General features: G+C 48.1%; 13 protein-coding genes across 19 annotated transcripts in view; 9 read left to right on the top strand and 4 right to left on the bottom strand.

The window, feature by feature from the left end:
- MRPL17 (mitochondrial ribosomal protein L17) overlaps nt 1–1,250 on the top strand; it is a 1,481-nt gene extending 231 nt beyond the window's left edge. The window contains exons 2-3 of the mRNA XM_058545849.1: nt 274–342; nt 686–1,250. Coding sequence (XP_058401832.1) covers nt 274–342; nt 686–961 — 345 coding nt within the window. The 3' untranslated portion in view covers nt 962–1,250. The remainder of the gene's footprint in view (nt 1–273; nt 343–685) is intronic.
- A 23,354-nt stretch (nt 1,251–24,604) lies between these two features.
- On the top strand, nt 24,605–59,840 carry DCHS1 (dachsous cadherin-related 1). The gene is made up of 21 exons (XM_058545846.1): nt 24,605–24,775; nt 39,288–41,198; nt 46,723–46,911; nt 47,008–47,239; nt 47,374–47,610; nt 47,970–48,995; nt 49,217–49,410; nt 49,625–49,721; nt 49,824–49,981; nt 50,181–51,045; nt 51,136–51,375; nt 51,470–51,595; nt 52,232–52,441; nt 53,498–54,376; nt 54,501–54,614; nt 54,787–54,998; nt 55,080–55,234; nt 55,421–55,551; nt 55,667–55,950; nt 56,309–56,447; nt 56,764–59,840. The coding sequence occupies exons 2-21, from the start codon at nt 39,408–39,410 to the stop codon at nt 59,373–59,375; spliced, it is 9,891 nt and encodes a 3,296-aa protein (XP_058401829.1). The 5' UTR covers nt 24,605–24,775; nt 39,288–39,407; the 3' UTR covers nt 59,376–59,840.
- An 814-nt stretch (nt 59,841–60,654) lies between these two features.
- TPP1 (tripeptidyl peptidase 1) lies at nt 60,655–67,532 on the top strand. Its single transcript, XM_058545841.1, has 13 exons — nt 60,655–60,734; nt 60,852–60,923; nt 61,201–61,340; nt 62,533–62,683; nt 62,894–63,021; nt 63,451–63,629; nt 63,818–64,016; nt 64,163–64,356; nt 64,600–64,664; nt 65,121–65,241; nt 65,323–65,481; nt 65,638–65,763; nt 65,943–67,532. The coding sequence occupies exons 1-13, from the start codon at nt 60,655–60,657 to the stop codon at nt 66,081–66,083; spliced, it is 1,755 nt and encodes a 584-aa protein (XP_058401824.1). The 3' UTR covers nt 66,084–67,532.
- Nucleotides 67,533–68,494: 962 nt separating this feature from the next.
- Nucleotides 68,495–69,891, top strand: TAF10 (TATA-box binding protein associated factor 10). The gene is made up of 5 exons (XM_058545845.1): nt 68,495–68,741; nt 68,882–69,036; nt 69,273–69,337; nt 69,426–69,540; nt 69,721–69,891. Exons 1-5 carry the CDS (start codon nt 68,510–68,512, stop codon nt 69,808–69,810), a joined length of 657 nt encoding a protein of 218 aa, XP_058401828.1. The 5' UTR covers nt 68,495–68,509; the 3' UTR covers nt 69,811–69,891.
- Nucleotides 69,860–76,439, bottom strand: ILK (integrin linked kinase). 2 transcript variants are annotated; one of them, XM_058545843.1, is made up of 13 exons: nt 76,363–76,439; nt 75,800–75,979; nt 72,546–72,711; nt 72,267–72,362; nt 71,967–72,063; nt 71,779–71,862; nt 71,592–71,677; nt 71,340–71,449; nt 71,103–71,230; nt 70,895–71,016; nt 70,695–70,794; nt 70,452–70,582; nt 69,860–70,267 (listed from the first exon to the last, which is right to left on the bottom strand). In XM_058545843.1, the coding sequence occupies exons 2-13, from the start codon at nt 75,886–75,888 to the stop codon at nt 70,118–70,120; spliced, it is 1,359 nt and encodes a 452-aa protein (XP_058401826.1). In that variant the 5' UTR covers nt 75,889–75,979; nt 76,363–76,439; the 3' UTR covers nt 69,860–70,117. The 2 variants fall into 2 exon arrangements, with proteins under 2 accessions (XP_058401826.1, XP_058401827.1); XM_058545844.1 differs by lacking the exons at nt 71,592–71,677; nt 71,967–72,063; nt 76,363–76,439 and having other exon boundaries at nt 75,800–76,064.
- An 83-nt stretch (nt 76,440–76,522) lies between these two features.
- RRP8 (ribosomal RNA processing 8) lies at nt 76,523–84,273 on the top strand. Its single transcript, XM_058545842.1, has 7 exons — nt 76,523–76,775; nt 78,012–78,375; nt 78,601–79,054; nt 79,147–79,276; nt 79,462–79,568; nt 79,651–79,747; nt 79,977–84,273. Exons 1-7 carry the CDS (start codon nt 76,677–76,679, stop codon nt 80,094–80,096), a joined length of 1,371 nt encoding a protein of 456 aa, XP_058401825.1. The 5' UTR covers nt 76,523–76,676; the 3' UTR covers nt 80,097–84,273.
- A 15,958-nt stretch (nt 84,274–100,231) lies between these two features.
- DNHD1 (dynein heavy chain domain 1) lies at nt 100,232–169,119 on the bottom strand. Its single transcript, XM_058545840.1, is given in 44 exon segments — nt 100,232–100,756; nt 100,937–101,730; nt 101,934–102,083; nt 102,240–102,331; nt 103,124–103,325; nt 103,411–103,533; nt 103,739–103,925; nt 104,092–105,057; nt 105,189–105,367; nt 105,529–105,681; nt 105,925–106,203; nt 110,524–110,995; nt 111,201–111,632; nt 111,776–111,958; nt 112,217–112,366; nt 115,904–116,006; nt 116,079–116,283; nt 116,485–116,693; nt 116,875–118,480; nt 123,238–123,526; nt 123,766–123,958; nt 124,128–124,305; nt 124,498–127,387; nt 127,505–127,602; nt 127,925–128,050; nt 129,453–129,660; nt 130,186–130,280; nt 130,669–130,867; nt 130,970–131,097; nt 134,388–134,709; nt 134,711–134,881; nt 135,357–135,514; nt 139,902–140,145; nt 140,236–140,498; nt 148,549–148,671; nt 148,673–148,871; nt 148,981–149,235; nt 156,859–157,015; nt 158,631–158,741; nt 158,822–159,025; nt 164,036–164,209; nt 167,401–168,238; nt 168,489–168,561; nt 169,033–169,119. Coding segments are annotated over 43 exon segments (14,523 nt in total). The 5' UTR covers nt 168,553–168,561; nt 169,033–169,119; the 3' UTR covers nt 100,232–100,405.
- Nucleotides 169,120–179,392: 10,273 nt separating this feature from the next.
- Nucleotides 179,393–180,835, bottom strand: TIMM10B (translocase of inner mitochondrial membrane 10B). The gene is made up of 3 exons (XM_058544669.1): nt 180,764–180,835; nt 180,468–180,563; nt 179,393–180,300 (listed from the first exon to the last, which is right to left on the bottom strand). The coding sequence occupies exons 1-3, from the start codon at nt 180,797–180,799 to the stop codon at nt 180,124–180,126; spliced, it is 309 nt and encodes a 102-aa protein (XP_058400652.1). The 5' UTR covers nt 180,800–180,835; the 3' UTR covers nt 179,393–180,123.
- Nucleotides 180,836–180,991: 156 nt separating this feature from the next.
- ARFIP2 (ADP ribosylation factor interacting protein 2) lies at nt 180,992–187,989 on the top strand. 3 transcript variants are annotated; one of them, XM_058545837.1, is made up of 8 exons: nt 180,992–181,096; nt 181,874–182,014; nt 182,275–182,371; nt 183,091–183,209; nt 183,388–183,609; nt 184,155–184,312; nt 184,459–184,633; nt 185,078–187,406. In XM_058545837.1, exons 2-8 carry the CDS (start codon nt 181,916–181,918, stop codon nt 185,231–185,233), a joined length of 1,026 nt encoding a protein of 341 aa, XP_058401820.1. In that variant the 5' UTR covers nt 180,992–181,096; nt 181,874–181,915; the 3' UTR covers nt 185,234–187,406. The 3 variants fall into 3 exon arrangements, with proteins under 3 accessions (XP_058401820.1, XP_058401821.1, XP_058401822.1); XM_058545838.1 differs by lacking the exon at nt 181,874–182,014 and having other exon boundaries at nt 181,005–181,096; nt 185,078–187,417; XM_058545839.1 differs by lacking the exons at nt 180,992–181,096; nt 181,874–182,014 and having other exon boundaries at nt 182,312–182,371; nt 183,039–183,209; nt 185,078–187,989.
- A 239-nt stretch (nt 187,990–188,228) lies between these two features.
- On the top strand, nt 188,229–212,540 carry TRIM3 (tripartite motif containing 3). 2 transcript variants are annotated; one of them, XM_058545835.1, is made up of 12 exons: nt 188,229–188,328; nt 196,104–196,268; nt 202,433–202,664; nt 202,890–203,041; nt 203,266–203,446; nt 203,718–204,450; nt 204,568–204,671; nt 209,732–209,899; nt 210,086–210,254; nt 210,529–210,599; nt 211,643–211,783; nt 211,908–212,540. In XM_058545835.1, the coding sequence occupies exons 2-12, from the start codon at nt 196,138–196,140 to the stop codon at nt 212,058–212,060; spliced, it is 2,235 nt and encodes a 744-aa protein (XP_058401818.1). In that variant the 5' UTR covers nt 188,229–188,328; nt 196,104–196,137; the 3' UTR covers nt 212,061–212,540. The 2 variants fall into 2 exon arrangements, with proteins under 2 accessions (XP_058401818.1, XP_058401819.1); XM_058545836.1 differs by lacking the exon at nt 188,229–188,328 and adding an exon at nt 195,029–195,598.
- A 6,146-nt stretch (nt 212,541–218,686) lies between these two features.
- HPX (hemopexin) lies at nt 218,687–227,347 on the top strand. Its single transcript, XM_058544668.1, has 10 exons — nt 218,687–218,802; nt 218,951–219,015; nt 219,118–219,189; nt 219,366–219,487; nt 221,146–221,299; nt 221,975–222,187; nt 222,451–222,582; nt 226,491–226,621; nt 226,703–226,865; nt 226,984–227,347. The coding sequence occupies exons 1-10, from the start codon at nt 218,720–218,722 to the stop codon at nt 227,241–227,243; spliced, it is 1,395 nt and encodes a 464-aa protein (XP_058400651.1). The 5' UTR covers nt 218,687–218,719; the 3' UTR covers nt 227,244–227,347.
- An 8,367-nt stretch (nt 227,348–235,714) lies between these two features.
- Nucleotides 235,715–257,864, top strand: APBB1 (amyloid beta precursor protein binding family B member 1). 3 transcript variants are annotated; one of them, XM_058545831.1, is made up of 14 exons: nt 235,715–235,775; nt 243,044–243,778; nt 249,317–249,492; nt 249,591–249,647; nt 249,732–249,817; nt 249,932–249,995; nt 250,217–250,366; nt 250,616–250,743; nt 251,144–251,258; nt 251,407–251,491; nt 251,772–251,855; nt 256,728–256,843; nt 256,996–257,172; nt 257,257–257,864. In XM_058545831.1, exons 2-14 carry the CDS (start codon nt 243,058–243,060, stop codon nt 257,422–257,424), a joined length of 2,127 nt encoding a protein of 708 aa, XP_058401814.1. In that variant the 5' UTR covers nt 235,715–235,775; nt 243,044–243,057; the 3' UTR covers nt 257,425–257,864. The 3 variants fall into 3 exon arrangements, with proteins under 3 accessions (XP_058401814.1, XP_058401812.1, XP_058401815.1); XM_058545829.1 differs by lacking the exon at nt 235,715–235,775 and adding an exon at nt 236,034–236,170; XM_058545832.1 differs by lacking the exon at nt 235,715–235,775 and adding an exon at nt 236,603–236,689.
- A 100-nt stretch (nt 257,865–257,964) lies between these two features.
- On the bottom strand, nt 257,965–262,418 carry SMPD1 (sphingomyelin phosphodiesterase 1). Its single transcript, XM_058545833.1, has 6 exons — nt 261,939–262,418; nt 260,255–261,027; nt 259,523–259,694; nt 259,227–259,303; nt 258,887–259,032; nt 257,965–258,749 (listed from the first exon to the last, which is right to left on the bottom strand). The coding sequence occupies exons 1-6, from the start codon at nt 262,230–262,232 to the stop codon at nt 258,340–258,342; spliced, it is 1,872 nt and encodes a 623-aa protein (XP_058401816.1). The 5' UTR covers nt 262,233–262,418; the 3' UTR covers nt 257,965–258,339.
- Between the last annotated feature and the right edge of the window lie 18,488 nt (nt 262,419–280,906).

The raw sequence follows: 280,906 nt of genomic DNA, 5'->3' as shown, positions 1-280,906 counted from the left end.
GGACCATCTGGTCCTGCGAGCGGGTCTGGCCTGAGGGGGCGGGGTCCGCCCTGGTAAGTCCTGCCCAAGGTCTGAATTCCCTGGTGTCCTGAGCTGAGCCCACTCCTCCGGCGCCTTAAATGGAAGACTGGTGAGGGCCGCGGAGTTAGGGGTGGCTTGAATTAGAGAGATGCATTGCTAGTAGAATGAATGGGTTGCAGTCTGGCATTAGAGGAGCAAGATTGGCGCCTCGTTTCTTGCTCGGGTTGGATCAGTGATGTTGTGTCCTCACAGCTCATCGACTATGGGAAGCTGGGAGACACCAACGAACGAGCCATGCGCATGGCTGACTTCTGGCTCACGGTGAGTGCATCCTGTCTGCCTCCCAAATCTTATCCTTTGCTCCCTGAGGGAGAGGGGTTATTAGAGTAAGGGGGACTGGGCAGAATGAAGCTAAGTACTCACTTGTGGACAAATGTTGTGAACCAAATTAGACATGTGTGTGAATTAGTTGAATTCGATGTGAATATGAATCTGCATAATTGCCTGTGACTGACCCCCCTGTGTAACTTTGAGTCTGCCACATTATGGGGTCGGGGAGGTCTATGTGTGTGTGTTTGTACCCTACCGTTGGGAGTGCTCAAAGTTAAATGTATCTGCAGTGGTGCCTGACTCTGCTCTCTCCTGGATAACTCGCCCCGTCTAGGAGAAAGACTTGATCCCAAAGCTCTTTCAAGTACTGGCCCCTCGATACCAAGGTCAGAATGGGGGCTACACGAGAATGCTGCAGATCCCAAATCGGAGTGAACAGGATCGGGCCAAGATGGCGGTGATTGAGTATAAAGGGAACTGCCTCCCACCTCTGCCCCTGCCTCGCAGAGACAGCAACCTTACGCTCCTGAACCAGCTGCTGCAGGGGCTGCGGCAGGACCAGAAAGCAAGCATCCACAGCTCCCACACAGCTCAAACACCAGGGATTTAACTGGAGCCCAAGGGTGTATGGCACTCATCAGTGCCGTGATCACAGGCCTTTGGAGCACTTTTAATTTCTGAGAAGAACTGGAGCTCAAGTTGTAAAATGGACAACTTAATGGAGCCCAGAACCTTCTGGGAGCCAGAAAACCCTCTCTTTGCACAACAGATAAAATTCCTTGTATGAATACGTGTGAACTGACTTTTTTTCTCTCCTTGGGATTTCTGGAGAATGAAAACTAGCCAAATGCTCAGTCTCTGTAGGCTAGTAAATTCACAGCGTGTGTTTCTGGCTCTTATCTGGGTTGTGTTTGATTCGCACAGTTTTGTTTTTCTTAATGCCAGTTTATATGGAGCGTGTGTCCTGTAATTCCAAACTCGCCCCCAAAGGTGATTGAGTTTTGACATCTAGAGACTGAGCCCCTGGGATTTCTTAGAGAAAGATTACTTCCTGACAGGGATAGGAAAGTGAACATCTAGAAGTGAACCTTGCATATAATCTGGTACCCTAGGAACCTTCAGGGAACACTACAACCATTCCTCTGTTTCTAGGCAGGATCACATATTACCTTCATGTGTTCCCCTCAAGCCCTGAATGGGCCTCAGAGGAGAGGACCTGAGAACTCAGATGTACCACCATCCTGGCCAAGGGGGTAGAAGCATTCAGCAGAGGATATTGGACTCCAGGATAAGCTCCTTCCCCTGGGGGGCGGGGGGTAGGGGGATGTCAAGGAGAGGGTTGAAGTGGGAGGAGGATTAGGAAGTTAAACCTGCTGGGAATTTCCTGGAAGTTTTTATTGTTGTGAACTCTGGGAACTCAGAAAAGGGAAATCCGGCTTCAGAATGGCCAGAGCAAATGAGAAGTAGGAAGCTCCTTTATATCTACTAATTTCTGTGAAGCCAGACTTGGCCCAGCCAAGCTGCCCATCCCTCAGGCTCAGAGGCTTGACAGGGTGGTAGTCGTGGGAAGACTGGGAGCTGTCATCCCTGCGGGAACACTTGATAACAGCGCCTGACAGTCTCATATCCCTAGTAGAGTGGAAAGAAGAGATTTTGTGTTAGGTTGGACCTTCAGAGTGTATTTGGCTCACCAAATCTATCCATTGTCTGAGATAATAAGGGTGAGGGTGGAGGGGTCACTGGTCTGGCAGATAGATATGAGCTTCAGTGACAGAGCTATTCTGGTGCCATTTCAATGCAGCCACTCTAGCCTGAGACTTATCCCCCAACAGGATTCTCGATCTCTTTCTCTCTACTCCAATTTCTCCTTCACACTATTGCCAGAAAGCTCTGTCTGACATATTTTGAGTAATATATAGTAGACATTCAAAGCATTTATTGAATAAACCTATAACTCTGAATCTTAACCCCCAAAAATTCATCCCCTTCCTGTTTCCTTGTCATGAACATCCACCTAGCTAGATATCTTGGAGTCATCCTTGACTCCTTGAGAAAGCACTTTGCTCAAAATTAAAACCACATCTCTAAGTATTGGTAGTAAGTGGGTTATGGCTGGACTTTCACAGCTTTTCCTTTTAGCCCCCAGAAATGTACCCCCCTTTGGGGCTTTCAGCGGTTCCCTAAGTGCTTATTAAGCATCTGCTAGTACCCAGCATCATTTTAGGCACTAGGGATACAATCTTTATCAAGTATTTGCCACATGTTAGGCCTTGGGCTAGATGCTAGAGATATAGAGATGAAAAGAAACAACTTTGCCATGAAGGAGCTCACAATCTAATGGGCCACTCCCAATGCCACAGTGACCTCAAGGGACACTGGGTCCCCTTTAATATTTTGGCCCAAATAAGAGTACATGAATCCTACAACATTTACTAAAGGCTCGGGTAACACAAGGGAAATAAACAATGTATCGGTTTTTACTAATCTGGCCTATAAATGATGATTTTTTCCCCTCGGTGGAATATGCCCTCAAATCTGTCTAGGCACCTCTTTAATAAATTCCAAACCCCCAAGAGAGGGGCCCAGATAAATTGGAATTCCATCTTTGAAAGGTTCTCTGCTTCGGGTTCCAGTTCTTTACTCAAGGCTGACAAAATTATGCTCACTCCCTTCAAAAGATAATGAACTTAGTCTATTCTCAACAGATCAATGACAGTGTAAGCCCAATATCCAGAGGGAGACAACTACAAAAGCCAGGGACTCTTTCCTTACACTCATCTTCTACAGTCAAATTAACAGGTCATGTTGATTTTATTTCCATAATGTTTCCCAAGTCTGCAGTCACCTCTCCCTAGTCTGAAATCCAAGACATCTCTATCCTAGATTACTGCAACAGCCTCCTAAAGTGCCTCCCTCCATACCGCAGCCATAGTGATAGAAATTTGATATCTTAACTCCCTGCTTGATCTCCAGTGGCTTCTTTCCTATGGAGAAAGACTCCAGATTCCTTACCATGACTCCCCTCATGACTAGGCATCTGCTCACTACTCCGGCTACTTCTCTTGCGTCTAATTTTATGCTCCAGAAGCATGAAAGGCCTCATTTTGACTGTGTCCCTATGCACAGCTCCCCTTAGCACCTTTTGTTCATGCAGTCTTTACTACGCAGAGAACCGCCCCCTTTTACCTACCTAACCTGTAAACAAACTTTTGGCATCTCCTGGGTGGCTCCTCTGACCATCCTCACACCTAGGTTTATTATTTTGTGAATCTAGGGGCAGCAACAATATTTCCATAATGCACTGAATTTACCACATTGCATTACAGTTCCATACAGTGGGTTGGTTCCCAAACATCCACCCCAGATTAGTCTAAGGCAGTCAGTATTTTCATCCCCTTGCTATTGATGGCTTCAGGGATAGACAGGCCTAAACTAATTTGAGGCAGTGAGGATCCAGGCTCTACTCTGCTGGATAAGAATAAGGTAGCATGTTATTCTGAGTGCCACAGGGAAGTGGCTTTAGGCTGAAGGTGACACTGAGAATGACGGGTCAGAACAACTAAAAGAAACTATATAGTAATAATATTCTTTAGTGATTATTCCCATTTGAGCCTGGGTTTTCTGTTAATTGCTACCAAAAGTAATCTGATATATTAATTTCTACCATTAAACCTTTAGTGTTTATCAAAAATATTTTTACTATGACCCACAGATCGAAAAACATTTTACATCAGAACAAAATATTCACATATATATATATACGTAATTGAAACAAAAGCATCACAAAACATAATTTACCTTTACAAAAATGATGCACACTAATATTGTCTACTCGTTTCTAGTTCACTTTTTTAAAATGGTAGTCTCAATTCACTAAATTGATTTTACAACTCATTAATGGATTATAACCTGCTTTTTGAAAAACACTGATGTCAACCAGCATTACAGTGACTCACCATTGCCTTTGCTGGATAAAATCCAGACTTATATCATGGCACAAATGCCTATGGCCCAGTCTCAGCTACCTCTCAGCCTCCTACTGCCATTATGTGCTGCCCCCCTTCATAGAAACTGCTTATTCTCTGAATATATCATACTTTCATGCATGATATTGCCTCTACCAAAATGCTTGCCCTCTTTCAAGTTACCTCCTACCTGTCCTTCAAATCTCTGCTCAGAAGTCACTTTTGAGGCCTTCTGCAATCTCCCTATCACCCTCCAAATAGGGCTGAGTCCCTACCTGTGTGCAGTTGTAGTCCTCTGGGCCTCAAAGCACACATCACACTGCCACAATTGCCTGTCTGCTTGACTGACACCTTCATTCAACTGAGCTCCTAAAGCCAGGAACTGGGACCCGCTCTTCTGGATGACTCTTCCTGTCATAGGGCCTGATTCATAATAGGGGCTCAATGTATGTTTATTAAATGAGGAGGAGTAAGTGACATGTCCATGACATACTCAACTCTCTGGCTGAGCTTTACAAAACAATAAACATGGTACTGTGTGCAGGGACAGTGCTAAGCTACACGGCTAAGTATACCAAGGCTGAAGAAATGGGCTTCTTCCTCTCCAGGGACTTACATGCTCATAATCACTGTCAAGAATGTAAGCATGTGTCTAATTTGTTTCCCACACATTTCATTTTCCTGAAATATTTCTAACCAACCTACAGACAGAAAACACCTATACATTTTCCAATGCTTAACCAAGAGCTGAAATGATGCCTCTTTTGTGGAAGTATTCACTGAATTCCCCAAGCAAAGCTAGGCACTTTTCCAGTGGTCTAATTTCACATTGTACATCCTTCATTGTAGCAATGACGCAATTACATTTTTCAGCACCCATCACTAGATAGTGAACTCCTTGAGGGTAGAGGACACATCTGATTCACTCTTGCGCCACCCAGTAGGGAACAGGGGACAAAATAGGCATCTGTAAATGTCTATTGACTGAATCAACGCATTGTACTAAGTTCCTCAGCCTAGCTCTCCATTTTGGGCTCCCAAACTCCTCCCTTCCCTAGTTTCCTCCTGCTTCATTGAAAAAGAACTTCCTGCAAAGCTGATTGCCCATTGTTCACTACTGGGTCATGTCTGTATGCTTACGGCTTTCCTCTCCATGCCCTGAAATGCGTGGGCATATCCTAGCTCTCCTCTGACTCTGGGACATGACTTTGGAGTTAAATTTGAGATGCCCTAATAATAAAATGGTCTGTGTGCTTATATTTTGAAGGAAGAAATTTAAACTTTTCTGACATTTTGAATTCTGTTCCACAATATATCTGTTTAATATAAAAATAATGTTTTTAGTTCTTACAAGTTAAGTAATTACACACACACACAAACTTCTATCAAAATTGATGCTCTAGGAAGATGAGCCTTGTTTACACTGTGACTTCACATATACCTTGGCCCACCACTGTGTAGCCCAGCATGGGAAGCACAGCATTAAAGGAGTTTTACTGCTCTTCACTTCATGGAGAGGAAAATGCAAAAGCTGTACCTAGGGATGTCATTGAAAACTTAATGTCATTGCCCTGACTTAATTTGTAACTGCTTTTCCTTAAAATGGCCTCAGAAGCTTTCCTGCAATTATCTTTTCCTTTTATCCCAGAAGGAAAAATAATTCAGTTTTGTATGTACTAAGTTTGAGATGCCTGGAAGCATGTGGAACTTGGGAAGAAGTTCTTTGCTGGAAGAACAGATTTGGGAGTTGTCAGCAATTAAAGCTAAGGAAATGGACGGGGTGACTCAGAGTGTATGTGTAGAGGGAAAGCGGGCTAAGTTCAGACATTAGGGAACAGACAGGATACAGAACCTATGAAGGAGACTGAGAAATTGCCTTTAAGAGAGGAAAGAGAACCTGTAAAATTCATCACAGTACCTAGTACAGTGTCTTCCTTGTGCATAGGAGGCACTCAAAAAATAATTATCAAATGAATTTAGCAAGCATATTCCTTCTCCTTTCAAAGCACTGTACTAATATAGAGAATACAGGGACCCAACAGGCCAATTGGAGGGCCCAACAGACTAATTGGAGGGACAGATCATAAATAAGTATAACATAGTAAGACAGGTACTATGAAAGTGGTGTGCACAAGGCATCCTGGAGTACCAAGAAAGGAGGAGGTCAGTGCATAACTTATCAGAGGAAACAATGCTAGGGCTGAATCTTGAAGAATGAGTAGGTATTCATCAAGCATGGGGGAGAGAAGTCAGCTGCGAGGGCATTCCAGGCAGCAAGATCCACAGGTATAAATGCACTGAATTATTAAACAGTATGGGGTGGTTGAGAAATTCCAAGTAAGTAATTTGGTACAGCTGGGATTTAGTATTTGAGGAAGAAGTGGAGGAAATGAAGCAGGAAAGCCAGGCAAGATCAGGTTACAAAGGGCCCTGTAAGACATGATAAAGTGCTTGGATTTTATCCTGAAGACCAGGGGACGCCACTGAAGGATTTTTAAAGGGAGAGAAAAGGGATCAGATTTAAATTTTAGAAAGATCATTCTTGCATCAGACTGGAAGATGGGTTAGATGGGCAAGACTAGAAGTAAGGAAACCGAATAGGAGGCTAGTTAAGGAATCCAATGGTAGTTGATGGAAGACTAGACTAAGCCAGAGGCAGTGGGGATGGAGAGACAGATTGGACAGGTATAGAAGAAATAGAATAGACTAGACATTGTGTGTGATTACATGAGGTAGAGGAAGAAGTTCAGAGTCAAGGATGACGCCAAGTTTCTACTTGGGCAGTTGGGTGGATTAATTCCATTCACAGAGAATGAGGATAGCAGAGGAGAAGCAGATCCGAGATAACTGTGATGAAGTTTGTTGTAGACATATTTGTGTTAAGGAGCTGTCTTGTGAAAAGTTGTTCTGGAAGTCAGAGGATATATGTAAGCTAGCAATACAGATGTGAGAGTCACATGCATACGTGAGAATTGAAGAAATTGGACTAGATGAGATTTCCCAATTGGACTAGATGAGATAGAGCCTACATTCAAAGGCAAGACAGAGATAGAAAGAGAAGCCCTCTGAGGAGGGTGAAAAGAAGGACTACAACTACAACACTGGTATATCAAAATCCAGAGGATGAGGGTGTCAAAAACATCTATTTGTGTCTATCTCCCTTAGTAGATGTGAGTTCTGAGAGCAGATACTAGATAATTTTTGTATTCTCCAAATCTAATGTTGGCCAGGCTCCAGAGTAGTGGTTTAATGAGTATCTTTGGTCATTGGACTTGGAAATTAAGATGTTCACTTTTGACCTCTGATAGAGCAGTCTTGAAAGAGGCAAAAGCAGAAACAATAAAAACAACTTGAGAAGTTTGGTGACAATGAAAAGGGGAAACAGGGCAAAGATATGGCAGCAACTTGAGAGGAAAGCAGATTTAAAAACTGCATTTTGAAGATTAATGTGTTCATTTTTGCTATGGTCTGAATGTTTGTGTCCCTCCAAAATTCATATGTTGAAATCCTAATGCCCTATGTGACAGTATTAGGAGGTAAGGGCTTTGGGAGGTGCATAGGTCATGAGGGTGGAGCCCTCATGAATGGGATTAGTGTCCTTATAAAAGAGACCCCCACAGAGTCCTCTGCCCCTTCCACCATGTGAGGACATGACAAGAAGGCACCAGCTATGAACCAGTAAGAAGGTCCTCACCAGAACTTGACCATGCTGGCACCTTGCTCTTGGACTTCACAGCCTCCAGAACCGTGAGAAATAAATTTCTGTTGTTTATAAGCTACCCAGTCTGTGTTATTTTATTATAGCAGCCTGAATTGACTAAGACAATTTTATAATAAGTACTTTAGTTGTGGAGACAGAGACTTACGCATATATATAGGTTGAGGAAAAAGTTCAAAATCTTGGGTTGAGGGCAAAGGGGGAGGGAGGAGAGCTTTCTCATTCCCCCATTGTGGCTTCCATGGCTCCTCCATCTTTATATAAAGCCCCTTCTCTTTTGGGACTCAATACATTGGTTGTACCGTCTCCTCCTGATGGTTATGGCCTTAGCTGCTAAGGAATGCCTAGAGCACCTGCTGGCCCAACTCACAGGAAGTAAGTTGGCAAGCTTGCAGTTTGAGCATGTTTGCCTTTGAGGAGAAAACATGCATGGTATATATCCCAGAACTAGTTATAAAATGAATCATTAAATTCATTCAGTCAGAGACCTAACAGGATGGGCTAGAGCAGACAGGCAGAATATCATGAATTCAAAACAGGACTGAGAAGTCAACACAAAGCTGGCAGAGAAAGAAGCAAGTACAGGAAGGTCAAAGGCCTCTATGGAGGAGTTTTGCAGACACTGAGGACCAGCTCCCCCCACTCCCCTTCTTTTTTATAACAGGCCAGGCCATTCATGCCAAGCTGATTGGGAGTGGAGGTGACAGAACACAGCTTCTGATCACTCACACATTCAGTGAAGTCTTAGGCCTACAGTCTTGCTCACCATCCTAAGACCTGCTACTATCCCAACCATGTGGATGCCCCATCCAAGACTCTGGCCCCACAGTTTTTTATTGTTCTCTCCTGAAACCCAGCCAGCCAGCCCACTCTGTTTACCAGGCCTTTGACCCTTTCGTGACCAGATCTACTTTACCCCCAAAATTTTACCCTCCAGAATCTCACTCTCTAAACCCGGCTTGCTGCCTCTGGCTGTCTCATCCCCTTACACACATATCAAACTTTCAACCTCTTGTAACTCTAGTCTTTTGAACTCTCTTTTCTCCTTGTGTGTACCAGGCCTTTCTTCCTTTTCAACCCAGCCTGGATGTCATGACCCAACACTTCCTCTGTTCTCATGGCAGCCCCTATTCAACCCCATGTCTTTCTCTCCCACCCACACCAGATTTCTAATCACCAGATTTCTCTACTCCTGTGCCCTCATCACTGAAAGCTCCTGAGAACAAAAAATATCACACAACCACTGGAACTGGAATCAACAGATCTAGGCACTGAACACAACTCAACAAGCCTAGATTGCTCAATCCTGTCATCTCTTTGACTCCTGCAAACTTTCTCCACTTAAACTCCTTGTATTACCTTTATCTCTTACTATCAGCACTTAACCTCACCTCCTACTTCTCAAAAAAAGTCTTCTCAATTTCCTACCACCTGACCCTTATCTACATCCAGGAACTAGTTGAAAATCAATTATCTACATCCAGCAATTAGTTGAAAATCTATTAACTGAAGACAGTTCAGCCAATGACCAGGCTACCTAAAGGTCACTATCAAGTTTTGGACACCAAAATCCAACTTGGTGAAATTATCAATTCACCCAAAATTTGTTTCTAGCAATAATTTATAAAATTTATAGAAACTGTTGCATGGAAAGTTTAGCTTTATGGATTCTCTCTTTCTCTCTTTTTTTTTTTAATTTTTCAGTTAGTTTCAGTTCAACTTAGTCTAGTTTTAGTTTTGCCAAAGTCTTTTCATTAGATCTGTTATGTACCAGATTTCAATCAAACTCTGTTGAATGTCACTTTTGTATATGATACTCATTGCAGTCACTTAGGATTCAGATGCCTAAAACAAATAGATAATACTCATTTGATCAAGCTGATAAACAAATTCTTGAATTAAAAACAGCACTTTCTAACTCTTACACTGATACTAAAACCAGAAAAAAATCACAAGAAAACAAAAATACAAATCAATTTTCCTTATGAATATAAATGCAAAATTCCTCAATAAAATACTAGCAAACTACCCAACAACACAGAAAAAGAATTATACACTGTGACCAAGTAGGGTTTATCCCAGGAATACAAGCTTGGTTTACCCTTCTAAAATCAAGTAGTATAGGGCCAGCCCCAGTGGCCTAGTGGTTAAGTTTGGTGCGCTCCGCTTCAGCGGCCCTGGGCATGGACCTACACCACTCATCTGTCAGTGGCCACGCTGTGGTGGCGGCTCACATACAAAAAGAGGAAGATTGGCAGCAGATGTTGGCTTAGGGCGAATCTTCCTCAGGAAAAAAAATAAAGTAGTGTAATATGCCATATCATATCAACAGAATAAAAAACAAAACCACATGATTATCTCAGTAGACATACAAAAAGCATTTGACAAAATTTGACACATTCTCATCATAAAAACACTCAAACTAGGAATAAAGGGAATTTCTCAACATAATAAAAAAATTTCTCAACATGTATGAAAAAACCCACTGCTAACATCATACTTAATATTAAAACTCTGAATGCTTTCTCTCTAAAATCAGGCACAGGACAAGGATGTCCATTCTTGTTACTTCTATTCAACATTGTATTAGTGGTTCCACCAGAGCCATTAGACAAGAAAAAGAAATAAAAGACATTTTTATTGGAAAAAAAGAAGTAAAACTACCTCTATTTGCAGATGACATGTTCTTGTATATAGAAAATCCTGAGGAATCCACCAAAAAACTACTAAAATTAACGAATGAGTTCAGCAAATTCACAGGATACAAGCTCAGTATACAAAAATTAATTGTATACAAAAATCAGTTGTACTTATATACAGTAGCAAGGAATAATCCAAAAAAGAAATTAAGAAAATTCCACTTACAATAGCATCAAAAAGAAAAAAATGCTTAGAAATAAGTTTATCAAAAGAAGTATAAGACTTATAGTCTGAAAACTACAAAAACATTATTGAGAGAAAATTTTAAACACCTAAATAAACGTAAATGCCACATGTTCATGGATTGGAAGACTTATTAAGATGGAAATAGTCCCCAAGTTTATTTACAGATTCAACACCATCACTATCAAAATCATATCACAGCTGCCTTTTTTTTTTTTTTGCAGAAATTGCTAAACAAATACTAAAATTCATATGGAAACTCAAGGGACCCAGAATAGCCAAAATTATCTTTAAAAAAGGAGAACAAAGTTAGAGGACTCATACTTCTCAATTTTAAAACATCTACAAAGTGATCGAAACTGTGTGGTATTGGCATTAGGATAGATATGAAGATCAATGGAATAGAACTGAGGGTCCAGAAATAAATCCTTACATTTATGGTCAATTGATTTTTTGACAAGGATGGCAAGAAAATTAAATGAGGAAAGACAAGTCTTTTCAACATATGATGCTAGGACTAGATATCCACATGTAAAAGAATAAAGTTGTACCTCTACCTCACACTACATAAAAAATTGACTCAGCTATATCTTGGACCTAAATGTAAGAGCTAAAACCACAAAACTCTTAGAAGGAAACATAGCAGTAAATCTTGACCTTGGATTACACAATGGTTTCTTAGATATGATGCCAAAGGCACAAGCAACAAAAAAAAAAATTAGACTTCACCAAAATTAAAAACTATCATGATTCAAAGCACACCATCAAGAAAATCCACAGAATGGGAGGAATATTTGCAAATTATATATCTGATAAAGAACTTATACCCAAAATATATAAAGAATCCTCACTACTCAACAATAAAAAGACAACTCAATTTTAAAATGGGGAAAAGGTTTGAATAGACATTTTTCCAACGAAGATATATAGGTAGTTTCTGGTTTGACAAGAACTAGGACCCCCACCAGGTTCTAACTGTGAAGATCAGAGAAAATTTTCTCATGCTTCCAGCAAGAGGACAAAAAAGTAACCACTGCAATATATGCTCAGAGCTGTCTGTTCCCCTTAGCAAGGCTAGCCCTCAAGGGAAACTATTTTACCAGAGCCTAACCAAGTTGGGTTTTACCAAAACCTAACTGACATGGAGGAAGGGAAATACTCAACTTCAGCCACGCCTAGCCTTTGTATCTTAAGGCTAGGGTGGGAAGGAGGGGAGAGAAGCTCAGAAGCAGTTGTGACTGTCACAGCCCAGGGACACAAGCTCACTAAAAGACTGAGACTTAATCTTAGGACTGTAGAATGCTTCCCCTCCTCCCATACCTTATCATCACATCAATAGGGCTCCTGTATAATAACGTGGAATTATAGCTAAAAGAACTTCAAGCCTCAGGCCCTATTTAAGAAGGAGTCTCTAGGGAAACCCAAAGACAACAGGGAGAACAAAAACAAGGACACTAGAGGATTAGCCTCTGATACTACAGCTGTAGCAAACAGCAAACAGCCTAATTCCTAGCCAGATAAACCTAAAACCTCACACTAAAGGCCTATGTACCTCAGTTCCTTTTACTCGATACATGATGTCCAGTTTCACCAAAAAATTACACGTTATGCTAAAAAGCAAAAACACAGTTTGAAAAGATAAAGCAAGCATCAGAACAAGACTCAAATATGGCACAGATTTGGGGGTTATCAGACAAAATTTAAAATAAACATGGTTATATGCTAAGGGTGCTAATGGAAAAAGTGGACAGCATGGAAGAATAGATGGGTGATGTAAGCAGAGAGAAGGAAACTCTAAGAAAGAAGCAAAAGGAAATGCTAGAAATTAAAAACATTGTAATGGAAATGAAGAATGCCTCTGATGAGCTTATCAATAGACTGGACACAGTCAAGGGATGAATCAGTGAGCTTAAAGATATGTCAGCAGAAACTTCCCAAACTGAAAAGCAAAGAGAAAGAAGAATGAAAAAAAAAAAAAGGAACAGAATACCCAAAAACTGTGGGACAATAACAAAAATAACAAGAACTGTGGGACAATAACAAAATACGTGTAATGGGAATACCAGAGGAGAAGAAAGAGAGAAAGGAACAGAAGAAATATTTGAAGTAATAATGGCTGCAAATTTTCTCAAATTAATGACAGACACCAAAGCACAGATCCAGAAAGCTCAGAGAACACCAAGCAGGATAAATACTGAAAAAAACTACACCTAGGTGTATAAAACAAAGAATATTCAAACTATAGAAAATATTCAAACCACAGAAAATCAAAGACAAAGAAAAAATCTTGAAAGAAGCCAGAGAAGAAAATATACAAATAGCCAATAAGCATATTAAAAGATGCTAAACATCATTAGTCATCAGAGAAATGCAAATCAAAACTACAATGAGATAGCACTTCACACCCACTAGGATGATTATCATAAAAAAGATGAACAATAACAAGTGTTGGCGAGGATGTAGAGAAATTGGAACCCTCATACACTCCTGGTGGAAATGTAAAATGGTGCAGTTGCTGTAGAAAAGTTCGGCAACATTTCCTCAAATATTTCCTCAAAATGTTAAACATGGTTTACAATATGTAGTTACAATATGTACCATACCAGCAATTCTACTCCTAGGTATACACCCAAAAGACTTGAAAAGATATGTCCACACAAAAACTTGTATACAAATGTTCACAGCAGCACTATTCATAATAGCCAAAAAGTGGAAAAAATCCAAATGTCCATCAACTAGTCAATGAACAAACAAAATGTGATATATCCATACAATGGAATATTATTCATCTATAAAAAGGAAAGAAATACTGATATATGCTACAACATAGATGAACCTCAAAAACATGCTAAGTGAAATAAGCCAGACACAAAATGCCACATATTGTATGATTTTATTTGTATGAAATATCCAGAATAGGCAAATCCATAGACACAGAAAGTAGGTTATTGTTTGCCAGGGGCTGTGGGGAGGAGGGAATGGGGAGTAACGGCTAGTGGGTATGTGATTCCTTTCAGGGCAATGAAAATATTCTGAGATTTGATTGTGGTGATGGATACAACTCTATGAATATACTAAAAACCACTGTGAATTGTATATTTTAAAGGGAGAAACTTTAAAGTATATAAATTGTATCTCAATAAAACTGTTTTTGTAACAAATAAAAAATAAAACCAAAGTAAAAACTTAGCTATTTAGAAGTAGTAACAACTACACAATCAAGGTTAAGGATAAGGAGAGATCTTCCTAAAGTACAGTCTTCCTATTGTGATATGAATGGAGCTTGCAGAAATTCCCCAAATATTTCTTAGATGTCACTATGGCAGGAGGCTCATTTATCAATAGTCATCATGATATTTTAGAACAATTATCTTGAACTACTGAGTTTATAATAGAATTTATAAAATTAATTTTATCACATCATGGTGACTATTAATAACATTTACCAACCAGTGTAGAAATACAGTATGGCCATATTTCAGCCCATATCTATATATCTACTAAAATTACAAATGCACAAAAAAATGCTAACAAAAAAGGCAAATTTTAGGATTAAAAATATTTTCAGGGGCCAGCCCAGTGGCACAGTGGTTAAGTTTGCCTGCTCCACTTCAGCAGCCCAGGGTTCACAGGTTCAGATCCCAGGCGCCGACCTACACACCACTTATCAAGCTATGCTGTGGTGGGCGTTCCACATATAAAGTAGAGGAAGATGGGCACAGATGTTAGCCCAGGGCCAATCTTCCTCAGCAAAAAAGAGGAGGATTGGCAATGGATGTTAGCTCAGGGTTAATCTTCCTCATCAAAAAAAAAAAAAATGTTTTGGAAGAGAGAATACCCACCCACCGATGATTGTTTATAAAATTTTTGACATCTGAGTCACTGCACAACACTTGTAGAGCAAAATACACAAGAAATCCTCATTACCAAAAGTCAGACTCAAAGTAAGGAAAAACTTAGAATACACTGAACTTTGGCCAGCCATGGCAAAATGACTTCAGTGAAACAGCTGCAAATAAGTTAAAACTAAAACTAAGCTAAACTAAACTTCAAATTAGTCAACTGATACTTTGTAGAAATCTTCAAAAGTAGTTAAAATTCACTCAACCATGCAAATTGTTGTAAACTTTACATATAATTAAAAGAAACAAAATTTTGGTAAATTGACAAAATTGGTAAATTCAGCAAATTGATCACTCTGTGAATTCAGAGAACTCGCTTTCCTTACTTCCTATCCCAGAGGACAGGAGTCCTTCCTCTTCTCCACATTTAATCCCTCCACCTGTGTTCTAGATCCCATCCCCTTCTGCTTTGTCTGGCTTTTGCTCTTTGGGAGACAATCAGGAGTTTCATTTTTTCTTTCCTAGAGTCTCTACAGGGAATTGAAGTCCTTCAGAGCCTGGAAAATATACTTGCTCTTGGAAGATCCCAATCCAAACAGTGCTGGACTCTGGCTATTTTTTAATACTCCTGCTCACTTTCTCCAGGGCTGGGCTCTACCAAAGAACTCTAATGACTGGGGCTTCTCATGAGCATTTAAAGGTGGGTGGGGTACTAAGGCTTAGAGCAGTCTGAAACCAAGCACTGATGCTAGCTACCCAGTGCCTCCGCCTGCACCAAGAAGAAACAAATGAGTAAAGAGCCAGTGAGACTTGTCAGCCTCCAATCTTGTCATTCAGGATCATCATTCACAAGGCAGTCCTTTTGGGTCATCTTTTCTTTCCCATTTGGTTATCCCCACACTGATCTGTACTTCCTTGTCCATAGTTAATTCACCCTTCCACTGCTTCCCTGCCTTTTAGCCCTTCTCATCATGGACCCACTTTCCAATCTTTCCTGTTCTGAAACCTCCATTTCATGGTGACAAACCCCTAAATTCTTAGCCTCTCTATGTACCTCTGAGCCTCCACTTCCTGTGTAAGAGAGCTGGCTTTGCTTAAGTACTTCACTTCTGTACATTCTTCCACATGTCTGGGGAGGAGAGGGAAGGAGTCTCCACTCTCAGGCCTCCTCAAAGCCCAAACACAGACAACTACTTCTTTACACCCGCCCCCAACCTTTGAGAATCATACCATCTTGTTATACAAGTCTCTACCATCCTCAGTGTTGTCATGAAATGACCTCCCCTCTTTTTCATCAAGGACTTCAGTGTAACTGTGCCTATATCCTTTGTTCTCTACCAGCATCCTCAACTCCGTGGTCCTTTAGGCCTGTAAGGCCCCTAGCCATCACTCCTCTTCACAGTGTCTCCACTCCTTTAACACTTTCCTCAAGATCCCTAACATATCGTCTCCCACTTGTCCCATTTTTCATAAAATCTCAACTCTTCTCTAGAAAGAGTGAGATCACCAGGTATGTTGGCCTCAAATTGCTGCCCTGTCCACCTTCCTCCGGCACTGCCATCATACCCTCACACATGCACTTATCTGCATCCTCACCCATCTTCCCTTTCAGTCTTGAAGGAGGAGATACCTCTCTTCTGTTAAAAACCAATTCCTTCTTGTAGTCATGCTTAATTCTTCAGTGCCTTCTCTCTCCTCTGGGACCTTGTTACACTAGCCTTTGCCTCTCCATTATCTTCTTACTTGCAGTGTTAAACACAGTCATGCTGCTTTCTTCCATGCAACTGTTCCTCAGTCTTTCCCCTTCCCACTCCTCCTCCCAGCTTCCTGTTACCTATCCTTCCTGTCTTTCCTTACAGTACTCACTGAGTAGTGGTCCTTGATTCTATTGTCTCACTAACATCCTTTCTTATTTTTTTTTTTTTGTGAGGAAGATCAGCCCTGAGCTAACATCCATGCTAATCCTCCTCTTTTTGCTGAGGAAGACCAGCTCTGAGCTAACATCTATTGCCAATCCTCCTCCTTTCCCCCCTACCAAAGCCCCAGTTGATGGTTGTGTGTCATAGTTGCACATCCTTCTAGTTGCTGTATGTGGGACGTGGCCTCAGCATGGCCAGAGAAGTGGTGTGTCTGTGCGCGCCCGGGATCCGAACCCGGGCCACCAGTAGCGGAGCGTGTGCACTTAACTGCTAATATTGATTGAACATTACCTATATGCAAGCACAGCAAATATGTGCTACAAGAGTTAACAAACTAGTTTACTGTTTAGTGGAGTATATAGCCATTTAATCAAATATTCACACACCAGAAACTTGCACTGCCACAAAGGAGAAGTGATAACAGCCACAAAGGAGAAGTACCAGGCACTATGAGAACCCATCATATGGGGATTTGACATAGTCAGAGAGGTCAGGAAAGATGTCTGTGAGAAAGTGATGCTTAAGCTGAGATCTGAAGGTTAAATGAGAAGTCACTTAACAGAGGAAAGGACCAGAGCACACCCTGGGCAAAAGGGCAAGTTTATGCCAAAGCATTTTTAACAATCAGTCTGAATGGGAGCTGCCATCTTCTTAAGTGATCTTGCCCTCTGCTCCCAAGATTGATCTGGATGGGCACATGAGTCAACCCCAGCCATCTGGAGTCTTTCCTCAGGATTTCTGAATTTGCTAGTGATGTTATAAGCCCTATCTTATTATTTGTTTTAAGTGTAATATTGATTTTAAAATTAGTGTAAAACATCAGGAAGGAGGAGAAGAGACAAATCTTCCAAAAAGGAGAATTACAAATAATATACTACATATTATAACATATATCACATGTTTCACCCTCCAGGAGGTAGAGCTTAATCTCCCCTTCCCTGAATATGGGACCTAGTGACTCACTTTCAAAGAATGGAATATGGAAAGAGGAAAAAAAAAAAGTAGCTTTACTGTGGACAGACCTGGTGGACACAACCTTAACTGAGTGATCAAAGTTAACATCACCAGTGACAATTCATGTTGGTATGTACCCCCTGATATGATATGATGAGAAGAGCACTTCACCTCTGTGGCACTCCTTCTTCCCAGTCTAATCACAAGGAGAACATCAGAGAAACCCAAACTGAGGGACATTTCTACAAAATGCCTGGCCAGTATTCTTCAAAACTGTCAAGGTCATGAAAAAACAAGGAAAGACAAAGAAACTGTCAAAGACCCGAGGAGACTAACTAAACATGATGACTAAATGCAATGTGGTATTCTGGATTGAATCCTGGGATACAAAAAGGACATTATGAAAACACTGGTGAAATCAGAACAAAGTCTGGAGTTTAGTTAACAGTGATGTACCAATGTTAACCTCTCACTTTTGACAAATGTATCATAATTATTTAAGATGTTCCCACTAGAGGAAACCAGGTAAAGGGTATATGGAATCTCAGTACTATCTTTGCAACTTTTCTACAAATCTAAAATTACTTGAAAATAAAATTTTTAAAAAATTAGTAGGAGAGAATGAAGCAAAATAAAATAAAAGGAAAAACAGAAACTAGAGACACAGAGAAAGTCTTGACGGTATTTAAGTTTCTGGTTCCATTTGCCAGTCATCACCCAGGTTTGGTAACCTGGGCCAATAAATCTACCGCCCTTTCCTAAGCTAATTCAGTTGGGTTTCTTTCAGATGCCACTAAGTTTTCATTCTTACATGCTGTCACTACTATTTTACCTCCACTCCCTCCTTATCTCATTGTGGCCTGGTTTCCTTCTCCTATTCTCTCTCTCTCTCTTTTTTTTTTCTTAGCAAATTTCATTTACAGAATACAGTATTATCAACTTATAGTCACCATGTTATACACTGGATCCTCAGACCTTATTCACCTTATAACTGAAAATTTGTACCCTTTTACCAACATCCCCCATCCCCTGGCAACCACCATTCTACTCTGTTTCTGTGAACTTGACTTTTATTTTTTTTTTAAGATCCCATATATAAGTGATACTGTGCAGTATTTGTCTTTCCCTGTTCGGCTTATTTCTTTTAACATAATGCCCTCTAGTTTCATCCATGTTGTTGCAAATGGCAGGATTTCCTTCATTTCTAAGACTGAATGATATTCCATTATATATATGTGTAAATATACATATATATTTTTACATATTTTTAATATACATATATATTTATATATAGTATATGTATATATACACATATACCGCATTTTCTTTATCCATTTGTCTGCCAATAGACACTTAGGTTGTTTCCACATCTTGGCTTTTGTGAATGATGCTGCAATGAACGTGGGCATGCAGATATCTCCTCGAGATAGTGATTTCATTTCCTTTGGATATATACCCAGAAGTGAGATTGCTGGATCATATGGTATTTCTATTTTTAATTTCTTGAGGAATCTCCATACTGTTTTCCATAATGGCTGTACCAGTTCACATTCCCATCGACAGTTCAAGGATTCATTGTTTCTCCACATCCTCACCAGCATTTGTTACGTCTTGTTTTTTTCATACTAGACATCCTGACAGGTCTGGGGTGATACCTCATTGTGGTTTTGATTTGCATTTCCCTTGTGATTAGAGATGGTGAATACCTTTTCATGTACCTGTTGGCCATTTGTATGTCTTCTTTGGAAAAATATCTATTAAGGTCCTTTGCCCATTTTTTAATTGGGTTATTTGGTTTTTTGCTATTGAGTTGTATGAGTTCCTTGTAAATTCTGGATATTAAGCCCTTATTGGATATGTGGTTTGCAAATATTTTCTCCTGTTCAGTAAGTTGCCTTTTCATTTTGTTGATGGTTTCTTTTGTTGTGTAGAAGTTTTTTAGTTTGATGTAGTCCTACTTGTTTATTTTTGCTTTTATTGCCTTTGCTTTTGGTGTCAAATCCAAAACGTCTTTGCCAATACCAACATACTGAGGTTCTTCTAGGAGTTTTATGGTTTCAGGTACTGCATTAATCCATTTTGAGTTGATTTTTGTGTAGGGTGTAAGTTAGGTTTCATTCTTTTCCATGTTTCATTCTTTTGCATGTGCATATCCAGTTTTCCTGACAGCATTTATTGAAGATACTATCCTTTCCCCAATGTGTAGTCTTAGCACCTTTGTTGAAAATTAATTGACTGTATATGCATGAGTTTATTTCTGGGCTTTCTATTCTGTTCCATTTATCTATGTGTCTGTTTTTATGCCAATACCATACTGTTTTGATTACTATAGCTTTGTAATATAGTTTGAATTGGAAGTGTGATGCCTCTAGCTTTGCTCTTCTTCTTTTCACTTTTGATCACTAAGATCACCAGCTATATTCTAATTCCAAAATCTCATAGAGACCTGTCAGACCTCATCTTATTGTGGTATTTTTACTCTGTTGAAAACTCTTATTCTAGTAGCTGTTTCTTTCCTTGGCTTCTATGATAACACGTTGGCCACTATTCTTACCTTATTGGCTGCTTCTTCCCAATCTTCTTCACAGCTGTTCTTTTGTTATCCACTCCTTACAGGCTGCCCAGACCTTCTTCTCACTATATGTTCTCCGTAGGTGACCACATCCATTCTCTTGGTTCTACTTAACCACCTGTAGACTGATGGCTCTGACATATCTATCCTCAGCTAAACTGTCTCTTCTGAGTTCCAAATTTTCTACTCAACCACATACTAGACATCTCATTTGGATATGTCACATACATCTTAAACTCATGTTCAAAACCAAATTCATTAACTTCTCTCTCTCCTCCTGCTCCTCCTTTGTTCCCCAACTTCGTGAGTAACATCACTAATGTATGACCCAAGAACATGGAAAATATCTTAAACTCCTCCTATGCCACCACTCTTCATTTCTAGTCAGCCACCAAGTATTGTAGTTTTATCTCTGTAATTTCTCTCATATCTTTCTCCTCTTTTCTAATCCTACTATCACTAACTTAGTTTAGACTCTCATTATACACTGGGCAATTGAAACTGACTCCTATCTGGGCTCCTTTGATCCTCAAAATGGCAGCCAAAATGATAAGAATGTCACATAACCTGATCATTGTACTTCCCTTATTAAATAACCTTTCAGCGGTTCTTCAAAGCCTGGATGCTTTGCATGACATATAATATCTTCCATGATTTGGCCCCACTTACCTTTCCTGTTTTTTCCCTTCATACTAGCCCATACGCTCTACACTCCAGCCAAGTCAATCTATTCAGAACCACCACCACTACCCGCCATACACCAACCTCCATGGCCAGAAGCTATTTTCTTTCATGCCCTTGTGATTTTGAACATGGTGCTGTTTATACTGCCTGAAAGTCCTTTCTCCAACTTCTTCTACTATGCTTCTACTCATCCTTCAAGATCCAGTTCCAGTGTCATCTTTCTGACACCATTTGCTGATGTCTCAACCCTGGGCTGGATCAGGACTCCCCCCTCTGCCCACAATCCCATGTCTTCCTCTATCGTTATACTTCCTGGTGCCAATGCGCAGATTTGTCTTCATAGTTTACTGTGAGCTCCTTAGTCATATCTTAACTTTGTATCTTAAGTATAAAGCTGGCATATAATGGGCACTTATACGTGTCTTCAACAAATGAAAAAAGCAAGAAAATGCATTTAGGTCCTTCTATAGGAAAAACTCTCTAGCCCCGTAAAACACCTATCCCTTCCCCCTGCTATAGATCTCTCTCCTTCCCTGCAGTCAAGTCTCTTTAAAGAACAGGCTGTACTCCAAGTCTTCAGCTCCTAACTGCTAACTAGTTACCACACCTACCACTCTACCTATCCTGTTGTCACCAAGGTGACCAGTGGCCTCCCTCTGGCCAAAGCCCATGGATAACTTTCGGCCCTTAACTTCCTGGCCTCTTCTGTGCCATTCAACCCTGATGCCCACTCCCTGCTGCGTGGCTTCCTTGCTGGCCTTTCCTCTGGTGCAGTAGGACCACTTGCCTCTCTTTCTTTCTTCTCCCTCTCTGGCCACTCCTTCTTCCTTTGCTTTGAAGGCTGCTCTTTCTCTCCTCAACCTTTAAATGCTGGAGCTTCTCAGGGTCTGTCCTAGACCCCCTTCTCTTCCCAAAGTACACGCTGTCCCTGAGCAATCTTATTCACTCCTATAGCTTCACTTACCATTTGTCACATTTACCGTATAAGGTAACCCAAACCTAAGGCGATTTCCAATCAGAAAAATCCAAAACGCTTTTTGACCAACCTGAAAACATATACCTTTAGGGATGAGGATGAAACAATCAAAAGTCTACTTCTATTAGTTAATGGACTTTATTATACATATATATAAATTAATATATCATATAAAATAACACATTGATTTATAAATATTGCTTTCTTTCCATTCTCATAATTCACTAAACACTTTTATGCATACTCTTAACAGGCATCTTCCAAAGCGGTGTCTTTCTCATTAATAGAGTCACTTTTTCAGCCATCTTACACATTTTCCAAAACAGATGACCTTCTCTTCAGTCTAAGTGAAGAGTTTGGGAGAGGACACAGCACAATTTGAATCCACATATGATGCAGTCATTGGAAACTTTATCCCGTTTGCATCACACTCGGGCAGTTGGTTTTTGGCATGCATCCTGCAAGAGTATATTCATGACCTCTAAAAATCGCTTACTGTATTGCCATTTTAAAATAATATTTTTTAATTGTTAACTTTTTTACTGAAGTGTAACGTTCATATAGAAAAGGGCACAAATCATAGTGTTCGGCTCAATGAATTGCCACAAACTGAAACACCCATGTAACATCACTCAGGTCAAGAAACAGAACATTTCCAGCATCCCAGAAGCCCCTCCCGAGTACTACTGTATTACTTTTTAAAGCTATCTTTAAAAAGCATATTTAGAGACATCCAACACATGCAGCTGTGAGGTCATACTACAGGAATAGTTACCAAAGCTGTGTTAAATTTCTTTCACTATGGATTCTGTGGCACGTGAACTATACAAGCATCCAAAACAGCATTCTTGAGGACATTTCAAGTTAATGGATCTTGCCCCAAAAGTAAAAATAGTTAGCATTTATCGAGCACTTACTATGTGCCAGGTAGATGGTACTATACATATATTAAATAATTTAATCTTTAGCCCCACTTTATAGATGAGAAAACTGAGGCAGAGACAGATTAAATAACTTTCCAAAAGCCACATAGCTTGTAAATGGCACACTCTGGACTCCAAGCCAGGCAGTCTGTTTCCAGAGTCCACAAGCTTAGTCACCATACCATACTGCCCTATCCAGTGGTTTGTTGTTCAAAATAAAGTAAATGAGAGCAAACCCTGTAATATGAGAGACTTTGTAAGGACTCAAATATAAGGTTACTCTCTCTTTCCTGGAGGATGATTTTGGAAAAACAAGAAAGAAAAAACCTCACTCTATATTCAAGCTTATACAGTATTTGCAGATGACTCCCAAATATTTATGTCCATCCCAGACCTACCTACCCAACAGGCACTTCAAAGCCAGCAACTCAAATGGAAAGTCATCATCTTTCTATATCAACCCCCTGCAAGCTGCTCCGGCTCCTTTTGTCCAGTACAGTGAATGTCACCACCATCCACCCAGCTGCCCAAGCCAGAAACCCGTTTGTTAGCAAGGACTCTAGCCTCTCCTTCCCTTCTCTCTTTCAAAATCATACTCCCTTCTGCTTTAACTGAAACTTTGCTCTCTATCCCCAGAAGTTCCTCATTTCTTTGTACCATTTGTACACGTCTCAAGTCCAGAATACGTTTGGACTCACAGCCTACTCCTAGTCATAAGAAAGGACAGAAGGGAGGCGTCAAAACTCTTTAATATTCTCCACCTGTCTGATTTCACCTCTCCCCATTTTCTCTCCCAAATTGGCCCCTCAAGCCCCTTCCCACCTCCCTGACCAGTTTCTGTCTCTTTCTTTTTCTGGGGAGTATACCCTGAATTAGACCACCATCCCCAAATCTTTTCGTTCCAATACCCTCCAATCTCTGGCTTCAAATTTAGGATGAAAGTGAAAAAGAGGGAAAGAGAACTAGGTGATGAGGAAGGGAAAAGGGAGAAAGAGCATGGGGTAAACAGAAGTGACTAGGAGGAGGGAAGGGAGAGAGAAAGTGGAAGAAGAGGATGGGGAAGGGGAGCACGGGGAAAAGAGGGAAGACAGAAGGGAATGGGGCAAAGGTGGGAGGAAAAGAGATGATGAGGAGGCGAAAGGGAGAAGTTGGGGAGAAAGGTGAGGAGACGAGATGGGGAGAGTGGATGGGGCGACAGGGAAGCGAGAAGGGCTGGGAAAGGAGATGGGAGAATCTGATGTGGGGAAGAGGTTGGGGAGAGGATCGAGAAGAGATGGGGAGAAGGAGGTGCAGAGAAAACGATGGGAGAAGGGGTGAGGAGGGGATGGGGAAAAAGGAAGAGGAGAATGGAGAGAAAAGGGTTGGAAGGGAGAAGAGGACAGTGAGGGAGAAAAGGTGACGACCGGCAGTAGGGAGTGGGAAAGAAGATGGACGAGGAGGACCAGAAGGAAAAGGCCCGAAGGGAGAGGATGTAGAGACGGGACGGGAGGAGGGGTCGAGGCGCAGGGACCGGGAAAAGAGAGGAGAACGGGGGACGGCGCGGCGCTGCAGCCGGATCCGGCGCCGGGACTGGGGCCGGGAAGTCGAGGGGCGGAGGGAGGGCGGGCGGGCGGTGGGGGGGCCGCGGCGCGGAGCGCGTGGGGGCGGGGGCGGGGGCTCCGCGGGCGGAGGGGCGGGGGCTCGGGTTACCGCGCGGAGGGCGGGGGAGGGGAGGGGAGGGGAGGGGAGGGGGCGCGGGGCCGCGGCGGCGAATCTCGCATCCTCCGCGGGGCGGCTGTGGAGGCGGCGGTGACGGCGGCGGACGGACCGACCGACGGCCAGGGGCGCGTGGACCGACGGCCGACTGCCCGGAGCTGATCGCGGGCCCGGAGACAGCGGCGGCGGACGATGCGCGGCCCCAGGCCCCGCGCGGGCGGGCGCTGCCCGGGGGGCTGACCGCGGCCGGACGGTGCCCCAGGACCGGGCGAGGGAGCCCGCGCCGCGCGGAGGTCAGTGCCCGCGCCCGCCCGGCCCGTCCGGCCGCGCCCGCCCGGCTCGCCGGCCTCTCCCGGGCGGCGGCGGCGGCGGCGGTGGCGGAGCCGGGGGCTTTGTTCTGAGCCGGAGACAATGGGGGAGGGGGGGCCTGGGCCTGCGGGACGAGGGCGAGCGTGAACGTGAGCGTGGGGGCAGGGCCTGAGGGTCTTTGTGTGCGTGTGTCATCGAGTCGGGGTGTGTGGCGGCGTGAGAGTGCCGGGGTGTGGGGGGCTGGGTGCGGGCAGGGCGTGTGTGTGTGTGTGTGTGTGTGTGTGTGTGTGTGTGTGTTATCCTGAGTGTGACTGCATCGGATGAATGTGAGTCAGTGCGTGTCACTGGGAGGTTGTGTGTCCGTGTGTATCTGTCTGGCCATGTGTGTGTGTGCGTGTCACTCCGACAGTGTGTGGGTCAGAATGAGTGTGTGTCATGGTGAGCAAGTCCCTGTGAGGGAGTGTGTGTGTGTGAGGGAGTGTGTGTGTTTTGCCCGCCTCTGTGGGAGCCATGTGTCAGAATGTGGAGGATGGGTGTGTGACAGAGACAAACTGAGACAGAGACAAAGAAACTGAGGGGGGAGAAATAAGAGAAGCAGAGGAGAGTCAGGGGAAGCCTGAAGTGGAGGTGGGTCACCTAGACTGGTGTTCTGAGTTTGTGTTCAGCACACCTAGATCAGAATCCTGTGCAGGGGATGGAGAGGGGTCATCACAGGCCTGGTCCCACGTGGAGGGGGTGGGGAGAAGGAGGTCTAGAAGCACAATGAACTCAGTGTGGCGTGGGCTGGGCCCGCAGCCATCGGGTCATAGGCCAGAAAAATATTGTTGCTTATGTCAACTTCTCGAATACCCACAAGGGACACAGTCATAGCCCTACTTAACCCACAGGGGACACAGTCCCAGGCAACACACATCCACAAGAGATGCCTTCACAGCCATGACACACCCCCAGAAAGCACTGTCAGAGCCAACACACACCTTCAGAAGATGCTCTCAGGACAACATGCACGCACAGCAGAAATGGTGCAGCCAACACATTCCTACAGGATCACTGTCGAGGCCAACACATACCATGGGAGACACTGTTACTGCTAGCATCTCTCCAGAGACACTGTCACAGCACTACACATCCACTGGAAACAATGTCACAGCCAACACATCATCTAGGTTGTACTTCATCAGTGCTGCCCATGCATAGCAGGTGTCCCAGAGAACTGACACTAACAGGAGGCTGTGTTGCAATCGCCCTTACCACATACCCGCTTGTACAACCTATAGGAAACACACTTTTAGGTGACATGCACACACCACGGGGTGAACTGTCCCAACTGCTCAGTAAACTCCCATTAACTTATGCTCACACCATTACTCCTTCTCATCCACAGACCTCCCAGGCTTTCCCTCTTGTTCCCTGAAAACTTGGGGACCTGGATCAGTCTTCCTCTCACCCTATATCCTGCCATGGTTCTAAGGGTCCCTCCAACACCCCAGCCTTATAGTTTCTTGAGCTCCTTAGCTCCTTTTACCTTCATCTCCCCTCCCAGGACCACTCTGTAGACCGGGTCCATCTCTAAACTTCTAAACTCCTGCATTCCACTCTCTGCCCACAGCTTTTTATGTCCTTCTAGTTGTCAGGTGCCTGGGCTCCCATTACACTTACTCTTCAGCCTCATAATCACCTCTTGCCCTGGACCACTTTGCTTTCTCCTAATCTGCCACTTCCGGCTTTGTGCTCTCCTTCCAGGGACCCAGGACCATCCCTTCAACCACTCCTTGGCCACTCTTTGTTCCATTGTCCTTGAGCCTACCGTCCCGCAGTCTCAACCTTGCTGGAGTGATTTCCCAACCATACCAAGTGATGCTTCTATAAATTCCACCCTCAAGTGGGCCCTCCATAAATAAATAGATGAAATTTTTTCTATTTTCTTCACACCCCTTAACCTCACATCCCTCACCCCATTGTTTTCAGCAGATTAATTAGTCAATCCGCTGGTTCATTCATTCAGCAAACACACATTAAGCACCTGCTCTGTGCCAGGCAGTGTGCTAGGTGCTTGCATCACAAGGGTGAACAAAATGGACATGGTCCTTGCTTTTATGGAAGCTTACAGGCTCTGGGGTGAGTGCTGTAACATGGCAGCACATAGCATGAGGTCAGAAGAGGTTTTCTGGAGGAAGTGACATTTAAGCTTAAGCTTGATGGATAAATAGGCAGTTAACCAAGCAAAGGAGAGGTGGAGGTGAGGTGGGGTGGGTGGAGAATATGCCAAGCTAAGGAAGCAGCATGGGAAAGCCCACATGCAAGAAAGTATTGTGTGTTTGAGGGATAAAGCAATCCATTGAGCCTGACACTAATAGCATGATGTGAGGAAAAGTGAGAGAGTCTGGGAGAGGTAGATAGAGGGTTAGTTAGATTATGTAGTTCTGGTAGGTCATATGAAAAAATTTAACCCAAGAATAATGGAAAGTCACCAAGTCATTTGAAGCTGAGGCCTGATATAATCAGATCTGTTTTAGAAATACCACCCTGACAGCAGTGTAGAGACTGGAGGGAGGAGTCTCAAAAGAAGGAGGATAGTTGACTGTTGCAGGAACCCAGGAGAGGATAACGCTGGCCTGAACTGGAGTAGTGGCAGTAGAAAGGGAGGAAGTAGGACTGGCCCAGTGGCGCAAGCGGTTAAGTGCCGGTGCTCCGCCTCGGGCGGCCCAAGGTTCATGGGTTCGGATCCCCAGTGCGCACTGACGCACTGCTTGTCAAGCCATGCTGTGGCAGTGTCCCATATAAAGTAGAGGAAGATGGGCACAGATGTTAGCTCAGGACCAATCTTCCTCAGGAAAAAAAAAAAGGAGGATTGGCATGAGATGTTAGCTCAGGGCTGATCCCCCTCACAAAAAAAAAAATGGAGGAAGTAGATGGTTTGAAGAGTTCTCTAGGCAGTGGAGTCAGCAGGGCTCAGTGACAGAATGAATGTGGAGGTTGAAGGAGAGGGAGGAAGTAAGAGTAGCCAATTTGGTCTCTTCACTCTTAGAAAATTGAGGCCATCCAGTTTGAATTCTCTCAGCTTTCTGCCTCCTCCCTCAAATTTTATCTGCATCCTCCTCAGTCTTTTTTCCTTCTGTCCTATAATAATGAACAGGCGTCTCTTCTACGTAGGACCACCTCACCACCTGTGTTGTGGATCCCATCCCCTCTCACCTCTTTTTGTGTGTGTGTGTGAGGAAGATTAGCCCTGAGCTAACATCCGATGCCAGTCCTCCTCTTTTTTTGCTGAGGAAGATTGGCCCTGAGCTAACATCCGTGCCCATCTTCCTCTACTTTACATGGGACACCGCCACAGGATGGCCTGACAAGCGGTGCGTCGGTGCGCGCCCGGGAGCCAAACCCACGAACCCCGGGCCACCGAACTGGAACACATGCACTTAACCGCTCGTGCCACAGGGCTGGCCCCCCTCCCACCTCCAAGAGGACCTCACTGGACTAATTATTCCATGTCTATCCATGTGTCCAGGTTCTCCCTCTATACCCATTCCTCCTGTGAGCACATGAAGAGCCTCCAGTCTCTCCTACTTTCCTTAACCCTGTAATACCCGATTAGCTAAGAGACTCTCTCACTTGGCTTCACTGACACATTTTATGAAAGGGTCTTCTGTATGAAGCCGTTCCCACTTCCTCACTTCCCATTTACTCCTGTCCCTCCAGTGTAACTGCTTTCCCTAAGGGAAAGTGACCTCTCACCTACCAAATCTAGGGGTTCTTTTAAAAAGTCCTCAACTGCTTGACCTCTTGGCAGGGTCTGACATTTTTGGCCATTCTTTTCTTTTTGAATCATTCTTGTCTTATGGCTTCTGAGCCACCGTTTTACTCTATCAACATTTAATGAGCTCTCATGTGCCAACCACACTGCTAGGTGATGGGAATAAGTACTATGATAGGAGACACTATTCCTACCCTCAAGAAGTTTAAACCTCAGTAGGGGAGACAGGCAAATAAACAGATGATTACCATATGGTGGGATCCATGCATCTCTCTCCCAGAGCTGCTCCTGGCTGTTCCTTCTTAGTCTGCTTTGGGGGCTTTTTTCGGTGGCCCCTACTGTTACTGTCCCAAGGTTGCATATTATTCATCTTGGGGTTCTGGCTTGGACTTTCTTATCGTCTGACTGTATACATCCCCCTGGGTGATCCATCTCATTCATTTCCTGCACTTCAATTATCATCTGTATAGGCTGATGACTCCCAAATATCTACCTCTTCCAGACCTCTCTTCTGACCTCCAGACCTGCTTGCCTGCTTCCTACCTGATCTTTACTGTCTAGCTCACAAGCCCCTTAACATGTTCAAACCTGAACTCATCATTCCTTCCTCCCCCAAACCACCATCCCCACTCAGTTACCAAGCTACAAACCCAGAAATTAACTGTAGCCACCCCCATCTACACATGTCCTACAACCCAGAAAGTCATTGGAACCTGTTGGTTTTACCTCCTTTCTAGCTCTGTCTGATATCCCATCCCATTTTCTCCATGGCCTCAGTTACTGCCCTCACTTCACCATCTTTTCAAATAAATTACTGCAAAAGCCACTTAACTTGTCTCCCTAGACTTCTTCTGTTCCCTCTTCCAATCCATTCTTTTCATTGCAGCAAGAGGGTTCTCCCTAAAACACAAATCCAGCCATGTCATTCCCTGCTCAGCATTCTTCAGTGTCTTTACATTGTCTTGGGTGAAATCTCTACTTTAACGAAGCTTATGCAATCCTTCCTGATCTGACCCCCAGCCTCCCCAGCCACATCACCTGTCCCATTTCCCCACCTCCCTCACATTGAGTTCTAGCCATATTGAATTCCTTGTAGTTCCCCAAAGACACTGCATTCTTCCATGTTTCTGGCCCTTTGCACATACTGCTCTCTGACCAAAAAGCCCTTCACTCCCTTCTTCTTCTAGCTAACCTCCTCCCAGCCTCAGATCTAGTCTCAAACCCTGCCTTTCCTGACTCCACCAGGCAGGCTTGGGATCCTCTTGTCTCACTGTTGTCATTGCCTCTTCCCTGTTCTGTCTCTCTAACAGGGCTGGGACCTCCTTGATGGCAAGGTTGCATATTATTCATCTTCCTGTCCCGAGGGCCCCTCTACAGATGCTTGGCAATGAACAAATGAATGAATAAATGCGGCACCTCACAGCACATCCCTCATCCTCATTCATTCTTCAGAGACTGACATCTGGTCTCAACTCCCCACACAATCGAGACATTTTCACACGAGACTTATCCCACTGGAGACATTTCCACTCCCCTCCTCCTATCGACTTATCCTTCCTCACCCTATTCTCTCTCCTCTCTTTCACCTGGGCTTCTCTTTTCCTGGATCCTCTTCCTCTCCCCTCTCTGTACTTTATTTCTCTTTCATTCAGTTAGCAGGTATTTAAGGAGCACCAAAAATTTGCAGATCCAAATCTGTTGAGCCAGGTTCCTTTTGGGATTCTTGGAGAGTGGAAGATGAGGAAGCTGTGACCTGCCATCAGGCCACAGGCACTACAGTGCCTTACCATCTGCTCCATGCCACCAGGCCCCTTTCCCTAGAGGTACCATAGGCTGCTCCTTCCTCTAACGCCTCCTCACATACACCTGCTCTGAGCCCTCGAACTCCTGGCACCCTGGCCCCTGCTCCTCCCCATATCCGGTTCTCTGGTACTTGTGCCCTCTTCCTCTTCCCTCTCTTGCCTATCAGTAGTAACAGGAGCAAGACTGGACTCTCTGATGCCTGGGTATCTGCAAGCAAAAGCTCCTCCCAGGGTCTTATGCTGTTGGATCCTATCTTTGTCCTGGCTTCCCACTGCCTGCTCCTTCCTTTAGCTCCAGTGTCCATGTTTCCTGGGTAACCCTCTGACTCCCAAGCATTTTCAACGCTGCCACTTGGGAGGGGCTTCTCAGTTTCTCTGTCCCCTGGTGAGAAGACACCCCCCTCCCCGCTGCCCCTCAGTCCACCTGGAGCCCCCAAGCCTGAGTCAGGATGTCCCTCTGTGTTCTTAGCACACTGGAATGTCCTTGTTTATGTCTGTCTCTCTAAGCTGCTCCCTGGAAGGAGCTGTTATCTGTCAGAGCCTAGTTCACACCTCCCATCCTGGAGGAGGGGAAGGAGGAAAGGAGAGAGGGAGGGTTACACCTCACACCCTCCAGCCATACAATTTGCCACCTGGGTGACTTTAGCTTCTCAGCATCCCTTTCCTCAGGTGAAAACGGAGGTAACATTAAGAGAGCTGTTTTGAGGATTCAAAAAGCAAACTATTAAGTGCTCAACTCTTAACTTAGTTAATTTTACTTCTAACATCTTAGTCCCTCTACTGTGCTCTCCTGCCCCTCAATCTCCCACTTCCCCAAACTAGATCCAGCCTCACTGGTCTCCTCTGCAGCCTGTACTCCAATGGTCAGGGTCAGACCTTAGGCCCTTGCTGCCCATCACCACTACCCTTAGCGCCCTCACCCTCCCCAGGTCTCCGCACCTGTGGACACGGCGAAGGCAGGGACTCAAGCTATCCAGGTCACTGCCGTATCTCTACTGCTTTGTATGGTGTTTGGCACGTGGTAGGTCTTCAACAGATATTTGTTGAATAAATCTATTAATGAATCATTTCACACGTGTGCCCTAGGCCTATTTTTTTCTTTGTCTCCTCATTTTTTTCTTTGTCTCCTGGAGACCTCCAAGCATCCTCTGGTCCCTTTCCCTGTCTCACCACCTGACCCCAGCCTGACCCTCTACCCGGACTGGCAATTGCCTCATCACTGACCTCCTCCGCTAACCCACCTTGTGCACACTGCCAGAGTTATTCTCCTAAAAGAGAAGTTTGCTCATTCTCCTTCCCTGTTCTGTTGCCAGTTACATGACCCTTTATCAGCATTCCAAGCCCTCTAGCAGAGAAGCAATACGGTGTAACAGAAAGCACTAGCTTTGGGGTCCATCAGAGTTGCATTCCAGATGTCTCTCTGCTACCCACACTGAGCCTCAGTTTCCTCATCTGTGAAATAACACTTATCCCAGGGTTATTGTGTGTGTCTGGCACACAACAATAGCAGCTGATATTTACTGAGCCTTCACTGTGTGCCAGACACTGTGCTAAGTTTTTTGTAGCATTTTTTCATTTCTCTCTCATATCAACCATATAAAGTAGGCACTTTAATACCCATATTATGGAAGAGGAAGCTAAAGCTTAGAAAGGTTAAACACCTTGCCCAGGGTTACACTCTAAGTGGCAGAGTCAGGATCTGAACTCAAGTCTGACTGACAGCAGAGCCCATCTTCTTAACCACTGTAATAATAGCTTGTGCTTGCACACTCATAAAACACTTACTGTGCTCCAGACACTCTTCTAACTGCAAACACAGTGTAGGAAGTATTATTATTGTCCCTATTTTATAAATGAGGAAATGGAAGCACTGAGAAATTAAGTGGCTTGCCCAAAGTCACACAGCTAGTAAGTGTGAAGCTGGGCAAAAGTCCAGTTGGTTTGGCCCCAGAGTTCTCATCTTCACCATTGTCCTGTCCTGCCCGACTATGATATATTGCCTCCCTGTTCTAGGAGGGCAGTAAGTGTGCACTGATGAATGAATCTGTGCTGACGTCTGGTCTGTGGCTAGTTGTTAGTCAGTCCGTTCTCTCTCATTTCCTGCTGTAGCAGGCTTGCACCCTTAGGACTCTCCTGAAATTATTCTCCCCAAGATCACTAGTGAACTCCTTACCGCTAAAATCAGTGCCCACTCCCCAGCCTCATCTTACTTGAACTCTCAGCAGCATTGGACACTATCGATCACTCCCTCCTTGTTGAAATGTTTTCTCCCTTAACTTCTGTGATACTGCCTCCTTCTCTTTCTCCTCCAAGAATAATAAAGATCTCCTCAGTCTGCCCCTTAAATAGGACTGTTCCTCAGGGTTCTGTCCTAGACTCTCTTCTCACTCTACACATCCTGTCTGATGGGTCTCCACACCCATGGCTTTCAGTTACCCCTTAATTTGTCCAAATCCGTATCTCCAACCCTCTCTCCTGTGCTCCAGACCTGCAAATCCAACTGTGTCTGGGACATCTCCATGTGGGGATCCCAGCAGACACCCGAAAAATGGCTTCTCCTCTGTGGTAACCTAATGGCACCACTTTAATAACCAGATGAGAACCCTGGGAGTCGGTCTAGAGCCCTTCCATTCCCTCACCCTTCCCAAAGAGGCAGTGGCCAAGTCCTGTCAACTTCACCTCCTCACATCTTTCTTATCTGTGTCTCCTCGGTCCCACTGCTACTGACCTGGGCTATTACAGACACCTCATACCTGGTCTCCCTCCTCCCGTATGTAGATTCTCTTCTTCAGTCCTCCTTCATCTTGCTAGGATTCTTTCCCCTCAGCTCCCCTGTAATTTCTTCCTCTCTCTCTCTCCCTTCTCCTGGATTCCCAGGCAACATGGAGCATATAGTCCTGGATTCAAATCGAGGCTGTACTAACTCAGGAAAGTTATTTCCCTTCAAGCCTCAAATTCCTCAATGGGAGGTGAGACACCTTCTTCACAGGGTCGTTAGGATGATTAAATGAGATACTATCTGAATTTCCTGGCATAGGCCCCAGGATACCTTAAAAGCTCAGAAAATTGACTTTCACTCTGCCTCTTCCCCTCACATTTGTCTCTAGCCTTCCCTGATGTGCCTCCTGGGAACCAGTCATTGGGAGGGACAGAGCCAGGCTCTGGACACTGCCCTGGCCGCTGTCCCCTAGGGTCATCCCAGGGATATGCAGGGAAGCCAGTTTGTCATCCTTCTCCTCCCTCCTCCCTTCCTGACACCTCCTGTCCTCTCCCCCTGCCTTCCTCCAGCTCTGGCTCCCACCTCTGTCTACCTCCCCTCAACCTCTCCAGGCTAGCTGTTTCTGTCTCTGACTTACCTCCCCTTTCTGCATTAACTCCACTCACTCTTTCCTTTGCTGGACATGTTCATGTTCACTTTCCCTCAGTCTTGCTCCCTGTCATCCCCCACCCAGAACTCTCACCTCTCTTCCTCTTTCCTTTATGCCTAATCCTGTGTCTGCACCTCCCATTGCTCACTGAGGCTACCGACTTCTTCCTGCACTTCTGCTCCAATCTGCCTTTCATAGCCCCCTCCTCACCCTGTTGTCTTTCTGATCCCTGCCCCTCCTTGGCCCTGGGATAGGAAGTTGAGGGAGGAGGCCTGGGCGGTCCCAGCTCCCCCAGCCTGCTTCCCCTTCTGTACCTCAGGCCATTCCTCTACTTCCTCCTGGAGAACCCCCTTCCATTGTGGTCCCCCTGCCCACCCCCAGCCCACCTCTCTTTCCTCTCCCAGGTTCCGCCTGCTCCCAGATCATATAGACACACAGGCTGCGGGTAGGGGGGAGGATTGACATCACATTTCAAGCCCCAATGAACAGTCTCGCCCCTCCCCCTGCTAATGAGAACCAGCTGTGGTTCCAGAGGCCCAGATGTGGGGCTAGAGGGGGAGAGCAGGATGGAGCCGGAGAACAGAGTAACAGGACCAGGACAGAGTGAGGGCATGTAGCAAGGCAGAGTGGCTGGGAGAAGAGATGTGACAGTCCAGGGAAGAAAGAAGAAACATCTGAGCAGGAGGCAGGACAGATTAGGGAAAGAGACAGATAGGTGGTTTAGGCCAGATCTGGGGGAAGGGATGGGACAGACCTAGAGAAGGAAAGAAACAGGAACAGAGAGGAGGAGCAAGACTTGGGGAAGAGGCAATGAGAAACACCGGACAGATGTGGGGAGATGGTGCTGAGAAGAGAGTTGGAGAGAGGATGAGACGGTCTCGAGAGAGAGTCTGGAGTTCGAGTTTGGAACTGGAAGCCCTGGAGCAGGAAGTGATGAGGCGCAGTCCAGACAGAGGCCCCAGGGACCTCCGAGGTCACAGCTGCAGCCGCAGAGCTGACCACGAGTGCCCCGGCAGCATGTGTGAGAGCACGCCTGTGTGTGGGTGGGTCTGCAAGTGTGTGCGCACGTGCCTGCCTGTGTGAGTCTGTGCATACGTGAAAGTGGGTCTGTCCGTGTGTTTGGAAGGGTGTGTGTGTCGCGGGGGGAGAGTGTCTGTGGGTATGAACGTGCCTGTCCATGGGAAGCCCGTGAGAAAGTGTCTTTCTGTGTGTATCTGTGTGTCTGTATGCATACCTGCATGTGTCTCGGGGGGAGGTTCCATGTGAATGAATATGCCCATCTGTGTGTGTGAAAACATGCTCCTCTGTATCCATGAGGAGGGGTACCTGTGTTTGTGTGTTGGCTGTGGATATGTTAAAGTCGCCTCTGCATGTGTGTATGAGTGTGTGTTGAGTATGGCTGTCTGCATGTGAGTCTAGGCATCTGTGTGCCTGGCTGTATGTGGTCTGTATCTTCGTTAGTATGCACCTTTGCGTGTCCACTGAGAGAGTATTGGGGGAGTTTGCATTAGACAGGGACCCAGGTTGGGTGATGAGGAGGGCACTGGGGTCTACACAGGTTAGGAGAAGGGGCATCTGCCTGGGCCTGAATGCCTCCTCTTCAAGGCTAATCGATCACCTGAGCTTTTATCTCATGCCGTTCATATCTCCTTTCATTCAGAAAATTTATTGCCATCCTCCGTGTTACACACCAAGGTGAATAAGATACAGTCCTGGCCCTCAAACAGCTGACATTCTGTCTCTGGGTGGACACAGAATTATAATACAGAGTATAATAAGTACACTGACCTCACTGTCCATTATCTTCTCTTCCTGACAACCATAACTGCTTTCTGTCCACTGACTGCTTAAATGAATAGGACCAACTCTTAACCCTTGACCCCTAACCCAGTCTCTAGGCCTAGATCCCTGACTGGGGCTGCTGGGCCATCTTGTACACTCAGCCTCTCCCCCTACTCTTTGAGTCAGGCCTGTGTTCACTCTGACCTCCTTGTTCTAAATTCCTCTGACCTGTTACTCCACGTGGCACCATGTGGCAGCTCCACAGGCTCCTCAGACTTGAGCCCCAGGGAGAGAGGTTTAGTGCACACATAGAACCTCAGAACTCTAAAGCCAAAATGAGGGGACCCATCAGGGATAGTGTTGGGAACTGATGAGAAAGCATCCACCAAATGCCCAGCTCTGAGCTTCTTGCTTCCATAGTCTCTAATTCTCACAAACCCCCATACAGTAGATATTACCGTAGCCATTATATAGATTAGGAAAATAATACTAAGACTGGGACTCAAACGCAACTCAAACTCCAGAGTCCCTGCTCCTTTTATTGCCTCACACAGATGGGACAGATGGGGGTTGGAAGCGTAAGAGGGGAGTCAGACACTCTCCTCCCTTAGGAGAACAGGAAGTCCTACAGCAGAGCAAATATATAAAGACCTGAGGACACACTTCTATAACCACTTCTCTAGCCACACTTCTGACCATGGTACCTGGGCATGGGCTCACATGTGTTTGTCTATGTCATCTGAGTTGGCATGTCTGTGGACGTTTCTCTCTGTGTCAGTATGTGAGTGTGGTGGTGTGGAATTATGAGGCTCTGACCATTCATTCAGCACTGATTGCCTGTTCACGCCATACTTCTACTAAATGCTGGAGAATCAGAGATTAAGACCCTCAAGTTGCTGCCCTCCAGGAGCCTCCAATTCAGTGTAGGGGGTGGACACATGAGCAAATCAACTCTACTGTGCAATTTATTGTCAGCATGTACCAAAAGCAGGGTAAAGTAGTCTTTGCAGAGGAGTGAGAGAGATGTCATAGAAGATTCCACAGAACACAGGACATTTGAACTGGATCTTGAAGTTAGAGTAGGAGATGGCCAGTTGGAGAGGATTTTTAGAGGATATCTCAGGACGAGAGAATAGTGGCTACAAGGCAAGGAGTTGGAGAGGAGCATGGTAGTGGGTCTAGTGTTGGAATGTGGGGGGGTAGGCAGGTAAAGGCGGGCACACCAGAGAGGCTGGCAGGGCTCAGATCAGGAAGATATATTAAGGAGGTTGGACTTTATCTTGTGGGCCAGAAGTTTTATATCTAGTGTCCATGAACCCCTTGAAACTGAAGACACAAGTTAGTGTGTGTGTGTATCTGCATTTGTTTTCCATAGAGGGGCAGCAGTTTTCTGCCGTAGGTAATGGGGAACCAGTGGAAGCCATTCATCAGGAGAAGTTTGGTGAGAGCTGTTTGGATAGCTCTGGTCAGGTAGAGATGGATCAGGGGGTCCAAGCCAGGAGGCAAGGGGACCAGTGAGGAGCTGTCACAGGAATCGAAAGGAGAGATGACAATGCTTGTACTGGGACAGCAGCAGTGCGAAAAGAAAGGAAAGGGCAGACTTGAGACAAGTCTAGTTGAGATGGTCAGGTTTTTATGACTAATTGGAAATCAGATCGAAGCAAGGAGAGCTTCTGGATTTCTGGCTTGGACATTTGATGAGTGGTGGTGCTGTTCACAGGAAAGGGAATGGAGGAAGGAAATCAGCTTGCGTTGAAGGTTGGGGATGCATTGTGAAGGAAATCCTACTGGAGGCTGGGCATGTATCTCCTAAGCTCTCCAGAGCTGGAGCTGGAGGTTGGAAAGTCATAAGCAAATAGATGGTACATAAAAAATGATGGATACATTTGAATTGAAGGCATAGGAATGGATAAGCTCACCTAGGCAGAGTGTGGGGAGTGGGAAAAGATGGGGCCAAGGATTGAGTCCTGAAGAGCACTGATTTTTAAAGGACAGGCAGAGGAAGAAGAACTTGTGAAAGAGTTTGAGGAGTAGACAGAGAAGTACAATGGAAGCAAGAGGTGGGGTGTCACCATGTGAAGCCAAGAGGAATAGCCTTCAAGAAGCCAATGATCCAGTGTTCCAGAATGATCCAGTAAAAGGAGGATAAAAAAGTGTCCATTGGATGTAGAGCACAGAGATGATAGGAAGCTTAGTAAGAGCAATGTCAGAGGAGGGGAAGCCTCACTGCACAGAGGGAGGACGGTGTGAGAAGTAAGGAATTGGGGAAAGTGAACCAACTTTTCAGAGAGGGCAACCCCTTCCCTGACTTTGCTCTCACTTAGTCACTAAAGGCCTTCATGGGGCTTTAGGCCTCCTCCTCCTTTAACTTCAGCAGCATTTTAAATCCTGGCTCCCCTTAGACTCAGAAGCACCTCCCTCTCTGGTTTTCTTTCTCTCTCTCTCTCTCTGGCCCGTTAAGAACACCTTTGTCCAGCTGATAGTTCAGGGCAGAAATTGGCCCATCATCCTTGACTTCCCCCACTCCCTCATCCTCTGCTTTCAAGCAGTCATCAAGCCTGGCCTATTCTACCTCCTAAACCTCCCACAGACCTATCCATGTCTCTCCACATTCATTGCTAACACTCATCCAAGTCACCATCAAAGCAGTGCCACCACCTGGACTCCCACAAGTGTGTTATAAGGGCTGTCCTGAGATAAATGGCCCATGTGCATACCAAAGGGCAGCGATAACGATCTTCACAAAATGTAAGTCATATCATGGCATCCCTTACAATGCTTTTGTGGCTTCCATTTGCCCTTAGGGTATAGTCAGTTCATCACCAATTCATCACTCATGGCTTATGAGTCCCTGCCCCATTTCATGCCCCCTGCCCCCAGCACTCTACACCTCACACACATTGTCCCCTACCCCCCAAACACTCTCAGCCCTTTCTTGACTCTAAAGTCTAAACCTTCCCACTTTCTGTTCCCTCTTCAAAGGCTCTTCTCTCCTTTCTGTACCCGTGTCTGCACCCCACTGCCCAGCTAACACCTACTCATTAAGTAGATCCTTATCTGAATGTCACTTCCTCAGATAGGCTCTCCCTGATGTCCTGTGGTCAGCCCTCTTCTGTGCTCTCACAGCTCCGTGTACTCCTCACAGCCCTTGTCACACTTGGAATTATTTGTCCAAGTTCTGGACTGTGGAGCCAGGGACTGTTTCCTTTATTCACTGCGGTGTCCCCAGTGAATATGACTGTCATCTTCCTGAGTGCAGATGGCTCCACATGGCAGGTGTCAATCTCTTGTTGAAAGGAGAGGGAAGTGCGGCTAATGGAAAAAAAATATATAAATAAAACAAGAGAGCCTTCAGCATATTTAAATGCAGAGAGAAGGCTCCAGCAGAGAGGAAGAGGTTGACGGTTCAGGTGAGATTACCAAGCACATGGTTATTGAGGTGAGTAGTAATCCTGAGTGAGAAGGAAAATGAGAAAGGATTGGCTATATTTTAAAGTCTAGATATGGGAGGAAGGGAGTCTGAGGGCATTCAGACTTGAACAATAGGAAGCAAAACCATCTGCTGAGAGAGGGGTGGTCAGGGTAGGATTGAGACCTGCCAGGGAGACTGGAGTGGGTCCCGAGGAGTCCTGAAGCAGGAGCTTCCTGGGGCTGAGATGGATGTGAGGCAGCACAAGGGCCCTGCTCGGGGGCTGAGCATGCCTGAGTCTTGGTGTGGCCTAGACCCCGGTCTCCCTGGACAGTTGATCCCTCCCCCATCATGACCTTTTTTCTTCTGCTTTTCTCCCAGGTCAGGAAGCCTGAGCTGGAGCCAGGGCCCGAGTTGGATCTGATCCAGAGCCTGAGATCAAGCTGGGCCCAGAGCCTGGCCTGGAGCTGGAGCCCAAGCCACAACTGGACTGCCCCTGTCATGCAGAAGGAGCCGGGCGTTGCACCTTCCTGCACTGGCAGGCAGAGCCCCAGGCCCCTCTCCCTGCTACCACTGCTGCTGCTGCTGCTGCTGGGAGCCAGGGTGCCAGGCGCCTGGGGTCAGGCTGGGAGCTTGGACCTGCAGATTGATGAGGAGCAGCCAGCAGGCACACTGATTGGGGACATCAGTGCAGGGCTTCCGGCAGGCACAGCAGCACCTCCCATGTACTTCATCTCTGCCCAGGAGGGCAGCGGCGTGGGCACAGACCTAGCCATTGATGAACACAGTGGGGTGGTCCGTACAGCCCGTGTCTTGGACCGTGAGCGGCGGGATCGCTACCGCTTCACTGCAGTCACTCCTGACGGTGCCACTGTGGAAGTTACCGTCCGAGTGGCTGACATCAATGACCATGCTCCAGCCTTCCCCCAGGCTCGGGCTGCCCTGCAGATACCTGAGCATACAGCTCTTGGCACCCGCTACCCACTGAAGCCTGCTCGTGATGCAGACGCTGGCCGCCTAGGAACCCAGGGCTATGCACTATCTGGTGATGGGGCTGGAGAGACCTTCCAGCTGGAGACACGCCCTGGTCCAGACGGAGCTCCAGTGCCAGAGCTGGTAGTTACTGGGGAGCTGGACCGAGAGAACCGTTCGCACTACATGCTGCAACTGGAGGCTTACGATGGTGGTTCACCCCCCCGGAGGGCCCAGGCCCTGCTGGATGTGACACTGCTGGACATCAATGACCATGCCCCAGCTTTCAATCAGAGCCGCTATCATGCTGTCGTGTCTGAGAGCCTGGCCGCTGGCAGTCCTGTCCTGCAGGTGTATGCATCTGATGCCGATGCTGGTGCCAATGGGGCCGTGACTTATGAGATCAACCGGAGACAGAGTGAGGGTGATGGACCCTTCTCCATCGATGCACACACAGGGCTGCTGCAGTTGGAGCGGCCACTGGACTTTGAGCAACGGCGGGTCCATGAATTGGTGGTGCAGGCACGGGACGGTGGGGCTCACCCTGAGTTGGGCTCAGCCTTTGTGACCGTGCATGTGCGAGATGCCAATGACAATCAGCCCTCTATGACCGTCATCTTCCTGAGTGCAGATGGCTCCCCCCGAGTGTCTGAGGCTGCCCCACCTGGCCAGCTCGTTGCTCGCATCTCTGTGTCAGACCCAGATGATGGTGACTTTGCCCATGTTAACGTGTCCCTGGAGGGTGGAGAGGGCCACTTTGCCCTAAGCACGCAGGACAGCGTCATCTACCTGGTGTGTGTGGCTCGGCGGCTGGATCGGGAGGAGCGGGATGCCTATAACTTGCGGGTTACTGCCACAGATTCGGGCTCACCCCCGCTGCGGGCTGAGGCTACCTTTGTGCTGCACGTCACTGATGTCAATGACAATGCGCCTGCCTTTGATCGCCAGCTCTACCGACCTGAGCCGCTGCCTGAGGTTGCACTGCCTGGCAGCTTCGTGGTGCGGGTAATGGCCCAGGATCCTGACCAGGGCACCAATGGTCAGGTCACCTATAGCCTGGCCCCTGGTGCCCACACTCGCTGGTTCTCCATCGACCCCACCTCAGGCATCATCACTACAGCTGCCTCGCTGGACTATGAGTTGGAACCTCAGCCACAGCTGATTGTGGTGGCCACGGATGGGGGCTTGCCCCCTCTCGCCTCCTCTGCCACAGTTAGCGTGGCTCTGCAAGATGTGAATGATAATGAGCCCCAGTTTCAGAGAACTTTCTACAATGCTTCACTGCCTGAGGGCACCCAGCCTGGGACTTGCTTCCTGCAGGTGGGTAAGCCCTGCACATAGTAAGATGCTGTTGTGGGCAGGAGTGGATCAGAGGGTAACAGGGGACCTTACAGCAGGAACCAAGCCTTACAGGTGCCTCTGTTTATGGTGACTTATGCCAGAGAGTTTGGTCCTGTCCTGTGAGCTCCAAAGTCTGCAGAGCTTGAGGGTTGATGAGAAGATGAGAAAGCAGGTTGCAAGAGCTGGGCCAGGTAATCTTGGGAGTTGAGGGAATTAAGATTGGATCTAGAGAAAAAGTGTCTTGTGGTATTAGGAAGTGAGAGAGACTCTATAAAGTCTGACAGCTGTTCCGTACAGCCATGTGGCTCCTGTTCCCCAAGGGAGATGCCAGCATTTACGGAGTCCTCCAAGCCTTGTCCAGTGCTGGACTGTGCTGGAAGAATCCCCCATCCTTGCCCTTGGTGCTGAGCCTTGATGGGACACTTGGGCTCAAGCACAAGGATGAGAGATAACAAGAAGTATCCAGTGAGATCCCAATGTCCAGAGCAGGAAGGCCTCTCAGAGGAAGAGGCAGAAGCCCCAGACAGACTCTGGGAGCCACAGAGTGCCTGCAGGTCAGGTCTGGAGGAGATGGAAAGAGCATGAAACTGGAGAAGCAGGCCAAGGCCAGATTGCAGAAGTCTGGACACCAAGCCGTGGGGGGTTAGGACTTTACTTGAAAGGCAAAGGAGGTCACTGAATTTCTTTGAGCCAGAAAAGGGCGTGATCAGATTGTTTTGGTTTTGTTTTGTTTTGTTGTTAAGACTTGATGTTTTTTGGAGCAGTTTTAGATTCACAGTAAAATTGAGTGGAAGGTAGAGATTTCTCATATACCCCTTGCCCCTACTCATGCATAACCTCCCCCATTATCAACATCCCACACCAAAACAGTACATTTGTTACAATTAATGAACCTACGTTGACATATCATTATCACCCAAAATCCATAGTTTACATTAGGGTTCACTCCTGGTGTTGTATATTCTATGGGTTTGGACAAATGTATAATGACACATATAATGTATATGTATAATGGACATATATAATGACATGCATCATAGTATTATACAGAGTAGTTCCACTTCTAAAATCCTTTGTGCTCCACCTATTCATCCCTCCTTCCTCCCCACAGATTGTTTTTTTTTAGGAAGCTAACTTGCTTTAAGGGTGAAGGATGGAGTGGATCAGTGGGTAAGTGATACATTCAAGAATTAACTTACCCACTGTAAGCCTGGCACTGTGCTGGACCCTGGAAACAAAGAAAGGAGACAGTCTTGTTCCCAGGCAGGTCCCAGTCTAGACAGGGAGACACACCAGTAACCAGTGCTGCATCAGGTGGCATATGAGATGCTGTGAAAGCCCAGAGGAGGGGCCTTTGAAGAACCAATGAGACTTTGCCAAATGGATAATATAGGTGTGTGGATGAAGACTCCAGGCCTACAGAAAGAGCTGCAGAACACCGTGATGTGTTAGGGGGCTGCATTGTTCAGGTTGGCCTCAACGGTGCTGATGAGAAAGAGTTGGAGAGAGATGAGACAAGATACTATACAGGGATCAGATTACAAGCTTTGACTTTATCCTAAAAATCACAGGGAGCCAATTAGGGGCTCCAGGCAAATCTGGTGTATCTTTTGGAAAGGTTGCTTTGGCTGCACCCTGGAATATGGATGCAAGAGAGGAGACTGGAGGCATGGAGGCCTATTAGGAGACTAGTGCTTGAAGTCCTTGTGTCTCAAAAGTCCACCAGGCCCCTGAGCATCTTCTCGGGCTGCCTTTTGGCCTAGACTTCCAGGCCACTGCCTGGGCCTGGCTGACCCGCTGTCTTCTGACCAGACTCTGAGTATTTGCCTGCCTGCTGCTGTCCAGCTCCCACCCACTCTCTCATGTGTTTACTCTCCCTCTTGGCCCAGGACCAGTGGGCTGTGGCTTCCAAACTTCTTCCTCCTCACTACTGCCTGAAGTAAGAGTGTAACTCTCCAGGTGGTTTCCTAGAGTTTTTACTATTAGTAACCATAGAGGAAGCAGGGGTAAAAAATGATCATTGGGTGTTCATAACTGTTAAAAGAAGTCTTAATATTTAATTCATTCAGTATACATTTGTCAGGTATCTACCATGTGCCTGTTATTGTATTAGGGACACAGAATACAGTAATGAATGAGTCATCCCTCCCTACTTCACGGAGTTTATAGTCCAGAGGAGAGATTCATGTGCAAAGAAACAGTTTACTGCAATAAGAAAACTTCCATGATGGGGATCTATATGAGGTACAGATAGGCAGTACAAACATTTTCCCAAAGGAAGGGACCCTTGAGCTGAGACTCAGAGGATAAGCAGGAGTTTATGATGGGATCAGACCAGAAGGGTTCCAAGCAGAAGTGACATGCCCAGAGGAGTGGGAGAGCCTGATTTGTTTAAGGGCCTACAAGTGGCTCAGTATCTCTGCAGTTTAAGGAGTGAGATGGGAGAGTGGGAGATGAGACTATGCAGGTAGGCCAGACTGTGAGGAGTCAAGCCAAGCCGAGGAGTTTGAGCATTTTTCTTTAGGAAGCATTGAAGATTTTTCAGTAGAAGAGTAATATGATCATACTTGTTTTCTCAAAAAATGCTTTTGGTAGTCAGTGTGCAGCAGTGGTTCACAGCTGGGGGAGATTTTGCCCTCTGGAGGGGACATTTGGCAATGTCTAGAGACATTTCTGATTGTCGTAATTGGTGGGATACTACTTGCATCTAGTGGGTAGAGGCCAGGGATGCTGCCAAACATCCTATAAATGTACATGACAGCACCACAACAAAGAATTATCTGGTCCACAATGTCAATTGTGCCAAGGTTGAGAAATCCTGGTGTAGAGGACAGACTGGAGGGTCAGACATCTACAAGAAGGGAATTACAATAGTCCAGGAGAGAGACAGCTCAGGCCTAAGTCAGGACAGTGATACTGGTGATGGAGAGGAATAGACAAATAGAAGAGATAATGAGGATTTACTTAGTCCCTGGTTGATTGATGTACCGGGAGAGGAAAAGGGAAGAACAGATTTCTGGCTTGAGCAGCTGTGTGGATGGAAGAGTCATTAGAGAAGGGTTTGGAATGATCACGAGTTTAGTTTTGGACAGGTTGGATTTAAGGTGCCTGTGGGACGTCCAAGTGGAGATGTTGAGCAGGCATCTGCATGTACAAGTTGGAGTTCAGAGGAGTGGTCTGGGTCAAAGTACAGACGATGGTCAAAGCCACGGAAGTGGAAGAGAAGGCCCTGAGAGAGTGTGTTAGAGTGAGAAGAGGCCAAGGAGAGATTCCAGGGAACAACAACGTGTAAGAACAGGCAGAGTAAGGGGAGGTGGAGGAGGACTGTGGAGTAGGGAAGCAGTGGGAGGAGAAACAGGAGAGACGCCTGGGAAGGAGGTAAGAATGGGGCAGATGCAGTAAGTTTGTGGTCTGGTAAGAATTTTAGAGAGTTCACAGATAAGGGTCTCTATTTTCTCCTTGAAATAGTGCATTTGATGAGAGCTAGGGGTGGGATGGGACAAAAGGAGAGAGACGAGGTTAGTTATAGCTTTTGGGCAGAGTGGGAGAGGGAGCTGACCAAGGTTGGACTGTGAAGCAGGGCTGAGCACCTGCTGAAAATGAAGACTGCACATTTGCAGTGGAACCTCTGAGCAGGGGCCGCACAGGCCAGGAAATTCACTTCTGCTTTGGTCATTTCCAGTCAATGGCTCCTGCGCTTTTGGGGGTCACTTCCTGACAACTTCCCCTGACCACTATTTATTGCTTTCTTCCTGCAGCAAGTCAGAGGGCAAAGGTCTTGAACAGCTTCTGGAGATGGTGCTGCAGCTGTGCTGCAGCCCGCCTGGATTGATGCAGGGGGAAGTTTGTCTCCTGGGATATCCGGGCCCACAGCCACAGTAAAGAGTTGGAGCAGGAGCTGTTTCCAGGGTTCGGCCATGGCAGGGTCTTAGTGTCCCAGGAGGGTAAACAATGGCACAAATCACTGCTGTCAAGGGTCTGGGCAACAATCAAGAAGTCCTTGGCCAGCATTCTCTCTGAGCAACATTTTCTGGCTAAGAAAGGGGAACTCTCCAGCTTCCTCTTACAGCATATCTTGACCCTGAGGCCCTTGTATCCACAAAGAGCACTTTGTCACAGGCTACAGCAGTCGGCACCAGCTGACACACTGCTGAGGGCCTAGTGTGTGCCCAATGTATAAAACTTAGTTTGAAAGAAGTTTTTGTTGTAAGGCAGGGCAATCAGAATGTCCGTTTACTCAGTGAACAAATATGCATAGAGTACCTACTGCGTGCCTGGCCCTATCCTGAGCTCAGGAACTCTCTCAGAATGGTGTCTCCTGCTGATCTGGCTCTGAAATGTTCAGAGGCTCCTGACATTGGTGTCCAATCATTCAGCTTTTCCTGAGCCAGTCTTAGAGATGCTTGAGAATTAGTCAGGAAATCTTTCCCCTACTTCTTAGTTTTGGGGAGCTCCCAGGACTTAATGACCTCTTATTGTCCCATTGACTTACAGTTCTCACTCTCTCACTTCCAATGAGGTTGGCTTGAGAGGTGATGGGATGCTAAAGGTGCACGAGCCACATCCATAAATCCATAGAGCGGACCCTGATCACTCCAGTGATCAGATGCCAGTATCAATCAGATCCCACTCTGCACTGACCAAACTCAATGAAGAGCAGGCCTATAACATCAGTCTCTACAGTTCTTTTGGTCAGCTGGTTCTCTGCTTAGAGTGATGATGAGACTCGGTCATTAACTCCCTGTGATCCACCTGGAGCTCTTAGCACTCTTCTTAGGGAGTACAGTTGGTCCTTATCATTTGTAGATACTGTATTTGTGAATTCACTGACTCTAAAATTTATTTTAACCCCAAAACCAATACTCACGGAGCTTGTGCAGTCAATCCTGGACATGGCAGAATGATGGAAAATTCAAGTTGCCCCAAGTGCACATTCCCCGCTGAGGTCAGACAAGGCAACGCTCTGCCTTCATGTTTCAACTTTTAAACTGTAAACAAGGGTCCTTCTCGTGGTCTATTTAGTGCCACGCTTTTCACATTTTTGTGCTTTTTGTTTGGTGATTTTGCTGTTTAAAATGGTCCCCAAGTGTAATGCTGAAGTGCTGTCTAGTGTCCCTAAACACAAGAAGGCTATGATGTGCCTTATGGAGAAAATACGTGCATTAGATAAGCTTCGTTCAGATATGAGTTATAGCGCCGTTAGCCATGAGTTCAATGTTAATGAATCAACTATATATATATTAAATAAGGTGTCTTTAAACAGAAACACACATAAAGCAAGGTTATGTATTGACCAGTTGACAAAAATGTTGTGACCAGAGGCTCACAGGAACCTAACCCAGATGGTGAGGTCTGGACTGGGGTTGGGTTTGGCACGTGTCCTACTAGTCCCCTCTGTGTGTCCACCATCTAGAGACTCTGGGCACCAGCTGGCCCAGGGCCACTTAGCTCTGGTTTTTCTAGCCAAAAAGATGAGGCATCACTCACCGCAGCCTCTCCCCAGGTGACAGCCACAGACGCAGACAGTGGCCCATTTGGCCTCCTCTCCTATTCCCTGGGTGCTGGACTTGGGGCCTCGGGGTCTCCCCCGTTCCGCATTGATGCCCACAGTGGTGACGTGTGCACAACCCGTACCCTGGACCGCGACCAGGGACCCTCGAGCTTCGACTTCACAGTGACGGCTGTGGATGGGGTGAGTGGGCAGACCGTGGGCAGGTTGGGGTGCTGGGGTAGAGCATCACCAGGGCCAGACAAGGCCCACCTGACTTACGGCCGCATGTCTCCCCAGGGAGGCCTCAAGTCCATTGTATATGTGAAGGTGTTTGTGTCAGACGAGAATGACAACCGCCCTCAGTTTTATCCACGGGAGTATGCTGCCAGTCTGAGCGCCCACAGTGCGCCGGGCACAGCTGTGCTGAGGGTGCGTGCCCATGACCCTGATCAGGGGCCCCATGGGCGACTCTCCTACCACATCCTGGCTGGCAACAGCCCCCCGCTCTTTGCCTTGGATGAACACTCAGGTGAGGATCCTCCCATTCCCAGGGCTAGCTCCCCGACCCCCCTCCCCACCTGCCTAAATAAAGTACTGCCCCCCACAACCCTTCCATCTCTATTCTGTTTGCTTATATATTTCTGCTTCTATCTCTCCTCCCAGGGCTGTTGACAGTAGCCTGGCCCTTGGCCAGACGGGCCAACTCTGTGGTGCAGTTGGAGATCGGGGCTCAGGATGGAGGTGGCCTGCAGGCAGAGCCCACTGCCCGAGTCAACATCAGCATTGTGCCTGGAACCCCCATACCACCCATATTTGAGCAACTACAGTATGTCTTTTCTGTGCCAGAGGATGTGGCACCAGGCACCAGTGTGGGCATAGTTCAGGCACACAACCCACCAGGTATCATTTATCATTATACCCACTTGGTGCCATACCCAGACACCCCAACATAACCCTAGAGCTCCATCCCAAGGTACCCTAGAGTATCACACTGCAGGTAGCCCCCAAACAAAGCACTTCGGCTCCAATCCCAGCACCTCCTTGGGCACGATGCAGGCACTCTGCTTCATCCCCTGCCACATGAACATCACCCTAGTGCCACCCAGCTTCTCTGCTAGCACTTGCCCCTCCCCCTAATACTTTGAAAGACACAGGTGTGGGCACTGCCTAGCCCCTCTTGGTATCACAGTCTGGGCCCCAACTCAATAGGTGACCAGGTGCTCCCCATCTCTTTCCTGACCCCTGTCTCCTCCTCCTAGGTCGCTTGGGGCCTGTGACCCTTGCGCTATCAGGTGGGGACCCCCGAGGACTCTTCTCCCTAGATGGGGCCTCAGGGCTGTTACAGACACTTCGCCCTCTGGACCGGGAGCTGCTGGGACCAGTGCTGGAGCTGGAGGTGCAAGCAGGCAGTGGAGTACCCCCGGCTTTTGCTGTAGCTCGGGTGCGTGTGCTGCTGGATGATGTGAATGACAACTCCCCTGCCTTCCCTGCACCTGAAGACACAGTGTTGCTGCCACCAAGCACTGCCCCAGGGACCCTCATCTATACACTGCGGGCTCTGGACCCTGACTCAGGCGTTAACAGTCGAGTCACCTTTACCCTGCTTGCTGGTGGTGGTGGGGCCTTCACCGTGGACCCTACCATGGGCCATGTGCGGCTTATGGGACCTCTGGGGCCCCCAGGGGGGCTAGCCCATGAGCTGGAGCTGGAGGCCCGGGATGGGGGCTCCCCGCCCCTCACCAGCCACTTTCGGCTGCGGGTGGTGGTACAGGACTTGGGGACCCGTGGGCTCGCTCCGCACTTCGACAGCCCTACCTACCGTGTGGACCTGCCCTCAGGCACCACCCCTGGAACTCAAGTTCTGCAAGTGCAGGCTCGAGCACCAGATGGGGGCCCTGTCACCTACCACCTTGCAACAGATGGGCCAAGTAGCCCCTTTGGCGTGGAGCCACAGAGTGGGTGGCTATGGGTGCGGGCAGCACTGGACCGTGAGGCCCAGGAGTTGTACACACTGAAGGTAATGGCAGTGTCTGGGTCCAAAGCTGAGTTGGGGCAGCAAACAGGCACAGCCACCGTGAGGATCAGCATCCTCAACCAAAATGACCACAGTCCCCGCTTGTCTGAGGAGCCCACCTTCCTGGCTGTGGCTGAGAACCAGCCCCCAGGGACCAGCGTGGGCCGGGTCTTTGCCACTGACCGAGACTCAGGACCCAATGGACGTCTGACCTACAGCCTGCGACAGCTGTCAGAAGACAGCAAGGCCTTCCGCATCCACCCCCAGACTGGTGAGCACTGGGACCCGAATTCTGAGACCCCATAGCCTCATCCTCAGACTGGTGAACACCCAGACAGTATCCCCAGACCCAGGCCACAAAGACCAGGGCTGAGCCTGGAGTTTTGCCCTGGTATTTCCCTTCACACTCCCCAAACCCCAGCCTGTCAGCCACATGCCACAGGCTCTGCATCCCTAGCTATCCCATACATAATGTCTATCCTGCACTCGCAGGAGAGGTGACCACACTCCAAACCCTGGACCGTGAGCGGCAGAGCAGCTACCAGCTCCTTGTGCAGGTGCAAGATGCAGGGAGCCCACCCCGCAGTACCACAGGCACCGTGCATATCGCAGTGCTCGACCTCAATGACAACAGCCCCACTTTCCTGCAGGCTTCAGGGGCTGCTGGCGGGGGCCTCCCTATACAGGTACGTGAAGCAGCAGGACCCTGCCCTGAAGAAGTGTGAGAGAGAATGGGGGTCTCCCCATTGAGCTATAGGTGTAGGTAAGCGAGACTGCCTCTTAGAACAGGTGTGAGAGCAAAAAATAGGCTCTGCCTGCACACAGGTGAGGGGAACTTGATTCTGAGTTGTCTCAAGAACAAGGAGGAGACAACTGTAGGTGAGTGGTGTGTCCCCACAGGTACCAGATCGCGTGCCTCCAGGAACACTAGTGACGACTCTGCAGGCCAAGGACCCGGATGAGGGGGAGAACGGGACCATCCTGTACACACTAACTGGTATGGGTAGTGGAGAGAAGAGAGTTGGTGGGTGATGGCATGCCCTCATGACCTGCCCAGCTCTGAGACCCAAGCCTTGAACCTTGCTCTGCCTGTCCCCAGGTCCTGGCTCAGAGCTCTTCTCTCTGCACCCTCATTCCGGGGAGCTGCTCACTGCAGCACCCCTGATCCGAGCAGAGCGACCCCACTATGTGCTGACTCTGAGTGCTCATGACCAAGGTAGCCCCCCTCGGAGCTCCAGCCTCCAGCTGCTGGTGCAGGTATGGCTGCCCTTCCTTCAATCTGTCCCCTTCCCCTTGGCCACGGCTGTGAGCCCCCCTCCAAGAGTTCCACCTTCATGGGGTCCTTGCCACTCTAGTTAGCTACTCTCACCCCCCTTCCTGCTTCCCCGCGGGACAGTCCAGACTCCCTTTTACACGAGTCCCTCTGATTCCGTGCTCCCTCCCTGGTCCACAACAGGTGCTTCCCTCAGTTCGCTCGGCTGAGCCCCCGCCGGATCCCTCAGAGCCAGACCCAGCGGCGCCGGTGCCTGTTGTGCTGACGGTGACAGCAGCCGAGGGGCTGCAGCCCGGCTCCCTGTTGGGCTCGGTGGCGCCGCCAGAGCCGGCGGGGGTGGGCGCACTCACCTACACACTGGTGGGCGGCGCCGACCCGGAGGGCACCTTCGCGCTAGATGCGGCCTCAGGGCGCTTGTACCTGGCGCGGCCCCTGGATTTCGAGGCCGGCCCGGCGTGGCGCACGCTCACGGTGCGCGCCGAGGGGCCGGGAGGCGCGGGCGCGCGGCTGCTGCGAGTGCAGGTGCGCGTGCAGGACGAGAACGAGCATGCGCCGGCCTTCGCGCGCGACCCGCTGGCGCTGGCGCTGCCCGAGAACCCCGAGCCCGGCGCGGCGCTGTACACGTTCCGCGCGTCGGATGCCGACGGCCCTGGCCCCAACAGCGACGTGCGCTACCGCCTGCTGCGCCAGGAGCCGCCTCTGCCTGCGCTGCGCCTGGACGCGCGCACCGGGGCGCTCAGCGCACCGCGCGGCCTGGACCGGGAGACCACCCCCGCTCTGCTGCTGCTCGTGGAAGCCACCGACCGGCCCACCAATGCCAGCCGCCGCCGCGCAGCGCGCGTTTCCGCGCGCGTTTTTGTCACGGATGAGAATGACAACGCGCCCGTCTTCGCCTCGCCGTCACGTGTGCGCCTCCCGGAGGATCAGCTGCCTGGGCCCGCAGCGCTGCATGTGGTAGCCCGGGACCCGGACCTGGGCGAGGCCGCACGCGTGTCCTATCGCCTGGCAGCTGGCGGGGACGGCTACTTCCGACTACACTCCAGCACTGGTGAGTGGGGCCCGAGGGTGGGGGTGAGGAGGGTGCTGATGTGGAGGGAGCGTTGAGGATCCCTTCCAATCTGGCTTGCCGCTCACCTAGGAGCGCTGTCCGTGGTGCGGTCTCTGGACCGCGAACAGCGAGCTGAGCACGTACTGACAGTGGTGGCCTCCGACCACGGCTCCCCGCCGCGCTCAGCCACGCAACTCCTGACTATCAGTGTCGCCGATGTCAACGACGAGGCACCCGCTTTCCAGCAACAGGAGTACAGCGTCCTCTTGCGTGAGAACAGCCCCCCTGGCACATCTCTGCTCACTCTGCGGGCAACCGACCCCGACCTGGGTAAGACCTGGGGGGATGGGTTGAGGGAGGGATGGACTGGGGCAAGAAACGGTATATTTACCCTTGGATCTTTCTCCATGCTGCCCCTCCTCAGGGGCCAATGGTCAAGTGACTTATGGAGGCATCTCTGGTGAAAGCTTCTCCTTGGACCCAGACACTGGAGTTCTCACCACTCTTCGAATGCTGGATAGGGAGGAGCAGGAGGAGATCAACCTGACAGGTACACATTGACAGGACCCCAAAAGCGTGAGGTGTTGTGAACACCAATGTAAGATGGACAGAACCCTCAAAGTACCTTCTAGAAGCTTCCACTGATTACAGCACAGCTTCTGTTACATTTTTGGATCTTTTTGGAGATTCAAGAGTTCAGCAGAATGCAAAGTGAACTGACTTCTAGGCTATCAACCACTGTGATCATATAAACTCTGAAATGCATAACGTTGCAGCTCTGCCCTCTAGGATTCTCTCAGTTTATACTGCAGCCATTTAACAGATATTGAGTACCAGAGAGGTTAAGTGACTTGCTCAAGCTAACACAGCTTGGAAGTGGCAGAGCTGAGACTTGAACCCAAGATCTTTTGATACCTCATTTAGTGCCTTTTCTGTCATACCACCACTAATCTAAGATACATCTTGCATGCATGAAGCATGGGAGGTGGGGGAAAAAAACATTTTCTGATACATGTATATTTATGTGTGCATGCACATATGTAGTCACCTGTGTGCTGCTGGGGTGTAGAGAGATGGTCATTTTCCCGTTTGTGTGCACCTGGTGAAAATGTGTGAACACTATGTGGTGTGGATTTCTCCATGGAATGGGAGCACACTAGATCTCATTGATTTTACTTCCCTACAGTGTATGCCCGGGACGGGGGCTCACCTCCACTGTTAACCCATGTCACAGTGCGAGTGGCTGTGGAGGATGAGAATGACCATGCCCCAACCTTTGGGAGTGCCCACCTCTCCCTGGAGGTGCCCGAGGGCCAGGACCCCCAGACTCTTAGCACACTGCGGGCATCAGATCCAGATGTGGGAGCCAACGGGCAGCTGCAGTACCGCATCCTGGGTGAGAACCATCCCACATCCAGTAACCCAGCACCCACTTGTCCAGTTCTTACTCCTTGTTGGCCTATGTCAGACTCAGTTAGTGTGTCTCGGTCTCCTTTTCCTTCTCTTTCTGTCCTCCACTTTCTCTTTCATGCATATATTTGTGTCTCTGAGTGTCTCTTTCTATGCCTCTCCAGCTCTTTGTCTCCCTGTCTGTTTTTATCTTCTTGTTTCTTTTTTTTTCCTTTCTTGTCTTTCCCTGTAGAGCAGTTGTTCCCAAACTTATTGGTGTCAGGAACTCTTAACATTCTTAATTTTTGAGAACACTAAAGAGTTTTTGTTTGTATGATATCAATGTTTATTGATATAAAAATGTGATATAGTATTATAATATATAATATAAATATATAATAAATATACTATATCAGTATTTACTGTATTAGATATTAAAGCTGAGAAAAATTTAAAATATCGTTGCAAAACAAGCCAATGAAGTATACTGCTTGCCATATTTCTGCATGGGCGCAAGAAAATATTAGGGTTTCAAATAACAGTTTGTTGGACAGTAATAAGGTTGCAAAGATTATAGCAGGTGTAACTGAAGGTAAGCCAAAAAAAACTGAATGAATCTCTGAAAACATACAGATTTATGTTTCTAAACTTTCTACCTAGAATATTCTAGAAAACACAAGAATACATAAGCACACATTCCATTAACCATCCAAGTGATGATGTCATCACGTCCTGTAGCATCTGGACTCCATTGTACATTTGTGAGATAATGAGAACAAAAAATGCACAAAATGTCCTGGTATTGCTATGAAAATGGTTTTGGTCTTATGTACTCCCTGAAAGGGCCTCAGGGGACTCCCAGGAGTCCCCGGTCCACCCTCTGAGAACAGCTGCTTTATAGTCTTTCTTTACCTTCCGTGTTTCTCTTTGTTTCTCTGCCTTTCTCCCAGTTTCTCTCTCTCCTCTCTCTCTTTTTCTCTCATTCTTTGCTGTTGCCTGTAAATCACTCCCTCTCCCGTGGGCTGACACATGTATGTTTATGTGTGCATGCCCTTCTCTGCAGATGGGGACCCATCAGGAGCCTTTGTCCTAGACCTAGCCTCTGGGGAGTTTGGCACCATGAGGCCACTAGACCGGGAGGTGGAGCCAGCATTCCAGCTGCGGATAGAGGCCCGGGATAGAGGCCAGCCAGCTCTCAGTGCCACTCTGCTTGTGACAGTGACAGTGCTGGATGCCAATGACCACGCCCCAGCCTTCCCTGTGCCTGCCTACTCTGTGGAGGTGCCTGAGGATGCGCCTACGGGGACCCTGCTGCTGCAGCTACAGGCTCATGACCCTGATGCTGGGGCCAATGGCCATGTGACCTACTACCTGGGTGCAGGTGCAGCAGGAGCCTTCCTGCTGGAGCCCAGCTCTGGGGAATTGCGCACAGCCACAGCTCTAGACAGAGAGCAGTGTGCCAGCTATGCCTTTTCCGTGAGCGCAGTGGATGGTGCAGCTGCTGGGCCCCTAAGCACCACGGTGCCTGTCACCATCATGGTGCGTGATGTCAATGACCATGCACCCACCTTCCCCACCAGTCCCCTGAGGCTGCGCCTGCCCCGCCCAGGCCCCAGCCTCAGCCCCCCGACCCTGCCTCTGGCCACTCTTCGAGCTGAAGACCGAGATGCTGGTGCCAATGCCTCCATCCTATACCGGCTGGCAGGCACACCACCTCCTGGCACAACTGTGGACTCTTACACGGGTGAAATCCGTGTGGCCCGCTCCCTTGTAGCCCTGGGCCCCCGTGATCGTGTCCTCTTCATTGTAGCCACCGACCTTGGCCGTCCAGCTCGCTCCGCCACTGGTGTGGTCATTGTTGGGTTGCAGGGGGAGTCTGAGCGTGGACCCCGCTTTCCCCGGGCTAGTAGCGAAGCCATGCTCCGTGAGAATGCACCCCCAGGTGGGTCCCCAACCATGTCTCCCAGCTTTGTATCCCTGGATGGGCTGGGGTTACTCACTAAAAATGTCCCCCCAACTCCCTCAGTCTAGTGCTCACAGTCCAACCATTACCATCCTCTGTGTAGGGACGCCCGTTGTCTCCCCCAAGGCTGTCCATGCAGGGGGCTCCAATGGACCAATCACCTACAGCATTCTCAGCGGGAATGAGAAAGGGACATTCTCCATCCAGCCTAGTACAGGTGAGAGGCAGGAGCAGGGGGCTCAAGGAGAGGACAGGCTCCTGGGGGAGCTCCTCTTTGGGCCTGGGGAGGCTCAGGTGGGAGAGGGGCTGCTGTTGAGTAAGGGGCCTGAGAGAGGGAGGCTCCAGGGCAAGCAAGGGGGCTGTCAGTGATGCATTCTGCCTCCCCTCAGGAGCCATCACAGTTCGCTCGGCAGAGGGGCTGGACTTTGAGGCAAGCCCACGGCTGCGACTGGTGCTGCAGGCGGAGAGCGGAGGAGCCTTTGCCTTCTCTGTGCTGACCCTAACCCTGCAAGATGCCAATGACAATGCTCCCCGCTTCTTGCAGCCCCACTATGTGGCCTTCCTGCCTGAGTCCAGGCCCTTGGAGGGGCCCCTGCTGCAGGTATGGGGTATGATGGAAAGTTGGGGGCAGAGCTGTTTTGACTTATCCAGGCCAGTGCCAACAGCCTCCTACTCCCACCAGGTGGAGGCAGATGACCTGGATCAAGGCCCCAGTGGACAGATCTCCTACAGTCTGGCCGCATCCCAGCCAGCACGGGGGTTGTTCCACGTAGACCCAGCCACGGGCACTATCACTACCACAGCCATCCTGGACCGTGAGATCTGGGCCGAAACACGGTGAGGCCTGGCTCTGTAGACCCTGCAACCCCATCCTGGGTCTGTCTAGTTTCAAGCCCTGCCTTGAATGCCCCTCAGTTTCTAAGCCACATCCTTGAGCCCCCCAACCCCTAGCTTGTCCTGAGTCTTCCTAGCCCTGCCTAGGGTTCTCCCTTATCCCCAGGCCTCACCCCTGATTGTGTCCAGGCTGGTGCTGATGGCCACAGACAGAGGAAGCCCAGCGCTGGTGGGTTCAGCTACCCTGACAGTGATGGTCATCGACACCAATGACAATCGCCCCACCATCCCCCAGCCCTGGGAGCTCCGAGTGTCAGAAGGTGAGGGCTAGGTAAACTGAGAGATTCAAAGGGTGGTAGGGCGGTGCTGTTCCCCAGCCTGGTGCTCCATGGGTGCCTAGGACCATGCCAAACACGCTTGTCCCGTGTACTGCAGATGCACTATTGGGCTCAGAGATTGCACAGGTCACAGGGAACGACGTGGACTCCGGACCGGTGCTGTGGTATGTGCTGAGCCCATCTGGGCCCCAGGATCCCTTCAGCATAGGCCGCTATGGAGGCCGCCTCTCCCTCACAGGCCCCCTGGACTTCGAGCAGCGTGACCGCTACCATCTGCAGCTGCTGGCACATGACGGGCCTCACGAGGGCCGTGCCAACCTCACGGTGCTCGTGGAGGATGTCAATGACAATGCACCTGCCTTCTCACAGAGCCTCTACCAGGTGCCGACACCCTCAGATGTCCCCACACCTGGGGCCAGAGTTGTTCACTTTGGAGAGAAGTGAGGAGGCTAGAAGCATCTGGGGTGGGCTAGGCATTGGAACTGACCTGGGGATGGAGCTCTGGAGATGGGAGGGTCCCATCTCAAACCAGCCTTCCAAGTCCTGGGAACTGTGTCCAGATTCTGCATCCTGTGCCTAGAAATGGGGGAAGGTGAGTAATTTGAATACTAGGGAGTATGGACTCCAAACTGGAATGGATGCCAAGCAGGGCTAATGGGACCAAGCCCCAGAACATAGGGTGAGTGGGCGGCAGGGCAGCTGGGAAGCTTGGCCATAAACACTTGTCCTCACACCTCAGGTAATGCTGCTTGAGCACACACCACCAGGCAGTGCCATTCTCTCCGTCTCTGCCACTGACCAGGACTCAGGTGCCAATGGTCACATCTCCTACCACCTGGCTTCCAGTGCTGAGGGCTTCAGCGTTGACCCCAACAATGGTGCGTCCTTCCTGGGATCTGACTGCCTCTATTTGACTGTGTTGGGCCATATTCTGACCTCATTCCTAGAATTTCTTGCCTGAACTCTTAACTCCTAGATCTCTGACCCAGGGAGGACATTTTACCCCCTTTGTCTCTATTTTAAGCCCTGACTGCATGTCTAGAAGCTGTTCTTTGAATCCTGGAGGCCATTCCATAATTTCCCAGCACATAGGCCATTCCCTAGAGTCTGATGTCTGAGGCCATTTCCTAGGCCCTGAAGGCTCACCCAGCCTCTGCTGAATGCATGTTTCTCTCCATTTCCTTCTCATCTCAGGGACCTTGTTCACAACATTGGGAACAGTCGCCTTGGGCCATGAGGGGCCAGGAGTGGTGGACGTGGTGCTGGAGGCACGAGATCATGGGATGCCTGGCCGGGCAGCACGAGCCACAGTGCATGTGCAGCTGCAGGACCAGAACGACCATGCTCCGAGCTTCACGTTGCCACACTACCGTGTGGCTGTGGCTGAGGATCTGCCTCCTGGCTCCACCCTGCTCACCCTAGAGGCCGCAGATGCCGACGGAAGCCGCACCCATGCCACCGTGGACTACAGCATCGTCAGTGGCAACCGAGGCCGAGTCTTTCAGCTGGAACCCCGGCTGGCTGAAGCTGGGGAGGGTGGTGGACTAGGCCCCCGGGCACTGGGCTGCTTGGTGTTACTTGAGCGTCTAGACTTTGAAAGCCTAACCCAGTACAATCTAACTGTGACTGCAGCTGACCGGGGGCAGCCACCTCGCAGCTCAGCTGTGCCAGTCACTGTCACTGTGCTGGACGTCAACGACAACCCACCTGTCTTCACCCAAGCATCCTACCGCTTGGCAGTACCTGAGGACACACCTGTTGGAGCTGAGCTCCTTCATGTGGAGGCCTCCGACGCTGACCCGGGCCCTCATGGCCTCGTGCGTTTCACTCTCAGCTCGGGTGACCCTTTGGGGCTCTTTGAGCTGGATGAGGGCTCGGGTGCCTTGCGACTGACTCGCCCCTTGGACTGTGAGACCCAGGCTCGACATCAGCTTGTAGTGCAGGCTGCCGACCCTGCCGGGGCACACTTTGCTCTGGCACCAGTGACCATCGAGGTCCAGGATGTGAATGACCACAGCCCAGCCTTCCCGCTGAGCTTGCTCAGCACTAGCCTGGCAGAGAACCAACCTCCAGGCACTCTTGTGACCACTCTGCATGCGATCGATGGGGATGCCGGGGCTTTTGGGAGGCTCCGCTACAGCCTGTTGGAGGCCGGGCCAGGGCCTGAGGGCCGCGAGGCATTTGCGCTGAACAGTTCAACAGGGGAGTTGCGGGCACGAGTGGCCTTTGACTACGAGCACACAGGAAGCTTCCAGCTGCTGGTGGGTGCTGCCGATGCTGGGAATCTCTCAGCCTCAGTCACTGTGTCGGTGCTGGTGACTGGCGAGGATGAGTATGACCCAGTATTCCTGGCTCCAGCTTTCCACTTCCAAGTGCCAGAAGGTGCCCGGCGAGGCCACAGCCTGGGTCATGTGCAGGCCACAGATGAGGATGGAGGTGCTGATGGCCTGGTGCTCTATTCCCTTGCCACCTCTTCCCCGTATTTTGGTATCAACCAGACTACAGGGGCCCTGTACCTGCGAGTGGACAGCCGAGCACCAGGCAGTGGAACAGGTACCTCTGGTGGTGGGGGCCGGACCCGGCGTGAGGCACCACGGGAGCTGAGGCTGGAGGTGGTGGCACGGGGACCTCTCCCTGGTTCCCGGAGTGCCACAGTGCCCGTAACCGTGGATATCACCCACACTGCATTGGGCCTGGCACCTGACCTCAACCTGCTACTGGTGGGGGCTGTGGCGGCCTCCCTGGGAGTTGTGGTGGTGCTCGCACTGGCAGCCCTGGTCCTAGGGCTGGTGCGGGCCCGTAACCGCAAGGCTGAGGCAGCACCTGGCCCAATGTCACAGGCAGCACCCCTGGCCAGTGGCTCCCTGCAGAAGTTGGGCCGAGAGCCACCTAGCCCACCGCCCTCAGAGCACCTGTATCACCAGACTCTCCCCAGCTATGGTGGGCCAGGAGCTGGAGGACCCTACCCCCGCGGTGGCTCCCTGGACCCTTCACATTCAAGTGGCCGAGGCTCAGCAGAAGCTGCAGAGGATGATGAGATCCGCATGATCAACGAGTTCCCCCGTGTGGCCAGTGTGGCTTCCTCCCTAGCTGCCCGTGGCCCCGACTCAGGCATCCAGCAGGATGCAGACGGACTGAGTGACACATCCTGTGAGCCACCTGCCCCTGACACCTGGTATAAGGGCCGCAAGGCAGGCCTGCTGCTGCCAGGTGCAGGAGCCACTCTGTACCGAGAAGAGGGGCCCCCAGCCACTGCCACGACGTTCCTCGGGGGCTGTGGCCTGAGCCCCGCACCCACCGGGGACTATGGCTTCCCAGCAGATGGCAAGCCATGCGTGGCAGGTGCGCTGACAGCCATTGTGGCTGGTGAGGAGGAGCTCCGTGGCAGCTATAACTGGGACTACCTGCTGAGCTGGTGCCCTCAGTTCCAGCCGCTGGCCAGCGTCTTCACAGAAATTGCCCGGCTCAAGGATGAAGCTCGGCCATGTCCCCCGGCTCCCCGTATTGACCCACCACCCCTCATCACAGCCGTGGCCCACCCAGGAGCCAAGTCTGTGCCCCCAAAGCCAGCCAGCACGGCTGCAACCCGGGCCATCTTCCCACCAGCCTCTCACCGCTCCCCCATCAGCCATGAAGGCTCCCTGTCCTCAGCTGCCATGTCCCCCAGCTTCTCACCCTCACTGTCTCCTCTGGCTGCTCGCTCACCCGTTGTCTCGCCATTTGGGGTGGCCCAGGGCCCCTCAGCCTCAGCACTCAGCACAGAGTCCGGCCTGGAGCCACCCGATGACACAGAGCTGCACATCTAGCTGTGGCCCAGGCTGGGCCCTGACCTGGGATGCGCACAGTGTCCCCAATGCAGGCCCCATCTGAGCCTGCCCTGGGCAGCCTCGGACCATGACTGGCCACGGAGGAGGCCAGCTCCCCATCCCAAACTCTTCCAGTGGGGGCAGGTCCCACGTCTCACCCCCGCCCCATCAGAGCACCAACACCACAGAGGCCCTGTTGGGCAGTGACCTGTGGCCAGGTCCAATGTGGGGCGAAATATGAAGGAGGCAGCAGCCCTGGGTTCTGCTCAGTGAGGGCTTCCTGCCCTGTGCCAGCACCTTGAGATGGAGCTGAGACTTTATTTATTAGGGGGCAGGGGGAATGGGGGAGGTCCCTCCAACCTGTTTGGGCCCAGCTTCTTTGGGTTCCACTGACACCCCTGCCCCTGCCCAGAACCAAGTGCCAATTCTCACTCTGGAGCCTTAATAAACTGCAGTTTGTATCCAGCGTCTGGCTCTGTTCTGCGGGGGCCATAGGGATGGGGGGCATGATTGGAAGGGGTGGGTACCAGGAGGTGGTAAGGGGGTGAGGGAGGCTCGGGGAGCACGAGGGGTGGTGGACATAGGGGCCTCTAGGGTGAGGATGGCACTGGGAGCACGGGCCTGTCCTGAGGCTGACCATCATGTCTCTCTGCAGTCCACTTTTCCCTCCAGCATGGGCAGGAGGCCAGGGAGAAGGCAGACAGCAGGGGCTTTCTTGTGGCAGTGACCTAGAGAGGGATTGGCTGGATGGCGAGAGATCTTGGGGATGACCAGCTCGAGGCTTGAGGGGTGGATACAAGAGCAGCCAAGTGGTTTGTTTTTCTCGAGGCCGCTATATATTCACATGTAATAAGAGCTCACATTTGTTGAGCTTTTGTCATGTCAGGCTTTCTGCTGAGCGATCTGCCCGCTTTATCTCTCTAAATTCTCACTGCAACCCTAAGAGGCAGAGCACTTTTAATATAATAGTTTCTGTATTCTAAATGAAGAAACCCAGGCTCCAAGTGGTTAGGTGACTTGCCTGATATCATACAGCTAGGAAGAACCCAGGTCTATGGGTCTATGGGCCTCCAGAGCCCATTTCTTAAGTACCCCTTATACCCTGTGGTGAGTCCTGCTTGGACTCTTGCAGCAGGGGGGAGCCCTGGGCTTACCCAGTGCTTGATGGGCCGCAGAGGGACAATCTAGTGGCAGCCCCACCCATTCCCCAGAATTCAGAACCAACCTCATTGGAGGGAGGAGCCAGCACCGTCACTAGTTTCTAGGCAGAGGAGTGGTGATGGTGGTGGTATCTAGCGCTCATGTGATCTGTCACATGACAGCAGATCTGCAGAAAGACGGAATGGGACTCCAAGCCTGGTGAGAGATTAGGGGGGCCCCAGGAGAAGGGGGTCACATTGGAGGGAGTACGTGTTGGAGGGTGGGAACGCAATGACCATCTGGCTGCCGCTGAAACCCCACCTGCCGCCCTTGCAGCCTCCTAGGGCTCCTTGCCCTCCTCGTCACCAGCAAATGCAGTTACAGCCCGGAGCCAGACCAGCAGCGGACGTGAGTTGACTTAGCACTGACTGCCCCCTTCACTATGTCCTGTCCTGCACCCACTGTCCTTGTCCTAGCCTCCCTCACCCCCTTAGCACCTCCTGGTACACACTCCATAGTCTTATCCCCAGGTTCCCAGGTCCAGTCCCCAATCACCCACCTCTGTGAGCCATATCTGCTTCTGGGATCCTACCCAAGGACTCAGCCCCTAATCCTGAACTTTCCGTGACTAATATTTCCCATACCCACCCTAACGAAGACCATGTTCCTGACCCTGACTCTGCAGGCTGCCCCCAGGCTGGGTGTCTCTGGGACGTGTGGACCCTGAGGAAGAGCTGAGTCTCACCTTTGCCCTGAAACAGCAGAACCTGGAGAGACTGTCCAAGCTGGTGCAGGCTGTGTCGGATCCCGGCTCTCCTCACTACGGTGCCTGTCGGGACTGGGGGTGGGATGTGGGATGCAGTGGAAGGACACAGGGCTGGGCTGAGAATGGGACGGTGCAGATCACATCAGGGTCATGCTCTTGGTGCCTGTCGAGGGGTGATATAGGGCAGATGAATGGCAGTTGCTCTCATTGAAGAATTTCTGAATAAAAAAGTGAACTGGAACTAAACTGTCCGAAACTAACTCACACTCTTTCCTCTCAAACTTTCCACCTGTGTTAATCAGGCTAGAAAGCTAAATGTAGATGTAGCTTAAGAGCATAGGCTTTGTGATCAGATCTGGATTCAAATTCTGACTCTACTGCTTACCAGCTACCAGACAAATGGGGAAGTAGCATCTAGTACATGTAGGGGCTTAAACTGATCCCCAACCCTCAAATCCACTCCCACTTCCTCCTCCATTCAGACATTGAGGCTGCCAGTTCCAACTCCAAAATAGCCTTTGGAGGAGTCTACTTCTCACCATCCCTTGTTGCCACCAACTCAGTTGTTTATTGTCTCACCTGGACAGCTGCCCAGCCACCTGCTAGTCTGAAGTCTCCCCTCCACCCCACTCCCCACTCTACTCCCCACTCTGCTCCCAAACAGTCAATGTTTTACTCCAACGGTCAAGCTGGATTGTGTCCTTCCCCGGCTCCAAGTCCTTTATGATGGGGGAAGAGAGGTCTGTGTGAGGGGGCAGTCTCAGATTCACCCAGGAGGCGTGTGCATGGCTCCATTCAGAAAAACAGTGACTCACTATCATGTTAAGCTTAAAGTCATTAAGTATGCAGATTTGAGCTAAATTAGATGTCATCTTATAATTGGCTCTGAAAGTTTTGAAAAATTCTGTTGGAGATAAACTTAAAATGGGAATTTTAAATTCATTAACAGCTTTTATTTTTCACGATCATGGCAATGCATGCCATGGTGCAGCATTTGCAACCTACTGACCTTTACAATAAATCCATTCTCCTGCCCATGGCATTCCAAGTCTCTCCAGCCTTTTCTTCCCCTGGCCCCCAAATACAGCCCGCACTTACACAGCCTGCCCTTTTGCTAGAAAGCTCTCACTCATCCCTCAAGACCCTGCTCCGGGTTTCCCGGGAAGTCCCGATGTCTTCTGGTTGAAGTCCAAAAGGGGCAACTTGGAAAAGCAATGAATGAAGGCAACAGCCTCTACCGAATTCCTGCAGGAAAATACCTGACCCTGGAGGATGTGGCTGAACTGGTCCGGCCATCACCACTGACCCTCCGCACCGTCCAAAAATGGCTCTTGGTGGCTGGAGCCCGGAACTGCCACTCAGTGACTACACAGGACTTTCTGACTTGCTCGCTGAGTGTCCGGTGAGAGGGAATTTTTCCCTATGGAGGGTACCAATCATCCCATCAGGGAGGCTAGTCACGCCAATGGGAGGGAGTTGAGAGCTTGCTGGGGGCTTGTGGGTGAGAGCTAATGCATGGGGAGACAACGACTAACTGTCCAGTGATGCTCAAGCAGCCTCCTCTGCTCCATTCCATGCTCTCTGACCTTTGTTCTCTATCTCTGTCCTCCAGACAGGCAGAGCTGCTGCTCTCTGGGGCTGAGTTTCATCGCTATGTCGGGGGATCTGCAGAGACCCATGTTGTAAGGTCCCCACGTCCCTACCAGCTCCCGAAGGCTTTGGCCTCCCATGTGGACTTTGGTAATACCCAGTGGGGTTGGTTGGGGTTGGAGAAGGCAGAGTCAGAGGCTGGAGAAGTTTAGACGCTGTGGGGGCGGTTAGGGTGGGGTCAGCAGTAAGGTGGGGGTTGGAGTCTAAAAGATCTCCTCCGGCTGGCCCGGTGGTGTAGTGGTTTAGTTTGCATGCTCCACTGCAGCGGCCTGGGGTTCACAGGTTCGGATCCCGGGTGCAGACCTACATACTGCTCATCAAGCCATGCTGTGGCAGCATCCCATATACAAAATAGAGGAAGAGTGGCACGGATGTTAACTCAGGGCAAATCTTCCTCAAGCAAAAAGAGGAAGATTGGCAATAGATGTTAGCTCGGGGCCAATCTTCCTCACCAAAAAAATAAATAAATAAAATTAAAAAATAAAAGATCTCCTCCTCAAGTGTGACCCTTCCCCACAGTTGGAGGACTGCACCGCTTTCCCCCCACATCATCCCTAAAGCAACGCCCTGAGTCACAGGTGGCAGGGACTGTTGGCCTGCACCTGGGGGTGACCCCATCTGTGATCCGTGAGCGATACAACTTGACAGCACAAGACGTGGGCTCTGGCACAACCAACAACAGTCAAGCCTGTGCCCAGGTGAGCCATGCAGAGAGCCCCAGGGTCCTCACAGCCTTCCCAAGGTGCCCAACCAGCCTGGCGCTTGCTTTCTGACTCTAACCCCCGGGCTCTCATCCCCTATCCTGTGATCTGGGACAGTACCCCCTGTCCTGACCCTTGGGGCTGCATCCTCTGACCCATGATATCTGCTCTGACTCCCTCCATAGTTCCTGGAGCAGTATTTCCATGACTCAGACCTGGCTGAGTTCATGCGCCTCTTTGGTGGGAAGTTTGCACACCAGGCATCAGTAGCCCGTGTGGTCGGACAACAGGGTCGGGGCCTGGCCGGGATCGAGGCCAGTCTAGATGTGCAGTACCTGATGAGTGCTGGCGCCAACATCTCCACCTGGGTCTACAGTAACCCTGGTACTGCCATGGGGACTGGTTGGTGGGGAGGGGGTGTGGGTGAGTGTTGATCCTTGCTCCCTGAAGGGAATCCCATGAGCTAGAGGGAGAGCCTGACAACCCACCAAATGACTGCCCTTATGCTCCACCCCCTCAAAAAAATCCAGGCCGGCACGAGTCACAGGAGCCCTTCCTGCAGTGGCTCCTACTACTCAGTAACGAGTCAGCCCTGCCACATGTGCACACCGTGAGCTACGGAGATGACGAGGACTCCCTCAGCAGTGCCTACCTCCAGCGGGTCAACACCGAGTTCATGAAGGCTGCTGCTCGTGGTCTTACCCTGCTCTTTGCCTCAGGTGACCTCCTACTCAAATTTAGACCGCCTCCACTCACCCACCCAACCTGGCAGATTTGACCCACAGTGACATGTGAACCTCATCTCTGACTCATAATCTGAACTCAACAGAGACCACTGACTGACCTCTAAACTTTGACCTCTTGCAGTAATGACTAACACTTGAATTTCCTCTCCGACATCTGAACCCACACACCAAGCTCTGACCAATTAATCTGAGTGCTAAACTCGGTCTCTCTCCCAGGTGACAGTGGGGCTGGGTGTTGGTCTGTCTCTGGAAGACACCAGTTCCGTCCCACCTTCCCTGCCTCCAGGTAAGCACCCTAGCCGACCACTTACCTGTGACCACCAACCTTTCATCTGTGACCTCCTGATCTGGAACCTTTGCCTGACCGCACCAGGCCCTCCTGTGACTCAGCCCTCAGCTTTACCTGCTCTGGTTGCTGCACTCCCCTCTTCTTCCTGTAGGTCCCAGGCCCCAAGACTCCTGAGTAGGACACAGCTCCCAGTGTTCCTTTTCCTCAGTCCCCAGGCATTTTAGTGAAAGATTTGGTGGGTGTTCCATAGGGAAAAATGTGCACAGTCACCTCAGGCCATGCCTTGAGGGCTCAAAACCTCTTAGTCATCCCCCTGTACATGCTTCCCTACAGAGTCCAGCCCCTCTGCAAGTCCAGCCCCTATGCAAGATCCAGGGCATACTTCCCCATCCCTACTCATTTTGGAGGTCCCCTTGGGACCCCTACGATCTGAGCGCTGTCTTCTGCCCTCAGCCCCTATGTCACCACGGTGGGAGGCACATCCTTCCAGAATCCTTTCCGAGTCACAAATGAAGTTGTTGACTATATCAGTGGTGGTGGCTTTAGCAATGTGTTCCCACGGCCTTCATACCAGGTACGCATATGTTTGTGTGGGTGGATGGGTAGGGGGGATCCTCAGTTCAGCAGACAAGACTCACTCAGCAATGCCTTTCAGGAGGAAGCTGTATCCCAGTTCCTGAGCTCCAGCCCCCATTTGCCGCCATCCAGTTACTTCAACGCCAGTGGCCGTGCCTACCCAGATGTGGCTGCACTCTCTGATGGCTACTGGGTGGTCAGCAACAATGTGCCCATTCCATGGGTGTCTGGCACCTCGGTGAGAATCAGCCTGGCTCCAAAACCCCCACTCAGCAACTACTCTTGCACCCAGAACCCCTGACTCCTCAGAGACCTCTGGTCCTTTCAAACATCCCTCTCCCAAAGTCCAATCACTCTGAACCCCTAACCTCTACTTACACCCTCACCCTTGCAGGCCTCTACTCCAGTGTTTGGGGGTCTCCTAGCCCTGATAAATGAACACAGAATTCTCAGTGGCCACCCTTCTCTTGGCTTTCTCAACCCAAGGCTCTACCAGCAGCGTGGGACAGGACTCTTTGATGTAAGTGTGGAATGGAAGGGGGCGGACGTTTTCCTAAGAGTATGGGGAGTGCTAAAATGAACTTGAGGGCAGTTCTTACGGGGTGGGAGAGCCCCTGGGATGTGAATACAATGTGAGGGAGTGCAGTCTATTAGTACTGGGACCAGCAGACCCAAATCTGATGCCCACTTTCTCCCTAGGTAACCCGTGGCTGCCATGAGTCCTGTCTGAATGAAGAGGTGCAGGGTGAGGGTTTCTGCTCTGGCCCTGGCTGGGATCCTGTGACAGGCTGGGGAACACCCAACTTCCCAGCTCTACTGAAGACACTAATCAACCCTTGACCCTTTCCTACCAAGAGAATGGGCCTGTCCCCTGCCCCACGGCTGGCGGCTCGGTCCCTTATTCTGCAGTTGGAAGCCCTGCTGAACCCTCAACTGTTGACTGCTGCAGATAGTTTATCTCCCTAACCCTGAAATGCTGTGAGCTTGACTTGATTCCCAATGCTTCCCTGCTCCATGATACTCAGGTCTCCCTACTCCTGCCTCAGGTTCCTCTACAGATGCTATAACCAGTACTGTTTGGGATTCCCCCCCCCCCATTTCTTCTTTCTCTTTTCAACCAGACTTTTCCAAAGGGTTGTCTACGCAGTCTGTATACGTTATTCCACCACATATTCTCTCAATTCATTGCAACGAAACCTCTGCTTTCATTTTTTCACTTTTTCCTCCCGACACTGAGAAACAATGGCCTCCCTGCTGCTTCATCCAGTGCACACGTCCCAGTTTCCGCTTTAGGGGCTCTCTGTCATAGTTGCTCACTCTCTCTCCTTCTTTAGCTTCCAGGGCTTAACTTTTCCTCTGACCATTCTCTCTTCCTCCTTCATTCCCTCTTCCTCCTTCTCTTTCTCTTCTTCCTCATTGAATATTGGTGTACTTCATTGCTCCATCCTTAGTCTTTTGCTCTCGTCACTCTACCCATTGTCCCCTGGAAGAAATCAATCACTGGCATCCACAGCCATCACCATCTCCCAAATCAGACTTTCTATCCAACAGTAATTGATACCACAGATGCAAGATGTGTGAAACTCAATACTTGATCTCCCTCCTTCCCAATCCCAAACTGTTCTCTTTTGTTTATTCTTGGTAAATGATACTACGCTTCTTCCAACCAAGCCAGAAACCTAAGTGTCATCCTAGACTCCCATTTCCTTCACCTCCCCCCATCACCACCTTCAATCAAGTCCTATTGACTTCACCTCTTAAATACATCTTTATCAATCCACAAGTCCTGCCAGTTATGTCTCCTAAGTATATCTAGAACTCGTCTGCTTCTCTCCATCTCCACTGCTACTACATTAGCTTAGAGCCATCTTGTCTCTCCTCTGAACTGTAGGAGGCCCTTGCAAAAAGTGTCCTTACGTTCTGCCCTTCCCTAAACCATCTTCCAGAGTAAAATGCAAATCCCATCAGGTCATTTACTTGATTAAGACCCTTCAAAGATTACTGGATAAAGTTCAGTCTTTTTACCATGATTCACAAACTGGATCCCTTCCTTGCTGTTTGTTCCTGAGTAACAAGTTGTTTATCCTCCCCTGCTCTCCTCCCCACACTTTCACTCTTGCTCAAGACATTCTGTGCCCTTAACACTACTCTTAACTCCCCTTTGCTTGGTTGACTTCCAGGACTTTTTCAAGAATCAGCTCAGAAGTCACCTTCTCCTGTGAACCTTTTGGCTTCCTGAAATTAGTTGATTTTGGCATGTCAGAAAAATCCTAGATTTTTGAAACCAAACCAGTTTGATTCTTGGTTCTGATATAGACTAGAAGAGAACCTTGGGCAAGTAAGTTCATCTCCCTGAGGCTTTTTTCTCATGTTAAGTAGGGATATCGATACCTGCCTCTCATAACAAGCAAGGAATAATTAAATGGAATCAAGTTGATAGAGCACCTGACACACAGAAGTAAGCAGCAGATGTTAGTTCCCTTCCTCTGCTGCACCGCATTCTGTGTCTACCTCTAGGATTATAAATCTCACATAATATTGAAATTGCCAGATTACCTGTTTGCCTCCCTTTCCAAGACCATTGGTGCCTAGAGGACTAGAATCTTGTCCTACTTAACTTTGTATTCCCAGGCCCTAGCTCAGGATTGGCAAATAGGAATCAAATAAATGTTTGCTGCATTTAAAACCCCACTTTTTCACTCGCTGTGATTTTGCATATGTTGTTTACCCAGGCTGAAATACCTCTTTCCACCATCTACAGCAACACTGTGTGCGCTCTCCCGCTGCCCTCACTTCTCCCGGCAGCTGGCGGGGAGTGGGGGCTTTCCAACTCCATTACTAAGCCTTAAAAACACTGAATGAGGGAGCTATAAAGGATGCAGGCTGGCAGGCCTCCTGGTCGAGGGGGCTGGGCCCAGGAGCCCCAAAGCAAGGTCTTTAGGCGTAAGACTGAATGAGGGGGTCCCAGACCCACCGAAGAGAGTCCTCGACATTCAAGGGTTCCCATCCCAGCGGAACACTTGAATACGGCGCGGGTAGAGGGTGGAATGTCCGCGGCCAGCGCCATTCTCCTAGGCTGGTCCCCAACCTTCAGTCCATGTCATCCAGCGGGAGGATGGGCAACCGGGAGGCGGAAAACCTACGGCGGAGGGCGAACACGGCGTGGGCGCGGCGAGTCGCGAGGCGTGTGACGTCACCCATGGTGTGTGTGCGTAACGTGAGCGGAAGCGGAAGTGGCTCTGTTCGCCGCCTCTCCCACCGGCCCGATGAGCTGCAGCGGCTCTGGCGCGGACCCCGAGGCGGCGCCGGCCTCCGCCGCCTCGGCCCCGGGCCCGGCGCCCGCGGTCTCGGCCCCCGCCGCGCTGCCCGCCGGCACTGCTGTGGAGAACAAGGCCAGCCCCGCGGGGACAGCAGGGGGGCCTGGGGCTGGAGCCGCGGCAGCGGGCACGGGACCCGTGGCGGCGCGGGCCGGGGAGCCGGCCGAGCGGCGCGGGGCGGGTGAGGGCCGGGACGGGTGAGGGCGAGGGCAGCGCCTTGGGCTGGGCCCAGCGGCGGGTGAGAGCAGAGGGTCTAAGGCAGATCTAGCCGGGGCCCTGCGCCCCCCACCTCCGTGTCTCAGTTTGCTGGTTCTTCTCCAGCTCCGGTGTCGGCGGGCGGCGCGGCGCCCCCCGAGGGGGCCATGTCTAACGGGGTTTACGTGCTGCCGAGCGCGGCCAACGGAGAGGTGAAGCCGGTGGTGTCCAGCACGCCTCTGGTGGACTTCCTGATGCAGCTGGAGGATTACACGCCTACGGTGGGCTTCCAGCCTGAACAAGGCTGTTGACACGCTGTCACGCCAACTTTCCGCCACACCACCTGGATTTCCAGCGTCCTCTTGTATTTGCTTCCCTGCTAGCTCTTGTGATTTATCCCCTCTGCCCAGCCAAACTGTGAGCTTCCTGATAGCCAGGCCTGTCCTCCCCCATTTCCCTTACTCTCTCACTGCCGTGCACAGGGCTAACACTGACAGTCATCTAATTGATTTCTCAGATCCCAGATGCAGTGACTGGTTACTACCTGAACCGTGCTGGCTTTGAGGCCTCGGACCCACGCATGTGAGTAACCTGTGGGCAGGTTAGAGCCTTGGGTGCTTGTGTGGACTCTGTTGTCCATCTCCTCCTCATACCAGTTTTTTCTCTCTAGAATTCGGCTCATCTCCCTAGCTGCCCAGAAATTCATCTCAGATATTGCCAACGATGCCCTACAGCACTGCAAAATGAAGGGCACAGCCTCTGGCAGCTCCCGAAGCAAGAGCAAGGTGTGAGGGGAGGCTCATTGAATCAGTAATTACCTCCCCAGCAGCAGAGGCTTAATTTATGCTGAAACTCCTTTGGGGAAACTAAGCTCTAGGGGAGGTGAATGACCTACTCAGGGTCATCACCTGGGACTAAAATCTGGGATTCCTCTGCTCAGCTGGTGCTCTTCCGTCTTCCCTCAGGACCGCAAGTACACTCTAACCATGGAGGACTTGACCCCTGCCCTCAGCGAGTATGGCATCAATGTGAAGAAGCCGCACTACTTCACCTGAGCCACCCAACCTAAATGTATTTGTCTGTCCCCTTGACCCCACACCAGCCTGTTTCCATAATAAACTTTATTGTGACAGGCAGGGCTGATCCCTCCCATGCTGGGAGACACCGTGTGGCAAGTGACAAAGCTCTGAGCCCAGCCCCTTTTGGGGCCACAGTGGTAGGGACGGGGGCAGGGGATGGGCCCCATGGCTGGGGTAGTACCATGACTGGAGGCAGGGAAGGCAACCAGAGGCCTGCAGCTCTGGGGAGGTGCACTCCCCTGTGTCCTGACACCTCTGGAGTATAGGCAAGGACTTTCCAGCCCTACTTGTCCTGCATCTTCTCCAGGATAGGCACAATCATGTCAAACTTGGGTCGCTTAGCAGGGTCTTCATTCATGCAGATCTTCATGAGCTTACACACATGGGGGGAAATGCCTGGTGGGATGGTAGGCCGAAGGCCTTCCAGTGCCACCTGCAGATACAGGGAAAAACCAGGTAGGTCTCAGAACTTGAGTCATGTGGGGAAAGGCCTCTAGCCCTCAGGACAGGATTACTGTATATCCAAACATACACAGTATGAGAGCCCAGCCCCACCACAGTTATTGTCACTGCCACCACCATTCCCCCAACACAAGTATATAGATTTGTGCTCTCACCTTCATTCCAATCTCCATGTTGGAGAGGTCAGCAAAGGGTACCTCCCGTGTCACCAGTTCCCACAGAAGCACTGCAAAACTCCACATGTCTGCTGAGCGTCTGTTTGTGTCTTCAGGCTTCTTCTGCAGAGCTGGAGGGACAGGACTTATCTGTTCCAGCTGCCTGTCCTGTCCTGTCTCTGCCCCCTTCCATTACTACTGAGCTGGCCCTTCTCTACCTCCCAACATGATGCCCTCACTCACCTTCAGGGGCCACCCAGGCAGGTGCATACATGCGCCCAGGGCATTGGAAGGAGAACTTCACGTCGGCCATGCTGATTCGGGCAGTCATGTCCTCATCAATCTGAGGAAGAGAAGATAGATTTGAGGAAGGAGGTAAGTCCTATTCTAGATAGGGAAACGGCTTCTGGGAGCCTGGGCCGGGAGTGAAGCTGTGACCTCACCATTACGCTACGGCTATTGAGTGCATGTCGTGGGATGAGGGGCTCTAGTGTGTGTAGGAAGGCCATGCCCCTTGCCATGTCCAATGCAAACTTCACAGCCTGGCTCTGGTCCACGACGAAATCTAAGAAAGGAGGCAAGAGTCAAATACTTCGGAGAGGCTCACACATCCTCTGCCCCCTCCAATGAGATTTGGCATCCCCTACTCACTGGTGCCTTCATGTAGTACATTGTACAGGGATCCATATGGCATCCAGTGTGTGATGAGGGTGGGGTGAGGAGCAGGTGGAGACTGACAGGCACCTAGCACTGGGAGCACATTTGGATGCGAGAAAATCCTGAGAGGGAGAGAGTGTCCCTGGCTGAGACCCAGCATAAAAGATCTCCCTCTGGGTGCTAGTCAGGGTTCCTTGGAAACAGCAGCTTCCAGTTTAGGCTTTGCCCCACCTGAGCCGGGGACATTCCTCGTTGAAGTCCCTGCTTTTCCTTGTACTCCAGTCTCGAACCTTCAGCACCTTCACGACGATGTCATTGCCCTGCCAGCGGCCCTTCCATAGCTGAGGGACAGGTAAAGGTTAGGAGGCTTGAACTAAGGCCACCACTTTCTTGCCTGCTAACTGGAGGAGAAACTTAAAACAGGTGCAGAGCAGGTAATTTGTCGGGGTTTGGGGCGGGAGGGCCAAGAAGGGCAGGGGTCACCTCTCCAGAGTGATTCTCGTTGAGCTTCGCCAGGAAGTTGAGCTGTTTGAAGTCAATGCCGGAGTGTTTGTTCAGAGTCCCGTTTCCTGAGAGTGTGGGCAGGTCAGGTACCCAGCTTCCCCCTCACCCAGCCCCAGGAGCCCAGGATTATTCCCTATTACCACTCCTCCCCCCACAACTGACTCACGGGGTCGAGTGCGGGTGGTCCCCTTCCAGAATGTGTCCTTGTATGGAATACGGTTGAGATTCTGTCCCATCTTCTCTGCCCGCTCTGGGGAAGAAAGACAAAATAGTCTTCGCCTCAGCTGTGGTCTGGAGGGAGGAGATAGGCAGGGACAAGACAAAAGGGCACAGGCTCGGGGGTAGAGGACGGACCTCGGAGAAGCTCTCTCAGGGGTGCCTTGGCTTTGTCCACAGGCATCTCTCCATACTTGTTACAGATGCTGACAAGGGCCCCATTAGCCACCAAGTCCTGGAATGAAAAGGTGGTTGTGATGAGGGCCCCTGCTACCTCCCTGGCGGTCACAACCAACCAAGAACACAGATGCAGTACAAACCCTGTGAGTGTCATACACTGAGCAGTACTCACAGGATGGGTTGAGGGTTCCAGAATCTCCCAATCAGGCTCAGACTTTGCTTCCCACCCACCCCAGGGCTCGAGGCCTGAGTACTCACCTCTGCCACCTGATCTTGGCCCCAAAAACAGGCATAATGTAGGGGGACATTCCCATGCTCATTCACTGCATTGATGTCAGCTTTGTACTGCAGCAGCTGGTCCCCATGGCGAGAGAGACACACAAAGAGGCAGAAGGCACAGTCAGTCACAAATAAGAGATGGTGTTGAGGCATTTGAGGAGGGAGAAGAGTACACATACTGTCTCCAGTATGTTATAGTGCCTGTGACTGACTTCTACGCATGTATGTGATGTAGGTGACGGAGGGGTTCATACATACCTTTTGTACAATATCACGGTGTCCATGACTGGCTGCCAGGTGCAGGGGGGTGTCATCCCCACGGTTCATCACATTGATTCGAGCACCCCGCATGATCAGCATCTCAACCACAGCAGAGCGGCCCTCTCGGCAGGCCCAGTGCAAGGGAGAGAAGCCATGATCGTCCCTTTGAGGAAGGGGCAATGGTCATTCATCTGGAGGTGGGATGGGGGCAAAGGCTTTGATACAGAAAAAATTGATAGGCACTCTGCATACTCTCCTTGGGAAACCTTACCTCTCCAGGACTTTGATTCTCATTCATGCCAGCAATTCCCAAAGCTGTCCAATTCATACCTTCCCCTGAGCTTCAAACCTAACCAACCACCACGTGAAATCCTGACAAGTCCATAAGATTCACTGTCTTCACCACCATCTCCCACTAGCCGTTTTTCCCTGGCACGCCCCATCTCATTAAATGGTAGCATTCATCTGGTTTCCTCTGCACCTCTTTTGTAACATCTGTTGGTCCTTTCTATTTCGCACTGCATCTTGTACATTCCTCTACTATAGTACTTGTCACAGTGGATTATAAAAATCTGTTAATGGGCTGTCCTGTCTATTAGACTGTAAACTTGAGAAAATGGATTGACAGTAGGTATTCAGTGCATGTTAATGGCGTGATGTCTTGGAGAAGGAAGGCCACAACTCATGGGAGAGGGAGCAAGCTTACTGATTGGCTCTGGTACTGAGACTAAGATCTAAAAATGGAATGGAATTAAACTGATGTTCAGGAAGGGTTTATAATGAAAAGGAGAAATGCTTTTGATAAGTCATTACTGATGAGACCACCACATACAACAGGATTCCTCTGCTCAAGCAGTCCTGGGCACAGAAAACAGGAAAAATTGAGACTAGCTTCTCTAGAAAGAAAACTATCTGACTTTTTTCTTACCCCACTGACATATATTTTCTAAAATAAAAAGTGTACAAAAAACCCAAAAAACAATTGGGTGGGAGCTGTGCCTGCCTGACAGCCCGGGGCCATAAAAGGAAATTCCCTCCAGTCCTGGGTGGCAGATCCAAGAGGCGGAGCAGGGGGCGGTCTGTGGTCCTGGCCACAGCCTCCGGATGCCTTAGTGCTGAGGTCACTTCCCGTGTGGGGGCTCTAGGCGGGACCTGGAGCTGATTGGTGGGCTGGCCATCCCGATGCCCCCCACAGCCGCTGAGGGTGGGGGGCGTGGCTTTTAACCTCAAGATTCCCCTCCACAGCTGCCCTCATCTGCTCACACAGAGATAGCAAAAAGCTTTCCTGGGAAGTGGGTATCTACCTGCTCCTCGAAGCAATTACCACCCCTGCCTTATCAGTCAGTTTTGCCTCCCAGCTCTTTAATTTATGTCATGGCTTATCAGCCTCCTGAAGGCTGTGGCCCCAGAGCAGGCCAGAGCCTGAAGGCAAAAGTTTGGGGACAAGGGTACTACCTACTGTCAGCCTGCCTGTCCACCTCAGACCCTGGACTTTAATCCCAAAGAGGCCTGCAGGGCGTTTACCCCCACCTCATATCCAGACTATAACCAGCTTGTGCTCCCAAAGCCCAGCCCCTCAAACCAGCACCAAAGCCTTGCAGTTTCATTAATGCCACCCCTTTACCTTTCAGCAGCAAAAAATCTTCCTAGATGCCAGGCCCACTGGATAACTTCACTTAAGCTTTTATAACCCCACCAACAAAACAGTAATGGTGCTCACTGGCTTTATCAGAGCACCCTTTGAGTTATATGAAAAATGGAACAAGTGACTGCAAATTATGGAGAAATAGTGTAGAGCCTAATGGAAACCAGTAAAGCCTGGATGAAGATAACTGGTGTTCCTTACCTCTTAAACCTAAACACTAAATTCCCAACCTTAAAAAATAAAATTTTAAAATTAAAATCCCCCATCCTGAATCAACATCACTACTGCTTTTCTTGCCTTCCTGTCTCAGCCTTTTAAGCCTGTAGACAGCCTTAAAGAACCTGTCTACGTTCCCTTTTTCTGTTTCCTCACCTCCCATTCAACCTGCCACAAGGCCACTGCCTTGAGAGCAGGCATTACCTCTGATTCTGGGCCTCTAGCGCCTAGTACAGGTGTTCAGTATAATTCCTTAAATGAAGGAACCCAGTGTCATCTGGTTTTTTCACCTGTTTTCCTCTGAAACACCCCTCACAGAGATCAATGTAAATTCAATGATTACTTTAAAGTGCTCAAGTTCTTTGACCTCTCAGCAGCCTATACTACTGCTGACCACTCCCCCTTCATTGAAACATTCACTTCTCTAAGCTTTACCAACATATTTTCCTGTTTCTCCTTCAACCTCCACTTGTTCATTTTTGGTCTTGCAGGCTTCTCATCCCCTCTCCTTCACACCCATGTCTTCAGGTTTCATCTGTATGCTAATATCACCCAAGTCTGTATCTCCAAGTCAGATCTCTCTCCTGAAATCCAAATCTGCATAACCAACCACCTACTCCACAATTCCACTTCGCTCTACTGTCACTTTAACATGTCCAGGGTGGAACTCATCATCCTCCAGTCGTCTGTCTCAGTAAAAGAAACCACCATCTACTCAAGTGCCCGAGTCAGAACCCTGGTCATCATCTTTGACCTTCCTCAATTCCCACACCAGATCTCACCAATTCTTTATCCTGATGATTTCAGGAATCTGATCACTTCTTTCTTTTTCATATGACCCCATTCTAGTCCAAGCCGTTACTTCTGGGATAGACTAAGCAGTTGCTTCTCTTCACGTCACCACTTGCTCTTCACAAAGCATCCAAAATGACAATAAACAAATGGACAACCTCATCATATCACCACACAGCTTTAAACCCTTAGCCTAAATATCCTTGCATGTTCTAGCTGATTCTTGCAGACCTTTCCAGTCTTATCTCCTGTCGTTCTCCACTTGTACTCAATGCTTCAGCCCACAGAAGCCCATATGGAACTCTGGACAATTTCAGGGCACTCTCCACTCTATCTTGCCTCCTAGCTTTTGCCCATGCAGTTCACTGAGGCTGGAAAGCTCTTTGCAGCCTCTGCCTGTGAAACTCTTATTCAGCAGTCAAGATTCAGCTCAAACACAGCTTCCTCTGCGGAGACCCCCTGCCACCCACAGGCTGTGCTTAGCACTCATCACACTGGATAGGAAAATCAGCCATCCCCACCAGACGTGAAGCAACTCACATCGCGGAGAGGAGCATGTCTCTGCCCTTCCTCTCACCCACCAGCCACCTCAGCTCACCCCTGGTTGAGGTCGTTCTCGGTGTTGTCCAGCCACAAGCGAACGGCAACCGCGTTGCCTTCCCGGCACTGAGTGAAAATGTCGTCCATAGCAGCGTCCCAGCGCTGAGTCCCCAAGATTGGGGAAGCCTGGGGACTGTGGAGGGATCCAGGGAAGGGGGTGAACCCCAAGCTTTGTCCCCTGCAGGAGAGAAGTGTTCGTGTTGGGGGTGGGGGTCTGGGCAGCGTCGCCGGCTACTAGAGGTCTGGGAAGGAGTTCAGGGTAGGGGGATGATCCCCGACTGTGTCCCCTGGGCGCGAGGGAAAGGCGGGTCCGGGCGAGGTAGGAGGTGATTAAGAGGTAGTATCTCCTGCAGGGACGTCAGAGAGCAAGCACAGAGACCCTACCCGCGAACAGAGCTGGGGGGGGGGCGGGGATCAGGCGCTCTAAACCCTGGGGGATGCGATCGGGGATCCTTTCCCGGGGGAGCCCTCGTTCCCTACTCGGAACTCAGCCGGAGCGAGGGGTGACAGGTCGGCAGCGCTCGAGCCTTGAGGAGGGGACACGGGTGCTCCCACACTCACCGGGGCTTGGGCTGGAGGAGCCTTCTTCGGGGAACTACCGTCCGGCCGCGCCCGCCGCCCGGCCCCGCCCCTGGCCCTCTCTGGTCAGCGCGGGCCTCCTACCCTCCCTCCCTCCTCCTTCCTCCTTTGCCTTTCTAGCCCACCAGTGTCTGAACTCGATGGTTTTCGGCTCTCTGCCGGCCGCTCTAGCCACCCTGGCTTCCACTCCTTGGTTTCCGGCTGGGTTCTGGCTGCTCTCCGCGGTGTGAGTCGGGGAGACGCGCTCTGCACGTGGAGCGGCGCTGGGTCCCCGCGTCTTCGCCCTCCCCACCCGCATGTTCGAGGAGCCGGAGTGGGCCGACGAGGCCCCCGCAGCCGCGGACCTCGGGCCTGTATCCTCAAGGCCTCGGCCCGCAGCAGCCTCGAAGATCAAGGTAAGTGGCCCCGCAGGGGCTCTGGAGCTGTTTCAGGCGGCGAAGGGGACCCTGGTGGATCCCAGCGCTGGGGCACGCCGTGTGTGTGCGTGTATATGTGTGTGTGTTTGTATTAGGGAGAGGGGGGCGCCTGCGGCCGACTGAAGATACGGGAATTTCCAAAAGAAGATGACCTCGGAACTGAGACAGAGTTGGTGAATAGAAGTTAGTGAAGCGAGGAGTGTTTCTTGGACAGGAAAAGCCTGTACAAAGGCCCTGGGGCAAGAGAGCAGGTCCTAGTAGGGTCACACACAAAATAATCCGTGTGGTTGGAGCACAGAGAGTGAGGGGATGCCCTTGAAGCTGGAGAGGTAGATTAGAGGTTTTGCGTATTGTAAGGTGAGCAAGAAGCCAATGAACTGGTTTTAGCAGGGGAATGATTTCTTCAGATTTGCATTTTGAAAAGGTCATTGGTTGCAGTGTGGAGATTGGATTGGAGAGAGCAAGAGTGAATGACAATGAAGGATTGTCAGTACTATCGTTTAAAAGGAGGTTGTGTGGAGGGGACCTGAGAACCTCCAAGCCTGGGAGGGCCCAGTAGGACTTCAGCGCAGAAGACCTCCCAGACAACAGATCTTCTCCTTTAAGTTTTTGCAGATGTGATGGCTGCTGTACTTCCTCCAGCTCTTCCTACCCTTCAGTCAGCCTCCAACATGGAATCTGCATGCTTTATTCTCTTCTCTTCATTCCTTCAACCCATTTTATAATTTAGGCCACTGGCCTCTCTGTCTGCAGCTTGTCGCCTTCGTTTGTTCTCTACACTGCAGCTAGAGTCATCTTAAATGCACACGTGTGAGTGATCCCGTCACTCTTGTTTTCAGAAACCTCCCTACCTCTTTTATAGAAAGATATCAGCTGGAGGTAAAAGCCTGAGACTGAGGGTTGGAACTCCTGGTCTCTGGCCTTGGTCCTGTTGCTTGTGGCCTCACCACATTCCTCTGGGGAACCCCATTACCTCATCTGTACATTAAAGAAAGTGGGGTGGGTGGTTTCTCTGCCATCCAGCCTCTCGGAGGTTGGATGGTGACTTGAAAGTTCTTCAGGGTCTGGCAGGCTTCATGACAAGTGAGTTAAGTTGACTGGGAATAATCCAGATGTCTCTGCCAGCGTCTGAATCAGGTCCCCATTTCTCCCTTCTTATTCTCCAGGCCCCATCCATTCTCCTCTGCCCTGTTCTCATGCCTTGTTTTCCCTCAGGACTCCAAGCGCCGCCAGCTTTTGGCCACATTACGGGTCCTGGAGGCAGCATCTCTTCCCCAGCAGCCCCTCAGCCTGCCTGGCAGTGACTCTGAAGAAGAGGAGGTGGTGGAAAGGAAGAAGAAACGCCCAAAAAAGCCCTCGTTTGCCAGTGTTTCTACTGAAGTAGAGGAGAAAAGGAAGAAGAAACATCAGAAACAGGGCCCACCTGGCAGTGACTCTGAGGAAAAGGAAGTAGAAAGGAAGAAGTGCTGCAGAGGGGCTCTTGGCGGTGATTCCGCTGAAAAACAGAAAAGAAAAAGGAAATGTCAGACACAGTCCTCTTCAAACCCTGCCCAGCACCTGGACAATGGTGACCAAACAGGTACTAGTGGATGTGTATATGTGTGTGGGACTGGGAGGGGGGTCAGCTGATCCTACATATGACAGAGGTTACCTGCCACCCTTAGTTTTGGGGTTAGGCAATAAGAAGTACTTTCATCCAGGCCACAGTCTGTCTCAAGGACAGGGGTAGGGCCAGGATGACTTGCCAAACCTCTGAATTCAGGGGATCTTGCCCCAGATATGCCTTCCATCCTCCTTCCTGCAGGTCCCAACGCTTGGAAGAGTAGTGGTACAAATGACCCACCCAAGCCAAGCCCTGGGACCACTTCCCCCAAACCCCCCCAAACCTTGAGTCGCAAGCAGTGGCGGAACCGGCAGAAGAACAAGCGTAGACACAAGAATAAGTTTCGGCCACCTCAGCCGCCAGACCAGGCTCCAGCCACAGCCCCCACAGAGGAGACAGAGGTGCCTCCTACTCCCAGTCCAGACAGCCATGAGGCTCGGGCAGGGGCTCTGCGAGCCCGCATGGCACAGCGGCTGGATGGTGCCCGATTTCGCTACCTGAACGAACAGCTGTACTCAGGGCCCAGCAGTGCTGCACAACGCCTCTTCCAGGAAGACCCTGAGGCCTTTGTCCTCTACCACCGTGGCTTCCAGAGCCAAATCAAGAAGTGGCCACTGCAGCCCGTGGACCGCATTGCCAAGGATCTTCGCCAGCGGTGAATGGGGGTTGGGCGCTGTGAGAAGCAATGTGGGTCAGTCATGGGCTCATGCACTAGACCAGTGAATGATCCCTCTTCTCCATTCCCAGGCCTGCGTCCCTGGTGGTAGCTGACTTTGGCTGCGGGGACTGCCGCCTAGCCTCAAGTATCCGGAACACTGTGCATTGCTTTGACTTGGCCTCTCTGGACCCCAGGGTCACTGTGTGTGACATGGCCCAGGTAAACCCCTCTATCCCTTTACGTGTCTGGCCTGTGCTCCAGGCCCAACCTCCATGTGCTAAACTCTTAACATTCCCTCCTTCCTCCCTCCCTGTGCCCTCATCCTAATGTCCAGCCCTAGCACTCAGCGCTGACTTTCTCCTCCCCATATTGTGTGTTTCATACAACACTCCCACCCTGCACAGGTGCCTCTAGAGGATGAGTCTGTGGACGTGGCTGTGTTCTGCCTTTCACTGATGGGAACCAACATCAGAGACTTCCTAGAGGAGGCAAATAGAGTGCTGAAGCCAGGGTAGGAGCCCCCAAGACACAGACGTGTGTATGTGCACATGCATGCATCTGTGTATTTACATAGAACTCTCCATCCTTCTCAGGGGTCTCCTGAAAGTGGCTGAAGTCAGCAGCCGCTTTGAAGATGTTCGGACCTTTCTGGGGGCTGTGACCAAACTAGGCTTCAAGGTCATCTCCAAGGTAAGGGCCACAAGAATTCTGTCTCTGTTTTTGTCTCATGGGTGGCCCTTTTCAGAGTAATGGTATTCAGGAAGGAGGCCATAGGCACAGGCACAGACTTTTGCTCCTTGAAGGCACGACTCATGGGAGAGCCCTGGGAAGCTTTCTGAGCAGGGGCGGGATGTGGATGGAGGTGTTTTGAGGAGCTTGGGTGAGGATTTGGAGCTCACTTGGTCTTTTCTGCCCCCAGGACCTGACCAATAGCCACTTCTTCTTGTTTGACTTTCAAAAGACTGGGCCCCCTCGGGTAGGGCCCAGGGCTCAACTCTCAGGCCTGAAGCTTCAGCCATGTCTCTACAAGCGCAGGTGACCTCTGGACCCCCCTTGAAAGGGGAAGCAAGTCTCGAACTCAAGGCTCAGAACTCTGAAGACTGCATCCAGCCAGGCTGTGACCCAGGACCTGGTACCACCCTTCCTCCGTCCCCAGAACAAAGTGTGATGAGAACTCTGGCTCAGCCCTGCTCTATTGAAGACTTCTTGGTGGCAAGAAGCATAAAGTCACTCGGGCTAGCTAAAGAATAAGGAGTTTATTGTGAGAACACAGGGGTATCTGGGAATTATGGGTGCCCTAGGTGTCATGGAAACTAGATGGTTCGGAATGCCAGGCATCTCTCAGGAGCCACAGGTCTTTCTGACCTGGCATGTCCACTCTCTGATCTTCTGTCTACAGACCAGCTCCATCTGCTCACCCGTAACTCCTGCTCCTTCAGCTTCAGTCTGCCCAGGCTTTCAAGGCCTCAGACAGGCAAGTGTTGCTTCTTGGCTCTGGGGCAACCAGCAGCCCACCAACATCCTGGCTCAACATATTCTGGGCTTCTGGGTCAAGACTATTTGATTGTCCCTATAGTAAACACCTCTTTCCCCTCTACCTTCATCTTCATCTTTGGAGCCATATGGCCCAAATGACTCCTAGCACCTATTGCCCTGTGGGGGCTTGGTGTGTGAGAGCACAGATTTTGGAATCAGGTAGGCCTGGGTTCAAATGCTGGCCTGCCACTTGTTGCTGAGAGTCATTTAATCTTTGAATATCATATTCCTCATTTGGAAAATGGTAGGATTCCTGTCTCACGGGATTGTTATGTGAGTTAACTGAGGAAATCCATAGCCAGGGCCAGGTACATAAGGTGCTCAATAAACTATAGCTGTGGCTATTATGTGTTGTAAGCCTTACTGTTTCCAAAGACCTTCCCTAGGCAGGGTTGGAGGTTGAAGGGTAAAGTATGGATTTGCTGACTGAGGAAGATTCTGGGAGAGCTCAATATAGGCCTTTCAGTATGCTCACTTTATAGGATATTTAGAGATTCTTGATTCTGAGCTGTCCTTGGAGGGGGGTGGTGAGAGAGCTGGGTCTCTTCATAAATAACAACTGGTTGATGCCATGTTGGGGCGAAGGATTGGGCTGTTCATTGGCAGAAGGGTCTGTCTGTTGTTTCTGCCTTGCAGTGGGCCCAGATCAGGATGTCCTAGGAAAGCTATGGGCAGGGAAGGGTGGGAAAAGATGAGCTGGGATGATAGATCCTGGGCCTCTCCCAGAAGGTATCTGCCATGGGCCCAGGTATAAAGATACATTCTCTTCTACCTATTTCCAAGAACAAGAACTGAGAGTGACCACTGGGACACAGTTCCAGGGCTCTGAGCCATTTGGATGCCTCCAGAAGGGGGTGAGGTTTTGAGGCAGGCTGTGAACCATTCAGCAGACCCTGCACAGTGCCCTTGCCTATGCTTGTCTCTGCTGAACACTCTTCTGACTGGCAGAGTCTTACTCATCCTTCCAGACAGCCTGATTGTTTCCTCCTCCACCACTCCCAAAGCAGAATTTCTTCATCTGTGCTCTCAAAGCACGACATGAAGAGTGAACCTTCAGCATCGAAATATTGTGTTGTGATTGCTTTGTGCATTAGGCTGCAGTCTTCTTAAGTCATATTTATCTTTCTAAATATGGTTTGGGGCACAAGATAAGGGCACTGTGGACTAGTGACGATGGAAGAAGTAGGCAGGCAGGAGAACTTCAGTAGGTGGAACTGGTAGGATGTTGAGGGTTAGTGAGAGAAAGAAATCTGAAGTAAGTTTCTGGTTTCTGGCTTGAACAACTGGTTGGGCTGGTGATGCCATTCAAATGTTGGGTTTTATGTACCTGTTACATGTTCATTTGGAAGTGGGACATAAATGTCTCAGGAGAGATCTGTTCTAGGGATTTGGGAATCAGCAGCCTAGAGGTGGTAATGTAAGTCATAGGAATAGATGAGATACTCAGAGTAAGACAATGAGAAGAGAACATGGCCCTGAGTAGAACTCTGAGGAGCATTTACTGGGTGGGTAAAGGAAAATGAGCCAGTAAAGGTCACAAGATGAGAAGGTTGGGCTAGAGATAGAGGAGTAAAACCAGGAGAGTGGATTTTTTAATCTGGAAGGAATGGGGAGGTTGTCAGCTGTCAAATGCTGTTGAAAGGTCTATTAAGATGAGAGAGGGGCCGGCCCCGTGGCCTAGCGGTTAAGTGCGCGCGCTCTGCTACTGGTGCCCGGGCGCACACCGACACACCGCTTGTCCGGCCATGCTGAGGTGGCGTCCCAGATAGAGCAACTAGGAGGATGTGAACTATGACATACAACTATCTACTGGGACTTTGGGGAGAAAAAGGGAAAAAAAGAAAGGAGGAGGATTGGCAATAGATGTTAGCTAAGGGCCCATCTTCCTCAGCAAAAAGAGGAGGATGGGCATGGATGTTAGCTCAGGGCTGATCATCCTCACAAAAAAAAAAAAAAAGAGAGAAAAGAACACTTATTCAAAAAAAAAGATGAGAGAGAAGTCAGATTGCACTGGGGTGAGAATTGCTGAGTAATGTTGACGGCCTTTTTGAATTTATAGTGGTATTATGCATGAATTTATGGTTATACCAGTCAGCCGAATGGTGTGGTTGTCTCTGCCTACTCAGGAGTCTAGAGGGAGCTGTGGGAAAAGTGAGTACTAAGGGGTCATCCAGAGTCCAAACCTTGCCACACAATTGAAATGAAAGGAAATCAAGCAAAGGAGTTTCAGGCTGTTCGTAAGTGATTGCTATGCTGGACCTTGGGATTTTGTAGAACAGAGAGGAGAGTGAAGACAGGAGTAGGTTGTTTTACTGGGAGTAACTGAATATGTGACCTGGGAGGATGGGAGGCTGTGGTCATAAATTGGGATGTTTGAATTATTAATATTAGAAGCAGAGTAGCACCAGGCGATGGCAAAGTCTAGAATGTAGCTACAGGAGTGCGTGCCTGAGAGGCATGCAAGGGAGGTTGCCTGTAGATTGGTTAATGGACTCAGGGCTCAGGTATTGTAGGGCAGGTTTGCATGGACTTGGACGTTCTCCAGGATGATGGCAGAAGTTGGCATAAAACAGGTACCAGCCTCTTGAGGGAGGGGGCCGATCCAGGAGGTCTGCAGACAAAGGGAAGGAGAGGCTGGATGGCACAAATTTCAGAAGTGCAGAGGGTTCACACAGCCTATGAGAGAGACTTCCATTTTGGGGGTGATGTGAAGCTGGTGAGTGGAGTTGGCTGCCAGGCAGCCAAGATAAAATACCCTGATAGTCGTCTCTAGCTCATCAGGATTCACCAGGGATCATTGGGGAGATGACTATTCTGGCAGCTCCATGGGGCAGGAGCCTCTGGGATAATGGGGAGACAAGCCACAAAGTCCGAGGAATGTGTTGGAGTAGCAGGGCATCTCATTGTAGGACACACATCCCCTTTTATAGCTCCGTATCTGTGTTCTTTCCCAAATGTTTATATTCCTAGATCTTGAATCATTTTCCCTGTTTTCTTATGCTCAGCAGGACAGCTGGTGTCTGCCTTCCTCTCTTTTGCTTCCTCCCTGACTTATAATTTAGATTCTTCCTTTGCCTATTCTGGCTCCAGCCACCTGAGTAAATACTTCCTTGGGTCTGACTCAGGCCCCGGGCTCCCCCTAACTCAGCCCAGCCCCCGCTAGTGGCTCCATCAGTCACCCTGATTCTGAAAGCAGGACTCTCCTGAGCCTGATCTGGGTCCTCCCTGCTCCATCATCAGCTTCAGGGCAAGCTCTTGTTCAAGGCCGTGCCTGGGATTCAGTGTCTAATGTTGAGAGCCTGGACTGAAGAGAGAACAGTGTATGTTTCATTAAGAAATAACAGCATGCCAGCTGTCCGAGGAACAATGAGACCAGTTTAAGGAGCAGCTTGAGAACGGATTGAAGGAGTGGCAGGAATAGTAAGAGGTAAACGGGAGTGGGAGGGAGTTGCTCCTCTGTGAAAGGCAGAGGTTCTCAAACTTGCATAATTAGGGTAACCTGGAAGGCTTGTTACACTGCAGATTGCTAAGTGCTCCCCCAGTTTCTGATTCAGAAGGTCAGGATAGGGTTTGAGAAGTTCTTTTTTGGTTGCTTTGATTTTTCTCAATGAAGCAAGAGGCAGACTTACGGGTTGAGAGTGAGAATGGGGGAGAAAGGGTTGGAGTTTTGAGGAGTGACGGTCGTGGTGAGAGTGAGAATGGGGGAGAAAGGGTTGGAGTTTTGAGGAGTGACGGTCGTGAATGTCGTTTCTAAGAGAGTAAGAGAGGGAGTAAAAGAACTAAGGAAATACAGTATGATTGCTGGTAGTATTAATAGCACACTTAAGGTTCAAGGTCAGAAAGAGGAAGGATGGGAGGAGACTCATAGAGAGCTTCTGTGAGACAAAGTACAGCTGGCCTGTCAGAACCCGCCCCCTCCTTTGGAGGGCTGGTTTCTGCCCTCTTACCTCAGGTCTACCTGGGGACTCCACTGGGACCCTTCAGGAAGCTTGAGGGATTTATTCCTACAGCCAAGGAATGATGAGCCTGGGGTCTGACTCCTGTGCTGGAAATGTAGCCGGCAAGCAGAGGCTCACTAACTGTTTCCATGGTGGAGCCAGGAGAGTGCTGCTGCTTTTGCATTGGCCTACATTTCCAGAATTTGTCATGGCAAGTGATGCGTAAGTGTATCCTATGCACCTTGCGGGAGAGAGGGAAGCATGGGGTGGTCTTGGGTCCTGTCCTGTAGGACCATTTGAACAAGCAAGGAGACCTCAGCACAAAGAAGCTAGGAGTGGGCTCAGCCCCTGTGGGCTAAGGAGGGAGTTGCAGGAGACCACCCAGAATAGAGCTGCATCCACTGGGGTCAAGGGGACAGCAGGGATGCCCCTTTTAAATATCTGCGAGGCCCATAGGGCAGAGAACCACCCAGTCAAGGAAGAAATGTTTTATCCCCTTACTTCTCTGCAGTTGGGCCCAGAGCGGTCAGCAGCTATTAGGTAGAGAGGAGGTGGGAAGAGTGGAGAGCATCCAGATCTTTCCTCCCTTCTGTCACCAACTAATTGTCCCAAGGAACTCAAAGGTGGGTTCGGAAGCATTTAACTATTTAAGAGTTGCAGTCACCAACCACTCTGAACCAGACCAAGCCTCACCACAGGAGCTCCGCCTATGACCTTTGCCTCATTTTTAATGCTAAGATCTTCTCTCTGGGAGGAGCTTAGGCCTTATTATCTTAACCTGCAGTGTATGTGGAAGCATGTTTTCCAACTGAGCTTGCACAAGCAAATACCTACCTCTTCCTTTTTAATATTCATTACCCATCTGAAATAAAAGACCCCTGCTTTCCTGTGTTTGGGGACAGCCACGACTTTGGAAATGAGTCCACGTGGTCTCCTATTTGCTGCAAATAAGTTCTACTTTGTGTGACAACTACTTCTGGTTGAAAGTCTGATTTTAACTCGCCAGGAGGCAAACCTACTTTTGGTTAGGTAACACTTCCTCAATTCAGGCTCCTTGACTTAAGTGGGGCAGAGCTAGGAGGGGAAAGAGTTAAAGCTACAACACATGCAGATTATTTATTGTCACATAGGATTAGGTGTTCTAATTACTTGAGATTGTATCTTAAAGTTGATTTTAAGACTATCTGTTAGCTAAGAACGAGCTGAGAAGTCACAGGCTTGCTGCAGCTTTTCTGCACGGCAGGGGAAGAGTCCCCCCAAATGAAGAAGTCTGGAGGGGTAGTGAGAGACAAGAAGGAAGTGGATTTGGATAGCAATCTGTGCCTCCTGCTTGTTCAGCATCGCTTGTAGAGGTTATTGCCTCTGCAGTTACTGGTGTGCTCCGGCTTTTGTTCCTTAACGCAGTCCTAAGGGAACACAGTTCCAAAAGAAACAACATGATCTTGGCAGAGACGCAGTTCAGCTCCAAACACTCAACCATTTACGTAATTGCACAAAGCCCTTTACAGCTTTTCACAGACAGAGACCAGCAATTAGAGCTTTTTATCCCCAGGGCGTCCTCCTTCACAAGTGACTTCTCAGACTGGCCACCTGGTTCTAGGATAGTCAGCTACAGCAGTAACTGCCTTAGTGGTCTCTGCTTCCATTCCTGCCCCCAGAGCAATTCATTTTCCTCGAAGCCAAGTGATCCTTTTAAAATGTAAATCAGATATGTTGTCCGTCTGCTGAAAAGCCTTCAGTGGATTCTCACTGCTCTGAGAACAAAGACAAACTCCTTCCCAGGCATCCCTCTCCAGCTGCATCTTAAAAACCCCTTCCTCACCAAACTCCAGCCACGCACGCAGGCTTGCTTTTCATTCCCTGAGCGTCCCAAGCCAGTTCTACTTCTGGGTCCTTATATAGGCTGCTCCATCTTCCTAGAATACTCTCTCCCTGATGAGCTCATTTTCGTCTTCCAGATCTTCACACCAACATCACCGTTTCTTGTATGGAAGAAATTGGCTAGATGCTCACTAAAAATGTCCTTTTCCTCGACACATAGGCTACGTTTCCCAGCTTCTTACATCAAAGCAGGGCTGTGTGAGTCATTCTCACCAGTAGAAAGTAAGTAGAAGTGGATGAGCCTTCTCTGCATTCTCCCGCCCTCTCCTCTGCCTTCCGGGGTGACCTTGAAGCACACGTTTCGAAGATGATGGAATCACAGCATAAAAGTCTGAATATCTGAGTCACTGCTTAAACGAAAGGTGCTTGGTCAAGAACATGCACATTGGACTTTGAACAAGGAGTAAACTTCTATTGCATTAAGTTAGTGGGCTTTGGGAATGTTATGGCAGTTAGCATTATATACCTTGGCTAATTAACCTATCTTCTCTGGGCATCCTGTTCAGCTTACTCTTGATCACAAAACTGTTTTTGTTTCCTTCAGGGTGCTTCAAACATGTAATTATTTTACCAGATGGCAGTCAACATTTCCCACATGTCCTATGAATTTGAATCTTAATTAGGAAAAAAATGCTTACATGAGGAAGTTGAGATACTCATTTTATCAGTTACATTTTTATTGTGACAAAAAAATAGCACTAAAGAATGTCTTAAACTAGATTTTTCTTCTATTATAACTAGAAACATGAAGGTAGGTGGCTGTTGGCACTGGTTAAGGAACTCAAGGATATTAGCAAAGAGGTCTCTGTGATTCTCTTGGTCTCTTGATTCTTCTGGTCCCACCATGATGTGTTCGATTGAGCAGGGACACCCTACTTACTGTTAAACTTCTTGGGTGTCTGGCTGTGTGCCACAGCCCCTATCCTTTTGGCCTTACTCCAAAGGTCCTTCTACATTGTTAATGCTCCATTATGTAAATATGTTCCATTATTCCCTACAACATGGCTGAGGCCAATCTCAAATAGTAACGTTTTAAATATACTTGTCTCCCCCACCCCTTCCCACCTCTCAGCGGCCTGTCAGCAGCTCCTCCAATTCAAAGCTGCTCTCCCTCCAGCTCAGTTGGAGGAAACGTGGTCTGTTTGTTTCACTCATTCTTTACGCCCTCTATCCCTTCTAGCATTGTGATGGAGGAGGGCATATTAAAGGCAAAAAGACCAAACATTTTTTCAGTTTGTCTCTATCAGTGTGCTCTATGAAGACAGGCACTTAAATGTTGGCTCTGGTGTAGGCTATTGGGGTTCCTTGTGCACTCACTGGCTTTGGTTCCCTCCTTGTGATACTCAGCCCACACTTCCCCTCGGCTCCTCAGCTCCTGACCCTGACACTCTACGCACAGCCTCCTAGTGCTAAAGTCCTTCACCCTAGGAGGCCGCCCTCCTGGGAGAGGGCTCAACAAACACCTCAAGACTGGTTCCCTTGCAAGGAGCCCACAGGAAACTCATGCATATTTGTCCTGCCAAACAGTGGAAGTGCAGCCCAGCCAGCCGCTGCCTCCTCTCCCCTTGCCCTGCCCCAGCCAGCCTGACTCTGACTCCTCCCTGTGAAAAGTAAACACCAGTCTCTATACTCATATGGCTCCAAACCCTCATAAGTGATTCAGGTTATGTTCTCCCAAGAAGCCCCTGCCCCAGGCTCCACCCCAGTGGCTATATGAGATGGGTCTGTAAGTTCCTGAGTGTAGCAAGCCTCTAGCTAGAGAATGTAATGCTGAATGAATGTAATGTCTCTCCTCATGAGAAGACAAAATGACTAAACGGTTCTGTTGGAGCCCTCCTCACTTGATTTAAGATGGAGGGAACAGCACTGCTCCTTTGCCTTTCAGGGAGGAGAAGTTCTCTCTGTTCCTAAAAATTCCCGGGGCCAGCCCTGTGGCCTAGTGGTTAAGTTTAGTGTGCTCTGTTTTGGCAGCCTGGGTTTGGTGCCCTGGACATGGACCTACACCACTTGTCAGTAGCCATGCTGTGGCAGCGAGCCACATACAGAATAGAGGAAGATTGGCACAGTTGTTATTGCAGGGTGAATCTTCCTCAAGCAAAAAGAGGAAGATTGGCAACAGATGTTAGCTCAGGGCGACTCTTCCTCAGCCAAAAAAAAAAAAAAAAAAAAATCCCATCAATGAATCTTGTTTCTAACTTCATATACAATAGAAAGGCTGGTGGTCTCTGGTCAGCTTTTCTGTCTTAGAGTAAATGCTGTGTGGATATATCCAGCACCCGTATTTAGAATGTGTCAGTACCTATTACCTGTTGTCTTCAGTTTGGTTGTATTCACCAAAGATCTTATGCAAGTATTCTTGTAAAATGTGAATTGTTCTTTTGTATGTGTGTGCTTTATTTGTATAAAGTATTGTTGACAAATCTTTTCTTATTTCTTACCTTTTTTCCCTCCCTCAACTGTTTTTAATATCCATCCATGTATCAGTTAGGGCCCAGTCAGGAAAATAGAAACCACACTGAGTATTTTAAGTAGAGGGCATTTAATACAGAGAATTGGTTACAAGTGTTGGAAGGCTGAGTGTCAAAAGAAGATGCTGATATAATTAAAAAATTAGTAACTGGAGAAATCAGGTAACATCCCAAGCCCTGGGAAAACAAAAAGGAAGAAGGGGTGTGGTTACCAGAAACCAGGAGATCAGAGAAGGGGCCCCTTTTGACCGACACTCAGACCTTTGTGGGGGAAGCTCCCTCCGAGTGCCTGGTGCTTGGACCTCTGAGGAAGGATCTGGCCTTGAGGGTTGGGAGCAAGGTCTGACTGGTCTCTGACCGCCAAGCGGGTAGCTGATCTGCTGCCGATATCTCTGAGAAGTGTAGCAAAGCTGCTGCTGAGTGCAGAAGAAGCTAGTAGCTGGAGCCAACTGTCTGCAGCTGAAGTGATGTGACAACAACTGGAAAACAGTGAAGACCCTCCTCCATCTTTCACTTTCAGTTTCCCTTTGTGGCATCCTTTTGGCAGAACCTAACAGGGAACCGCCTGGCAGTGGATTCTGAGAAATACAATTTGCGGAGTCCCACCTGCAGCAACACAACTCCAGAGCGTGTGTAGTGGGGGGGGCGGTGGCGTTAGAGGAGGAGGTTGTGTTGTGGAGGGAGATTTGGAGAGTCTCCAAGCAGAAAGAAAATAGGTCAATAACCAGTATAACCCCTGTAGCCGCTCATACATCTAGTTTGTTGCTTCTGTTGCTGTGGAATATTCCATAGTATGCATCTACCATGGTAAACTTACCCGTTCACCTGGTTGCCTCAAATTCTTTGCTATCTGGAGAAATTAAAATCCTTGCAGCTAGGGTTCTTTTTTTTTTTTTTTATAATTTTATTTATTTATTTTTCCCCCAAAGCCCCAGTAGATAGTTGTATGTCACAGTTGCACATCCTTCTAGTTGCTGTATGTGGGACGTGGCCTCAGCATGGCCGGAGAAGCCGTGCGTTGGTGCGCGCCCGGGATCCAAACCCGGGCCGCCAGCAGCGGAGCGCGCGCACTTAACCGCTAAGCCACGGGGCCAGCCCCACAGCTAGGGTTCTGAGTACAAAATAACTCGCACCAATTAGAGGCACTCCTTTGAGATTTGGGAGGTAAGGGGCATCTTCCCACTGCTTGGCTGTTGCAGCTGGAAAGCAGGTTTATGTAGCTGTCTGGCTGCCTGCAGCAGCATTCCCACTGAGGCCAAGGACAAAATAAAGATGCCTACTGTGATGGCTGAAGTTCCGCACAGGACGGGAGGTTCCACAAGTAAAAACCTACTCTGTGACAGTACAAGTTTCGCTATAGTAAACTGTGGTGAAGAAGAAAAGTTATTGGAATGATATCACTAAGTAACAGAACCAATGGGAAGTCCAGGGAGTGAGGCTTAGAGAACAGACAAGAACCAAGGGAGGATGGACAGCTGCAGAAACTAAGGTCACACTTTAGACTCAGTCTGGTTAGGATGGCACTGCTGGCACCACTGCTGCTGGACTTTTCTGTCACTCTTGTTGGTACACAGATTGATGCTGAGAATTGAGGTAATCTTCCTCTAAGTTCATGGCACTGTATTAGGATGGGTCCATGAAAGGCCCCTCTCCTGTTCTTTGTTATTTTATTTGTTTCCTTTATTCTTGATTCACACTTCTGTTTCTCTTGTACGCCCACAGTGTGTTTGTTGTGTGTCCTTAGACACAGATGTATCTTTGGCAAAGATACATGGTGGTTTTGGTAGAGGTATGTTGTGGCAGAGACTTGCCAGCTGTTCCTCACACACGGGAAATTGGCTGGACTCTGTTTCCCAGCTTCCCTTATACTTAAGTGTGGCCATGTGATTGCATCTGCCAACTGGAGGGTAGTGGAGCCACTGTGTGCTGCTTCCAGACCTGGGTCCTTAAATTTTCCTACGCATAGTCCCTCATGTTACTTCCACTTTGGCCAACTTGATGCATTTGAGCATATGACCTTGAAAGCTACACATTGAAGATGATACAGCAAAAAGATGGAAGGAGCCTGAACATCACTTAGAGGAGAGCCACCTACCAATTAGGAACATCTGTTTTGGACTTCATGTGAGTGAGAAATAAATTTCTATCTTTTTTGAGCTATTGTACACTTGGTTTGTTGTTACAGCAACTAAGAGTCTTTTTTTAAAATCCCTTTTAAGTGAACATATCAGAAAAGTAAACAAAACACATACCCGTACAGAAAAGAAAACAAAAATGTTCAGCCCAGTGGTTTATCACAAGGCCAATAGCATGTAACCACCACCCAGATTAAGAAACAGAATGCTTTCAACACCCCAAAACCTCTTTTATGTCACCTCCCAAACATTAGCAACTTTCTTCTCTCGACCCTGCAAAGTTACCACCATCCTGACTTTCATAACATTAAGTTTCTTGCTTTTCTTTATAGTCTTACTAGTTAAGCATGCAGACCTAAATAATATGTATTTCCTTGTATCTGGCTTCTTTCACTCAACATTAGGTTTATGGGATTCATCAATGTTGTTGAGTGCAGCTGCATTTCGTTCGTTTTTATTACTGTAGAAATAACCCATTCTGTGGAGAAACCACAATTTATTGATTCAACTGTTGATGTATATTTGAGTTGTATATCAATCAGATTGGGCTGTGTCATGCTGAAGGAAATAAAAACCCAAAATATTAATGGCTTAACCCCACAGAAGATAATTTGATACTATTGCTGGGTGGGCAGGGACTCTGCTCATAATCACTTAGGAACCCAAGCTAATGAAACTCCATTGCAATACATGCTTCCATAATCACCAGGCAGGAAGAGAGAACAAGGCAGATCACCCCTTGGCACCAAAAGCTTCAGCCCAGAAGTGACACATGTTCTTTTTGCCCCTATGTAATTGGCCAAAACAAGTCTCACTGCCCTGTATAGCTCCATAAATGGTAAGAAAGTGCACTCCTACCATGTGCCCAGAAGGAAGAGAAACAGAGTGCTTGTGAACTGACTGATGACCAGTTTGTGGTTCCTACAAATAATGCCTCTGTGAACAATCTTGCAAATGCCTCTTGTGCACATGCACACATTTCTGTTGGGAATATAACTAAGAGTAGAATTGTTTGGTAGTAAAGTGAGTATATCCTCAACTTTAGTAGATAATGCCAGACTGTTTTCAGATACTTCAATTTATACTGCCTTCACCAGGGATATGAGAGTTCACTTAATCCACATGAGAATTCACTTTACTCCATATCTTTGCCATCCTGTAGCATTTCTCCCCAATTCTGGTGTCTGTGCAATGTTATGTCGTTCAGTTTTACTGTGCATTTCCCTGATTACTAATGGGATTGACCTTTTCATGTGTCTACTGGCTACTGAAAATCTTCTTCTATAAAGTGCCTGTTTAAGTCTCTTGCCCATTTTTCTATTGGGTTGTCTTTTTCTTGTTGATTTTTGGAGTTCTTTATATATATATATACATAGAGAGAGAGAGAGAGAGGGAGAGAGAGAGGGAGAGAGAGAGAGGATATAAGCCCTTTGGGTTATATGTGTGCATGTATCTTCTCCCATTCTGTGGTTTGCTTTTTCACTTTCTCAATGGGCGTTTATTGGTGAACTGAAATTTTTAATTTTAATGTAGTCTAGTTTATCAATAATTTCTTTATGGTTAAGGTTGTTTATGCCTATTTAAAAAGTCATTCCTACCTGAAAATGATGAAGATATTCTACTGAATTATCTTCTGGAAGTGTTACTATTTTGCTTTTCATGATTAATTCTACAACCTGTGTGCAACTGACTTTTATGTGTAGTTAGAATAGGAGCCAAGTTTAATTTTTTTCATCTAGATATCCAATTAATCCAAAACTGTTCATTGAAAAAACCTTTTCAAAAAAAAGAAGAACATTTCCTGGAAACAATAGGGTATTCCTTTAAAAAATCATTAAATGGAAGAACATTTAGTGATGTGCAAAAGCATTCCCATTAGGTGGAGAAAACAGGTTATATACATGATTATATAGGTAATATATATGTATATATACCTATAAAAAATGTACTTATGTGAGAGACTGAAAAAAAATTTTCCCATTGCTATGCAATGCCATCTTTCCATATTTTTCTATATATATATGGATCTGTTTCTGGGCATCCTAATCCATTCCTTGGTCTGTACGTCTCTCTTTTCACCAATACCTCACTGTTTAATTACAATAGCATTCTAATAAGTCTTAGTATGTGGGACTGCAAGTCCCATACTTTTGTCTTCTCCAAAAGGGCTAATGTTGCCCCTTTGCATTTCCATGATTGTCAAGGTCCTCACCCTGATGGAATTTTCTTATACTAGATAAGTTGGGGGCGAATTAATATATTTGTAATACTGAATCTTCAATTTCTGTGGTGTATATGTTCCATTTCTTTAATTGCTGTCAATAATGTTTTATAGATTTGTAAACTTTATAACTTTAGAGTGTAAAGTTTTCTTTCACATGTTTTGTTAGATTTATTGCTAGGCATTTACTGTTGTTTTTTAAAATATGATTTGCAAATAGAATCTTTTAAAATTTTATTTTCTGCTTGCTTTTATATAGAAATACAACCAATTTTGTGTTGAACATGGAGCAGTACTCTTGCTAACCTCACTTACTAATCATTTATCTGTATTCTTTTTTATTTTCTACATATATACTCATATCATCTCTAAATAATCACAGTTTTATTTCATCCTTTCCAATTCCGTATCATTTATTTCTTTTCTTACTTTACTCCACTGGCCAGGAGATCCATTACTGTGTTCAAGAGAAGTAGTGTTGGTGGAAGTCCTTGTCTCATTCCCAAACTCAAAGGAAAAGCTTTCCACATTTTGTTACTGGGTATGATATTTGCAGTGAGGTTCTTGAAAACACCCTTTGTCAGATTAGTGATGTGCTTTTCTATTTCCTATTATTTTTATCATGAATTGGATTTTGCATTTTTTCAAATGCTGCTTCTGAATTGATATGATCATGTATATATTTTTTTATTCTGTCAATGTAGCAAGTAATAGGTTTGTTTTCTTTTTTTTTTAATTTTTTTTTTAATTTTATTTATTTTTTCCCCCAAAGCCCCAGTAGACAGGTGCATGTCATAGCTGCACCTCCCTCTAGTTGTTGTATGTGGGACGCGGCCTCAGCATGGCCGGAGAAGCAGTGCCTCGGTGTGCACCCGGGATCCGAACCCGGGCCGCCAGCAGCGGAGCGCGGGCACTTAACCGCTAAGCCACGGGGCTGGCCCTAGGTTTGTTTTCATATGTGAAATCAACCTTGAATTTTTGGAATAAAATCAGCTTAGTTGCTTATTATCATTTTTATATATTGCTGAAGTCAGTTTGATAATAATTTTTTTAAATAATTTTATTTATTTATTTATTTTCCCCCAAAGCCCCCGGGGCTTTGGGGGAAAATATGACAGTTGTATGTCATAGTTGCACATCCTTCTAGTTGCTGTACGTGGGACGTGGCCTCAGCATGGCTGGAGAAGCGGTGCGTCGGTGTGCGCCTGAGATCCCAATCCCGGCCGCCAGCAGCAGAGGGCGCGCACTTAACCGCTAAGCCATAGGCCGGCCCCATGATAATTTTGATTGGACTTTTGCATCTATGCTCATGAATGAACATAAATGACATTTTACTATAAATCTTTCTTTTCTCACTCAACACAATGCCTTTAAGTTCTATTCATATTTCTATATGTTCCTGTAACTCACTTTTCCCACTTCTCCAAATGCTCTGATGTTTTTTCATCTCACTTATAATGTAGTCCAGAGTTCTAATGGTAGCCTAAAAGGCCTTGTATTATCTGGACTGCAATTATCTCTCTAACACTCACCCCCTTCACTCACACCTCTCCAGCTACACTGTCCACCTTGCTATTTATTGAACATTCTAAGCATCCCCCTGCCTCAGGGCCAGTGTACTTATTATTCCATCTACTTGGAATCTTATTTCCTTTTGGTTGGCAAACTGGCCCCCACACACAAGCAAGGAGAGACCTAAGAAAGAAAATCCGCTCCAGATTGGTAGGTGGCAGGTTTAATAAGCAAGGGAACTTACATACAAGGCTTGTCTTGGGCAGCTGCAAGACGAGTAGATCTCTGCACCTGCCAGCCAGAATCTTAAAAGTTCATATAGAGCCTTAACTGGGTTCAGTCACATACACCATCCAGATGGTCTCGACAACACATTGCTCTCTCAAGACTACGTCTTAGAACAGGTCCTGCTGTGGAAATAGTTGGTAGAACATACATTCCAAGGACGGGAATTGCCAATTGCCCAGGTCCAGCTTGAGGGTCAGCTGGCGGTCATGTCCTCTCAATGACCTCCTCCAACATTGCCCCAGCTATCTACATGGCTCACTTCCTCACTTTATTCAGGTCTCTATTCAAATTTATCAGATAGTCCCCCTCTCTAGCCAGTACTCTCTACTGCCTTACCGTGCTTAACTTTTCTTCAAGGGACTTATCACAACCTTTTTAATTGCATATTTATTTGTTTAGATGATTATTGTGCATTTCCCCACACTAGAATTTAAATTCCGAGAGAGTGGGGACTTGATCTGTTTTATTTAATACTACATCCCTAGGAGCTAGTACCTACTTGGCACGTATTAGGCATTTAATAAATAACTGAATGAATGAATAAATTGCATCTTATGGCTGCTTAATGTTCCAACATGTGTATTTAGAACATTTAACATAGCCATTCCTCTAGTTAAGGACATTTAGATCATCCAAATCCTTGCAACCACAAAAAATTGGGGGAAGAATTTTCTTACAGATGTTCTCTAAAAATGTACATGTGAGTTTTGGTTCCAGGTTCCAAGATAATTTGTCAAGCCAATTATCCCACACTTAACTATAAAATCTGAACAAAATATGAACCGAAAAACAAATATCAAAGGCACAGTTAACAATGATAAAATCTGAACAGAATATAAACCAAAAAACCAGCTATTTGAAGGCACTGGAAAATCAACAAATGCAGGCAGAAACCAGAGGAGAATTTACCCTTGAAAGACATCAACTGCAATGGGTAAGAATTGTAATTTTGTGGTCTTTCTGTGTAAAGGTCCTTCCCAATCCTACCCCATTCCCCAGTTCCAAAGGTATAAAACCGCAGCCTTACTGGCTCAAAATAGCAAAGGACAGGGTCCAGGACTGGTGGAGCAGCTGGAAATTTAAGAAGTGAGAGAGTGGCATAAGGGGTGAAACCAAAATATGAACATAAACTCTGCCCAAATCTTTGGATGACTAAATTACACATGCATAGGAGAGGCTGAAGGGGACCTAGGGAAAAAAGCTGGCAGAATCCAGTGAGGAGTCTACTCTTAAATGATAGAAATGCACTGGGTGAGATGTGCAAATCTGCAGCTTTTTTGACGTGCATTTTTTAGTGCATTCTTCAATTCACATCCAGCTTGAGTGGCAGCTGACATGTCAGAGGACAGGGTTTGGTAATGGAGAGCAGCTGGAAATTTAAAAGGAAAACCTCAGGCCAGCCCTGTGGCTTAGTGGTTAAGTGCGCGCCCTCCGCTGTTGGCCGCCCAGGTTCGGATCCCGGGCACGCACCGACGCACTGCTTCTCCGGCCATGCTGAGGCCGCGTCCCACATTCAGCAACTAGAAGGATGTGCAGCTATGACATACAACTATCTACTGGGGCTTTGGGGGAAAAAATAAATAAATAAATAAAATTATTAAAAAAAAATAATAAAAAAAATAAAAGGAAAACCTCAGAAGAAAAAGATGTTAGAGGGGATAAGCCCCGAGATCTGAGCCAAACTCTGCCCAAATCCTTGGTAGTGACTAAACTATGTACATACAGGTAGATGACCAGATGCCAGACTGAAAAAGCAGCTGCTGAAAGAACTAAACAGAGATATCAACTATTGCACACCACAGGAAATACAAAATTTGCAATTTGAGCCCACCCACTTCCCCAAAATGCCTGCTATAACAACAACAACAACAAATCTTCAGACCATAACAGAATGAAAACTAACTACAATATGTTATCCATAATATCCAGTTTTCAACCAAAATTACCAGACATGCAAATAAGCAAGAAATTATAACCGTGTTATAATTATTAAAATATGAAATTATAAACAATAACTGATACTCAGGGTAAAAGACAGTTAATAGAAATTGACTCCAGTTTGACTCCAGTGGACTCAGGTATTGGATTTAGCAATTAAATATTTCAAAGTGGCTATTAAGATATTCAAATAATGAAAGGAAAATATGTATAAGAAACTCAAGGAAAATATGGTCTCAGTGAATCCACAGATATGGAACCTTACCGGGGGCATAGAAACTACAAAAAAGAACCAAATAGAAATTCTAGAACTGAAAGATATAAATAACTAAAAGGAAAATTTCAATATATGGACTCAACCACAAATTAGTGATGGCAGAAATAAGGCTCAGTGAACTTGAAGAGATGAATAGAGATTAATCCAAAGGACAGAGAAAAAGAATGAAGACAAATGAGAGTCTTGGGAACATATGGGACAATATTAATTGGTCAAACATATATGCATGGAATCCTAGAAGGAGAAGAGAGAAAGAAGGGACAGAAAAATATTTGAAAATATAATAGCCAAAATCTTCTCAATATTCTTGAAAAACATGGACTTGGATTCAAGAATCTATGTTTCACAAGCAAGATAAATACAAGGAAACCCACACCTAGGAATATCATAATCAAATTGCTGAGAGCCAAAGAGAAAACATTGAAAACACAGAGAGAGGAAGATAACATATACTGGGAACAGGCTGGAATTCTCTGGGTATAGTTGGCCCAGTTCCATACCTGGGCATTCTGCCAACATTTGCTTCTAAAGCGATGAAATCGTGTGGTCTTGTCTTTTTCAATTGTCAGGCCTGTTCCCCTCCCTGCCAATGTGGCCTCTCCACAACTCTGTTTGGTGCTGCAGACCCCAGTGGTTCTCTGCCTCATACTCCATCAAGCTTAAAGGGTCTCTACTCAGTATCCACACTATATAGGGATTAAGAGAGACCTCTTCCTGCCTGTGCCACTCTGCCCTTTCAATGCTCTTGGAGCTACAGTGAGTCCACACTGCAAAGCAGTTCCCTCCTAAAGTCCCAGTAGAGAAAAGGGCAAAAGCCTTTTTGCCCTCGGTACCTCAGTTTGTCTACTGTTCCATCCCAAGGTCCCAGATCAGGTTGATTTTCTCACCACGCTCCTCCTGTTCTTGTCTCTACTCCTTCATCTACCCTTGTCCATCAGGAAAGGACGGGACGTGTTTCTCCCTTTTGTCATGTGTATTACTTCTTCCTTCCTTTCATTGTTTGGGACTTTAATTTCCTAATGGGATTTTAATTTATCTGGTAGACAGTTTCAATAGTGAAACTGTCAAATCTGGAACATTTTTACATGGCAGTCATTGTATTTGGGCTATGCTGTCATATGGTACTTATTTCATAATCTCTAATTGACTCGGTTTAATAACTTGGCTAGGCATGATTCAAGAATGAATTTCAGCAGTTATTCCTCAATAAAGCTGAAATTTTAAGAAACAGAAAAAGAAAATCCTAGATAAAAGAAAAGGAATGAATTTTGGTCTAGAGAATGGTGTGGATTTGTAGGAAATATTCTGTACTAACCAATATCAGATGGTTTTACAGATATCTCACTATCGCTCCCTGCTCCCACTGGACGATAAATAGTAAGTATGGTAAACATGGACAGAGGGTCCATTTATCCAAAAGCACTTCTTTAAGACTCTGCTAATCTCCTCTCCTGGAGGAACAGCCATGCTCCAGGGTGACCGTAGAAAAGAAAAGGGAAGGGTTTCTGAGGAAAGTGGAAGCTTTTGCCTCTCTGCTCAGCCCTTTGTTGAAGGACATCGTTGCACCACAGTCGCTGGTGAGTGGGCTGACTGTGAAGAGGTTGTGCACCGATGCTCAGTATACACTTCCATTTACATTTCTTCCTGCCATGTAGCTCGTATGGAGCCATGCAGCAAGGGAGGTAATTTGTAGCTGGTGAGTTTTGGTGCTTGGAGGCAAGGAGAGGAGCCCAAGTAGGCCTTAAGCTCTGCTATACTCTACCTCAAATTTTATCAGCAAGGTTTGCCCTGGAATAGCATGCGATCACACGACTAATAATAACTGATCATGTCAAAGCAACTCTTGATTCCCTACCCACAACCTGTCTCTCCCTCAAATTTCCCATCTCAGTAAATAACACCATGATCCACCCAGCTATTCGAGCCTAAAATATAGGAATCATCTTAGATTTGTCCTTTTCCCTCACTCTTCACATCTAATCCACCAGCAAGTCCTGCTGGCTTTGCCTCCGGAATATATCCTAAATCCATCAATTCTCTGTCTCCACTGTTATGACCCTAGTGCAAACTCCATCATCTCTCACTTGAATTACTTCAATAGCCTCCAAACAAATCTTCCTCCTTGTTACTCTGGATTTTCTTCCACCCATCTGCCATAGAACAGCCAGGGTGATCCTTGAGAAATGCAAATTAGATCATGTCATCTCCCACTTAACACTCTCCAATAGATTCCTCCTTATGCTTTTAAACAATACAAGCACATTATCATGAAACGGCTTTGTGTGATCTACCCCTTTCTATACCTTTCCATCCTTTGGGCTCACTCTGTCCCTCACTCACCATGCTCTAGCTACATCTTCTATTCCTTGAACACCCCAAAGTTGTTCCTGACTCAAGACCTTGGCACCCACTGACGGTGATACCTGAAACACTCCTCCTAGATAGCTCCCCTTCAAATATTTAGCATGCCTTCCTATATTAACTGCTCCCTTCTAGCCGCTAACACTTCAGCCTACTTTTACTTTGTAGCACTTAAAAATCATCACATTAACTTATTCATATGTTGACTTTTTATTGTGTGTCTCCCTGCATAAGAACAACTTCATCAGTGCCTGGAAGAGCTTCAGAAGAGTGCTCGATAAAAAATTGTTGAATGATCGTAGGACCTTGTATCTTATTTTGCTTTTGTTTTTTGTGTGTATGACTCAGAGAATCCATCACTGGGGAGGGGATGACAGGGCAGGATTGGGGCATTCCCAATAATACCACTAAACGCCTTAAGAAAACATTTTGAGCTCTAATGTTCTCCCTTTAAAAATATCCTTTGTGGATTCAGCACAAGTGCTGAGACCACAGTAGAGAGCTGGGGAGGATTCAGGATCCTGTGTGTCGGCCATCCCCAGATCTGCCTAGGTCCTTGGATCCATGACTAACACCAAGCCCCTCTCCCCCCAGGGTACCCACCCTCCCTCTCCCCAGTTGCCAGGCAAACGCCCTCTTCTACCTTCAGTGTGCACATACCTCCTCTCTCCTCAGCTGTGCACAGTGTGCTTTCCCCTCGGTGTGTCACATTCTCCATATGCACACACCCTACACTCCTTCTAAATCTCAGAAGTCTTCCATGAACCACTCCAACTTTATTTTGGTTGAGGGCTCAGGGCAGAGGTGGGCTGCAAACATGGACTCTCCTTTGGACACAGGTGGCAGGGCTGAGCTTCGTGGGCAGGGGCAGGTGCATCAGGACATTCCTGCTGTGCAGCCTAGTGGTACCAAGGGGCCCTTCCAGGTACACGGGACAGGAGTACACAGCCAGGCCGGCTGGAGATGGCAGGTCACTGGCGCCCTGAGCCTGGGTGCTGATGCTGACTGGAGGCAGAGGGCTGGGCTGGCTGGCTGGACTGTCCTGCAAGGCCCCTGCTAACGGGTCCCACTCTGCGTTCCAGACCTGTAGCCCAATCAGCAGCAGCCCCGTCTCAGGAACCGTGGGATTTGGGTCGTTCACCACCTGGGAGCACCAGAAGCTGGTCAGGCAAGGCTAGGAAGCTGGAGGATGGTGGTGAAGTGGGATCAGAGCAGATGGGGTTAGGGAGAGGCAAGATCACCTAGAGGCAAGGTAGGGTAACTGCGAGCTGTTATCCTGGATTTGAGGAGGGGAATTGCAAAGGAAGGGGCAGTAGGAAGATACCTGGAGGTGCAGAGGGTTGCTGTTCAGCTCCTGACGTCTGTAGGCGAACTGATGGCAAGCGGAGAAGTTGGAGTCGGGCACATACTGCTCCAGGGCGACCACAGGAAAGGCAGCCTCCCAGCGCAGTGCCAGCAGGAGGCGGCGAGGGTGGCCAAAGGCTGATAGGTGAAAGATGCGCTCTGGTACTTCGGTGCCCACGCCCAGGTAGCGAACTAACAGCTGCCCGCGGCGCGACAGCTGTCGCAGCCAGTGCCAGGGTGGCTGTGGGCCGGCAGGCGCATGGGGTCGCCAAGGCGGGGGTAGGCGGCCAGTCCAGAGAGCGTGGGCCACCTCGGCACAGCGCCGGGAGGCGCACGGGGGCGCCCCCTTCAGCTGCTGCAACAGGCAGTTAAGGTCGCGTTGCAGCGTGCCCACCAGCTGGCTCAGTTCCAGCACCTCTGTCTCCAGGAAGCCCTCCAGAGGCCGCCACGCACTCAGCCGCGGCCCCACCCACCCCGCGCCAGACCAGTTTTGGCGAGCGGTCTCTGTCAGCAGAGCCTGCAAGGACTCCAGCCTCCGCTCAGCTTGCACCAGACGGTGCCGCAGCCGCCTCTCGGCGCGCCGGGAGCCTCCGCGAGCCGCAGGAACCCAAGTGGGTGAACTCCGCTGCAGCGCGCTCCGGAGGGCGCGGCTCTGGCGTCGCAACAGCCAGGCCTGGGGGCCAGCACTCAATCCGCAGATCTGGGGTTCGGGTGGTGTGGACAGCAGGTGCATCTGGGCCTTGCATTCTGCCACGGCATCCAGCTCATTCAACTCTTGGAGGTGGAGGTGAGGAGTGAGAGACAAGGTGGATTCTCTCCACCCTAGACCCAAGGGAGTAGGCCTTCCTCTGACACTTTAAGCCATCACCCCATCACCTTCCTTACACCTTTATTGGTACCACTGTTTACATTCCCATGAGGGTGGCATTACGCTGAGCCGTTCCCCACCCCAACACAGATACCTGGCTCCAGCTTACCTGGGCTGGGCATCAGAGTGGCCAGCAGATACTGGGGAGTGTGTGGTTGGGCCCAGCTCCCGCTGCTGGGGCTCAGGCAGGCTTGTGTGAGACTGATCAGGGCCTCCCTGTCCTTGTCATCTCCCACAGGACCCCCATAGAAAACTGAAGCTGAGGATGAGGTCAGAGCGCCTCAATTCCAGCTCCTCCAGTTTCCCACCTCCCAAAGCAAAGTTGTGAATTATGTCCCGGTAGTATTCCCACCTCCACCCCTTTCTGGGCTCTCCTGGGGGCTGGTGAATATGTGGGGGATAGGAAGGGTCTCACCGGCTAGCTCCTGCATGGCAGTGCTGGGGTTGCTGAGGCTGGCCCACAGCTGCTCTTGGATTTGAAGGACCTGAGTCAGGGTCACTTGACTCCTAGGGGAGAGGAGCAGGAAGTAGGGTTTCAAAACTATATGCTGAGGACTCTCATATCTCTCTCTCCAGCCCAAACCTCTCTCCTGAGCTCCAGATTCATGAGAGCTCACTAATCATTGCCAGTTGGTACCTCAAATACAACTTGCTTTCAACTGAAATCATCATTTCCCCCACACCAGCCACCCAATTGTCCAAGGCAGAAATCTGGGAGCCATCCTTGACTCCTCCCTCTTCCTCACCCCGTATTTACTCCTATCCTACTGTGACTACCCTGGTCCCTACCACCCATATCCTGATCTTGTCCCTCGAGACTGCCAGAGCCTCCCAAGACTGTTCTGCTTGCCTGGAGCCCTGACCCATCTGGTCCATCCTGCACACTGCAGCCAGAGAGATCTTTCCAATGGACAAATAGGATCATGTTTCTTCTTTTACTTAAAACCCTTCGGGGGCTTCCCACTGTCCTCAGGATAAAATAGGGCCCCTTGCCATGGTCTTGAAGGCCCTTTACCACAAGCTGCACCTCTCCCCTCTCAACCCCCAGCATGCCCACCTCAGCCACACTGAAGTCTTCTCCCTCTCACTGAGCTTAGTTCCCTCAGCTCAGAAAGGCCTCATCTCCACCTAATCTGCCTCTGCTTTCAAGACTCAATTCAAAGTGAGATCCCAAAGTCCTTGGAGAAGACTTCCTTGACTTCCCCTTGCCCTCACACTTTGGAGCTCCCCAGGGATGAATGCATGTGGAAAATACTCAGTGTTTGCTGAGTAACTGAGCAGGATGGGTGGGTCCCTCACCAGCGCCCCCTGTGTGCCTGCAGCTTCATTCCATAGAGCTGCCGGTGTAGCAGGAGGCCATGCAGGAGGAGCAGAGGCAGCACCCTGGTAGGGGGTTGCATGTAGAGTCCTTGCTGGGCTAGCTCCATGCTGTCAATCAAGACATGGCCCAGCTCCAGGGACTGGTCCCAGAAAACAGGTGTGGAGTGCTGAATCAGCACAGCTGGGGAGGAAGGAGAGTGCTGAGTCAGCACAGCACAGTCGCTCTCCCCCCTCCAATCTGAGAGCCTATGGGGTAAGCTCCTTACCTGGTAAGGAAGCAATAGCCTCTGCAGATACGATAAGCCAAAGACGGAAATCTTGGTGGACAGTGGCCACATTCCTGCTTGCAGGTTGGGCTAAAAGCAGTTCTAACTCCAGGTCGGAGACCACTAGGGGTCAGACATGGGGCTGAGATCAATCACTGGGTAAAGGGTCAGACACAAGTCTAGGAATCAGACTTGAGGCTAGAGGGTCAGAAGTCAGATACAAGGGGACAGACTTGGAGCTAGGAATCAGCCATGAGGCCTGAGAGTTCAAGCTCAGGCCCAAGGGTAGGATAGGGTCCTAGAAGCCATCCCCAGGCAGCAAACCCACCCTTGGCTCCATCCAATAGCCCCAGCAAGGGCTGTAGCAGCTCTTTTGGCCAGTGAGGCATCAGATGACAGTTCTCCAGCACCAGCCAGTGTCCTTTGTGCATAGCCTGGCATAGAGTGCTGATCACAACTGAGACCGGGTCCCAGGCTTCAGAGCCCAGGGCTATCACCTCCAGATGCCTCTGCCCCTGGGGACCAACAGAGAGATGGCAGAGTAACACAAAGTGATCCTAGGGTGACCCAAGGGACCCAGAGTAATGCCTCAAATGACCCAAAAAGTCCCTGAGTAACCCAGAAAGATCCAGGAGAATGCTGGGAGGGGGTCCCCACACCCCCAAGAGGCTAGGCTCAAACCTGCTTATGCTTGGCAGCCAGTTTCTGGATGACAGTCAGGGGATGCAGGGTGGCTGTGGGGTGACCAGTTGGTGGCAACAAGATCAGCATGGGCTGAGTAGCCTGACTGTGTTCAAAGGGTATGGTGGAGGCATCCAGGTTTTCCTCCAGGGGCCGGCCCAGGAGGCTGGTGGTGACATCTGCCAGAGCACCTGCTAGGCACTCAGGTCGCAGCACACGCCACAGGATCAGCTTCTGGAGGAGGCTGAGTGGATCAGGCCCAGGCCCAGGTGCAGGACCCAGCACTGTGGATGACAGTGACAGATAAGCCTGCCAAACACTGGAGTGGCCTGCCAGGGACTCACGCAGCCCAGCAAATGGGGGCAGCAGCTCTAACATCCCACATTCATGCCAGGCCCTCAGCCCCAGCCAGGCTGGTCGAGCCACACCTGGGTCTGGCTTGCTATAGCCTGTGCTGGGAGAGGCTGCCAGTCCAGGCCAAAGTGCCAGCCTCTCCAGCTCTGGTGCCTTTCTTGCCACTCGCAGCAGAGCCAAAGCACCCAAGGCACCCACCAAGGGTACTTGGGTCAGGCCCAGTGTAGCCACGGTGCTGCCCAGTAGCTGGCGGGTCAGGTGTGTTCTCAGCTGCAGCAGATGGCTGGGCAGGTCCTCCCTCTGATGAATCTCACACTGCTTCATGCTATTCAGAGCCTGCTTGGTGGCTGCCAGCCAATTCTCTGAGCTCATATGGAAAAGTGGCAGCAGGTTCTGCAGTGGGCTAAGGGCCTTTATAATGGCCATTCCATGCCAGACCACTTGCCGATAGGGTGCCCACAATACCACCTCCTGCAGCTTCAGGTCTTCTAGCTCCTCGCAATGGGCACGCAGCCGACATAGCTCTGCCTGGGCCCTCACCATATCCCTCAGGAACTTGGCTGGTTTCTGATGCTGTGGGTTCTGGAACAGCAGCATCGTCAGCAGCCGCTCCTGTACACAGTCACTTGTTGCATGGATCTGGCCCTTTCCCACACAGTCCCCAATCATCTACGCTCATCTCCATCCCCATTCCTGGGCCCCTCCCAAGCTCATCCCAACCCATAGACTGGGCCCGCAAGCACCTCAACAGCCTCCACATCTTCGCAGGTGTCCAGGGCTCTGATCTTTAGGTCCTGCCAGCGGCTCTCGAGCTCAGGACACTCTATGCACAGGATTTCATGCAGCATCTGTTCTTCTAGGAGTTCCAGGTTCAGGCCCAGATCCAGCACATTCAGCCCCTTCAGCAGTTCACAGCCTAGCACTTGGGGTCACATGGGAGACACTTAACCCCTTCCCCTTGGCGGCGCCAGGGGGTGAGGTGTGCAGGGAGTGTGGCTCCCTACTATGGCTTCCCTACTGAGTGAAGCGGGGGGCCTAGTGTGTCCACAAAGCTGTGCTGGCAACTTACCCACTGGGCCTCACCTTTTCCCAAGGCACTGAGGGGCAGGGTAGTGCTCAGATAGAGACAGAAGCCAGGCTGCACCTGGGGTGGGCTCAGCTGCTCCCGCTGTAGTAACCATTGCAGTTCCGGGCATGCTAGGCCCAGCTCCACGTTGGTCAGTAGAACGGGCAGGCCTGTGAGGGAGAGGCAAGGACACCCCTACCCACCATGCCAGCGCCTATGCCACCAGGCACAAAATCTGGCTCTGACCAGCTACCCACCCCGGCTGATAGGAGGGTTCCTTCAAGGCTCTTCCACAGAGTCAGTGCCCAGGATGAAGGTGGGAGCTGAGGTCAGACTGGGTGTGAGAGGCCTCTGGAGCCCCAGAGTAGGGGCAGGACAGAAGAGGGACATGGTGGGCGGGCACTAGTTCTCACCACTGGCAGCTGCCTGGCAGAGCTGAGGACCCAGCTCTGGGTCAGCACCTGAGAGCACGCTAAGGAAGGGGAGGGATGGAGACTGAGCCTCAGAGGCTGGCCTCGACTCCTGCCTCTTCGTCTCCTCCTCCTTCTCCTCTTCCTTCTCCTCATTTCCCCTTTCCTCTGCGTTCTCCTCATTTGTCTTCTCCTCAGCCTTATCAGTCTCTTCACTATCATCATCTTCTTCCATGTCCTCCTGTTTACACTCTTTTTCTTGATTTCTCATGAAGCCCTTCCCTGTGGCAGAAAGATGCAGAGGAGCTCTTCTCAGGGGAGGAATCAGGCTCCGAGGGAGCACCGTTCAACCAAGGGCTCCATCTCATGAGGGAAGGTCCACAGGAAGACACCTTAGGAAAGTTGCTTAAGCTCTCTATGACTCAACTTCCTTATCAGCAGAATGGGGTTGACATTAGCGACTACCTCATAGCGTTAGTGTGAAGAGGACAGCACCCAGCTGGCACCTACTAAGCACTCCATAAATGTTAACCATCATTATTATTACTCTAAAATTCTAGGCAGGGGTTCTAGTCATCCCTGAAATCAGCTCCATTTCTGCCGGTTGGTTAGAAGAGTCAGCACATTTCCCTTTTTTGCCTAAGCTAATTCTGTCACTAACAACTAAAAGAGTCGTCACTAATATAGAAATGGTGCCTGGAAGTAGTGACTTGTAAGTGAAAGGCCATAAACTGTGGAATTAGCTAAGTCATGAGTGGTGTGGTGGACACAGGTGGTTGGCTAACCAACAGCCATCCCCAACCCCCTTCTCCTTTGCCTCCTCTACTGCAAGAACTAAAAAAGATAAATACTTTTTTTTTTTTAAGCATTAAGAAATTTAAGAATTTTTTAAAGTATTAAGCATTTAAGAAGTGGGCAAGTGGAGGCTGCCAGGTCCACAGTTTGGTGTATTCACTTTCTACTGCTTAACAAATCGCCACAAACTTAGCAACTTAGAACAACACCCATTTATTATCTCACATCTGGGTAAGTCAGAAGCTCACATAGCATGACTGGATGCTCTGTTCAGGGTTACTCTGGGCTGACATCAAGGCCTCAGCTGGGCTCCAACTGTGTCATCTGGGACTTGGGTCCTCTTCCAGGCTTACTGGGTTTTGACAGCATTTATTTCCTTCTCACACTTTCCCTAGAGAGCACTCCATCTTCCAGCCAACAAGATTCATTGAATCCTTGTGTTTCAAATCTTTCTGACCGCCTCTTCTTTCTTCCTTTCTTCTTTGAAGGGCACACATGATTACATTGGGCCCACCCAGATAATCTCTCTCTCTTAAGGTCAACTGATTAGTAAACTTAATTACATCTGCAAAGTCTCTCTTGTCATGGAACACTTCAAAACTAAGGGAGTAACAGCAGAAGACAAAGGTCATGGGGGCCAAAATTCTTCCTACCACATTTGGCTATTCAGACTTCTGGAGAGCTTTTGTTTTCCTGACAAAAGGGACAGAAATGGACAGCAGCAACCCTGACATGATGCCTGGAGGGACAGCAGCCAATTTGATAACAAATTACCACAAATATGGTAGCTTAAAACAACAGAAACTCATTCCATCATAGTTCTGGAGACTTGAAGTCCAAAAGCAAGGTGTTGGCAAGGCTGCACTCCCTCTGAAGGCTTTAAGAGAGACTCCTTCCTTGCCTCCTCCAGCTTCTGGTGGTTCCAGGAGTTCCTTGGCTTGCGGCTACGTAACTCCAATATCTGTCTCCATCTCCACGTGGCCTTCCCTCTGTATACGTATGCCTTCTCTTCTGTCTCTTACAAGGACACTTGTCATTGGATTTAGGGCCAACCTAGATAATCTAGGGTGATCTCATTTCAAGGTCCTTAACTTAATTACATCTGCAAAGACTCTTTTTCCAAATAAGGTCACATTCATAGGTTCCAGGGGTTAGGATGTGGACATGTCTTTTTGGGGGCCACCATTCAACCCACTACAATATAAGCCAGCATGCTAAGAATTGTAGACCAGAAAGATAGAAGAATCTGGATGCTTGAAAGCAACACTGAAGCCCTGACTCGCTTATCTCAGTACTTCTTATAATGTGAGATAAATAAATCTCTATTTGTTTAAGCCATAAATTGGGTTTTTGTTACTGTTAGTGAGAGCATTCCTAACTGATTCAGCGAGCTGGGGGGCAATGAGGATTTTTCTTTTCCCTACTGGGAAGGTGGCCAGGCTCTGTGGTGGGTAAAAAGTTGGCTTATCTCATGGGACTTGGCCCATGTGCTCACTGACCTTTAGTGGATTTAGTAGAAGATACTGGAGCGTGCTGGCTACTTCTCTATTTAGATGAGAGAAACAACCTCCAGAAAAAACTTTAAGGGAATTCCTTTCTGCTCATATCAAGCAATTTCAGACCACAAATGATCAGATACTCATGCACTTTGCTGCTTGGTAAAAACGATTCTCTACCTCATGGAATAGGAAATTACGGGCTCTTGGAGGAGCATGGAAAATCAGGCAAGCCTAATTCTCCAAATCCATTCCACGTACTTCTCTCTATGCATCTCTGCTTGACAAAGATGATGGTCTCCCTCCCTGCTTTTGACCTGGATAGAGCCCAAAGTAAGAGGGGCTACATTCCATGACCGATTAGCCTAAGCCCACCACTCAGACTATTTTCTTTCTTACTAAAGCTTGGAGGAGAAGGCTGAGGTTTAGCTGGATAACAATTACACTAGGGCTTAGTGGAATTGGTGGAGACCCCAGAACCAATGTTAAGAGACAAAAGCCGAAAGGTAGGGTTTAGATTAAGAATGAGAATGTACCAAGATTTCTGGCATTGGTTAATAGCTAATAGAGTCCTTACAAATGAAATCTGCAGGAAAAGATGAGAGATTTAAGGAGATTAGGCAAAAAATCCCATGTCTGGTAACAAGTGGTCTGTATTTGCTTAATTTTAAGGCAAATCCTAAGCTTCCATACCCGTTCCAATAGGAAGTGGACATTTAAGTAAAAACAGCTACACCAGGGGACTCTTGCCCAGCTTTCCTTTTAGCCCTGGGGAGGGAGGACAAGGAAAATTATACTTTTCATAGGAACCCAGGGCAGCTGAACTAGCTGTCCAAGAACTCACTTGACAGCTGGTGAAGTGATGCTGATCATTTGCCTTACTATCTCTGTCTGGCATTATATGACACATATACACAGCATATGTTTCTTACCCTTTCCCAGTTTCTAAACAGAAAGTTTATTGTAGTTATTTTGATTTGATTTTGCTTCACTTTGCATATCAGGTGTCTTGGTATGGTGAGATTTAGCATGTTATCTATCATAGGTTATGGAATCACAAAGAGCCACATCCAGATCTGATCAAGAACAATGAACATCATTCAGAGTTCCTGGACTCAGAATTGGATGAAGCAGCTAGATGTTTCTTTTTTTTTTTTTAGCTTTTTTTTTTTTCGAGGAAGATTGGCCCTGAGCTAACATCTGTTGCCACTCTTCCTCTTTTTTTCTTTTTTCTCCCGAAAGGCCCCAGTACATAGTTGTATATCCTAGTTATAGGTCCTTCTAGTTCTTTTATGTGGGACGCCGCCTCAGCATGGCTTGATAAGCAGTAACTAGGTCTGCGCCCAGGATCTGACCTGTTGAACCCTGGGCCACCAAAGCAGAATGCGTGGACCCGACCACTGCACCACTGGGCCAGCCCCCAGGTATTTCTTCGAGGTGTCTCTTATTAGAGAGGGGGGAATTCATTTTTAGTTACACATGTGGTAGTTGTATAATGGGCATTCTTGTAATGGTGGATGGGCACAATGGAAAGTTATGCTGGACGGGCAAGGGATGGACTGTAATAACAGTAGCAATAATATATTAGTAGTAATAATGACTAACATTTTTGAGAACTTATTATATATTAGGCACTGTATGAACCCCTTTTACATGAATTATCTTACTTAATACTCACAACACATTATGGGACAGGTATAATTAAGACCCTCATTTTATTGGCAAATAAATTTAGGCTTAGAGAGATTAAGTACCTTGCCTAAGGTCACACAGGTAGTAAAGGATAGATATTTGACCCAGACAGTCTGATTATAGAGCCCATGTTACAGATCACTTTATTACACATCTTCCATTGCAGATGTCTATTATTCTCACCAATGCAACCCCTTCTTCTGGGAAATAAATACCCTTGCTTCCTTCCCCTAGGAAACGCTCCTTCCAACACTCCACTCTGATGGGTCCCTGATTCAAGCAGAGCCAATAGAAATATTTCCCCCAAAATTCCTATACATGGGATAAATTTCGGTAGTAAAGCTCTGAGTTGTAGGTCAAGCTTCCAAAAGTGCTGAGCAGACCAGAGAAGTGGAAGATTGTGGACTGGTCAGCCATATAGATTCAGAATGATTACAATACGGGCCAAAAAATATAAATGTGACCTAATTTATTAATACCATGTAGGCTGGTGAAACCTGGGATACCCTGGCCACAAAAATTTAGTGTCTTCATTATGAAAGGGAAGATCACAAGTGGCTGAGAGTGTTGGGCAGTTCAGACACCTGAGAAGCACTGTGTTTATTATCCCTGGTTTTACCTCTGCCCTCAGCGGGACCTGGGGCCAAGCATCTGATCTCTTCCAGAGGCAGTGGGTTCAGCCAGATGAGGGCCTGGTTGCTGGGGTCAAGCAGCAGAGGCCAACGGCAACTGAAGTAGTGGGTGCGACTTCGCAGAAGCAGGCCTGCCAGGCGGGCTGACTTTGCCTGGGGCTTCAGGTCTCGGTCCCACTGGAACTGTTCGGATTCAGAGCTCAGCAAGGACAGAAGGCTGAAGGGGGAGCGTGTGGAGAGCAGAGGGTTCTTCACTGGCATGATGACAGATTTCTGCTTCTGCTTCAGTGCCTGTGCCACATCATCTGGGCCCAGGGTCTCCTGGAAGCCTCTACACAGAGCCAGCCACTTGTCCAGTAGCTCCTGGCGCCGCAATGGTGGGAAGGGACCCAGGTAGATGACAGCAGCTGAACATAGGAGGGCATCTCCGAACACAGTTGTGCAGTGCCCCTTCAACTTCTGGTGTGGAAGGGAAGATCAGAGGGTGTGTAGGCCAGTGAGGAGGGTATAGGCAGAGGGTCTGGCAGAGAGGGAGCAAGGCAGGGTAAGGAGGGCCGAGTGGGACAGAAGGAGGCAGTGAGGGCACAGGGAGGAGCAGAAGAGTGGGGGCAGTGGTGCAGAAATGAACTTTGTGGGGGGGGGAAATCTGGGAGGGGCTGGTTACCTGGAGCTCTGTAGTCCAGGAATGCATGGGTGTGAGCAGTGCAGCCTTCACGGGCCATTTGCAGTACTGGCCAGACTGAGCCCGACTGAGATTCTCGACCACACGGCTGCGGGAAGCCTGGGCGTCTTGCAGCTTCTTGGTCAGGGCCAAATTGTGCTCTAGGATCTCCTGGGCCTGGAACTGGTAATGGCCCAGGCGGGCCTGCTCCCGAGCCAGTGTCGCCTCTACGTGCCGCAGCAGCTGGCCCGTGGGCAGTCCTCGGCGCTGTGCCAGCCCGTAACACAGAACAGCCCAGAGCCAGGCTGCCAGGCTTGCTGCAGGTATGCTTACTGCCTGCAAGGCTGCATTGCTCATACCTGGAGCCCTGAGAGCTAGGTTTAACTTTATCAGCTCTGAGTCTGTCATCTTCTCCTTGGGGAAGAACACCAGCTCCTGGGAGAGTGTGTATTCGGTGGCGGGGGCGGGGGGTCAGGGTGGAAACACAGAGGCGCTGAGCCTTGCCCCCTCAGCCGAGCCCCACCAAGTCTCCCTCCATGCCTCCCCTCTCCTCCTCCACTGTGCTCCACACTACCTACCTGATAAAAATCCTCACTGCATAACAGCTGCTTGGCACTGGCCCAGCCTGTTTCACGGTGGAACAGGTCACACAGAGCATCAGTCACCCGGACCACAGATTCTGGTGGTGCTCGATAGCTTCGTATCTCCTCAAAGTCAGCCACCTGCAGCTGGCTCAGGGGCCCCAGAAATGCGTTGCTCATCTAAATCAGAGAGATGCATTCTTGAAGTGAGCTCCTGAAATGTCCTCTTTCTTCAAGGTGTTGCCATGAAGGATCATCTCCTCCTACGAGTCCCCATGAAGGACTACTCCTCAAGCCATCCTATTACCTTTGCCCCTCCCCCAGGAGACTCCATGACAAGTCACCCTCCATGACAAGTCCTCTCCTCTGGGCATCCTATGAGCGTTTGGCCCCTCGAGAGAGAGGAGCAATACAGGGAAGGCAGCAGGAAGAGCCCACCTGCTCCAGGAGAGCCTCGCGCTGAGCCCGCAGGGCATCTTGCTGCTTGATCAGGTTCTCAATGAGGTTCTCCTGCTGCCGACACTCTGCCAGCTGCCGCTTGTACAGGAGCTTGCTTTGATCTAGCTGCTGATGCAGTGTGCTGAGGCTCTGTGAACAGAGATCCAAGCTCTGCAGCTCCAGATCCGGGGCCAGGTGGGAAGGCCCCAAGGGAAGACCCCATGGGCGTGGGACTCCTGCACACTCCTCACTTGATAGTCAGGGTGACCAAGTTGTACTCTAAATAGGCCACAGATACAGACTGAGCTCTGGAACTGTTACTTACCAGTCTGTGAGTTATACATCTAGTAATGCAGCTCCAAGTGGTGGTTGCTTCTCCCGACCTGCCCTACAGGCCCAGGCAGTCTGAATCCAAAGCCTATGTGCTGAACCATTATGCTGCACTCTTTATCTTACCTGACCTATTAGCAGCAGTTATCAGAGAAGACACTTCCCTCCTTGAAACATTCTCCTCCCTTGACTTCCCCGACAGCGTGTTCTCCTTGGGCTTTCTCCAACTTCTGTGGCTGCTCTTTCTCAGTCTCTTCCTCTGCCATCCCTTAAATATTCCTCAGCAGTTTTTACAGGCCCCTTCTTTTCTCACTCTATACTTCTAGGCGCCCTCTCTAATCTCATGGCTTTAATTACCACTTATTTTCTAACAACACCCAAATCTCTCTCTCCAGCCAGATTCTCTCCCAGGCCTGACACCCATGTACCCATCTGCTTAGTGGGAATCTCCTCGACATCTCGCAGGCCCTCAGACTTCACGTGTCCAAAAATAAACATATTGGCTGTGCCTCCTCAGATCTCTCGCAATCTTACTCATCTCCTTGGTGGTCTTTTTCTCAGAGAACTGTGGCAAAATACACCCAAGTTTCCCAAGGAAGAAACCTAATTGTGACCCTGACTCCATCTCTTCTATTTCCCCAAACGCTACTCATCTTCAAGGCCTTTCAATTCTCCTTCCTAAGTGTCTCTCTTGTCTACTCCCACCCCACACCCATCACTCATGCCCATGCTCTCACCCTGACCTTCTGCACTGGCTTCCTAACTGGCGTCTTGGCTTCCATGCTTATTCTTCCTCCTCTAGTCCATTTTCCATGCTGCAGCCTGGTTGGTTTTCTAAAAACCAAATATCATCATCACTGTCCCTTAATACCTGCCACTTTTTAATTTCTTTTACAATGCCTCCCTGACCAAGAGGTCTCTACTCATCTTTTCAACCTCAGCTCTTTTTCCTCTCCCAGCACTCTACTCTCCAGCCATTCCTGACTTTCAGTTCCTCCAATGTGGCACACATTCTCTTGCCTCTGGGCCTTTGCACATGCTATTACTCCAGCCTGTCACATTTCTCCTCCCCCCTGCCTTTTATGCCAAATCTTACCTAACCCTCAGGTAACAACTTTGTGTACTTCATTCATTTGTTTACATATTGAAGGAATGTTTTTGAGCGCCTACCATGTTCTGCATGTGGCTCTGTGCTACATACTGTGGCACTATGCTTTCTCCAGGAAGTCTTTGATACTTCAGAGCACTCTATACTTTCTCTGTCATAACACACTGTTTTGTAATTGCCTGGATGAGTCTATATCTTCCAGTAAAGTAGGCCCCATGAAGGCAAGGACAGCCCCTCATCTTTCTTATTAGGAGGCAATCTAACCTAATAAGGACTAACAATTATTGAGCTCTTACTATGTGCCAGCACTTTTAAGTGCTTTACATATTAAGATCTCATTTAATCCTCATCCTAACCTGATCTCAGTTTTCTCATCTGTAAAATGGGAAAAAGGACAGCCACTTCAGAAAGTTGTGGCAAGGATTCTATCTATCTATCTATCTATCTATCTATCTATCTATCTATCTAGATGTAAACATAGATGTAGACATAGACATAGACACAGATATTAATGGGTGCCTGGACAAAAAAATGTGGAGTTCAACTAATTTTTGTTGAGTACAATAATGAATAAATGAACCAATTGAATATGAGAGAGAGAAGAGATGGAGGGATCCAGAATGACTCAGATTTGGCTGAAATGACTAAGGAGATGGTGGTGCCACTTCCTGGGGTGGGGAACATTGAAAGAAGTACATACTACTATGACTGTTGAGTGAATGACCAAGGGTTCTGACACTGAATGCCTCTAAGACTATGAACATCTCTTATCCAGATTTTGGGCTTCTTATGTTGTGCTCTGATATAACTGACCCAGGGATCAAGAATATAATAGCCCCTCTAAACCAGATCAACAATTCCTGGTCTTAAACAAGGTAGGGCCCAAGACAAGAAACTGGAATATGGAAAACATGGGAGAGGGGACCCCTGTCCTTCTATGAACTTCTTTTTTTTTGCATCCCAACTGAGTTTTGAGGTTTAATCTAAGCTAGCGATCCTTGGTGCTGGATAGCAGGAGGGCACCAGTACGATGGGAACTCCAGGGAGCACCATTTACACAGAACACAATGAAAACCATGTATGTGGATACACATAAGCCATGCCCCTGGAGTTTGCAACACCGGGTGATAGCCCTAAGGGCACTCATCAAAACAGGCAGGCTGGACATTAGGAATTGTAAGGCCTGAAAACCCAGTAGAAAGTAAGTCAGATTATCCACTTGTGAGTTGATCATTAGTTCACCTCTCTGTAGTTATTTATCCCTGAACCTTCAAGTGTTGTGTAGCACAAAGAAAACAACAACAACAACAAAATGCTATTTCAGAATTCCTCTTATTAAAAACAAAAGAAAAAAACTCCTTATTTTGGGAAAACACCTTTAACTGAGAGTATTTGACTATAGAAGGTGTGATGACCCCACTTCCACCAGTTTTAGCTAGATATGAGAGGTGTATTTATTCAAAGAAGAAAATTGCTCTGTATAAGAAAGCAACAGGATTTAGGGTTTGGACTAGGAAAAAACCTCTTGTTACATGAGAATTGCATTTGGGGAGCTCTAAAGGAGATGTGGGTGGCTGAATAACATTGTGGAGCAGATATTGGGGAGATGTGAGGAGAAGAAAAAGTTGGTCATTGGGAAATGCTCTGTAGAGGACAGTGACTGAGGAAATTCAGGACACTGATTTCTAGAATACCATTTAAATCTATTTCTGGTTCTGTTCTAGAATGTACATTGCCTCTACTGCCATCATCCATCCACATTTCCCCACTGTACGCAACAGCCTTGCATATTTGGTGCTTTGGTGGAAGGAAGAGGTCAGGGACAAAGCATTATGGGAAAAGAGGATAGCTACAAGAGGTGTGCCAACTAGCAGTGATAGAGAATTCAGGAGAAGGGGATAAGAGGAGGAGGCAACTGTGAGAATGTAATCCCTGCCCCATCCCCAGTGGAAATCTATAGAGATCTTGGGAGGCATACTGAACCTCACAGTCAAGGAACTAGGGATAACCAGAAGCAGACACTTGGGTTTCATGTGTTCAGAAGAATCAGCCTGGTCTGAGCTGTGCCATGGGGAACTTTGAGCCTGAGCTCTAAAGGGGGAGGCAGCAGGGATTAGAGAGATCTCCTGGGGAAAGGGGATTCTCGGGAGAGAAGAACTAAGGTTTGGTCTGGTTGGTTCCTCCAAAGTCCCCTTTTGGGCTCCTGCTTTGACTTTACTGTGCATGCCTCATAATCTTTTCCCTCTTACCGTGCAGGAGGCTTTCAGCTGCTCTTCCAAGTTGAAGATCAGGTTGGTGTGGGCGTTGTGCTGCTCAATTATCATTCTCAGGTTCCGCAGGGCATTCTGGATCCTGGAGATACAATGTGCCAGTGAGTGGACCCAAGGGAGCAGGAGGTACAGTGCAGGGAATGGGGCCACTCACCGCTGGGCCTTGCTCTTTATCTGCAGGATCATCTGTTCCTGTAGCAGCACAAAGGTGTCCAGGAAGTCTAGGAAGGTCTTGGGGGTGACGAGTGGCAATTCAGGGCACAAGTGCCCATGGTAGCTGGCAGCCGAAAGGTGGATGAGAGCCATGGCTTTGGCCACACTGGGAATTGAGGCCTGGAGGTCTGGGCACTTCAAGGAGTCTGCAATGGGTATGACTTTAGCCTGGACTTGTGAGCTTGTAGGGGAATGGGAAGGGAAAAGGACCCTCTCCTGGCTCACAAGAAGGGCAGAAAAAGGGAAGGGGGCCCACTAGGTTCTAGAAAGAGAGAGACTGACTTAAGTAATAATCCTCATTAGAACCTGGATGAGATGAGTGGCGAGGACAGGTAAAAAGGGCTCACCGTCATCAAGGGGTGGACTCTGAGCACCCTTCAGGTAGTGCTGGACCACTCTGACCAGGGAATCCTGATCCCAGTGTTCATAGCGGTCAATGCTGGCGACGGCCAGTTGAAGGAGCCTCAGGAAAAGGGTGGAGGGCAGCTGTTTGTGGGCCTGGTCATCGCTGATCAGGAAGAACATGTGCAGGTGGCTGCATACTTGCTGGTAGAACCTGTGGGCCAGGGGATCAGGTACTGTCCTCCCCTTTATCCCTATTTGCCCCTGGTCCCAACTCTGACCCCTAGCCCTGATCTTCTGAGCCCTCATGGCAACCCCTAGATTTCTTTTTGGCCTTTTTGCCAGGATGGAGCAAGAGCAGAGCAGCCCCTGTTATATAGGGTTCTTGGCCTCACCTCTGCAACAGCATTTCCTTCTTGATGTTCGGCTTGATACTTAGGTTCTCCCTGAGGAGATGTTCTTCAATGTTGTCCAGATCTGCGTCTGTGTACTGGTCAGGGAAACTGCCTGAAGTGGCCAGGGCTAGCAGACAGTGAAGGGTAGTAAGATCCACATCCGTGGGCACCAGCAGGGCCACTGGCTGGCCTAACATGCCAGCATGCCAGCTGGCATCCTGTAGGCACTGGAGAATGGCCTCCTCTGACCCAGATGGCAGATGGAAGAGGCGGACCTGACAAATGCTAGCTGCCAGAGTAATGGCAGTACGGCGCCCAGTACTCAGAGCCCCCGAGAGCAGTAGGCTATGCTGCCGGGGCCTGGCCAGCACCCGGACCAGGCGGGCCACATGCTGAGCCATGGAGTGGCACTGGGCAAGGTGGGGGCTCAGCTTCAGCTGAGCAGCTGAGGTGGCTAGCTGCTCCTCCAGGCTCTCCCACTGCCGTTCCAGGTACAAGTTAGGGCTCTCTGAGTTGGACCCCAGTATCAGCTCCTGGCTGAAGACCAGGTCTGAGGGCTTTTCCTGGGGATGGAGTAGTAGCACTGGTAGCAACAGGGGTGAGACCAGGTCCATCTGGGGAGTCTTCTGCCACCAACTCTTAGAACTCTTTAGCTGGAATTTGTAGCTGGAGGCCCTTGTGCCTCTCTCCTGGCTTATCTTCTGACTCATGTTCTCTGTGGTCTCCTTCTTTACTGGTGGCATGGATGGTGCTAGACTTGAATCACAGTAGTGCAAGCCTGTGGTGACCTGAAGGCCATAAGGGTCCTCCTCCTCCTCTGTCTCACTGCCACTGTTGCTGAAGTCCTCCAACTGGGCCAACTCCCCTTCAGATTCCACTTCAGGCACCCTTTCCTCTTCCTCCTCCTCCCCCTCATAGCCCTTGCCCAGGCTCTGGGGCACTGGCCCACAGCAGAAGACACTCTGAGCTACTTCTAGGAGCAGCTTAGCACAGTAAGAGCGTTCCCTAGGGCTGTCCAGTCGGTCACAAAATGTTCTCTGTGCCTCATGCAACCAAAGACGCACCATGTTGCGCATGGCCATCGTAATCGTCAGGTGAGTGCCTCGCAAGCCTGACACCCGGCGCAAGTGCTCCCGGTGGTTGGGACAGTACAGAAAACCTCGGGAGCCCATTCTGGTTGGCAGTAGCTGAAGGCTGCCCAGTAGCTGGCTCACAGAGTGCAGGGAGAAGCGGTAGTGTGGGTGGAGAGGTGAAGGCATAAAGCAGTTGCCCACAGCCTCCCAGGCCTCCACTGAGGCCCAGACCAGGGCTCTTGCTAGAACCCCTTCCCGCTCCACAGAGGGGAAGCGCTCAAGCCAGGCCTGGATGCTAGGTGTGTGCCTGCTCAGCAGCATGGCCTGGGTCATGCTGCCCAGCGCCAGCACTGTGAAGAGTCGAAAGAGGCGTGGGCACAGTGGGCGCTCGCAGAAGCCTGGCACCGTGGCAGTGGCAAGGAAGTTGACTATAGGCTGCAGCGTCTGCAGTTCCAAGGTGCTGTGGGCATACATGGTGCCATCTATGGCCTGGCGCAGAGTCTCCAACACCGGCTGACAGCTCTTCTCTGGGTCTGTGGGACATGAAGTATAACAGTGAGGACATGTGTGAGTCCACATAACAGTGTCACCATGTGCCTCCTATCCCTGCCTACTAATATTGCATCAGTATTGTCTCTGGTGCAATACTGAATAGAAGCAGTGAGAGTGGACATTCTTGCCTAGTGACTGATCTTAGGGAAAAAGTGTTCAATATTTCACCATTAAGTATGTAATTAGCTGTAGGTTTTAATAGATGTCCTTCATTCTTTCTATTCCTAGGTAGCTGAGAGTTACCATGAATAGTGTTGAATTTTATCAAATGCTTTTTCTTTATCTATTGAGGTGATCTTACACTTTTTCTTCTTTATTCTGTTAATGTTTTGAGTTACACTGATGGATTTTTGAATGTTGAGTCAACTTTCCATTCCTGGGATATACTCCATTTGATGATAATGTATTGTTCTTTTATATGTTGCTGAATTTTATTTAATACTTCATTGAGGATTTATTTTTGCATTTATATTAATGAAAGAAAATGATCTATAATTTCTTTTCTTGAAATGTCTTTTCAGGGCTTGTTGTTAAGGTTATGGTGGCCTCATAAAATGAGTCGGGAAGTGTTTACTCCATTTTCTGAAAAAGTGTAAGTTTCAATTTTTTCTTAAATATTGGATATACTTCAACTGTGTAACCATCTGGGACTGGGAATGTTTATTATTATGAATTCAAGTTTTTAATAGATATATAGGGCTATTCATTTTCTATTGTTTTTCTTCTTGAGTCAGGTTTTAATAAGTTGTGTTTTTCAAGGTATCTGTCCATTTCATCTAAGTTACCAAATGTACTAGCAAAGTTTTTCACAATGTTCCCTTGTTATCCTTTTTAACATCTTTAAGATAAAATTTCTTTCATTCCTGATATTGATAATTTATGTTTTCTCTTTTCATTTCTTGATTTGTGTAACTTGGGGATTAATTTTATTCATCTTTTTTCAAAGAACTAAATTTTGGCTTTGTTATTTTTTACTGTTTTTGTGTTTTTCTACTTCATTATTTCTGCTCTGATTTTTATTATTTATTTCCTTCTAATTACTTTGGGTTTAACTTGCTCTTCTTTTTCTAGATTCTTTTTTTTTTTTTTGCTGAGGAAGATTGGCCCTGAGCTAAAATCTATTGCAATCTTCCTCTTTTTGCTTGAGGAAGATTGTCGCTGAGCTAACATCTGTGCCAATCTTCCTCTACTTTGTATGTGGGACATCGCCTCTGCATAGCTTGATGAGCAGTGTGTAGATCCGCGCCCAGGATCCAAACCCACAAACTCCCTGGGCCGCCGAAGCGGAGCACGCCAACTTAAAGACTACGCCACCAGGCCAGCACTTTCTAGATTCTTAAGCTGAAAATTTAGATCACTGATTCTAAACCTTTCTTCTTTTCTGATATAGGCATTTAAAGCTGTAAACTTCTCTCTAAGCACTGCTTTAGCTACATGCCACAGATTTTCATATGTTTTTGTTTTTTGTTTTGTTTTGTTTTGTTTGTGAGGAAGATTGGCCCTGTGCTAATATCTGCTGCCAATCTTCCTCTTTTTCTTTTTTCTCTTCAAAGCCCCAGTACATAGTTGTGTATCATAGTTGTAGAGTTGTAGCTTTACTTTATCACCTAGTCTGATAATGTTGGCCTTTTATATGGACTGCTTAGTCCATTTACATTTAATGTAATTATTGATAGGGTTGGTTTAAAAAGTGCATATATTGTTATTTGTCTTCTATTTGTCTCTTCTATTGTTTACTCCTCTGTTGTAAGCTTATTTCCTGCTTTCTTTTACATAACTTAAATATTTTTATCCCATTGTGTTTCCTTTATTGACTTTTTAGCTATACTCTTTGTTAAGTGATTTTTCTAGGGCTAACAATATGCCTCCTTAACTTATCAATACTTAGAAGTAATATTTTATACTTCATACTTCACACTTGACCTTTCCAACTTCCTGTTTCACATTTCACAAACATAAGAACCTTACAACAGTATAATTCCTTTTACCCGTTGCTCCCCATCCTATCCTTTTACTATTGTTCCAATTTCTTTCTTACTTCTACCTACATTAGCAACTCCATCTGACAACGTTATTATTTTTGTTTTAAACTACCAGCTGTATTTTAAGGAAATTAAGAAATGAAAAAGATATTTTTGTAAAGATACTCACATATTTACCATTTCTGATAGTCTTCATTCTTTTCCATAGATCTGAGTTTCCATATGATATTATTTCCCTTCTGCCTGAAGAACATCTTTTAGCAGTTATTGTAGTGCAATTCTAGCTGCAGTGAACTTTCTCAGCTTTCAAGTATCTGAAATACCTTTGTTTCCTCCTCATTTATGAAGGCTATCTTTACTGGATGGAGAATTATGAGATGACAAATTTTGGTTCTTTTTTTGCCTTTTCTTACTTTAAAGATGTTGTTCCACTATCCTCTGGACTCTGTTGTTTCTGATGAGAAGTTAACCATTATTCTCAATGTTGTTCATCTACACATAATGTGTCTTACTTTTTCTCTAATCACTTTCAAAGTTTTTCTTTCTTTGATTTTCAGAAGTTTGACTATGATGTGCCTAGGTGTGGTTTTCTTTTTAATATTTTACTTGGTAATAACTGAGCTTTCTATATCTGAAAGTCAATATTTTCTAAGAAATTTGGGAAATTTTTAGTCAAAGAGTTTGGTCAAATATTTCCTCAAAGAGTTTTTCTGCCCTGTTCTCACTCTTCTTTTCTGCTGGAACTCCAATTATATACATGTTAGATTGAACCTCTATTCATATCTAATATTTTTCTTTCTTCAGGGTTCACTGACTCTTTCTTTTGCCATCTTGAATCTTCTATTAAGCCATGAAGTGAATTTTTCATTTCAGTTATTGTATTTTTCAGTTCTAAAATTTCCCTTCAGTTATTTTTAGTAGTTTACATTCTTTTGCTGAGATTACCCATATATTCACTCATTAAGATCATATTTTCCTTTAAGTACTTGAATACTTTTATAATAGCTGCTGTAAAGTATTTGTCTGCTAAATTTAACTTCTAGACCATCTCAGGGTCAGTTTTTATTGACTATTTTCTCTTAACAGTGGGTCACAGTTTTTTGTATTGTATGTCTATTAATTTTTTATTTTATGCTGGATGTTTTGGTGACTATCATTCAGTGACAACTTTTACACTGCCAGCTATAATATACTTCACTCTACAACATTGCTTGCAATGTTTTCAACCTTCCTGTTGAAATCTCTTCTCAGTTGCCGTTCACAGATCTGAATTCACCCTTTCTATTATCTACTGACATCCTGATTATTTGTGCAAATTCACTGAGAAGGCCAAATAATGTAGTTAGAAAAAATTACAAGTTTTGGAGCAAACAGACTTGAATTTTAATCTTGGTTTGGACACTTACTGGCTAGAGTGTCTTCGGCATGTTATAAAATCTCTCAGTTTCTTCATCTTTAAAATAATCATAACAAATCTCCATGTTACTAGGATTCTATGAACACTAAAGATGACATAGATAAGGCATGTAGCACGTAGTGCTCAATAAATTGTACTACTACTATTAAGTACTTACACTACCTGGTTCAAATTTTCTACATCTCATAAGGGATTTCAGTGTCTAACTGAAATTATGGGCTTTAGCCCATTGACTTCCTTGACTCCAATAACCTGTACCTATACTTCATTTCTGGCTGGTCCAATGGCCGTATTCTGAACCTGACATTATCTGGAGGCACAGCATTTTAGAAACTTTAAAATTCAATATCCCACACTTTCATCACAATTTCTCCCCTTTCCTTTCTTATCTTTTCTTCTACGAACTGTTACTGGGCACTTACCTCCTGTTGAGTCTATCAAAACAAATGAGACAAATCTCTGTTCTCATGAAGCTCAGAGTGTGATGGAAGGGCAGACAAGCAAACACACAATCAAAACCATGGTTGTCACAGATTTTTGTACAGAGCATGGGATGAGTATCTAACCTAGCCTGGCTTCTCCTCCAGGAGGCTCAGGCTTCCTGGAGGAGATATTGCCTGAGATTACTTGTAAAGAATAAGTAGGACTTAGCCAGATAAATAGAGGACAGAAGGCAGAGAGGACAGCAATCCCAGAGGCTAGAGGAAGCCTGACTTATTGGATGCCCGTACATAGTTGAGTCCAGTTAGAGCACAGAGTGTAAGAGGTTACAGAAGAAAGCATCACACTTTGGCAAATGCTTTTGCCAAAGTTCCACGTAATGACTGTCTGAACCAGGGAAAGTGAAATGAAAATAAGTGGAGAGATTCGAGAGATATTTAGAAGGTATAATTGAGAGGCATAGTGACTGGACATCGGTGAGAGAGAAGATGTCAACAAGATTTCTGGCTTAAGTGACTGGATGGATGGTGGTACCAGTTACTAAGTGGATAGTAGCAGGTTTTGGGGGGAAGAGGATGAGTTCAGGGTTGCATCTGAGGTGTCAATGTGACAACAAGGTAGAGAAATACAGTAGGTAGTTGGAAAAACAGTTCTGGTGCTTAAAAGAGAAGCCTGGGTTGGAGATAAAGATTTAGCAGTCAAAGCATAGAGATGGTGGATGAGGCCATGAGAGGGCTAAGATTGTTCAGGGAGCATATGTAGAATGAGACGATATTAAGAATGGAACACTGAAGTTTGGTCTATAGGTGTATATTTGAGAGTCAATGAATATTGATAGGGATTTTACAGTCTCAAGAGATGATAGTGACTTCTTTCTTCCCTCCTCCCAGCTCCTCACCAGAAGCGGCCAGGTGCAAATCCTCCAGGAGGAAGAGGAGGGAGCCTTTAGAATCCAGGTGCCGCCCGGGCCACAGACTGGCTTGTGCTTGGCCCTGGACCCCTCTGCTCAGTAGAAGGCGAAGGTGGTTGGTACTGAAGGCAGGGTGGATGGGGCTGTACATGTATGGGTGATGTGGCTCCACTAGCACCTCCACAAAGGTTGACTTCCCTGTTGCTGCTTCTCCAGCCAGCAGCACTGGGTGTCCCTCTGACAGAAGCAGGTCCACCACATACAAGAGCCGTTCGGTCTGCAGGAGAGGAGCAGGGCTTACTGTGGCAGCTCCAGTTAGGACAGTAATCTAGCTGAAAGTAAAGGTCTAGGGGTCTGTCTTAAAGCTGTACTTGCAGAACTCTTCATGTATTCCTGCCATTGTGAAAACATATCAAAGAATGGGAGCAGGTAGGCCTCAGCTGAGCCTAGAACATGGACTCCTCCAGGACGTCTCCTTGAGCCCCAAGCCCAGCCACTGCTCTACTGTCCTCTCACCTGGGGAGAAGGGTTGAAGGTGCCTGGAATGCCCTTGACGCGGCTCCCCAGGTATTGACCAGTGAAAGGGACCAGTGTCCCGTTTTCAGGGCATACATGTAGATCGAACACCAAGGCTGAGGGTGGTGGCTCAGGGTAGTTGCAGAGGCAACTAATAGAATCCCTTATGAAGGTGTCAAAGAGGGGCCAGAGCCTGCTCAGATGGATACACAGGCAAAAGTGTCAGACAGTTATAACAGTTCCATTTGTGACACCCTCACACACTCCACCCTCCCCTGACAGTGTTGTCACCTGGGTTTTGACTCCCTTGGGTCAGTCCATCTCAGCCCTCTGCAACCCCCACACTCCACCCCTGTAGATACCTGGAAGGAAGGTGGGCTCCAAAGCCCCAGATCAAGGCAAAGAGAAAGCTGCTGACAGCCAGCAGGTGTTCCCTGCGCTTATTAGGCACATCATCGCTGTCAATCCGGGACCGGTTCAGAGAGCTGCTTTTTGAGGATTTGAAGCTTTGGGCCATAGGATCACTAGAGCTGAGGTCCTCTGCAAAGGTCACCGTGGCCAAAATAGGAGCCCCATAGGAAAAATCGGGGGGTAGGGGAGGAGAGTGGAGGTTGGCTCTATCACTTTCAGTCCCCAGGCACAAACCCACCCAAGAACCCACACTCCTGGCTCCAGCTATATCTCAAGGCCCCATATCTCTCAAACCAGCCTTTCCCTTTCCCTTCCCTTCACCTGGAACACGTGCCTTCTCCTCCTCATCTATGTGCAGGTGGGGGTCAAGGAGACAACGCAAAATGCGGGCCAGGCTGGTAACTTCAGCCACGCCTGGGCAAAGAGCCTGCTGCCCATGTACCTGCAGCAGAGAGCTGGCACCCTGGTGGGCGAGGAATCGGAATGTTGCAGGCACCAGCACTTCAGCCAGGCGGTTGAGCTCGGTGACTGTCTGGAGCTGCAGGCGGTACTCGTGGGGCAGGGCTGCCATCAGGATGCTAAGCATACCCTGCCAAGTCTGCTCCCCACCACACCAGACTAGGGCACAACGGCCCACCACTGTCGGGGACATGCCTGTTGCGTCTCCCACCTCCATCAAAAGAAAAGTATCTGGGGGTCGTGTTATTTGCTGACCATTGGGGAGGCAAAGCAGGGGCGGGTCACCCAGGAGGCAAGTGATGGAGTCCAGCCAAGCAGCACTGGAGGCCCCATCACATATTATCCAGTGCTGGGTCCCCACCGATTCCTGTGCCTGCCCCTGTGGGCCCACAGCCTTACTCTGACTGGCTGCACGAAGCAGCCTGGGGAAGACGCCATGGTGCCAGCAGGATCCCTCTAGCCATCCCAGGAACTCCTGGGGGCTGAGGACACTGGGATACAGATGAGTAATTTCCACAGGCTGGTAGCCTTGGGTCGAGGCATCCTCCATGGCTGCCAGCCGATTCTGGATCTTAAATAAGCTATGCCAACAAGTGGTCTTGCCGCTGCCTGCAGGGCCCAGGAGCAAAATGCCTGAGGCCCGGCCCAAGGCCTGGCTCAGCTGCTCCAGGGACCCCAAAATATCAAGGCTGGGATGCAGGCCTACCTGCTGCACTTCCTCCACCAGCAGTGGCTTCCTCAGCCTGTGGGTCATAGGCTCTGCCAGCACCTGGCTGGCACTAGGGAAGAGCCCACAGAGCAGCTCTTGGAGGTTGTGCAGGTGGACCCCATTGAGGATGCTGAACAGTGGTGAGCGTAGCAGGGCACGCAGTAGGGCAGCCTCCTCAATGGCAGCTAGGTTGTGGGGCTGCTGAGACTTGGGTTCCTCCTCGGTCATGTTTAGAGCCTGTATCATGTCCTCTAGTACCTGTTTGAGCAGTGGCAAGCGGCAGGGCAGGGACCCAGGCACCAGCTCACACTCTAGGGAGAAGAATTTGGATAGGCGGGTAGCCATGCGGGAGGCATCCCGCATCCCCGCACCCAGCAGGGTCAGCTCTGCTACTTGCTGCAAGTCAGGCAGTGTCAGTGCCACAGGCCGCAGCAGTAGGTGCAGGTTAGCAGGCACAGCAGGGCTCAGGGCACGCAGTGTCAAGAGACAGCCATAGCCAAGGCGCATGAACACGTGACGTTTCTCAAAGAAGCCACTGCCAAGGAGTTGGGAGTGGGTGGGGTCCATAATGCTGGTGCTTCGGGAAGCTTCCTGGTACAGTGGGGCATAGAGGTGGTGAAGTTCAGCCAGGCGCTGGCCCAGGGCAGAGAGCAAGCCAAGCGGCAGGTGCTGGGCTGCCTTCAACAGCAGCCAGGCACCACCCTGCAGGGCACCGTTCAGGTAGTTGCTCAGGCTTTGGGCCTCTATCTGGGGCAAGCAGGGCATCACCACCAGCTGGCGCCCCATGGCCTGTGCCAGGCTCTGCACTATGGCTGCCTTGCCCACACCATCAGGGCCCAGCAGAGTCCCACACGCCACCTCCTCCAGGGCCAATAACAGCACCAGAGCTGGCCGCTCAGGCAGCAGGCTGGGTAGAGACCCCAGTCTCGGACCCAGGTATTCATAATTGTACAGGAATGACCGGCCCAGTACATCTATCCAGCATGCAGCTGGTGACAGAGAAGTCTCAGTAGACGCAATCGTCTTGAGACTCTGCAGGGGACTCTGGGGGACGACGTGAGGTGAACCCAGGTGGTACTTGAGTTGGCGGGCCCAGTGAAAGTCTGTCAGATCACTGACCTGGTGCTCCTGAAGCAGCTGTGCTATATCCCGGTGAGTCACTGCCATGACCAGCAGGGCACTGAGCAGGCTGGTCTGGCGGACAGAGGGCAGGGGCTGCCCACCCTGGGAGGCCCTCTGGGCCCGTAAAAAATGCACCAGTACCTCAAGCTTGTGCACATTCATGGGGACCATGGCTAGGGTCCTCCCCTCAAGCAGAGCCTCCTCCATCTCGGCCCGCCATACCACCTCCTCTGCCACCAGCACACACTGCCATGGGAAGGCCTGGACTAAATCCAGCCAGTGGTGGACATATGGGTGCAGGGACAACTGGCTTTGCAGAGGCAGCTTCTTGAAGGCCTTGTCTAGGGATGGGCCCAGAGCAAGATGGGCAGCCACACAGTCCTGCAGCATGTGCACCAGTGCCAAATGCAGACACTTCTCCAGAGATGCCAGCCATTTGGGGAGATCTGGATGCAGAGGAAGGGGCCCCTGCAGCTTCACCTCCTCCCCACCTGCCCCTAGAACTGCAAGCGCCTCCACCTGAGTCTGTGTGCTTGGGCTTGACTCCCAGTCATCCATCATGTTTTTATCAGTTGTGCTGGACTTGAAGCTCACAGCATGCACGTGAGGAAAGCAGCGTCGTACCCATAGCTGGGCCTCACATGACTCCAGTGGGGCAGCCAGCAGGGCCACCAGCTCACTGTCACTGAGAAAGAAGAGGCGGGGGAAGTGAGCACGCACCCCATAGAGCACGCTCTCCAGAGCCATAATCATGCCCTCCAGCTCCACTGAGCCTTTCTGCAGCAGCTGTTGCAGCTGCTGGCCTTGGAAATGAGGGCTCCGCTTGGCACTGGGCACTATAAGCGACAGAACCAGGGGGTCAGCTACAGAGATCTGCATCAGGGTCCGATACTGATCATCTATGGCCTTGAAGTGGGAGTTCTGTGGTGAGGGAAAGGGTAAAAGTGAGGGCAGACGTGAAAGGGCAGCTCCCCCTTCCCACCCTGAGCCCCACTCTTCAGTAGCCCTTGCCCACACTGCCTCACCCCGCTTCCCTACCAGGTCCGAACTAGGAAACTGGATCTTCATCTCATACAGAACTTTACTCAGAAAAATCCACTTCTGCTGGAAAGTCACCCACACTTCCATCAGGGCACCTGTGTGAGCAGCCAGAGGAAAGGAACACTGGAGGGAGATTAGGGTTCTAGCTTCTGTAAGAGGGTCCAGCCTGCTCCTAACCTCTCAGGGTGCCCCACCCCAAAATACTCTGCTCTGCAGGACTCAGGGACCTTGCCTAGAGGAGAGAAAACTTTCACTGTAAATAAAGTCCTGGTCACCTCACCCCAAGATGCAGCCCTCAAGGAGGTCCTCATTGTGTCCTTCAGATCTTCCCCACCCAAACCCCACCTCTCACCCTATCCCTCTGGGCCATCCTGCTTCAGGGCCCGCCCATCAGCCCAGCAAGAGGCCTGTACTCACCCAGGCTATGCATGATGGTCACCCACTCCAAAGCTCTTTTGTATAAGTCTCCTGACTTTTGGGTGGCCAGGATCTTGAACAATACCTGAAGACTTTCCTGGATAGAATCCTGCAGGCTGCTGCAATCTAAGGAAGAGTGGGCTCCAGCTGAGCTGAGCTGAGCTGGCAGTCAGATGGGGCAAGGACACAGGTGACCAAGACCTAAAATACACTGAACCTCACAGATCTCAAGCTATTCTCTAGAAGACCCAAACGGTTTTTCTTTCATTAGTTGAACTGTACTCTTACCAAGAATCAGAGGGTGTTTACAAACCTGTTTATATGAGTTATAATTTTAATTACAGAATTTAATCTAATAGTACGTTAACCAATGAAATATGGGTGCGAAAAGAGTTGCTGGTTCTATAGGAACTATGGAAGGCTTTAGTAAAGGTGAGTTGATAAAAACATGATATTAAATTAGGTATAGGCAAGTCAATTTTTAAAAACCAGGAAATTATAACAAAAATCCAGAAAAGTTCTGGACTCAGGTAACTTCACAATTGTCTTCATGTCACCACTCAACTTTACAGAAACTGAAAGTTCAAACAGTAGACAATGCATTAATGCAAGAAAGGCAGTGAGGAACTTCTATCAGTTGACTGCAAATCAAAGAAAAGCTCTCGTCCTTAGGTTAAAAGGTTAGTAAATAAATGTACATTTATATGTTTTATGCTAAAATAAAAATCTTAAGGCATGTATGCATCCTATTTTATGATTTTCCTATTTAACTAACTTTTTAAATTCGCCAGTTGGGTTTCAATTGTGTTGGGTGAGAGAATTTCTCTACTGGCAATTCCCTAGCTACACCATCTTGGGTGTCTGTACATATGCTGTTCCCTCTGCCTGGCATGCTCTTCTCCCTTGCAGGTTTGGCAAACTCCTGCTCCTTCAGAAGTCAGCATGAGACCTTTGCCTATGGGAAGGGAAGATTTCTCTGACTCTCCTGGTCCTCTGAAGCTGGTCCTCTTTCAGAGATTCCACTGTCCTCATTAGGTGCTCCATCATGTATTTATCTCTGTTCAACTATCTCTCTCTCACTGGATTGGGAGCTCCCAAGGGACAGAACTTCTGTTTGTAAATCTCAGGGTCCCCTGTGTTTGGCTCAGAGGAGCAGGTGAATTTGTTGAGGGAATAAAAAAGGAATGAATGAGTGGGGCAAAAGATCAAACAGCAGGGTGTAATCTAGAGGACAGAGCATTGAAAGGTGGAGAGATATGACCATAAGGAATTTCTTAGCACACCTAGAAAGGAAAGGACCTCTGCTGAAGAGGCCAGGCATTGGGCGAGAGCAGAGGGACTCCCAAGATTAAGACTGTACAGGAGCTACATGAAGACACTGTCTCAGAACAGACTGATGTCTCAGGCTGTAGAGTAAGGATGGGACCCTGGCTAGGGAAGTCATATCTGGCAGGGCTTGGTGGATATGGTGGATGAATATGGTCCCCCCGCAGGGGGCTTTCACTGGTCTACAAGGGCTGGGTCTCACCTGAAAGGATGAAGGTGCCACTATCCTTGTCCACCACTTCCCAGTGGGGGCTGTGGAGTGTTTGCCTCTTGGAGCGCTCTGAGGCTGGGGGGTGGTAGGGCACATGCAGCATGAAGTTGAGCAGTCGCAGCTGGCGCATTTCCCAGACCCGCTGCAGCCACTGTAGGGTCTCTTGGGCATGAATTCGTTCGTTTTCACACTGCCAGATCTGCAACAGCTGGGTCTTAGGAACCAGGACTGGGTAATGGCTCAGGGGATAGCCTTGGAGCTGGGACTTAAAGGCCAGGGCTCAGGGGAGTGGAGGTCTCAGAGATAGACTGGGACTATCGGACTTCAAAGATAGGCTATCAGCAGCATACTTTGACCTAGGGCTGCTGCCTTGAAAGCCACTCTTTTGCAACGCTCTAGCTGAGCAGACAGTATCTCCATCAGCTCGTGCTCTTTTGGGATAGGGTAAGTGTTGGGGGACATCTGCCATCCTGTGTGCCCCCAACTTCAGGGTGGCCACACATTTCCTTCCCCTGGTGGGGGCATACTCTCAATCACACAGAATCTGAAACCACCCATCAGATCCCCATACCCTCTAGGCAGGCCAGCAATCTCAACCACCCACCCACAAGCCAATATCTACTGCCCTCTTGTCTCAAGGGGCTGCTGGGCCTTAACTGGCTCTACTAGAGTTTAGCAAACAGGTCCTAGGCTGGACCACTTCCATCCCTCCAGTGGGCCCCACCTGATTGATTCGATCTGAAAACTCCAGCAGTGGACAATTCAGCAGCTGGCCCAGTGTTAGGAGTTCTATGTTGTGGAGACTGCCCAGCCCTAAGGCTGGAGGTAGAGGGGACAAGTCAGAGCAACATCCAGTATACGGTAGAGTCCAGCCCCTATCCCAGAGCCCAGAGCAGGACCCAGAGCCCAGCCCAGCTCCCAGATGTCAGATCTCAAAGTTCAACATAGAGCCAAGAGCCCAGAACCTAAGGTCCAGAGCACAGTGCAGAGCCCAGCCCAGGTCAGCAGAGAGGACCCATATGGTAGTGTGGGAATCTAGAAATGTTTTTCCCTGTGGAGGAAAAGGGGTTATAAATACATGGGGGAAGGCAGAGAGCAACCCAGGGAGGAAAAATGTTTTCAACAGGAGTAGCAGGGAACTGAGCTGTCACATTGTTCTAATCCCTGTCTTTCCTTTCCCCTCCCTTCTGACTCTACCCAAACACACCTTGCAGGAGGGCTTGGAAGTTGAGGTTCTGTAGCTGGAGGCTGCCCAGCTTGGTAAGCAATGGCAGGTAGCTGCGAAACTCCTCCAGCATGCGCATGCAGCGCTGCAGAACCGGGCTGTGCAGCCCCAGGGTTGCACTCATCCGGGCCGCCTCTGTCAGCCAACCATCTGTCTTCTCCTGGGCCATAGCCAGGCTGAACTGTAGGGAGAAGGGTTCATTGTCAGCTGGAGACCCTTCCCACCCCCATCCCCCAGAGACTCTCCACTCCCAGGCAAGAGCTCCAAGGAAGGGTGTCAGCACCTTGGCAAAAGCCATGCACTTCCATTCACTGATGTTTTCAGAGATGACCCGGTACAGGTGCCAGATGCGCTGCTGCTGCACAATAGGATGGGTCCCACAGGTTGGCAAGGGCACAGGCCTCTCATCCCCTGTGGGACAGGGCTGGGTGAGGCCTGGGCTATGTGTGCGGGTCGGGGGCTTGATGGGAATGGTCAGTCAAGAACCCATAATGACAGAAGAGGGGGTCCTGAAAGTGCCAAGGTCGGGGGAGTCTAAAATTGTTCAATACAACAATGGAGTGAAGACAACCCAAGGGGCAGTTATTCTAAAGAAAGAAAATCTGGGAAAATGTGATGGTAGTGAAAGGGAAGGGTTCTTTTCTGCTAGTCTCCATTTCACTCATTCTACTCTAGCCACACCAGACTCTTCACTGTTGCTCAGACACACCAGGCATGCACCCTCCTGCTGAGGGCCTTTGACTGGCAGTTCATTCTTTCTGGAACATTCTTCCTTCAGAGAACCATATGGCTCACTCCCTCACCAAATTCAAGTCCTTACTCAAACATTATCTTCTTAATGAGCCTATGCAGCCCACTCTATTAAAAACTGCTATCTACCCTCCCTGGCATTCTTGACCCCTCCTATCCTGCTCTGTTTTTTCTTTTCTATACCACTTATCACTTTCTCACATGCTCCATAATTTGCTTATATTGTATGTTTAGTATTTGTTGTCTTTCTTTCCCAACTAGAATGTTGGGTCCACGGGGGCGGGGGTTTGTCATTTGTTCATTGATACACCTCAAGTCTGGTGTGCCATAAGCACTCAACAAATACATGTTGGACAGATGAGTTCAGGGAGATGCACATGAAAAAAGATCCGGCCCACAGGGAGGAATATCAGGGGTACATGGTGATGCCTCCTGTTGTGTTTGCCTCTGGCCATTATTCCCTCCCTTTATCTCATAAGCGACTGCATTAGTTCTTAACCAATAATTTATATTCAGTTGTGAGATATGTGTCAAAAGTAATTTGCGATTAATAATAATTATAATACTGAGGCTTTCAATTTACTTAAAAGACATTAGACCAGATTCAAGGATATTGCAATGAAACTGTCATTCTCATTCACTTGAATTCCAGTATATTTTCTTGAGTGAGAGAAAAAGTGATGAAGTTACACTCAAATGCTGGGAATCATGGATCTTACATGTATAAGCATTATCCATCATGGAGATCTCAGAATATTAAAAGACTGAGAATCATTAGGCGATCAGAGCTCTGATCTGACAAAAAAAAAATGACAGTAAATCTGAACCCTTCCAATCTTCCTTTGTCTGAACTCAAAAGATCCAGCTAGAGACCTATGTCTTTGATAGCAGTTATCTCAACATGAAATACTGGACAAGTAAAGAACTTTCTCTGTAAGAAGGAGCAGACATAATACCTCCAGATGCATGAGCAGATAAAGACAAACTTGAGGATAAATGTCCTCTGGACATTTGCTGTGGTATCTCTTCAGTAAATTCCACTGCATTTTAAAACTTTTTATTTGGAAATGATTTCAAATTTTTTAAAGCTGCAAGAAAAAATAGTAAAAAGAATACCTGTATACCTTTTATCTAGATTCACCTTTTTTAACATTTCACCCATTTTCTTTATCATTTGTGTTTACATGCTCTGTGTATGGGTATGCATATACACACACAAACACATAATTCTTTTCTGAACTATTTAAGGGTAAGTTACATATATCACAGCCTTTTATGCCCAAATACTCAAGTGTGTATTTCCTAAGAACAGGGATATTATATTCTATAATTACAGTATAATTATCAACTTCATATACAGGCATGCATAGCTTAACAATAGGGATACGTTCTGAGAAATGTGTCATTAGGAGATATCATCATTGTGTGAACATCATACAGTGTACTTACACAAGCCTAGATGGTATAACCTACTACACACCTTCTGTATCCTTGTGACAAGCTCCCATAACTTTTTCAAAGAATTTAACACTTCCTTACTTTCTGGCTTAAAAAGATATTCCAGGCTCATCTTGTGTCTACCCTGCCACAGTCCTGGAATCATCCATCCTCTGAGGAGCCCTGGTTCCTTTTAGTGGGAAATGGTATTAGAAACTAAGATCTGGGCACCATGTGGCTCCTTGCTATTGGAGTATTTTTGTTTCTTGGCCTCTTCAGTAGATGGAGCTAGGAAATATATTCATGTATATATACACATGTATATACACTTATATACATATACATGTGCACATAAGCATCTACACAACAATATGTGTGTGTGTTTGAAAATGCAGTGGAAATTACAGAGTAGATACCACATAAAATGGAAATTTATAAGACAAGCTCACAATATTTCCCCAGAACTCAGAAAAAAAGAATAAAGGAATGAGTGATGATGAAGAAGATAAAAGAAATGGAGGAAAGATCCAGAAAATCGAATATACAAATAAGAATTCTGGAAGGAGACCAGAGCAAATATAAAATCCATTATCAAACAATCAATAAACAGATTACCTACAAAGGAAAAAAATCAGATTGATATCAGATTTGTCCACAATTATAAATGTCAGAAAACAATGATGCAATATCTAAGTTTGGGGAAAAAAATTTTGTGACTTCAGAATTCAATATTTAGCCAAGCTGTGATATAAGTACATTATAAAGTCATCTCAGCATAAGGAGCTTAGAAATTTTAACACCTCTAACTCACTTAGGAAAAGAAATACTCAAAGAAATATCGCAGCCATCCAAGGAAAGAATGAAAATAATGAAAAGATGTGGTATTTTAAAGAATGGTAGGTGGGTAAACCAACCAAAGAAATCTTAGATGTCAGAATAGTTGTTAACATAGTTATAAAACAAAGCAAATGTCAAAAGTAATGAGTAAAATAAAAGATATAGAATGGAAAATAAAGAGTAGTATTAATAACCTGGATCTAAGATCCTGGATTATTTTAACAAAAACTGGGAGTTTGGTGAGGAGACAGGGATGGAGGAAGGAAGTAAAAGCAACGCTTGGGGTTTCCTGGGCCTAGCATCACAAGGCCTACGTCCCCTGCTCTGCTTTTCACAAATACCCCCATCCCTAGCAGGAAAGGTCAAGGTCTGTGGTCTATGTCAAGCAGAGTACGGGATGAGTGTCTCCTAATACTTGACCAAAGAAAAAGTCCCTTGCAGAGCGTCCTCCACCTCCCATTTGGCCAAATGGCCCCAGGACTGGAGATGTCCACAGGCAGAGAAGTTAATAGTTGGTAGTTGGCCAAGAGGCAACTCAGAAGCAATGTGTCCTACCCAGGGATAGAAGTGACTGCTAGAAGTGACTTCATCTGAGAAAAGAAACTTGGGCCCACAAAGTTCTTTACGTGCAGAAGGAAACCCGCCTAGTTGCACCACTGTACGGGGATCCTCAGTACCAGTGAAGGTAACATAGGCATGGTGCAGTTCACTGAGGTGGCTGGCTGTGTTCTGGAACTGACGCTCCAGGGAGATGAGCTGGAGTTCAGTGCTCCTCTGCTCTTGCGCAGGGTCCATGAAGGGACCGGACAGGGCCTTCTCAATCAGGCCTTCCAGCTCTGCCAGTGCTGCCGCCATCAGCTGCTGCAGCTTGGGCACAATGGCATGTTGCTTGCTGAGTAGGAACTCTGAGGCCTGGCTTTTCTCAAACTGAAATGCCTCCCACGCATCCAGAAGCTGCAGGGCAAGCAGAGGGCAGTCAAGGAGATGTGGTTGTGGGGGAAGGGGGACTGGGAGGGACGGGAGACTCCCTGAATTGCCCTCTCACCGAGATGTCCAGCGCCTCGTTCTCTGCATTAAAGAGGCTAAAGTGGTTGCGGATGAGTTCATGGAGTGACCGTATGTATTCCAGTCGCTCTTCCAGCTTGGTGTACTGCTTATTGGCCTCGTTCAACTGCAGGAGCTACAGCATGAGACCAGCACCCCCACAACCCTGCGCACCAGTTTGGGCCCATCCCTGAGGGGCACCCCCACCTTCTGGAGGCTCCAAACCCCAGCAGCTGCCTTTTAACCAACTGGGTCCAGGGACAATCTGCAATCAGATCCCCATCTGACCTATGTCTCTGTGATGACAGCACAGTTCCTCCCCCACCAAGTCATTACCCTGATGACGGGGCAACAGATCCCTATCTGACTGTCACAGAGAGCAGAACTATGTGTCTCTCTTCACACCAGGGCCTCCTGCTGCCATGAGAAAACTGAGGGCCATGTGAACAGGGCGAGAATTAGCAAGTGCAGATCACGTATGCGAGCAGTTTAAGAGCATCAAGGCCCATGGGGAGCTTGGCTGAGACCTGAAGAGAGTGTGCTGAGCATTTGAGCAGGATGGGCCCTGGATAAGCCGGGAAGGAAGGAGGGGGAGAGCCCACCTTCTGGGAGCACTGTGCGATGGTGTGAATGTCTGAGTTGATGCTTTGGAAGACCTCTACGAAACCCGTGAGCTCCATCATCAGCTGTTGACTACGGCTCCAGCACTCATGCTGCACCTGTGCAAGAATGTCCTTCTTGATGCTCTCCAGCTTGGACTCTGAAGACAGGAGAGAGTTAGGTGTCAGGTGCACAAAAAAAGAAGGGGTGCTAGGCGAGCGCTGTGGGTCCAGAGTGGGAGAAGTTTAAAGGGGAAGCCAGACCATGAATTCATTCCTTCACTCATTGAACACTTACTGGACCTCTGCTCACTGTCTAGTCAGCAGCTCTACACTGGGGCTTGTGCTGGGCACCAGCAGACAAGAGTGAGTGAGACAGAAAGTGTTCCCACCCTCAGAAGCTCACGATGCAGTGGCAGAGACAGACAATAAATGGACAATCACAAACCAGTGTGATAAATGCTCTGCAAGTACCCAGGAGCCCTCAATCAGGCACAGTGAAGGGAAAGGAGGCCCAACGAGGCTGGGAAAGGCCTCCTCAGAGATGGGGACACTGAGGTTGAATGTATTGGGTAGTTAATGCTCCAAGGGGCAAAGGCACGCCAAGTAGATGAAATAGCATGTGCAAAGGCCCTGGAGTGACGTGTTCGTGAATAGCAGAATGCCCCATCAGAGATGAGTTTTCTCTTTGGGGAGTCTTACTGCCTCTGCTCTCCTAGAAGAGGTACCAAGAAGAATGTTAAATCTGCCTTTTGTTTTTAAGGATTAAAGGATATGGGGCTAGAAGATAATCTTGGAAGCTGCCTTTGGTGATACGAACACTCCATTGTCTCTGAGGGCAGGAATAATACCAATATAATACCTCATCAAATCTAAGATACTACTGACTGTAAGAAGCACCATTATTTTATAAACCATGAAAAAAGAAAAAAACGATGCCATATAAACTCTCACGTCATCAATCATAACACACCTCTTAAGTTCAAAGATGTTAAAATATGCACAGAACAGCAAAACACAACAAAGAAATACAATATGCAGTATACCACAAAATACAGTATAGAGTGCTTACTATGTGCCAGACACAAAGTCAACTACTTTACCTGTATTAACCCACTTAATAGTCACAAAAACCCTTTGCAGTAGATACTACTATTGTCCCTATTTTATAGATAAGCAAACTGAGGCTCAGAGAGGTAAAGTAATTTTATCAACATCACACAGTGGCAGAGGAAGGATTCAAACTCAGGTAGCCTGGCTCCACTCTGTTATATTTTATGTTTTGAGGGTGAAAAGTAAGTTGACTTATCCCTTACGAGCATCTCTGCAACTGGAAAGTGGGATCGTGACTTCCAGGGGCAGAGAATTGAGATATACTGGGTATGGCACTTTTGGAGCCTTGGAGGAAGTAACCAAGAGGACTGAGCACCAAGAGCTGAGACTGAGAAAACCAAGAGGGAAGGAACCTATCAAAGGGCACCCAAGGTTGAACAGAACACAAGGATGTGTACTCATCCTTTTTCAAACTACCCCTCTGGCCTATGACAGTAGCTAGGCCGTTGTAATGGTGCCACTTTTGGACCAGCAGCATCAGGCAGGCAAAGGCAGAGAGGGGCTCAACAGCGACACCGTATGGCATAAAGAAGTGACAGATTCATAAAATACCAGGGCTGCTGGAGATGGATGGGAAAACAGATTTGAGAGATATTTAGAAGGCAGAAGAATGGGAAGCATTTGGTGACAGGTTGTGTCACTGACTAGGTAACTTGAGAAACTCAAAGGTGGGTTTGGAAGCAATTAACTGTTTTTCCAAGTTGTTTCTTTTCCTTTTGTGTGTTAAGGAGCTGTAACCAACAGCCATCCTGAAACTGACCAAGCCTCACCACAAGAGCTATGCCCATGACCTTTGCCTTATTTTTAATGCAAAGATCTCTCCAGGAGGTGCTTAGGCCTCATTATGTGGAAGCATGTTCTCCAACTGAGCCTGTGCAAGCGAATACCCACCTCTCCCTTTTGAATATTCATTCCCTAACCGAAATATAAGTTCCTGCTTCCCTTTCGGAAATATAAGTTCCTGCTTTCCCTTTGTTCGGAGACACCATGACTCTGGAAATGATTCCTCATGGCCTCCTATTTGCTGCAAATACACTTTACTTTGTGAGAAAACTTCCACTGGTATAGAGTCTTATTTAATTCCCCAGGAGGTGAGCCCACTTGGTTCAGTAACAGTTGGATGTGGTGCAGTTAGGAAGAGGGAAGAGTAAAGGATAAATCCAAGTTTCTGGTGAGGACAACTCACCAGAGTGGATAATTATGTCGTGTGCTATTCAAGAGAGCCCAGGTAGAAGAGGAACAAAGTTGGAGAATAAGAAGATAAAATTAGATCAGTAAGAAGGATGAGAGCAGACAGAAGGGGATAAGGTGAAATGAAAAAAATTAAGCACCTACTGCATGCCATATTCAATGCTCGGAGTATTACAAATAATATCTCATTTAACCCTCCTTGCCAAGACCCTTTGAGTGACTGCATTATCATGTCCATGTTACAAATAAAGAAAGTGAAGCTCAGGGATCTGCAGTGGCACAAGCCAGTGAAAAACAGCCAGAATTCTGAACCTGTGCTTTTCTCTCTGTTCCTCTTGAAGAGGCCAGTTGATCCTGGACTAAGGATCAAGAAGCTAACAAACCAGAAAAAACACGGACTTCTCGCAACAGTGGAGGAAAGCCTGCCCAAAATAGTGTCAGAAAGAAAGCAGGCTAATCATTGGCCCTCCCTGTTCCTGCCCTGCCAGCCTGAGCCCCCTGTACATTTAGGAGGGGAAGGGAAAAAGCAGGGAGTTTTTGTGGCTTATGAGATGCCTCACGAGGCATGTGCTCTCATCTGCTGAGGAGCAGAAGCGGGGAGGGCTAGGCAGGCAAGCATTTTCAAGCAAATTCTTTCAGGCCCCCGCTCCAAGAGCTCTCACCTTCATAAAGAAAGCAGGCCTGGGGGCCATGGATCTGAATACTACACAGTCTCTGCAGGAAGTGGACACTATTGGTTACTGCCATCCTTGGGGGTTAGGTGAGAAAACAGAACAACCTCCCTATTTCCTAGAACAACAAATCACTGGCTTCCCAATCCACCCCACTGTGAGCCTCTCCAAGGCCAGCTCCTGGGCAGAGGCACTTAGCTAGTAGACAATAGCATTTCTCCCAGGGGACGGGAGAAAGAGAAAAGAGGAACAAGGCTAGGTCTTACACCAGATTTCTCAGAGACCCAGGGAGATCAACAACGGGGCCTTGGCCTTATGGGCATAGGCAGTGGCAAGAGGAGAGAAACTGAGATGCATGGAGGAGGCAGCAGACAGCAGAGTGGACTTAGCTCCACTTTCCATGTGGAACTCTGGAAGGCATCCCCCTGCAGGGTTCCCTTATGCTCACATGACACGAGATAGTCACAGCAGAGTAGAAATCATGGTGTCATGTGTTGTGACAGAAAGAGCGCCAAACAAACCTTCCCAAGTTCCCCACAGCTCCCAAATCACAGGAGATACAGAAGACAGTGGTGAGTTGATAGCCAGTGGGCCTGATTAGGTTCCTGTGTTGACAGGCAAGTGACCTTGCAGCAGAAGCTATGGGGGTGGCCAGCCTAAGACAAAGACTGGGTGAAGGGTTCACTGAGACCCCAAGGATCTGCAATGCCAGCAGGAGCCCATGCAGGGCCGAGTCAGCAAAGGCAGACACTCTGGGCTCCTACGAGCCAAGAGCACACACCCCAGTTATACCAGCTCAGGACACAGAGGCAGCGATGTCAGAAGCGGGGCAGGGACCAGGTAGGGATGCATTACACCTCAGCAAAGGTCACAGAAGCCAGCAGAGACGAGCACGCAGCCCAGAGCCCTCTCCAATGCCAGATGCACCTTGGGGAGGAAAAGGAACAGAGGATACTTGAGAATAAAAACAACCCAGAACTGTAGTATGAATTTTGAATTGACCAAACACCCAAAATAGGCTGAATTAGAGCAAAAGTGCTGCTTTAAATGAAAAGTGCTTTCACTTTCAATTGGAATGTATTCTTTCACCATCAGCAGAAGTTAGGACTACAGAGAAGGACAAGATCAGTTAAAGAGAGTAACTTTTTACAGGTGCAAACTGTAGTGTCAGTTTTGACTCTGCTACACGTGCGGAGGAGGCACCCTTGATTCCTGAGAGTCTCTGTAAAGAAACTGAGCTCACTAGCCTAAGGAGCAGGCTAAGATTTTTCTGTCTCATTTGGTTTGAACTACTTCCAGGCCATAAGAACAGAAAGTGTCAGGTGACAGGAACACGATTCCTAAGGAGAAAGGGGAATGAGCAGAGCCAAAACAGATGGAGAGGCTGTCCTCGGTAATGATCACACCTTTCATTGCAAAGAGAAGGGGCCGGGACCTGGGGCTTTGTGAGGCTCCATGGGTCCAATGAGAGGCCTGCACCAAAGGTCCTTGGAAGACACTCCAGGCTCAAGGAGGGCCATGTGGATAAAATAAGGAAGGCGGAAGGAAAGGAGGGTGCATAAGCAGCACTCACCCAGCTCTGCCTGTATGGCACGGCAGCTCAGCAGCAGCAACCTGCCTTTTGTCATCAACTCCGCAGGTATACTGGAGACACGGGCCTGCCAAACGTTCAGGCAGCTCACCAGCGTCACGTAGTTCTTGATAGGACCACCTCTCAGAGACTCCAGCTTCTGAGGCCCCCAGGCTTGCAGGAACTCATAAATGCCTGTCATCCAGTGATGTTCCTTGCAGAATTCCTGTACCTCCCACAGCATGCCCTAGGGGCAGACAAGGTGCTTAGGACAGAAGTGCGTGGCTATGGTGGGAATTGGTGGACATGATCCTACTCATTAAACCTCTGTTCTCACCTCCAGCAGGGCCTGTTGTATAGTCAGTGCCTGCTGGATTTGAGGGTTGTTGTCCAGGTCTTCTTGCAGCTGCTTATAATTGGGGGGCAAGTACTGACCTCGCAGCCGGTACCCACGGACCTCCAGGGCTTCAGTAATTATACGAGACTTCCACGGCCACACCAATCCTATATTTGGGCCACAGAAGATGCCCACAGCATCGCTGGGCTGGCCCTGGAATTTGGCCATCACGGATTCCGTGTTTGAGTCCTCCTCTTCATCTTCTGGTGGGGCACACGCCATAATTGTCCATGAGCGCCCTCCAGGGCCCACACGCAACCTCTCTCTCTACCGAGTGTACACAACACATTACACACACAATCCCTGCTCACGAGTGAGTTTACACATACATCTACATCACAAACACAGTACACCAGACCCAATGAGGGAAGTTATTAGTTAGAGTTCAGGAGTAGAGAACAGAATTTACTCTAGCTAGTATAAGCAGGAAGGGAATAATTGTGGAATATTTAGTGGGTTGCAAATAACTGGAAGAGCTGGAAAACAAAAACACTCTAGCCTGAGTGTCTAGGGCTCTGTGATGCCTGGCAAATGGGGATGTCACTGCCATACCATCAGCTACAAAAAGCACATTGCCTCTCTTATGATCTCCACCAGCAGAATGGATGGCATAGGCCCTGCCTCTCTCCCCTACTGACCTCAATTCTGAACTAAAGTCTCATGTAGATCTAAATCACATATGACACCTAGCTGCAAAGGGGTCTGGGAAGTGTAGTTTGTAGCACTCCAGCCTCTGCAGAACAGAGGAGGAGGTGGGAAAGGATGTTGAGCATGCCAGTCCTCAGTATCTGCCTTAAGGAAATATTCTTGAACCTAGCCTCCCCTTCAACTTCTTAGAAACTGGTTAATTGCCAATTTCAGTAGTTGTCTTAAACTTTGTACAAAAAGGCGGGGAAACCATCAAAATGCATACTACCAACACCTAAACACTACAGTGCCTGCCAAAGCTCAGTCCTCAGATCTCTTTACTTCTTCATCTGTACTCACTTTCTAGAACTCTTCCAGTTTTACGGTTTTAAATACCATCTGTTTACTATCAAATTTATGTCTAGCTCTGATCTCTCCCTGAATCCCAAAACCATTTTAACAACTACCTACTCCACATCTCTACTTGGATGTCTAATATGCACCTCAAACTTTTAACAGGGTCAAAAATGAGCTCTTATTTCTTCCCCCAACCACCACCCAAAACTGCTCCCCTGCAGTCTTCCAACTTTAGGAAATGGGAACACCATTCTTCCAGTTGCTCCAGTCAAACACTTTAAAGTCACCTTTGACCCTTCTCTCACATACAACACACCCAGCCACCAGCAAATCCCACTGGCTCTACATTCAAAATATATCCAGAATCCAACCAATTCTCACCACCTCCACCACCACCTCCCCCCCCTCCCAGCCCAAGTCACCATCAAATCTCACTGCATTATTGCAAGACCCTTCTAACTCATCTCCCTGCTTTGACCCTGGCCTCCAGCACCTTACATTCTCTGCCCCACAGAAGAATAATCCTTTAAAAATAATGCCAGAAGGGATTCTGGAAAAATGGTGGAAGTGGCAGCATAATTTTGAAATCTCTCCCAAATTCCCACATAAAATGACATAAAAGTGACAGAGCAAAAACCCATGGATTACGTTTTTTACAAAATGGAGATTAGGGATCCTTACAAATCCTAAAATATGAATGAGTGGGGACAAATCACCTACGGCCTCAAGACCCACAAGGCATTGCCATTTGTGGGGAAAGAAACAGAGGGGAACAATGACAGATGTGACAGACCTGAGACTGGGAAAACTCCGAATAGGCATTTCCTGGAAAGCAGAGGGCCAATTTGAGAACAGCAAGTAAAAGTGGGAGGGGTTTTGCCCACTCCAATGGCAGGTGAGGTAAGACCTGTAAGAGCTGAAGCCGTCCAGGCCCATGAACTCCTGAAACCAACTGGCCAGGGCTCTCTTCTGGGACAGAGCTAAGGATAAACTGCGAGGGGTAGAATAAAAATTAAGCAGAACGGAAGCTATAGAGAAAAAGAAAAGAAAAGGTCCAGATAAAAGTGGGAGAGAGAAACAGAAACCAGGAAATCTCAGAAAGCTAGCCACCATTTTTTGAACACTACAGGAAAGCAATAGAAAAGGAAACCAAAAGGTTAGAAAACGACACTGAACCAAGCCTCCTTCTAAAAGTTTAGAAAAGCCCAATTTTCAAAAGTGAGCAACATAAAAAGTATCAACATCAAACCCCATACAAAGGTTTTATAAGAAAAAAGAGAATAAGGAGTAAATAACATCTTTAGAGACAATGAAAGCATGTCAAGAAACAGATCAAACAGGCCCATTTCAAGACAAGGTGAAAGACACTAGGAAATGATGTAAATCATGAAAGAACAACACATATCAGAACTAGAAAAACTCGGAAATTATGTGACAGAACTCAGGAAAGAACTAGAAATAAAAGACAAAATCATCTCAGAATGGAAACTTAACTGAAAAAACATAAGAGGAAATAAACTTAGATAATGTCTTAAGAGAAACAGAAGGTAAAAATGAGGATAATTATAAAATAAAAAAGAAACAGGTTTTTTAAAAAAAGTCTTGGGAGAACAGGAAAAATATTTGAGATAGGTGATAAGGATCTAAAATACATGTAATAGGAGTCCCTGAAGAAAAATGCAAAGCAAAGGATGAGAACAGTACCAAAAATTTTTAAGAAAACTTTCCTGAAATAAAAAAGATTTAAAGCTACACTTTATAAGAGCATACCTAAGAATACTGCCTCAGCATGTTCACTACCAGACATATTTTACTAAAATTACTGAATTTTAAGCAAAAAGAAAACAATACTTTGGGCATCTAGGCAAAAACAACAAGTGATTTATAAGGGAAATAAAATTAGATACTATCACACTTTTTGGTAGCAATTCTTAATGACAGAAGAAAATGGAGGAACATCTTTAGGATATGCGCCAATGATTTTATATCCAGTAATACTGACTTTCAAAAGGTATAAACTGTTATATACATAGCAGAACTTGAGAATTTTGTTGCCACAAGCCCTTTCTGGGGAAGCTAAATAAAGAATGAGCTTCAGACAAACAATATTACTGAGAGACGTCAACCTAGGGACTGTTGGTGAGCTTAAAGATATTGTTACTTGTAGAACTAAAATTAAATGAGGGTTAGAAGGCAAGGGATATAGTATGAAATGATGATGTAGAGAATGCTGGTGATTCTTTTGCCTGCAGGTAGAGAGAACCTATCCGAGGAATGGAACCTTGGAAGGCATACTGGTTGACTACCCAAAAGCTAGTCCCTTCTCCCTTCTTCCGTGCTGGGAGAGCCTATCTTCCATGAGAAACTAGAAACGTCAGCCATTTGATGTCCCAGCCTTTCTTGCAGCTGGAGGTAGCCTCATGACCTAGATTTTCACAATGAGATGTAAAAGTGAGTCTGCTGGGAACTTTCTGGAAAAGATTTCCTTTCCTGATAAAAAGTGAGTCAGGCAAGGAGAGCTGTCTCACCAACCTTGCCTCCCCGTTTTCCCCCTGATTTTGCTTGAGCATGGGATGCCTGGAGCTGCAACATGTCTTGCAACTATGAGGCAATAAGCCTGAGGATGAGAAAACATTTTTGATTGCAGCCTCCCCTACCACACACCCTTCTAAGAGGATCTGCCCTTACCTATAGCTAAACCCAGAAAGGAGTAAGGGAAGGATATATAGAGGCTGGTACTTGATGACATTTTTGAGCCACTGAACCAACTCTGGAATCATTTACCTCAAGACTTCTTATCATGTGAGTTAATTGTTTTTATTATTTAGGCCACTCTTAGGTCTTCTGTTACTTCCAAGCTGAAAGCATTCTCAGTGATTCAGATTTCAAACACACAAAGTCAAAAGACTAAGAGAGAGAAAGCCTTGATGACACTGCCTGAGCCCTGAATCCAGCTGAGCCTGAATCCAGCTGCATCTGTGAATTTCTTACAGGAACCAATAAATTCTCCTTCTGCTTACCTAGTTTTGAGTTATGATTATGTAATCCAAAACCAACTTGCACATTTAGGCCCATGTAATAGATGTTTAGAGGCTGTATAAACAGAGTTGAAGATTGGTGCGTCCTCCATACACACCCTTCCAAGAGGATCAACCCTTACCTACAGCTAAAACCAATTAATTTGTACCATGACCCATTTCCCTTGCCCGAGCTTATGGATATGGACAGGCTGAACCAATCACCTTCCTTGTCTTGAAAATTTGAACTAAGTCACACATACAGGAAAACTTAACTGAAAGATCATATACAGTCAAGGATGGAGTTGGTGCCATAGAAAATCTAAGTCATTTGGAAGTGATAGAAGGCAGCAGAAAGTTCAAAGGAAGCAGAGACAGCTGGTTTTAGGAGAGAATCAGGGGAAGTGGGAAGAGGCACAGAGAGAATTAGAGATGAAAGGATAAGCAGCAATTTGAGAGAGGCTCTCTTCCTGACTTTCTAGCTTCGATTTCTGTGAAGCTTGGTGCTGCTACATCTTTCCTGCCTTTGAATTTGGTAACTGTCTGTTTTGTGAGCTCCAGAACACAAGATAAGGTGAAGAACTGTGATTCAAGGGGCCACGACCCATGAGAGTGCTCAAGCAACACGGTGCTACACAGTCAGTTCACATGTGATTCTGAGCAATGGAAAGAAAAGCTAGTGTATTTTCAATGCATTTTGGCGAAAGCAATATCCTAATAAAACAAAACAAAACAGAAATGACTAATAACTTCATAGCCAAAGTAAGAGTTAAATAAAGTTTGCTTACAATGAGAAATCTGATATCAACTACATCAAAGAAACATAAGTTACCTGTCATTACTGAGGGATTTGGACTTCAATTTATAATATGCATATATCACTATAGTATGTATAAGTCAACATGGAGACACATTTTTAAATATCAATCCAACTTTGAAAGATCTAAATAATATAGAACTTTAATATAGGTTTCCTTGAATTAGTAACTCAGACATTTCACACAGAGTAAAGCTTCTCGTCAAACATATTTATACAACTTTTCATCTCTTCAAAATTTCTTATAGAGTGGCAAGAAAAAAAAATCTCTCCCTCTCATCTACGAATCCACTCACTGCAAAATTGCTTCCCTTCATAATTCCTCTTGCTGATCATACTGTTTATACCGCACACTCCCAAGAGACGCTCCTTGACATATGCAGCCCCCTGGCAAAAAATGCAGTAATGACAGTTTCATGCTTTGCAGTGTATCTCTAAGCTAACTTTAACACCATCCCAACCAAAAAGTACATCAAAAGATTTTATAATAAAAATGAAGGAATCTTTTGTCTCTTTTTAGTGTAACAGATTTACCTTACCAACAAGATCAAAAAAATATTTTGATCGTGGTAGGATATTGTCATAGTAAAGTTAACAGAAGAACTTTTAAGGAACTTGACACTTGCCAGATAAGAAAAATGATTATCTGATTACATTTTCTCAGTTTTAAACTGCAGAAAATTCCTGATAAGATTGTAAGGACATCAGATAGTAATATTAATACTCTCTTTTTGGTCAAAAATGTTCCAGTATTTAGACTGTCCTCTGGAAAATGGCAGAGAACACAGCTTAAGACTAGAGGATATGATATGATCCAGCTATCTTACTACTGGGTATTTATCCAAAGAACATGAAATCAACAATACAAAGAGATCTCTGCACCCCTATGTTCACTGAAGCACTATTCACAATAGCCAAGACATGGAAGCAACCCAAGTGTCCATCAACAGATGAATGGATAAAGAAGATGTGGTATATACAATGGAATACTACTCAGCCATAAAAAAATAATTGTCCCATTTGCAACAACATGTATGAACCTTGAGGGTATTATGTTAAGCAAAATAAGCCAGACAAAGAAAGACAAACACCATATGATTTCACTCATGTGAAATGAGTGGAAGACAAACTCATGTGTGGAAGACAAACAAACACATGGATAAAGAGAACAGATTAGTGGTTACCAGAGCGGAAGGGGGTGGGGAGTGGGCAAAAGGCGTAAAGGAGCACATATGTATGGTGACGGATAAAAACTAGACTATTGGTGGGGCCAGCCTGGTGGTATAGCAGTTAAGTTTGCGTGTTCCGCTTCGGTGGCCTGGGGTTCACTGGTTCGGATCCTGGATGTGGACCTACTCACCGCTCATCAAGCCATGCTGAGGCAGCGTCCCATATAGAAGAGATACAACTTTACAACTACAATACACCACTATGTACTGGGGCTTTGGGGAGAAAAAAGAAAAAGAAGAAGATTGGCAACAGATGTTAGCGCAGGGCCAACCTTCCTCAAAAAAAATAAATAAATGGACGTATGACGGGGATGACCACTCATGCATCCTTTTCAAAACAAAAAACAAAAAAACTAGACTGTTGGTGGTGAGCACCATGCAGTCTAAACAGAAACTGATCTTTAATAACGTATACCTGAAATTACACAATGTTATAAACCAATATGACCTCAATAAAAAAAAAAGACTGGAGGATATGTTGCAACCATTTTATTAGTACTATATCAGGTATTCTTCCAGGAACTACAATCTAGTCAATGTATAAGTTTCTATTGTGGGGGGCTTATTTTTCATATTTTTGTGTATAAGCAGAGGTATTGAAATCATGTTGTAACTTGATTAAAATATCATAAAAATTTGGCCTCATTTAAGTAAAATATTTCTCAGATGGAGGTATGTTTCTTAAAGACTACTAGTGGTGTTTTAACTGCTACATATTTACTTTTTTGAATATTACTCCAATTTTCTTAAAAAACTTAAGGAAAATTTTATATCAGAACTTTGATTCTGGTTCCTCCACAACTTGAATTCAATTTTCCATGCTGATCTTTTTTTTTTCCCTTCAAATTTGAATTCTGAAAAATCTCAAACACGTAGAAAAGTTTAAAGGTACTATGAACACCTTTATCCATCTGCTTAGATTCAACAATTATTAACATTTGCCACATTGCTTTATTTTTCCTTCTATCTCTCTTTCTCCTAAACCATTTGAAAGTAAGATACAGGCATTGTGACATTTCACCCCTAAATACATCAGTCCATGCTGCTCATTTAAAAGTAGAAGGGACAACCCAAGACATTGCAGGTGAATATTTTCACTTTCACTAGACTTGAGAGTAAAAGTTTAAAGTTTTGTTTTTTGTTTGTTTTGCCGTTCAAAGGAAAATACTATAGCATATCCATAATACGAATTAGTACAACACATAATAAGAAAATACTATGAAATGTCTGATTTATCTAAGTTTTTAATAAGAATACTAGTAAGAAGATACTATCTGTAGCATGTATTACTATGTGCTGAGCACTATACTGGACATATTATCCCTTTTAATCTTCAAAACAATCCTACAACTTAGGTATTTTTTTTATTCCCATTTTATAGATTAATAAACTGTGTTTGATTTCAGAGCCTTTCTTCATTCCACTGTATCAAGTAAAACGAATACCAATAGCCTCTATCAATTAACCTAGACTCATTTGAGAAAAAAATCTGCCCCAATTGGTGATTTGTAAAAGACATGAGCTCCTTCCAGTGAACCTTTTTCTTCGTTGTCACCTATTTCCTAAAATTAACTTTGTGTTTTTAAATCGTCTTAATGAAAGCATACTAGTTGAATGGGAAATGAAAAAGCATCTACATGCTTGAATGCATTTAATGATTTTATTTGTGACAATGTTAGTATTCCAAATAAAGGTAATGTGAAGATGTATTTCCTCCCTGATAGTTAACAAGTTTGAAGATTGATAACCAATAACTGGTTAAAATAGCTCAATAACATTAACGAATTATTCTATATGAAATGAAAAAGAGCTCTAGGAAATAAAGCAAATACTGAATAAGCAGGGTTTTTCAAACAAGTACCAACTAACTTACCATGAAATTGAAAGTAAATGAAACACCATTACGACATTAGTGAAAAACCATATGGAGTTTGGATGAACCAGAGGAAGGACAATGTACTCACATTCTTTCATACACCCCTCATCACACTCAGGTGCACACACACACATACACATAAGCACAGGCATGAGCAAGCAAAAACATATCCCCACCCTTCTACTGCTCCACACACGTGTGCAGTGCCCAGGGTAGAGCTGCTCCATCCACACCCAAGGCCGGACTCTATGGCCACGCCACTAACACGCTGCATGTGCCCTCCCCCCTCCTTCCACCCTTCCCACCCTCTGCCTAGGTCTCCTTAAATACCTTGAAAACACAAGGAATCCCAGGGGGTCTTCAGGTCTCTAGATTGCACTACCTTCATGCCAATGTATGGAGAAGGGACAGAAATGGAAAATAAGGAAGGTTCAGACCAGGCTGAGAAGTTCTGATTACACAGAGGATAGGAAGTGGAAATTCCTACAGCCAGCCCGCTGCCCAATCCAGAATACCTTCAGGGCAGAGGCCTTGACAGACTGTAGGCCCCCATTTAGAATCTGGATCATATTTTCAATACAGGGCTCATGAGATAGCCGGCCACAATTGTCAAAGACCAGCTGTGCTGAGAGAAACGGTTTCTGCCTTGGGGCCTGTAAAGAAGGGTTAGGAGAGGTCATGGGGCTAGGTGTCAGTATTTGCTCCCTGCCATTGGGCCCTTGACCACCTGCCCACCTCCACACATGCCACCCACCACCTCACTTGCAGAATGTTGGCCACAAAAGAGGTTATATCCTCCTCTATGATAGACACAAGGCTCTGGCAAATCATGTAGTCCACCAGGCGGGCCAATCGTCCCAGCTGCAACAACCAGGCCTCTGCCTGCTTCAGCTTCTGCTCCAGCTGCTGTTGCTGTACTCTCTGAAGGTATGTGGAGCCTTGGCCTGTCCTGATCCTCTTGCAGTTTTCCACTCGCTCCTGCAGGCCCTGTTGCATGTGATATGTGTCTTCATGAACCTGTCAGCACAGAGAGTGGAAAACTCACTGGAGAAAGGGGGATGGAGAGCAAACCAGCCACCACTGGTCTGTGCCCAACTCTCAGGTCTTGGATCCTGAAACCTAGAACCTAGATATGCACATGGAGGGCTGCTTTTTAGTAGAGATTAGCCCCCAAAATCTTTAAGTGACCAGAGGAGATGCAAAACAGAGAACATATATTGAGAGGCCACAATGTGCTAATTTGATAGACCAGGCCTGTCTACTAAAAGCCCCCAGGGTGGCACTCAAATAGAAAATCTGTGCACGTGTAAACAGAGAGGTTCACAATGCACAGATTAGACAAAGAAAGAGAAAAGATTGGATAAGTCGGGCTCAGCAGTAATTCTAGGATCTGGACTCCAGTCACTAGGCCTGGGTGTTGCGGCCTGCTGGCTAGCATTATACCGCCGTATGTGATAGTAGAAGCTCTCTGGGTACTGACACAGACTTTCTATTGGGGGATGGGGAATGTGGGATAAAAGTCTGGGAGCCTCTTTGTGGGTTCTTCTCAAATCTGGGAGGATCCTCAGCCTACAAAAGCTGCTGACAGCTGCTACCTCTCTGGGCCTGTCCTGTTTAGAAGCAGAGGGGAGACACCAGAAAGATATGCTTGGCCAGATGGACCTTTTGTCCTTGCTGTTCTCCTGTCCTTTTTGGTGCTCAGTAGAGCTTATGATTAGAATTAATTGGTACCCGTGAATTGTATTGTGCTAACCCTGAGCTCAAATCCCAGTCTTCTGAGACCCAGACATAAGGCAGTTGAGGCCTAAGCTAGGCACATCATACACAAACACGCCCTCAGACTTGGCGAGATGTCCTCTTCTATGCTCTGGCAACACCCTCAATACCTAGTGCTTCCCACTTCATAGCCCTTAGTCCAGTGCACCATCATTATCTAGTTACTTGTGAGACTCATTCACTACAGATGCGCTTTGACTTAACAGTGGGGTTAAACCATCCTAAGTTGAAAATACCGTAAGTCAAAAATGCATTTAATACACCTAACCCACTGAACATCACAGCTTAGCCTAGCACACGTTAAATGTGCTCAGAACACTTACATTAGCCTACAGTTGGGCAAAATCATCTAACGCAAAGCCTATTTTATAATAAAGTATTGCACGTCTCATGTAATTTATTGAATACTGTACTGAAAGTGAAAAACAGAATGGTTGGATGGGTACTCATCCAAAAAAAACACTGGCAACACAGTACACTGTCGAATATCAGCTGTTTACCCATGTGATTGTGTGTGTGGCTGACTGGGAGCTGTGCTCGCTGCCGCCGCCCAGCATCATAAGAGAGCATCATCCCGCATATCGCTAGCCCAGGGAAAGATCAAAATTCAAAACTCGAAGTACGGTTTCTAATGACTACGTATCACTTTCACACTATGATCAAGTCGAAAAACCGCAAGTCAAACCATCATAAGTCGGGCACCATCTGTACATTGTAAATTCTTCAAGGAGGAGGCCTCTGTCACACCTTATTCCATTTCTCTATTGCTTAACACAGTGCCTGACATGGGTAGTTCTACAGTAAATGTTTGTAAAAAGAATGTATCACCTCACATTGAAAGGGCTTACTGAGTGTCAGTTAGGATAAAACCATACAAACAACAACAACAATAATTACTACAACAGAGCATAATCAGTGTACATTTTTAAAACCTCACCATTAGGGGCAATATCTTCAAAGTTCTGAGGATATTTTTTAAACCCAGAATTCTGTACCTAGCCACAGTATCACTGAAGTTTGAGGATAAATAAAGACATTTTTAGATATACAAAGACTCCAAAAATTTACGATCCACAGATTCTCTCTGAAAAAAAAAAAAAATAGTATATTTCTGACAGAGGAAAATGAATACCAGAGGACAAAGTGGTCTACAAGAAGCTCTGATGAGCAAAGAAATTTGTGAAACATATTGTTAATTCTAAATGGGTAGGCTGTAAAACAAGAATGTTCATAACAATCCAGAATTAAAATTCTAGGAGAGATCAATATAAGCATAATAGGAAGGGTGGAGGGTAGAGAGAGGGAGAGAGGAGAGAAAGGGAATGAGGAGAGTGCTGAGGCTCTTACTCTACTTAGGAGAAAGATATGGATACACATTCACACTTGACATTCATTCATTCAACCAATATTCACTAAGCACATACTATATGGCACACCTATAATAAGCACTAGAGATATACTAGTGAATGAAGCAGATAAAAATCCCTACCCTCTTGGGGGTGGGGGTTGGAAATGGGAAAAATACAATAAACATAATAAGTAAATAATTTAGATTCTATGTAAAAAGGTGATAAGTGCTATAAAAAAAAAACTACAGAGCAGGGAAAGAGGGATGATGAGTGCTGGTGACAGTGGGCTTTGCAATTTTAAACAGGGTAACCAGAGAATGCCTCTCTGAGAAGATGATTTTAGACAAAGACATGGAAGAGACATTCTTATAAAATATAAGTTGAACAGCTACACCTGTTGGGCAGGGGTATAAATGTCTTACATAGGCACTCAGCTGCAAGAGAAAACTAGAAAAAATGTGGCTTAAGCAAGTAAAAGGTTTATTTATTTAATGCAATAAGAAATCCCTGGATAGCATATTGGCCCAACAACATCAATCAGAACAAAGCTCCTTCTGTCTTCTCCCTCCTCCATCCTTAACATGACTTTCACCCTTACCTTGGTGAGATAGCTTCTCCATCACCAGGAATTCATCTCAGGGTCAGGCAATAAGACAGGAGTAAATGTCCAAAAAGACATTCCAGTTGAATTTGCCTCTTTTAAAAAGTTTTCCCAGTGACTTCCACTTACGTTTCATTGCCTGGACCTGAATTACACAGCTTCCTCCAGCTAGGAGTCCATGAAAAGAAACAAAAGCAAGATTCTAAAACTAAGAAAGATGAGTAGGCACTGAGTGGTTCCTGGGCAACCCCAAGAAGAATAAAATGGATAACATCCCAGTCATTAGATGACAATAACAGCAACAAAAATGTAAACAATCCAACCAAAGACAAGAAACACAAGGAAGACTCAAACAGAAATCATAGGAAATAGAAAACACCAAAACCAGATGGGAAAAATAAGTCCAAACCTATCAGTAACCATAATAAATGAGATAAACCTGTTGCAAGACAGAGACTCTCAGACTAAACGTTTTCCAGCTATTTGTAAGAGAGACACAAAACAAAATAACAAAGGAGGACTGAAAACAAAGGGATAGAAAAAGACAGATCAAGAAAATGCTTGATGCTCTTAACATCAGACAAAAGAGAACTCTAGTACAAAAGTAGTACCAAGAATGAAGACTTTTTCATATCAACAAAGTCACCAGGAAATATTGTTATGAACCTCTATGCACATTACAGCATGATTTTGAAATACATGTTGCAAAATGAAAGAACAGCAAGGAGAAATTAATAAATGTATAGTCATAGGAGGGGATCTTTAACATATCTCTCTCAGAAACTGAAAGATAAATTGGATAAGAAAAATTGTTGTGGCTATAGAATATTTGAATAAAACAATGAGTCTAATTGGTCTAATTTCTTAGGTTGGGTTTCCTAGAAGCAGAGCCTGAGACAAGAATTTGGGGAAATGAGATTTATTGAAGGAATGATCTTCAGGAAACACACCTCTAAGGGAGGCAGGGAAGCAAAACAGGGAGGGGACAGTGCCAAGCAAGGTCTCAGCGAAGGCGGTTCTTGGTCTGATGTGAAGGGGAGACGGCTTTGGAATGTATATCATATTGTAGAGTTGTCCCACCATGAGATAAGGAGCTAAAAAAAGGTGGGAAGCTGTTCCACATGGAAGATACTGAAGAGAAGTGACCACTAAATACAACGCATGATTCTGGATTGGATCCTGAAGCAGGAAAAAAACACAGCAAGAAAGGACATTACTGGAATAATTGGCAAATTTTTAATAAGGACGGTGGGTTAGATAACAGAATTGTATCAAAGTGAAATTGCCTAATTTTTGATAACTGTACTATAGTTATGGAAGAAAATGTCCTAGTTCTTATGAAAAACACTCTGGCATATTTAGGGGTAAAGGGACTTGATGTCTGCAACTTACTCTCAAACAACTCAGGAAAATAATGTATATATACGTAGAGAAAGAAAGAGCACAGATGATAAAGTAAATGGGACAAAATAACAATCTGGGTAAAAGGTACATGAGAGTTTATTATACTATCCTTGCAACTCTCCTAATAAGTTTGAAATTATATCAAAATAAAAAGTTACACAAGAAAGAAGCAGGAAGGAAGAAAGAAAGAAAGAAAGAAAGAAAGAAAGAAAGAAAGAAAGAAAGAAAGAAAGAAAGAAAAAGTGTTTATCCCAGAAATGCAAAGGTGGTCTAATACTGACAATTCACCATATTAATAGACGAAAGGAGAAAAATCCCATGATCATCCAAATAGAAGCAGAAAAAAAAAATCACTGGACAAAATTCAACTCCCATTCATGATAAAACCTCTTAGCAAACTAGGAATTGATGCGAACTTCTTTAAAAATTGATAAAGGGTATCTACCAAACACTCACATTCAACATCATTATTTATTTAACGTTTCGAATCTATTTTACTTATTAGTAATGCTACAGTTTAATGGGCAGCAGCATGCTTTTATTTAGCACAGATTACAAGCTTGATTCTGTAACAATTCAGTTACCAGCTGGGATGATTACTAATCTTCCCCTTCTCCACCCCCCGCCCCTTGGGGTGACTGCCAACAGGAACAGGTTCCATTCCAGTCTACGTAGCAGCACAGAAAGTGGTTCCACGTGTTGCATTTGCTTGTCTTTTCACTCTTTTTATCATGCTTTTTAAAAAAATTTTAATATAGACAAATTTATTTATTTTCTTGTGGTTTACAATTTTTATATTTGTTTAAGAAAACCTGAGATAATAAAAATATTATCTTATATTGTCCTCTGAAAGCTTTCTGGATTTTCCTTTCACACTTATGTCTTTTTATCCACCATAAATTAATTTTTGTGTATGGTGTAGCAACTATTAGAAAACAATAATGTTTTAAAATACCATTTACAATAGCAACAACAAAAAAATCAAATATCTAGTAATAAACTTAACGAAATACATTCAAGACCTCTACTGGAAACCAATAAAATCTTGTTAAAAGAAATTAAAGAAATCAAAATAAATAGAGATCCATGTTCACGGATTAGGAGACGAGAAATTGTTAAGATATCAATTCTCCCTGAAATTGATCTATAGATTCAAAGCAAGCCAATAAAAATATCCTTTAAATTATTTTGTGGAAATTAATAAGCTGATTATAAACTTTATACGGAAATTCAAAGAACCTAGAATAGTCAGGGAAATCCTGAAAAACAAAAAGTTGTAGGACTTACAATACAAGATATCAAGACTTATCATAAAGCTACAATAATTAAGACAGTTGTGACACTGACAAAAAGATAGACACATAGACTAATGGAACAAAAGAAAGTCCAGAAACAGACCCACACATATACAATCACTTGATTTAAGAAAAAGACACCACTGTAATTAAGTGGGGAAAGGACATTCTTTTCAATAAATGGGAAAAATAAAACTTGACTCTTACCTCACACCATACATAAAAATTAATTTGAAATGAACCATAGAACCATTTCTAAATGTGAAAGAAAAGGCAATAAAATTTCTAGAAGAAAACATAGGAGAATATCTACGTGACTTTGGGGTAAGCAAAGATTTCTTAAACCAGGACTCAGAAGGCACTAACCAAAAGAGACTGATACAATGAACTTCAAGAAAATTAGGAACTTCTGTTAATCAAAAGCCACCATTCAAACAGTAAAAAGGTAAGTCACAGACTGGGAAAATATCTACAATACATATATATATTTGATATGTATTATACATAAAGAATATATAAAGAAATCCTACAAATTAATAGGAAAGAAATAGGCAACCAATAAAAAATAAGCAAGAGAGTTAGACTCTTCACAGAAGAGGGTAACAAAATGGCCAATAAACATATGACAAGATGCTCAATATCACTCATGATCATAGAAACACAAATTAAAACCACAATAAGATATCACTGTAAACCCACCAGTTTGGCTAAAATTAAAAACTCTGACAATACCAAGTGTCAGTGAGAAGGCAGGACGACTGGAAGTCTCCTACGCAGTTGGTGGGAACATAAACTGGTACAACCACTCTAGAAAACTGTTTGGCACTGCAAAACATACATATTCCCTATTCCAGCAATTCCACTCCTGGCATAAATACCCCAAACAAATGAGTGCTTACGTCCACCAAAAGACACATATGAGAATGTTCATGGCAGCATTATTCATAATAGTGAAAAACTGGAACCAACTCAAATGTCCATCAATAGGAGAATTAACAAATAAATTGTGGTACATTCATACAGGGAAATACTACATAGCATGCAGAAGAGTGAACCACTACTACCTAGAATATTATGCACAAATCTCAAAAACATAATGTTGAGTGAAAAAAAAAGCCAGACAAAAAAGAGCACATGCTGTCTGATTCCTTTTACATGAAATTTAAAATCAGACAAAATTAATCTATGGTGACAGAGGTCAGAGTAGTGGTTGCCTTTGTGGGGTATTGATGAGAGAGGAATCAGGGAGCTTGCTGAGGTGCTGGAAATGCTCTACATCTTGATCTGGGAGGTGGTTACATGGAAGTATATATATGCAAATATTTCAACAAACTGTACACTTAAAATTTGTTTACTGCATGTAAATGATACCTTAATAAAAAGAATAACTACTGACTATAAAAAAAATTATAACTATTTTGGTGACATTAAAACAAAGGTGGGATTTATGAACTGGGAGGTAGAGAAAGGCTGTGGAGCAGCTCACCACCCCCTTCTGCCCCATTCAGCTTAGTGCAATGGCAGGTCCAGCTGCTGTTGTCTGGAGGCTCAAGGCCATTTCCCTGTATGAGTGTACCAAGGGCCTTCACATCATTTTTCATTTTCAAAAATCTGGGTGGGTCGCCTCTCTCAGAACTGGACTATGCGCAGATGGTGATTAGCCAGAGAACTGTGTGAATATCCAGCCCCACCTGACAGACAACAAACCATGATGATAGGTCATGGGCAAGAGGCAAGTACACAGCAGGGCCTTCCAGAGCGCTAGGCAGGGGGCATGTACCACAGATGCAAAGTAGGCATAATTAGGAAGGACTCCATCACTGGATGCTTCTACCAGCCACAGTGGCCTGCCAAAGGTTCAAGATAGGTTCAAAGACTAGCCCAGCAGCATGAAAGATCAGGATTCCAACTCTCAAACTCCCTAATGCCTCTGGCACAAACAACTGAAAAAATAGACATCGTTATGTTCCTTCTCCTCCCTGCTCAAGGCCAGGACCAACCCTCAGGGAAAGGTTGAGTCCAAGTCTCTGCCCATCTGTTATTGATCTACCCACCCCAGAGCAGAGGCCACTGTTGCTGGGCAGGACAATGGCTGAGACAACTGCAGAGTCCAGGCCACCCAGGGGATCCCAGGAGAAGCTTAAGCCAAGAAGAGGCTGGAAGTCTGGTGAACTCAGCCTGGAGAAAAGGTTCACAATAAACTGGAGCCTCTTACCAGTTGAAGGATGGATGTGCAGAGGTGCAGGCAGCGCCGGAGCAGCCGCAGAGCCTTGTGGTTCTCCTTGGCTAGAGCCCGCTGCAGGTCCAGCAGCGTGTAGCACCGATCTGGCTCCTGGGGGAGCCAGGACACAGAGTGCAGCTCCTGCAGAAGCCTGGAATCAAGGGCTAAGCTGGTCAGAGCTGGAATCTCAGTCCTCTTTCCTTGGACACCTTTGACCTCTTCCTAGCCCAGCTCACCCCAAAATAAGCAAAAGTTTAGAATGGTAATAATATTCCCAGTGACTGACAGTGACAGCTTCCTCCTGAGAGTTCTTTGTAAGAATTCAAGCCCAGGAAGTTGCTGGCTGAGGAATTCTTTGGGCAAGCCCTGGAGTATGTGCAAGTGTTTACACAAGTGACCTTTCTGCCAGGAGAGAGGGTCAAATAGATCCCAAGGTCTGACTTAGAAGGAGAGACTACAGAGGTTTCTTCTTTGGAGCAGGGCTAGCAGAGGGCCCTAAAAATTTAGATGAACAGGTGAGTTTTAGGATCAAAGGTGATGAACCTTCAACTTCCCTATGGGCTGACCATCCCTGAGGAAACCCACTTCTGTTACCCACTCCCCCACCACCCGCCCTGAGAACTCTGCATCTCTAAACATCCTTGAAAAAGATGAAAGACTCCCTTTAAGCAGAGGATGATCATAATGGGCGTCATTTATTCAGTACCTATTAAGAGGCCTTGAACATGGTATTTCATATTCACAGTCTCATTTAACTCTCACTACAGCTGTGTAGCAGAAATCTTTATCCCAAGTTTTCAGATCAAGAAACAGAGGCTCAAAGAGTAAATTCTTTGCTAGCATTCAGGATTTAAATTCAGATCTGTCCAGCCTCCAAGCTCTTATGCTTTTAATTACACCATGATGATTAGGTTAGACTGGAAGTTGCCTAGAGCAGAGGTTGCAAACTGGTAGCCCATGGGCAAACTCAGAACAAAAACGTTTTCACGTGTACCACTAAGAGTTAGCCAGCACAGTGTTTTAATAAAAACTTGAGCTAACCAGATAAAATGAAGAAATTTTACAACAAAATTTTGATTTCTAGGAAATCCTGAAAAACAAAGTGGCTGACATGCTGGACCCATACTCCCAATGGCAACAGTCAATTGGAACTGAGTAGTGACTGTCCTCTTCAGATGCAATCTCCAGACTGCAGTCCCCACACTCCCTCATGTCTTGCACTTAACTCACTGCATTTCTTCCATAGCTCCTGTTGGGCCCCATAGGTGTTTTGAGTTCACAACTCCTATCACAAAAGATAACTGGAGTGGCTGAGGATTACAGAGAAACCAAGAAAGCACTGAAAATAGGAATAAATAAGCTTTTCCAAAAAAAGAATCCAAGTAATACCATGGAAAGGGCAGAGAGTTTGGATTCAAACACCTAAATTAGAGCCCCAGATTTGATACTTAATAATTGTGTGATCTGGGGCAAGTTGATGGAGGAATATGTAATTACATGGAGATATGTTCAGAATATATTATTCAGAGAAAAAACTAGTTACTTAACAGTATGCAAAGTATGATCACATTTATACATGTGATAGAAAAAAGATCACAAAGATATGCAACAAAATGTTCATAGTGGTTATTTATGGGTGGTGGGATTAAAGATTTTTTACCTTTGTGCTTTTTTGTATTTTCCAAATTTTCTACAAGGAACATGTTATTACCTTCTGTAAAAATGATTTTTAAAAATCCATTGAGGTTGTGTTTTGAAGACCTCACCTGCTAATATGGAGCAGCCCAGCTCCAAAGTGGGGCACAGCACAGAGCAGATTCTTCCCTAGGAAAGTCTGGCACCGTTGTAGCCCCTGCAATTTCATACTCTTCTTCCAACTGCAGATCAGAGGGCAGGGACAACGTGCTATCACTCTCTGCAACACCTCCCCCCCAGTCCCATACCCATCATCACCTACCAGGCCAAGGCCTTGCGTAAGAGGCAATACTTGAAGAATGGAATGAACTGGAGCTGTTGCCAGAGGACAGAGTGGCGGTGCCAGGTACCCAGTGTCATTGTCTCACTGCCCTCCACAGGATGTACATGCAGGATGCCAAAGGGAGAGAAGATGTAGTGCTCAGGATTCACCTCGTTTGGTGGCACCACCATCAGGCTGTAGGGCCTTTGAAAAAGAGCTCTGATCAGTAGGAGCCCTAGGCATTTGTGCAGACTTCAGGAAGGGACAAAAGAAGGACAGGGAGTTGAAAACAAGGAGGCAGGAAGGAAGGCAGAAGAAAGGGGGAAGAGGGGAAAAAGAGACGAACGATCTTCAAACTAGAAAGATGGAACAAATATTATTAAGAAGAAATGGAGGCTGGCCCCGTGGCTTAGTGGTTAAGTGCGTGCACTTAACCCAGGCATGCACCGACGCACCGCTTCACCGGCCATGCTGAGGCTGCGTCCCACATACAGCAACTAGAAGGATGTGCAGCTATGACATACTACTATCTACTGGGGCTTTGTGGGGGGGGGGGGGAGGAGAAGAAATGGAAGCCAAAGATAGATGAGAAGAAAGAAAAAGGCACTTAGCCAGTTCCAAGAAGTTTCTATCTCCAAACCCAGATACCTTACATCCCATCAAATCTAAGAGACCATCAGTTGTAAGCTGTAGCACATTTTTAATGAAACACTAAAATAAAAAATGCTGCCAATATGATACTCTACAAGTTTGTAAGATGCATCACAATTTCAGAGATGTTGAAATGTGAAAAAAATGTGTATCTTAGAAATGATAAAATACGTATATCCCTAAGTACTGAAATACCATGCAGAGATAATCAGGGAATGCTGTTTGGAGTAACTGAGAATGGGGAAAAGGAGGGGGCAACTAGAAGGCTAGACACAGGCCAATAAAGAGGAAACCTGCAACCTTGTGAGCCAGACTCGTGCCTCCAGAGCCACCTTAAAATCCTACTAAGTTCTCTTACTTCAGCAAGGTGCACCTACAACCCACATTACGTACAATTTATACGGGGCTATACAGTAGTTGTATCTAGTTGCAGTAGACTAGTTAGCATAATGCTATGGGCACATTTAATAAAGCATTTATTCATTTTCATTTTGCAGTTTTCTTTTCATAACTTGGAGCCAGTAATATTTTTAAGCATTAAATATATTTTAAAGCCCTTTAAAATCTGTATGTCCTAGGTCCTATGCCTATAATACCCAAGAGAGAAAATAGCCCTCCTCTACCTCTTACCTCTCTCACTCTCTAGAATACATTATCAAGCAAATGACTTGAGTATTTGGACAGATATCAGAATAAACTCACTAAGTCAAGTCATATATAAACTTTAGTTCATTTCTGATAAAGTGACTAGATCTTCTCAAGTACTATTTTCCCCAAATTACAGATGAGAAAACTGAAACAAAGAGAAGTTATAACTTTGACCAAGGCAGTTAAGGGAAGAATACAGGATTTAAAACCAAATCTACCTGACTCAATCCCCCTCTCTTAACCACTGGGCCATTTAGCTTCCCAGTGGATAGCCTCCTATCCTAACTGGTCCCTGGATCTCCCAAGGGGACACTCCTTTCCCCATGACTTTCTTGATGGAAGCTACTCTTTCTGCACAGGGCCAGGAGTTAGGGAGTACTCTCCTCACTCCCCACTGCTCCTCTGGGGGATATTTACTCATTCTACAAATGTTTATGATGCCAAGCACTATGTCAGGCACTGAGGATACAGCAGTGAACAAGAAAAATCCAGTGCCTGACTTCATGAAGCTTAGTTAAACCATCACCAAGTTCCCTTTCTATCCAGGTGCTGTGATCGGAGATGATAAAGATAAAGATAACTACTACAGAGTCCTTACCCTCAAAGGACGCAGATCAGTTGGAGGATTAAGTGATGTTAGAGAGTAACTGGGGTAAGCCAAGATCTTCCTGAGTCCCAGACCCATGTATTCACTGCTTCCAAAACACCTCACACTCTATGTCTTGCATCTACCTGAGACACAGCAAGTTCTATACTGAACTTATCATTTACTCCCTCCAAATCTGCTCCAATTTTGGGTATTTCATTCATCCATTCAACAAATGTCACTGAGTTTCTACTCTACGCTAAACTCTTCTAAGCCCTTAGGATACATTGCTAAATATAACAAACCCAACTCCCCACCCTGATAGAGCTCTCATTCTACTGGAGAAGAAAGAAGATAAATACAATAAATGGCGGGGTTGGGGGGTGAGGAAAAGGAGATTGGCAGTGCCAGAAGAGGAGGGAGAGCAATTTTAGATAGGGTGGGGAGGGTGGGGAGGGTGACAGTCGAGCAAAGACTCTAAGGAAGTGAAGGAATAAATTCCTTCCTAAATATGAATCAAAATCTAGGACAAATACAAGAAAAATTTGATAAATTCAAACACATTGAAAAAAACCCTGTTAAATGGCAAATAAACAAACAAAATGAAACAATAAATGCCAGGCTTCTACGTTTGTTGATGGTACACTAGAAATTTGGACCAACACTCCCACTTGAGAACACCTAGAAAAACTAGGCAAAATATCTGGATAAAATATGAAAATTATCTGTGTGAATGTATCAGAGAACCCACAAATCAAATCCCCTGGGCTTGGTGTTGGGACCCTGGTTACAATATCGGTTGAACCAGAAAACACTTCCCTCCTTGGCATGGGCCCTGAACCGCAACTTCTGTTCTTCAGCTTTCTGAGTCTGTCGAAAGCTCAGCTCCTCTTCTCAGTCTTTCGGAGCATATAGTAAAACTGACACACAACTGCCTCTGCTGGAATCGACAGGCACCTCTGTTTGGGGAAAAGCAGCACTAAATGCTAAACTCACTTCCTTGGGTTCCTTCTTTGGCAGATGTTGGCCCTGTAATTATTCATTTCTGTTTTAGTTCTCTTGCTCATGGTTTTTTGTCTTTCTATGTGCCTAATTATCTTTGATTGTGCTGCTTCTCTGATTATGACTGAGCTGATAGTTTAAAGCCCGAAGCTTGTAATTTTCTTTCTGTAAGCTCTCCACCCTGGTCAACAGGCATCCCATCCCACATTGCTACCATTACTATCATCACCGCCAGACGGTCAAGTGGAGCAGCCACTAGGTGTCAGTAGGTAGTCATCGTATTCAACCACAAGTGATAATTAATTGTGATACCACTACCTGTCATGGATTACTGGACCTATTTCCCTTTAGCAAGGAGCTCAGTATCGTTCAAGGCCAAGGACATTACCAAACCAATATCAGAATCCCATATTTGAGGATCGTTTCCTGGGACCACTCATGATACTAAGTTCTGCACCAGTCTGGGTCCAGTCAGGAAAACAGAAACCACACTAGGCATTTCAACAAAGTGAATTTAATAGAGAGACTGTGTTTTTAAAAAGGTGTCAGAGGGGACTTGCCCTGTAGCGTAGCGGTTAAGTGTGTGAGCTCCACTGCTGGCGGCCCAGGGTTCGGAACCCGGGCGCGCACTGATGCACTGCTTGTCAGGCCATGCTGTGGCAGCATCCCACATAAAGTGGAGGAAGATGGGCACGGATGTTAGCCCAGGGCCAGTCTTCCTCAGCAAAAAGAGGAGGACTGGCATGGATATTAGCTCAGAGCTGATCTTCTTCACAAAAAAAAAAAAAAAGGTGTCAGAGGACTGAAAAAGGAAAAAGGGAACACTAAGGCAGCACAGAGATAATATATGCAGGAAATGGATGCAGCTCCTGAACTAGAGGAACAAAGGCAAGAGGTTTGGGTTCTTAGAAGCTATGAGCTTGAAGAGGGGCTTGTAGAGTTGGGACTTGGATTTCTAAGGAGATGATGCCTGGCTGCTATTAGTGCCTAAGGAGTTTGGAGGAGTGGCCTTGAGAGTTGAGACTCAGAACTCTGACGGGAAGGGGCCACTCAGCTGGTGTCAGTACCTCTCAGGATTATGAAGAGGCTGATTCAGAAAGTGCCTGCTGCTGCCAGGGTGAAGGACCATTTCTGGGGCAATGCCAACAGGAAGAGCAAGCAAAGGAAGAAGAAAGTCTCTTCTCCCCTGATCCTGCTCTCCAGTCTCTTTCTAGCACCCCTATTAATCAAACCTAACAGGAGGCCAGCTGAAAAAGGAAAAATGAAGTTTGCAGAGTCTTAGCCCCAGTGTCACAAAGCAGAGAGAGAGAGTAGAATTACAGCCAAGAGACGATTGTTTAATAACTGGCACAATGCTCTCAGTGAACGTTTATTAAACGAATTGATCAGCAAATGAATGGAAGATGCAGATCATTAGTGCTACCTAAGTTCAGAAGAAAGAGATCAGTGTACGCAGGAAATAAGGCTCTCTGGGAGAATTTATCAGATGTGGCTTAAGAGCATGGACTTTTGAGTTAAGACAGTCCTAGGTTTAAGTCCTGTTTCCACCACTTACTATGTGGCTTTGGACAAGTTACTTAGCCTCTCTATGCATCAGTCTATTCGTCTCATATATGGAAATAATAACAGCACCTACCTGGTAGGTGAGGATTAGATAACACATGTCATGTGTTTATTAGCACAATGCCTGGTATATAGAAAAGCTTGATTAACAGTAATTATTATTATTATCTCTAGGAAGAGATAGGACCTGAATGGGGCTTTTAAAAATAGGTAAGATTTAGATCTAATGGAAGAAAGTGCATGAATGCCTCTTGAGTCATGTGGAAGGAGGAGACTTGTTTTTATAGCCCCAGAGATAAAACTAGGACCAGGAGGTAAAAGTTAAACATAGCAGATTTTGGTTTAGTCTAAGAACAGCATGCCTTGGGGAACACAAAGCTTCCCTGACTGTAAAGATTTAAACAAACACCTGGTTGTTGCACTGGTGTTGGAAGACACCACCACTAAATTCCCTTCTGAGGCGATGACCAAGTGTTTCTATCATTCTAGGACAGAATAAAGAAGATAGAGCAAAAAGTAGAAAAGGATGACTAAGACAAAAGGCTGTGAGAGCAAAGGGAAGCAAAGAAGAGGTGGAGAGCGGAGAGGAGGAGGCTGAGGAGAAGGGAAGAGGGAGGGAAACTGGGAGACAGAAGAGAAATGAGAGGGGAGAGGACAAAGGACGAGAGAGGAGTGAGTATGGAGAGGAGGAGGAGGGGAAGATAGCAGGGGAGGAAACCAGGGAGTGTGGGAGTAGGAGAAGAGGTCTGGATATGGGCTCTTACCTAAAGTACCGGCTGGGAGCCACATTGAGATAGAGGAAGTGGATCTTCTTCAGGTATCTCTCTGTCTTCAAAATGGTCATCACCTGGCTACCCCGCAGGGAAATCTGAGGTAAGAAGCCAGTGCTTCTCCTTTGGAAGGCCTTCTCCCCAGGAACTTCAGAGTCAAGCTGAGACCTGTATGATAACAAATTAAGAGAGAAGAGGCAGAGCAAAGAGGTCAGGTTGCCCCTGGTGGCCAGTGAGAGGAGGAGATAGATCAGGTGCCTGAGAGGACCTGATATGGCGTTGTCAGAGCCTGTCTACTGCCTATACACTGAGGCGGCCACAGACTGAGCAAATGCAGTCCACGATGTAACACAGTCAGGCAGCTATACTCACACAGGCCTGTGCACGAACCACTCCCCCTTTCTGATAAATGAGTAATCATTCTGGATTGATTATGATTACTATGAAGTCAGTATTATACAATACTGAGCAAAAGTAACAGGAATACTTTGTTTTCTCAACTCATCACCTCACAAGCCCATAGTCCTGGATTTCCCCTCTCTGACAGCCTTCCTAACCTTCTAGATCTCCTATCTTTGCTCCCATTATACCTGCTTTCCAACCCCACATGATCTCCATGCCTGTGACTCTTTCTTGCTCTTCCCCCATCATCACCCAACCCCAGCTTCACTTCCTTTCCTTTCCAGCCAGAATCCAATGGTGCATCCTTCAACCGCTCAAGCCTGCCTCAATCTTCTTACTCTTCTACCACATCAGTCAACAAAATTGATATGAAAATTAATTATTCAAGAAACCAAAAGTTAATTACCTGGACTAATAATTTTGGTTGGGGTGACCTCAGAGCACACCACACAAAACAACTCTGAATAATCAAACTTAGACTCAACCAAAGTATACTAGTGTCATTAATTGTCCCAAACCTAGATCAACAAAACAAGATAGTCCAGAGATAACAGTGCAATCCTATGTAAAGTTTATATCAACAATAGGGTTTATGATCTTGATGTCGGATCAGAACATCTTAAAGGTGTAACTGCTATTAAAAGTTCATTTTCTCAACAATTAAAGTCCTACCTGATCTAGGCATATTCAGAGGATCACAGAACTAGGAATATGGGCTTATCTATAGATTCCTGTTGTCCAGTCTCAATTGTGGGCTCACTCTGCCATGTCTTAGTATGAGTCCTCAGGCTCCTCAGCTGCTATTCCAGGCCTCCAGCTACCCTCATGCCCATCCCTGCCAAGCCCCCAGTCCCTCCCCTTCTCTGCCTTCTTCCCTGCCTAAAGAAAACTGAGGTTCTCAGCCAGGAACTCCCTCAAGTTCACCTGCCCTCCCACACATTTATCTGCACACACTCCCATCCTAATCTTGTCTTCCAATCTGAGGGGAAGTAGTGTCCTTTCTTGTCTGCAAGGCTAATTCTTCCATTTGTGTTCTGGATCCCTTATTCCCTCTTCATGATGTATTTTCAATCTCTCCTTCTTCTTCCCCTTAGCCCATATTTATTCATTTACACTCTACAAATATTTATTGAGCACCCACTTCTCAAGCACTGTCTTAAGGGCTATGAACATCTCTTCATCTTTCTTTCTTTTTTAAAAAAGAGTCCTACTGAGACACCACTATTCTTTCACTCTGCTGTCCTATTATCTTTCTCTCCCTTTCAAGCCAATCTTCATGAAAGAATAGTAAAATGCAATATCCCCCTCTTCATCTCCCCTTCATTCCTGAACACACTACCATCTGGCTTCCTCCTCACATAACTCCATGGAAACTGCTCTTGCCAATCTTCTCTTTTGTTGCTAAATCCAACAAACATTTTTCAGATTTTTCTTACTTGACTCAGTAGGATTTAACACTACTGACTGTTCCCTCCTCCTTGAAACTCTCCTCTTATTTCACCTCCTAACCTGCAAGATATTTTGTTAACTCTAATCTAAAACCAAACTCTTCTGATGTGCTTTCCCCCAACTGCATACACACACAAACACACACCCCCCCCCCCCAGGGGAGCAGCCAGGGGAAAGGCACTGTTCTTCGATTTTGTAGCACTTATCACAATTTGTAATTATATTCTACTTGTATCCATTTATTTAACATCTATCTCGCTAACTAAACTGTAAAACGCCAAGGGAAGGGATTCGGTCTGTCTTGTTCACTTCTGTATCCTCAGCATCTAGCAGTTCCTGATATTTATTATATTAGGTATCCAGTAATACTTGTTGAATGAATGAATGCCTGGGAGGCAAGTCCTGGAGAACTTCATGCAAATTAAGCCACATTAGCTAGGCCTCAGAGATTTACCGCCAGGTCCAGAGAGAGGGCAGAGAACTTGACCCCTTCCCAACATCGCAGCCCATTTTCACTTCAATTAAGTTCCCCTAGGAAACGAAACTTATAGTCAGGGCACACGGCAGGTCTGTGAAAAATGAAGAGTCTGTGGGGTTATTAAAGGCATAAATTGTTGATACTGGCCACCTTCCATCAGGGCCCCAGGAGCCTGCCTATCTGTCCACCATTAGGGCTCTAAGGCTTCAGGAAAAACTTGACCCAGCCATAAACTTAGGGCAAAAACTGAGGAAGCCAAGCTTGATTAAAGGTAAAATCACCTTCTTCCCAGCCAGTGAATGTGTCACAAACAAGCTGCAAAGCACTTAGAAAATCAGGCCAGAAGACGGGGAGAAATTCCAAGACTAGAGTTAGAGAACCCTCAGAAGAGGGTTCTGCAGGCATCCTGAAATCCTGAACAGAGCAATGAGAACCAGACTGGGGAAAAAAATCATCACTCAAGGGGCCAGGATACCCACACTGGCAGGGCAGGAAGAAGACACTGGAAAGGTCAGAATGAAAGTCCCTCCGGCAGTGCTGCCAACTCTGATCTGCTTTGGAGCTGGTTTCGCCCACATAGACATGAGTGGGAAGACCCCTTGGACCAGTGCGCACCGAGGAGCATCTAGAGGGAAGGACCCAGCATCCAGCACCCAGCACTAGGGAGGCCCACAGGCAAGGCTCAGGGATTACGAATGAGTGAGAAAAAGAAGTCAAGAGGCTTCCAGCACCATAGGAGAAAGAAGTCTGGGAACTCAAGCTGTTTTCTGAAGCTTTGGCTTCCTCATGGCTGACTTTTGATTTTCATGAATTTCTGCATTTCCCTATGGGGATTAACACTAGGACCACAGGGTTTATTTCGTAGAAAAAAAGGAAGCGAGCAGCAGCCTCCCACCAGCTTGGCTTGGGGTCAGGCTAATTCCTAAAGTCAATAGGGAGCTGGCTCTAGACATCCAAGTGACCCTAGGGGTAGCATAAACGGCTTCTTTCTCTCCTCTGCTCAAAGCCCCAGACTTGGTCCCCCACTTACTTAGTCTCTCTTCTTCCAACAGGCTCCTCCTCTGCATTGTCAGTGTCACTGCTTTCATACTGTACAAGGATGTCCGTCGCCAGTGCCAAGGGCAGGAGACTAAGGCCATCCTGCCACCGGATCTCTTCTAGGGCCACCTCAGCACCAACAATACCCAGGCTGTGCTGTAGCTCAGGCAATGTAAGTGGTCGCCGCCATGTGGCCAACTCCTCCTTTACTTGCTGCCCACCCCACCGAGCCTGCACAAAAGGGCAGGCAGGACGTGGGGGCCCATGATGGAACCTCTCCTTCTGGGGACAGCAGTCAACATGGGAGGCACTCTCTAACAAAGAGACATCTGGGGGAAAAGCCTGGTCTATGGCATCTAGCAGGTCCAGCTGGAGCTGGGATTGGACCCTAGGTGCCCAGCGGTACAGCTGCTCCAGGAAGGGCAGCAAATCAAGGTGACCAACAAGTAGTGCACGATATGGAGGCAGCAGACCCAGCACTGCATGCAGGTAGTGCCAAGCTGCAGGGCTGCCGTCCTGCAGCACAGCTGAGAACAGAGATTGGAGCTCAGCTACCAGGGGCTCCAGCACTGTGGGCTGCCCTGACTGAGTCACTGCCTTCAGGGACCGCCTCTGTTTCCTCTGACAGCCCCAGGGCTGCTCTTCTTTGTCTAGGACACATACAGAGTGCTGCCGAGATCCAAGGGCTTCAGATGATGTCCCTTCAGGAGACAAGCCTACCCTTGTCCCAGAGACCAAGAGGAGCTGGGCATTCAACTGCTGTCGAACTGACCTTGCCCACTGCTCAGGCTCCGACTGCCAGTTCCAGGTTCCTGGCTGCTGGGCCTCACCTGGTTGCCCCAGCCCAGGAGAGAGGCAAGAGAAGGGGCCTCAGGCTCTGGGCAGGGGATGGTCATGGTCAAAGGTTAGGGGAAATGCACGTAGCTGCAGGGCGAAGCCAGACCAGCAGAGGGCCTTTCCTGAGACCCTCCCCCTCCCTACAGCTTCCCCAAAGACTCTAGCGAAGCAGGCCCAGGGCAGAGGTGGGGGCCCTCCCTGCACAAGAGTTCCTTCCCATCGCCCAGGACATTGTCACCTCACCTGGCCTAAGGGGTACAGGAGGCAAAGGAAGGGAAGAGGGATAGAGCTGCTGATGAGGTTTCATCGGGAGTGCCTGTAGGGGAAACAGATGAACTTAGACTTGGGTCCTAGGCACAGGCTCACTCTACTCACAGCCACCTACACACGGAGAGACTGGCACACACACGTGTGATCACTCTAGAGGCAAAGTGACACACAGCGAAAGGCTCACAGAACCTCGGTAGCAGCAAGGAACCGTCACTGGGAGTGGAGCCTGGTGATTGCCTGAAGGGGAGGAATAGGTCACTCAGAGGCAGCGAAGCCCCCATCCCACCCGCCCAGCCCATGGGCTGAAAGCAGAAGAACGGGCACAGAGAACTAGTTGGTCGGGATGGCGGGGGGAGCGAGCGGAGAGGAAAAAGTGGCAAAAGACCTGGGCCGGGAGGAAGAGGGAGAGGGGGAGGAGGCGGGCTGTGTGGGAGTGTGGGAACAAGAGACCCTCCTGGGGACAGTGGCGAGAGTGTTTCCAGGGGCGAAGAGAAACGGATCCGAGCCATGGACTCACCCGCAGCTCCAACCTCTCCCAGCGGTTAGAACGGTTACGGGATCCGGTGAAGCCCGAGCCTCCGCCCGGAGCCCCCGAGGAGCCGGCGAAGGGAGCGGCGGGGGTCGAATACCGGCCGGCGGGCGGGCCGAGGGGGCGGGGCCAGCGCCGGGAGGGCCGCGGCTCACGCCAATCCCGCCGGCTGCCCGCACGCCTCGGGAACAGGGGGTCTGCCTGGCCGGGTCTGAGGAAAAATGACATGGTCGATCTCCTGGGGGCGTCGTGGGCAGGTGTAATCCCTGCTTCTGTGTATCCATTCACTGACCGTCTAAGCTAGCGCCAGGCACCAATAAGCTATGTTTTTGGGAACCCCCCTACTCACACACAAATCCACCTACCCCATCTCACTCTCCTAAAAAACCCCGAATAAGGTAAAATCCTTGAACACAGGGATCTCAAAATGGGAGGTGGGGAGCCGAATGATTTAAAACAAAAGAAATTCAGCATGATAGAGTCGCACCGCTGCTCTGAAATCCAGATTCGTACATCCATCTGCCTACTTAATGTCTCCATTTGGATATCTGATAAGTACTCCAAACTGAAAAACTTAAAATGTCCAAAGGTAGACAGACTCCTGCCTCCTTCAAAAAGAAACCTGCTCCTTTCACTGTCTTCCCCTTCTTAGTGAATGACAAGTCCACTTTTCCAGTTGCTCATGTCAAATCCTTAGTCACCTTTGACTTCCCACCCTCCCCCCGGACCCCTACATCCCATGTCTACTCCTTCAGCAAATTGTTGGCTATAGCTTCAAAATATACCCAGAATCCAACTATTTCTCACCCACTAAGAGCTCAACCTTGGTCTAAGCCACTATCATTTCTCACCTGGATTATTCCATAGCCTTCCAATTGGTCTCCCTGCTTCCACCCTTGCCCCTAAAATCTGTTCTTTTCAGAGCAGCCAGTGACCCTTCTCAAATATAGGCATATCCTGTCACTCCTCTGCACAAAACCCACTAATGCCTTATCATCTCATTCCCTCAGGTGAAAGCCAAAGTCCTATGATGGCCTACCAGTTGCTATCTCATCAGTTGCCTGCTACTTCTGTAACCTACTCTCCTACTCTCTCTCCCTATTCACTCTACTCCTGCTGTGCTTGATCACACCAAGCATGCTCCCACCTCAGAGCCTATGTACATCTCTGTTTGTGCATCAGTTAGGAGACAGACAAGTTTTCTAGGGCTGTGTAACAAATTACCACAAACTAAGCAGCTTAAAAACAACACCCATTTAGTATCTCACAGTTCTGTACATCCAAGTCCAGCATGGCTTGGCTGGCTTCACTGCTTAAAGTATCATAAGTCCGAAATTGAGGTGTTGGCTGGGTTGAGTTCTTGTCTGGAGGCTCTGGGGGAAAATCCTCTTTCAAGCTCATTCTTGTTGTTGGCAGGATTCAGTTCCTTGTGGTTGTAGGACTGAGGTCACTGTTTCCTTCCCGGCCATCAGCTGGGGGCCACTCTTAGGTCCTAGAAGCTACCTGACTTCCTTGTCATATGGCCTCTCCATCTTCAAGCCAGCAACAGTGCCTCAAACCCAAGATTTTCATACTTCAAATCTTTCTGATGTCCTCTTCTACAATCAGCCAGAGAAAATTCCCCACTTTTACAAAGTTCATGTGGTTACTTACTGGGTCAGGCCCACCCAGATAATCTCCCTTTCTTACAGTCAAGTATGCCATATAATATAACCTAATTGAAGAAGTAAAATCTGTGATATTCACAGTCCTAGGGATTATGCAGGGTGTGTACACAGGGAGTGGGAAACCTTGGGGACAGTCTTAAAATTCTGCCTACTACACATATGCTGTAATAACAAAAAGACCCCAAAATACAATGGCTTAAACATGATAGGAGTTTATTTTTTTCTCTCATAGAACTGTCCAAGAATGAGTACTCCAGGGCTAATATGGCAGCCTTTTAGTTGTTCTGCCTTCTCCAAGGAAGTGGTCCTTGAGAGAAGGTCCAAGAGAGTTCAGCACTATGTCTGCTAGGCCCCTTCCCAACTAGTGAGATGGGGGAAAGAGAAAGCATACCCTTACTTTTAAGGGCACAATCTGGCAATGCACACATCACTCCATCACGTGACACACCCAGCTGCAAGGAAAGCTGCAAAATCCAATCTTTATTTTCTGTGGCGATGTGCCCAGATAAAAGTCAGGGGTTCTATTAGTAAAGGAAGAGGGGGACAACGGGTACCGGGGAACAACTAGAGGCGTCTACCACAGTGAACACTCTTCTTCCAGATGTCCACCAGGTTTACTCCTTCATTTCAAGTCTCTGCTCAAAGAGACCTTATTAGTGAGTTCTTCTCTGACCACCCGGTATAAAATAGTAACATTCTCTCCACCTAATTTTTTTCTTCTTACCCTGCATTATTTTTCTCCACAGCACTTATTATCATCTCATATAAATACTTATTTAATTGCTTATTATCTGTTTCCCCTGACTAGAAACATCAGCTCCATGGTGGCAGAGATTCTGACTGCTCTCTGCTCTATCCCCAGCCCCTAGTGCTAAGCACCATGAGTAGGCGATCTGAAAATATTTGCGGAACAAATGCATACAGGTATGGCAATCTTCATTGGTGAGAAAGAGGACAGGCTCTGGAGTCACTGCCTGGATTGAAAACCTGAATCCACCACCTACTAGTCATGGGATATTTTACCTCAGTTTCTTTTTTTTGTAAAATGAAGATAATAATCGTTATCTACTTTTTATAGGGTTGTTGTGAGGATTAAATGAGTTAATGCTTAGAATAGAGCCTGGTGGATAATAAACAGGTGATATAACCGATATGTGTGAGCTATGTGTTTTGTCATTGTTCATGGCACTCTACCAAGTGCTGGTGACATAATGGTGAACAAGACACAACAGGGTTCAGTGAGGAAACAAATAAGGGCAGTGAGGAAACAGAAAGGGCAACCCTTTCTGGAAAGAGCAAAGGAGTCACAGGTCACAGGAGGCCTTAAAGTTTACGGCCTTAACACAACGGTTTTCTAGACAGACAAGGACAGACGGGAATTATTCAGTAACCTCTACTGAGCCCTAAACATGCCTAAAAACCTCATTCTGTTTTTTTCGTCAGTTCATTCTTCCATTCTGTGCAAAGACTATTTCAAACCTTCTGCACTCTCATCTTCCATTTTGTTCTGCTTTATTCTCCAATGATAACTTCACCTCCTGTTTAAAAAATAAAATTAGATGCTGTATCAATCAGGGTTCTCTAGAGAAACTGAACCAATAGGATACATGTATATATAAAGAGATTTATTTTAAGGAATCGGCTCACACAATTGTGGGGGCTGACAAGTCCAAAATCCATGGGGTAGGTCGGCATGCTGGAGACTCAGGCAGGGTTACCGTGCAGTCTTGAGGCAGAATTTCTTCTTCTCTGGGAAATCTCAGTTTTTGCTCTTAAGGCCTTCAACTGATTGGATGAAGCCCACCAACATTATCGAGGGTCATTTCTGTTACTTAAAGTCAACTAATTGTAGATGTTAACCACATCTATAAAATACCTTCAGAGCAACTCCTGTTTAGCATCTGATTAAATTACTGGGTACTGTAGCCTAGCCAAGTTGATACATAAAACTAACAATCACACATTCTATTGAAAAGAAACTCTCTCAATCTCCCAATACCAAATCAAAAAGCTACTTAGATCTGCTCTCATCTATTCCTCCTTCCTCCCTATTACCAATAAGAGGTGCTCCTTCTCTCTCTAAAGCCAAGCTCTAGACCTCTGCTCTGGAACTATTCTCTCTTGTCTTCATTCACTCAACAAGTATTTACTGAGCATCAACTGAGTTGGGCACTATTGTAGATGTTCAGTTATATCAGTGTACAAAATAATAACATTGACAAAATTCCTGACTTTTGGAGCTTACATTCTAATGGGGGACACAAATAATAAACAAAATGAGATCCTTCACCCATTTCACCAATGGGTAAAGGGCTCAAAAGGGAAAAATAAATAAATAAAAAATAAAGAAAGCCTAGGAAGAATATAACTATGAGTCACAGGAGACTGGCCAACACATAAGGTTTAATTTAGAATTCTCAAGTTCCATAGAAATCTTACTGATCTTAATCTTCACCCTCTCCAGCAGAATCACATTTAGAGAATTTATATCACTAGTTTTAGGAAAGAAAATATCATCTTGAATCTGAAGGAAGAAAATTACCTCTCAATGTAAAAGCCCCACATTGGTTTCCATCCTAACTTAGTTCCTGTTTAGATTAGATGATAAGCCTATTCCAAAAGTCCATACTACTTACTGTTTATGTATGATAATAGCCCAAAATAGGCTCACAGCAACAACAAAAAATACAGTAATCCACTGCAGGGGACAATGCCAATATAAACAATTTTGTATAATCATGGTAGCATATAGAACAAATTTTATTAGAATCTTGATCCAGAATTTTTTTTAAAAATGAGTAAACTACATAGTATGTGAGAAATGTTAGTGCTATGGGGGAAAAAAGCAGGATAAAGGGGACCAGGAATGTCTGAGAGGAGGATGGGTTGCAATTTTAAATAGGGTAATCAGAGTACACCTTAATAAAAAGGTGACATTCAAGCAAAGATATGAAGAAAAGGAGGGCAGCCCTTCCCCCTGTCTTTGGTTGGTTAATTCTAATTCATCCTTCAGAACTCAGCTTCAAAATCACTTCCTCAGGGAAGCTCTCCTTTATCCCACACACAGGTAAGTTAGTACTACCGTATGTTCCCATTACAATGCACATTTCTTCTTCATAACATTCATCAGTGTTGTGATTACTTGTTCTATATAGACCTTCACCATACCTACATTAACTTCCAAGAGAACAAGAGTTGCATCTCTCTCATTCACCTCTGTATCTGCAGGGCTTAACAGGGTTGGTAAAAGTAGTCTCTCAAGTATTTGTGAAATATGTGAATATATGGAAGAATGTGGGGCATACCCAGAAAAGGCAAAACAGTCCAGAATTAGCATGATGTGTCTGAGCACCACAAATAAATTGATCTTTTTATAACCAAAGATAAGAGAATCAAAAACCGAGGAAACAGGGTTGAAGATGAGGCCAGAGAGGTCATCTGGGACCTGATCAGATAAAGCCTCAGTTGTGATGCTTAGAAGTCTGAAGGTCAAGACAGGCATTAAGTAGATGAGTACCATGGTTAAATTTGTATTTTATAAGAATCACTCTTGGCTAGTATGGACAATGGATTGGTAGATGTCTCCCAATAGCCATTCTTCTCTTCTTCCTTAGTAACAGAACGCCCAGTTTTTAATGGGGTAAATGACTGGTAAGAATAAAGATGACATTTCCCAGCCTCTGTTGTAATTAGATCTGTCCACATGACAAATTTCTGGTGTGCAACTTCCAGGATGTGTCTTTAAAGGGAGGAGGGCATGCCCCTTCACGGCCACTCCCTGCCCCATTCTGCCCCTTGGAATGTTTGTGTGATAAATAAAGTTCCGTCTTGGGTCACAAGGATAAGGGTTATACCCTAGACACAACAAGCAGAAAGCTGATAAATAGCTTGGTTCTTAGATGACTGTGATGTCACCACACTAGTTTTGGACCAGATTTTACTTGAAAGAGAAAGTTTGTAAGTCATTGTTATTTTGAATCTCTTACATGTACCTTAGCTAAATCCTAACTAATCAAAAGGGGTCCAGACTCAGGGAAGAAGCTCTTAGGTGACTGCTGCTGTAATCTATATAAGAGCTGATGAAAGCTTGATTAAGGTGGTGACAAAGAAGATGGAGAGAAAAGAAAGGGTTCAAGAGTATTTAAGCAGAACTATAGTACTTAGAAATTCAGTGGAGGGGCCGGCCCCACAGCGGAGTGGTTCAAGTTCTGTGCACTCTGCTTCGGCAGCCTGGGTTCACGGGTTTGGATCCTGGGCATGGACCTGCTCCACTCAACAGCCATGGTGAGGAGGCATCCCACATACAAAATAGAGGAAGACTGGCACAGATGTTAGCTCAGGGCTAATCTTCCTCAAGCAAAAAAAAAAAAAAAAAAAAAAGAAATGAAACTAGAATGACAGAGAATGATTTGCTCCTGATGGAGGCTTTCAGGTGTTGACTGATCTGTGAATATTAAGAGCAGAAGATACCAACCAGTGAGATTTTGAATGAAAAACACCTCTAAATTATGGGCAAAAGGTCAAAGTTTAAGTACAGATTCACTTCTGTCTCTTCTGAAAAAAGCCTTTCTCTTGTTAATAAATAGAAGATTGAGCTGGGAGACTGAAAAATGTTCATTGAACAAATATTTATCAAGCAGATATTACGTGCCAGGCACTGTGATAAGGATTCAATGGTGAGCAATACAGACATGGACTCTGACCTCATGAGGTATATAATTACCAACTGTTAGAAGGGCTATATGCTAAAAAACATGAGAAATTATGGGAGCTGGAGTCTGGGAAGAGCTATCTGAGGAAACAGTATCTGAACTAAGTACTCAAGAATGAGTAGAAGTTAAGCAGGTAAAGTAAGGGGGAAAGCATTGCAAGCCAGGAAACAGCAGGTGCAAAGGCCCTGAGATGGAAGAGTGTGTGACAGGTTAAAGGAACTGAAAGGCCAGTGTGGCTAGAGCACAGAGAGGCCGAGTGAGGTGTGGTTCAATTCAATTCACTTCAACAAACAGCATTGGCAGTCCAGTGTTTGACAGTCACTGATAAGACAAAGCTGAGGTAGGCAGAGGCTGGATCATGCAGGGCCTTGTAGGTCCTGTGTAGAATGTGTTTTTATTCTAAGAAGAATGGGAAGCTATTGCAAGGTTTTAAGCATCAGTTTGTGTTTTCTGGCCAATGAATGGAGAACAGATTGGAGGGGTGCAAAAGTGGATACGGGGAGAAGCAGAAGTTGCAATAATGCTGGTGGGAGACTGTGAAAATGGAGAGAAGCAAACAGAATCAAGGGATATTTAGAAATGTAAACAGATAGGATTTGCCAATTGAGTGAGGGGATGAGTGAGGTTTCTAGCTTCTGCAACTGGATGAGTGGTAAGCATAGGAGGAAAGTTTATGAGGAAACATGTTGCGTATGGGATGTTTTTGAGATGCCTAAGTGGAGATGTCAATCAAGTAGCTCAGAGCAGAGATCTGGTCATCAGTAACTAAAGCCCAGAGTGCGGATGAAACAATCCTAGAAAAATTAAACCGAAAAAGAACAGGACCTAGAGAAACTTATATTTAAAGGCCAGACACGGATGAGCCTGCAAGAGGCTAAGAAGCTGCAGCCAAAGAAGTAGTGGTACAGTCATGTGGGTGGAATCCCCGAGACCAGTGAAGACTGTCGATGATGAGGAACTAGTCGATAGTAACAGACGCTACCGAGAAGTGAAGTAAGCTGAGGACTTGGAAATAACCATTGGACTCGGAAACATGAACGTCACTTGGTGAACCAGGGTGACCTCCCTAAGAACTATTTCAATAGAATAAAAGTTGTAGAAGTCAAAACAGACTGGGTGAAGGAATAGGAATGGAGAGGGCCAAAGTACCAACTGTTTTGAATTTAGCTATAAAGTGGAAAAACAGGATGGTAGCTGGAGGAGAAATGAGGTATAGACTGTTTTTTTTGTTGTAACAAGGGAGTCTTTAGCATGTTAAACACTGGTGAGAAGTAAAGTGGGAAAAAGTCAGAGATTCCCAAAGGACAGACTAGGATTCAGAGCACAGGAATAGGCATTAACCTTGAGAGGGATGCTTGCCTTGTTCAGACAGGAGAGAATGAAGCAGATGCCAGGTGAGTGACCAAGTTTGGTTGCGAGATGTTGCAGGAGTTCTCAACTGATAGCTTCTACTTTTGCCTATGAAGTAAGAAATATGGTTACCTGCAGAAAGTGAAGAGAATGGTGGGGGGCAATAAGAAGCTTAAGAATATTGGTTTGAAATAATCATTGCAGGGAGAAAAGATGAAAAGAAAAACCTGGTGGGATTACAGGGGCTGAGATTCCATTTGAAGTTGGTAACCACGGATTCATGTTGATATAAATGTGCTCTACAGTGATTTCCTTGGGCAGCTTTTAGCTGCCCAAATGCAGGCACAAATGTTTCATTTCATCTAAGAGTCCAACAAAGACATGAAGCAAGGAAATTTAGCTTATTCCAAGAGAATCACAAGAATTTCAGCTGGATAGTAATCTAAAGGCAGGAAGGGGTTAATGGAAAGAGAGAAGGTAGAAGTGATGGCGTGAATGCTCCAGTGAAATCAAAGAATGGTAGTAGAGGAATAGTTCGATAAACAAAGTAGAAGAAATATTGTCAATGAGTAAGATGCAAGTAACAGTGTTTTGAAGATGGAGCAGTTTGGGCTGATGACGATGGCTAGGATATAACTAAGGGAGTGGCTGGCTAAGACAGACTGGAAATCATTGGAGATTAGGTCAAGGAATTAAGAGACCAAAATACTGAATGGACTGTCCATGTAAACATTAAAGCACCAAGGGGTGGATATGAAGACCAAGGGATAGCTATTTAGAGGAAATAGGAGAGTGGTAGTTACTAAGAACAAGTAATGAGAGATAGTGGTATAGTTGAATAGTCTCAAAGGAATCAGTCTTTGCAAATGAGTGGGCAGTTAAGTTCTAAAGCCGCAATGGTGGGAACACCAACGCTGTTTCCAATGTTTGTGATAAAGGGATAAAGCTTTGTCAACATTTATTCTTGTGTTGTACTTGAGACATCACCATTGCTCTCATTATGCCAATGACTACGGTTTATGGCAAGACCTAAGGGCGAGATTTCCACAACTATGGAAGATGGATGGTAGGAATAAGGTACTTCTAAGTATCAAACATATTTATAAATAGGAGCAAGAACCAGGACAGAAAAGATTGAAAATTTAAGGGACTAATTGATGGATCAGATTGAGGGCCACTTGTTTTTCCATGCCTAAGGACTGGATGGGTGCAGATGAGCAAGCAAATATAAACTGTGGAATTTCAAAGAACATAGGCTTTAGAGTCAGACAGATCTATGTTCCTAGCCCTGCTCCAGCAATTACTAATTATGTGACCTGGAAACACAGATAATTCACAAGGGAAGTTTACTGCAAGGATACACACAAATGTTAATGTAGAAGAATTCTCCCACCAGCAGCACAATATCCCAGGGCCTCATTCCCATCTCTGGGAATTGGTAAATTCAAAAGATGGTTTACTTGCATTTATACTTTCCAAGGACAGAATTTTATTGGGTAGACATGAAGCCAGTCAATAGGAAAGTTCCTGCTCAGCAACTTTTACGTTCCTAATAAATTTTTCTGTTCAAGAGACAGCAGCTAAGGAGGCAAAAAGCTGATTGCAACCACTCTTCTTAATAGGTAACTGTATAAGATGGGCTTCTGGTACATTCTGGATTCTTGCTTCCTCATCTGTCAAGTGGGGATAATACCTCTTACTTATAGTTTTGTTGTAAAGATTAACTAAGATAAAGCATAACATATACCAACATCAGAACCTATACAAACTGGGTGCTCAATAGGTATTACTTTGAGAGGCAGCCTAGTGTAGTAAAAAGCACATGGATTTTAAAGTCAGATCTGCATTTTAATACAGAGTCTGCTACTGGAGAATTTCACCTCCCTGATCCGTAGAGAAGAGAGAACATCTGCTTTGTGGGTGGTCATAAGGAGTTTTTGATTATTCTGGGAACTAATGTCTAAGAGCTTCCATTTCCTCTGTAAAAAATGAAACGTGTTCACCTGATGGGGGATAGTTGAGGGTGAGGTGGAGGATTAAGGAGAGCAGTGAAGGTGTAAAATCACTGCCATGTTGATTAGGAGAGGGAATAGACCAGGAACTCATACAGGGTTGCTTGTTGGTAGTGAGGGCTTGGTTGGGGTTGCAGACCTTGAACATTTAGTGGCATTCATTACACAGCTGTGTTTTCCTCTAACGGCTTGAATGAGGAATAGAAAAGATAAAACAGCTGAAATGACACAAAAAGGACACAAGGGTGGCAAGAAAATGTGTTGATGGAGTGCCATTCAGACTGCTAAGTACAGAAGTAAACTCCACAAGAGGGCCAATAATGAGAAAAGAATGTAGAAGATGGAATTAGAAATCACAGAATGGGTACAGTGGGAACAAGGTGGGGTAGAAGTTAGGGGAGCTAGAATTAGATTACAGACAAGCAGTGAGACATTAAGGTAATATTAAAGAGGTCCCAAAGATTTCGCTTTATCCTTGTTTTTTCCCATAACCACCACCATCTATTTCTCCCTTAGATTTCTCTCCTTCAAGTCTGACTGTATTACAGAATACAGTCCCCCAAGTTTTCCCTTTTCTGACTGCCCCTGAAGACAAGGCATATAGACCTTCTTTGTTTAAAGGTTTTACTGCTCATCCAGGGAAGACACAAAATAGTAACAAAGTAACAACTTGAAGAAATGGTGGAAGTTCCGGAAAACCCCAAAATTCTTACAGGTTTCATCTCTGTCCTGGGGCTACTGACTTCCCAGAAGGTAGTGCCTAAAAGCCCTGTGGTTTCTTGATCTGTTGTCCTTAGATACTGCCTCCTTTCCCTAAATCTGGCAAAATTCCTTCTTGTAAGACACAGTCCATGAAAAAACAGTTATGAAGGAACGCATATCTGGCTCAAAAGTGGGCCGTTTAAGTCAGAGAGGTTTAAGTTAAGGACAACTAGAGAGAGCTCCCATTTTCTCTGTCTTCTGGGCAGAAACCAACTTCCTGTTGCTATTATTAACCTTAAAACTATACCCACAGACCTTGCTTTAACCAGCTGCCTGGGAATGCTGAGGTTTTCCTTCCAGACATAGAAGGCAATTTCCCACCTGCCAGGGCTGAAGCCAGCAGATATGCACTAACTGACAAAACAAAGCATGGTCCCAATAAAGTGGGCAAAGCTTCCCTGCCCAGAATATAAATGAAACAGAGTAAAAGCGGGTTTATTGGCTCCAGGAAAAGGAGCAATGGCACCCAGCTCTCAAGCAACTCTCTCTCTATACAGGCCGCACCCAGCCCAAGGTCTACTGGCTCCTTCAATTTGAGGGTCCATCAAGCGCCTCCCTTCCTGGGGTTGGGGATGGCTAGCTGCCTGATGGCGAGGTTCCGGGCTGTTCAGCAGCAACACCTGGCACAGCTGAGGCAGCCTCGTAGTCTGCGATGCGGCGCTGTACCAGAGCAGGCATGAGTTGCACGTAAGCGGCCATGAGGCGGTGGTTGGAATGGATCAGCTTCCCAGCACAGCTGTGCAGACATGCCTCCTGGAAGGAAGACAGGGTGGAAGTAGAGGCCAAAGGTGTCCTGTCAGGTCCGTCTCCTTCCTTCCCATCCCCAGCCTAGGAGCAAGGGGTCGTGGAAAGGCCAGGGCCAGAGATGGGGGAAGTGAGGGAAGGAGGGAGCAGCCTACCCTCTCTACTCAGGTCCCCACCTCCTCAGCATCCAGAGCTCGGTGGTGCAGGCTGGGCACGCAGCGCTGGAAGCAGAGTTCCGTCATGCGATTGTAGACCAACAGGAAGTCCCGTAACTGGGAGAAAAGGAGACCAAGAACTCAGAGACAAGGGGGCCCGCATCTCAATTCAAGCCGCGCCGCCCACGGTTTCCCAGCACCGAGCACCACAGCCCGACGTTTCCAGCCCTCGGACCCCTGGCTCTTTGGGGTTCCCGCCACGCGGACGTGGATGCCAGCTGAAAGTATACCCCCTCAGCGACTGAGCTCCCACTCACGTTTCTCAGCTGTTGCTGCTGCTGCTGCTGCTCCATCACGCCGCCGGCGCGCGGCTACGTCACTTCCGTTACAGCTTCTCGGTAACGCCCCGGAAGTAAGCTCTCGTAGCTCCCCAAGGAATGAGGAGTTGGCTCAAGGATCGCCCTGCCCCCGGCTGCCAACGTCACCTCCGCCCTTATAATCTGCGACGTGGCCGGCTTCTTCTGCCCGGGAGAGGACGTCACTTCCGCCGAGTCCCTGACCTGCTGCTAGGATCGCGACGGGAACTGGAACCCGAGGTCCCCGCGCCGCCCGGGCCTGGCGCCCTGAGGGGAAGAGCGGCCCGGCCCGAGGTGAGAGGGACGTACTTGGGCAAGGGGAAGTTGAAAGCACAAGCCTGTCCTGAGGGCAAGGTGCCTCTGAGCCCTGAGGAAGGATGAGGGCACACCTGATGCCCAGGTGTATGGGGGGGGCGGGCATTCACACACCTGGAGCGACATAACTGACTTTGAAAGGGATCACCTATATCCTGGGAAAAAGAGGCTTTTCTCAGAGGCCAAGAACAGATACCAACTGATTCAATTAAGGCCTGGGTGTAGGGCAGGAGGTGCATGGCATGGAGGAGGGGGAGACCACCTGAAGGAAAGGGGAACAAACACTAAAAGAGTGTGAAAGGCCAAGCAATGGAGAACATACCTGAATGGGGGTTAGGCACCTGAGCTCTGGAAAGGGGTTCTTCTCCTCATGGGGGGAAACACCTGCATGGGGATAAGCTCCAAGAAAGCACAGACTTTGTCTGTCTCGTTCGCTACTGTATTTCCGTTGCCTCAAATAGTGCATGACACATAGTATGCACTCATTAAATGTCTGTTGGATGATTGAATGCATGAATGATCAATAGAGTCCTGGTGGGGTTGGGAGTCATGAGAAGACACCTGAGGCCTGAGTATGAATGTGTAAAAATATGCGCCTTGGAGGGGAGAAATACATGCCTGAAGAAAGGAGTAGTGGCCAAACCCCAGAACACTCAAGCCCTGGAACAACCTCTCAAACCTATGGAATGGCAGGGGATACCTTCCTCTTCTGTAGTACTGGCCAGTTTCCAGAACTGTCTCTGTTGGGCTTTGCAGGGCGCTGGGGTGGAGACTTTGACTCCAGTCCCTTCCCTAGCCATGACGGACGGGATCCTAGGGAAGGCAGCCACCATGGAGATCCCCATCCATGGCAACGGCGAAGCTGGGCAGCTTCCTGAGGATGATGGGCTGGAGCAGGTGCTTCTGTTTGCTTCTTCTCCGTAATATTTCAATTTAGGAATCCTAATTTATAAACCCTGGGCTCTGACCCCCTATTCCAGTAGGCTTCCCCTAACTTATCTAACTCCCTTCAATCTTTTTATAAATCTTCATTCTGATTCTGTGCAGACTTCCCTTGTGCACTCTCTCTATGATGCTTCAATCCAAGCTTATTCTCATCCCCAAAATGCTTCAGCTGCCCTTATGTTCCTGAAGCCCCCCTCTTCTCTGGCCTATAGGACCTCCAGCAAGTGATGGTGTCAGGACCCAATCTCAATGAAACCAGCATTGTGTCTGGTGGCTATGGGGGCTCTGGTGATGGACTCATCCCCACAGGTATGAATGATCAGAACAGGCCAAGAAGCTTGAGTGGAGAGGGGGAGAGGAATGGTTCTGGGGAGTGTAGTATATATCTAAGAAAGCTTGAATTATGTCCAGAGATCTTGGGAACCTCTGCTAGTATGAACCCTATGGACTCTCCTCAGCCCAAGGCCAGTTACCAGTGTTGTTCAGCTACTCCCACTTGCCATTTAGCCCCTGAGATGCGCCCATTTGTCCTTTCTCTGCTGCCACCACTTGAGTCAAGTTAAGAACTCTGTTTCACAGGAGTTCCCCGTGCTCTGGAGCATGAGGCTGATTTGGAACTCTGTGAGCTTCTCAGAGTTTTACGTTAGACTCTAAAATTTAGAGGAACAAACAGCGCTGAATCTCTCACTGACTAGGATTCCACATGAGCGTGTCAACCAGGTTTCCTGTTATCAAGACCCACCATCCTTGACCTGCCACCCCATACTCAGCATATTTTCTTTTGTTTCCTCTGCCCCTGTACACCAGCAACTCCCTCTCCCCTCCCCATCCAATCTCCACCACCTCAGAAGGAGGCCAGATATATATTGGGATTTGGGTCTCAGGGCCCGAGATATGAGTTCCTCCTAGTGAGTAGGTGAATCTAATTGTGTCTAGCTTCCACTCCTTCAAAGAAGCTGTTTTCATGTGCTGGGAGGGAAGTGTGGGTGGAGCCACAGAGGTGTCTGGTTGTACCCTTGGTCCTTTAGGGTCTGGCCGCCATCCATCTCACAGTGCCACTCCTGCTGGCCCTGGAGATGAGGTGGCTCGGGGCATCGCTGGAGAGAAGTTTGACATTGTCAAGAAATGGGGCATCAACACATATAAGGTGGGATTCAAGCCCCTCTCCCTTCCCCCAAAACTCCCCCTGAGTACCTTTTCCCCACCTTCCAGATCCTAATATCCCATCTGTGGCTAAGACGAGGAGCCTGGGGATGCTGGGGTAGATACCTGTTGGGGAGGCAGGGTGCTAGGGTCTCTGACCTATTCCCCAACTTCCCATTCAGTGCACAAAGCAGCTGTTATCAGAGCGATTTGGCCGAGGCTCCCGGACTGTGGACCTGGAGCTAGAGCTGCAGATTGAGTTGCTGCGTGAGACAAAGCGCAAGTATGAGAGTGTCCTGCAGCTGGGCCGGGCACTGACAGCCCACCTCTACAGCCTGCTGCAGACCCAGCATGCACTAGGTGATGCCTTTGCTGACCTCAGCCAGAAGTCCCCAGAGCTTCAGGTGCCTCAGCCAGGCCAAAGAGGGTGGGGGGGACTGGGCCCAGGCCCTCCTAGGCAGTCTCCCCTCAGCCTCCCTCCCTCACTCCCTCCCTGCAGCCCAGAGGGAGAACCCCTCCAGGGTGGGCCCAGCCCTACCCCCAACAGCACTCACCTGTGGAGTCAGCCTAAGGGTTTGTACAGAGGTCCAGAAGTCGGAGTGGGTGGGGGAGGCAGCACATTAGGTGCCCCACAAGTAACCCTTCTCTGCATAGGTGAGAATGCCTTCGGTGCTCAGCCTAATTGGAGCCCCTCCCTTGCCTGCTGCACTAGCTTTCCCTGTTCTAGTCCTGTGAACTTATCTGAGAACCCCAACCCGACATTCCTACCCTAGGTATCCCCAGGGTGGCCCCACTAACTTTCTGGCTAAGAGCCTTGCTGGAGGCAGTCCTTGACTGTTCCAGTTTCCATGGCTGTTTCCTCCCTGGGGAGGAGGGGAATGAAGGGCTCTACAGTTCTGGTCAGGTAGGGACTGTTACTCAAGGCCTGCCCCCTCCCTTCTGCCCTCAGGAGGAATTTGGCTACAATGCGGAAACGCAGAAGCTGCTGTGCAAGAATGGAGAGACACTGCTAGGGGCTGTGAACTTCTTTGTCTCTAGCATCAACACATTGGTGACCAAGACCATGGAAGACACACTCATGACTGTCAAACAGTATGAGGCTGCCAGGTGTGGGCACTGGCAGGGCCTAGGGTTTGGGGAGTTGGCTGGCATGGGTGGAAGTTTGAGCTTTAAGGGCATAAGAATTGAAGAATGAAAGAAGAGTGTGTGGAGGACAAAGGGGTGGAGACCAGCCTATATCACCTCCTCCCCAGGCTGGAATATGATGCCTACCGAACAGACTTAGAGGAGCTGAGCCTAGGCCCTCGGGATGCAGCGACCCGTGGTCGACTCGAGAGTGCCCAGGCCACTTTCCAGGCCCATCGGGACAAATATGAGAAGCTGCGGGGAGATGTGGCCATCAAGCTCAAGTTCCTGGAAGAAAACAAGGTGCCAACCCCACCCCTTTGACCCAGCCCACCTTTCTGTCTGTAACATTGACCTTTTCCCCAGACCCTCCCCATCACTGGATGGGGAAATGCAGCCTGGCTAAGGAGTGGGATCTTCCCCTAGGCCCCTCAGCCCCTGGTCCTTTCTGATCACCCTCCCTCTGATCCCTGGCCCTATTCTGTTGGAGGATTTGGCTGCTGATCCCAGGAATGTAACTGGGAGAAATCATCCTCTGAGTTGGGGTACCAGAACCCCAGGTCCAGTAGATCAAGTCAGGTTTCTCCCATCGGATTGACCCTTAACTTTTGACTCCCTTGGAGTTCAGCCCCCACCCCAAAAGCACCATCAGAGCAGAGTCCATGTGCCCCTAGTCTGGGCTCAGGCTCGTAGTCCCTCAAGAAGGGCATTTGAGTCCATTCTCAGCTGGCTCTGCTGGACCCCCAGATCAAGGTGATGCACAAGCAGCTGCTGCTCTTCCACAATGCCGTGTCAGCCTACTTTGCTGGGAACCAGAAACAACTGGAGCAGACCCTGCAGCAGTTCAACATCAAGCTGCGGCCTCCTGGAGCTGAGAAGCCCTCCTGGCTAGAGGAGCAGTGAGCTGCTCCCAGCCCAACCTGGCTATCAAGAAGGACATTGGGAGGGGCAGTCCTAGGGTGGGGGAGATTGGACATGGGACATTCCTTGCCACCTGCCCTCTGGCTTGGGTTCCCTTTCCCTGGCTGGGGCCTGACACCAGTTTTGCCCACACTGCTGTGGGTACGGAGGGGGCCTGCAGGCCCAGCAGCTGCTGCCCTGTCCTTTATCTTCCTGGCCACTGGGCTTCATTCCCAGATCTTTTTCTTCTACTCCACAGCCAAAGGCTGTGACAAAATCACTCCCTGGCCAATGGCATCACTCCTCAGGCCTATCCCTAGCTCCTGGGGGTGTGCCCTTTGACCAATGGCAGAGCCTCAAAAGGCCCTGTCAGCCAATGGCAGCTCTTCTTGGGCTCCCCTGGGCCAATGATGTTGCCTCCAGTACCCTTTGTCCCTCCTCTATGCGTGTCCATTGCAGAGAAAGGGACAGGGACCAAAGGGGTGGGGATAATGGGGAGTCCCATTTCTGGCCCTGCATCTGAATGGGCCTCCCCTCATCTACCCACCCAGTTTAATTGTGCTTAGAGCCCTGGAAGATTGGGCCCTAGCACTAGGAATAAACCTTTCATAAAAGCAGGCCCAGTGAGGTCAATTTGTGGGGGACTCTAGGAGGGTGGGCTAGGTGGAAAAATGCTCAGTCTAATCATACACCAAAATCCTATCGAGTTGGAAGAGCTGAGGCCAGAAGCTGAAGTCACATGTTTCAGGAACAGTCTGAGGGCTCATTCCTCCCCCAGCCCAGTTGCAGCCAACGCTTTATTTGCCTTTTAGGCCAGCACCAAGATAGCTATGGATCTTAAAAGCACAGGGCCCAGAGGGGGTTGGGCCCGCTGACCTTCATCATCCATTCATTCATACAGCAAATATTTACTGAGTGCTTTTATTTGCCAAGCACTGCGCTAGACCCTAGGGAAACATCAGTGGATAAGACACGGTCCCTGCCCACAGTGCTTATGGCCTAGTGGGGGATAGAGACAAGTAACCAGGCAACTACCATACAGTGACAAGTACTAGGCTCCAGAAGTGCAGGGAGCTGTGGGAGCCCAGAGGAGGGCATCTAGCCTAGATTGGGGAGGAGATGTCAGCCTGAAAGCTGAGACCTGATGGTGAGTAGAGGGCAGCCAGGCAAAGAATAGGGGGAAGAGCATCCTAGGCAGAGAGGCCAACATATGTGAAGGCCCTGAGTAGGAATCGGGAGGAATTCCATTTGACTGAAAAGTTGGCTAGAGGATGACTACAGAGGTAAAGTAGTAAGACTTCACGCTGGGCCTTTTCCTGCTGGTTAAGGACTTTTGCCTTCTGGAGAAAGGGGAGCTGTGAAGCCTTTTCAGCAGAAGTTGGACAGTATGGGGGAAGTCTAGGGTTGAGGAAAGTAGCCCTGAGAGGCTTCAAGTAGTGTCATACAGAGCCCGGTCCTTATGTTGGGTAGTCTAGTAGCCCTGGAGCCAAAGTCCAAAGCAAGTGTGAAGCCTGTCTGAGGCTCATTCACAAGTACCGGAGCACCCGTGCTGGAACTCAGGCCGATGAGGGGTCGAGGCAGTTCCCAGTTCCCCTGTGTTGAGCTCAAATCTGAACGTTGTGTGAAGCAAGAAAGCTCCTCAACAGGACTTTGATTTAGTCAGGACCCAGGTACCATCACCATCACCTCATGGCCAAAGAGGGCTCTAGATTTTTTCAACATTCTCCCCTACCTCTTTGGAGGGCTGGAGGAGGGGGACAACCCAGTCAGCAGATTCTCAAAGTGCTGAGATCCACACAGCTTGATGCTGCTCTTTGTCACAGATACTGCGGCTCCCGGGCAAGCTTCCTGGGCTTTGGTCAGACTACGGTCATCTGCCTGGAGCTTCATTATTAGGTGGGATGGTCCACATACAAGCCTGCACTTTATGGGCCACTGAATTTTCAACATGAAACATGCTGAATTTCTGAGTGAGTGGAGGCAGGCCCTAAAAGCAGAGCTCAAACCCTGGTTATACCACTTTCTAGCTGAGTGATCAGGGTTAACACCTGGGGAGCCAAGGGCCCTCTGTTTCTTCTGTTGTAAAACACGGCTAATAAAAGAAACTACCTATTAAGATTATGAGTATTAAAGGAGATAATATATGTAAAGTGATTCGTTATGTGTCTGGCACATAATAAGCATTCAGCCCCTGTTAACTGTTATTACAATTTTTATTTTCCACCGGGGCTGCTTTTCCACAATGCAATGATTCTGAGAATTGCTCTGGTCCTTGGAGTGTGGAAGGGAGTCGCTGGATGGTCTGAACCATAATTTTCTCGCGAGGGGGCTCCTGCGGGAGAGCCAGGCACCTAGAGCCAAATCCAATCCCCCACCTTTCTACCCCGGCAGCCCGTCCTCCCAGAGCTCTGGGAACTGCCCGTCCACCTTGGGGCCCTTCCGCCGCCCAGAGATCCGTGCCGAGGTACAGACGATCCCTGTCTGCCCCTGCTCAGCAGAGACCTCACTAGCATATTCTGTAGGAGCCCCCCAAGAAAGCTAGGAAGGGCACCTCCAGGAGGCAGTCCGGACCGGCTCCCAGAGTCCGAGATCCCTGCCGCCAGCTGCCTTTTCTTGATGGAGCCTCATCCCAGCCCCTGAAGTCTGCTACGCCGCCCTTCCCTGGAGCCGTCGGGAGCCAGATGCAGCTGCAGGGATCGGGGACCGAGGATCCGGGATCCGAGATCCGGAATCCGGCTCACGGGCTCCCCAGCCCGACCGCGGAGGCAGCTCCTGAAGGAACCTCAGGGGGGTGGGGGAACGGTGCGGGTGGGGCAGGGGCGGGCGGGGCCTCCGCGGCGGAGGGCGGGGCGTGGGTGGGTCTTCAGTACTGAGCCGCTCCCTCCCCCGGCCGGTCCGCAGCCCCGCCCCGGCCCCTCCCTCCGGCCTGTGCGGCGGGTCCGGCGGCGGCGCCGGCGTGGGGACAGGCGGCGGCGCGGGACGTGGGGCGGCGCCGCGGGCAGGGCCGGGCGGACGGGCGCTAGCAGCGGGGTCAGCGCCGCGGGCCCTTCCGAGCGGCCGCAGTCCGGGCCTCGGCCCTCCTATCCTGCTCCGCCGCGGTGAGTGCGACGGGCGGCCCCCAGGGATGCGTTTGTATCCCTGTCTGCCCTGGTCCGGGTCTGGGTCCGAGCAGCGGTGTGTCTGTCCGAGTGTCTGTGGGTGGGGGCACAGATGCTTTTCAAAAGCTGTGCCTGTCTCTGTCCACGTGAGGCGTGTCCATGTCCGTAAGAGCAGTGGGGGGATTCTTCGGGCTGTGGCTGTTCACGTGAGGTCCATGTTTGAGGGGGGAGGTGCGGGTGGATGGGTGATGGTTCTTTGGAGGAGCGCGGGGCTTGGGAGCTTGTGTATGTTGGCGGAGGGTGTCGAACGCTGCGGCCGAGGGTGATGGTGCGGGGCGGGGGGGGGGGGGGCGGGAGGGGTTGCTGAGTGGGACTCTGGAGTCTTGTGGCCCAGCTTGTCTGAAGGGTTCCTTTCTCCCTGGTGCAGACACTTCCACCCCTTGCTCCCCCCTCCATCCTCCTCAGGCACCAAAAAGACCACCAGCCAGGACGGAGGACACTTGTTCCTCCTCTACCACTGCTCCCTAGACAAGCCTCATCCAGAGGCTATTTCGTAGGAAAGGACCCCTCTGGTTCCCCTACAGCTTGAGCCCCGCCTGGAGGACCTGAGGCCCCTCCCTGGTTCTGACCTCCTCCCTTCTGGACTTGGCTTCAGATCCTGGGCTGCAAACCTGCAGGGACAGATGGTTGCAGGTTGGAGGGGCAGGCTGCACTCCAGGGAGGTCAGTCTGACTAAAGGCAGGCCTTGGGCTTGTTCCTGGTATGGGGGTCTCTGATGTGGGCAGCATAAACCCAGGACTGGCCCCAGTAGGAAGGTGAGATTGGGGAGTTTGGAGCAGGTGCAGAGGTCTTTTGCAGAGACTGCTTGTTTGTCCTGCTCACCAGTGCCCATTCATCCCCTAAGCAGGGCTCTGATTTGCTGCAGAATTGGAATCAGAGCTGCAGGCCTGACAGGTGCCCTGCCTCTCTTGGCTTGCATGCCTCCAGTGACAGAGCACTTACTACCTTCTCTGTGGGAAAGCTTCTTTATGTTAAGTGGAGGTCTTTTTCTTGGAACTTTATTCACTTGTTATTGCCTTTGCTTTTGCCTCACTGTCTGGTGAGAGGGAACTGCAGTGATTTAAACATGGCTCTCCTGTCACCAGCATATACTGAGTACCCTCTGTGTGCCAGGTACTGCCTCAGCCACTTAGGGGACAAAGGCATTTTTGCTGGGAGAAGAACTTGAGTAAAGGCCCATAGTTGGGATAGTACAGCCTGTGTTCTGAAAAACAGAGCAGAACCATATGGCTAGAGTAGAGGGTGCCTGGAGGGAGCGTCATGGGTGCCCTAAATCAGCACACATTTATGTAGAAAGGGAGGTGGGGGCAACTGCAACCACCCTCTGCCACACCTAACCTTACCATGGAAATCAGCATTCAAATCCTCAAGGTAGTACAAGATGGGATTTAATCATGGACACATATTACAATCTGTAGGGACCTTTGGCTGGAAAGAGAACTTTGGGAATCTCAGATTTGGGGAACAAAAAGACCCCTCCCTCTTCCAATTTACAAGAGGATGGAGTAGGAACTTGCCCAGAGTCTTACCTTGCGTTAGTGAAATTAGTGACTGAGTCAGGACTAGCTCCTAGATCTCCTGACCTTTTAACCTAGACATACTTCAGAGGCAGATTCAAGGATATAGTCATAGCTTGTATCTGAAAGGTGGAAGAAGAGGAGGAATTGAAAAGACTCCCAGTGTTCTGACTGGTGTGGCTAGCTGGATACTGGTGCCTTTTATTGAGATGACGAGTAGGTTAGGGGAAAATGAATTCAGTTTTAAACTAGTCTCTATGCATCATCCATGTAGAGGTGTCCATGATACAGTTGGACATACAGGTATGGGGTTCAAGAAAGTTTTCTGCACAGGAGATAAGGCTTTGGAAGTCATTAGCAAGTGGATGGTAACTGAAACCATGGGAGATGATGATATTTCCCAGGCGTAGTATAAGAGTAAGAGAAGAGGCCCTAGAACAAAGCCTTGGGGAACTAGACATTTAAGGAATTGCTTTATCCTTCCTGGAAAAATATCTTTAAGGAAAGAAAGCCTTGCTTTCTTGCCCAACTGGTCCATGTTTCTTAATTTTTCATGCTTCTGTTCCTTTACTCACTGTTTTCCCAATGTACCTATCAAACTCCTATATGTCCCTGAAGAGCCAGCTCGTATATCCTTTCCTCTGGAAACCTTCTTTATTCTCCCCCTCCACCACCTTCAGAATTAGATACTTCCTCCTCTTTGCTGCCATAGCAGTTTGCGAATGTCAATATCATGACACTTATCACATTGTAGTTCCTATTTCCATGTCTGTTTCCCACACTAGTCTGAGAACTTGTGAAGGACAGGGAATGCGTCTGTTTCAGCTTTGTGTCTTCAGTTCCCAGTTTCAGGGCCTGGTCCCCAGTGTGCCCAGGGAAGTTTGATTGTTTGGTAGGATCAGCTGATTGACTGGTTCATTCAACTTCTCAGGTTGGCAGTGGGTGGGGGAGACGGTACTGTGAATTTCATCCTTTTTTCCCCCTGCCAATTGTATTGAAAGGAGTCCTTGAGTTTAAGGACTATATCTCCTCCAAGGCTTCATCTGTTCCAGAGAAACCCCAAAGACTATAACCTGCAGACATTTGTCATTTTGCTGAGGCCTCAAATGATCAAATACACTTGGGGGCTAGTGAACAGGAGTGAGTCATTTTAGGAAGCAAGTGAGCCTAGCTGACCTCTTGCATCCACTTTTTAACAATGCCTTGGTCGCCTACCTCCACTCACAGCTGTGTAAAGCATGTAGGCTGGGAGTCTCGTGAGGTTGTAGGAGGAAGTCATGGGGGAAGTTCGATGCTGTTTGAGAATTTGGAGAAACTGAAAAGCCTTGAAACACATCCTTTGCAGATGTTAACAATCTAGTGGAGTCAGCGCTGGCTGTCTTCATTTGCTCACAATCAGCTTCCTCCTCAGCCCCCTGGATCTGGCTTCCTCTCCTCTAGCTCCTAGAAACCACACTCCCTGAGATTAATGACAACTTCTGAAAAGCTGTCATTAGATCATGAGGCCTCTCTGCAGCATTTCACAATGAGGATCGGTCCCTTGTCCAATGAAGCTCTCTTATCCTTTGGCTTTCACGATATCTCTCTTTCCTGCTTCCCTGGCCTCTCTGGCCATACCTTTTCCATTTCTTTGCAGGCTTTGCTTCCTGGGCCTGTCCCTTAAATATTGACCTTCCTCTAGGCACAGTCACGGGCTCTCCTTTCTCATCTTATGCCCTCTCTGGGTGATGTCATCCACTTCCATGGCTTCAGGCACCATCTCCACACCAAAGACTCCAAATCCATATCTCCAGGCTAGACTTCTTTCCTAGGCTCCTGCCTATCTTTCTGACAGCCAGCTGGACCTCTCCACTCGAATGTCCCATAGGTACCTCAGATTCATCTTACTAAACACTGAACTTATCACTCTCTCATCCAAACTGCTCCTCTTCCAGAGTTTCCAAGCCAGCAAACTAGGAATCATCTCTAAATCTTTCTTCTCTCTCTACTGTTCACATCAGACCAAGCAGTCCTCAAGTTCTGTTGATTCCTCCCTATGAAATCACTTCTCTCAACCTCGTCTTTGCCACTCCCCTAGTCAAGGTCACCATCATCTCCTCTGCAATCTCATGGCAGTCTCTTAACTATCCACTCATGACCCCTCTAAACTATCTTCCACACAGCAGTCAAAAATTTACTCTTGTCACTCTGTCACTCTATACTTAAACCCTCACCCCCAACCCCCAAAGGTTTCCTTTGCTCTTTAGATAAAGCCTTAATCCCCTAGCAGGGAATGCTAAAGTCTAAACTCCCTGATAAAACCCACAAGGCGTTGTGTGATCTAGCTCTTGCTTACTGCTCCATCTCGTTTCCTAGCCCTCCCCTGTCACTGGGTATGATTCAGTGTCCTGATGCAGAAGGCACCATGCTCTCTGTAATTCTCATTCATCCTAGGACTTTCAGCTTGCATGGCACCTTCTTCAGGAGAACTCCCTTGACCTCCAACCTCCTATACCCACCCCCAGCCCCAGATCTGGGTTAGGTGACCTCTGTGCTCCTGGAGCAATCTGTGCTTCCCCATCATAGCCCTCAGCATATGGCATTGCAGTAATCTATTTATTAGACTGTGGAGTCCATGAAGGCTGAGCCACTGCTATTTATCATTGTATCCCCAGGCCTAGCAGAGGTGTTGAGTGAATGCTCAATAAGGAAATGAAGTGCCTTTAGACCTGAGCCATAAAAGATGGGTGGGATAAGGGATGTGGCATGGCAGTAGGCAGACTGCGGAGGGAGGATGAAATCTCAGCTCTGAGTTCAAGATCCTTCAACTGTCTGCTGTGATAAATAGTCCACTCAAACCATCGCCTGTAGGACCTCAGGGGAAGATCTCCAGGGTGCAGTGGGATGGGAGAGGTGGGAGTAGGATCCCAAGAGAGGAAGGGAATCTTACTGATTCAGGCTGGGGTATGGCCTCAGCGGCTGCATGCCCAGCAAGTCTGGGTGGGGAACTGAAGCAGGAAGGGGAAGGGAGGGAGGAGCTGCCCGTCCTTGGATGTAGCCCAATCCCCGCCCCTGTGTGACAGGCTAGGAGAGCCCCTTGGACTTGGAGAGAGGCGGAGCCTGACATCTAGCTGGCCCGGCAGGCCTGGTAGACCACTCCTACTCTTCCTCTCAGCCCTCCCCTTCACCAGACAGAAGCTTAGCTTGGCTCCGGCCTCCTGTTCCTTCTACCAACCCTCAAATCTGTCCTCCTTCCTGCTATGTTGTCCTTGTATTAAGTCTCCAGATTCAGAACCAGTCACATCTGGAGTAAGAATCCCAGATCCCTCAGAATCCCAGTGCCCACATCAGGAGAGGATGCCCTCAGGCAGAGGGCACCTCTACCCTACCATGCCCACCCTCACACAAACATAAGGCACACGCGGCCCAGCCCCTCTCTTCTCCCTCCCTGGAGAGGGCTCTGGACTGGCTCCACTGCACGCATCATGCATACATTCATTCATTCATTCAGTCAGTCAGTCATTTTCTTTAGAGAGGCCCAGGATGCATCTAGCTCGGAACAGATAGTGGTGACCTGCTCCTAGTCCCTGCCTGTTTTGAAGTAGTCCAGCTATCTTTCTGCCTCCTTTCATGGCCAGATTTCTCTCATGAATTGTCTGTATACATTCATGAATTGAATGTAGACTTGAATTTTCTACATCTGCTGTATTAATTTCTTCATCTCCATTCATCTTTCAGTCACTCTAACCTGGCTTCTGCCCCTACCACTCCACCACAACCAAATCTGGCGGATACTCTTCAGTCTTCATCTTACTTCACCACTCCTTCCTTGAATCCTTCTCTTCCCCATTTCTTTGGTCCCACACTCTTAGTTTTCCTCTTATCTCTCTGGGTTTGCCTTTACTCTCTACTCTCTGTCCCTAGGCTGTCTCATCCATTCTCATTGCTTTAAGTGCCGTGAATGTGCCAATGCTTCCAAATCAGTAACCAGCCCAGACCTGTCTCTTGAGCTCCCGTATTTTATTCCTTACTTGACATCTCTACCTGGATATCACACAGGCACCTCAAACTTAGCATGCCTAAAACAGGATGCCCCAAATAGTTCCTTAGCTTTTATTGTCTCTGGGCAGGGCCCAGCATTTGCTCAAGTGAGAAACCTGGGCATCATTATTGACATTCCTTTTCCCCTCATATCTAGTCCATCATGATGTCCTTTTGATTCAACCTCATGAGTATTTCTCAGTTCAATCCACCTTTTTACCTGTAGCTCTGCGAGTACCCAACACCATCTTACCTGAAGAACGGGAATAGCCTCCTAACTGGTGTCCCAGCTTTCACTCTGGCTCCTCACAGTTGCCAGAATAGCTTTTTGACTTATGTGTATTTTTGTAAATTGTATCATTTCTCTCCCAGTTAGGATAAAATCCAGATTCTTAACGTCAAGGTCCTCTGTGATCTCATTTCAGCCTACCTTGCCAAACTCACCTCTTGCCTTGTATTCATTTTGCTCTGACCACATGGTCCTTTCAGGTTCTCAGTGAACATCCTGCCTAAGGACTTTCATCCATGCTATTCCTTCAGCCCAGAGTGATTGCCGTCCCTTCCTCTCTGATGCCTCCACCCTCATCCCTACCATATTCCTTCCATTGCTCAGAGCTCTGCCTAAAAGTTACCTGCTTGGAGAGACCTTCCCTGATCACCCAATTAAAAAAGTGTTCTTTCTCATAGCCTCCTTTTCTTCTTTATTGCACGCCCCTCCTCCAACTTGTAATTATGTATTTATTTGTTTATTTACTTTTTAAATATCTGTCACCACCTCCCTACCACAAGGACAGTGACCAAATCTGTTTTGTTTATCAGTCTATCCCTAGCGCCTTAACAAAGTAGGCTCTTAATAAATCTTTGTTGAATTACTGAATTAATTTAGTAAATACAGATCGATCCTTATGTCAGGCTCTGTGCTAAGTGCTAGGAATAAAAATATATATATAATGCCAGCCCTCAAGAACTCTGCATACAGTAGAGAAACTAAAGAAGTAACAAGAAAATTACAGTGTAGTGTATAAGGGCTGGGATGGAGGACATACAAGATGTGGAGAGACGCAAAGGTGGAGCACCTAACCCAGACTTTGGGAAATCAGGGAAGGCCTTCTGGAGGAAGTGACATTTACATGGAGACCTGTAACTTAAGCAGGAGTCAGCCAGGCAAAGAGGGGCTTGGAAGAGGATCTCAGGCAGAGGGAGCAGAATGTGTGACTGCCCGGAAACAAAAGAGAACAAGGAGTTTTCCAGGAACTGAAAAGAAACCAGTGTGACTGATCCTAGAATCATGAGACATGAAGTTGTAGAGGGAGGTATGGGCCAGACAAAGATAAGCCTTGTCGGCCCATTTGTGGAGTTTGGACTTTGTCCTCTGGACAATGGAGAACCATTGAAGGAATTTAAACAGGGAGTTAGTGACAAGATGGAATCTGTGATTTAGAAGCCTCATTCTAGCTGCGAGGGGGATGGATGAGAAGGCGCAAGTGAGGAGACAAGGATACCAGTTAGGAGGCTATTGCTGTATCGCAGGAGAGAATTGGTGACAACCTGAATTGCGAGCAGTAGCTGTGTGGTTGGAGAAGGGCAATAAGATATTTGGGAAGCAGAATCTACAAGACCTGGATACTGATTGGGTGTGGGAAAGAACGCAGTCTGGGCAGTTGTGCTGAGAGGTGGGTCAGAGCATAGACAGAAAAGCTGCAGGTAGTCAGAGGAGAGATACTCCATCAGGAAGGTCTCCTGGAGGAGGATTTGGGGGAGGCAGAGGAGATGAAGGGTAGACATGTCCATGAAAGGGCCCCTGTCCATGCACTCGACATGTGCTATTGCAAATTCTCAAAAGAATCAGTTGAGGTAGGGACTGTTATTCTCATAATTGCCAGTTAGGAAACTCAGGCTCAGAGAGGTTATATGAATTGTCCGGGGTCACATAGCTGGTAAGAGACTGAGCTAGGTTTGAAACCCAATCTAACCCTAAGTCTGTGCTCTTAACTAGAGCACCACGCTCACGGGTCACTAAGTCCACCTACTTCTCCCTGCTTCTTCCAGATCGTTGCCTATCTTGCCAGTGGCAGGGAAAAATTGGGGCTAGTTCTCTGCAGGGGGTTTGAGGGGTGGGGATCAGAGGGGGAGAGGGAGCGCTGGCTTCCCTGGTGCTGACCATCTCTCTGTACACAGGCTGGTGTGAGTGGCAGGAGCCATCGTGGGCACCATGGCAAAGAGGGAGGACAGCCCTGGCCCAGAGGTCCAGCCGATGGACAAGCAGTTCCTGGTGTGCAGTATCTGCCTGGATCGGTACCGGTGCCCCAAGGTCCTGCCTTGCCTGCATACCTTCTGTGAGAGGTGAGGGCGTGTGTGCACTGGGGAGGGATGATGACCTTGCAGGCCTCCCTGAGAGGGGAGTGGCATGTGTAAACCTGTGAAAGGTGAGGGAAATGTGTGCACACATGGAGGGGAGCAGATGAACCCCAACCTGCATGAGATGAGGGTTTGGTGCAAGAACCTATGAGAGGACCAGAAGCTCCTAACTCTGGGCCATGGTCCCTGCCCAGAACAGGGCTTCTCTGCCCCTTCCCAAATCCCAAGGTAGCCTTTAACACTACCAGAGGAATCAGACTGAACTGAGACCCTCAACCAGCTGTGGCACCAGAAGTTTGTGACCAGTTGGAGAATATTCAAAGCTAGGTCTGTCCTTCCCTTCCTGTGCTCATTGTCATCCAGAGGCAATGAGTGAAAGGCAACCCCTCCCAGCCTCTCGGTTTCTATCTATTATTCCTTCATTCGTTCAACAAATATTTATTTATGAAGCAACTACTATTGAGGCCTGTCCCAGGCATTGAGTATACAGTGATAAACAAAAACAGATATGATCCTTGCTCCTAAAAAGCTTACAATATAGTAAAGGAGAAAGATAGTAATCAAATAAGTATACAGCCAGACTACAGGTAGATGTAATATTGCACCCTTAATGAGTGCTGCAAATAAAGTGCTAAGCTATGAGCACTTAGACGGGATCTGTTATAGTTTGGAGAATCAGGGAAGGCTTCCCTGGGTGGTGATCTGGAGGCTGAATAAGAGTTAACTAAGTGAAGGGAGTGGTACAAGCACTCCAGGCAGAAGGAAGAACTTGGGAAGGGGCCATGTGTCGGGTAAGAGGGCCCAGAGGAACCTGGCCAGGCTGGAGCGAGTGCGGCTGATTGAGAGTGGCAGGACGAAGCTAGAGAGGTAGGTGAAGGCCAGACAAAGGTGGGGCTTTGTAAATCTGTTAGGGAATTTTGCCTTTACTCTGAGAGCCACATGAAGCCTTTGCAGGGTTTTATAGATGATCACACGTGTACTTTGACAACGTTCTCTCTCCGGCCCTCATCCCTCACTGCTCTGTCTTGAGTAGCCCGGTCCCTGGGTCTTCTCACCATTGCCTCCGCCCCAGCTTTCCCTCTGCCTCCTGCTTTCACGGAAACCTGGCTCTGCCCCAGGGACGCTGCTGTCCTTCCAGCCCTGCTTCTTCAGATTCCAGCTCTGCTGCTCTCTCCCCTTCATCAACTGGAAACAGTCAGCCTTCCTGCCTATTCCAAGTTCTTCCTGGAACTTCCATCAACCTGCGTGACTTCACTACCCTTATGCCTCTTGGTTCTTGACTGTTTCTCCAGGGATGTCCTCCATGTCACTTCAGTTGTACTCTCTCCCAACCATGCCCTGGATATTGCCATCATCCAGAATAATACCACTTCTGTGATCAAAAACTCCAGTATCCCACTCCTGGATCCCATTGTCCCACTCCCACTACACCAGCTTTGACTGGATATAGACGTCCAGCCCCCTCGACTGCTCCCTCTTCTGCTGGCCACCAGGTCATCTGGCCTCCCTTTCTTTCCTACCTGTCCTGTATCCTATGGCTGACCATCTGACTGGCCGCCACAATTCCCTTACACCTTTGTCCTTCTCTAAATCCACACAATAAAAGCTCATTCGTGGATCGGAGCTGTAATGGGGTGTCTCGGCACCTTCTCCAACACCTGAGTCACTGAGCACTCCTGGAGAAATCAGTGCCTGAGAAATTTTAATAATAGCTACCATGTATTGATTGCTTACTATTTGCCAGGGACTGGCTAAGTGATTTACATGTGTTGATTTACTTAATCCTCACAACAGATACTTTATTATCCCCATTTTAGAGAGGAGGAAACTAGGGTTCAGAGCCATTAAGTAATTAAGAAGTGTTTCCGAGGCTCCACAGCAAGTAAATAGTCGAGGTCTGAATCCACGTTTGATGCAGAGCCTTCACTCTTAACACTAGTCATTCATTTATCCCTTGGTCTCTGCTCTCAAAGAACTTATACTCTAGTGGCAGTGACAGACAGTAAGCAAGCAAATAAGCAAACAGGAGAGTCATAGCTTGTGCTAAGTGTTTTGCAGGAAATAAACAGCCAGTAAGTGGGGATAGTTGAGCCAGGGGCTGTTCTACATAGAGTCATCAGGGAAGGCTTCCCTGAGGAGGTGACATTTGACCTGAGACCTGAGGATGAGAAGGAGACAGACCTATGCAGATTGTTCCAGGCAGTGGGAAAATTTTTGCATTATTCCATGCAAAGTCCTTAAGGAAGGAGTAAACAAGGCATGTTCAGAAACTAGAAAAGAAGCCAGTGTGGCTGAGTGTGGAGAAAAGTGGGATGAAGTGAGGTCCGAAAGAGTAAGGACAGTTCAGGGGAAGCTTGGTGGTTACAGGAAAGTGTTTGGATTTTATTCTAAATGCAATGGGAAACCATTGGAGGATGTTTTTTTTAGTGGGGAAGCAATGTGACATAAATTAGATTTTTCAAAGCTCACTCTGGCTGCTGTGTGGAGAGTGGATTATAGAGGAGCAAGAGTGGAAACAGGAAACCAGTCAGGAAGCTATTGTAAGCCAGGTATGCTTAACACACAGGAAGGAGGTCTTGATGAGTTCAAAGGTATTTTGCAGGGGAAACACCAGATTCAGTGAGCTGGAAAGAGAGCTACAGGGGACGGAGTGGAATAGTTGAAATGCAGATTTCAGAGTTGATGCAGTGGTGGGTGATGAGACCAGTGGTGGTGGGAGCATAGGATTGGACAGCTGAGGTGCAATGGAGGAAAACATCACGGGGTGGGGCGGTCAAAGAACTAAGAAATCCTGATGGTGGGTGGGTCATCCTGTGGCTGTCAGAGCCACTGAGAATGATGGCAGGAGAGTGTGGGTTGGGGGTGGGGAGGTAACAGAGGAAGAGGGTGAGCCAGAAGAAAGACTTCAATGAATGGGGAAGCAACCATGAAGTCAGTGGAGATGATAACAAGGAGGGGCGGTGTAGACAGAAGGCATGTGCTTCCAAGGAGCTGAAGAATAGTTTAGAAATATTCCAGTTGGGGGCGGGGAGGACTCAACCCCACCGTCTGGCCTTCAGGAATGTGGAGTATGAGACAAAAACCACCCTCCACTTGAGAGGACTGCGGGGGAAACTAGGTCACAAATAAGTTAACATTCATGAAGCACTTAGAATCATGCCTGGCACATAGTGTTTGTTAAATAAATAAAAATTAATTAATTCAGATCAGGGTGTAGAGAACCTTAAGAGAAGAGATTGAGGATAAGGGAAAGTTTGCACCATGCAGATTTTCTCTGCACAAATTTATAGTCTCCAAACATAGCCACTGTCAGTCTGTTTCTAGTAGCTTCCTCTCCTCCTCCCTTCAGTGACTGGTGTCGGCCCTCACCTTTCTCCTGAATCTCCCTCCTTCACTCTCAGCAGCTGATCTTGCCTGAGGCAAGTTAGGCATCCTCTCTCTGACTTTGGCCCCTGTGCTCAAGTGTATCCACCTCTCTTTTCCCTTCCTCATTTTAGAGGATGGGGTCCACTCCTCCTCTTCAGGCCAACCAGAGCCACCCCCATCCCCAAGACATTGACCTATCTTCTAATCTCTTCCACCTCTCTTCCTTCTCTACTGGCTTCTTAATTTATAAACATGCTCAAGTTTCCCATTACAAACAGGTAATGGGAACAACTCTTTGACCCTTTGCCCCCCTCCAGCTGCCATCCAATCCCTCAACCTCCTTCTTACTCAGGCTTCCACCCTCCAAAGCTTTCCTTCCCCCACCACTCTACTCTCTCTGTTTTCCTTACAGACAAAAGTGCTCTCACACTGGCCAAATTCCATGGGCGTCTTTCCAGTCCTTAGCTTCCCTGACTCCTCAGCTGCTTTTGACGCTGATGATACTCATTCCCTCCTTCTGGAATTGCACTACTCACTTTGCTGCCCTGACACTGTCTCTCCTCCTACCTGTCTGCCTGTTCCTCTTTGCTCTCCTCGTTCAGTATTTGCTGGGTGCTCTGTCCCACTCCTATCACTGTATACCCCTTCTTGGCTCATTGCATCCTCTCCCATGGCTACAGAAGCCATCCAAATGTTGATGGCATCCCCAGCCCTATCTCTAACCTGCCTTCTGCCCAACTGTCTACTGGTCCTCTCTACCTGGATGTACCACTGTTGCAGAAGACTCAACCAGGTCAAGGCTGAACTTCCCTATAAATCACTTCTCTTTCTATGTTTCTCCTCTTAATGAATCTCACCACCATCCACTCAGTCATCTAAGCTAGGAATCTGGGAGTCAACCAAGACTCATCTCTCACTCCCCATATCTAATCAGACTATACCTCCCACCAGCTATACTTCTTAAATACTTCTCACATTTGTTCTACCTTAGTCTACATTACTGCTGCCTAAATCCAGATCTTCCTCAGCCCTTGTCTAGACTATTGCTAGAGTATTTTGGTTAAGCTCATGCTTTGCCTTGGAATTTGGATCCAGCTCTACTAGCTTTATTACCTTGGCCCACTTACCTTTTTGAGTCCATTAACATAAACATAAAGTGCAAAGCACAGTGCCTGGCACGTGGTGCTTAATAAGTGATAACTGGATGATGATGATGATGATGCCACCACTGCTATCTTCTGACATGCCTGCCTGGCTCCAGAATGTGTCTTGTCTGCTGGTATCTGCAGACATAGCCCTTGTCTGCTCTGTTGTCCTGTCGAAATTCACCCTCCACACAGAGACAGTGAAAGGAGCTTGATAAAATGTAAACCTGGCTGTACCATGCTCTTGCGGCTCCCTATTGCTATTGGGATAACTTCTAAGCTCCTTGATGTGGGCCACAGGGCCCTCTATGAGCTGGCCTCTGCCTCTCTCTCCAGACTTCTCTTACCATTGCTTGCCTTAGACTTGGTCTCCAGCCACATGAAGCTGTTTATAATTCCCTACCCACACTATGCTCTTTTTTTTGTGTGTGTGAGGAAGATCAGCCCTGAGCTAACATCCATGCTAATCCTCCTCTTTTTTTTTTTTGCTGAGGAAAACCAGCTCTGAGCTAACATCTATTGCCAGTGCTCCTCCTTTTTTTTTCCCCAAAGCCCCAGCAGATAGTTGTATGTCACAGTTGCACATCCTTCTAGTTGCTGTATGTGGGACGTGGCCTCAGCATGGCCGGAGAAGCGGTGCATCGGTGCGCGCCGGGGATCCGAACCCAGGCTGCCAGTAGCGGAGTGCACACGCTTAACCGCTAAGCCACGTGGCCGGCCCCACACTATGCTCTTTCTGGCTGCCTTCTGTATCTGGAATACTCTTGCTCTTCTCCTTGCACCTTTTTTTTTTGGTCAGGCTAACAATTATTCATCCATGAGGATTTAGCTCACATCACCTCCTCTGAAGCCTTTCCTGGCCACACTCTCCACCTGCCCTGGGCCAGGTGCCCTTCTGTGTATTTCTTTATCGCTGCATCTACTGTATTCCTTGTATTAATGATGAATAATACTAATAACCTACAATATATAGTGCTTTCTATAAGTCAGGCAGGTAAGCACTTTACATTTAATCTTCTAACACCCTGTGAAGTCTGTACTGTCTCCATCTTACAAAGGAAGGACCCTTGGCTCATAAAAGTTAAGTGACTTGTCAGGGGTCACACAGTATAATAGATGACTGACCTGGGAATTGAACCCAGGCAGCCTAGCTCCATGCCCTTAATCATTACACTGTTGACTTCTATAAACTGTCTATTTCTGTGACTTCTATTCTCTGTAGACTAGAAGTATTTTAGGCACTGTGCTTTAATCTTTATATCCCCAGGGCTTGGCAAAAATTTGGCAAGAGTAGGCAGTCAGTAAATGTTTAATGAGTTAATGAAGGGGGTGGGGGCTAGTGGCACATTTTCTATGAGAAGAGTTTTTAAATATCTGTGAAAACTGAACAGTGTTTGTGCACACTGTGTGGAATGTGGATATGTCTGCTCTTCTGAGAGGTCAGGGATGTTTCTACTCAGTTGTGAGAGGTGAGGCCTTTGCAGGACAAGATGTGTGTGCCAAACAGAGAGGTTTCAAAGTGAAGTGTAATGGCACACCTGTAAGGAGTGGGCTCAGCACTCGTGGGAGGTATAAAGAGGGGGGCATTGATGCCACCCCACCTCCTCCTTCCTTTAACTCTGCCTCCTCCCTGGCCAGATGCCTCCAGAACTACATCCCTGCCCAGAGCCTGACGCTGTCCTGTCCGGTGTGTCGGCAGACCTCCATCCTCCCTGAGCAGGGCGTCTCGGCACTGCAGAACAACTTCTTCATCAGCAGCCTCATGGAGGCGATGCAGCAGGCACCTGATGGGGCCCGCGACCCCGAGGACCCCCATCCCCTCAGCGCTGTGGCTGGCCGCCCCCTCTCCTGCCCCAACCATGAAGGCAAGGTGGGCCCAAGCAGGCCCAGTGAGGCCAGGACTTGGGGTGGAGGGGGAAGAGAGGTTGTGGGGGGGAGCCGAGTGGCTGTGGGTAAGAGAGTGTTTCTCTGGATAAGTGATCCAGGTAGGGGATACACCTGGAAGGAGAGGGGCAAGGAGGGCAGATGGGGGAGGGGAGCGGGCAAAGAAGTGTGGTGTCTAGTCGTTGCCTGACTGGAGTCTTTATGCTGCCAGACAATGGAGTTTTACTGTGAGCCCTGTGAGACGGCCATGTGTGGTGAGTGCCGTGCAGGGGAGCATCGGGAGCATGGCACGGTACTGCTGCGCGACGTGGTGGAGCAGCACAAGGCGGCCCTGCAGCGCCAGCTTGAGGCGGTGCGCGGCCGGTAGGCGCCCGGTGGGAACCTGGGCTGGAGGGGCCATCAGGGATGCTGTCTCAAGAGGGGCAGGAGAGGGACCCTGGGGATGGTAGAGATAAAATTCTTAGGGAGGGCAGGAAGGTCTCAGGTAGGAGATCTCCTGGAAGGCAGCAGGAGGGTCCCCAGGGAGAAGGAATGGTTTGGTGAGGGACCCTCAAGCAAGCCCAGTGTGAGACGTTTCCCCTCCCCAGACTGCCACAGCTCTCCGCAGCTATCGCCTTAGTGGGAGGCATCAGCCAGCAGCTGCAGGAGCGCAAGGCAGAGGCCCTGGCCCAGATCAGCGCAGCCTTCGAGGACCTGGAGCACACACTGCAGCAGCGCAAGCAAGCTCTGGTCAGCGACCTGGAGGCCATTTGTGGGGCCAAGCAGAAGGTGCGTCTGTTCACCCTTTACACCACCGTCCATCATGAAATGGCTTTATTGCCTCCATGCTTCCCCTACTTTCCACACCTGTGCATCCCTTTCCCTCATCTATACTTTCTGCCTCCTAACATGGCCTCATAGGTGCTGCGGGCATCTGTGTCCGTTGTCCGCATTCACCCTCTTGTATTTCTTTCATGCCATAGTACTGCAGGTTCATCAGGAATCAGAGACCCCCTCAGTGCCAGTTTGCTCACCCAGCCCTCCACTGTACTCTCCTCAGGTGTTGCAGACCCAGCTAGACACCCTGCGCCAGGGTCAGGAACACATCGGCAGTAGCTGCAGCTTCGCGGAGCAGGCCCTGCGCCTGGGCTCGGCCCCGGAGGTGTTGCTTGTGCGCAAGCACATGCGAGAGCGGCTGGCGGCGTTGGCGGCGCAGGCCTTCCCGGAGCGGCCGCATGAGAACGCGCAGCTGGAACTGGTCCTCGAGGTCGATGGGCTGCGGCGATCGGTGCTCAATCTGGGCGCGCTGCTCACTACGAGCGCCACTGCACACGAGACGGTGGCCACGGGCGAGGGCCTGCGCCAGGCGCTTGTGGGCCAGCCGGCCTCCCTCACCGTCACTACCAAAGACAAGGATGGGCGGCTTGTGCGCACAGGCAGCGCCGAGCTGCACGCCGAGATCACCGGCCCCGACGGCACGCGCCTGCCTGTGCCGGTGGTGGACCACAAGAATGGTACATACGAGCTGGTGTACACGGCACGCACCGAGGGCGAGCTGCTCCTCTCAGTGCTGCTCTACGGACAGCCGGTGCGTGGCAGCCCCTTTCGCGTGCGCGCCCTGCGTCCTGGGGACCTGCCACCTTCCCCGGACGATGTCAAGCGCCGCGTCAAGTCCCCCGGCGGCCCGGGCAGCCATGTGCGCCAGAAGGCGGTGCGTAGGCCCAGCTCTATGTACAGCACGGGCGGCAAACGGAAGGACAACCCCATTGAGGACGAGCTGGTGTTCCGCGTTGGTACAGATGGCCGGGGGTGGAGCCACACGGGGGCGGGCTCAGGCAGTGGGCGGGGCGGGAGGCTCAAAATGACCTCCAAGTGAATTGTTTTGTTTCCCTCCCTTGCCTTCCCCACAGGCAGTCGTGGACGGGAGAAGGGCGAATTCACCAATTTACAGGGTGTGTCCGCAGCTAGCAGCGGCCGCATAGTGGTAGCAGACAGCAACAACCAATGTATCCAGGTAAGCGCCTTTCCAGCTCTCCCCTCAACGCCAAAATGAGGGTTCTCAAGCTACAGCCCACTGAAAGGTGTACAGGTCACCTCCTGACAGATGAAACCCTACAGGTAGTATCGTTCCTTAAAGAGCAATGAATCATAGCACCACCCCTCACCCACCCACTTGCCACCCACCCGGACTGGTCACAACAAGAACAGCACCTTTCAGTTAGGCACCAGGGTCTACTGTGCTTGCAGCCTCTACCTCCCAGGCCAGACAAGCTCCTGACCCCAAAGATCTGGCTAATTCTGCCTTCTCCTCTGCCTCCACTTGAGCCTCCACCTGGCTGGATTTCTTTCTCCTCTTTTCTCCACGTGGTCAGGGTGCAGGCTTTGCCCCCACCCCCGCCAGCTGCTATCTTCCGACATACCCATCTGGCTCCAGAACATGTCTTGTCTGCCCCAATCTCTGCAAACATCTAGTTGGCTAGATAGTCAAATGAGGGTAACTTGTGAAAAGGAGTGCCTTCCAGTGTCTAGACTGTAGCACAGCCTCACAGGTTGTTCTGCCCCTGGCCCTCTGAGTCCTCACACACCTGATTAAAGCATCCGCCACACAAATAGACATGGCCTCTGATGCACTTTGAGCTCCTTAAAGCCAGGAAACGTAGTTTTCTCTTGATATTCCTTGTAGTGAGCCCAGAGCCTTGTGGCGGGCACCAGCATGGTAGACACACTGATTTAAAAGCTCAGGCTCTGCAACCAGACACCTGGGCTTGAATCCTAGCTCTGCCACTTACTGACAAGTCATGTGTCCTCTCTGAGCTTCAGTTAACTCACGTGTAAAATTAGGAAAAGAACACCTCATGGGGTTGCTGGGAGCATTAAATGACATAGTGTACCATGTCTGACACCTAGTGAACCCTCTAATGTTAGCAGTTGTTCAAAATATCATTGTCCAGGTGGAGGCTGTAAACAAAAGCTAGGAGGTGGGAAAGCGCTGGAGGGAGTTGTTCAGGAAACTGGAAGGATCCCAGCAGGCTGGAGGTGGATTACTCTTAGGAGCCCAGTAGCTCAGGTCACATTGTAAATGGTTTTGGAGAGGATGCTGTGGAATTTTTATTTTATCCTGTACAGGATTGTTTCTAACTACCATGCACTTCATTTCTTGGAAACATTTTATCAGGTAGCAAAACTTTTCCTTGAAGATCCTTACTTCACCACACTTAACATATTTAAACTTCTTCCTGACCCTGCCTGAGTACCGCTGTCACAGATCCAGCTCTGCCAAGAGTCTGTCACCTCAGTGTCAGCTGCTCCCTGGGCCCTGCTTTCCATCTAGCAGGCTGAAGGTGCCAGGAACTCCTCCATGACCATAGTCCCAGTCCTGTCCAGCCCGCCTTTATTCCTGCCTATTCCTAAGAGCAGAGGAATGGAGAGGTCCAGGTCAGCACAGGGAGGCATTTGGGCTAAGCCTGGATAGTGAGGAGGGGATGGGGGTTGGGTAGGGGTGGTCCCGAGGCCCTACTCAGTCATGCCCTCCACCCTCCATCTCCTTTTCTCCTCTTTATACCAGCGATGTTTTCTGGCACAAAGGTTGGGATTTGGGAAACCTTCGTTGGTGTGCACACACACCAGTGTTCACATGTATAGAATGACGCGTGCCATTTTGTCTCCCCAATGAGGGGCTGTGCTTGTACATTGTTTCAGGGTGGGGACTAGAGAGGGAGGGCCTGGGGCAGCCCCCTCGCCCTTCCAAACACCTGCTGCTCCTACAGCAGTTCTCCTAGCTCCTACTCCCACCTGCACTCCAACTTCATAGCTGCTGGGAGCCCAGCTCTCAGATTCCAAAGCTGAGTTTCCGCTTCTCTTATTCTGGGTTCCTCAGGGCTGGTATGGGCTGGGCTCCCTGATGAGCTGTGCCCTGCCCCCCCTCAGTTCATGAGGATTGGGGTCCTCATGAACTTTTCCTCCTTTGGACCCACCTATGGTGGTGGCTGAGGCCATCACCTCATTGTGCTGAATCAGCATCAGCTGATAGAAGAGAAAAAGCATTTTGTGATTTTTGAATGAAGAATGTGAATTTTATGTATTATACCCTTGTGTAATTGTCTTGGTCCAGAAATTTTATCAGCTCTTCTGTGAAAACTTCCTTATTTCCTTCAGGCAGAATATTAGTCCCATTCTCCTCTGTCAGCCTTTTGCTATAGCACTCTTCATAGTTTACTAGAATCACTGGTTTGTTTTATTTTGTTTTAGTCTCTCTCCCCCCACTAGACTCAGATCCTGAAGTTACTTAGTGCTGCCGTGGTATAGGAGAGAGATGTTAAAGACCAAACTAGAGCACCAGCAGATTCTAGAGATGATAAGGAAGCAAATATGGCAGGTTTTGATGAGCCAACAGATGTCAAGGGAGAGGGAGGGATCAAGCATTGCAGCACTTGGTGCACGGGGTAAGTGGTCCATTTGGGAGCAAGCCTGGGTATAAGTCGATGAATTCACTTTTGCATGTGTTGAGTGTGAGATAGCTGTGCAGTGTCCAAGCAGAGATGTCCAGTTCTGGTCTGAGGAAGTCATTTGTTTGTTGAATATCTGCTCTGAGCCAGATGCAATACCAGTGCTACAAATGCAGCAGCAAACAAAACAGACACAGTCCCTGTCCTACCTGGGGCTTACATCCTCAGAAGGGGACAAGGATAGTTAGCAGTTAGTTACAGAAGTGACAGTTGTTATGAAGAGAGCTATAACGCATGTATCACAGAGACCTAACTTTATATGTGTATAGGGATTCATGGGGTGGAATTGGTCGTTAAAGTCTTCTCTGAGGAAGTGAACTCGAAATTCTGGGAATCATAAGATGAGTAGGAGTTGGCCAGGTGTCTGGGGTGGGATAGGATAGGATGGGAAGAGCAAGACCCCCCATAGCCTCAGCGTTGAGCCCGAAACTGAGCTGTTCAGACGGAGGAGGCAGACGTGTTGCCTCACTGCTGATCTGATGGTACCTTTTAGTTCCTCTCACATCAGCTCTTCAGCCCACGGTGCCTCCCTGCTCATGCACTTGCTCTCCTATTACAGAGGACCAGGGCAGAACCCCGGGTCTGTGCTCATCAGCCAGGTGAGAGCATGATGGAAGGTCCACGTCAGGAGGGAGTGATGTCCATTGGTGGGACCAGTTCAGATGGCCCTGCAGGCCTAAGAGATGGGCATGGGGCAGAGGCAGGGTGCCCAGTCCTCTAAGGAAGGGACAGATCTGGATGGAAGAGCAAAGCCAAGGCCCAGAACTTGAGTTCTCCAAGCCTGCTCCTGCCTCTGATTCATGTTGTGTCCCTAGAGCCTATAACAAAGCAGAGTGTGTGCTACCTTTGCAGTGAGTGATGGTTTGGCTGTGAAGGAGAAGCAAGAAGGCTTAGCTATAGAGGGAAGGAGCATTAAAGGAGGTGCTTTTAGGATGGGGAGACCTGAGCATGTTGGGTGAGTAAGGTGGAGGAGGTAGGAGAAGGCGAGAGGTTGAAAGGTTTATTCTGTCTTGGAGGCAGGTAACCTGTCAGCCCCATAGCCTGGATGGACTCATCCTTGTCCATTCCTCCCACCACACACACACGCACGCACGCACGCACGCACACCCCGTTTCTTGTCTGCTACTAAGGTTGAGTCTTCCTCCTGTATGTCTCTTGAGTCCATCTCCTTCTCTCCAGAAAGTACCCTGGTCCACGCCCTCACCATTTCTTACCTGGACCCCTGCAGCACCTCCCACTGGTCAGCTAGCTTCCAGTCTTGACTCCTCCCTGCAGCCAGACAGCTCTTTCTTAAAAGCTCCTGTATGTTTTTTCCAACACACCAAGCAATTCTCCAGTTCTCAATGGACACTGACCAGTTGTCCTACAAACTTAACTCAATTCTGACGCTATCTACCTGATGGTGTCACATCTCACAGATTAAGGGCTCAGTCCCATAAGACTGCTCCCACTTAAGATGCCAATCACGCATCCAGGTTGTTACCTGTGCTTCTGACTGACCAGCTATAAATTGGAGGTTCCCACAACTCACTTTTTGAGTTTGATTGATTAGTTAGAGCGACTCACAGAACTCAGAGAAACATTTAATTATGTTGACCAGTTTACTGTAAAGGGTATTATAAAGGATACAGATGAAGAGTCACATGAAGAGGTACATAGTGTGATGTCTGGAAGGGTCCCTAGTGCAGGAGTTTCTGTCCCTGTGGAACTGGGGTGTGCTACCCTCCCAGCACCAACCCGGAAGCTCATCAAATCTTGTTGTTCAGGAGTTTTTATAGAGCTTAATCTGCACCCCTTCCCCCTTCCTAGAGTTTAGTGGGTAGGGCTGAAAGTTCCAACTCTTCAATCACTTGGTCTTTCTGGTGACCAGCCCATCCTGAGGCCATCTAGGGGCCCCATCCTAAGTCACCTCATTAGCATAAGCTCAAAGGGGGCCCCTTATGAATGACAAAAGACACCTCTATTGGTCAGGAAATTCCAAGGGTTTGAGGAGCTCTGTGCCAGGCACTGGGGACAAAGACCAAATATATTACTTATTATACCACTCAAGTAGATCTTATCTTGTCACTCCTCTGCACAGTTCTTTTCCGTGAATCCTCATTATACCCAGGATAAAACCTTACTCCTTGTGTTGTTCATGGGAATGCTGTCTGCAGTCCAGCCCCACACTGGATGAGCAGTGCCCATACTGGACTCTGTGCCTTTTACATACGGTTCATTCTGCTTAACTGCCTTTCCTCCTCCTACTTTACTGGCCAACTTTGGTTCATCTCTTGGCATCCTCATTAGGCTATTAGCTCAGATATCCCCCTCTCTTGGAGCCTTTCCTGACCACTCCCTCTCACCCCTTTCCTGTTCTTACAGTCCCATTCACACTTCTGCTGCATGTCCCCTAAGGTCTGAGGCCATGTCTGATTCTTCTCTGTACCCCCAGCATGGTGTCAGTAAGTGCTTGCCGAATGACTGAATGAATGGGGGGGGGTCTCCTCCCTCAGGATCCTGCCTCCTTCCCTCTGTGCCCACAGTCTCTCCCCTCCTCCCTGCTCCCTCCCTTGCTCCTGTGCTCCAGGTTTTCTCCAATGAAGGCCAGTTCAAGTTCCGCTTCGGGGTCCGAGGGCGCTCACCTGGGCAACTGCAGCGCCCCACGGGTGTGGCAGTGGACACCAATGGAGACATTATCGTGGCAGACTATGACAACCGTTGGGTCAGCATCTTCTCCCCTGAGGGCAAGTTCAAGGTGAGAGACCGAGTCTCACTGCACTCTGCACCCCTGGTAGCCAGCTGAGGTGACCATCCTAGTGCCTCTTGGTGGTCAGGGCCTGGACTGGTCCATCCCCAGCCCAAGGTTCTGCTTTGGTCCAGGCTGGGAATCCTCTCCCCACCAAGCAGGATAAAGCCCCTAATGGGTATCCCCTCCCTCCAGACCAAGATTGGAGCTGGCCGCCTCATGGGCCCCAAGGGAGTGGCTGTAGACCGGAATGGACATATCATTGTGGTCGACAACAAGTCTTGCTGTGTCTTCACCTTCCAGCCCAATGGCAAGCTGGTTGGCCGTTTTGGGGGCCGTGGGGCCACTGACCGCCACTTCGCAGGTATTGGGGGACAGTTCAGAGATCTATTTCGATACCCCAACCCCAGAGAACTCCCTTGGATACCCCAGTTCTAAAGACCCCTCTTCCTATATCTTGGCCCTGGAGGACCCCCTCCCTTTGCTGTACCCCCAGCACCATCATCCTGGAGACCACTTATCTCAGCCCCTGAGACCCCACACCTCTCCTAACGCCCTAGCTTTATCATCCCAGATAGTCTTCCCTGTCCCACTCAGTATCCCGGCTTACTGCCCTAGAGATGACTTTGTATTTTCAGGGCCCCATTTTGTGGCTGTGAACAACAAGAATGAGATTGTAGTGACGGATTTCCATAACCATTCAGTGAAGGTCAGTGTCCTCCCTCCCTCCGTGACCACTGTCCCAACATGCTTTTCTGTTCCACAAGACTCCTCTCTCCCTCACCTTCTTTTTCTCCCCTTGGGATCATTCATTTGAACAATAAACATTTATGGCATGGCTATTTTGTCCCAGGCGCTATGCTAGAAGCTCCCCAGCTTTATACAGTGATGTATAAAGGAAATATGTTCCCTGTCTTCTTGGTTATGGTCTAGTAGGGAAGAGGAAAAGGTGGCCAGGATATTACAATATGATGTGATGGATTCTGTGATAGGGAAGTGCAGGGAACTGTGTGAGGGCATAGCGGGAGCATTTGATTCAGGTGAGACTGAATACGACCTAACGCACCAGTGGGAATTAACCAGAAGGTAGAGAAGGGTGAGGATTTGAGGCAAAGGGGACAGGAGGATCCAAGAACTGGAGGTGGGAACCCTTATGGTGCGTTCAAGAAACTACAAGTAGTTCTGACTGGGTTTGGAGAGGGGAGTGGTACAAAGCAAGAATGAGGCTTGTGTTCCCCTTCAAGGGGCTTGCTCTCTTCCTAAGAGCTATAGGGAGTCACTGAAGGGTTGCAGGCAAGGGGGTGATGCATTCCTGTGTGTCTTAGAAAGATCATTCTGGTAGAGCGAGATTAGAGGCAGAAAGATCAATCTTTCGCAGTAATCCAGATGAGGACCATTGCAGTGGCAATGTATGCATAGGGTACAGATGTCAGATAGAATCAGGAGGTTGTGTTAGCTCATTGGCTGTCAGGCAGAGGAGAAGGTGGAGTCCAGAATGATCCATGGCCAAGTGAGTGTTGCCGGTCACTGAGAAAGAGAACTCAGAAGAACTGCTTTCCTAGGGAAGATGGGCTGTTGATTTGATATGCCCAAGGCACATCAGCTAGAGATGTCCAGGAGGCAGTAGGATGCACGGATGAGAAGCCTAGGAAGAAGAACTGGGCTGTAGCTGCAGATCTGGGGGGCTTCACCCCATCCTCCAAGGCCCTGCCCTCTGCCCAAGGTCGGGTCCCCAGCCCTTTCCCCTGCCAGGTGTACAGTGCCGATGGAGAGTTCCTCTTCAAGTTTGGCTCTCACGGCGAAGGCAATGGGCAGTTCAACGCCCCCACAGGAGTAGCTGTGGACTCCAATGGGAACATCATCGTGGCTGACTGGGGCAATAGCCGCATCCAGGTGAGTAAGGTCCAGGGATGGCCTGAGGGGGCGGTTTCCTACTGTGCCCCATGCACACACACCCCCAAAAATGCCTCTCCTCTGCCTGATCTCACCTCTCCCTCCATTCTCCATCATCCGCCAGGTGTTTGACAGCTCTGGCTCCTTCCTGTCTTATATCAACACATCTGCAGAGCCACTGTACGGCCCACAGGGCCTGGCACTGACCTCAGATGGCCATGTGGTAGTGGCCGATGCTGGCAACCACTGCTTTAAGGCCTATCGCTACCTCCAGTAGCTGCACAGCGGCCCTGCCTGGCTCCTGGAGAGATGGACATAGGGGTGATTGGACAAGAGGGTCTGGCCGGGAGGTGGGCCGGACCTGGCAGCACTGAATGTGGGCTATGGGCGTGGGTGCGCCCGGAGCCTTCCCTCTCCCCATCTCCCCACCCCACGGTTGCACTTTATTTATTCGGTTCTTGCTTTGGTGACTGGGTGGGCCTGGACTGTGGTCCCAAGGATGTGTGCAGAGCTTCATCCTGCCCTCCACCCCCCTTACACACCTCCCCTGTCCCCTCAGTCTGCTCCCCACCCCCCAGCCTGGGGCCAGAACAGCCCCTTACTCCAGGGCAGAAGTCCCTCTGGTTGTCTCCCTACCACCCCATACACTGACAGAGACAGCAATACCCCACCCCCCATATTAAATAAATGTGTTCGCCAAGATGGTTTTGTTGCTTTCTTGTGGGATGGGGCTGTGAGCAGATGAGAGAGTGGGACTAGCTCTGAATTAAAAGGTGGGAAGCAGGGAGGGGACCCAGATTCCTAAATGGGCCCTGATGTTTTGAAGCTTCAGGAGAGGAGAGCAAGAGAGGGTGAACCCCTGGGACTCTGAGCCTCTTGCCAAATCCCTGTCCCCAGGCCAGCATCTCCTGCAGAAATAGTAAGTCCTTTGGCTATCTGCCCTGGGCTCAGAAGAGCCTGGGAAAAATGACCTTGCCCAGAACACGGTCAGCAGCTGCAGGGAGAACAGTTTCAGGGTTATGACAGCAATTCTTGAGGCCCATGCCTTGGTTAGGCCCTTGGGGTTAGCCCAGGTGGAAGCTGGGTGTGGGAGACTCCAAAGCCAATTTCAGAGCTCAGTTCTGAAGCCCAGGAGCCCTGCTTCATTCTCCTGCTCTTTGTTCCAAGATTGCTGCCCTTCCCTACAGTGGAATGGGGATCCTAGGCCCCCCCACCTGAGCTCTAGTCTGCCAGGGTTTGGCTGCCATTCCAGAAATAATTACAACTGGAACTCAGTGATTTGGAGGGTAGGAGCTATGATTTCTCCCTCTCTACAAAGGCTGAAGGTCAGGGAAGTATGGCATATTGCTGATGAAGAGAACCCAGGCTTGGGTAGATGTATGTATGCTTTGATATATGTATGCTCCTAACTGCTAAGTTGTTACACCTTACTTGTTCTCATGGCCCTTGCACCTAGCCTGGTGCCTAGCAGAGAAGGCACTCAGCAAGATTTGGGGAATGATGGATCTGGAAAGGTTGGTTATGAAAGGTCATGGGAAAGATCAAGACATTGTCCTGGTGCAGCATGATTCCAGGGGCTGAGATGGGAGGGCCTGTCCATGGACCTGTGGAAGACCATTGGGGCTTTGAAGATCAAGCAGGCACCACATGGAAGCCTCAGTTCTATTCACCTCCCTGGTCCTCTTTGTTCCCACTGGTTGGGACTTAGTAGGCAGGTAGAGAGACAGAGGAACTCCCTGAAGGTTCTAGGGCAAGTGTTCTTAGAGGGCCTGCACTTGTGGCTCTGATTCTGAGTAGGATTGCCTGAGCCCATGCCCTGGCCAGCAGAGATGGTGTGCTCAATCATCCGTCACTCAGCACAGTGGGGTCTTCCCTGAGAGCTCTCAGGTGATGGTCTATTCCCTGCACCCCCATCTTGAGCAAGCACCAGCAGTGACACTGAAGATGGAGGCTCAAAGTCCCCAGTCCTCACCATCTCACATGCTTACATTCTGAGACCTAATGGTGGCAAGGGAATAAAATGGCAATAAAAGGGAGCTTCCTTGGGTGGGAAGCTCTAAATGGCTCTCCTACCAGCCCCAGAACAGGCTGCTGGGGCTGATTTCCATAGATTCCTGATTAGGTAGTCTGCCTAAGCCATGCAGAAGGTGTCTCAAGGTGGGATCACTCACTTCCTCCTGGACCTGATCACAGGGGCCATTTTCTTTCCGATTCAGGCTTTGGGCCCAGAAGTAGGTGGAGGTGGTACCTGGCAATGGAGGCTATGCCTTGACTTGGCCTAAATTTTAAATGATCTTTACAGACTTGAGGGTTCCAGCAGAGCCCCCACTGGGACAGGTCAGAAAGTTACTTTTTGGTCCTGCAAGGGCTCACACCTTGCTTATACAGGGCTGTCTGTTTATCGGAACAACCCTATGGCCACATGTGGCCTGAGGTTCATTATTCATTCAACAAGTACTTCTGAGCACTTACTATTGGTTGGACAGAGTGGTGGGTCCTGGGACTACAGACAGAGATGATCTCTGCCCTTATGGAGCTTCTAGTCCGGTGGGAAGGCAGGCAAACAAGCAAACACAAGAAGCTAAATGCATGATGAGAGTTTGTGTTAGAGCTGTGAAGGAAATGAATAAAATGCAAAACATAAAATAGATAGTGACTCTGGTGTTAAATAGGGTGGGTAGGGAGGGCCTCTGAGAAGTGACCTGAAGGTTGTGAGGGTGGGTAGGGAACCAGCTGTATTAAGAAGAGGAGGTAGAGATTTCTAGACAAAGTAAGAGCAGCTACAAAGGTCCTGAGGGGTCAAGATCTTGGTGTGTTGAAGGACCCAAAAGGAGGCCAGGGTGATTGGAAGGGAGGAGGGTGGAGGCAGAGAGGAAAGGAGCAAGTTTGGAGAGTCAGGCCTGAATTACATCACTTAACTCAGGTAGAGAGTTTGGATTTGATTTGGAGTATAACAGTAAACCACGGAAAAGCTTCAGTGACAGGATGAAAGGATGCCTTATGAGATGACCTGGCAGCTGGACAGTGATTCTGTGGGGTGGGAAGAGAAGTGAGAATGAAAAACGGAAGAAAATTCAACATCTCTAAACTGCTCCTTCGAAGACCGCGTGTACCTTCAAGTCATCAATAGTCTTCCAGTTCTGGGAATGTTTCCCAAGAAAGTAATTGGGCAAAGACACAAAGAGGTGTGTGCACCAATGTCTATCACAGCTTTATTTATAACAGAAAAAAAAAAAATCCCAGAAAAAACTAAACGTCCATCAGCAGGGAATGGTTATACAAAGTTTTGCTTAAACATATAATGCAATTATGCGCATCCTTTAAAAATGCTGATGTCTGAGATATACTGTTAAAGAAAAAAAGTTTTATAAAATCATATCTTTGTTTTAAAAGGGACGTTCTAAGAATAGAAAAAGGCTGGAATAGATAAAATGTTAATAGTGGTGTTCTCTGGTGAGTAGAATTAAAACTAATTTTTATCTCCAAGAAAAGAAGAGTTTTAAGCAGGAGCATAAGGTGGTCTCAGGTATGTTTTTGAAGATTAGTGTGGTTGCTACGAAGAATGTATTGCAGAAGGGCAGGAGAAGCAGAGGGAGAGGCTGCTTCAGCAGTCAGATGAGAAATGACGGTGTTTGCATTACTAGGGAGGCAGAGAGAAGTGGACAGATTTTAGGTCTAATTAGGAAGTGGGAACAAAGAATTCAATATTTAATAAACTCATACAGTATCTCACACACCGCTCTAGGCACTGAAGATATAACAGTGGATAAAGCAGATACAATTCTTGTTCATTAAGGCAGTGTGATGGACAGTGGGGTTGCTGGAACTGGTTTGTACTGGCTTACGAGAACCCACTGTCAAATTCAGAAAGTTTGACAGCTGGTTGTTAAAACCCAGCCATTATTAAAAATTAGATTATGTAAACTTAAAATTAAATACATTTTATTAAAATCAAAGAAAATAAATACTCAAACCTCATCACTTCCTAATTATTTTATTGCATTTTACTACCTGTGCTCTCGAGGTTATTTACATCTGTCATATCTGCTTGGTGGAAATACCATATACAGTAGTACATTACTGTGTATTTCTCCACGTTTGGTGGGGTCTTGCTGGTAGCTTGAAATTGGCCATGGTGGGAGTATTTACACCACAGAATCAACAAATGCTACAGATCAGGGCTTCTTCCCCTCCAGAGCGCTGGCTGTTAAACATTTACCAGTAGCCCCCTTGATAGGGTAAGGAGCACACCCTGAGGAGTCAGGCAGCCAGAGTTTAATCATGGTTCTACTACTTGCTAACAATGGGATTTGGTTAAGATACCTAATGCCAGTCTCCTTATTTGTAAAATGGGACTAATAGTACCATTTATATATGACTTAATGAAATAATCTATATCAAGTACTTAACACAGTGCCAGACATACGTGTACCCAATAGATATGAGCAAATTATTATTATAATTTTTTATTCATAGAGAAGCAAGAATGGACTATGCAGGAAGGCCCAGTATAGACAAAGCAAGAGAAAAAGTGCAGGTTGGGGGGCCAGCCTGGTAGTGTAGCAGGTAAGTTCGCGTGCTCTGCTTTGGCGGCCTGGGATTCGCAGGTTCTATCCCGGGCATGGACCGACGCACCGCTTGTCAAGCCATGCTGTGGCGGCGTCCCGTATAAAGTAGAGGAAGATGGGCACGGATGTTAGCCCAGAGCCAATCTTACTCAGCAAAAAGAGGAGGATTGGCAATGGATGTTAGCTCAGGGCTAATCTTCCTCACACAAAACAAGTGCACGTTGGAGGAGTCAGTTGGGAGCAGGGAGCTCTTTTTGGTGCCTAGAGCTTTATCCCAAGCCTTCCAAGCCCGGGGAAAGGGAGAATCCAGTCTCTGCTCCCCGGAGTACCCAGGCACAGGCAGCAGGCCTAGCATACCCGGCATCAGTGGGCCCCAGGAGAAATGACTGAGGTCAAAGAACTCAGATTAGCGGCAGGGCAGGCTGGACATAGCCGTTCCAAGGGACAGTGCGTCAGCATACAGCTTAAATGTGGCCCTTGGCGATGCACGAGAGAGCCCTGTCCATGAACACATTTGCAGGCCTACATTCAGACCCCCTTTGGGGGAAGCCAGAAAGCTACTGGTTAGGAGGATTGAGAAGACTACATGGAAAAGGAAAGAGTAAGATTTTTCTGGGCTTGAATTCTCCAGGAAATCAAGCAAGAGACTGAGGTCCCTCAACCCGCTCTGGGCAGCAGGGGTTTGCAGAGGAAGGGCATGTGCCATTAAGGCCCCACAGGCAGGCTGAGAGGAGTAAGGAAGGAAGGCTGCAGAGAGCAGTTTCTGGGAGGAAAACTCCTGGACTCTGGCCTCTGGTTGGAGAGTGGGAACACACTGATCCCTGCGGCCTCCAGGGGGCGCTCAGGCCCAAGCATGGACAAGCACTTTCTCTTCAACCCAGGCCAGAGGGCTGGGAAGGACTCAGGACAAGCGGAAATGGCCACCTCTAGTGAGGAGAAGAGAAGCAAGGCCCATAGCTGACTCTGCCCATATTTGTCTTCAGAATCAGCAGCTGAGTCTCAGGTGGAAATGGGGCAGGCTTTGGGAGTGGCCCCAGGGAGTATTGAAGATAGCAGGCACTAGAGATGCAGGTCAGATCCCATCCCAGGGCTTGAAGTGGAAAGGGATGTGGGGCTGGGACACTGAGAGAGAAACAACCATAAGATGAAGGGCAGTGACGAGGGGACCTGTGGCCCTCGATCACAATATGCCTTCCATCATAATACACCCCAATTCCTGATATTCTCCTTACCCCAGAAGGAGGAAAATTGCCAGAAATTTGGCTGTAACACTAGCAACACTAGTTAGTATTTGAAATTCATTTTTTTTCATTCAACAAATATTTGTTGAACACCTATAATGTGCCAGGTACTATTTTAGGTGGAGAGAATATAACGGTAAACAAAACAGGCAAAACAAAACAAATAAAGAAAAAAGCAACAAATAAATAGATGAAATAATTTCAAGTTTTCATAAATGACATAAAGGAAACAAGGGATAATCTGAAATGGCTGGATAAGGCGGTGCAGAAAGGCTTCATTGAAAGGATAACATTTAAGCAAGAATCAGCTGTAAATATTGTGAAACCCGAGTTACAGTTCTATTTATTCTGTGATGGGTAAATAAAGCACTTTCCCCTTAAGGTGGAAATGACAAAGAAAGACTAATTACTCGTAGTGCCCTCTGGAAGAGAGACACCTCTTCCTGCCGGGTTACCATCAGCCCTTCCCTCCCAGACATTGAGAAGCTCTCTGCGAGTGGGGGTGGGGCCAGAGTGGGACATGGACATTTGACCACGGTGAAATAGTATTGACCCCTCAAGGGCAAAGCTGAAGGGGCTTGGGAATGCCTCAGAAAGGCCCTTGATGGAGCTTGGAAAAAGCTGTTCTCTGAGTATTTCTAAGTATGTTTGTATGTGTGTGTGGTTGCTAAGTATACATAAGTATCAGTGTCTTTAGCTGTTTTAGCAGGGCTTCTCTCTTAGTACACAAAAGTGCTAGTTTCGTCGTCTTCTCTCCTCTCCCACTGCAGAGGTAAATCCAACCACAGAAGGATGATCCTCAATCAATCTAGCCCCTTCCCTAGGGTCACCCAGACCCATCACCAAGGTGATGAGAGTCACAGCTGGGCATCAATGGCTTGAGCTAGTCACTGCTGGAAAGTCATTGAAGGGGGATGGGGCCTCCTGCCGGGAAGAGTTAGTCCTGGACTCAGCTTTCTGTCCAGACCCTGACCCTATTTGCATTGATGTAATCGGCCAATATTGGCAAAGTCCTGAGAGGCAGCTCATTCCCAGTAGGCTTAGAGGTGGGTGTGGCGCTGCTGCCATCTCTATATAGAGAGTTCAGCCAGGTGCCTAGAGCTGTCCTGTGGCCTCTCCGGCTCAGCATGGCTCAGGCACTGGGAGAATCAGTTGCACTGGGGTTGTTGGGCCTGTGCTGGTCTCTGGCCATTGCCCATCCTCTTCCTCCGTGAGTAAAGCTGGCACCGGGGAAGGACTGGGGTCTGGGCTAGGGTGGGATAGGGCGAGATTTTAGGCCTGCGGCAAGTTTGGGGTCAGGAGCTAAGGGAGAGGGACTGGGCGCAGGGGACCCAGACATCTGTCTGTCTTCTCTCTAGGGCTAGTGCCCCTGGGAACAGAGCTGAAGGTGGGAATGGGGTCAAGCTGGACCCAGACGTGCTCGGTGAGGCCCCGACTCCCTGAGTCTGTCTATCTGTCTGGCTGTATCTCTGCACTGTATCATCTGACTGGTCTTTTACTTGCCATCTCCCCACCTCCACCCTAGAACGCTGCTCAGATGGCTGGAGCTTCGATGCTACCACCCTGGATGAGCATGGGGCCATGCTGTTTTTCAAAGGTAGGAGGGGCTGGGTTGGGGCATTTGGGACCTCAGACTTGGTCCCCTTCACAGAGGGGGTATCCATCTGTGGGAGATTTTATGAAGTACCTGGGAGTATCACCCACAACTTCTCTGTAACTATCTCAGTAAGACAGAGGTTGTTCTGGGTCCCTCAGTGAGTGTGCATCTTTCAGGGGAGTTCGTGTGGAAGAGTCACAACTGGACCCGCGAGTTAATCTCAGAGAGGTGGAAGAATTTCAACAGCACCGTGGATGCCGCATTCCGCCACAGTCACGACAGCATCTTCCTGATCAAGGTACTGCTGGGCCAAGTTCAGGGCCTGGCCAGAAAGTGCTGGAATCCACACTAGCGACCCTCCCCCATGTGGCCTTGGCATGGAGCCCTTACCAATAGGTTCCAGGTTTCCTCCCACTGTGCCCTCCTTTCTCAAATAAACTCAGGTTAAGGGAGTGTGTGTGTGCACGTGGGCCCGGCAGGCGCAGCATCCAGTGGCTATTCTTCAGTCCTAATCTTCGTCCAGACCTCTCTGCTACGCCTCACTCACACTGTTGGCCATCCTTCCCTTCCTGGCAATTTCTTCCCTTGGCTTCCATGACCCTGCATCGGGTCCTCTTCACATGATGGCCAGGTTGTGCACAACACAATGGTACCTGGGCAAGCAGGAGAGTGGAGGATGAAACCCAGCCTGTGCTTATTGAGTCCCGTTGCCCTGGCCCAGGCTTGGTCTGCTCAAAGGAGGGGGCGCCTTCTCCTAACTTGCACATAGGTGCTGTGTGGTTGGGAGGCCCTCATTGCCAGCCTTGTTTTCCCTCCTGCTTCTTTTCCTGCTCTTCTCAGGCTTCTCTTCCTCTGCCAGTCCCTGAATGTTCCTGGGAGATCCATCCCAGCCATTCCATTACCTCCCTGGGTCTTGTCAACCATTGCCATGGCTCTGAGGACTCTATGTGGTGGGCACCAGATCTGGCTCTCTCCCAGAGCTCCAGATATCTCTTTCCAATTTTGTGGTAGACATCTCCAACTTAGATGTCCTGCAGGAACCTCAAATTCAGCATCCCCCAAACTGAACTTAGTATGTTCCTTACAAATCCACTCCTCCTCCTGTGTTCTCTGTCTCAGCAAATGGCACCACCACATGCCAGTTCCTGCAAGCCAGGTGCACGTGGGTCTCGAGATCTGGCCCTTGGTTATCTTTTCAGGTTTGTCTCCTCCCCCACTACCTGCACTGTGTGCCAGCCACAGGAGACTACACGTAGTTCTCTGAGCACACTCTGTACATGCTGCTCCCTCTGCTGGTAACACTCTTTCCACACTTTTCCACTTAGAAAATTCCTGCTCAATTTTCAACTCTTGGCCCAAGTGCTTCCTCCTCTGTGAAGCCTTCTAGGAATTCTCTAGGTAGACTTAGGCAGTCTCCCTACATCCCCAATGCCTTTCACATGTTTCCACCTTGGTGGCTGCATGGCCAGGACTGTAGGAATAATTTCTCCTTTTGTACAGTGAACTCCTTGAAGGCTGAGACAGTCTTGTCATCCTTTTATCCCAGTGCCTCTCACAATACCTGGCATATAGTAGTCATTCAGGAACTGTTCCTTGAATGAATAAATAGATAAATGAACAAATGTATGTATGAATGGATGGATGATTGTAGGATGACTATTTGTCGATGTGTTTGCCAAGACTAATACGGTTGCTGAAAAGTGGGCCATGGGAGTGTCTGGTTGTACATAACCAGATGTGTGTGTGTTATAGTAATAGTGATGGGATTTGCACAGTCTAACTGAGGGTATGTATTTGTGCAAGAGGAGAGTACATTGTTGTCCACAGACTGATTGAGCGTGTATGGGGCTGCAGGAGAGTATCAGATAAATGCAATAGAACAGAGATGTTGTGTGTGAATGCAGAATGGCAGTATGGGAGGATGCATAGTTAAAAATGGAGTGATTTTGTATGCAGGGGGACAAAGTCTGGGTGTACCCTCCTGAGAAGAAGGATAAAGGATATCCAAAGTTGCTCCAAGAGGAGTTTCCTGGAATCCCGTTCCCACTGGATGCAGCTGTGGAATGTCACCGTGGAGAATGCCAAGATGAGGGCATCCTCTTCTTCAAAGGTCAGTCCAGCCTGGAGTAATGGTGGGTTGGTGGTGATGGAGGCAGTGGTAGGGATGGTGGTGGTGGTGGAGCAACTCTATGGCTTCCCAAGGAAGGGAAGAAATAGAGAATCCAGTTATGTTCTAGAGGTCAATTAGGGGAAGGAGAGGAAGTCGTCCTGAGGAAGGTAACTGGGTATAATTCCGCTAAAAGTTCCTCATTGTTCCCCATCACCCTTAGGACAAATCTATGTTCTTTAGTCTGTCATATAAGGCTCTCCATGACCAAGCCCCTATTGACCCTCTAGCCTTGACTCTCATTATACCCTTAACTTGAATATGAAGCTCCAGAACTGTGTGCTGTTCCCTGGACACCCAATCTGCTTCATGCTTCAGACTTTCCTCTCTGTGGAGTTCCATCTCCTAGTTTGCCTTGTAACTCCTGCTTCAGATTTTAGTTTAAGTATCATCTTCTCTGGGAAATTTTCTCTGACTCTCCCCACTGCCCTTGCTGAGCTGATCATCTGCAATTTGCTGCTGAATTTTACTGTATGATCACTCTCCTCAACTGTTTACCTGCTGGACTGTGAGCTCCATGTGGCCAGGACCTTATCTGGCCCATCCTGGGGCCCAGTGCAAGCAAAAGGGAGAGCATAGCCTGGCTTCACTGAATGCTCGTTGATTGATTGGACAAAGGTAACCGCACGTGGTTCTGGGACTTTACTACGGGAACTGAAAAGGAGCGTTTCTGGCCGGCCGTTGGGGACTGCTCCTCTGCCATGCGATGGATCGGCCGCTACTACTGCTTCCAGGGTAACCAGTTCCTGCGCTTCAACCCCCTTTCTGGAGAGGTGAATTCCAAGTACCCTCTGGATGTCCGAGACTACTTCATGCCCTGCCCTGGCAGAGGTGAGAAAGCCCTAGCCCCTGGGTCCTAGTGGAATTCGCCCACCTTCCCTGAGTTTGCAGACCCCATATGCCCCAGCTCCCATCTGCACTGTGTGCTATAACACCTTAGCCCTTGCCCTAGCCCCATTGTCATTCTGGCTTTTCCCAGCTGTCATCATATGGGAGAAGACCACAACCCCACTAACCCAGCAGTCTCTTCCACCTCAGACCTCTCTGACCTCTGGCCTCCTTCTGTGTTCCCCCTCACTTATATCTTCCCCCAGGTCATGGACACAGGAATAGGACCAGCCATTGGAACACTACCCACCATGGCCATTGGGATGTGCCCTGTGGCACAGATATAGCCTTGTCTGCACTGCTATCTGATAACCATGGTGCCATCTATGCCTTCATTGGTGAGAGATGCCCCCCGACTCCCCAGTCTCTGCCCTCCATACCTCCCATCTCTTTTACATGTGTCTCCCATCTCTGATACATTTCCTCCATTTTCATCACTGCATCCCTTATTTTGTCCCCTTGGTCTCACCATCCTTAGCATCCTTTGCATGCCCTTTTTCACCCCTCATCTCCTCTGATGCATATACTGTTCAACCTTGTCTCCATTGCCCAGGCCTCTAATTCATCCACCTGCCTGCCTCCCAGTACCATCTGATCCCAGGTCTGTGCCCTCTCTGGACCTCTCTGGGTCTCTTTGAGGAATCATATTCCCTTTGTTCTTGCATGTCTTGCTAGGTCCTCTGGCTCCCCCTGAGCTTATCTTGAGGAGCTCCATCTTTTTCCAGGTGCCTGGTTCCTATATCCAGGCCTTTGGGCACAGCACTACCTGGGGATGAGATGTTCCCATTGCTGAGAACCAACCAAGAAGTGTTGGGTCACTTAGAGCTTTAGGAGATAGATAGCTTCACTAGCCCAAGGAGGTTTCTCCTCTGAGTGACCAGTGGAGACCCCTCCCCAGACCTGTGGCATTAATTGGTAAAGTCATCTAATGACACCTAGGGATGTTCTGGGGTTAGTCAGGCAGGTAGTGATGAGTCTTGATCCACACTTGAGAACAGCTCCAAGAGAAGGAGTGAATAACCATAGTACACTCAGCCTAAGATATTTGTATGATCAGATATAAATGTAAAATAGTGGTGAGAACATAGAGTAGGGAAAATTCTTTTTTGCTCTTAACTCCTGGACAGATCTGATCAGATATGGCTACCAAGCTATAAAGAAAAATACACAGTCACAAGGAAAGCATATCCCCACAACAGGAATGCATGCTGTAATAAGAACATACACCTGTGATGAAACACACCTATAGTGAAAATATAGACCTACACAGAGAATATATGTCATGGTAAGAACGCATAAGTATCAGGAGAACATGCAGCTATGGTGAGAGCGTGGGACCACTGGGAGGACACACAGACAAAGTGCTATAGAGATAGAGATAGAGATAGAGATAGAGATAGAGATAGAGATAGAGATAGAGATAGAGATAGAGATAGATGGATGGATAAATAGATATAGCTAGCTAGCTAGCTACCTACATGATGATAGATAGAGAGAGAGATAGAGAAAACAGGGCCACAGGGACCACACAGAGATGTCACGAGAATACTCAGCCATAGAGAAATCATAGAACCTCAAGGCAATATGGCCATCACTCGAATGCAGCTGAACTCCTAAATTCAAAGGATAAGCTATGTTCCAGAGCTGTTGAGAGAGGACCCAGGCATGGAGAGAACACAGTTATGTTAAAAATATCCAGCTGAGGTGAGAACCCACTATCTTGTGAGTATCTGTGTGACCCAGATACTCAGCATGGGGCTGATCCTCTCCTCTCTTTGATGAATTTTTCTCTTTTCTCTACCTCATAGCTTTTTATCCATTCTTTCTGCTTTTTCACAACTTTGGCTTGCACATGGACCAACGTGTCCTCTCCACCTTCTCTCTATTCATGATCTTTCAGCCTCAGATCCAACTGATGACAGCCTCAGTTACTCTTTTTTTCCTAGTCGGATTTCCAGAGACAGAATCTGACTGGCCCAGTCCATATTTTTATTCCAGACCACATTAAAGTGGTTGCTGGTCAGCCTATGCATTGGCTGTTGATGAATTGGAGACTCATCATTTATTTCCAATGCACAAAGAGTAGCATAGCTCTGATCCTCAAAATGGGGGCCATGAGCAGGGCAGTTTCAGCAGGATGGGAAGGTAAATATGCAGTCACCATGACATGCCCAGTAAACAGCTATACAGAAAACTTGTGGCTGCAGCGAGAACACCAGGTATTTATTCAACAAATATTTATTGAGCACCTGATAGACACTGGACATTGTTCTAGACAATGGGATTACAGTAGTCAACATGGCAGATGAGACACCTTCCCTCACAGAGCCTCCTAGGGAGAGAGGACAATAAGACAGAGAAAAAAGGAAAGAGAATACTTTCAGGTAGTATTAATAGCTGTGAAGTGTCCTAGGAACATCAGAATGTTTCTCATTCTGAGATACCACTTGGAGCTAGTATAAATGGATTTAAAAGTTGTTGATATTTTTAAATATAAAATAAAAAATGTTAAGGGTCAAAAAAAAAAAGCTGTGAAGAAAATAAGACAAGGTAACGGGACAGAGGTGAGGAGAATGAGGGGCCCCTTCTCTGAAGAGATGATTTTTGAGCTGAGATTTCAGTGATAAAAAGGAATTAGCCACATAAAGCACTGGAGGAAAAGCATTTTAGGGAGGGTGGACAGCAAATACTTTGAGGAATCAGGAAAGGAAGCCAGTTGGCTGGAGCATAGTAAAGGTGAGTGGCTTGAAAAGAGAGAGGCAGGGGCCAGATTACATAGGCTTGGTGTGGATTTTCAACTGTAAAAGGAAGCCTAGGGTGGGGGTCTTGAGCTGGGCTGTGATATGTTCTGACTTATTTTTTTAAAGATCATCCTGGCTTCTGTGAAACATAAGTCATACAGATACAACTGTGTAAGCACAAATTCAGCTAGTAGTTTTGCAGTTGTCGGCATTAGAGGTAGTGACAGCTTGGACTAGGATAACAGCAGCAGAGGTGGTAAGAAGTCCTCATGATATATTTTGGAGGTTGAACCAATGGCATTAACCGATTTATCGGACATTGGTCAGAGTAGGGAAAGGAAAAGGAAGATTTCAAGAATGACTTAGCTTTTGGGGATGGGGCAACTGGGTGAATAGTGGTTACTTTTTCTAAAATTAGGAAAGACTAGGGAAGGAGCAGGTGTGTGTGTGTGTGTGTGTGTGTGTGTGTGTGTGTGTGTGTGTTTGGTGGTGGCAGAAATCAGTTTGGACATGTTAGGTTTTTGGCGCCAAATGGCCCCAACTGGACACGTCAGGTAGCCAGTTGAGTTTCAGCCTGATACTCAGGGGAGAGGAGAGGTCCATCAGAGCTGAAGAGAAAAGATTGAAAGTCATCAGCATGTAGATGGAATTTAAAGCCCTGGACTAGGTGAAATCACCAAGAGAGTGAGTGTAGATAGAGAAGAGGCCCAATCTAGGGGATTCCAGTACTAGATATCAGGCTGAAGAGAAGAGTAGTCAAAAAGATAACAAGAATGCTGGAAGAGTCTGGTATCATGGGAGCCAAGATCCCAAAAGATACTTAAAGAAGGGAGTCATGAGGAGTCAAACACTGCTGAGTGGTAGAAGAAGATGAAGACAGAGAATTGACCATTAGATTTGGAAAGCTGGAGGATACTGGCGACCTTGAAAGGAACACTTTCAATGGAGGAGGGAAACAGAATGTAAGGGAAGTGGGTTGAGGAAGAAAAGGTAAATGGGAGCTTAGACAATTCCTTTAATAAGATGTTATGAAAAGGGGAGAAGAGAATTAGGGCGCTGGTCTGGCTACCCCCATACTCTCCTGCCACCTCAAGGGGATTAGAGAGCAGGCAGCATGAGAACCTCAGTGGGAACTTGCTGGGGTGCTTACCTTTGAACTTCTGGCCACTATATCTCATTGTCTATAGCATCTCTGCACGTGGACATCTGAGACATGTAGGGAGATCCCACCAAACCCCATGATGTTGGCCTCACACGGCAACTTGGCCACTGTTCTCTACGCTTGCCCTTCTGTCAGGCTCCTACTGACTCCAGTTCCAATCAGGTCACAATGCCCAACTTTGCCAATCAAGGCCTGCTCTACTCCCTCTCACTTGGCCTCTTCCCTCTTGACCTCTGGATGCATTCTCTCCTCCCTCTCAGGACTCATCCCTGCACCTGTCACTTGCCTTTTCACTGCCCAGCCTTTTACCACCAGCACTTGAGGTACTTCTGATACTCCATAGGGTCCCACTACTGGCGCCTGGACACCAGCCGAGATGGGTGGCATAGGTGGCCCATTGGCCATCAGTGGCCCCAGGGTCCTTCAACAGTGGATGCTGCTTTTTCCTGGGAGGATAAACTCTATCTGATCCAGGTGTGTGTTGGGAGAGTGGCTTGATGTAGAGGCTGAGGGGATATCCAACTCTTGTGCTGATTCATGTCCTTTGTCCTCCAGGGCACTCAGGTGTATATCTTCCTGACAAAGGGAGGCTATACTCTAGTAGATGGTTATCCAAAGCAGCTGGAGAAGGAACTTGGGAGCCCTCCTGGCATCAGCCTTAGGGCTGTGGATGCAGCCTTTATGTGTCCTGGGTCTTCTCGGCTCCACGTCATGGCAGGTGAGGAGAGTCTGGGTGCAAAGGCTTGTTCTGCTACTTCTCCATGACATAGGTCCCCACTGGGCACGAGAAGGGCTAGGTCAGGATCTCCATATTATGTCTGGTGCCTTCTTCCCAGGACGGCGGCTGTGGTGGCTGGACCTGAAATCAAGAGCTCAAGCAACATGGACGGAGCTTCCTTGGCCCCATGAGAAGATTGATGCGGCCCTGTGTGTGGATAAGTCCCTTGGCCCTCACTCGTGTTCCGCCAACGGTCTCGGCTTGTACCTCATCCAAGGCTCCAATCTGTACTGCTTCAGTGACGTGGAGAAACTGAATGCAGCCAAGACCCTTCCCCAGCCCCAGAGAGTGAACAGCCTCCTGGGCTGCAATCATTGAGAGGCCTCCTGATGTAAGTCTGGCCCAGCCCCTTCTCCCCATTTTCCTTACAATAAAGCCAGAGTGCTTCTTCTCTTGAATCAAGGGGACCGGCTGTGGAACAAGCTCACTTCTTTCTTTGAACTGAGAAGCTAGTAACATCTCTTTTTTGAGGCTCTCAAGCTCAAATGAGGCTGCAGGAGGCAAAGGAGGGGAGGGCTGAGGGACAAACCTCATTTCTGCACAGATGATTCCTAAATCCAGATCATCAACTGGCTTCTTCCAGACTATCTACACATAGAGGGAAATGGAGGACCAAAGGTAGGAGAAGGAACTGCTGTGTTTACCCAGCAAGTAAGAGGCAGAGCAGGGACTCCAACCCAGCCTGCTAATAACTCACCACAGCTTGGCCCCAAGGCATCAGGAAAATAGGGCCTGGGGCAGCTGTGCATGAGCAAAGTGAATTGGCTCAGAGTTGCCATGGAGGACCATGGGGGCCCTCAAATTGTGGTTCCAGGTGGTTCAGGCAGCTCCACACCAGAAAACGAGGCTTTGGTCGCCATGAGTTAGGCATAACAAGTGGAGTGAAGTTGAAGTGGGGAAACAGAGACACCTCTGTGTGTCAGAGGCAAGCTGGGGAAAGGGCAGAAGGAATAATTTGTGGACCTGGCACCATGAAACACATTTGCAGAACACAGCCCCTGGGGAGTCCTGCTGGTTACCCTTCAGTCCCCGGTGAATGTTGTCTTGGTGGAGGTTGCAGTGGTTGGTTCTTTTCTGATCATAAAGTGACCAAGGCTTTAGGTTCCAAACTTGCTGACAATCATTTGACTGGGAATTGGGCCTGGACTATGGACAACTGGATCTCAGGTGAGACCCTTTTCTACCTTTTCTACCTTTCCAACCCATCTGAGGTTGAAGATTTGTTTGCTTGTTTATTTTAGGCTCAAAAAATAGCCTCAGACTCTAGCAAGGGACTCTCACTCTGAGCTTCCATATCCTAGCTCTTCCATAAAATGGGTATAATACTACCCACCTCCCAGTGACAATGAATATGGACTCAAACCCATCCCTTAGATTCTCTCAGGAAGGGGCCCTGGAAGCAGACCCACACTCTAGCCCATGGCCTCATCTGGTTTAGGGTCAGTCCCTCCTGACCTGGTGGCCCCTTGCTTGAAGGGACTTTGGTGGGTAGAGTAGTAGACTGACAAGCTCCACCTGTGACACAGGGCTTTGCACTGGGAGGCCACGCCACAGAGTGGCTCCTGGGAGGCACCAGACCCTACTGGTTCAGGAGAACTGTCTAAGGTTCCTTCACCAGCCTTGATGGCTGGGAGGGGAGGCAGGGGATGAATCTGGGCCTCTTAGATCAGGGTCCACCCAGGACTTGAAGTTGGCCAGGCTGGGAACACAGGTTAAGGTGCCAGGCACTTGGGCTGTGGGGTCCACTCCAAAGAAGTATCTTGAGCTTTCCCCTTCATCCCTGATGGTATCTGGATGCTTCTTCTCATGGGGTTGGCAGCCGCTCCTTCAGTCTGAGTGGTGAAGACAAGGCCAAAGTCTCAGGTCTGGGCCTTATTCAGTCCATGTACTACATCTGGGGCATCACTGCATCATACCAGGGAGCCTGAAGGTATCTAAACAGTTATCCAGTAACTTTGGTACTCAAGGTTAACTTCCTCCTCTCTATTGAAAGAGGAGTACTAAGTCTCCTCTCTCTTCTCTTCTTCCCTGCTCTGTTGCAGGGAAGCCTCTAGCTTGTCTCCAAGAAACTTCCAGATAAGGTCCAACTCATGCTTCTTTCATCCATTCACTTAGCACTTCCTATATGCAGAGCAGTGTGTCAGGCAACGGACTAACAAGATGAGTCGGACAGTGCCGGCCCTCATGAATCTGCCGCTCTATCATGGTCAGGAAGGGAACACAGACAAGGCATCAGATAAATGCAATAAAGTGAGATAGACATTAAGATGGAAGACTGTATCTACAAAGGAGAGCGGAACCAGCAATACCTGGGATGGAGAGGGGCTTAGGGAAAGGCTTTATATATGATATAACACTTGAGCTGAATTTTAAAAGATGAGTAGAAAGTATACAATTCCTTTAGCAAATATAGAATCACTGCCTACTATCCACTATCATGCCAGGGAGCAGGACAGGCAGAGCAGACAACATGAGCAAAGAAAAGCCAGGGGAGAAGAGATAGCCAGGATTGGGAACCACAACTACTCAGCAGGGCTGAGTACAGGGGATGAGTGAGGGACTGGTGGGATGAGGCTGGAGAAAGAGGCAGGGGCTTCTCAGCCCATGGGGGGCTTTCATGTCAGGCTAGGAAGCATGGATTTTGTCTATCTTTGGAGCAATGGAGACCTACTAAGAGATTTTAGACAAGAGAGTGAGGTGATGAGATTTACATTTTAGAAAGATTACTCTGACAGTTGCAGAGTGGATACTGGGTGAAAGGAGACAACAGTGGATGTGAGGAGAACACTGAGAAGGTTGGTGCTGTGGTCCAGGTGGTAAATCATAGAGGGCTGGACACTGTTTGGCAATAATGATGAAGAGAAGGAGGCAGATTAAAAAATATTTAGAAGACAGTCTATAGGACTGGCTGATAGATTGGATAGGAGGGTGAAGGAGAGCGAGGAATCTCCCCTCCAAACTGCTCCATGGCTCCTTTTTCCTGTTCGTCATTGTGCCTCTTCTTCCCAAACTTTCCATGACGCCCTCTCGAATTCACACTCCATGGCTAATAAGCTTCTCTATATTCTTTACACACTCCATGGTAAATACACACTTCTATCTCTTTACCTCCAGTTTTAATTGACACTGGCTCTGCCCCAGGGCCCCTCTTCCTTTCCCTGTAGCTGTCCAAATGGATGCGCAGCAGTATCAGCATTGGCATGACTCTCATACATGTCTGTACCATTTCCCATCCTCTTTCTATGCAGGTTAAATTCCTCCTCCTTTGGCCTCATGCAAGTGAGCCATACCATTCTTATGCCATCATCTACCAACCTATGTCCTCTCAATTGCTGAAATCCCTACTTCAGCCACCCAATTAGTATGGCCACATTCTGACTCTAGTCATCATTCGCAATTGCTCCACCTGTGAAGAAATTCCTTAAATCCCAGCATCCCACTTGTGCCCACAACGTCTTATCCTTATCCTTCTGCCTCCCTCACAACTTCATTCTCATGCTCCTGCTCTTTTTTATCGAGATATTTGGTCCCTTTATTATCTCCCAGTCCTCCTTTCCCTAAAAGCCATTTTTTTTCCCTATCCAAATTGAACATCAAGGTTGATCATCTGAACAAGCTTTCTTAACATTACATTTATTTTTCTGTCCTCTTTAACTTCTATTTAACCTAGCCATAAAAAAGAAAAGAACAACAAAAACCAACTTTAGGTCAGAGGAAGAGTGAGAACATTGGAGTCGGGCATGTCTGAATCCCAGTCCCAGCTAGGCCACTTACTAAGTCTGCAGATTTGAGAAACAGCCTCTCTGAGCTTTGTGTGTGGTATATGTGTGTGTACAAGCACTGTGTATGCAAAATAGGAGAGTGTATTGTACCAATCACTGTTCAATAAGGATATAGAAATCACTCTAGATATAAGCAGAGAAGGATTTAATGCAAAGAATTTGTTACAAAGTTGTGGGGGAGGTCTGGAGAAGCATAAGAGGGAAAGCAGGGTTACCCAGAGATCAGGAAACTACCGCTAATCTTGGGTTAGAGGAGCAAAAGGGAGAAAAAGTACTGCCCAAAGATCAAGGAGCTGGAACCTACAAATCTGTACTCACTTGCTGATGCGGCTGGAGTTTGTACTGCTGATGCTACTGGAACCGCCCCCACTTCTGCTAGGCAGGAACCACTGCTGCTGACGTTGCCAGAGGCACTGCTAAAAGCAGAAGGGCTTCTCCCTTCCTCCCATCTTCCTCACTCGAGGGTTCCCATTGGCAGAACCTAACTGGAGCGAAGTGACAAAGGAACCTGAGAAATGTGGTTTTCAGCTTTCCAGTGCTGTGGGTGCAGGGGAGATTACAGAAGAGTGGATGTGGGGATAAGTACCAACAGGCAATATCTGCCACACATATTCATCATAACTTGTGGCTGCAAGTGATAAAACCCACTCAAAGTGGTGTAAGGAAAAAAGGAAATTTATTGACTCATGTGACTTCAGGCAGAGGTTAATATAGCTGTTAAATTGATGTTATTAGGCATCTCTCTCTCTCCATCCTTTAGCTCTGCTTTCTTTGACTTGGCTTCATTCTCAGGCAGGCTCAACCTTCCTGGTGGCAAGATGTCCACCAGGCTTACATTCTACCAGCACCTTTTACCCAACAGTTGCAGGAAAATTCCTGGATCTGATTTTCACTGGCTCAAATTTAGTCATGTGACCATCTTTGACTTGATCACATTGACCTGATCATGGGTTAGGAGCCCAACACTGAAGTGTGTTGTGGGGCTGGAATGATTCCCATCTGAAGCACACAGACTTAGAGTGGGGAGAGGATGGGTCTTCAAAGAAAACTGATGTGCTGTGACCAATAAAAGGGGGAATGGATGCTGCACAGATAACAACAACAAAGGTAACAACAACATGTTCATGACAAGATAATACTTACCTTGTAAAGTTTTTCTTGTTCTCTATCCAACCCTCCTTCCCTTCCTCAGCTAAAGACTTTGAAAATATTGATATCACTAGGCATGAAATACCTCAACCTCTTGCCTGCTCCCATCTTATTAATTACCCTACATATATCCTTGTCATCACCCCTACCCCTGCAGTCTATAAAGTCAAGGTGTATAATTCTTCTACATGAGCCCTTGATCCCACCTCCTCTCATCACCTCCTGGATCTCACCGCATCTCTCATCTTCTTTTTTCTTTACTTTCAAATCCATCTTCTCTACTGGTATCTTTTTGTAGCTTATACCCATGTCCAATTCTCCACCATCTTAAAAAAAAGACAAAACCAGAATCTTTAACTTCATATCACTTTTCAGGTACCATCTATTCTTTCTTCCAAATTTCTCAAAAGAGGGTTCTGCACTTACTTATTCTACATCCTCATTTTCATTTGCTCAATTCATTGCATTGCGGCTTCTGCCTCCATTTTCTGCTGATATAGATCATATCATGGGGATCCATGACCTCCATGTTGCCAAATTCAAAGGATAGTTTCTTGCGTTGACCTTATTAGAAATCTTTGCTGCATTTGATGCTGTGGATCAGTTCGTCCTCCTTGAAAGTCTTTCCTCCCTTGGATTTCTTCCATGACATTACTCTCTCCTAATTCTTCTCTTACTCTCTATTTCTTCTCAGCTTCATTCTTGGCCTTCTTTTCCTCTGCTGGCTCCCCAAATGCCGGCATTCCCAGAGTTCAGTCCTTAGTCCTTTTCTCTTCTCACCCTATACGCTCTTCCTGGGAATGGATTAGAATAGTCCTGCTGAAGAAGGGTGTTGAGGAATTCCTTGCCAGGCCTACCATCTGACTTATGAACTCCTTATATTATGTGGGAAGTTTTTACTCCTTATGGATTTTCTGAATGATAACAACCACCCAGAAGAATGAGGGTTTATTAGATCAACTACAAGAAAAGTTACAATATCAAAGCAATTCTTATATGTAGTGGTAGAAAAGGCTGCCTTTGCTCCATTAAGTGTCTTTGCTATTCTTCCATATAGGCGAGTTAGGTGCCAACTGCCTGGTAATGCTAATTGGCTGGTCTATTAAACCAAACAGCATAAATCCAGTACTCTTGGTAAGTGATTCATGATTTTCCTGATAGGTCCAAGGTAATAATTTTAAAAGACTGCTGCCTCAGAGGGCCCCACATTGGTCAGAACCACACACAGCACCCGAGGTGATTCATAGGCTATTGGTTGCTCCTAGGCCATGGAGAGCACCAGAAGGGGGAAGAGATACAATAGAGAAAGGATGGATGGATAGCACAGGTTCACTCCCCTTTAATCAGGACGCTTTGTACCCAGGAGGAGATTAGGGATTCAGGAAGACTGTGTGTGGGTCAAACTGCACTGTGTGTGAACTGTACATTTTCCTTTTTGCATTTTAATTAAACTAGCTAATTAAACTCCTCTCCTTACCCTCACCATCCTATCTGTGTGCCTCTGGTTACCTGAAAAGATTTCCCTGGATATTGCAGCCATCCTGCTCAATGGGGTTGGGAAGATAAGTATTCTGGTGGGCTGTTTGAAAATGGGTGATATTTCTGGATTTTTTCATTTATTGAAGCAGAAACCTGGAAGTAATCCTTTTATTTAGCCAATCAATCAATAGACCACTAATTTCTGTGAATTCCACCTCCTGAATATTCACTAAACCTGTGCAATTTTCTCCATCCCTACTCCTACCACTATAATCATCTCCCACCTAGACTACATCAGTTACTTACTAACTGGTCCCCACAGTGCCAATTTTGCTCTCCTCCTGTCTATTCTCCACTTAGCAGCCAGAAGTGATTTTCTAAAATGCAAGGGTGAACATGCCATTCCCCTGCCTCAAATTCTTTGATAATTTTCCATTCCCCTTAAAATAAAGTCCCAAACTCTTAGCCTAACATACAAGGTCCTCCTTGATTTGGCACCTACCCACCTTTCCAGCTCATCTTATGCCATTCTTCTCCACCATCATACGCATACTGGCCTTCTTGTGTTTCTCCCTTGACTTGGAATAATTTTCTCTTTTCTTGGCTGACCTCTATCTCATTCATCCCTTCCCCTCACGTAAGTGCCACTTCCCTATGAAAGCCTTCCCAAACCTTCTCAGGCCAAATTTAATCCACCCACATAGCATCCTGCACATCTCCTTCAAGATACTCATCACATTTCTAATCACATGTTTAATGTCTCTTTCCCCTGTTATTTGAGCTTCATGGAGGCAGGGACTGAATCTTTTTTTTTTTTTTTTTTTAATTTTAATTGACTTTATTTATTTATCTTTTGTGAGGAAGATCAGCCCTGAGTTAACATCCATGCCAATCCTTCTTCTTTTTGCTGAGGAAGACTGGCCCTGGCCTAACATCTGTGCCTATCTTCCTCCCCTTTATATGGGACACCACCACAGCATGGCCTGACAGGTGGTGCCTCACTGGGTGCTTGGGATCCAGACTCAGGCCACCAGCAGCAGAGCGCACGCAATGAACTGCTACGCCACGGGGCTGGCCCTGAATCTTGTTTCTTTACATGTTCCTAGCACCAAGGATAGTGCCTCACACCTAATAATTATTTGTTGAAAGAGAATGAATGAATGAGGACAGCTTTCCTCTTCTGGGTAACTCTTACTCATCTTTCAAGGACCCAGGTCAGATGTTATTTCCTCCAGGTTGGGTTACAGTCAAATCTGATTCATCTTTGGATCCCTAGAGCCAAGCTTGGGACCTGGAACACGGTTCATATATCACAGATGTTTGTCAAATCATAATAAACTCTTGGCCAGGAGTTGATAATTGTTGAAACTGAGTGATGGGTATATGAAGGTTCATTATACTGTTCTGTCTCCTTTTGTACATATTTGAAAATTTCCATAATAAAAAGTTAAAACATTTATATTCACCTCAAGTCGAGTGAAAGTGTGTGGTCAAAGATGATCTTGAAGCCTATGGCTTGGGCAAACCAGTAGATGGTGGTGCCATTTACTGGGATGGATGAAGTGGAGCTGCATTCAGTCGTGTGTGTGCATGCACATGCGCCTGTGCGCATGTTGGGGAGGGTTCTTTTCCACCCCAGTGAAACTTCTTAGAAGGTCAATAAAGGGATGAGATAATTTAAATTTGGACACCTTTAGTTTTAGGTCTCTTGAGGGTATCTCCTGTCAGTTGCTCAACAGTTAGCAGGTACAATAAATGAAAACCTCTGCCTTAGAGGAATGAGCCATGAGAAGGTTTCTGGATGGTAACATTCCCCCTTCATTATCTTTGATGGCCTCTGGGCTCTGATCTGACTGACCACTGGGAACTATCCCACTATCCAGGGAGTCTGCAGTAAATATTGTGCCCCACCATCCCCTCCTTCACACTTTTCATCTACCTTCTCGTCTTCTTTCTTCTCTCTTGTTAATTTCTACTGGGGAGGATTTGTTCTCGACATCTGGGAGGCCTCCCTTTATGTTCAGCAGCAGGGGTCGGGTGTTAGGAAACATCTAGGTTCCAGTCTGATTTCACTTACTTGTGACTGCAGGCAACTCACTTTACCTTTCTGAATCTCAGCATCTGCCTCTGAAAAATGAGGATAATAATAGCCAGCTTCCCAGGGCTCATGTGAGGACGAATGCATGTAAGAGGTTTAACACACAGCCCGGCACAGTGTAAGCGGTCAATAAACACGAGCTATTATTATCACCAGCGCTGCGTCCTCATTGCCTCTCCACCAGGACGTCAGGGAGCTTGCCGCAAGAGCGGGGCAGGCTGCCTCCTCGGAGCCCCTCACCGCGCGGCCACGGCCCCGGGCACGGCCACCGCCGCTCCCGCTCCAACCTCGTCGGAGCGTCGCCCCGCGGGGGTGCGGGGCCAGGGCCCTGCGGGGCGCGGGGTGAGTCCGTGGCCTCGTGGAGGAGGGCGGTGCCAGCCTGGGCACGGGTCGGCGGAGGCTGGGCAGCGCTCTGGGACCCGGGGAACCGCGGCTGGATGGGGGGTGTTGGGCCGTGGGGCTCACCGCGGCCGAGGGTCCTGTAGGGTGGAGCCCTCTGGGAAGCGGCAGCTAATGCACCCCCGAGGGGCTCTCGCTCGTGGCCCGCGCCCGGCCCAAGATGGCGCCCCTCCCCCTCCCCCTCCCCCCGCCCCGCGCGCGCCCCCGCCGCTCCGGGCGCGGCCCCGCGGCCCGCGCGCTCCTGGGCGGGGGATGTTGTGATGGAGAAGCCGCCGCGGAGTCGGAGCCCCGCAGCCTGAGCCACCTCCGCCACCAGGGCCTGGGGCCTCCCCGCGCAGGTAGGAGCTGCCCCAGCCTGGGTCCAGCCACCGCGGCCGGATCCCGACCCCCAGCGGCCAGTAGACCCCGCAGTCCCTTCCCCGCGGCCGACCGGGTCCCCTGGCCAGGCCCGATCCCCGCGAGCGGCCCTCCCACCGCGCGCATTCCGACCCCGGTCCTGTCCCCCCTTGTAGGCTCCACCTCGGCCCTCACACCCTCCCCTCCCCGACCTTTACCTCCTGCTCCTCTGGGATGAATAGGGGGCGAGTATAAGGGACGCAAAGCGAGGGGCAGTGGGGGATGGGGGACGGAGGATGGAGGAGGGGAGGTCAAGGGCTGGCAAGGGGACGTGGGGTGAGGTAGACAGAGACCGCACGGATTCCTGCAGGGTCCCAGGCCTGGGGTCTGTCAAGCCGCATTCTGTTGCCCTCAGCGACCAAGGGGTGTGCCCTGGGGCCGGCTGTGTCCCCAGCTAAGCCGGGAGGCCTAGCACTCGGAGGAGACTCTTGAGGAGCAGTTTTCCCATTGCCAATTCAGAGGTGATTCCCAACCTATTTTGAATCTGCCTGTGCATTTCTTGCATTCCCAGCCTCTCCTGCATAGTCCTGGCTCTCTCCACTCTTCAAAGCCAAAACCTTGTCTACACTTACCCTTCATTTCCTCACTTCCCATTCATTCTTAAAACCACTTCATTCAGTCTTCTGTCTCTGACACCCACGGAAACTGCTCAAGCCAGGGTTACCGGAGACCTCCATGTGGCCAGTTCCAGTGGACACTTTCCTGGTATCCCCCGTTACCTTTCTGCAGTATTCAGTGGTGGTGTCAACTCTCCTTGAAGCATTTTTCTGGCTTCTCTCCTGTGGCATTGTCCACTCCATCTCAGTCTCATTTGCTCTCTCCTTCCTCTCCCTTTAGATGTTGGTGAGGCTCTTGATTCTGTCCTGAGCTGTCATCTCTCATTCGGCACTTTCTCTTTGGGTATTTTATTCACTCCCAAGGCTTCAAATTTTGTATATGTTTATATCCAAATTTGTATATCTGGTCCAGACCTCTTTCCTGAACTCCAGACTCAATATCCAGCTGTCCTCATGACATCCCTTTGGAAGTCCAGCAGGAACTCCAGACCCACAGATCCCAAGCTGAATTGGTTTCCCTCTGTCCCCTGTCTACCCTTCTTCCAAATCCGTGTTTCCTTCAACTCTCAGAAATGGCTACTTTCCAAGCGGTAACCCAAGCTGGAATCCTGGGCAACATTCTAGATTAACCTCTCTCCCTCACTCTCTACCTCTGATGTCACCAAGTTCTGTCACATCTACTACCAGAATAGTTTTCAGATCCATTCATTTCAGCCGTCTCCACTGCTACCAAACTGAATTTGGGCCACAATCCTTTTTGTCCTTGACTGCTCTAACAGCATACCCTCTTGCCTTTCTCCTGTTAACTACTCTCGACATAGTGTGATCCTTTAAAAAATGCATCTATCTGATCATCTATTCATTCAACAAATATGCTCTGAGTACCTAATATATACCAGGTACTGTGGTAGGCACTAAAGATATAATTATGAGCAAAACAGACTGGATTCTTGTCCCCAGGGAGCTGACAAACTAGGGGGGAAATCAGATAAGAATAAAATTATAGATATAATAAATACCATGAAGGAAAGGTGGACAGTGCCTTGTAAATACACAAGAACACAAGCTGAACTGGTCTAGGGGACAAGGAGAGAGCTACAAGGAAAGTTTCTCTGAGCATATGACATTTGAACTAAGATGTAAGAGATGAGTAGGGGTTGGTTAGGCTGAGAGAGTAGGGGAAGGAGGTTCCAGGCATAAATCACATGCAAACACTTTGTGGAAGGAGAGAGTACTTTGTCTTCGAGGAGTCAAAAGAAGGCCAGTGAGACTGGAGAGCAGAATGCCAAAGCTAGAGAGGAAGGTAGGGGCCAGGCTGAGCAGGACAGTTTAGGCCATGTTAAGAATTTTGGTCTTAGGGTCTTTGTCCTTGATGTGGATTGTTGATGATAGTGGGTGGGGAGAGTAGATCAAGTCCAGAAATTTTTCTCAGCAAGAAAATTGTCAATACCTGGAGATGGATCAAATATGGCGAGTGAGGGAGAAGATAATGTCAAGCATGGTACCTCTACTTCTGGTTTGCACAACAGGATGGATGGTCATATCATTCCACAAACCAGGATCCTGAAAGAGGACCAGTTAGGGTGTGGGAGAGAGAAACATGAGTGGGCATGTTAGTTTGAGAGGGCTTTGAGACATCCAGGTAAAGATGTTGAGGAGAAAGTTGTATGTACATGTGTGGAGCTCAGATGAGCGGTCAGAAATGGAGATGTAAATTTGGAAATCATCAGTGTATAGGTGGTAACTGAAGCTATGAGCATGAATGAATACCTATATTGAATATCAGGTAAGAAAGAGAAAAGAACATAAGAACAAGCTGTGAGAAACTCCAGTGTATAGTGGCTGGTAGAGGAAGATGAGCCAGCAAAGGAGTCTAAGAAACCACCAGGCAGTAACTACAGTGTAGGAAGAAAACCAGGAGATGTAGCATGTGGAAGCCATGGATGAAAGTTGGATGAGAGGCCCATGGTGTCAGATGCTGCTGAGAGGACAACCAAGATGAGGACGTCTGTTGGATTAAATGACTTAGGAGCCACGTTGACCTTGGTGGGAGCTGTTACTGAGGCTTGTTGGGAGTGGAAGCAGGATTGGAAAGGATTGAGCAGTGAGTACGAGGTGAGGAGATGGTAACAGTGAGTAGAGACGACTCTTTCAAGAAGTTTGCCTGCATGGGGGAGAAGGAGATAGAGCAGGAAGTGAAGTGTCAGGTCAAGAAAGATTCTGTTTTTAGGTTGGGAGATAGTGGATCCCATTGAGAAGGAGAGATTGATTATATAGAAGAGAAAATGGATACACAGTGGTGTCAAATTCCTGGAAAGTCATGACAGGAAGGATCTAAATAGTAGGTGAAGCAGTTGGCTTTAGGAAGGAGAGAAAAGTTTAGGTGCTGAAGTAAGTAAGTGTACATATGTTTGAGGACGTTGCCCAACTGATGGCTTCCATTTCCTCTGTGAATTAGCAGTGGGAGGTCATCCTCTGAGAGGGAGGGGTGGTGAAGGGGGTGGTCCAAGGAGAGTTGCGTTCTTCTCTCAGCTTAAAAGCCACTTCTTCAGGCAGGTTTTTGCTGGGCTAAACCAGCAAAATGCCTGGGCTAGAGTAAGCCTCAGGCTCCTGTAGTGCCCTGTTCTTCCCTATCCTAACACTCAGTTGTTTATTCAACAAATAGAGAGTGCTTCTAGGTGCCAGGTACTGTTCTGGATACTGGCATTACACTGCATTGTAACGAGTTCTTCAGTGGCTATTTCCCCACTAGACTGAGCTCCATCAGGAAGAACCATTTCCTTGCAATTCATCACTCTCTTCACCTAGCACAGTGCCTGGTATATAGTAAGCTGTCAGGTTGGAAGACCCTTGACCCTGAGCAGGACTCACTTCCCACCCCTATGATCTGATATTAGCTCTTTCAGGCTTAGTGGCCACTCTTTTAGTTCCTGCCCTAAGGACTTCACCCAGCTCCCTGCCTTGAGCCAGAATCCATTTGGCTCTTTCCATCCTTTGAGAGGCTCCTGGTGTGTATAACCCCAATGAGAGAGAAGAGGTTGGGTTGTGCCCTTTCTTGAAGATGTTGGGCAGCTGGTCATCCTTTGACCTCAGAAAGTGAGGTGATGGTGACCACACTGCCTTGAGCTAAGTGCTCAGGCCTCAGAACTCACTCCCAACAGAACTTCCTCCCTGGTACTTTCTGCCCTGGTGGTCAGATGGACAGGGCTGCCCTGAAGTTGACCTGACTCTTTACTCCCTGACTGACAGTGCGTGTGCCCTTCCCAGAACACACCTCCAAGTGCTAAGGAGGTTGGTCCCAGCGTGACCTGAGAAACCTGGCTCCATATACCAGTGCTTCAGAGAAGAGCTTATCTGATCCTCTGAACTTGGCAGAGTCACGGGGTCCTCCACCTCCTCAAACTTATGGAGATTCTATTGTTGAACAGCCCTCAAGCCAGGATGTTTGTTTAAGCTAAATCCCTCCCTCCCTTTTTCCCTAGATCTCAGCCCTCAGCTCTCTGGGACCCCTGTCTCATCTTCCTTCCTTCTCAAGGACCCTTCATTATTTTCCAGCACTACCCCTAACACTCCTGTTGTCCATCCCCAGCCCATGGGGCCACACAAGCCTTTCTTATTGTCTATTCCCAGCTAGTTCTGAGCTTCCTAGTTCCTAGTTCTTCTAACCCTCCCCGCTTCCTTCCACAGCAAGGGCCCACTCTGTGGCAGATGCACAACACACTCTCCTTGGTAATGGGAATGTGACGTTGAATAAGACATAGTCTCAGGGTTCTGATACAATGTGGTACTGAGTATCATGAGACACAAGGGAGGGAATGGTTACTTGAGGATGGGGAGAGAGGACTGAACAGGAAAGACTCACTGCCTAGGAGCTGTGACTGCTCAGCCAAGTTTTGAAACATGAGCAGAGGTTTTCTTAAGAGGAGACATGATTCCAAGCTGAGGGAGCAGGTAAACAAAGAGCTGGGGCTGTGAGAATGTGATATGTTCTAGAATCCACCAAACTGCATGTCGCTGGAGTGTAAGGTGTGAAGGAGGCACGGGGTGGGAGGAGGTCCGAGAGGTCGTAGGGATTGGCTCAAGGAGGCTCTTGGATGTTCTGCTAATGAACTCAGATGTTCTCCTAAAGGCAGCAATGAGCCATGCAATTTTTTGAACTGGGGAGTGACACAATCTGGTTTCCATTTTTGGAAGATTACTATGGTTCTGGGTAGAGGCAGAGCTGTCTATTTTTTTTCATTTATTCAAGTGACCACGGGCTTTCTCCCTGCCCAGTGGAGCCACACTGAGCAGACCAACAGTTACATGTGAGGCAAACATATGGACAGAAACCTTTTTTTGTTTATTTCATAGATGTATGCGTAGCATTGTGCGAGGCTCTGAGGAGCTAGAAATGACAGAAAGGCAAGCTGTGGTTCCTGCCTCAGGACCATGCACCGCACCTGAGAGATGGCAGGGCCTTGCTCAGGCAGCCTAAAACACCCTGTGCTCAGTGCTGAGAGCTACACTGAGGCGGCAGAGAGAACTAGGGCAGGGGGCAGGGAGAGAATGAACTCCTTAGTGGGGAACAAGGAGATAGAGAACTCACAGATGAGAAGTTGAGTCAGAGGGAAAGGTGTGCATTGGGGGGCAGTCAGTGTGTGTTGGGGGGAAGGTCAATCGGAAAAGAGAACTTTGGGTGTGCACATGAGGGAGGGAGAGTGTATTGTGGGAGGGGCTGTCTCAGAGGGTCAGGATGAGAGAGAACTGGGTAGTGGTTGGTCAGGGCGAATGAGCTGTGAGGCGGTGGCCAGTGAGAGTCCGAGGAGTGAGCACTTATATTGGGGGTCAGGGAAGGAGAGTAGCCGAGCAGTGGAAGGTCAGGGAGATGGAGAGAATGGAATGGGGCCTTCAGGGGGGATCACTGGGGCGATGGGGCTGGAAGGACAGGTAGGTGGAGAAGGTGATCCACAGGGGGCTTGTGAGGAGGGAGTAGGGAGGAGGGGGTTTGAGGGGACGAGAGGGGTGGGCTGTCACTGTGGAACAGGAGATCCCCTCACCTGAGGACAGGTGGAGTTTGGTTGGGGCGCCATGAGCAATGGTTGAGATACAGTAAGCTGACCAAAGTGTGTTTTCTGAAACTGGCAGAGGAGATGCTAAAATGGGGCCTGGAGGAGATGAGAGGGCAGATTTGTACATTAATTCAACAAGTATTTATTGAGTTCCTCTTCTGTGCCAGGACTGTGTTAAGCTCTAGGCATAATGCGTTGAAAAAAAAAGACAATATCCTCACCACCATGGAACTGAAATGGTAGTCATGAGGAGAAAATCATCAAACAAAGCAATAATAATAAATAGCTTGTCAGATGGTGCTCAGTGCTAGGGAAGGTTTGGGGATTGCTAAGAGGGGGCGTGATAGCCCGCAGTTTTAAAAAGGGTATCAGGGAAGGCCTCACTGAGAAGCCGACATTTGGGCAAAGACTTGAAGAGCTGGAGGGTCCAGGTCAAAGGCTCCTGTAGTGACCCAGGCATGAGGCATTATAGGGGCTGGCAGAAGCACTGGTGCCCGAGGCGAGATACTTTATAGAAATAGTTGCCAAAACATAGCTTCATCTGCCCAAAGGAGCCATGAATTGGAGTTGAAGGCCCTTCCTTTGTGACCTGCCTTCCCAGGGCCGTGCCCTTGAGGGCTGAGTCTAGGGCTCATTCTCTCCTGTCCTACTGTGCCTAGTAGGGGGTGGCTTGGGGGCTGGTTGGGCCCAGTGATTTAGGATAAGAGGAACACGGCCTGGGGAGCTCACAGTGGTGGGCCCATGGATAGCAGTGTGGCGGGAGGAAGGGGGCAGTCAGTGTCTAGTGTCCAGACCACATGAGCCAGTCCCACACCAGCTGTGTCCCTGGCACAGTAAAGCCCCAGTCGGATGCGCTGGGGGTGGGGATGGACAGAGAGCCATTGTGTGGAGACTCTGCTATTGGGAGTGAGGGCAAAGCAGGGGCCAGCTGTGCTATCCCAGGAAACTCAGGGCTGCGGATGGGGTAGACTGCGGGTCTGGGCCTGGCCTAGGATGGGGGTGGTGGTTGAGGGGGTGATGGTCATGGGGGACAGAAGTTGAGCTCAGCCATTCTCATGGGAAAATAGCTCATAGGACATGGAGTAGTGTGTGCTGGCCTGCCGGGTGTAGGGAAATGAGGAGGTACAGGGCACAGCCCTGGGGTAGAAGCAGGGTTGCTGTTATCCTGACCTGGAGGCTCAACGTGGTCTCTCCTCCCCACCTGCAGGATCTGCCAAGGCCATGTCTGTTCCATCATCCCTGAGCCAGTCGGCCATTAATGCCAACAGCCACGGAGGCCCTGCCCTGAGCTTACCCCTGCCCCTGCACGCTGCCCACAACCAGCTGCTCAACGCCAAGCTGCAGGCCACGTCCGTGGGACCTAAGGACCTGCGGAGCGCCATGGGGGAGGGTGGTGGGCCTGAGCCAGGCCCTGCCAATGCCAAGTGGCTGAAAGAGGGCCAGAACCAGCTCCGGCGGGCCGCCACGGCCCACCGTGATCAGAATCGCAACGTGACCTTGACCCTGGCGGAGGAGGCCAGCCAGGAGCCTGAGACAGCACCTTTGGGCCCCAAAGGCCTGATGCACCTGTACTCTGAGCTGGAGCTCTCCGCCCACAATGCGGCCAACCGAGGGCTCCGAGGACCCGGCCTGATCATCAGCACTCAAGAACAGGGGCCTGATGAGGGAGAGGAGAAGGCGGCAGGGGAGGCTGAGGAGGATGATGAGGAAGAAGATGAGGAGGAAGAGGAGGAGGACTTGTCTTCTCCTCCAGGGCTGCCTGAGCCCCTGGAGAGTGCGGAAGTCCCCCATGGGCCCCAGGCCCTTGCAGACGGCCCCCGAGAGCACAGCAAGAGTGCCAGCCTCCTGTTTGGCGTACGGAACAGTGCAGCCAGTGATGAGGACTCAAGCTGGGCTACCTTATCCCAGGGCAGCCCCTCCTATGGCTCCCCCGAGGACTCAGGTACCTTGCGGGGCTTGACACGGGGCATATGGGAGGGCAAGAGGGCAGAGGGCAGACCTCTCCATACAGAGGCCAGGGCCAGCCTGGACATGAGTCACAGCACCCATGTCCTCAGTCCTCAGCCGGCCATGCCCAGGTTTTCCTGAAGGAAACCATTCCTGCATTCAGAGAGTGCTTGAACAAGTTGATAGACCTGTCCGTCACGCACACCCTGATGTGTGTGCAGACTAGGATCCATTTATGGGGCGCTTTCCAGGTACTGGCCGTGTGCTCAGCATTACGGTGTTTAATCCTCACAAAAATGTTGTGAGGTAGATACCATTATTACGCCCATGTTACAGATGAGAAAAAAGAGGCCTAGAGAGGTTTAGCACTTTCCCAAGGTCACAGACGGTCTGAGCTCACAGTAGAACTGAGATCTTCACCAGGTCTGAGTCCAGACCCCAGCTCTTGGCCCCGTGTAACCCTGCCACCGATGGGCACAACATGAGGAACCAAGGTGTACTTGGGCCGGGTTTTAACAGGCCAGGCCTGGAGGGGGCAGCAGCTCCTCCCCACAGAGGTCTATTTGGAAAGACTAAGGGGTGTCATGTGCAGAGCACAGTGCTGGGCATTACAAGGATACTGTTTTGTATCCTTTGTATCAGGAATAGAATATCAACTAAAAGTTATGAAACAAAGGAAGAATAAACATGTGCTTCCTTGTGAGGGGAAGAATAGATATTAGGGCTCCAAGGATTGATCATTAAATGTGTCCCATTTAAGTAAATTGAGTCTTTACATTGGCTAATGTCATGTAGAGATGCAGACAGAGCTGAGGAGCAAAGAGCAGAGATAATGGGCTGTAGCCACAAGCCCAGAGTTCTGTGGATGGGAGTGTAAGTAAAGATTAGGAAAGACAATGCCTGCACCAGGCAGCAGGCACCATACCCGGACCCCGAACTGTGAAACCTTTGCAGTGAGCAGACAGTTCAGATGAGCCAAGAGCAGCACACCACCCACTTTCAAAAGACTTAGGATGGACATTTTCAAACATATACAAAAGTAGCAAGAATAGAATAACAAGTCTGATTTACCCAGGACCCAGTTTTAACAATTAGCAACACGTGGCTAATCTTGCTGCATCTGTTCCCCCACCTACTGCTGGACCCCAGCCTAGGTTATTTTGAAGCAAATACTTTCACCCTTAAATGTTTACCCATTCATTTCTAAAACGTAAAACTCTTTTAAAAAATTCACAGTACCATTATCATGCCTACAGAAATTTAACAGTAATTCCTTAATATCATCAAATAGCCAGCCAATGTTTACATTTTCCCAGTTATCTAATAAATGTCGTCCCCCCCTTTTAAAAAAGTTTTGATTGTTTGAATCAATATCCAAATGGGTCCAGACCTTTTGATGGTTGATATGTCTCTTAAAGTTTCTTTTAATCTCTACATTATCTTTCCATCTCTCTTTGTTTCTGCTTGTAGTTTTGTTGTTGTTTATTTTTTAATTGAAGCCACTGTGTTGTTTGTCCTGGGTTTTCCAGGGTCTGGATTTGCAGACTCTCTTTTCTGCATTGGTGTTGAACGTGTTCCTCTTCCCCTGGATTTCCCGTAAATTGGTAGTGAGTTCTAGAGCCTGATCAGATTCAGATTTGAGAGTTTTCTGTGTTTCGTTTTTGAAAGAACACTTCCTAGGTAGTATTGAGTACTTCTATCAAAGGCAGAGTCTGATTGTCTGTCTTTTATGTGATGTTAGTAGCCTTTGATGGTCATTGCCTGGACCCCCTTTAAAGGGAACAGCTGCTGCTCCATTCCAATGGTTATGTGTAGGGCTGGGTGGGAGAAATGTAGTCTCAATGGAGCCAGTTGATGTAACTTTTCAAGAGAAACTGAAAACTAGATATTGATGTGAAATATCACCATTTTGAAATGTTAGCAACCGATTCTGTTTTTTAAGAAGCACTGTGCAGGCCATGCAAAATCAATCTGAGGCTTGCACCAGTCTGCAGATTGCTAGTTTGCAACCTCTGCCCTAGGGGCTGTGAGTCAGAGGCCAAAATGGAGGGTCTGGTTGCTCAGAGGCTCCTGGGGTGGTCGCTGTGGTGGCTGCACCTATGAGCCTTCTGGGAGTAGGATAGAACTGCTGGAGAACTGGGAAGGGTATGCCAGGCATGGCCAGTGACCTCAGCAAGAGTGTTGGCGTGGCAAGAGGATGGTCAAGGATCACTCTCTGGTGGAGGCTCTGGAAATTGAGGGTAGCGGTGTGGGGCCAGCCCAGGGAAGGGCTGAGTCACTGCTTGCTCTTTTGTGATTGTGTTGTTATGACCATGAGGGCCACAGAGGAGGTCTGGGCGCCTGTACGAATAGGGTAGAATTGAGCAAAAATTATTTTCTCCTCTCCTCTCTGGGATCTCCACACAGTTGTTGATTGAATGCATAAGTGCATGAGTGAATGAATGAATGAGTGAGTGATGAATGAATGAATTTTACTACTTGTGTTGGGTTCATACTCAGTGCCAGGCCTTGTCCTAAATGCTGGGAATGCACACTACGGGGGACAGATGTTCCTGCTCTCACGGCACTCACAGCCTAGTGGAGAGACAGACAAACAGGCAGTTATAATCAGCATGATGAGCACTGGGATTGCACTGAACCCTACCTGTTCGCTTGGTGGGGGGCAGGGGGTGGGTCAGTTTGGAGAAGTGACCTTTATATTGATGCCTGAAGGAGGAGTGGGTGACAGCCAGGTGAAGATGGAGGGGAGGAAGGCTGGGCTCAGAGAGGATGAGGGGCAAGTCCCAATCGGGGGTGGGGGTGGGGGTGGTCAGAGACAAGGCTGAGAGGCCGAGGGTTAGGGGCTCCAAACAGCACTCACACCCTGTGGGGGAGTTTGGATTCTATCCTTAGGGCAAGGAGAAAACGATTAAGAGTATTGAACTGGAGAGTAACTTCCTTAGTTTAGCATTTTGGAACAATCATCTGGGCTGTAGTGTGCAGCCCAGATTGGAGCAGACTAGACTGGAAGAGGGAGATCATTTGTGAGGTTGTTGCAATGATCCAGGTAAAAAACCAGTAGTCTAGACTACAGTAGTGACATGGGGGTGGAAAAGAGAAGAGAGCATTATGTGATTCACTGATTCCTGAGCAAATCACTGCATCTGGCTCAGCCACGAAGGCATGCATGGATGAATCGATGAATGAATGATACCTGAACCTCTGAATTCTTGTGTGAGTGCCTGCGTGAATCGATGCAGGAGGGAAGGTGTACATTCCTGAATAAGTGCATGCGTGTGGAAGCCAAGGCCCAGGTGGGGATGCGCTTGGAGGATATGTGCCAAGCTCCAGATGGGCCTCCCAGATGGTCAAGCGGGGAGAGCAGCCCCTCCAGGACAGATTAGAAGGACGAAGCTCTTTGAAGCAGGAAGGTATAGGCTGACAGGGATGGCAGATGGATTGGTGTGTGTGACTCAATCAGAAGATGGTGAATTGGTCCCCAGATTCAAGAGGTGTATGACCCTTTATGGAGAAGGGTGTGGCTGTGGAGGGCATGGCTGCCTTGGGTACTGGTGTTCCTGGAAGGTTTGGCAGGAGAGTCCTGAAGGTGATGGAGGGTCTCTGGGGAAGAGCAGCCATTCTGATTCCGTAGGGCCTGAGGTGAGGGAGGGGTGGGGGGAAAAGAGGTAGTAATGGCTACCGTGAAGACTGGATGGGCGGGCAAGAAGAGCCCGCCTCTGTGGGCCCATCTCATTTGAAAGCCGAAGGTGCTGGGGCACCTTGCCCAGATAACTTTCGCATCACGTGTGTAGCCACCTTGATGTAACCACGCCCACTCCCAGCCCCTGTGTGTTTGGTTGCCCAGCAGCCTGGGTCTGGGGACTGCCTGTCCCTCAGTGCTGCCTCTTGGACCAGTCAGGATTCCTGGTTTCCCTGGTAACGGGAAGCACGTCAGCAGTCTGGGCGCTCCCAGCCGGTCCTGGTGCTGCGGTTGCCGAGGAGACGCTGCAGCCTAGCTGGGCCCTGGCAGGTGAGGGGGGTTGGTGATGGGAAGCCCCAAGCCTAGCCTCAAGCTTGCTGGGGCCCATGCCCTCAAGGCCCACTTTCAAGCTCAAACTGCTGGGCAGGTTCAAGGCAGGGGAGGGATCCCTAGGTGCCTTGAAGCCACACCCTGTTTGTGCTGAGAGCGCTAGGCTTTGCAGGGCCCCAGGTGGCTAGGCTATTCCTGAGGGGCTGAGCCTCCTGGTGTCCCTAAGACTGGGTTTGACTGTGGCATTGAGGTAACTACTGTGGGGTGGGATGGAGATTCAGGATTGGGGGAGGGAAGCCAGGATTAGAAAGAAGAGATGTGAGCAGTAAGGGCTGGGGTCTCATGAACACCCACCCCCTCCCCACCCCAAGGAGGTTCCCTCTTGTGGTGGTCCTGGCCCCTCCCTAGTGAGCTCCGGTGTGGGGGCTGGTGAGGATCTTGCCTGGCAGGCGCTCTGTCCTGGTGAGAAGGGGGCGGGATGAGCTTTTCTCTGCAGCCCAGCACCAGGCTGTGAGCCCAGCTGGCTGGGCTGGAGGGGCTATGAGGAGGGAGGGTAAAGGCAGGAGGGGCTGGGAACGAGCGCCATGTTCTCCCAGGACTTTTTCCTGGCCATCATCCTGCAGGACAGCAGCCCAGGTGAGGGGCAGCACGGGGCTGGGCATGATGTGGGGCAGGGCTGGCAGGGAGAGCAGAGGCAGAGGAGCGGGGTTACAGGGCTGGAGTGGTGTGGCTCTGCCGGGGGAGGAGGGATGTATGTCACAGATATGTGGTACACGTGCATGTGCATGAAATGTTTGCCTGCATCTGTGTGACACCGGTTGGGGTGTGTCTGTGGTGTCTGCACGCATGTGGCAGAAGTTGACATATGTTGTGTCTGACTATGCATTCAGTATGTGTGGTACCCATATGTGTGTTGGGGGTTGTGGGTGTGGTCTCTGCACACATGTGTGGTGGGGGCTGGTATGTATAGCTGTGTATGTGCACACTTCTGTGTATGGTGTCTGCATTAGTGTATGGCTAGAGTTGCTGTGTGTATGTTTGCCCCTGCACGTGGGTGTGCATCTGTATGTGATACCTGCCATCTGTGCTGGTATTTTCTGTGTGTGCACACCTTTGTGTTTGTGGTAGCTGCACAGGTGTGTAGTAGGGCTTGTATATGTTGTGTGTCTGTGTGCACGTGTATGTGCAGGAGCTGGTGTGTGCACTGGAGATATGGATATGTATGACAGGTCAATTGAGGTCATCCAACCTCCCTGCCTTCTTTCCTTCCTCTGCCTCCTTTGCTCTGTGTGATCACATTGGCCAGGAACAGGGCCCAGGAGGAGACCTGAGCCATGTCCCCTGCTGGTGGCCCTCATGTGGTGACTCCAGACTGCAGGCTCTGGGAGGAAGCAGGAGCTCTGTTGTGCTGTGGCCCTTCCCCCACTCTTTCCTCACCACTATGGGTTCTTGGGAGGGGACTGGGCATAAGCACCTGCTGCTTGTTGAGTTGGGCAGACCCTCACCAAGCCTCCAACCTGGCAGATTCCTTCTGGAACCCCAACGCCTTCGAGACGGATTCCGATCTGCCGGCTGGATGGATGAGGGTCCAGGACACTTCAGGGACCTACTACTGGCACATCCCGACGGGGACCACCCAGTGGGAGCCCCCGGGCCGGGCCTCCCCCTCACAGGAGAGCAGCCCCCGAGAGGAATCCCAGGTGAGGCTCACAGGCCTGTTGTTTTTTGGCCAGGGGTGGAGGGGTAGTGCTGCTGGAGCAAGATGAGTCCCCCTCCTTGTTCCCATCCCTCCTTCTAGCTCACCTGGACAGGCTTTGCCCACAGAGAAGGCTTTGAGGATGGAGAATTTTGGAAGGTGAGTGAAGGGATCTGCTTTACAGTGGGGGAGCTGGGGGAAGAGGCCTCGTCTTGATCCTGATTCCTCTCTCTCCTTCCTAAGGATGAACCCAGTGAGGAGGCCCCGATGGATTTGGGACTGAAGGACCCTGAGGAGGGGACAGTGCCCTTCCCAGGTCAGAGCCTCAGGTGAGTGGGAAGGCAGGACGCAGTGGGCTGGCAGTGGGATGGACCTATCTGGAAGGGGCCTTGGGACAGCTTCATGTATGAGGACCTTGTACCAAGTGTTACATCTGCCTCCAGCCCAGAGCCATTGCCCCAAGAGGAGGAGAAGCTGCCTCTGCGGAATGCCAACCCAGGGACTAAGGTTTGTTCAAGACCAACACCTAGTCCCCTGGCTAGAGCCCCTTTGTGTACGGAGACCCCCTTGTGTCATGTTCTGGGGGGCATCTCTGGTCTCAGTACAGCTCCCCAGGTCCTGAGTTAGGAACTCTTCCTGTCTCAGCAAATCTCCTGTGTCCTGTGCTGGAGACTTCTCCAGTTTTAGCTCACACCTTCTACCTCCCGCCCCCCTTCTGTGTCTGGCAGTGTTTCGCCGTGCGCTCCCTAGGCTGGGTGGAGATGACCGAGGAGGAGCTGGCCCCTGGACGCAGCAGCGTGGCAGTCAACAATTGCATCCGTCAGCTCTCCTACCACAAAAACAATCTGCACGACCCCATGTCTGGGGGTTGGGGGGAGGTGAGGGCCCAAGCCAGCAGAGTGTGGTGCAGTGGAGAAGGGAACTGTGAGAGACGGGAGAGCTGAGCTGCCCAAGTGAGGGCTGGGGAAGAAGGGTGTGGACCCACCCCAAGTGACAGCCCTGTGACATGGTTGCTTGACCCCAGGTTGGGCCCTTGGGAGAGCTAATCTCTCCTGAGCTGGAGGTGGCGGAGATCAGCCACCTTCCCAGCTGAGGCACCACTGAGTGCCTGCTTCCTGGGCCTGCAGGGAAAGGATCTGCTGCTACAGCTGGAGGACGAGACGCTAAAGCTGGTGGAGCCGCAAAGTCAGGCCCTGCTGCACGCCCAGCCCATCGTCAGCATTCGCGTGTGGGGCGTTGGGCGGGACAGTGGAAGGTGGGAGCAGGGCCTGGGATCCCAGGGTGGGGGCTCATCCAGCAGTCAGAGCGGGCCCTCCTCCCTAACTCTGTTCTCTGCCTCTCTTGTGCTGCCGGACCCAGAGAGAGGTACTTTGCTTATTTACCTTCCTCCTCCCACTCCAGGACCAGATGCCTTGAAGTCCCCAAGTTGCCCTATTCTGCTCTGCCCCTTCCTGCCCGCTGTGCTCGTCCACTCTCCCCCACCTCAGCACACTTGCCTGTTTACCCTCCAGCCGGAAGGCAGCCCCCACAGGACACCATCCTGAGGGCAGAAGCCCTGGAGGAGCTGTGATGGACAGGGAGGGCATGGGTGGGGTGGGGACGAGGCTCAGCACTGGCTGACACTAAGAGACAATGAGGTGCCCCTCCCCCAACAGGGACTTTGCCTACGTAGCTCGCGATAAGCTGACCCAGATGCTCAAGTGCCACGTGTTTCGCTGTGAGGCACCCGCCAAGAACATCGCCACCAGCCTGCATGAGATCTGCTCTAAGGCACGGCCCCCTCCACTCCCTGGACTAGCTGCCACCTTTGCTCTACAAGGATGTGGTTGGGGTCACAGTGTGGGGGTGGGGGGCTCCAGGGCAAGGAAGCCCTAATAGGCCCTCCCTCGCTCCTCCCCTCCCCTCCTCCCTTCCTCAGATCATGGCTGAACGGCGCACTGCCCGCTGCTTGGTAAATGGACTCTCCCTGGACCACTCTAAACTTGTGGATGTCCCTTTCCAAGGTCAGTGTCACACACCACCAGGTCCAGCTCAGCTTTGTTGGCAGAGGTGGGGTGACCGAAGAAGAGGCATGAGCTACTGGACAGACATGATAGAAAAATGGACACATGGAGACTAAATTCTTTGGGTCAAATAAGTGGAGGGACTTCAGTTAAAGGGAGGCAGGGGGAGGGGTGGAGGTAGGGCCTTGGCTGGGTGGATGTCCAGCTTATGCCCTGGTGGTAGGTACCAGGAGCAAGCAAGATCTTCCACCACGATTGATCCTCCTCTTCTTTCCCACAGTGGAATTCCCAGCGCCTAAGAATGAGTTGGCACAGAAGTTCCAAGTTTATTACCTGGGGAATGTGCCTGTTGCGAAACCTGTTGGTATGTGTGTCCTTCACCCAGGGACTACCACCTTGATCCCAAAGCTCTGTCCCCACCCTCTGTCTCCCAATGCCTCTTCTACCAGACCTTCCTCATGCTTGGTGTCACCTGCCTTCAAAATGCATCCCAACCCCTGTACATCTTTCCCAGGTGCACTCCGTGTCCTGCCTATACCCACAGTTGGCATGCCTTCACTGAGCATCAACCATGTGGCTGGTGCTGGACCAGGCACACAGAGAGACCCCACTCTTGCATCTCACAGAAAAGCTTTGATTGGGTTGGGAGGCAGGTCTTAGATGACTGGAGACACGAGGCAGCAGCCTGGAGCTGGGTTTGGTATTACAGCACCAGCTATGGGCTGTGAGTGTCTAAAGAGGAAGCAGTAAGCATAACTATCATGTGCTTTAGTGTTTGTAAAGTACTTCCTTATATATTATGTCATTTAATTCTTGATGATCCTATGAGGTTGGGATTATAATAATACCCATTTTATAGATAAGGAAACTGAAGGTATAAGCTACCTGGTTCACTCGTATTTTCAGTGCTTTCACAGTACCTGTTATTTATTTGCTCATTCACTTAGCAAATACCTTTGAAGCCGACCATGTGCCAAGTCCTGGGAAAATAATGGCCATAGTCATGCTTTCATGGAAGTTACAGTAGAAAAAACAGGAATTAGTCAAATAATCACACAAGTAAATGTATAATTACAAATTGAGTCATTCATTGAAAGAAAGTAGCAAGGTGCTATGAAACTATGTAACAGAGGAATTTCTTTTAGTCTAGAGAGTCAGAAAAGACTTCCTTGAGAAAGTGACATTTGAACTGAGATCAGAAAATGAATAGGAGCTAATGTGGTGAAGTGGGATGGAGATAGGAGTAAGGTAGAGAAAGATGATTCCAGGCAGAGTGCACAGTGTGTGTTCACAGAGCCCCTGTGGTAGAAGGCATTTTGACACTTCAAAGGCATTGAGAGAAGGCCAGTGATGCCAGATGAGGCTGAGAGCAGAGCAGCAGTCAGACCACGTGGGACCTCACAGGCTGGGCTAACGATTTGTTCTTCATCCTAAGAGCAGCAAGGAGCTATTGAGGAGTTTTCAGGAGAGCACTTGGTGTAATCAGATTTGAATTTTGTAAAGCTCCCTTTGGCTATACCATGGAGAAGGATGTTCAGCCGGTGGAGGTGGGCGTAAGGAACTCAATTAGGAGGATCTTGCAGAAGTGGTGGCCAGTAATGAGAGTATTTTGGACTATGGTGGAACTGAAGAGGAGTGTGTAGATTCGAGATGTTTAGACAATTAGAATCAACAGGCATTGGTAATTGAATGTGAGGGGCAGAGGCATTAAGGCTGACTCCTGGCTCCTGGCTTTTGGAACTAACTGGATAGTGGTGCTGTTCTCTAAAGGGAGAACTGGAAAAGGCCAGTTTTGATGTGGGTATTTGAGGTCAATTTCAGACATGCTGAGTTTGATGTGCCTTGGGGAAGCGGAGTAGCAAACAGGTTGGCAGCTGAATTCACAGAGTAGAGGTCTGGGCTGTGGATACAAATGTGGGCATCACTGAGTTACAGAGGTGATCAAAGCCATGAGTGTGGAGAACTGGGCAGCCTGCAGTGAGAAGGGAGATGAGGCTAGGCCTGCCTTGAGGCCCTCCAATATGTAACAGACAGTGGAGGAGGATGAAACTGCCAAGGATGTGAGACCAGGAGAGAAGTCAGAGGTAAAAAAGAGACTGCTTCAAGAAGTGGTCGGGTGCCATGTCAAAGGACTCTTAGGAAGAACTCAACGTTGTTTGGTGAATGGATAAACAAACAAACAAATGAAAGAATGAATGAGACTTGCCACAGGTGACATAGCCAAAAGATGGTAGACGTAGGACTCAAACCCTGGTCATCTTCACTTCTCTACCCTTCCCCTCAAACCTTGCTGACTTTAGTGACAGCACCTTACATTCAACAAGGGAACCCTTCTTAGAAAGGGTGGGGATTGAGTTGGGGTTTGAAGAAAGGCTTGGATTTGCAGAGAGGAGTGGGTATTCCAGGTGGATTCGGTGACATTGCCACAGATGTGGATGCCGAGGTGAGACATGCATGTTCAGGGAGCAGGAAGGAGGCTTGGCTCACCTCTACCCCTTTGCTCTCATTTCCTACTCCCTCTCAACTTCTAAACTCTTATTCCTCTTTCAGTTTCCTACTGCCCTACTCCCACATCTTCTCCTTTCCATCTCCCACCTTACACAGGTTCTCACTACACTAAAGCAACTGTCTGCAACCCTTGACTGCCCCTTGCTGCCGCTCAGCTCTCTGGGTCTGCTCTGTTGAAGCCGGGGCTTTCACACCAGGAGTCTCTAAGCTCACTGCCTGCTTTATCTTATGCTCTCTCTCTCTGTCTTTTCTTTTTTTTTTGCTGAGGAAGATTGGCCCTGGGCTAACATCTGTGCCCGTCTTCCTCTACTTTATATGTGGGACCCCTGCCACAGCATGGCTTGATAAGTGGTGCGTAGGTCTGTGCTTGGGATCTGAACCTGCAAACCCCAGGCTGCCAAAGCGGGGGCTGCAAACTTAACCACTACGCCACTGGGCCGGCGCCTCTTAATGCTCTCTTTTTAACCTCCGGGAGTTTAGCATTGGTCCCTGCTGAAGCTGCAGTATTCATTCATTATTCATTCATTCATTCAACAAATGACTACTGACTGCCTGGTTGGTGCCAGGCACTGTCTCAGGTTCTTGGTATATATCAATGAGCAAAACTGACAAAGACTTCTGCCTTCAAGTAGCTGACATTCTAGCCAGGAGAGACAGACAATAAAATAAGTAAATTATATAGTATGTTGGAAGGCTGAAAAAACAATGCACAGCAGGATAAGGGAGATTGGGAGTGCAGGGCTGGGGGTCAGGTGTAGGTTTCAGTCCTGAGTTGTAACCAAATGTGGCAGACTGTTTCCAGGCCATGTTGTTCCACTGCTTTCTCCACCTCCATGCTGATCCTCCCCACACTCTGAGGCCAGGCTCACTCTCGCAGCCCCACCTCTGTATTGAGCACTTTGACTTTTATGTCTCATCCACACGCGTCATCTCTGAGATTTTCATTGCACTTGCCCTAAATGTCATAAACGTCACAGCCCTCTGCATTTGGACCTGGCCTGCCCACTCCTGCCAGCACGTCACCTTCTGTGGACTCCTGGGCGACTTGGTTATACCAGTTCGGGTGCGTTAGCCCATGTAGCCTTGAGGGTGACTTGCTCAAGCTTCTGGAATTCCTTCAGTAGATAAGCCCTGTGCTAGTATTGGGGACACAGAGATGAATTAAACTTGGTTTCTGTCCTTGAGATAGCTATAGCCTGGTGTGGAAAAAGGTTTTCCAGCAGTTACAGGATGTTGTGCTAAGAGTTGTCCCAGCAACATCCTCTCCCTACCCTGCCACAGAGAAGGCCTCCCAGGCGGGGCCTGGGTGAACCCCAAAGGATGAGCATCGGGAGTTTCTCAGACAGTCAAGGGGGCAGTGCACTCCAGACAGAGGCTTTTCCCTCAGTTACAGTCTGTGTCCCTCGAGGGCATCCTCATCTCTTACTTTGTATTCCCCATCTGCCTAGCAGGGCATTTGCCAAGATTAGATGTTAATAAATGCTACGTAAATCATTTGAAGCTCAGGGAGCAGTAAAATATGAGACTTGACTGCTCAGATGAGGCCAGTTTTTGGAGGACTTGCATGCTTGGAGAGGAGTTTGGCCTTGATCCAGCCAGAGGTAAGATGTGCAAGGCCAAGATGAGGGAGGACTTTCGAGGAAGACATTTGTCCTCCACCCACAAAGGGTCCATGTGGTCTGCTCCTAGGGGAAGTGCAGAGGCACTGAAAGGGGTGAGGGGCCCTGGGAGTGGACCACAGAGGCATGCACCTTTTGCATTGGCATTGTTCACTCTAACCTCTTCACTGGGAAGGTGAAGATACCTGGATCACACAGCCAGCTCACGAGTATGCAGGGACTAGAACCCAGGCCTCCATCATGCCGTGTACTCCTGCCTTGGCTCTTTGCTGGGTGCAAGCAAAAGTGGGATGCAGGAGTGGAAATGGTTCACAGCAGTTAGAGGTGGAGGAAACCCTTGTGTTACAAGGGAAAGTTGGTTGACATAAAAGCCGGGAACCTTGGGTTCCTTGGTCTTTGAGCACATTATAGAAATTGTTGAGTGCAGCCAAGATTTTGATAGCCCTTCTAGTTCTAAAAACTTGGAATACAGAGAAGGGGCAGGATAAAGGCCTGGTTAAGAACCCAGGCTCTGGAATCAGACTGCCTGTTTTCAGATCTCTATTCCTGGTGTGACCTAGGCTTACTACCAGATTTCTATAAACTTCAGTTTCCTTATTTGTAAAATGGTGATAAAGAGGTCTATTGTGAGATTGTTGTAAAGCACTGTAATGATTAGCACTGTGTGACACAAGAGTAAACATTCCTCCAATGGATATCTTAAAAAAAACAAACATTGGGTCTTGGGAGAAGACTGGCTTGTGGGTTCTGATTTGGGTCATTGTTGTGGAGTGAAGCACTGGACTGTCTGAATGTGGATGAGCACTGAGAAGGCAAGATATGGGGACGTCAGAGCTTTGAGGTTCAATCAGTTTAGGAGGCTGGAGGAAGAGGCAGAGTCAGTAGGATTCAAGATAGAAGAGACCAGAAAAGTGCCAAGTCACTGAAGCCAAGGAGGAGAGCACTAGGCAAGGGACACCTGCACAGCATCGCCTAGGGCTGTAGGCCAATGAAGTGGGGACAGAGCAAAGGCCCTGGGCCTGACTAGGCAGAGCTAGAAAGTCTGGGGTAGAGCTGGGGTGTCCTCTCCCCACCCCCAGTGGTACCATGTTCATGTCCTTATCTTCTAGGGGTAGATGTGATAAATGGGGCCCTGGAGTCAGTCCTGTCCTCCAGTAGCCGTGAGCAATGGACCCCGAGTCACGTCAGCGTGGCCCCTGCTACCCTCACCATCTTGCACCAGCAGGTAAAGATCTGGGTGGGAGAAGGAGAAGGCATGGCTGTGACTTGCCATGGAGGGGAGTCTAAGGGTGAGGGGAAGAGCTGCCAATAAGATGGATGTGCCCAGTGGAACAGAGGGTCGCGCTGTTCCTTTCTAACTGGGTTCCCTCCCTCCAGACGGAGGCAGTGCTAGGGGAGTGTCGGGTGCGCTTCCTGTCCTTCCTGGCCGTGGGCAGAGATGTCCACACATTTGCATTCATCATGGCTGCTGGCCCAGCCTCCTTCTGCTGCCACATGTTCTGGTGTGAGCCCAATGCTGCCAGCCTCTCAGAGGCTGTGCAGGCTGCGTGCATGGTAAGTGGGTAGGGTGGTGGAGTGGTGACACCGACCCCACATGGGGCAGGCTGGGGAGTGACTGCCCCTCCTGCCTCTCTGCAGCTCCGCTACCAGAAGTGTCTGGATGCCCGCTCCCAGGCCTCCACGTCCTGCCTCCCAGCACCCCCTGCTGAGTCTGTTGCCCGGCGTGTAGGGTGGACTGTCCGCAGGGGCGTTCAGTCGCTGTGGGGCTCCCTCAAGCCCAAACGGCTGGGGACCCATACCCCCTGAAGCCCTCAGTCCTCCTTCCACCTGCTTGCGTTGGGCCCCAGGGAACTCAAGGGTATGGGGCAGGGAGAGGCACTAGAGGCTATTCTTAGGCCTCAGGCCCCCCTAAAGCTGCCCTTCCCCAGTAGCTGGGGTTCCCTGCCTAGGGGCTGGGGAGGGGGAGATCTGATCCCTACAAGGAAGTGACAATACTGGATTGATGACAAGAGGAGCAGGAAGCAAGGCCAGCCCTGAGCTCTCCATCCCCACGTTTCAGGTGGAGCAGGAGGAACTGGTCCTGGCCAGGCCCCATCTTCGTAGGGCCCAGAAGGGGCAGAAGGAGGGGACTGGTCCAGGCATGGGTCCCCTCCCCTCCGCCCCATGGGCACCTCTGCTGTACTGATATCACTAATAAAGTCTGTCTGCCCTGCTGAGCTGTGTCTTCCTGTGCCTGCCCCACACCATCACCCCCAGTACCATGATCCCTCAGTTACGATCTTGTTTCCAAGGCCCCCTTTCCCTGCCTGCTTCAAAAGAAGAAATTGGGACAGCCACAGAGGGGTCTGGAGTCCAAGTCTCATATCTTTATTTTAACACCCTGGCAGTCAGGCAGCAGCAGCAGTACACGGTTCCTGACCGGCCAGCACAGGCCTGGGGTGACCGCACCTCTCTGGTCTGCCAGAGCAGTGCCAGCTGCAACCTCTGCTCCACGTCTGTCAAAGGACAGCAGCCCCAGGGCAGCCTGGATGCTGGGCACAGGCAGAGCAGCCAACCCCTCCCATGTCTTGCTAAACCAGCTCCAGGAAAGGAGAGGGTCCTGTTTCCCGTGCCTGGGCCCAGGGATAAGCTCTTCCACCACAGGTTCTTCTCAACACAGCGGCCCTCTGGGGTTTTTGCTCCTTAAGACACACATTTTCCCAACTCTGGGCCCTGGGAGTGCTAGCAGAACAGTGGCCGTGGCCACACCCTCTGGACATCAGGGAGGCCTGTATCTGGCACAAGGTGGCGGCACAGAGCAGGGCTGTCCGAGCGGGCGGAGAGCTGGGCGCACAGAGTGGCGAGGCGGCAGGGCGTGCCACAGGGCTCCGAGGGCGGGTGGCCCTTATGATAGAGAAACCAGAAGGTCTGGAATAGCCGCGTGTCGCCCCGCATGCGGTATACCAGGTCGTGCCAGGCGGCAGGCAGCGCATTGGGCAGCCCATAGGTTTCTCGGGCTTTATAGAGAAGCTGCCAGCGCGGCGTGGCTCCGGGCTCATTCGCCTGCGTCAGGTTCAGGATGTAGGTCTCATGGTCCAGGACCACGTGAGAGCTACCAGAGTAGTTGCCATCTATTTGGTAGACGCGGTAACCTGCAAGGAGGGAGGGCTGACTGGAGAGGGAAGGAGCCACTCCAGGGAGAGGCCACACGCCCCACCTGCTCCTGACCCCCACTTCCGCTATCCCACCAATTTCCTCTATCCGAACAACTCCCTTCCCCCTCACTCACCAGGATTAAGGCTGATGTAGGTGGTGGCACTGGGTGCCAGGAAGGCGACAGATAGCGGCCGGCTCAGGGTCTCTTCATCATAGAAGATCTCAAATTCATCCACGTGGGTGTGGCCAAAGAACTGACCAGCCAAGGTGTTCTCATACCTGGCCAGAAGACACTAATTATATTCAGAAGGCTCTAGGGAAGGGAAGGCGATCCAGAGAGAGGATGCTTGCTTTCTCCATACTGTTCAAGTAAGTAGCCTCTCCACTCCAATGGGGCAGCAAGGATGGTGAGATGCTCAAGGAAATTTCCAACCTTTAGCCTCTTCATCACTCCATCCCCACCTCCCTCCTACCTGGCTACAATTCGGTAATAATTCCAGCTCCAGCTCTTCAGGCAGTGCCCTGGGGGAATGTGGCCGATTATATGCACCTGTGGAGAGAGTTGATCTCATCAGGGCAGGAGGAGTCCAGGCAGCCCTGGCTAGGATAGTTGGTACTCATCTCTCCTACACCGGCTGGCACCAGAAAACCAAGCTTGTCTGCTCCTAGGTGCTCCAGCTCCAGACAGGTGTCTGCTTATGAGGGCCTGCTTCTCCCCACAAACCCCCATCAGGACCTACTCCACCGCGTTCCCACCACTCTCCCTCACTTTGTCTCCTCGATCCTCAGCGGCCTGAAGCTCCCCCACCAGCCACTGGAGCTGTCCAGCAGGATCTGTGGAGTTGATCAAGAGCCAGAAGTTCTCACGGGAACAAAAATTCATATTGAGAGAGATGAGGCGGAGGCCGGGGCGTGGGGAAAGGGCATAGAACCCCCCAACTCTGAAACAAAGTGAACATGAGGGGTCAACACTCGTTCATGATCCTGATCCTGCATGCCCCATTCTGTGCTAGGCATCTGGTGGGGGGCAGAGGCATACAGGACATCACCCCTACCCTCAGGGGGCTCACATGCTAGCTGAAGACCAAACAATAGTGATTATAGGGCCTGCGTGACTGAGGAGAGTGGCTCAGAGGGCTAAGGGCTTTAGGAGTTCAGGGGAGAGACAAAAGTCAGCTAGAATAGGAAGCAAAGGCCATTCAGAGGGAAGATGTCCTGGGCCTGGATAAGTTGGAATGTTAAAGAGGAGGGGAAGGCATTTAGAGAGGGCTGATGTAGCAAAGACACAGACTCGCATGGAGAGGGTATGCTGTGAGCCCTGAGAGGGAGGGTGGCTGGAGACAAGGGTGGAAGTGGAAGGTGGGGTCAGGTTATGGAGTGCCAGTGAGGAGAGCTGAGGACTCATGCTAGGGCAGTCACAGATAATGCCTAGGGCCCCTGCTTCCTTCACTTTCATCCACCTTTCTTTTCCCTTCCTGGGTTTCCATGGACCTTCAAGTACCTGAGGGTGTGAAGGGCTTCAGCAGGCAGCCAGGGCTCCCATGCCTTGGCCATTGCCTCATAGAGCCAGCGTGAAGAGTGGTTGCCCTCTATGAAGGGGGGAGGGAAGCCATTGACGGGTGTGCTCTCGTGGTTGCCCACGGCAGGGTACACAGGCAATGGCCCCAAGTACTTCTTCACAAGGGCTGTGATAGTGGTCAGGGCCCGCAGCTGGTCCTGACGAGACTGGTGCCAGACATTGTGGGCAGGGATATCTCCTGTCCAGTACACCATATCAAAGGGTCCGGCGGGGCCCAGCCCACTCAGCAGGCTCTCCAGGGTCCGCAGGGGTAGGTCACACTTGCTGTACTCGCCCCAGTATCCAGCGCCCGGGCGGGAGGCAGGTGGCAGGCCAGAATCCTGGCGGCAACACAGTGGGTTCTCACAGTCCGGGTCTGTGCCCTCCAGGTAGTCATGATCCCAGTGCAAGTCAGTGAGGAAGAGGATGCGGCTGACAGGGGCGCCTGGGGCTGGGGGGTTGGGTGGCTGGGGGGATGGCTTCGGCACAGCCGGCAAAGAGATGTTCCAAGATGAGAAGATGTCCCAGTGCCCACAGGTGGAGCCCAGGAGCAGACCACAGGCCTCAGATGGGCTCAGCACTGAGCGTGTCCACACCTCCACCATGTCATCCTCAAAGAGCCGGACAGCTGACTGGCACACAGCGGGTGGTGCTATCTTCAGCAGCTTGCACAGCTTGATGGCCAGAGAGCCCACCCAGGCCACACTGGGCTCCTTCTGTGGTGGGAAGAACCAGTGGTGACAGGTCAGAGACAGAGCACAGGGACCAGGCCAGCCCTGGCTACCACCCTTTGGGCCTCTATATTCAAACGGGGCTGGGCTGGACTCAGTGGCACCATGGTGAAGAGACCTCAATGCACCCTCTGCCTCCCATAGATATGGCTTTCTGACTCAGGCAGCACTAGGCCAGTACTTCCTCTTCAGCTCAGTGGTCAGGGACATTTCAGGCCTTTACTTGTCCGGCTGGCTTTCTCAGGTACTTCTGCAGAGTGCCCTGAAATTTGGGCTGGGCAGAATGACAGACTGTCCAGGGTTTGGGGACACACACAGGAGCAGGGCTGTTTCCTTGGGGAGCCCTGCAAAGCTCACCTACTAACTAGCCCTCATCATAACCCCATTAGGGTCAAGGCAGCCCCATTCAGTCCCACACCCATGGATATTTCTTAATCCAAGCCCCTTCTGAGTAGCTAGTACCAGGCATGGTGCTCTGGGCTGGAGATGCTAAGTGTAAGGCAGAGGGGATTCAGTCTGGCACACTAAGAGGGAAGTACCATCCCTGCCCTTTGCCAGCTGTGTGTCTTCTGGCAAGTGACTTCACCTCTCCAGGACTCTACTTATTAGCAAAATGGAGATAACAACTGTAACGAAACCACCTTGCAGGCTTGATGCAATCTGTATAAAATGATTAGCACAGTGCCCAGCATATAATTTGCACTTTCCTTACTTTACAAGGTCACAATGGAGGTAGTGGTGGCATGCAGCCACGGATGTCTCCAAAGGAGAGCAAATTTGGGACAAGGCTTGTAGATGCCAGCCTCTCCATCAGGGATGCTCTTCGGGACCCCAGAGCACCTGCACTGGCCCCAGCCCCCACCCTGGGCGCTGCACCCAGCTGCTTTAGCACTCACCTTCAGCCCGAAGTCGATGGCGGTGAACAGGCCTTTGCAGACCGGGCAGGTGAGGTTCCACCCCCTAAAAGCGTCCCAGAGCTGAGGCACTATGCGACCGAACCCGGCGGGATGGCCTTGGCCAGGAAGAGGGTGGGCCCCGGCCCAGAGCACCAGTGAGTCGGACAGTACCAGCGCAAGAACTAGGCCCATCCACAGAAGGCCCAGGCTGGGTGCCCCTCGGGACCTGTCCGGCCCCTGCTCCCGGCCGGACCTGGAGTGGCCCTTGCCGGGAGACACTCCGTGGCGGGGCATTGCCCGGCTTCCTAGACAGGGTGGATTTGCCAGTCCGGCCCCCGCCGGCCTAGGCCTTGGCTGGCCCTCGGGCCCCGGGCGGCGCCACGGACAGCTGACTAGCCCCCGCCGCAGTCGGCTGACTGCTTTGCGGCCACCACAAGCAGCTCCACCCCTTCCTCTTCCTCTGTTCCCCAGCAACTGTCCGCCGCGGCAGCGGGGAGCCTCCTCAACACCGCGGAGGCGGAGTGGGCTGGGCGCGTCCAAGATCCGCCCCGCCCCCGCCCCCGCCTGGACCGAGACCGTCGGGCGCCGGGCGGAGGGGAGCTCCCTGCTGTCACCCGCGCGGGAGGCCGCGCGCTCCTGCTGACAGCCGATCAAGTGCGGCCGGCTGGTGAAAATCGCATCCGAGGCTCCTAGGCGCCTCCTCTCTCCAAACCTGCATTCGAATTCCTGGAATAGCTAACGGCCAGGCTCTCTCGGCGTTCAACTCGGGAAGGCAGGCCGGGCAGGGAGTCTCACACTGGGTGTGAGAGTGTTCTCTCTGCTGAGAGGGCGCCTCCCCTCGATCTCCCACGTTCTGCCACTGGCACCAGCGCCCTGAGTCACCCTGACTGAGAATCTTTGAGTCACGCTTGATTTAGACTTCTGCGGATGGAAGGGACCCTGGGCTAGTGTGGGGACACCTCTACCTTCATTTTATGAATGAGGAAACAGGCTCAGAGACGGAGAAGTGACTAAGAAGGGGTAAAGGCCATACAGCCAGGAGGGCTAGGAACGTGGACTAGAACTTGAGTGTCCCACCTCCGTGCATCCATGATGGTAAAAGCTAACATTTATTGAGCTCTACACATGTTCCTGGCACTAATCCAGACACTTTATAAATTCTAACAACCCTCAGAATTAAGTATACTATTATTGCTTCCATTCTACAGGTGGAAAACTGAAGCTGTAGTTAAGTTAAGTGGCAGAACAGCCATTAAAAGCTAAGCTGTTTAACTCCTAGTGTGCATCTCCAAGATCCACAGAGCTACCAAGTCCTCCCAGTTCTTTCCTTTGAGAATTTCTTTTAAGTGACTCTTTTCCTCAGTTCTGTGGGCATCATCTCAAATAGAGTAATTGTAGTATAGTAAGAAATATGTTTGGTGTTTGTCTCCAGTTCCTGGTACAGAGCTCCTAAAACGCTTTGAATTTCCTGAGTGATAGGAGTGTCTTTTGATATTTACACCAGCCCCGTTCAATCACACTTGAATTTATGCTAATGAGGTGACTTAGAGTGGGGTCCCTAGGTAGCCTCAGAATGGGACTGGTCACTAGAAAGAAAAAGTGATTGGAGGGTGAGAAATTTCAGCCCCACCACCTGACCTCCAGGGAGCGAAGGAGGGCTGGATTTTAGTCAGTCTGAGCTTTGGCCACTAGCCTCAAATCCACCCCTGAAGGGAAAAATTATGCGGGGACAATACAGAGTGCCTCTAAGACTTTGATCACCAAGAAGGTAGTCCACATAGGTAGAGGACGAAACCAAGAAACTACTGAAACCAGGGGATATAATGTGAAGGAGTTGTTTTATTTTGTAGTGTCAACACAGATAATCCATAATCAATCTATAAATCAAAATTGGGGTGAGTTTATTACATGAGCCAGGTCTGAGGACTATAGCCTGGGAGCTTCCTTCCTTAAGCTCTCTGAAGAAGTGTACAGTGTGGTTATATACCATCTTGGAACAAGGAACATACATCACATATGACAGGAATATCTCTTTTACTACAGTCACAAGATGCTTTGCTAGTACAGCAGGTCAGTGCTCACAAGGTGAGCACAGGAAGTCAGTGGTCAGCAGGTCAGTGGTCACGAGATGAGTTAAAGCAGGTCAGTAATTAATTCTTAGTTTCTGGAAAGAAATGCTTATCCTTAAAGAAATGCTGATATGAGGGAGGCAACATCCCTATCTTTAAGGGCATCATCCTCAGCTTTGGGACGTTGCAAATGTTTAAAGCAGATGTACCATGCATGCTCAACAAGCCATGTCAAACCTTTCTGGAAAAACAAGATCAGGCAGAATTAGTTTTAAACCAATGGCTTCCTCATATACTCCAATATATCCTACTGCTTTTCATTTATTCATCAGTAGATTAGTATGAAGAACTTTTATTGAAATGGATTGTGAAAGCAACTAATTTAGGGGCAGTATCTTTGGTTTTAAATGCTATAGAATTTAAAACATGCTAAAGAGCATGTTTGGGTTGATACAGGACCCATAGCTCACTATGGAACAATCACAGATGGTTATACATAATCCAGACATACAGCATGTTATTCCTGAGGAAACTGCCAGCCTGCTGGATTGAATAAAAGCCACTGTAAGGACTGTTTACCTTGAGATGGGGGACTATACAGCAACTCCCATAATGCCAAGTTGAACACCTCAGATGAAGCAGCTGATCTGCTTTGTATATAAGTCATGTGGGACTGGCTTTATGATGAACTGGATATTCACCCACTGACTATGCACATTACTCAGGTCATGGTTAATGCTGTGGTTGCTGTGGGCCCCTTCTGCGTGGGCCCCCCATGTAACTTTTCTGCTGCAAAATCAATCAATAGTCCAGGAAGCCTTATTGAATTTGTTGTCTTGGCTTCCTTTCATGGGTCTTACAGATGCTAATAAAAACATTAGATTAATTAACAAGAGAATGGGGGGACTAGAGGGGAGAGTCAAGGGGCTTGTCCCAGCAGAGTGGACGTCTTTAGATGGTTATTAAGAAATGGTATTTCAAGTTGCCCCATTTCTCCTTAACTGTTACTGCTCTGAGTTTCTGTCCTTCATTTTGTAGGAGGACACTGATGACTCTCAGGGCCCAAATTCTGTCTGTTCTCCAAGACCTTATCCCATAAGGTCTTATCCTTAGCTCATATCCCATCTCTTTAATAACATCTTTCTTGATCACTCCCTCCTTTCTCATTTGCCCAGTCCTCTTTTTCACAATGTTTTCATATATATTGCTGCTTTTGATGGAACGATTACTTGCTGCATATCACACATCCTTTTCCTTCTGGATAGGTGATCAAAAGCCCCTCTTCTCCTGGCATGGATGACGCTGTTCTCCAGGAATCAGGTTCTGAGACAGAGACTAACATGCAAGAGATTTATTAGGAAGTGCTCTTGGAATCTACAGCTATGGAAGGAAAGGGAAGGTAGCAGAGGGACAAGTTGAGCTGTGACGCTGTCTCAGTGGACCCTGTGGGAGTTCTGAAGCTGAGATGACCCTTCAAAGTTGTCCAGAAGTGGGGTGAGGGGCTTGCTTCATTTGGCAAAATCCCTGTAGGGGCTGATAGCTGAGGGCTTCCTGTTGAGAGCTCTCCTAGCAGCCAGAGGAATAAGTCCTTCATTCCTGAAGGAAGATCCAGGCGGTCCCCCCACGGCACCCACCGCTGTCCACGTCTTGTGCCACTTGGATCCACTTCTTCATATAAGTTCTGGGAGAAGCTCTTCTAGCATTCTGGTGAATCTGTCTTCATGGCGGAAACTTAGAAAAGGAAAGATGGTGGGAAGAATTACAGCTCATTGCAGCTGATCTCAGAACAGCAACTAATACCCATTATTCCCTCTTCTACTACAGATTCTAGATTTCCTTCATCCTTCGCTGGCACCTCTGCTGATTTTAGTGGCTTATCTGATGGTGTGACCCAGACTTTAGCCCCTGAGGGGTCTGAGCCTCTGGTATCCATGTCCTCCTCAAGTCATAGCTGCTGCACTTGTCGTTTTTACCATCAAAATAGAGCAGGGGATTACCAAGAGGCTCCTAGGTGGACCAGCTGGATGCCAAACTACTCCTGTGTCTCCTTTGTGTAACAGCTGCCCTACCTCTTCTTCTTGTAATCAGCATTCACTCTATGGCCAAGATGGTGATGCCTCTTCTTGCCTGGTGGTCCCTTCACACAAGGGACCCAAAGTTGCTGGGCAGCAGCCATACTCTTTCCCCTCTTGGACACATTTTTCCCTCGGTAACCAGGATCTCTAAACCTGTAGAGCCTAGAGTTGTAGGGGCAGGAAGCACAAATTCCCCAAGTGGCTCACGAGAGTGATGGTAAGCAAGCCATTCTTGCTTCCCCCCTTGTTTTTGGACTCATGTGTTCTGCCAACTGGGCACATAGCACCACATAAATGTTGTTGTTTTACAGTGGACACTGCATGCTGGAAGGTAGCACCCTGTCCTTTCTAAGTATCACTTCTAGGTATGCTTTGGCTGTATCTTCACTAGCCTGTTCCATCACTGTGTCAGGCTGGCAGTTTCTGGGTGGTATGATATGTAGTGTGACCAGTGGGTCCCATAGTCATGTATCCACTTTACACCTCCTTTGCTAAAGAGTGGGTCCTTGGTCTGATGTGTTGGATCCCATGCCTGTTGTTCAAACATTGTAAGTCTTTGGATAGTGGTGATAGTTGAAGCCCAGTGGGCAGGAAAGGCAAACTCATACCTGAGTATGTATTTATTCCAACCAAAATAAATGACTTCACTTTCTGGAGTGGACGGAGTCCAATATAGTCAACTTGCCACCAATAGGCTGGTTGGTTTCCTCATGGTTTGATGCTGTACTGGGGATTCAGCTTTTGTTTTTGCTGCTTGTAGGTTAGACATTTGACAGTGGCAAAAGCTATGTCAGCCTTGGTAAGTGGAAGTCTATGCTATTGGGCCTAGATTAGTGGGCTTCTGATGGTTATATGCTGCTACCTAGCCTCTATTTTGGGGGGAAAGTCCTATCATTTCCATTGCTGTCAGTGAGCCCAGCTCAGTAGAGGCATTTCCTACCATCAGCCTTGGCCTGTTTAGGAGAGCCATCACGGAGCTCCTTAGTGATGCTGGTGCCCCTCTCAGCATACACTGCTTATTGCTTTGGTGAGTTGTGTGTCCTCCAGGCTGTCCCATGGAACACAGTTATTTAGTGGATTTTCCAGCCTTGTATAGTACATCCATTCTCAATGCCCACTTTCTGAGCCTTTTAATCCTTCTTGTCAATCATGGCATTTCTGCCTCACTTGGTGCAGGCCATCACTTTTTCAATGCTTTTAAGTGCTGATATTTTCAACTTTTCATTATTTTTTTCCAGAGTATCTGTCGAGCTTAGCTATCATCATCAATTCCCCTATACATCTAGTTACTATTTCCCTCAAAAAGGATTCTCAAAAGGCTGATGCATTGAACCAGTTAATGCATTTCTTTCCAACAGTATACCATCCCAGTTCACCAGGATCCCTTGAAGCTCCGTCTAACCAGTGATGGGGTCCTCATTGTCAGCTGGGTGGTGAGTGATTCAGCTCCAAAATCCCATCCCAGCATCTGCCTTCTCAGAGCACTCCTGACACCAACTGTTGCAGATTGGGTTACCTAAGAGCAGACTCTAAGATGAAGATGAACTTGCAGGAGATTTATTAGGGAGAGCTCTCAGGATCACCAACTGTGGAGGAAAGGCAGAAAGAAGGATTGAGCATAAAACCAGGGGCCAACTTGCTTTGACTATAGTCAGTTAGTTATCTGTTTGCAGAAGTGGTTAGATAATGCATTGCTAAAGCCCACTCCATAGATAACATCTCTGATGCTTGGGTCACCGTGTAACGGGTACTTAAATTTTCCAGGAGCTGAGAATCAACTCCTTGTTCAGTTCAGGCTGGTTAAGACCACTGACTCATCAACTGGGGCTGCACCAATGACCAATAGGTGACCCTTTTGATCTCAGGGAGCTGAAAACTCCACCCTCAGATCATGCTAATGCCATCATTTTGTAAATGTGTGTCCTATGAAGAGCCACGAAGCTTGGTTACACTTGTGCAGATCATCAATTACCTCACTTCTCCTTACCTTCAATCATCTAGTCCCTCACTTCAGACCACCCTGCCCATTTATCCATAAATATCCCTAATCCCCATTTTTCAGGGAGGCAGATTTGAGATTTGCGCTCCCATCTCCTTGCTTGGCTGCCTTGTGAATAAACCCTTTCTCTGCTGCAAATTCATCTCAGTAATTGGCATGTTGTGTGACGGGCAAAATAAACCTGGTTCAGTAACAGGCAGAGGGAGAGGATGAGCTTCGATATAGTCTCTACAGAGGCCACAGCTTACCCTTCAGTGAGTTCTGAAGCTGAGACGACCCTTCAGAATTGTTCCAAGTTGAGGCAAGGGGACTGGGCCCTTTATCCCTCCTAAATAGATCAGTCATAGGATGAGGGCTGCCCCGTAAAGGGGGTATGGCTTTGGGCAAAGTCACTTTCCTGGGTGGAAGCTCCTGTAGGGTCTCATTGTTGAGGGTCATGTTCCAGCATCACCCCTAGCAACTGGGGGAACAAGTTCTTCATTCCCGAAGGGGAACCTTGGTGATGCATCACGGTGTCCCTCACACTCTCATTCCTAGTGTCCGTCTTAGGAATGGGCACAGGTATACCCGGGAATCCTGTGGCTTAAGGGTCGTTATGATCAGGGCTTTGCAGGGCTGATAGTGATAGTGGTAAGGACAACATTATTCTTTATTTTCTCTGGGTTTTGGAACCTCTGAAACCTATTTGGGAGGCTTCCAGGCTACTGGACAATGGGTAGAATTTGGGTAAGGGGAGGGGAGCCCAGCGTTTAAAGATCTAAGGCTCACACAGCTCTGGCCACCATAGCAAATTGAGTTTCAGGCTTGGAGAGTGATTGGCAGAGGGGTAATATGAGCTGCCTGTTTGGGACCCAGAACTTCTGAGTTAATTGGGGCTAATTAGGACAGGTACCCACTTAGGATACCTATGTCCCTCGTGTCAGGAAACCTGTTCAAATTCTGTACCAGTAACCAGCCAACACTTGAGTTGCCTATGAAACTGAAAATTAAATCCATAATTCCAGTCAGCAGCTTAGAGCTGATGGGGAAAGGTCCCCCTCTTGTGGATTTTTTAGGGAGTAACAGAGAGCTAGGAATCTACGAATATAAGGGCACAGACCCTGAAGAAATGGTATCTTCTGACAGGCAATTCCAACAGTGTACACAGAACCTTCAATGGTAGGGGCAATGGCTAAGGGGTGGGCTTTAGAGTCAGGCCCCTGAGTTAGAATCCTGGCTCTGCCCCTCACTAGTTGTGTGACTCTGGACAAAGCACATTACTTTCTGAACTTCAATTTCTTTCTGTGTGACATGGAGATAATAATAGTACAAGGTTGTTGTGAAGACTCAGCAAGAAAAAGAGTACTTAGAGCCAGTGTAGTGCAGGGGAAGCCTTTAGTACCTCACGCCACCTCTCTAAGTTGCCTCTTCCCACTGTGTTGACTGCTGTTGGTTTAAGGAGATCTGGCTCTCAGCTTTCCAGGCTTCCTGTGCCCCATTCACCTGTCCATTGTCAGGTGAGAGGAACTCTGGCTGCAGTGAGGTGAAGGCCAAAGGAAAGAATGTGAGAAACTGAAAAATCCTGTTTTCCTCCCTGTGGAAGAAGTGGAAGCATTTATTTAACAGAGAGTAACTTAGCTCCTTTTATTGCCAGGCAATCATACATTCATTCATTCAGGACACGCGCGCACACACACGCACAGAGAGAGACAATGATTTATCAAAACAAAATTGTCACTGAGTTCAGCCTCCCTAGATAAGCCCTATAGTCATCTATTGTTATTGATACAGCCTTCAAAGACCTCACTCTCCCCACCCTAAACTCCTCATCAAAGGATTCATTCAGTACAAACAATTCTCTTCTGAAGGAAGAGGGAGAAATTCTTCATCTAAGAAAAGTATAATTTAGAAATTTCTCTATACGGTCATGTACCACTTAATGACAGGGATATGTTCTGGGAAACGGGTCATTAGGCTAGGCTATATGATACTAATCTTATGGGACCACCATCCTATATGTGGTCTGTTGTTGACCGAAACGTTGTTGTATGGTGCACAACTGTATTGTTATACTAGTAACTGAGCAATTCTAATCAGTCCGATAAAAGCTTCCATGGGAGACGTGTGGGAAGTTGTGGGAGCAGAGAGGAGTGTCATCTGAGGGCCTTAATGCAGGTTCTTGAGGAAGTGATTTGTCTACACTGAGGCCTGAAAGAGTGCCTAGATGTAGTAAGAGTAATGCCTGCCTCCCCCGCCCCCATGCAGTGGGAACTGCTCAGTGTCTGGCAGGGAGGGGCTGGGCAGGTTTCTGAACTGAGACAGAAGACAGTAGGCGTGGAACCTCAGATGGAGTCAGGAGGTGGAGAGTGCTGGGAGTTGGGGCTGGAGAGACAGGCACAGGCCAGATCAGGAGGATTTCACTAAAAAGTTTAGTCTTAATCCCAAAGGACTGGAGGCATTTATAATTAATTTTATTCCTTCATTCATCCAGCAAGCCAGCCGGCCATTCATTCAGGTGACAAACACTTTTAGAAGTCTACTCTTTGCCAAGTGTTGTGCCAGGGACCATGAAACACAGAGATGACTAGGACACCAGCATTTCCATCAGACAGCTCATGGACCCGTGGGAAGAAACAGACATGAAAGCACACACCCAGGATAAAGGTCTTTCGATGACGTGCTTACTTGGTACTGCAGGGATCGAAGGAACAAGTGATCATTCCTGCTAACTGGCGAGTAAGGGTTGGTGGGGATGAGAAAAAGTTTTCCAGAGGAGGCAGTCTTGAAAAATGAGTTAGTATTTGTCTAGAGGGCAAGATCAGAAGAGGTTTCTTCTTCCTTCTCAATGCTTAAGATGTACTAACTTTCTTTCAGAGCTTACGCAATGTTCTCTCCAGCTTTCTCAGGGCCTTTGCATGTGCTGTTCTTTCTACCTAAAAGATCTTCCCTCTCCTTTCACTTGATTAACTTCTGCTCATTCTTCAGGTCAATTGTGATTTCCTTGGGGATGCTTCCCTGATCTCTTTAATCTTTTTTCTTTTTCTTCTTCTTTTCCCTTGTCTTCCTCTTCCTGTCTCTGCGCCTCCCCTTCCTCCTCCCTCTTCTTCATCCTCCATCACAGTTCTAATTACAGTATAATTTTACATTTATTTATGTCTTATTTGATCCATGTCTGCCTTCTCCAGCAGACTGTACGCTTCATGAGGGCAGGGACCACGTCCGATTTTGCTCCCCATGTTGTCCTCAGTACACACCACAATGTCTGGCAATGTCTCAGTAAGAATGTTGTTTGAATAAATTAGAAGTGAGAGAATAGGAAAAGAGCTAAAGGCATGAAACACTATGCAACAAGGGGAAATTTTCAGAAGTTTAGGTGGAGGGTAGTTGGGAGAGGAGATGCAGGGGAGGTAGGCAGGGACCAGATCTTGAAGAGTTTAGTTACAGTCTGGACAACTGAGTCGTTAAAAGATTTTATTGGGGTTTGTCCTGATAAGCTTTGGAGCTTCAGTGAGGAAGGGCCAGGGAGGTGCACTGGTAAAGAACGGTAATAGATGAAGTGAGAGATGATGAATTCTGAAAAGTGGGATTGAAGAGGGGCGTTCATCAGGGGGAACAGATAGAAGAGATATTGGGCTAGCAGCCTCAACAGAACCAACTGGATGCTGTGGGGAGAGGACTCTTGATGCCTTCCAAGTAGCCACCTCTGATCTGTAAGTAAACAAATGAGAAAAGTGAATACTTGAATTAAAGGGTTTCAGATTTGTGTGATAGGTAGATGGAGCACATGTGTAAGTGTTGGACTGGGCCAGGAAGAGGGATATAGCTTCTTCTCAGGTTGAAGGTGGTGTTCTTCAGATTCATGTAGGGGGTGTGGAGGACAGAAGATAGAAGGATTTCAAAGTCCTTGGGATCTCTGTCAGGTAGGAATTGAGGTCACTTAGGCCTTGGTCTGTGCTGCCTCCTCCCCCATCTGCCTAACTTCTTGTCCTTCAACTTTCAGCTTGACCACCCCAACACACACACACACACACACACACACACACACACACACACACACACGGGCCTCCCCATGCTCTACCCACAACACACTCATCATGTACCCAACATGAGACAATTACCCGATGTCTGCCCCACCAGACCACAAGTGACGAGTGACGGGTCGGGGGGAGGGAGACCTTCACTTTCAGCATTTTATCCCCACTTCCTGGCGTGGTGCCTGGGGCATAGTAAAGGCTCACTGTTTGTTTATTTGTTCAGAGAAAGGAGTGGGGCTGAGGTAGGGTCTGGAGAATGTTGACAGTATAGAGATGAGGGGAACGGAAAAGAATTTAAGGAGAAACAGCCAACTTGATTGACAAGTAAGACTGGGAATCCAGGTCAAAAGGTACAAACTTCCAATTATAAGATAAATAAGTATTGGGGTTGTAATGTACAATGTGAGGGCTGTAGTTAATACTGCTGTATGGTATATTTGGAAGTTGTTAAGAGAGTAGATCCTAAGAGTTCTCATCACAAGGAAAAAATCGTTTCTTTTCTTTTTTTTGTTTGGTATCCATGCAAGATGATGCCTGTTAGCTAAACTTATCGTGGTAATCATTTCACAATATACGTAAGTCAAGTTGTTATGCTGTATGCCTTAAACTTACACAGTGATGTATGTCAATTATATTTCAGTACTGGAAAAACACCCTGGGAATCCAGCTGTTAGAAACAGAAAAAAAATGACCTCAAACCTGAGAAGAGGTGCGATCGTATGGTATTGCACTGATAATACAGGCAAACAATGCCAACAGACTAACTGGAAAAGAATTTTGTTGTTTGATCTAGTTAACAGCACCTTTTGGAAAGTTAGACTTTAACCCTCTCCATCGACCATTAGTCTCACGGTAATGAGCCTAACGACCTTTAACCAGACATATTTTTTCTTGTATCTAATTTAATAATTTTACCTACATGCCATTTTTTCCCCAAGAGAAGTTTTTTCAATTGTCTTTCATGGAAGCCTCACTCCCTTGCGGGGAAGTTTGAAATAAAACTTTAGCCCTTGCTTGAAATCAACTTGTCTGAGAAGTTACTTTAAAAACAAGGCCATTGCTTTGCTTTGTGTGAGTAATGCCACCCACACTTTTTGTTACACCAGTGTAGGGACCACTCTCCAATAAAGTGTTTCAGAGACCATCTTGGAGATGGGAGAGTGAGGAGAAAAGCTTTCAATTGTTTTAAAAGCCAGTTTTCTTAATATTGAAAAAATAATATATGCACATGTTAAAAATTTTTTTCAAGTACTTTAGTGGGTATGCTTTAAATACAGAATGCTTCCTTCCTACTCCAGATTCCTGAGTCTTTCTCTGGAGAGAACCGTGACTTCTTCTTTGTGTGTTTTTAGAATGTTTCTACCATAATAAGTGTGTGAGTATGTGTAACAGAATGTCGAATGGGACTTCTGATGTGTCAATATTTTGACAAAAACTCTAAGCTTAGACAGTACACATACCCAAAGGATTACTTAAAAATTGGCTGAACAGATACTTTGGCCCTCCCCCTAACATCTACCTTCAGTCTATATAGAAGAAGTCTAAAATTCTAGGAAAGTTAAAGCCTAGGGGACAGATGCTATGGTTTCCTAAGTATGTGTATGTTTGTGTATGTGTGTATGTGGAGGCTGGGTGCCAAGGAAAGAGTGATTGGGAATCCAGCATCTTTCTTGGGGACAAAGGCTTGGGGAGTTGCAGAAACTTATCCCCAGTGCAATCGCAGTGCAGCTACCAGAGCAGTGTGGTGAGAGAGCTCTTGGAAGAGCTTGATATGTGGCATAGAGTCTGTTGCCTTCTTTCTGCTCACGTAATTATCAAGTGAGGAGGCTGGCTGTATTGCCAGCAGCAGTCAGATTGCTGTGGTGGGGTCCCAGGTTCTTGGTCCACAGACACAAAAGAATTTGAGAGCGGACACACAGCAGAAGTTTTAACAGAGAAGGATTTATTAGCACAGCGAAAATACACCCGCAAGGGGAGGGGAGGGCAGGCTTGAGGGGGAGCAACTGCAGGAAAGTTGTGGTGGTCAGTGGCTTTGGAAAGTTGGGTCCTGGGAGTGGGTGAGGGTCTTGGAAAGTGCGCCAATCAGGGCATTGTCTCCACTCCCATGTCGAGAGGGGGAGATTTTTTCCTTACACAGGCATCTCTGGAACTGTCATGGCGGTGATACTCCTCGGGGGTAGGGGGGTAAAAAGTGCAATGCAAATGAGGGTATAATGAGGCTTGAGGCTACTCTTGGTCAAGGTCGGGGGGGAGTGCTCCATGTCCGAAATGCTGCTGCCTGGAGATTAGGATGCTGCACTTGGTTGAGTAACCTTGCTTCCAGCACATTTCTAGCTTCCTGCCTATCATAGCTGGAACAGACTTCAATGTTAGAGCAAGGAGAGAAGGCAGCAGTGGGGTGGTCTGCATGCTCATAGCTTGATGTAGCAAAGTCAAGTGGATGCTGTGGAAAAGAGTCGAACATGGAGGAACCTTGTCCAAGGGAATACTTAGTACTGGCAATAAGAGACTATAGAATGTACTTCAGAGGATGTGGGGTCTCAGAAGCATACCCTTTCCTGCCCACTTCCTCTCCCATCCCCCAGGTCAGGAAATTGTACAGTGTCGATATTGCTACTGGGCCTTTGAAATCCACAAATGTCCCCAGAGAGCCAAATTCAGACACCTCTACACAGAGGTACCAAGAGCTCAGTTACAACAGGCTAATGTCACACATATAAACTCACCCCCAAACACCCCGTGGGCACTCTGGAAAAGCCAGTTGCAGGAGGTGAAGGAGGTCAATGGAAAATGAACGAGCTGTCCACGTCTCCTTTCATTGTTGCAAGTTTCCAAGCCACAGAACTGGCCTGAGCTGGAAGTGCAAGGCTGCTAGGGGAAATTGCGAACGGGAAATGTTTTCTATTCTGTTTTAGGCCGGACTGAATTGTTTTAATACATAGAAATGAATTTAGTTTTAATTGCCAATGTGAGACTGTTTTTCCATCTGAAAGTGACCAGAAATCTATGGGATCTGCTTGAGACATCATGGCAGGGCTGTGGTAAAAAGGGCATTCAGTACAGCATGTGTGAAGGCTGTGGCTGGAAAGAAAGCTGAGACATGTTTGTACTCCACTGAGTTCAGTCCATTAAATAGATCCCTTGCATGTGTATTTATAGGCAACAATACAAAATACACAAAGAAAAAAATAGTACATTGTTACTTTCACTTAGCAAAGTATCTTTTCATATCAACTTGCAGAGAGCTAACCTCTGGGTAGTTCCAGGGAGCCAGTTAATCACAGGGCTCCTCCCCGGATTCTGAGCGGAAGGTAAATGCCTAGAGGCAGATGAAGATTGAGGTTCACCACCTGCTTCAGCCTGGTACTCTACTGGAACAAGATGCTTGGGCCTGAGGCCCAAGTGAGGCTTCCTATGCATCTTCTCCCTCAGCCACCCTGCAGCCAGATTTAGACTTTGGGTCTGATCTGTGGGGAAAATTAGGGCTCTAGAACAGTTTCCTACCCAGCTAGAGGCATAGAGGATCACAGCCTGGCACACAGCCTATCCACTGGGAGAGAGCAACACATCTTCAGGACCGTCTCTAAAATAGTTATATCCAAACTTTTTACTTGCAAATCCCTGTGAATAAATGATTTTTGAGCACTCATCTTGAAGTGTTCCTTCGCTTACAAATTATATAAATTTACTTTTATATTACTTTTCTTTAAAAATTTGTTAAAATAAATACATAAGAGGATGAAATAAAAATAAAAATAAATGCCTGTTCTAATAATCTAATATTTTATTCTTGCACCTCAGTGGATTGGCTTGTGCACTGCGTGGGATGTGCATACTCTGCTGCTCTAGAAGGAGCATCTGGGTCTGACACGGGAAAAGGAGTGCAGAAAGACCGTGCTCTGTGTGGGCCTGCAAGTCCCACGGGAGAGCGAGAGCCAGGAGCCTGGCTGTGCTTTGACAGCCGCTTCGCCTTGTTTCACCGACTGAGTCATGAGGTTCTGTGAGAAGAGAAAGAGACCAGAAGTATTCTTCCAATAGGGTTCTATCTTGGAGAATGGAGCAGAAGTCCTTCCCCTCCATGAAAACATGAAGAATGCAGTAACAAGCAACTTCTCCTCCTTTAAAATTTAAAAGCAGTGTAGTATAAATAATCATGAGATATCCAGGAACCCTTTTGTGCGTGTGTGTATTTTTTTTGCCTTTCTGCGTGTTCCTCCTCTAGACTAGGGTGTGCAAACTACTGTCCATGGGTCAAATCTGGCCTGTTGCCGTTTTGCGGGGACAGTGTATAGCTAATAATGGTTTTTACATTTTTAAATGGGTAAAGAAAACCGAAAGAAGAATAATACCTTGTTACATATGAAAATTACAGGAAATTCAAATTTCTTTTTTTATTTTAAAAACTTTTTTTGTGTGTGTGAGGAAGATCAGCCTTGAGCTAACATCCATGGCCATCTTCCTCCGCTTTATGTGGGACGCCGCCACAGCATGGCCTGACAAGCGGTCCATTGGTGCGCGCCCGGGATCCCAACCCGGGCTGTCAGCAGCAGAGCACGCACACTTAACCGCTACACTGTGGGGCCGGCCCCGAGGAAATTCAAATGTCAGTGTCCATAAAGAAAGTTTCATTGGAACACAGCCACCTTCACTTATTTATGTATTGTCTATGGCTGCTTTTACACCTGAATGGCAGAGCTGAGTACTTGCAACAGAGACCCTATGATCCTCGAACCTAATATGTTTGCTGTCTGGCCCTTTACAGGAGAAGTTTGCTGATCCCTGCTCTAGACAGTGGGAAATAGCCATATTATCTCAAGGAAAATTAGGATTGTTCTAGTAGAAGGAATGCAAATACAAGCAAAGGACTAATGTTTAGAATGGTGTGTTTGTGTGTGTATCTGAGTATATGTTTATTTTCAAACAAATTTTTGTGAATAAAAAGGGAAGGGGATGAGGATAGAGTGTATGTCATTGCAATGACAGGGAACAGAACAGGGATAGGCAGGTTAATTCAAATCCTATGTCCTTGCCCTGGAGAAACTAGGTAGAGCCCTGTGGGTCTTCTGATAGCAAGGAGACGGTGGTGAAGAGGTGGACTGGGGGTCTGAACTGAGAAGAGCAGACTGGGACTGGTTGTTATGCCAGGCCAGCATCAAGATGCCTGAGTAGCCTGCCCCACCTCCATCAGCCGGATCAGGAAACTGCAGAGAAGCCGTCCCCTGCAGACTCCTGTCAACAGTCCCATGAACACTCCCATCACCAGTCTTGGCTGAAGATCTCCAGTCATATTGAGAGGAGGCTCTCCCATCCACTGTGGCCTACATGCTACTTATGATGAAGGTTACCTGTCTATGTCCTGAGACATTGCTGCACACCAACCACACTGCCCCGTGTGGACATCCCACTTTCAATGACTCAGGGGACGTGTGAGCTCCACTGAAGCGGACAGTCAGATCTTTGACACCCAGTGTTGGGTGCAATGCGGAAGGGAACCTCAGCCCTGTACTGGGGTGCTCCTTTTTCTCCCTGTTTATCTGGCCTATCCTGGCTTCACGTCCTTTCCGTATCATATTCTACATTCTAACGTTATAATGATTCTCTGCAGATATTCTCAGCAACCTTGCTCCTCTCCTTTCTGTCATTTTCATCTGACTCAGATGATCCAAACCATGCCTCTCTTCTACTACTGAATCCTAGTAGCTGAAATTTTTATAGAAAATTCTATAGGTGAGAAAATTGATATGACGATAAATTCATGGTCCCCGGCCTCAATGGGACCCTCAGTGCTGCCTGGCAGTTTTTCTGCTTTTCTCTAATCAGCTTGCCCTGTCTTTTTCTACAATAGCTGTCCCGTAACTTTGCAAATCTTCTTGTATCTTTGATTCCTCTGCCCCCATACCACCCAGCCCCCTAAAGGATTTTGCCGTCCATTTCACAGATAATTTAGGAACCATCAGAGAGAAACACACTTGTTTTTGTTATAACAAATTAAAAGCCTACTTGGCGTCTGTGGCCATCCTCACTTTTCCTTTCTGTTACATTCGAACAGCCATGGCAAACACTTGGATAGCACCATATTGTGTGCATCTACTCTTACACAATTTTACAGATGATGAAATTCAAGTGCACAGAGGTTAGGGAACTTGCCTAAGATGACACAGCTAGCAAGTGGTGAAGTCAGTTCCAAATAGAGGAAGTGTCCCTCCTTCTACCAAGAACCAATACTTTTATATTGCTCTCTATCCCATCCCACTCATTCTACTCAGGCATCTAACTATATTAGTTATTCCCCCTCTCTTAATTAATATTAAGTTCTGCTGTGAGTGAAAACTGAAAATAACAGCAGCTTTAAACAATGTCAACACTTACTCCTCACATAGACATAGCCCACCCAGGACTTGTAAGACAACGCTATGATCACCAGGGACCCAGGATCCTTTTTTCTTGCCCATTACCCTCAAAATGTGGCTTCCACCTCATGGTTCATGCTCCAGCTGTAACATCTACATTCTGAATGGGCAGGAGAGGGACAGGGCCCTTCCCTTCAAGGACACTTCCCGGAAGTTGCACATATTTTTGCCCTTTTTTCCATGGACAGAACTTGATCACATTATTTTAATAAGCTGCAAGGGAAATGGAGAAATGTCACTTTTGTTCCAGGATGCCATTTACCCAGCTAAAATTCATAGATTCAACTACCATAGAATGAGGGAGAATGGCTATTGGAGGACAATGACAGTCTCAGCCATACTCTCCCTCTCTGGCATCTTCATCCTCTCCTACTCAATTTGAAAATCCAATTGACACTCCATCTTTAAAAATTAGGATAAAACAAACCAAGACAAAACAAACACAATCCCCTCTCTGGACCTAATCTGATCTCCTCCAACTATCCCTATTCCTCTGCTCTCTTAAACAGGGAGGGTCTCAAAAGAGCTCTCTATACGTGCTGTCTCCACTTCTGAAACTGGGGGAAAATTTGCTTTAACTATACTCAGTTAGCTGTCTGTTTGCAAAAGCAGTTAGATGATGCATTACTAAAGCCCACCCTATAGAAAACATCTCTGCTGCTTGAGTCTCCATGGTAACAGATGCTTAGGTTTTTCAGGAACTGAGAGTCAGCTACTTGTCCAGTTCAGGCCGGTTACAACAAGCAACTCATCAACTGGGCCTATGTGAATGCCTGATGGGTGACCCTTTGATGTCAAGGAGCTGAAAACGCCACCCTCAGATCATGCTAACACCACCATTTTGTGAACACGCGTCCTATGAAGAGCCATGAAGCTAGACTAGGCCTGCATAGGTCATCAATTACCTCACTTCTCCTTGCCTCCAATCATCTATTGCCACATTTTAGACCACCCTGCCCCACTATACCATAAATATCCCAAATTCCCATTTTCAGGGTGATAGATTTGAGATTTGTTCTCCTGTCTCCTCACTTGGCTGCCTTGTGACTAAACCCTTTCTCTGCTGCAAAGGCATCATTTCAGTGATTGGCATACTGTGAGTTGGGCAAAACAAGCCTGGTTCAGTAACACTTCCTCACCTATTGGTCCTTCAGAACACTCCAATCTCATCTTAACCCAATCAATCTACCAAAATAACAGCTAAGGCATCTATGACCTCCACATTAACATATCTAATGGACACTTTTCAGTCTTTCTTTTCTGGATCTGCCAGCAGATTTGGACATGTGTGATTACTCTCTCTGTTTTCAACACTCTTTTTTCTCTGCTTCTATTACTCCTCAGTTTTGGCTTTCTTCTTTTTTTTTTTTTTTTTTTAAGTCTGTTCCTTCTCAGCCTCTTTGCTGTTTCTTCTCCTCTAAGTACTTTCCAGATCTCTTACAGCTTTGACTTCCTGTCCCTGCCCTCAAAGATACTTGGGAGTTGCTGGGGCCAAGGCCTGTGGGCCCCACCTCACTCAAGAGCTGGCTGCAGTCAGAGATTTAATCCACATGGTCTGGAGAGAGGTACTAGATCAGATGCTGGAGCTGGGCTCTAGTATCTTAGCAGCTAAGAATAGTGGGAGGAAGCCTGGAAGGACCAGAAAATTTAACCAAATTATACAACATGACCCTGAGACAAGTACTATTATTATCCCCAGTTCTCAGGAAATGGAAGCTTAGAGAGATCAAGTTGTTCACAAAGTGGTAAGGAAGATCTACTGCCTATTTGGGGATCTTTTTTGGTCAGCTGGACCCAGAACCAGGCATCCCTGCATCTCCTGAGGGCCAGGTGATCTGTCACGCCCATGGCCTCACATAATTTCTATATGTTGATGAATTCCAGATTTATATCTCCAGTGCCCACCTCTGAGCTCAGACAACTAGATTCCCCTATATTAATTTTTTCTTCTTCGTCAGGAGTGAATGTCTGCATTCCACTGTGGCCTTTAGACTCCTGTAAGCAAGGCCCCTGCCCTGACGCCACAACTCAGGAGATCCCTGCTTTGGAGTGCCTTACTTGAAATTTTCTGTCTCCTCTGGTGCCAGGACTGGCTGGGCCCAGCAGTACTGCCCAGTGGGTCACTCCAAGTCTGTATTGGGATCCATGTCCAAGTGGGTCACTGCAAATCTATATTGGGATCCATGTGGGCCAGAGTCCCTATTTCCTCCCTTCAGAAGAAGAAAGCACATCTCTAACTTAACTATGTCTAATATGGAACTTTTGATCCTTCTTCCTGAATTTGACACTGCTCCAATCTTCTCTATCTGGGGATTAAGCGCCTCAATCTACATAATTATTTGTACCAGAAACTTGGAGTCATCTTCGGCATCTCATCTTTTACCCTAAATTTTATTCGTGAC

The sequence above is a fragment of the Diceros bicornis genome, chromosome 7 (assembly GCF_020826845.1).
Source record: "Diceros bicornis minor isolate mBicDic1 chromosome 7, mDicBic1.mat.cur, whole genome shotgun sequence".
Classification (NCBI taxonomy): Eukaryota; Metazoa; Chordata; class Mammalia; order Perissodactyla; family Rhinocerotidae; genus Diceros; species Diceros bicornis.
This window is presented reverse-complemented; position numbering and strand designations above follow the sequence as displayed.

Excerpts from the sequence above, each read along its gene's own strand:
- TRIM3 (XM_058545835.1), top strand. The coding sequence starts at position 196,138 with ATGGCAAAGAGGGAGGACAGCCCTGGCCCAGAGGTCCAGCCGATGGAC. Across the intron at positions 203,447-203,717 it reads TTTGTGGGGCCAAGCAGAAG|GTGTTGCAGACCCAGCTAGA; the intron begins GTGCGTCTGTTC and ends TACTCTCCTCAG. Across the intron at positions 210,600-211,642 it reads TCCATAACCATTCAGTGAAG|GTGTACAGTGCCGATGGAGA; the intron begins GTCAGTGTCCTC and ends TTCCCCTGCCAG.
- TIMM10B (XM_058544669.1), bottom strand. The coding sequence starts at position 180,799 with ATGGAGCAGCAGCAGCAGCAGCAACAGCTGAGAAAC. Across the intron at positions 180,564-180,763 it reads AGCAGCAACAGCTGAGAAAC|TTACGGGACTTCCTGTTGGT; the intron begins GTGAGTGGGAGC and ends CTTTTCTCCCAG. Across the intron at positions 180,301-180,467 it reads GAGCTCTGGATGCTGAGGAG|GAGGCATGTCTGCACAGCTG; the intron begins GTGGGGACCTGA and ends TCTTCCTTCCAG.
- APBB1 (XM_058545831.1), top strand. The coding sequence starts at position 243,058 with ATGTCTGTTCCATCATCCCTGAGCCAGTCGGCCATTAATGCCAACAGC. Across the intron at positions 250,367-250,615 it reads TGTCTGGGGGTTGGGGGGAG|GGAAAGGATCTGCTGCTACA; the intron begins GTGAGGGCCCAA and ends CTGGGCCTGCAG. Across the intron at positions 257,173-257,256 it reads CTGTGCAGGCTGCGTGCATG|CTCCGCTACCAGAAGTGTCT; the intron begins GTAAGTGGGTAG and ends GCCTCTCTGCAG.
- HPX (XM_058544668.1), top strand. The coding sequence starts at position 218,720 with ATGGCTCAGGCACTGGGAGAATCAGTTGCACTGGGGTTGTTGGGCCTG. Across the intron at positions 219,016-219,117 it reads GCTGGACCCAGACGTGCTCG|AACGCTGCTCAGATGGCTGG; the intron begins GTGAGGCCCCGA and ends CCTCCACCCTAG. Across the intron at positions 226,866-226,983 it reads TCGGCTCCACGTCATGGCAG|GACGGCGGCTGTGGTGGCTG; the intron begins GTGAGGAGAGTC and ends CCTTCTTCCCAG.
- SMPD1 (XM_058545833.1), bottom strand. The coding sequence starts at position 262,232 with ATGCCCCGCCACGGAGTGTCTCCCGGCAAGGGCCACTCCAGGTCCGGC. Across the intron at positions 261,028-261,938 it reads CCATCGACTTCGGGCTGAAG|AAGGAGCCCAGTGTGGCCTG; the intron begins GTGAGTGCTAAA and ends TTCCCACCACAG. Across the intron at positions 259,695-260,254 it reads GAAGCCCTTCACACCCTCAG|AGTTGGGGGGTTCTATGCCC; the intron begins GTACTTGAAGGT and ends ACTTTGTTTCAG.
- TAF10 (XM_058545845.1), top strand. The coding sequence starts at position 68,510 with ATGAGCTGCAGCGGCTCTGGCGCGGACCCCGAGGCGGCGCCGGCCTCC. Across the intron at positions 68,742-68,881 it reads GGCCGAGCGGCGCGGGGCGG|CTCCGGTGTCGGCGGGCGGC; the intron begins GTGAGGGCCGGG and ends GTTCTTCTCCAG. Across the intron at positions 69,541-69,720 it reads GCTCCCGAAGCAAGAGCAAG|GACCGCAAGTACACTCTAAC; the intron begins GTGTGAGGGGAG and ends GTCTTCCCTCAG.
- ARFIP2 (XM_058545837.1), top strand. The coding sequence starts at position 181,916 with ATGACGGACGGGATCCTAGGGAAGGCAGCCACCATGGAGATCCCCATC. Across the intron at positions 182,372-183,090 it reads TGATGGACTCATCCCCACAG|GGTCTGGCCGCCATCCATCT; the intron begins GTATGAATGATC and ends TTGGTCCTTTAG. Across the intron at positions 184,634-185,077 it reads AGTTCCTGGAAGAAAACAAG|ATCAAGGTGATGCACAAGCA; the intron begins GTGCCAACCCCA and ends CTGGACCCCCAG.
- TPP1 (XM_058545841.1), top strand. The coding sequence starts at position 60,655 with ATGGTGGTGGTATCTAGCGCTCATGTGATCTGTCACATGACAGCAGAT. Across the intron at positions 65,242-65,322 it reads TCCCACGGCCTTCATACCAG|GAGGAAGCTGTATCCCAGTT; the intron begins GTACGCATATGT and ends AATGCCTTTCAG. Across the intron at positions 65,764-65,942 it reads GTGGGACAGGACTCTTTGAT|GTAACCCGTGGCTGCCATGA; the intron begins GTAAGTGTGGAA and ends CTTTCTCCCTAG.
- RRP8 (XM_058545842.1), top strand. The coding sequence starts at position 76,677 with ATGTTCGAGGAGCCGGAGTGGGCCGACGAGGCCCCCGCAGCCGCGGAC. Across the intron at positions 78,376-78,600 it reads GGACAATGGTGACCAAACAG|GTCCCAACGCTTGGAAGAGT; the intron begins GTACTAGTGGAT and ends TCCTTCCTGCAG. Across the intron at positions 79,569-79,650 it reads AATAGAGTGCTGAAGCCAGG|GGGTCTCCTGAAAGTGGCTG; the intron begins GTAGGAGCCCCC and ends CATCCTTCTCAG.
- ILK (XM_058545843.1), bottom strand. The coding sequence starts at position 75,888 with ATGGACGACATTTTCACTCAGTGCCGGGAAGGCAACGCGGTTGCCGTT. Across the intron at positions 72,712-75,799 it reads GAGAACGACCTCAACCAGGG|GGACGATCATGGCTTCTCTC; the intron begins GTGAGCTGAGGT and ends CCTTCCTCAAAG. Across the intron at positions 70,268-70,451 it reads ACATGGAGATTGGAATGAAG|GTGGCACTGGAAGGCCTTCG; the intron begins GTGAGAGCACAA and ends CTGTATCTGCAG.
- DCHS1 (XM_058545846.1), top strand. The coding sequence starts at position 39,408 with ATGCAGAAGGAGCCGGGCGTTGCACCTTCCTGCACTGGCAGGCAGAGC. Across the intron at positions 51,046-51,135 it reads CCGACTACACTCCAGCACTG|GAGCGCTGTCCGTGGTGCGG; the intron begins GTGAGTGGGGCC and ends CCGCTCACCTAG. Across the intron at positions 54,377-54,500 it reads CCGTGAGAATGCACCCCCAG|GGACGCCCGTTGTCTCCCCC; the intron begins GTGGGTCCCCAA and ends TCCTCTGTGTAG.